This window comes from Pan paniscus, chromosome 15 (genome assembly GCF_029289425.2).
Source record: "Pan paniscus chromosome 15, NHGRI_mPanPan1-v2.0_pri, whole genome shotgun sequence".
NCBI lineage: Eukaryota > Metazoa > Chordata > Mammalia > Primates > Hominidae > Pan > Pan paniscus.
In genome coordinates this window covers 77,045,818-77,334,175 of record NC_073264.2, presented here as the reverse complement: position 1 = coordinate 77,334,175, position 288,358 = coordinate 77,045,818, and the positions used below count along the sequence as shown (strand labels likewise).

Sequence of the window (288,358 nt, the reverse complement as noted above, 5' to 3'; positions counted from 1 at the left end):
GTGAACATTCACCAAACCAAACTCTAAGGTTACGTATTTTTCACTATGTGCAACTTACTTCAATCAAAATACAATCACTACCCTTCAGATTATAACTGGATACAAAGAAAAATGAGCACAAGGATAACTTTAATAAATTTAAAAACTATCACCAGGGTTTTTAGCTAATTAGAACACTTTTCAGCTTCAAGTAACAGCAAAATCAACTTAACTGGCTTAATCTAGAACAGCTAAGAAAGGGCTTCACATACTATGAAGTCCAGGGCAATAACAGGATTGACTAACTCACGGTCCAACAAAATCACAAAGAACTCTGATTCTTTCTTTTTCTTTTTTTTTTTTTTTTTGAGATAGAGTCTCGCTGTGTCGCCCAGGCTGGAGTACAGTGGCACAATCTCAGCTCACTGCAACCTCCTCCTCCCAGGTTCAAGTGATTCTCCTGCCTCAGCCTCCTGAGTAGCTGGGATTACAGGCATGTGCCACCACGCCCAGCTAATTTTTGTATTTTTTAGTAGAGATGGGGTTTCACCATGTTGGCCAGGCTGGTCTCAAACTCCTGACCTCATGATCTGCCCGCCTCTGTCTCCCAAAGTGCTCAGATTACAGGTGTGAGCCACAGCACCTGGCCAAGAACTCTGGTTCTTTCTATCTTCTGCTCATCCATCCACCCATCCTTGGGCTACCTCCCTTTGATTTATAAGGTGGCTGCCATGATTCTAAAAATCATATCTATGCAGATAATATTCAGCAGTACTCTTTCTTCCATAATATCTTTCTAAAAGCCTTTCCCAGGATGCTATGCTCTTGTCTAGCAAACATCTCCTCATAATTCATTGGCCAGAAATATATCACATGACCACTCCTGCACCAGTCATTGCCAAGGGAATTGGGGCCACTATGAATGACTTCAACTAAACAGGATTTGACCTGACTCAAAATAGGGATGACCACCCAAACTAAACCAGGGATCTGCCATCAAGAAGCAAAGGGGGAAAGGCTACTGGGTGAGCAATAAGCAGGCACACAAAGTATAATGTGGGTTTGGATGAAGAGAGGAGCATCTGGCTGAGAGACTCAAAAATGATGTCATGGGGAAGGTGGCTTTTGGGATAGGACCTGGAGGATGCAAGGATTTTATAAAGTGGAGACGGGACCTGGGGTATAATTTCAGGCTGGCTGGCCAAGGTGTGAAAGTCTGACAGGTGTTCAGGGCACAGCAAATATTAGTCCAGTTGGGTCTGTTTAGGGCTATATGTAGGAGCATCTTGGGCACTTAACTGTGGAGTGAGCACTTAATTTGAGGTACTAAAATCACTGAAAGTTTCTTAGAAGGAATGTCACCTGTACAGAGACTTAGCAGTGGTGGTATAAAGGTTTGTTTTATTGTAATGTATTAGTTATCAATTACCGTGTAACAAATTATCCCACCTTAGTGGCTTAAATTAACAAATTTTAATTATCTCAAAATTTCTGTGGGTCAAGAATTTGGGAGTCACTTACCTGGGCCGTTCTGTCTCATGGTCTTTCATGAGGTTGTAGTGAAGGTGTTTTCCAGGTTTGCAGATGTGACTGGGACTGAGGGATCCAATTCCGAGGTGGCTCACTCAAGGGCTGCTGAAAGGAGGCTTTAGATCTTTGTCACATGGGTCTCACCATAAAGCTGCTTGATCTTTTTTTTTTTCTTTCTTTTTTGAGATGGAGTTTCACTCTTGTTGTCCAGGCTGGAGTGCAGTGGCACAGTCTCAGCTCACTGCAACCTCCGCCTCCTGGGTTCAAGCAATTCTCCTGCCTCAGCCTCCCAAGTAGCTGGGATTACAGACACCTGCCACCACACCCAGCTAGTTTTTGTATTTTTAGTAGAGATGGGGTTTCACCATGTTGGGCAGGCTGGTCTTGAACTCCTGACCTCAGGTGATCTACCTGCCTTGGCCTCCCAAAGTGCTGGGATTACAGGCATGAGCCACTGCACTTGGCCTTGGCTGCTTGATCTTCCTCACAACATGGCAGATGTTTCCTCCAGAGTGAGTGATACCAGGAAGTGGAAAAAGAGGAAACTACAATGCCTTCTATGACTTCCCTTCAGAAGTTATCAAGTTTTGGGTAAAATATGACTTCTGCCATATTCTGTTCATTATAAGAGAGACTCAGTAGAACCTACACACAAGGGATAGGAAATTAAGTACCACCTTTCAAAAGGAGGAATATCAAAGAATTTGTGAACATATTTTTTTTCTTCCCCAACTCGCACCAGCCCACAACCACCCCAGCCCCTGGTAACCACCATTCTACTCTGTATTTTCATGAAAGCAATCCCCCTAGATTCTACAGATGAATAAGTTTGTGTAGTATTTGTCTTTCTGTGCCTGGCTTATTTCACTTAATATCATATCCTCCAACTTCATCCATGTTGTTGCAAGTGACAAGATTTCTTTCTTTTGTATGGCTGAATGGTATTTCATTGTGTATATATACCACATTTTCTTTATCCATTAATCCTTTGATAGACACTTAGGTTAAGTCCGTATCTTGGCTATTATGAATAGTGCTGCAGTAAACATGAGAGTGCAGATATCTCTTCAACATACTGACTGCATTTCCTGTGAATATATTCCCAATAGTGAGACTGCTGGATCATATGGTAATTTTATTTTTAATTGTTTGAGAAACTTTCATACTGTTTTCCATAATGGCTGTACTAATTTACATTCCCACCAGCAGTGTGCAGGGGTTCATATTGATAATTATCATTTTGATAATAGCCATCCTAACAGGTGTGAGGTGATATCTCATGGTTTTCATTTATACAGACTTTGGTTACATGGTCTAGATGATCATGGTTAGTGGTTAGTGGTGATTTCTGATATTTTAGTGCACCTGTCACCAAAGCAGTGTACACTATACCCAATATGTAGTCTTTTATCCCTCACCCTGTTCCAACCTTCCCCCTCAAGTCCCCAAAGTCCATTATATCATTCTTGTACCTTTGCATTCTCATGGTTTAGCTCCTGCTTATAAGTGAGAACATACAATATTTGGTTTTCCATTCCTGAGTTAATTCACTTAGAATAATGGCCTCCCGCTCCATCCAAGTTGCTGCAAAAGACATTATTTCATTCCTTTTTATGTCTGAGTAGTATTCCATGGTGTATATATACCGCATTTTCTTTATCCACTCCTTGGCTGGTGGGCACTTAGGCTAGCTCCTTACCTTTGCAATTGCAAATTTTGCTGCTATAAACATGCGTATGCATGTGTCTTTTTCATATAATGACTTCTTTTCCTTTGGGTATATACTCAGTAGTGGCATTGCCGAATTGAATGCTAGATCTACTTTTAGTTCTTTAAGGAAGCTCCACACTGTTTTCTATAGTGGTTGTACCAATTTACATTCCCAACAGCAGTGTAAAAGTATTCCCTTTTTGAGGTGGGGGGGTCAGTCCCCCGCCTGGCCAGCCGCCCCATCCGGGAGGGAGGTGGGGGCGTCAGCCCCCCGCCCGGCCAGCCGCCCCATCCGGGAGGGAGGTGGGGGGGTCAGCCCCCCACCAGGCCAGCCGCCCTGTCCGGGAGGGAGTTGGGGGATCAGCCTCCCGCCCAGCCAGCCGCCCCGTCCGGGAGGGAGGTGGGGGGGTCAGCCCCCTGCCCGGCCAGCCGCCCCGTCCGGGAGGTGAGGGGCACCTCTGCCCGGCCACCCCTACTGGGAAGTGACGAGCCCCTCTGCCCGGCCACCACCCCATCTGGGAGGTGTGCCCAACAGCTCATTGAGAACGGGCCAGGATGACAATGGCGGCTTTGTGGAATAGAAAGGCGGGAAAGGTGGGGAAAAGATTGAGAAATCGGATGGTTGCCGTGTCTGCGTAGAAAGAAGTAGACATGGGAGACTTTTCATTTTGTTCTGTACTAAGAAAACTTCTGCCTTGGGATCCTGTTGATCTGTGACCTTACCCCCAACCCTGTGCTCTCTGAAACATGTGCTGTGTCCACTCAGGGTTAAATGGATTAAGGGCGGTGCAAGATGTGCTTTGTTAAACAGATGCTTGAAGGCAGCATGCTTATTAAGAGTCATCACCACTCCCTAATCTCAAGGACCCAGGGACACAAACACTGCGGAGGGCCGCAGGGTCCTCTGCCTAGGAAAACCAGAGACCTTTGTTCACTTGTTTATCTGTTGACCTTCCCTCCACTATTGTCCTATGACCCTGCCAAATCCCCCTCTGTGAGAAACACCTAAGAATTATCAATTAAAAAAAAAAAAAAGTATTCCCTTTTTGCCACATCCATGCCAACATCTATTGTTTTTTGACTTTTTAATTATGGCCATTCTTGTAGGAGTAAGGTGGTATCTCATTGCGGTTTTAATTCGCATCTGCCTAATGAAGAGTGATGTTGAGCATTTTTTCATACAGTTGTTGGCTGTTTATATATCTTCTTTTGAGAAATGTATTCATGTCCTTTGCCCACTTTTTGATGGGATGATTTGGGGGGTTTTTTGGTGATTTATTTGAGTTCCTTGTAGATTCCAGATACTAGTCCTTTGTTGGATCCATAGTTTGTGAATATTTTCTCCCACTCTGTGGGTTGTTCATTTACACTGCTAATTATTTCTTTTGCTGTGCATAAGCTTTTTAGTTTAGTTAGGTCCATTTATTTATTTTTATTTTTGTTGCACTTGCTTTTGGGGGGTTACCCATGAATTTTTTGCCTAAACCAATGTCCAAAAGAGTTTTTCTGATGTTATTATCTAGAATTTTTATGGTCTCAGATCTTAGATTTAAGTCTTTGATCCATGCTGAGTTAATTTTTCTATAAGGTGAGAGATGGGGATCCAGTTTCATTCTTCTACATGTGGCTTGCCAGTTTTCCCAGCACCATTTATTGAATAGGGTGTCCTTTCCCCAATTTATGTTTTTGTATGCTTTGTCAAAGATCCGTTGGATATAAGTATTTGGCTTTATTTCTCGGCTCTCTATTCTGTTCCATTGGTCTATATGCCTATTTTTATACCAGTATCATGCTGTTTTGGTAACTATAGCCTTGTAGTGTAATTTGAGATCAGGTAGTATGTTGCCTCCAGATTTGTTCTTTTTGCTTAGTATTACTTTGGCTATGCAGGATCATTTTTGTTCCATATGAATTTTAGAATTGTTTTATCTAGTTCTGTGAAGAATGATATTATTTTGATGAGAACTGTATCGAATCCATAGATTGCTTTGGGCAGTGTAGTCATTTTCACAATATTGATTCTTCTCATCCATGAGCATGGGATGTGTTTCCATTTGTTTATATCATCTATGATTTCAGTGTGTCATAGTTTTCCTTGTAGAGATCTTTCACCTCCTTGGTTAAGTATATTCCTAAGTCAGGGGCTGGGCACGGTGGCTCACGCCTATAATCCCAACACTTTGGGAGGCTGAGGCAGGCAGATCACTTGAGGTCAGGAGTTTGAGACCAGCCTGGGCAACATGGTGAAACCTGGTCTCTACTAAAAATACAAAAATTAGCCAGGTGTGGTGGCACATGCCTGTAGTTCAGCTACTCGGGAGGCTGAGGCATGAAAATCACTTGAATCCAGGAGGTGGAGGTTGCAGTGAGCCGAGATTGTGCCACTGCACTCCAGCAGTGTCTCAACAGAGTCTCGTTCTCTCACTCAGGCTGGAGTGCAGTGGCACAATATATATTAAAAATTAAAAAATATATATATTCCTAAGTATTTTAATTTTTTGCAGCTGTCATAAAAGAGATTGAGTTCTTAATTTGATTCTCAGCTTGGTCATTGTTGGTGTATAGCAGTGCTACTGATTTGTGTACATTGATTTTGTATCCTGAGACTTCACTGAATTCATTTATCAGATCTAAGAGCTTTTTGGATGACTCTTTAGGGTTTTCTAGGTATATGATCACATCATTGGCCGACAGCAACAGTTTGACTTCCTGTTTTCCAATTTGGATGCCCTTTATTTCTTTCTCTTGTCTGATTGCTCTGGCTAGGACTTCCAGCACTATGTTGAATAGAAGTGGTGAAAGCGGGCATCCTTGTCTTGTTCCAGTTCTCAGAGGGAATGCTTTCAACTGTATATGTGAACATATTTTAAAACCACAACAGGTGGATACTGATTTTCTGCTGTCAGCTTACCTGGCACATGTAAAGCCACAGAAGACATACCAGCAAAGGTGGCAAAGCACTTCTGGGAATGCCTGGTATTATGCAGCTATGAAATCTTGTTCCCTGTCCTCCCTAAACCCTTTTGGGTTGGTGAAGTAGCCACACTCTGGCCAAAATGGATGCTCACTAGCAAGAACTTTTAGTTTCAGGTGAAAGAGTTGGGAAAGGAGCTTTCACCCAGCAAACCACATCTTCAGCCAGCCTGTACTGACATACCTATATTTGTCACACAGGATAATGTTTATCTCTCTAATTTTCAGAACATTATCAGGCATCTGAGAAGTACCACCTGGTTGATTGTAACACATAGTACTTTGCCCAAATGAAAATCGTGGAAAAATTCAACACTGGTCAGTATAGAATGCGCATGCTCGTAAAGTCTAAATATTTGCTTCCTCATGACTCCCACGTGAGTTGCTTAGGTAGATTTCTGGCTTGGGTTCAGAATGAAACTAAAAGTACAAAGAGCATCTTTGTCTGGCTCAGGATGTTCTCATTTTTTAATGAGATGGGAGCTCCCAAATGGACCACAACTGGTTGTCCAACCTAGGATGGTTTAAGGGAAAGGAAAGGAAGTTTCTTTAGAACAGTGGTTCTCCATGATACCGAGACTGACAGCAACAGCGATACCGAGACCAACAGCAGCACACCACCTAGAACCCTGTTAGAAATGCAAATTCTCAGTCCCACCTGGACCTATGAAATCAGCAGCTCTAGGGTGAGGCCCAGCAATCTGTGTTTTAACAAACTTTTAAGGAGATTCTAAAACATGCTTGAGTTTGAGAAACACTGCTTTAAAAAAAAGTCCTACCCGCAGCTTATTGCATGTAATTTAATCATAACTCAGTAAAGTAGCTCGGCTGGATACTTTCACTTATTCTTGTTCATGCATAAACACACCAGCACAGAAATCGCACAGACAGATCCGGACACAGGACACACATAGCACAATGAATGGCATAGACAACTGTTCATAGAGTAAGTACCAGAGCCCAAACTCCCTGACCCCTGAAAGTGGAAAATGTGTAGTGTCCTTTCAAGAAGGGTAAGGGTTGGGCACAGTGGCTCATGCCTGTAATCCCAGCCCTTTGGGAGGCCAACGCAGGCAGATCCGTTGAGCCCATGAGTTCGAGACCAGCCTGGGCAACATGGTGAAACCCCAACTTTACAAAAAATACAAAAATTAGCCAGGCATGCACCTACAGTCCCAGCTACTTGGGAGGCTGAGAAGGGAGGATCACTTGAACCTGGGAGGTAGAGGTTGCAGTGAGCACCACTGCATTCCAGCCTGGGTGACACAGCGAGTCCCTGTCTCAAACAAAAGAAAGAAGGGTGAGGAAGAGAATGGGAAAGGGGAGAGACAGAGCAGAGAAATAGGAGAGGGAAGAGGAAGAAAAAGGACAAAATACAGCATGTTTTCAAACATGATTTCATAAGACACAAAGTCTTTCTAAAGACAATCAGAATTCAAATGCCAGTGATCTTCACAGGAATCTTAATAAGAAAGTTAAAAAATTTTAATAATTGTATGGCTCATAAAACTCATCATGATTGAGGGTGTTGCTCACATCCTTAAAAGAATAAGCATCCCACCAGAGATGCATCTGGCACTTCAGAACTTTCTCCCAAACAACTCGTTTGCTTTTATCTCATGGACACTGTGAAGGGAATTGTTGATTATGTTTCCTTCTTTCAAGAAAACGCAGAATCAAATTAGCAAGTGAATATCAATCAGCCTTTTGTATGAGAGCCTCACGTGGCTTTGCCTCACATTTCCTGCCTTTATTTCCCCTGCCTGGGTGTCCTCCTTTGCTGCACATTTGTGCTTTTGTCAGACATTTCAAATCCTTTTAGGAATAAGGCTGGCAATAAGGAAATACGGAGAAAGGCTCTTTCCCCAAGCAAACTGGAAACCTGGGAGGAAGGGCAGTCAAGGCATGACAGCCATGGGTCCAGTCGGGTGGAGAAGCCCAAGGGGGCTCACTGATGCTGTAGGCAGTGCCTGTGGGGCAGCTTCTTTGCCTCTGGTGGAGGGTGAGTGAACAAGCCTGAAGGCAGGAGCAGAAAGGGGAAGGACAGCTATTAGTGACTGAAAAGCTCTTTGCTCAAGTTGTTTCCTGGGGTTAGGAAAAGGCAGTAGGGAGAAGGAATCTGTGTTTTCTTGTTTTTTTTTGTTGTTGCTGTTTTTGTTTTTGTTTTTTTTGTTTGTTTTTTCCGAGACGGAGTTTTGATCTGTTGCCCAGGCTGGAGTGCAGCGGTGCAATCTCAGCTCACTGCAATCTCCGCCTCTCGGGTTCAAGAGATTCCCCTGCTTCAGCCTCCTGAGTAACTGGGATTACAGGTGCCCACTACCACACCCGGCTAATTTTTGTATTTTTAGTAAAGACAGGATTTCATCACATTGGCCAGGCTGGCCTCAAACTCCTGACCTCAGGTGATCCACCCACCTTGGCCTCCCAAAGTGCTAGGATTACAGACGTGAGCCACAGCGCCCAGTAGAATCTGTGTCTTATAAGATGGGCTGATCTCTGTCTTCCTTAGCATTCTCCCTTTGAGACTAATCAGTATCCACACAGGATTGGCCAGCCTGATGCAGGCACCACGGATCCAAGCATTCCTCCCTGTTGGTGTAATGCACCAGGCACAGATCCAGACCACCCTGGTTCCACTCTGCTCAGAGTTCCCAGAGAGATGGGCCAGTGGCATCAGCACAGATGATTAGAGCACCTGTTCAGGTCTGGTGCAAAACCTGAGAAAATACTTGTTTTGATATCCTGTCTGGTTTGGAATGGGTAGAAGGGTATTTTCCTTGGATAGCTATGTTGGAGGGACTTATTCCAGCTCTAAGGTGGTCTGATTGGACGGAACCTGGGAATCAACCACAAGCAGGGGTGTTTGGAGCTGCCCTTTCCACCAGCCAGCAGTGCCTCCCAGAAAAACTTCCATAAGCCGCTCCATCAGGACTGCAGTGCCAACCTTGACCAGTCACTTCTGAGTCCAGTTACATCCATAATGACATTTCTCCACTGCCCCCTTCACCCCCAGAGCATGACAGATGAGGGGCTTCACGGAACGAGTCCCCGAGCTGTGATGGGAATCAGTCTCGCTCCACTACAGAAAAAAAATATATATCCCTGAACAGCTGTGAGGAATTCTTTCATTAGTCATCTGCATCTTACCGCTAGTCTTCGCTTCCTCTTTTTACAATAAAAACTGAAAACAGATTAAATGTCATATTCTGACAATGATTGTTTTCAAACACCCAGGCTAGGAAAGGGGAGGTGACAGAGAGAACACTAGAGAGAGAACAGAGGGTTTGTGAAGCCATGGGCCATGGAGACAAAAAGGGAGAACTGTCCCTGCACGGTGGGAGGGCACCAGGGAGTGTCCCAGGGTGGACGGATCTGCACAGTGACCACATAGGCTCAGCTCAAGACTGAATGCTTGTGTTCTAAAGCTTTTTGTTGGGAGCAATTTACAACCATTGAGAAATCAGACTGGAGAAGCTATGTGGAGAGGAGAAAGTAAATTACACCATAAACAGAAATACTCACAGGTCAAAGAAAGTGCAGATAGACACCGAAAGATCATATGCTCAGCGTTGTCCACATTGGAGAAGAAACTGCAGGGTCTTTTGAGAAGGTATACACCCTTTGGCAGGTCTCACATGAAGATGCTTGCCTCTCCAGAAAGTCACCCTAAGGCCAGTGTGGGCAGGCTGCAAGGAGATCATGGGGGAAGGTGAGAGGGGGTAAAGCAACTGTCAGAGAATGCCACAATCAGCCTGGCTGGAAGAAGGGCCTGACCAACTCAATTAGTGCTGATGTGGGTCACAAAACCACCTCAGAAACAATGGATAGTGAAGTTCAACCATCTGGTCAATGGCTGGAGGACTCATTCAGCTAAAAGCACAGTGTCTGATCAGGTCTTAACTAGCCTTCATATTTAGTCATTGTATTAGTCCATTTTTACACTGCTAATAAAAACATACCCAAGACTGGGTAATGTATAAAGAAAAAGAGTTTTAATGGATTCATAGTTCCACATGGCTGGGGAAGCCTCACAATCATGGCAGAAGGTAAAGGAGAAGCAAAGGCGTGTCTTGCATGGCAGCAGGCAAGAGAGCTTGTCCAGGTGAACTCCCATTTATAAAACCATAAGATCTCATGAGACTTATTCGAGTTAAGCCTACCACAAGAACAGTATGGGGAAAACTGTCCCATGATTCAATTATCTCCACCTTGCCCCACCCTTAACATGTGGAAAGTATTACAATTCAAGGTGAGATTTGGGTGGGGACACAGCCAAACCATATCAGTCATTCAATTCAATATAGTTTGGTGAATGTCTACTGTATTCATTTTCTTTTTTTCTTTTCTTTTTTTTTTTTTTTTGAGACAGAGTTTCGCTCTTGTTGCCCAGTCTGGAGTGCAATGGCGTGATCTCAGCTCACCGCAACCTCCGCCTCCTGGGTTCAAGCAATTCTCCTGCCTCAGCCTCCCAAGTAGCTGGGATTACAGGCATGCACCACCACACCCTGCTAATTTTGTATTTTTAGTAGAGACAGGGTTTCTCCATGTTGGCCAGGCTGGTCTCAAACTCCTGACCTCAGGTGATCTGCTGGCCTCGGCCTCCCAAAGTGCTAGGATTACAGGTGTGAGCCACCACTCCTGGCCTACTGTATTCATTTTCTATGCTGCTTAACTACCACAAACTTAGCAGTTCTAAATAACACACACTCATTATCTATAGTTTCTGCAGGTCAGAAGTTTACACACAGGTTGGCTGGTTTCTCTGCTGAAGGGTTTCACCAGCTGCTATCCAGGTGACAGCTCGGGCTGCAGTCTCATCAGAGGCTCAACTGAGGAAAGATCTGCTCCAAGCTTCTTCAGGTTGTTGGCAGAATTTATTTCCTTGTGGCTGTCAGACTGAGGGTTTCAGTTTCTTGCTGGAGTCTACCCTCAGCTCTTAGAGACTGCTGACAGTTCCTTGCCACTTGGGATTCTCCAATATGGCCATTTATTTCATGGAAGCTTGTTCCTTCAAAGCCAGTAACAGGGAGAGGGACAGAGAGAGAGTGATAACAAGACAAACTCTTCTATAACATAACCATGGGCATAACATCTCATCACCTTTGCCACATCCTATTGGCTAGAGGCAAGTCACAGCCAAGGGGATGGGATTACACAAAGCTGTAGACCCCAAGAGGTAGGAATCATGGGACACCTTAAAGTCTGTCTGCCACACCTGCTGTTTTAGGCACCAGAGATACAACAGTGAACAATAAGCCATGTCTTAGAGGAAAGCAGCTGGAGAGAAAGAGACAGAGAGAGAGAGAATCCATAGATTAAAGAATTAAAGGACATATATTACATTAAAAGACATATCTATGAATCTCCATGAATCTCAGTATCTGGTCCTCATTTGGATCCTAATTTATTTTTTTTTAGAGACAGGTTCTTGCTCTGTTGCCCAGGTTGGAGTGCAGTGGCACAATCAGAGCTCATTGCAGGCTCAAACTCCTGGGCTCAAGTGATCCTCCTGCCTCAGCCTCCTAAGTATCTAGGACTGCAGGTGTGTCCACTGCACATGGCTAATTTTTCCTTTTTCTTATTTTTGTAGAGAGAAGGTCTTGCTATGTTGCCTAGACTAGTCTCAAACTCCTGTCCTCAAGTGATCCTCCTGCCTTGGGCTCCCAAAGTGGTGGGATTACAGGGATGAGCCACAACACCTGGCCTGGACCCTAATTGTTTTTAATGTAAAAAAACCCTATTATTTATGAAACAATTGGAAATTTCAATACTAACTGGGTATATGATGACATTAAGGACTTATCGTTAATTTTTAAAGTATGATCATTGCATTTGTGAATCTTTAATGAAGAGTCCTTATCTTTTAGAAATTCATACTGAAATATTAAAGATAAAATTATGTGTCCAGGAGATTTTCTTCAAAAACACTATGACAGTGGGAGAAGAAGGTGGGGCTATGGATGAGGTAGAATTCCCAGGAGTTGATTGATGGTTGTGGGGCTGGGATGATGGGCGTGTGGGAATTCATCAAACCGTTCTATCAACTTTTATGGGTGTTCAAGATTCTCCACAAGAAAAACCTTTAAAGATGGGCAAGTATTTTCCCTCATTTGTAATCAGAAAGGCAAATGACAATCATTTGAAACCACCACTTTGTATCTATCAAATTGCCAGAATTTTTTTAAAATGACAATGCCCATTGCACGTGAGGCTGTGATAAAACAGATGCTCTGATACCTGCTGCGTGGGGGTGGAGAGGAATGGAAAACAAATTGGTCTAGTCTTGGGAAGCATTTTGGCAATATGTATCAACAATCTTTAAAATATTTATATCCTTCACTCCAATAATTCCACTCCCAATAATTTACCCTAAGAATTGACCCTCAAAATGGAAAATGCTTCTGCACAAAGATATTTGTCATAGGGTGTGTAGTAAAGAATCCGCCTTACCCAAAAAGCAGTCTGGCCTTTGTTCTCTGCTGCAGGAAGGTGAGCTTTTGGACCTTGGGATGTCCTGCCTGGTAAGAGTGCCTTTGTTTGCCTGGGGCCTTGGCCACTGGACAGTTTAACAGTGATTTATGATGGGGACATTGGGCCATGCAGTATCCATTTTACCTCTGGAGGGGCTGAAGACTAAAGAGCAGCTGCACGGGCAGTCAACTATGGAGCCCCAACAAAAACTCAGGATGCCAAGGCTCGAGTGAGCTTCCCTGGTTGCCAATATTCCATGTGCATTGTTACATATCAGTGCTGGGAAAAGGACACTTCCCAGGACTCCATGGGTAAAGAACAACTGGAAACTCCATGCCTGCAACCTTCCTGGACTCTGCCAATTGCATCTCTTTCCTTGGCTGGTTTTAATTTGTGCCCTTTAGCTGTAATAACCCATAACCGTGAGTCTAACAGCTATCAGTGAGTTCTGCGAGTCTTTCTAGTGAATTATCAAACCCCAGAATGGTTTTTGGAACGCCCCCGGACTTACAATTGGTGTCACAAGTGAGGGTGGTCTTGTGCATTGTGCTCCCGCTAACCTCGAACAGAGTTATTTATAAAAGAAAAAAGGGCCGGGGGCAGTGGCGGGCAACTGTAATCCAAACTACTCAGGAGGCTGAGGCAGGAGAATCGCTTGAACCCAGGAGGCAGAGGTTGCAGTGAGCCGAGATGGCGCCATTGCGCTCCAGCCTGGAAGACAGAGTGAGACTCTGTCTCAAGAAAAAAAAGCCTGGGAACAACTGTAATGTTCAATAAGAGGAACACTGTGTGTTTGATACAGCCATTAAATATAGAACCTATAAAAATATATATTAACATGAAAGCCTGGTGCAGCGTCTCACGCCTGTAATCTCAGCATTTTGGGAGGCCGAGGAAGGAGGATCGCTTGAGCTCAAGAGTTCAACACCAGCCTAGGCAACATGGTGAGACCCTGTTGCTACAAAAAATACAAAAATTAGCTGGGCGTGGTGGCGCACACCTATAGTCCCAGCTACTTGGGGGGCTGAAGCAGGAAGATTGCTTGAGCCTGCAGTGAGGCTGCAGTGAGGCTGCAGTGAGATGTGTTTGCCCCACTGCACTCTATCCTGGTGACAAAGTGAGACCCTGTTATATATATATATTTATATGGGAGGATGGCTATGTAACACATCAAACACAAAATGTTGGAGGCATAGTATAATTACTATATACATGTAGAATTCAAAATACATGTAGAATAACATCCACAGAAATTATAACAAAATGCCAATGAGTAGCTGTTTGGGAGTGGTAATATTATATGATTTTATTTTTGCATTTTCTACTTCTGTATATTTTTCAAATGGTCTACAATACGCTAATATGTGTAGCTTAGTTTGATAACCAGAAGAGTGTGTGTGTGTGTATGTGTGTGTGTGTGTGTGTGTGTATGTGTTTAGTTTCTAATTTTAGCCATACTAGGGGTGATTCCATAGCATAAAGGAAGATGGTTCAGGACTAGAAATTCCTCAAAACCTCAAATCTGGCTCTGTCACTAAAAATGTCACCAAAAGGAAAGAAAGAGAGATGGAATATAAGGAAATCTAGGCAGCTGCAGAATGAACTCTGATGGGCACCACTAAAAAGGGGGAAGGACAAATATAAAGGATGGGAAGAAGAAACAAAGTGAGGACCTACAGAGAAGGTCACATGAAGCCCTGAGCAGGGCGACAGGCAGCACTAGGAAAGAGACGGTCGTGATGACGGATGATGTGAGTCTATAACAGGGGCTTCAGCCTGGCAAACCCTTTGAATCACTCCCCGGTCAGTACCAACAGTGGGGGCTTCGTTCCTTGAGGGAGGCAAGGGGGTCTTGAGTTGATACTATGCACAAAACACTTTCCTAAATATTGCCTCTATTCTCATGGGCTTCTGTTATTGGCAGAATGGAATGTGAATGAATAAATAAGCTGACTTTTGGTTAAAGAGTGTCAGAAGGCTGAAGCCAGCAATGAGTTGAGACTTGCAAAAAGAGCCCAGGGCATCACAAATGGCTCCTGCTTTTTAAAGTTAAGTTTAGGGCAAGTATAAAAAAACATGGCACAGGCCACTATTTAGGATCAGTAATGATTATCAGAAAGAAGGCAGAAGCCCTCCATCCCTAATTTACTTGTCGCTTCTGTCAAATAAAGTCTTTTACCATGAAATGGGTAATACAAATGTTGGTAAGAGGGAATTAAAGCTCCAAGTGCAGAGATGATAAAAAGTGCACCTGTTCTCTAGCCACGCTAATGAATTAAAGTTGATTACTTCAAAGAATTGCTTTCCAGATGTTGATAACCCTTGCAAATGGCACTGGTAAACTGGCAATGATCTTGGAGGCAACCAAGAGAACAGAAGATTTTAGAAGATGAGGACTGGTGCTCTTATAACAAACTACATCCTAGACATAATGCATTGCATTTTATTAAGTATTTTTACACAAATTCTTGTTTGTTCTTCCCAACAAACAAGTACGGTTGGGCCAAATGAGAGGATCAATGTGACCACAAGTAAGGCCCCACCCAGAGGCTTGCAGGTATGGTCAGTGGGATGGATAAAATTATTCCATCTATTCTACAGTTGAGGAAGCTGAGGCCCAAGTTAGACTCACCAAAGGTCCCACCGAGAATTCATTCTGCAAATACAGGAGCTACTCATCACCCCCAAGCAAGAGTCTCAGATCCTAAATAACTTCTGAGCACCTAGAAAACAAAATGGTGATCACGGTGATGCTGCATGGGTTCATTTACAACACACACATGCTACATCCAATTGACATCACTTCTGTCTTTGCCATATTAGACTCTTGGATGTGGTCCATCTGTGTTTCAGCAAAGGGCTTCTTACTCCCCTTCTGTGTCAGGCCCAAGGCTAGGCTGTCCCTTAATGGATGGTGGAAGAATGAGGTGCCCACCAGGAAACCCAGAGAGCTGTGTCAGTGAGGCTAACGTGAGTCAAGGCAGACCAGCCTCAGAGCCTGGTTACTATTGAAACCTGCACTTTGTTTTATATTGAGAATGATATTGCTATAGGCAATAGACTATAACTCTCATACATTGAAGGGAAACTGGACTTACCTGGGAAAAGGCTGGAGAACTCACGAAACTGACGGGAAGGTGAAGGAGCCAGGCAAGGGTGGCCAGAACTGTCTTGTCAGGGCGCTCTCGCTGGAATACAGGCCTCCGAGTGTTGTCTCAGGGCAGGGGGGCTGTCCTTCTACCACCTAATCAAGATTGAAAGTTCAGGACAGTGAGTCCCACTGCATAGCTTTAGAAATTATGCCTACCCATCGAGCTTGGAGAAAGGAGGGAGAGAGATGTCATTAAACTTCATGACATGAGAGTGGAGGAGGGCAGATTCTCCAAAGAAAATCAGGGTTATTGCTGGAAATACGGCAAGTGAGCCACCTTATTGACACTTATGCAGGGCCCATAGCATAGAGGGCAGCTTCTCGGGAGAACGAGCCTCTGCTTCCAGGGCCCATATTAACATGTGGAGGGACTAATGCAAGAAAAACACCAGAAAATAGATTTTGGTAAAGTACAAGAAAACACTTTCTAAGAGTTGAGCTTTCTGACAAACATGAGCAATTATAGGAGCCAGCAGTGATGTTCAGACAATCATTGGGTTTACCTGCAAAGTTATAGTGAACTCACATATCAGATGAGGAATGGGACTGGGCCACAGAGTTTAGTCCCTGTCAATTCTGAATTTCTTATTCTATCATGAAACAGTGAATGCATGGCCTGGTTTGACAGCAAGAGCAGCATGTAGCATATGAGGGAATATCAATCCTTTACAAAACTCAGAAATTAAAGTTCACTCACGCCACTCCTAAGCTGCCATATTTCATAGTCAGCCTAGCTCCTGACACAGGGGTTCAAAGAAATTGAAGTCTTGTTTTTCTTGATGCCCATGGAGAGCTTGCAGTCACCTGGCTGTGGGCTGCAGCCCTGTGGATGGAAAGCATGTCTGAGTCAGTGCCTCTGTCAGGAGACAGATGGAAGCGGCCACATGACCCCTGGTCCCACATCCATTCCACCAAATGGAGAGACATGACAAGCCTCTTATTTTCAGGACACAGCATCATTGATTATTCCCCGTTAATGCTTCCCTGTCGATGGCGGGCAGGGACTAGAGGGAAATGGAAGGATGTGATATCCAGGCCACCCAAAGGGAAAATCAATGTGATATGGTTTGATATTTCATCCTAGGATAACCTCTTTCTCTGAGCTCCAACCCACAGGCCACTGTTTCTCTCTCCAACTCCACCAGACACTGTCACATCCTTTCACAGTCACCAAAGGACACGGAGGGAGGAGACAGATGAGGAGTGGGCACCAAAAATGATGAAACTCTGCTTTTGTTTTCTTTTAGGAATTTATAGCAACGAAACAGTCTACGGGCTGTGCTGAGACTTCCTAAGCAGTTTCAGATCAGAAGGGAAGAGCCTACTAAGTCAGCTGAAGAAACCCTTGTCTGACTTATTACAGATGCAACCCACAGAACGCTAATCTCAAAGGATGACCTTGGAAAACCGACAACCTAGAAACTGCCTGCCCCCTGGCACAATGTGGAAAGTTACAAGTTCAGAGCAAGAGGTAAAGACTTGTAATGCAGGGAGGTGAGAGGGAGAAAGCAACCTCTTTCTGTACACACACACACGCGCGCACGTGCACACACACACGCGCATACACGCACGCACACACACACACACATCAAACACCAAGTATTTATGTTCCCCCTTCCCCCAAAGGAATCCAACATTCAAAACAAAACTCTTATGAATCTTGTATGTAACAGAAAGGGGAATTTTTGTTCCTTCTGGGGTTTCAGGGTAAAGAGGAAACAATACCACTTTATTATCTTTTAAATGGCGATGCGAAACAATAATATCCAGATACCTAAAGCTATGCTCACCCTTTGGTTCCAGACAAGGCGTCTTGTTAGCATTTAACCTCATCAGTGCTGTAGCCACACAGATCCAGAAACTGTGTTAGTTTATTTCACAGTGTTGCTTCTGGAAAGCTCCAGGTTGTCCACTGCTATTTCCCTTTCACATAGGAGTTGCGCTGGGAGAAGTGAGTAGATGGTTTTCCCTGCTTTCCTTGCTCCCTGAGGACAGGAATCAGGGACTGAGCCCTCTGCCTGGGAGAGGCTGGACCAGGTGACCTGCAACGGGCTTTTCCAACTCTGATTCTACGTAGGGTTCCTGTGGTGCAGACTCATGGGGCTGAGCCAAGGAGTCTGTTTTCTGCCTGTTGGGGGAATTGGGCAACTCATGTTTTACATACCTATGCAGTGTGGATATCAATCCTACTGGAGTTCTTGTAAGTAGTACTTTATCCAATGCATTCATATATGTACAGGATTATCTCTGTGTTACAGGAACTACTGTTTAATATCTTAAATGAAAAGCATACGTCTTCACAGGAGCATGATTCATTTCGTGTTACGCAATTCACAAATGACCTGCAAGGATGCTGCCACTGAAGCTGTGGGTTGCAAACATCCTACACAGTGTTGCTGCACACCCCTGGATTCGTCTCTCCACAAGGAATCAACTTCATACTTTGGGTTCTACCCCATTGGCTGGTCACAATCATTCCTGCCTGAGTCCCTCCCCCCTGGACTCTGGTAATCCACTGATCTCATTTCCCTGCAGCCTGGGGTCTTTCCTCCAGTCCACACTGGCCAGTCAGGGGCTCAGGCCTTTTGAGGTTAGGAGAAGAGGGAGAAACACCACACCAGTGATATCGTGTAGGAGGGTGAGTATCCTAATCAGAACAGATGCCGGCCAGAAGACTCAGGGTCAGAATCCCAGTGTATCTGATGCTGTGGAAGTTTCTTTTCAAACAACGTGGAGAATATACATGGCCTGACAGCCTATTCGAAAAGAAAATGCCATGGGCCCTCAAGGATCCCCAAATTGCAGGAGGGCTGGAGCTCTCAGACAGTCCAGGAGGAAGGCACCCTGTGCAATACTTCCTGCTGAGGCCCTGGGCTTAAAGTGGAGCTGGGACTGCACATGCCCTCCACTCAGCTCTCAGACATCCCCTTACACTCAGAAACACCTCTCCATGCTCACACACTTTTTTGGGCTTTCATTTGCCTTGTTTTATTGAATACAATACACTTCCAGAAAAATGCACAATCATAAGTGTACAGCTCCGTGTACACTCTCTTTTACAAACAGAACTCTCTTAGTTTATTTTGTGCTGCTATAACAGAACACCTGAGACTGGGTCGTTTACAAAGAAGAGAGATTTACTTTTCACAGTTCTGGAGGCTGGGAAGTCCAAGATCAAGGCATCAGAATCTGATGAGAACCTTCTTGCTGCATCCTCACACAGCAGATGGTGGAAGGGGGTGAACCCACGCCCACGAGCCCTTTTTATAGCGTCATTAATTCATTCACAAGCCTTCATGACCTAAACACCTCCAATTAGGTCCCACCTCCCAACACTGTGGCATTGGGGATGAAGTTTCCAACACACACATTTTGGAGGGACACATTCAGGATATAGCAAGAACACATCCTCTAAACAAAGACATAGAACATGACCACAGTTTCCACAGGCCCTTTTTCTCCCTCCAGTTACTACTCACATCTACAGCAAGCACAATCCTGATTTGTAACAGCAAAGTTCAGTTTTGCTTCTTCTCAACCCTATATAAATGGAATCATACAATGCATTCTCATCTTTGACTTCTTTTGCTCAACGCTGTAATTCTGAGATTCATACGTGTTGCTGCATACAGTTTGTTAATCCTCATTTCTGTACAGTGTTCTACTCTATGAATATAACACAACTTATGAATTCATTACCCTGTTGATGGGTGTTGGTATCATTTCCAGTTTTCACTGTTATATGTAGTCCTGTTATGTACATATGTTTTGATGCATATATGTATGTGTATGTATGTTTCTATGGGGTTCGTACTTTAGAGTGGAATTTCTGGTAGATTGGGTTTGTGTATGTTCAGCTTTAATAAACATTGTCAAATAACTTTCTAAAGTGGTTGTACGAATTTACTCCCTGACAGTAGTTTATGAGAGTGTTCGTTGCTCTGTATCCTTACTTAGTAGTTGGTGTTATCATTCTAATTTTAGACCTTCTGTTGAGTATGTAGTAATATCGCATTGGGTTTTAATTTGCATTTCATGGATGACTAATGATGTTTAAGCACTTTTTGATGTATCTATTGGCCATTCAGATATTCTCTTTTGTGATGTTTTCTTCAAGTCATTTGCCCATAATTTCATTGGATCATCTGTTTGTTTTCATTGATTTGTAATACTTTTTAAAATAGATTCTGAATGCAAGTCCTTTGTCAAATATTTGTGTTGCAGGTATAATCTCCTATTTTGTGGCTTGCTTTTTTACTAATGGGGTCTTTTGATAAATAGAACATTTCAACTTTAATATAATCCAATAATTATAGTAATCATTTTCTTTCTCTTTCTAGGTAGTGCTTTTGATATTTTATTTTTTAAATCTTTACCTACTTCAAGTAAATGAAGACACTTTCCTTTTTTTAACCATAATATTTACTTTTTTACACTTTCATCTTTATTATGCAATCTATATGGACTTGGTTTTTTTCAAGTTGTGGAAATAGGGATCAAGATGTATATTACCTGTGAATATCCAACTGAGTCAGCACCATATATTGAATGGGTCATCCCTTCCTTGCTGCACTACATCATTACCTTTGTCCTTAGTTAAGTGACTATGTGTGTGGATCAGCTTCTAGACTCTGTTCTGTTTCACTGTTTTATTTGTTTATTCTTGCACCAATACCACATGGTATTAATTACTGTAACTTTATAAGAAGTCTTGATAGCTAGCAGAGTGTCTTCCAGCTGTGTTCTTTAAACACTCTCTTCTCTATTCTTGGTCTCTAATGTTTCCATGTTTCAGAATCAGCTTAATTTCCCCCAAGAAATCTGCTGTGATTTTGACTGGAATTGCATTAACTCTGTAGACCAGTTGGAAAATAACTGACATCTTTACAATATTGAGGCTTTCAATTCATGAACACAGCAGATCTCTCCATTTATTTAGATCTTCTTTATTTTTCCTCTGTAATGCTTTCCATGTAAAGATTTTTTCTCATCTTTCATTAGATTTATTCTCGGTTTATGTCTTCGATGCTATTGTAAATATTTTTAAATTTCATTTTTGAACTGAATATTGCAGATATATAAAAATATCATTGATTTTTGTAGAGTAAACTTGAATCCAGTAGCGTTGCTAAATTTACTTATTTCTAATAAATTTAATTGACCATAGATTCTTTTGGATGTTCTACATAAACAATCATATGCTTTGCAGTCTGTAACTTCTTTTCCTTGCCTTATTGCAATGGTTAAGATCTCTAGTACAATGTTTAATAGAAATAGTATTAGGAAATATTCCTAATCTCAAGGTGAAAGCTTTTAATATTTCACTATTAACTATGATATTTCCTGTAAGATTTTTACTGATCTTTACCAATTTAAAGATGTTTCCTTCTATTCCTAGTGTGTTAAGTGTTTACTATGAATAAGTATTTGATTTTATCAAATGCTTTTTCGGCATCATTCTATTGAGATATTTTTTCTGCCTTACGATGCTAATGTAGTGAAATACACTAATATTTAAATGGAAACATAATTCATATATCTTGAAAGTCATCATTTTAAAGAGTACAATTCAGTGGTTTTTAGTATATTCACAAAGTTGTGCAATGATTACCATATAACTCCGGAACATTTTCATCACTCCAGAAAGAAACCTCATACCTACCAGCAGTCCTTCCCCATTCCCCTTTTCCCATTGGCCGCTACTAATCTACTGCCTGTCTGCAATATCTGTCTCTATGGATTTGCCTATTCTGAACATTTCATGTTAGTGGAATATGGCCTTTTCTGTCTGGTGTTTTTCAATTAGCATAATATTCTCAAAGTTAATCCATGTTGCCACATGAATCAGTACTTCAGTCTTTTCATGGCAGAATGATGTTTTATTGTACAGATATGCCACATTTTGTTTACCATTCATCAGTTGATAGGTACTTGGGTGGTTTTCACTTTTAGTTTATTGTAAATAAGGCTATAATGAACATTTGTGTACAAGCTTTTGGGGGTACATAAGTTTTTCACTGTCTAGGAATGGGTGTAAAGTGGCATCTTGTAGTTTCAGTATTTCTTCAGTGACTAATGATGTTGAGCATCTTTTCATGTGCTTGTTGGCCATGCCTACATCTTCTCTGGAGAAATGCTTACTCCAGTCTTTTTGCCCATTTTTAAATTGGATTGTTTACCTTTTGGTTGCTGAGTCATAAGAGTTCTTTATATATTCTGGATATCAGACCCTTATCCAATATATGATTTGCAAATATTTTCTCCCATTCTGTGGTCATCGTTTCATCTTCTTGACAGTGTCTTTTTGAAGCAAAAAATTTTAAATTTTGATAAAGGCTTATTTATCTATTTTTTCTTCAGTTGCTTGTGCATGTGGTGTCATATCTAATAAACCATTACCTCATCCAAGGTCATGAAGATTTATGCATTTGTTTTCTTCTAAATGTTTTCTAGTTTTAGCCCTTACGTGTAGGTCTTTGATATGTTTTGAGTTAATTTTGCATATTGTATAAAGAGGGATCCAACTTCATTATTTCGCATGTGGATATCCAGTTGTCCCAGATAGTTTGTTGAATATAAATCCAGTTGAATGGGTGGAAAACACTGATTTTGTGATGTTAAGCCAAAATCTTGCATTCCTAAAATAAATAATTCACTGAACTTTACTTTCTAATATTTTCTTTAAGATATTTATAAGTATGTTCATTAGATATAGTGGCCTATAATTTTCCTTTCTTGTAATGAACCTGCCACCCTTTGGTATTAAAATTATGGTAGCCTCAAAGTGAATTGGGAATTATTTTTCTTTTTGTATTATTTCAAACAGTTTGTATAAGACTAGTGTCAATTCTTTAAATGTTTAAAAGAATTTGCTGGTGAAGAAAAAAATCTGGACTGGGGATTTGTTTGTGGGAAAGTTATAGTTACAGATTCAACTTTTTTTTTCTTTCTTTTTTTTTTTTTTGGAACACAGTCTCACTCTGTCGCCCAGGCTGGAGTGCAGTGGTGCGATCTCGGCTCACTGCAATCTTCACCTCCTAGGTTCAAGCGATTCTCATGCCTCAGCCTCCTGAGTAGCTAGGATTACAGGAGCATGCCACCACGACCAGCTAATTTTTGTATTTTAGTAGAGATGGGGTCTCACCATGTTGGCCAGGCTGGTCTTGAGCTCCTGACCTTAAGTGATCCACCTGCCTCAGTCTCCCAAAGTGCTGGGATTACAGGTGTGGGCCACTGTGCCCAGCCCAGATTCAACTTCTTAAACAGATATAAACAATTCAAATTTTCTATTTATTCTTTTGGGTTTGTTGTTGTTACAGGGTCTTGCTCCGGTTGTCCAGGCTGGAGTGCAGTGGCAGCATCTCAGCTCATTGCAGCCTCGACCTCCCTGGCTCAGGTGATTCTCCCACCTCAGCCTCCTGAGTAGCTGGGATTACAGGTGCACGCCACCACACTCAGCTAATTATTTGTATTTTTAGTAGAGACGGGGTTTTACATGTTGGCCAGGCTGGTCTTGAACTCCTGGACTTAAATGATCCATCCACCCTGGCCTCCCAAAGAACTAGGATTACAGGCATGAGCCACCATGCCCAGCCTTCTATTTACTCTTGAGCTGGTAAATTGTAATTTCCTAGAAATTCCATTTCATGTGGATTTTCTGATTTGCTGACAGAAAGTTCTTCATATTACATTCTTAGAATATGAAGGCTTGGGGTTTTAAAAAATCCCAGGCTTTTTCTGGGGTTTTATATTGGTAATCTGTGCCTTTTTTCTATTTTTAAAATAGAGTTTAGAGTAGTTTTGGATTCACAGCTAAATTGAGCAGAAGTACAGAGAATTCCCATATACCTTCTTCCCCCACACATGCACAGCCTTCCTCACCAGAGTGATACATTTGTTACAATCAACACATTATCATAACACAGTTACACATCTTTATCATCCAAAGTCCATAGTTGATACACTAATGTTCACTATTAGTGTTATACATTCTACGGGTTTTGATAAATGTATAATGGCATTTATCCATTATTGTAGTATCATACAGAGTATTTTCACTGCCCTAAAAATCTTCTGTGCTCTGCCTATTCATCTCTCCTTCCTGTCTAACCCTTGGCAACAATTCATCTTTTTACTGTCCCCATAATTTTGCCTGTTCATATAGATGAAATCATACTGTAGGTAGCCTTTTCAGATTGGCTTCTTTCACTTAGCAATATGCATTTAAATTTCCTCTATGTCTTTTCATGGCTGGATAGATCATTTCTTTTTAGAGTTAAATAATATTCCATTGTCTGCATGTACCAGATTGTTTATCCATTTACCTGCTGAAAGACATCTTGGGCAATTACAAATAAATCTGCTATAAACATCTGTGTGCAGTCTTTCTGTGGACATAGTTTTCAGCTCATTTGGATAAATACCAGGAAGCATCATTGCTAGACTGTATGGTAAGAGCATGCTTAGTTTTGCAAGAAACTGCCAAACTGTCTTTCATCATAGCTGTGCCATTTTTCATGCCCATTAGCTAATTCCCATTAGCGTTCCTGTTGCTCCACATGCTCACCAGCATTTGGTGTTGTCAGTGTTTTGGAAAATCACCATTGTAATAGGTATGTCATGGCATCTCATTATTATTTTATTCTGATGAGCATCTTTTCATATGCTTATTTTCCATCTGTATATCTTCTTTGGTGAGGTGTCTGTTCAGATCTTTTGTCCACTTTTTAATTTAGGGCTTTTTTTTTTCTTATTGCTGAGTTTTAAGAGTTCTTTTTACAGTTTGGATAACAGTCCTTTATCAGATGTGTCTTTTGCAAACATTTTATCCCAGCCTGGGGCTTATGTTCTCATTTTTTTGACTTTTTTTTTTTTTTTTAATCAGTCTTGCTAGAGGTTTATCAATATTATTAGTATTTTCAGAGAACCAGTCTCTGGGTTTGTTGCTATCCTTTTTCTACTTTTTGAGATGTGTACTTAGACTGACTTTTAGCCTTTTTTATGCAAGTTTTGATGTCATTTAAAAATTGCCATATAGTTCAAAATATTGTCTAACATCTACTATAATTTATTTTTGAACTATCAATAATTTAGAATTGTAATGTTTAATTTCTAAATATTTCAGGCTCTGCTGGGGTTTTTTAAAAATTGATTTTTAGAGTAATTTCACTTTGGTCAGAGAACATATTTTAGGTGATTTACCCTTTGGAATTTGTTGGGACTTACTTTAAAGACCAGCATATGATAAATTCTGGTAAAAATTCAATGGGTGCTTGGAAAGAATACCTCTTCTGACACTGCTGGTTATAGTATTCTATGGACATCAATTAGGTTAAATTTATTATTCATTTTATTGTAATCATCCATATTATTAATGACTACTTCTACTATCAGGTACTTCTAGGTCTGTAATTTTGTTTTCTATATTTTGAAGCTATATTATTAGTTGCATTAAAATACAAACTATATCTTTCTGGTAGATTTATCTTTTTATCTCTATGAAATGTTCCTCTGTGTCCTTAGTAATGCTTCTTGACTTACATTTATCTCAACTGATATTTGTATAGCTATATCAGCCTTTTCTTGGTGTGTTTTTTATCATCCTTTTACTTTCAATCTTTCTCTTAACACTCAAAGTACGCCTCTTGAAAGCCAGATATAGTTAGGTTTTTAAAATATTTACCCATGTGTTAGGCAGCCTCTTTAAGATGACCTCAAATGACCAACCTCCTGGTATTATAGCCTTGTGTAATTGCCTTCCTTGTGTGAGTACTGAAGCTGACTAACCTCTGGTGAATTCTAATGGTTAGTCTTGCTCATGCAAAAGTTGTCAGATTCAAAATGGAGTCACTTGTGTCAAACCCTGACAACATGGAGCCAGGGAAGGCTATGAAAGGAGGGATTTCACGCACGATTTGCCTGATAACAGAAACGAATAAAAGCTTACCAACTTAAGTCACACAAGGATAGCAGGGCAGCTAATCACTTTTCTAAGAACACTTGCCTGACACATTGACTCACATGCAAGGCCAACCAAACAAAACATAATTTTAAGATCACAAATTTCACCCAATAACCGCCACCACTCACAAATCAGCACTTGCCAGCTCCCAAAAGACACTATCCCCACCAATGACTTTCTTTCAGAACGACTTGTATAACCTCCTCTTTCCCCAGTAAAACCCTAACCTTTTCCTTTTCTCTGGACATACTGGAGGACACCTGGGTCTGTCTGTATGTATGACCTGGATTGCAATCCCACATCTTGTGTATTATTCCCCAATAAAACCTTTTTACTTAGAGATTCATCTTTCTATACATTTTTATGTTGACATACGTTATTTCACATGTATAGATACAATTGTATCTGTAGGACAAATTCCTAGGATTGCTGGGTTTAAAAATGTAATGAATCTTTGTAATTTTAATAAGATACTGCCAACTCTTTATACTTGGCACTAGTTTATACAATGTATGAGAGCATCTATTTAACTACACATTTGCCATTATAGTGTGTTAACAAACTTTATTATTTTTGGTAGGTGAAAAACTTCTATTATTAAGCATTTTCGTATGCTTCAAAGTCATTTGTATTTTCTCTTCTATTAAATGTCTCTGTTAATCTCCTTTGCCCATTTTTATACTGGATTGCTAATGTGTTTTCCTTTTTATTGATAGGGACTCTTGCTATTTTAGATAACTTAGGCCCTCATCTTGGCAGAGTTACACATTTCTTGCCCAAGTTCTCATTTGCATTTGCTTATGGTGCTACTGCCATGAAGAAATGTTTTCTCTCTCTGAAGTCTAATCCAGCAATCTTTTCTTTTATGGCTTCTGGGTTTTGTGTCATACTTAGAAAGGCCTTCCCCAGTCTTAGGTTATAAAATAACTTTCCTTTTTTTTTTTTTTTTGTACTTTTATAAAAAGTATTTTTTTTAATGTTTAAATCTTTAGACTGTCTGTAATTTGTCCTGGTATAAGAGGTGAAGTATAGATCCAACTTAATTTTTTTCACCAGAGCCCTACCTAGTAGTTCCCACCCCATTTGCTGACTAATCTTTTTTCCACTGATTGAAAAGCCATCTTTATCATATTCTCAATTCTCGTAAGTATTTAGATCTATTTTTTTTAGATCTATTTTTGAACTGTTCTGTTCCACTCATCTGTATGACTACTCACAAATTACTACTACTCACAAATTACTACTACTCTGTTTTAATTGCTGTAGATATATAAATTTTAATATCTAGTAGTCTCCCTCTATCGTTATTTTTTAATATGAACTTTAGAATTAATTTATATAATTTTTTTCAATTCTATTGGTATTTTTACTGAAGATCACATTAGATTTGTAAATCGAGAGAAGTGGTATCTTTATGATGCTGCGTATTTCTATGAGAGAACGTGGTGTATCTTCCCGTTTGTTTGGGTCTTGTTTCATCTCTCATTAGCATTTTAACATTTTCTACAAATATTTCTTGTGTTTATTCCTATGTTATCATTTATGTTTTGTGCTATTACAACATGGGTCTTTTCTTCCCTTAGAGCTTGAAATTAGACATTGTATCTATAAAAGCTATTGATTTCTGAAAATTAATTTATTAAATTCTTATTTTGTCAGGTCTGGTTAGTCTTCTTTAGTTTCTAAGTAAAAAACTCAGTATCATCTGAAAATTATAATTTTCCCTTCTCTTCTAATTTCTGTATCTTTAATTTCTTTCACTTAATTGTTTCGCCTAAGTCTTACAGAACATTTTTAAATAATAGTGATAATTAGTGGACATCTTTTTCTTGTTCCTGACTTCAATGAAATTGCTTCTGGTATTCTCAATTAAGCATGACGCAGGCTTTGGATTGAGATAAATATATTTTATCACATTAAGGAAACACCCAGCTATTCCTAATATTAAATGATCCTTGCATTCCTGAAATAAGCCTCATTTAGCCATGGTAAATTAGTCTTTCATCTAGAGCCAGTCTGACTGGGTTCAAATCCTGGCACCATTACTTCTTAGCTTTTTGTGTTCAAGCATAATACTTCACATCTTCATGACTCAGTTTCTTTGTCTCTTAAATGGGGATGATAAGAATATCTACTCATTAGGTTGCTGTGAAAATCAATCGACTACATGGAAAGTTGAGCATCTTTTCACGTTTGAGAGACATTTGCATTTTTTCTGTCAACTGTCTGCTCATATCTCTTCTACAGTGGTCTACAGGAGATTCTCTATTTTTATGTTATTTACAAATTAGGAGTATTAGCCTTTAATCTGTGATGTAAGTTGCAACCATGTTTCTGGGTTATCACTTGTATTTTAGTTTGCTTACTGTGTATATGCATGCAAGGTTTTTTTTTTCAACAGTCAAATATATCTCTTATTGCATCTAAATTTTTAGTAGTATTTAGTGTGGAAGAGTACATTATTGGTCCCAAAACTTTCCATTGTCTATATCCCCATCCTTTGCCATGTGGATTTACATTCCCTTCTAACAAAGGAGTGGGGTATATTTTTGTACTGGTCCAAGGAGGTGAGGGACACTTAGAGCAGAGGTGCCCCAGCTGAGTTCAGTGGCATTATTATGCAATAGCTAACCCAGGTTACAAAGCATGGGTCCACAGTCTTTTTTAAAAAAAAAGTTTGGATAGCAAATATTTTAGAGTTTACGACCACATAAAGTCTCTGTTCCATGGTCTCCTCTTTTGTTATTGAACACTTTAAAGGTGGAAGAAAAAACAAAACGAAACACCATTCTTAGCTTGCAGCAGTCCAAAACTAGGCCTTGGGTCAGTCAGATTTGGCCTACAGGCTATGTGGCTTGCTGACCCCTGTCACAGAGGAATTCATCTTTTTTTTTTTTTTCCAGTAGTTGTATAGTTTAAATTGTACAATTAAATCTCTCATCAATTTGAAAATTATCCTGGCATAGTGTGAGAAACAGATCCACTTTTTCCTGTATAGCTATATATTTATATGTAGCTATATAACTATATCCAGTTATCTCAACACCATTCATTTTTATAATCCATCTTTTCCCCCACTGACTTAGGGCACCACCTTTATTGTATCCTGAACTTTCATATGCAATCGGGCCTGTTTCAGAATTTTCTATATCATTCCATTAATCTATGCATGCACCTATACCACACTTTCAGAGTTGTGTTTTATGTTTTAATATGTAGTGGGACTAGCCCTCCTCCTACCAAGTGCTCTCTTAAAAGGTTTTCCTTGGGCTGCTCTTGTTCATTTGTTCTTCCAAATGAACTTTACAATCAATGTGTCAAGCTCCAGAAAAAAAACTGATGGCATTTTGGGGGTCCCATAAAATCTTTCTGCAGAGTACACAGGCCCAGATTTTAAACTACTTACTAAATTTGTTTAATGTTACAAAACTAATCAAGCTTTCTATTTCCCCAGAATGAGTTTTGAGAAATTATTTTCCCTAGGAATTTTGTCTAAGCTTTCAAATATATTGGCTTCAGTTGTTCATATTCATAACTTTATCTATGAGAGTTATCTGATACCTGGATTGAAGGCTCATTCCTCCAGAGAGAATTTGTGGTTGCTTCTAGTAGTTATCTGGGGTTACAACTGGCTTGGGTCTACTGTAAATTCAATTTCCTCATGCAGTATTTTGCAACATACAAGTAGCATAAATCTGAGCCCCAACTCTCTATGTAAGGGACAACTTGTTAAACATTTTTAGGTTGGTGAGACAGGAACAGCTTTTCCTCCACCCACGGCCAAGGTCAAGAAAGGCAATTTTCCTTGCTGTTATTTCTGCTTGGTGGCTTATTTAATGTTTACCTTTACACAGTAAGGGTAGCACTTGGAGGGTCCCCACTTTGTGGGAGATCTCAGATTAAACTTCCTGCCTTGAGCAGGCCCTGCTTTACCTCCTGCATCCATCTCAGTCAGCACAGCAGAGGCTCAGGGTAATCAGGGCTTACCCTGATCTTCAAGGTAAAAGATGGCTTTTGTCTTACTTGCTTTCCCAGGTTTAAGCTTTCACGTCATTTTTTACTTCTATAGATTTTTTTCATTTCTTATCATTATTCTGGGTGTTTAGAAATAATTTTTGGTTTTTTTGTTTGTTTTTCTAGAGGAGCAATGATAAAACTAACTTCAAAAGTAAAATAATTCTGTACGGATGCTCAGTACCTGAGTAACAGGTCATTCATACCCCAAACCTCAGCATCACGCAATATACCCAGGTAACAAACCTGCACATGCACCCCTCAAATCTAAAATAAAAGTTGAAAAAGAAAAAGAAAAAAAACCTTTCCCATGCATTTCATGGTTTTAGGGCTTAGATTATACTAAGCTAAGAAGATAAAACTGACTGACCTTTGGCTGCAAAACAAAGAGTTTGTTACTGACTGCTATGGTATAAATGTTTGTGTCCCCCGAAAACAGGTGGAAATCCTAACCCCCAAAGTGTTGGCATTGAAGACAGGGCCTTTGGGAGGTCATTAGATTAGGAGGGTGGAGCCCTAGTGATTGGGATTTATGCCCTTATAAAAGAGACCCCAGAGAGCTAACTAGTTCCCTTCACCATGTGAGGACACAATTAGAAGGTGCCATCTATGAACCTGAAGGCAAGCTCTCACCAGACATTGAATCAGCCAGCACCTTGATCTTGGACTTCCCAGACTGTGAAACCATAAGAAATAAATTTCTGCTGTTTATTTTTTTAAAAAAATTAGGTAAGGTAGCAAGATATATTAGCATACAAAATCAGTAGCTTTTATGTAGAGAGCAATAACCAGTTAGAAGACATAATGGCAGAGGAAATCTCATTTACTAGCAAATAAATTAAATACTTAGGGATAAGCTTAGCAAGAAATGCACAAAACCTACACGAGGATAATTTTAAAACACTGCTGAAAAGGCACAAAATAGACTTGAATAAATGGAAATATATCTCCTATTCTTGGATAGGATGACACCACATTTTAAAGATGTTAGTTCTCTCTAAATCAGTTAATATCATATAGTATCAATAAAATACCAATGTACCTTAAAAAATGAATTTAGACAAGTTGATACTAAAGTTCATATGGAAAAACAAACATGTATGAATAGCCAGAAGCACAACAAATAGGAAAAATTATAAGGGGGACTAGCCTTGCCAGTTGTTAAAACATACTATAAAGTCTCTATAATTAAAACAGTGTGGTACCATGCACAAGTAGACCAGTGGAACAGAAAACCCAGAAAGACCCAAGTTCATATGGATCCTGGATTGAATACCGAACCAGAAAAACAACATTACTGGGAAAACGGCTATAATTCAAATAAAGTATGTAGTTAATAGGATTGTGCCAATGTTAATTTCCTAGTTTCAATAATTGTACCATTGGTATGTAAGTTAACATTAGGAGAAGCTGAGAGAAGGGCACACAGGAAATCTATTTTTGCAGATTTTCTGTTAAGTCTAAAATTATTTTTTTTAAAAAAGGTTTTGGATCAAGAGCCCCTGAGAATGTGAAGAGGGGGCTCTGTGTCAGGCTAACATGGAACACCAGAGGGGATAAATCGCCACTGCTCACATTCCCTGAGCTGGCCTCACTTTCTCTCTGGCTGGTGAGCTTCTGCTTGGATTCTATAAAATACATGTCTTTACAATAAATTCCATTCCATGCTTTAAAATGTAAAATAAAAAATTGGTGTTACAAAAAGTTTTTGTTAATTCTCCAAATGCATTTCTTTGTTTTCATTGGGTCTTTAAAAGTATTTAGTCTGTCATGCTAATTGAAATACTTACTTCATTTCTTCTATGACAATTGTTATATTAGATTTCTTTTGATGTCATTTTTTGGCAAATTATACCTTCCTGGAAAATTATCCATTTAATCCAAGTTTTTAAATTGTTTGCATACAGTTGAGCAAAGTATATTTTATGGCTCTTACTTATTCAATACCTGGTAATTCTTATTTTGTGTTTGTCTTCTCTTGTAATGTTAGCTAAAATGTTACATATTTTACTACATATTTTAAAAATTAGCTTTGTTTCCTCATTTTTCTAATTAATTTTTCTTGATTCTTTCAGCCTGCCTTTAAAAGATTCCTTTTCCTAATATTTTGAGTTATACGACATTTATCTTATTTTTTAATACATAAATTTTAGGGCAATGAATTTTCCTCTGAGCACTGTTTTATTTGTATCTCAGAGGAAAAAGTTTATATTTTAGATATGAAATGCTTTTTTAATACTTTGCATTTCCTAATCAACCCAAGAATAGTTGAAGAGCTTAAAAACATTTTGGATTGCAGATGAGCAGTGTTTTCTGGCTTTAATTTATTGCATTTTTTTTTCTGACCACTTATCCTCAAATTCTAAGTTTATTGCATTTTTATCAGCAAATGCCATCTGCTGTTCCTTTTTTCTGTTCTGAAACTTATGTTTTCTGTATGCTCTAATACACAGTCAAATGGGGAAATGTTTCATGGATACTTTGAAGTGTAGTTACCACTTTTAGGGTAAAGTCTAATATGCATCAACTAGATCTTCTGTATCTTATTTAAATCATCCCATGTCCTAGTTTTTTATCCACTTGATCTGTCATGAATTGACAGAATTAAAATATCCAACTAACATTGTATTTCTGTTTCTTCCTGTGTCTCCTATGGTTACCAATACATAAATGGTTTTCCATTATTTGGTACACAGATATCTTGAAACATTATTATCTCGTGAGTCACACCCTTTAGCATTATGTCGTGGTTTTTTTTTTGTTTGTTTTTGTTTTTTCCGGTTCCTTTTCCCTAAGTTCAACCTTGCCTGATATGCAGACTACAACTCATTTTCTTGTTTGTGTTTGCTTGGTTTACTTTTGCTCAACCTTTCTGAATCTTATAACATGAAATTAGTGTTTGCTGACATTTTTGCCTTTTATCTACAGATAAGTTTACTTTTATTAATATGACAGGTACATTTGTTCCTATTCTATGGTTTTAGACATCTTTCATTTTTGTGATTTGTTTGGTTGTGCATACATGTTTTTTCTCATAATTAGCAGTCTGAATTTTTCTTCTAGTGATAATCTCTTTAATCATATTTTCATATGATCCCCATAATCCTCTATTTCACTAGTCAATATACCTCAATTCTCTACTATGAGCAATGAAAAATTAGTAATTTATCCGTCCTCCCTATACTATTTTAATAATGGAACATAAGTCACTTTCTTATTTCTATGTACAAAAGCTAGACTGCATCGCCTAATTTAAAATGCTGGTCAGTCAGAAGCTGTTCAGGAAAAACGTTGGCCCAAAACTCATAATTATTTCACTTTTATGCAGTTTCAAAAGATTTAGCTAACTTTATTTATAGCACGGTATTAATGAGACCAAAATCATGGGATCAGAACTTAGTGTGAGCCAGCAGATTGGTTTTATCCCATGGGCACTTCCTGTAGGCTTAAAATATCAATGATTGCTAAGGTGTTCAGTCCAAAAGGTGTAAATAGATCAACACAAATTTATTGTCACTACTGAGAAACAAAGCCCAAAAAACTTAACTGGTAGTTGAACAACTTTGTCACTGAAGAACAGTACAAGGAACTAAGACCATCACATTGTGCATTAAACTCTACTAAGTCGGTGGTTCAAGGGGAATAACCTCAGACTGGTATCATGCTAGAACATGTAATGGAATCATTCAGCCATGATTCCAAATAAACCATTACTTCCAATTCAGTTTAACCTAGTTTTAACATGTCAGTAGCTCCTACCAATAAGTGGGCCTAGCTATATTTCCCAGGGAAGGTGATCAAGGCAATGCAAATCTGTTCACATCTCAGTTCCAGCTTTGTATGCACAATGGGCCAGTTGCAGTAGGGTTTCCATGAATGCACCCTGAGCTTAGCAGAGGAATATGGCAATAGTTCTCCAACTCAACAAGTAAGCCAGTATACACAGGACCCTTCACTTCCTGGCTCTTGCCTTTCTCTCTTTGTTCCTCTGTAAGCTTTACATGTGGGCCATACTAAAACACGGGCAGTGCTCTGAATAAACCATGCTTTTACCCTTGGAGGGCTTCATCCACTCTTCTTAACTCCTGCTTATCCTTCAGGATTTCTTTCAGTGTTTTTTTTTTACTTCTTCCACTGCCCAGTTTGAGTTAAAGTGCCCTCCTCCTTGCTGCCAAAATACCCTGTCATTCTTATTTCATTCTACATTGTAATACTTTTTTTCTGGTCTCTTCCGCAGAAGACCATGAACATCATGAGAGCAGGAATGCCTTTCTTCTCTGTATACCCAGCTCCTAGCAGAGTGCTCGGCACAAGATGTGTTCTATACACATCTAATAAATGAAGGGGCATTTCTAAAAGCCAAGACTGTTAAGGCAGCTTTTGCTAACAGTCAAAAGAAATGTTTACCAAGGTGTTGAAAACAGTCTATCACTAACATTAACATCTCAGAACACATATCCTCCTCGCTTAGGAATCAGTTGTGCCTTGGTACAGAAAGGATAATACCTTCTTATTGCCACAGGTTTGCAAGATCTGCAAAATTTCATTGACTTTTCTCTTGCTCTGGTCACTCTCAAGAACAAAACTAGGTTGTTATAAGAGGATGTCACAGAAACCGGCTATCTCCTTTCAATGATGTACGCACAGAGAAGGGATGAGCCCATTCACAGATGCCTGGTAGAGAAAACAGCCCACCAGGACAAACAAGTCAATAAAGAGGTCTCATCAGACACTGGCCCATGGCCCAGTGGCCCACAGCCCAGTGGCCCACAGCTTATGCACACGTACATGCCCTCCAACAGTTCAGTTTGTAAAAAGAGGCAGCAGAGGTATTGGTTGGGAACAGACACTCTTTAACATCAAACAGACTTGAATCTGAATCTTGACTGACTCTTAAATATGTGACTCGAGCAAGTTTGTCTGTAAGTGTATTTCATTGTTTTAAAATGGAGATAAAAGTACCTACCTTTAGAGTTGTTGAATAAGTGAGATGTTGCTTCCAAATGGCAGACCACCAAATACATATTTGCCATTATTATTATTAGGTACTCTGGACAGGGGCCTAATAGTTTCAAGGATAGTATATCTAAGGGGCCCAGGAGTATCCTGCTTTAGGGCAGTTACCCTCTTCCCTCAGAGGTCCCTGAGGAGGACTTCGCTTCATCAGTGTTCAGTAAATGTTTGTTCAATCAGTGACTGGGGCAATGGTTCTGGTGGACCTTTGTTATTCTTATTGGCTGTCCAGCATCTGAAGTACCTTCCCATGTGTGAGGAAGCTCAACTTTCCAGATAACCTCATTCTGACTTCCTAGCCAGGACACAGGCATATGACTACTAATCAGATCCACCTACCCCATATTTTGAATCAGAAACTAGCGATTCAAAGACATCAGGAACACACAGGGTCACATCTGATGAAAGTGGAACCCCAAGTTTCACTGTATTCATAGGGCTAGTGCTGATGCCCCAATAAAAAGTTCTTTGATAAAAATCAACATGAAGTTCAAGGCCAAAAAGGCTTGAGGAAGCCAAATTAAAAAATTAACCAGCAGCAGAAAGCCACAGATTAAAGACAGCATTAGGTGGAGGAGCCCCTTTTGGGCACAGGCCCCCTTACCAGTCCAAGACCCTGAAGAGGAGAAAGCAGAAGAGGGAACACAGTCCAGGCCATCTTTTCATAAATAGCAACTCATAAGTAAACAGGAGTGACCCACCTTAGAATCTCACTAATCTAATTAGCAATTCCTCCTACCTCACTGGGCTTGGAGGAGGAACAAGGGAGGTGAGAGAAGGACCAGAGACCTTTAATATGCTTTCCTAGAAGCCTGCAGTAATAAATGTGAATGCTTCACTCTAATCTGTGCTTTTAAGTTGGTGCATTAAGGTGGTATGGCAAAGGAACTCACTGGCATACAGGTGTTCACTGAAATAACGGAGGTGGCGGCAGAGACCGGCATCCAGTCTGTGCTAGACTGACCTACCTAACAACTCCAGAGGAACTGAGAAAGAGCAAAGAAGTGGCAGAAAAATCAGGAAAGTAGGGTCAGGAAAGGGAGCATTCCAAAGAAGGAAGTGGTTATATAGCATCAGTGTCACAAAAATCAACCTATGGGCTAAATTTTAACAGTAGAAGTCACTGGTGGGTGAATCCAGCAAGAACAGTTTTAATGGTAGCAAGGGTAGCAGCCAGGTTTCAGAGTGGTGGTTCTCAGCCTCAGCTACATTTCTTTTTAAAGACTGAAACCCATCCCCACCTCCCCATGCTGATTTAACTGGTCTGTGGTCCAGTCCAGGAATTAGGACTTTTTAAAGCTTCCCAGGTGACCCTAACATGCAGCCAGGGTTAAAAACCACTGCCTCAGTGGACTGCAGAATGGACAGAGTGCAGATAAGGGCAGTATACCTTAGTGGTACTCAGGCTTTCAAAGGGTTGAGGAAAGGTCTTTTGTTTGAAGGAAGGAGTATCTGAACATGTTTAAATGCAAAGCTGTATGTGCCAGGAGTGTGAGGCTGTAGCTAGATCAAGTCATTTATCAAGGGAGAGGTCCTAGGGCACAGGAAAAGGGGTTCGTCTTGGGCAGGACAGGCACTGGCAAGAAGGTAAGGAAGGGTGTGTGTGTGGGTGTCTAAGTGGGAAGTTCTGCCCGAGGCTGTTATGTGGTGGGGGAGGGCTGAGATTAACTGCTAAGATTGAGAGAAGGTGGGGGTAAAAGGGTTTAGAATGGCCAGTTTGCAATAAGCTGCTGACAACAGGAGGGAGTTTGACATCAATACTGAGAGCAATTCAAATCGTTACCATGACTTTGGGGTGGCATCAGTTTGCATGGTCATGAGATTTTTTTTCATGGCCGCTTGAGGAAGCAAGGTGTAGGACCTATACATAATGAAATGCGTTGATTTTGAGTCAAAGTCATGAAGGCCATCTTTAAGTTCTCTGATATTTTCTTTCCCCTTTCAATTAAAAACATTTGAATGAGGGGTCAGCAAGGGTCAGAACTTTTAGAGAAACAAAACATTAACTTATATAATTTACATCTTAAAGCCTTCTAACTTTTTAGTCTCACACCTTGATAATATCTAGTAACACTAACATTTTTGGCCAGAGGTAGTTTTAACTGGTCTTCAAGATGGAAAAGAAGTGTGGTGTTTTAAAAGACTGCAAAAATTGAAATGAGAGCTTAACAGCCTACAGACATGAGCATCTGAGGAAATGAGAACTCCTAGTATACCTCTGCAAACACAATGAACTCTTTAGCTATGCATATTCCCTGAAAAGACAGAACTTGGATTTCTGGTCTCTGGCAACCAGTTAGGACCCAGCCCAATTAATAAAGGTAAAATATGAAGAAAAAATGGCCATGGTTTCTTTTCAAAGCCTTAAGATTAGAGTACCATATTCTGAAATGCTGAATCCACGAGTCAGACAATAACAACAACCAAAAAGCATGACATCGCTATTGGTCTCCAACCCCTGCAAAATTGCTAGCTGAAATCGAAAAAAAGAAAACACGGTGTGATTAAGTGGGATCACAGAAAATTGATTTTTACATGCTCTGAAGTACTGAGATTCAGTCCTAGCAAGAGATTACCAATAACTCAACAGGTATTTATTACACATCTATGTACCCAAGGTGGTTTTTTCTTCCAAAATTTTTTTTTCATTTTTATGAGCTGTACTTTAAATGATTCATCATTATCATGCTGGAAAATACATGATACTTTCCCTTGAAACTAAGATCTAATGAACAAATATGGTAAACTCATACCTTACACAAATCATATTTTTACTGCCAATTGTGAAAAATGACTATCATTCGTAGACTAACAATTCATTGTTCTATTTTTATCAATTTTTATTTTATTATCTATTTTTTGATACAGGGTCTCGCTCTGTCACCCAGGCTGGAGTGCAGTGGCCAGATCATGGCTCACTGCACCCTCAACCTCCTGGGCTTGAGTGATCCTCCTGCCTCTGCCTCCCAAGTAGCTGGGACCACAGGCATGCACCACCACAGCCAGCTAATTTTTAAAATTTTTTGTAGAGACAAGGTCTCACTATGTTGCCTAGGCTGGTCTCCAACTCCTGCAATAAAGCAATCCTCCTGCCCTGGCCTCCCAAAGTGTTGGGATTATGGGTGTGAGTCACCACACCCAGGCTTTATCCATTTTCAAAAGGTTATTTCCATCCACCTAAACATAGCCCTTGATAGCATCCTTTGTCAATTTTTCAAAAAGATCTTTCAGGAGCTTGTAGGGGAAAAAAAATATGAGAAATAAAGATATTAACAGTTTCTGCAAAGAATTATACAAAAAAAATCTCTTTACTTATGGAGGGAATATGAGAGCACCTCAGAGCTTAGGAGGAGACCAGTCCATTAAAACATCTTTTTAACTGTGGCAAAGCCTATGGTTCTCAAACTTGAGCATGCACCAAAGCCCCCTGGAGGGCTTGTTGAAGACTGCTGGGCCTTGCGCTGGGAGTTTCGGATTCAGTAGGTCTGGTGAGGGCAAGATGTGCTGATGCTGTTGGCCTAGGGACCACACATTGAGAATTCCTGCTCTGGGCATCTCCCTTTCTCTCCCCATTGCTTCCCACTTCTCCACCTTGCCAAGATTGCTTCTTTGCTGAATGTCTTCAGGACATGCCCCATTCTTCAACACTGTACTTTAAAATTTTTTTATTCCCTAAATCTGGCAATTTTACCAAGCATTTATGATGTCTACTCGCAGTGACAGAAAAATTTCTTCTTTTGGCCATAGTTTGTTTTGCTGGACTTGTTAAAAACCCTGTAGTCCATACTCTTCAACAATACTTCTCATCTTCCTTCTTTTTGATGTTGCTGTTTCCGGGCATTTGATGTTCATCTTTTGGAGACGTTAACACAGGAGAAAGCATCTCTCCGCTACTTGCATTTAGTTCTGAGTGATGGAACTCACCATTTTCCTCACCCTTTCCCTCTGTACCAGTTTTCTTCTAAGGGGCGAAATTGTTGCCAGTGACAGTAACTCTGTGACCTTTCACAACAGGAGTGGGAGATCAGGAAATACTGACAAATAAAATTGGCAGCTCAAGCACTAGCAGAGGGAAGCAGCTGACAAGAGCTAACTGCTTTTACCATCCCTCCAACCATCGCATGAACCATGACATCCTCCAAGCCATGCCTCCAACTAGACTGCATCCACAGCTGCTACAGTAAGCCACTCTGCTCTCCGCCCAGCTCAGATAGGTTCACAAGACATATAGGGCACTGAATACAGCTTCTAACGCTGAGATTTTTACATAGTCTTCTCCCCAGGGGGAAAAACCTGTGTGGCTCAGAACCACAGTAATGAAGCCAAAATGAAACAAAGACCTGAAATCAATCATGCATCACCACCAGGAGCCTTCGCCTGGAGCCAAAGTGGAGAACCCATCGCATCAGCAATGACTGTTCCAGCCTAGTTCCTTTGTCTCAACACTCTGTATCTTTTTCAATTCCAAGTGACTTTAATGATAACTCTGCAGCAACAGAACTTCCCAGGCTATATTACAGGTATACAGATACAGCTACAGTGTCTCTAACTCCAAAATGCAAGGCTATTATCAATCTATTTGGAAGTCATAACTAGTCGCTTATCCAGGGTGTTGTGCTTTACTTAACAAAGGATGCTACAAGCATCACAGACTAAGAAGATTTATTTCAGCTTTTGGCCATTTTGCTACAAAAATAGCCTTGTTAGTAGCCTATTTCATAGCCCAGCAATGTCCTCTTCAATTCTGAATCGCATTTGATTTCTAAACAATTCAAGGCTAAATGTGGCCTATTTTCCAACCACATACCACTCAGTAAAAATTATACTCAGCCCCCTCCAAATCTGGTACCAGGTAAACAAGCTACTAATTTCTTTTTATTATTTCTTACTAAGAGGCAACACAAGGCTGGGCATGGTGGCTCGCACCTATTATTACAACACCTGGGGAGGCTGAGGCAGGAAGATTGCTTGAGGTTAGGAGTTCAAGACCAGCATAGGCAACAGAGCAAGACCCCATCTCTCCAAAAACTTAAAAAATTAGCCAGGCGTGGTGGCACACTTCCATAGTCCTCACAACTCAGGAGGCTGAGGCAGGAGGATGGCTTGAGCTTATGAGTTCAAGGTTACAGTGAGCTATGAACACATCACTGCACTCTAGCCTGAGTGACAGATCAATAACCTGTCTCTAGGAAACAACAACAACAACAACAACAAAAGGCAACACAAGAGTTTTGTTCCTTTAAAATACTGCATCTGAAAAATAATCTAAAATTCCCTTAAACTCAGAATTAAAACTAACTTTTTATTAATGATCCTCACAGAAGCAGATAATGTTCTGACTTCTGCCCATCGTGGAAAACACACAAAACTAGGATTCAGACAGGCCATTTGTGTAGCCAGCTGGGAAAAATCAGAACCCTGAAATAAATAACAACTGTTTAACTCAGCTTTAGTTATCACTTTTGAGCAGATCAAATACGTGAGCTCAAGGATCATCCTCAAAGTAAGTCATAGTTCAGAGTTTTTTCAACACTGATTACAAAACCTCATTTTTGAAACTATGTAACTTCTTTGAAAGATAACAGATTTTTCTTAACTTACGACATTATACACTGTGCCGCATATAAAGAAACTTTAAGATTCAAAATACACTCATTTCTAAGGCTATCCTCTGGAACTGGTTAATACAGAAAGCAAGCAGACTACACTGATTAATAATTCCTTAAACATGCACGTACAGCACCTTAAAATGAGGAGCACAATTTACAACCCTGTGTTGGAAAGTATTTGTGTGCTTAATATTCTATCCTCTCAGGCAACTAATTTTCTCCCCATTTATTACAGGTAGATGTTGCATTCTTGGGTAATCCCTGTTGAAAGTATTCAAAATGTGTAGAAAAGCATGCCCAAGAAAGATAATAAATATTCATGGTATACTGTTTCATAAATAAGCATCTCAGACTGACTCAGGTCTATCACTGAAAAACAAGAGATTATAACCCAGGGCAGAGAAAATCTGAAAGTCTGGGATTCTAGTCCTGGCTTAGTTATGTGATTTGGAGCAAGTCACTCAACTCTGTGGCTGTTTTCATCTCCTTAAAATGGCATGACTTCGTAGAGATGTTTGAAATGTAAATAATGTTGTATATAAAAATTATTTTTAATCATAGGTAGAAAGGCGGACTATTAGGAAACAAGTTATATAGAAAAAATGTGGGAACACCTTGGCCACCTGACCTTTGGAGGTTTTCACTAATAGGCCATGATCATGGGACCAATCACTGCATGAGTCATAGAGCTTGACACAAACAAAAAATTACGTCCACAGATTTCTCTCAAACCCAACCAAGTATGTTAAAAATATATGCCACGGGTCACTATGGTGACAATGCACATGACAACAAAATCTAACCTCATCACTAAAACAATTCAGTGGTACGATTTTATATTCAACAGACATTACATTTTCTATACTTCTATGGGTGCAGCCCACAGGGAAGGGAAGTGCAGCCTGGGAAGTCCCTGTAAGCACACACACTGCTGCATGAGAGCCAGGGGTGACTCAGAGGCATGCTGGGCCAGCTTCAGCACTCTCCCATCCCATCATCTCCATCCCTGTAAGCACACACACTGCTGCATGAGAACCAGAGGCAACTAAGAGGCATGCTGGGCCGGCTTCAGCACTCTCCCACACTACTGCATGAGAACCAGGGGTGGAACATCCCTGTGAGCACACACACACTGCTGCGTGAGAACCAGAGGCGACTCACAGGTCTGCTGGGCTGGTTTCAGCACTTTCCCGTCCCATCATCTACACCTGCTCTCCCTCTACCATATTCCTGATTATGAACAATTGACATGTTCTCAGTCTTAAAGTGCCATGTAAACTTAGCTTCAAGTCCCCTTTTCCAACTAGATTCATGCCCACCCACCTCCCTTTGATAAAGAAATCTGGAGTTTCCATTGATAAGGACTATAATTTTAAAAGCAACCCATCATTACACTTCGTATGGGAAACAGGGGCAATCGCACTTTGGGGGAAGGAGGTGCTGCCCCATTCAGCACCTATTTAAGACAGAAAATAAGCAGATGCATGAGTGGGAGTCCCTCTACAATGTGACCAGAGCAGGGAGCACTTCACCAAGAGCTTCTACGTATTTCAGAGTAAACGCACTCATTGGTATAAAAAGAAGAGCCCTTCTGTCAGCCAGGCCCCTGAATGAATGACAGACACTCCTGATAATATTTTCTAGAAAGCGTGGCTTCTCTCCAGCAGCTCCAGGCCATCACTTATTTCTCATTTTGACAAAGTAGCATCCAACTTCAGGCACGACTGTATATATAACTCCACATGCAGCTGAGCCATCATAAACACGCCAAGTATAAAGGCATGTCAAAAAGACATTTTACTTCCCCAAAGCATGGCCCCAAGAAGCCATTATTATAATAGAGTATGAATTTCTGCTGCAGGTTATTAACCTATAATACTAACAATAAAGTCCTGCTTAGGACATAAAGGCTTACACTGGGACATGAAGTAGTAAGACACAATCCACTGACTATTTTAAATTTGCTGTACACCTAAACCATCTTCTCCATTATACCAATCTGTGTGTGTGTGTGTATATACACACGTCCTCTTTCAGTAGAACATAAACTCTGAAGATGAGGTAAAATACAATACAGCTGCTGCTGCTGATGAGCTGTCTGAGTTTCTGCAGACAATCTGCAAAAAAATGGAAGTTCTCAAGGCCCAGTTGCTGGTGTCTCTTTTGAGGCCCCAAAACTTGGTTGATTTATCTTATTGGCACTCTGCATGAATCAAGAGTAGGCTCAAAGGCAAGCCTTATCTCCTGCGAACACAATTCCATACAGGCCTCTACTCAATATTTAAATTTGTTTGGAACTGGCTACAAATTTGGAACTTCCTCAAATGATATTAAAAGCTCTACACAAAAGGTATGCAGAAGCAGTTACTGGTTTTTCAAGAACAAAGACAACTGCAAAAAAGCAACAGCTCTGTAAATGGAGCTGTAGTAAATGTTGAGACAGCAATAACAAGGTAACAAATAGAGCAGAGGATGACCTTTTTGTAAAAAATTGCTGCCTCAATATTTCACTATTAAAAAAAAAGATTCCCACAACATGATCTTCTGAGAGAAAGAATCCACTGCTGTGTTTGAAAGAGGAGTTGGTTCTGGTGGTGAAAGGACTGGGAATGTCGATTAAGATATGCAAGACTATCTAACACAAAGTCCAACATTTGCTTCAGCAACACCCAGTCAGCTCCTGGAAGGTGAAGTCCTGCTCTCTAGCTGTATCCAGGGCTCTTTTCTTGTGGCATTTTAAAAAATGTAGCAGTAGTTGCGTCTGTGGCTTTCTCTGCTGCAGAGGTCCTCACCAACCACTCAGAGCTGGGTGATTTGGGGGCTTGTGATGCTGGTGTGGTTGGCTCCACTGCATCCATGTGAACTAGTAAGGTTACAACAGAGAGGAGCAAAACATCAAGGGGAGATAAATTAGAATAAGACAAATTAGAATGAGAGATACTTAGAAAAAAAATTTTCTTAATCCTTATACTTCATGTCCTAGTAACCCAAGTGGCCACGTAAGGTACCTCTTTCTTCTCTACAAAAAAGTAAAGACAAGATTTAAATAAGATAGTATTTCCTAATCTGAGAAAATGGGTTCAATTGAACAAATAAATTCAGTAGCACGCATTCATAATGTAGTAAAAATCACTTATTACGTACTTATGTGTGTATTGCTTAAACAATGAATACTCATGATCTTGTTAATGCAAACCCTTACTCATAGATACTCATAGAGATGACTCATAGTGATCTCCACTTTCTAGATCAGGGAGCTAAGGTATACAGAGATCAGATAAATGGTTCAGGGATAATACAGAGCTGGTTAAATATCAAGATTCAAGCACACATACTGGACTCTAAACCCCACGCTCTTCCTGCCACAACCCATGCCTCCGATAGGGCAGTGTTACCAATACATATATACCATACAACAAGGAAAATGGTAGAAAAAGAGCACAATCAGGCCCAATATTTTTCAATAAGATCACTAAAGACATTCTGGACAGGAGACATGGCTTGTGCAGGGCTGTCTTGTATACTTCAGAACACTTACCGATCTGGATCCTATCTGCTGAATGCCAGGAACACTCCCCAGTCATTGTGACAAGCAAACATTTACTTCACATTTCCAAATGCCCCTGAGTGGAGTGGCACAAACCACCATCATCTCTACCCACTCTGCTGAGAACAAATATATACTAAAATATGGCAAAATCTAGTGAAGTTTGGATTTTACCGTCACCCAATAATTCCAGTCCCAGAAACGTAACCTAAAACAGTAATTTTCAAATTGTGGATCACAAAATCAATTTAGTGGGTCATGGCCATTACTTTTTTTTCTCAATGAAAAAAATAGAAAGTATCGGCGTGCACCCAGGATTTATTTCAGATTTACATGTACAACCAATGCACATATTCAAACATGAATTTCTTATTGTGGGCTAATGTAAAAATATCTTGAAAGCTGTTACTCTATATACAAGAGTTTCTTGAGGGCAACAGCTTTCAAACATTTTGGAACGTCACCACAGCAGCAGGAAATACATTTGACAACTCAAATCTCTCTCTTTTTCTCTCATACACACACACTCACAACAAACTCAGGCACATATACTCACTCATATTTAACTGGTAATAAATTTCAAAAAACTATACCTACATGGTCACCAAACTGCAGTGAAAAAAGCACTACCCTAGAAAAACTTTTTTGCTATTTTTTATTATAGTAAAATATACATAAAATTTGCTATCTTATCCATTTTTAACTGTACAGTTCAGTCGCATTAAGTACATGCACACTGTTGTATAACTGTCACCACTATTTATCACCAGGACTTTTTCATCATCTCAAATGGAAACTCTGTACCCATTAAACAATAACTCCCCCCATTTCCCTCTTCCCCTAGCCCCTGGCAACCACTATTTTCCTTTCTGTTTGTATGAAGTTGACTACTCTAGTAGCTTATAAAAGTGGAATCACACAATATTTCTCCTTTTGTGTCTAACTTATTTGACTTAGCAAATGTCTTCATCCAATTTGTAGCACGTGGCAGAGTTTCATTCTGAATAAGAAAGGCTTTCAAGCTACATAATATTCCATTGTATATATACGGCAAATTGTGTTCATCCATTCATCCAGCAATGGACATGTGAGTTGTTTCCACCTTGACGACTGCAAATAATGCTGCTGTAAGCAAAGGTGTGCAAAAATCTATTTTGAGTCTCTGCTTTTCATTCTTTTGGGTATATGCACAGAAACAGAACTGCTGGATCATATGGTAGTTTTGTGTTTAATTTTTTGAGGAACTGTTTTTTTACATGCTGTTTTCCACAGCAATGCACAATTTTACCTTCCCACAAGCACTACACAAGGGTTCCAATTTCTCCACATCCGCACCAACACCTGATGTTCTCTGTTTTTTGATATAGCCATCCTAATGAGCAGGAAGTGGCCTAAAAGAATGTTTGCACTTGTTCTCTCAGAGAACAGTGCAGTATTTTCCATAATAGCATAAAACAGGAATACAATCCAAATGTTCATCAAGAACATTTAATTATAGCATATTAATCATATTCATACAATAGAATACCACATACATGGCAGTTGAAACATAGATTTTGGCAGGACAAAGCATAATTGAATCTCAAAAACAGAACCCGGTGAAAGCTGCAACATAAAATATGACATACTTTGATTTCATATATACAAGGTTCAAAAACACAAAACTGGACAATGTATTGCTTGAAGATACATATGTCTGCTAAAACTACTTGAAAAAAACAAAAGAATGACAAATGACAAAAAACAATCAGAATAACTTTTACCTCTGAGGAGAGCAGGGAGAAGATTTTTAAAGATTTTAACTTTTTAAAACTTTTAAACTTTTTAAAAAAGAAAATTTTAACTTTTTCTTAAAGTGAATGGTAGGTACATGGATATTTGCTGTATTTTATTTACTCCTTACACATCTGCTATAAATGTTCTTTTATACCCCTTCAATATTTACTAAGAAACATGTTTAATTTTAAAAAACATTTAAACTTTAAAAAGACACAGTGGGCAATAAGAATTTGCCCTATGACTCCTGAGAAAAGGGACATCCTAAAATGGAACTACTGAATCCAACCATGTGGTTACAATATATTAGGAATCACTCTGTTTCAACTTTAAGATTCTATTAATTTATTCTTACAACAAATAACCAGTGGGTTTATTCTATGGGCTAGGTATTCATTTAGATGCTAGGGGTACAGTAGTGAGCAAAACAGATAAGCAGTCCTGCTCTTGTGAATGCATCTGACAATACATTTGACAATTCAAATCTCTCTCTCTCTCTCATATCACTGACCTAGTATTTGAAACCTGATGTAACTAATTAACAGATTAACTATTAGGTACCCTTCTGAATGATACTCTAAGCACACATATCCTATCCCAGAAAGAGAAAGGTCAGAAAAAGTTTTTGGGATAGCTAAAATATACTCACACAAATAGCTGGGTTCTCAACAGAATTTCTGATCACCTCAATTCCGCTTTATCAAAAGGCATGTGTTTACTTTTTAAAGGATTGGAATCTGCACTCCAATGGCTCTGATCTACCATTCTGATGAAGAAAATCATTTCAAGAAAACGAAGCCTGGTTTTCATCTGGGTTTATTATGTTTTTTACAGCTACTTAGTCTCAAATTTTGGAGAAGATAATCTTTTTTTTCTTTTCTGACTACTTTCTTTAAGAGCATATTCAGCTAGTTCACTGCAGCATGAGGGAGACACTTGCAGGGAAATCCCTATTCTGGTGCATCAAGTCTGAGAAGCAGGTTAGCATGCTTGCTCACTAAGATCCAGGGTGTGGTTCTGTGCACTAGACACCTGCATGCTAGAAAGCCGTAAAGGAGGGAGAATGAAGATACAAAGAAAATAAAGGTGCTACACTTTCAAGATGGGTCTATTTAACAACCCTATGGTCATTTACAGTCTTTTTCCTTGGCCTTTTGATACTATTAGTACAAAAAGGCAAGGAAGACATGCTGTTTCTTCCTGCTCTTCACCTCTCTAGCCTTATTAATATCTTTAAATTCAGTCAATTTCAACTCAAAACTTTCTACCACTGGGGGAGGGGAGAAAGGGAAAAGATTTGTGGCTGCATGTTTAAGAAAGAAGCTGAATTCATCACAGTGACAGGGGAGAGTGTTGGCAGAGATCTGAGCTATTTATTCTTTTAGGAAAATCCTATAAAGAATGACACAAGGAAGCCTCTATCTGCAGTCTTGTTCATCACACTGGTGAAGAGTCCGATAACAGATGTATGCAGTAGCGTGATTTAGTGCTAGGAGCTGGCCCCTGATGTGTATTAATACAGCGGCAAAGCGGAACCCACCTCTCTTCATCACTCATTCCTATAAAAGAGGTAGAATCCGAGATGGCCCGATGTTAGGCAGAGCAAGCCCATTTGTTCTACTGACTGATGGCACAGACTCAGGCTATGTCCTTCACCTCCATGGGGCAGTCAGGTTGTGGGCAGAAAAAAAGAAAATGCTCAGTGAAGCAGGGCTTAGTCAACAAGTGAGGAGAGGAGCTGGGCTCAGGAGGGGAAATGCTTAAGGCTCAAGTCTTGTTTAATACCCACCCCCACACACGTACACTTCCCAACCTGAAAATGGAACAAGGATTTTAAACTCTTTCCAGTGGTTCCTCTCTTATAAATAATTAAAAGCTAAAAATAGATAGATATTAAGGAGAAAAAAAGAACAAAAAGATGAAAGAGGAGTGGTTTTCTTTTAATGCTTCCAATACCACAGACTGAATGAGGATCTGAGTTTTGATGCACAGTCATAGTCTGGACTTGATCTTGTTATATATAAAAAGAAGAACATCTGCAGGACAGCTCTAGAGTCACAAGGAAACTGGTCTGATCTTGGCTCTGCAATTTATCAACCATGTGGCCTCAGGGAAGTGATTTAAGCCTTGGTTTTCTCATGTGTAAATTGGGAATAAAAACAGCTTCTACCTTATAAGGCTGTTGCAAAGATTAGGTGAAATAATGTTTACAAAGTGTTCAGCTCAGGGCGTGGCCATGTGGAAAGTACTGAAAAAAAAGTACTATAATCATCAGACCTGTAATGAAGATTGTCCAGTATGAACCACCATCAAGCAGACTTCCCAAACAGAAGCACAAAGAGGACAATTTCACAGTTCACCAAAACTTACTAAGTTAAGGTAGAGGATAGGGCTCCCTCCCCATCTGTGTGAGGTTTACTCTCTATTTAGCTATCAACTGTTCTGATTTATATAATAGGTAGTATTTTCTAAAGAAAATAAAATATTCAATGGTATATTCAATATCCACTTTTCTCACTGAAATATTAATAAATACATAACTCTCCCCTTTTTTTCATTGAAGGATAACATACACACAGTGAAGGACATCAATCCTAAGTGCACAGCTCCAGATTCTACCTATGTAAGCAGCCACACACCCCCACCAAGTTCATCATATGGAGCACTGCCAACAGCCCAGAGGGTTTCTTTGTGCCCTCTCTTGGTCACTGCCCCCCACCAAAGAGAAGCACTATTTTGGCTTCTACCAATTAGTGTTAGGTTTGTTAAAAAAAAACAAAAAACTGAAAAGTTTTAGCCTAAAAAATTGTTTTTAATTAGGAATGTCATGACCAGTAAAATATTAGCATTCTACTTATAAAAGCAATAAGAAGGTACTGTACTGTATGCAAAATAAGAAAGTAAATAACCCTGTGTGACTGCCTGACTGAACTGCCACTTCACCTGGACTTTCATTAACATGGACCTAATTTCCTGTCTGTGCTAAAACAAAAGCTCAGATGACTGGAGATTGCTGATAGTGGAATATAGGGTTTCAAACTCTAGATAGCCATGTAACAGTGAAAAAGCACAGACTTCAGAGTCAGCGAGAACTAGGCTAATTATTTCTTGTAGTCTCAGTTTTCCCATGTAAAGTGGGAATAAAATGACCTACACTATCACAAACATTACATGAAAAGGTATACAAAACACATAATTTAGTGCCTGACACACAGTACATGCTCAATAAATGATAACTGCATGTAATCACCTGCACTGGGGCTAGACAAAGATGCTGTGGCCACTGGTTTCCGCTTCCTCTTGATGTCACGTGAACATGGTGGTCCCCAGTGTACATTTGCCTGTCTGCAGATGTAAGAAGGAGAAAAATGGTTTGAACTTTTTAATTCTTATTGTAAGACATTACATGTAGCCCAGATTAAATCCTTAACCTATTACAGACATAAACAAAATGGGCACCATCTTTTGCCATTAAGCATTGGGACAACATTATTCAGAATTAATAATAACTCACTCTTTATCCACAATACACACCCATTCTAAACTTTTTACCTGATTTCAGTGTAGCAGACATTCAAGATTAATTTCAATAAATATGTGTTGCATTACATGCTTATTTTTATACAATTATTTTTCATAAAAACTATAACCACAATTGCTCTAAACTCACTAATGAAATACTTACTCCCAAGAGGTAATACGTTGAAAAGTTTAATGCTGCATGAACACAGATATCTGCATAGAATTTTAATAGGAAGTTCAACCTCCTGTCATGTAAATCTGAATTTTTAATACTGTCTACATCACAAGTTAAGTAAGTTTAGTTTCTGTGACTTTTAAAAATATTAATTATGCTTTTTATTTTACAGGCAAAAAAATAAAAATATTAATTACGTGACAATATGTTCCTTCATCTGAATATTCAGCTTATTTTAAAAGCAAACGATTCTGTGAAAGACAATGGGATTAACACTGAACTACCTGGTATGCTATTTTAGTTCACCACTGTTCCCCAAGAATGTATTGTACTGTATGCAAATTAAGAAGTAAAATAAAAATCTTTACGTATGTGAAGATTTTGTCCCTCTCAAACTAGACAGATCCTGCCTCTGATTAAAGACCAAAATGAGTCTCACCTTTACACAAAGTGTTCCTTGAACATTTGGGGCCTCATCTACCATGAAGCAATGTTTAACTGGTGTGCATATATCTTGCTTCTCTAATGAAACAAGAAGGCTTAATCTCTTTGAGATTAAGAACAGGGATCTTGAGAACAGAAACTTTATTTACACTTCTTTGATAATTTTCCAATGATCTACCAACCTTGGCTCAAGGCACACAGGCGATCCTCATTAGCTGTTGATTAAAACTGCTATGAATGAATAAAAGTTCTAAAAATCAAATGGCCACTTGAACACAAAAGTGATTAAAACAGTAAATTTTATATTATGTACATTTTACCACAATTTTAAAAAACTAGCCAAAGTAAATAACATATAAAATTATACCAGATAAACTCCTAATCAGTAGTCCCAGCTGAGGATCAAGACCCTTAGTAGTCTTAAAACTGGAACCTCAGACAAACCTAAGAAAACCTGGTTAGCAAGGCAACAAGGCAGCTGTTGAATGGACAAATTTTTTTACTCAGAAAGCCCCCAAAATAACTTGCACAGTTGAAAAGGGTGCATGCATGCGTGCACGCAAGCACGAGCGCACACACACACACACACACACTTTCATGTCTCTAAATAGCAAAAGCTTAAGAGTCAATTCAATTTATAAATAGGAAAATATAAGAATTTGACTAAAATCCTAAGAAATTCTTTAGGAATGCAAAGAATGTTACAGGCTGAGATTTATAATACAAAGCCAGTGGTTTGGAAAATTCCATCCAAAGCACCTTTTATTGATCACTCTGTCCTGTACAGAAAATTAAGTCAAATACCTCATGAATAATTAATTCTGAAAGCCCAAATAGTTAATTCTAAATAGCTAATTATCAATGTGTAAAGTAGGGAAAACGCTTCCTTTTTCATACCTTGAATAAATCCTGGGAACAAGTCTAAGCAGCATGCTGATTTAATAATAAATTAACACAGATGACAACATCAAAGGTAGACAGGACTTCAGTCTGAACGGAGTGGTGGTAATTCCCTTTGAAGTCCAGACACAAGCAGAAAATAAAGTGACACTACAAAATTGTGTTTCTCCTCAAAACAGAGAAATGTAGAACACATAGAGCATCCATCTTTTCCACAAACATGGGACTTGAGTACACACCCAAACTGAGACTATCCAAGCACTCTGATCTTATTCAATCATCCTTATCCTCAGGCATGATTCAGAAGGAGAAACAAAGTCAAACAAAGGCTAACAGTGTATAGTCATGCTTCTTTCCTCTTTATCTGAAGCTCATTAAAGGAACCTCCAAAGCTTTTCAGAAAAAATGTTAACACCACTGATTCAAGCTAAACCATGTTACTGTTAGACATCAGGATGGTGGCGCTCTACAGCAGTGGTGAGGGGGAAGACAGACAGAGAAAGAGGCACAGGGAGCTTCTGGGGTTCTTTCTGATAACGCTCTTTTTCTTCATCTGGATGCTTGTTACTTGACTGTAACTTTGTGACTGTTTATCAAGTGTATATTTCTTTGTACTCTTCCCTGTATGTTTATCCTTCAATAAAAAGTTAATTTAAAACATTGCTTCTTCAAGATCACAGTTTACAATATGCTGAGTTTCATGAGACAGATGCAAAATGAGAAGCATAAGTACTCAAGAAGTATATTAAGATACTAATTCTTGGAGTATCAACTTGAGCTGAACTACACAAATACTGCCTTTTATTTGCCCCCATCCATCATTTTCACCATTTTGCGTGTTTGATATATGTCAGTAACATGGGAAAAGGCCCATATTATCAACTCTTTTATGGATCTAGTCAGTACTACTTATCTCACACTTTCGAGGAATGACAGTGTCATTTTGGAATTTAAAAAAAAAAAACCATTTATACACTAAAATGTTAAAGTTTTTAACAACTTTTAATGGAAATGCTTATTTACTTTAGCAAACTGAGAATAAGTATTACTTACCTATTATTACGCACACAGGTTATTATACCACAACATCTTAGGGTGCTATTGTGGGTTCAATGGCTCAGGTGGTCCTTCCACCACCCTGCTCCTCTAGGAGATATTGTTAAGCCTTCAGGTCAATTGTCTCTACATTAAGTGACCCTTGACTGCTATGCCTCCAGCATATTACTTCTCTCTGTGGTAAATGGTCTACTTCTACCACCCCATTCCTACCTCTAACTGTTGCCTTGAATATCCTAAATCCTTCAGATTTTGTAAATTCCTCTGGTTATAACAGGAAAGAACTGAAGACTTTCTAAGGAAATCAAGTAATGAAACTTGTTAAGTGAATTATTTTATTGTAAAAGTATGTACTTTTGTGGACTATTTCCTTTCTACTAAGCAGTTTTGTTGCTTCTTTCATTGTTCACTAAATTTTTACTGAGCACCTACTCTTGCCAAGCACTGTACTAAACACTAGGGATATAGTGATAAACAAGAGACAATCTCTGCCTTGATGGATCTTATAGCCAAGTCCTATCTGCAGCTGCACAGCTTTTCAGGTTACAGAATATGAATAACAAAGAAACTAGGGTATCAATGAAGAAAAGGTATGTTCGTTTTTAAAACTCAGTTTAAATGATCCTTCCCTCTTAAAACATTTCTCTTAAGACCCGTTTCAAGGTTGGAGAGCTATTTCATAGGAGGTAGAATAACATCATATCTTCGCTGTCAGTATATGAGGACATTTTTTCTCTATGTCCCTTCCTAGACAAGATTTGGGGAGGGAAGAAGAGAAATGATCAAACTGTTATAACAGGACAGTAAGACATTTTGCTTCTTCCTTGGTTTTAAGTGAACATTAGTACTGCTAGAGTTTACAGCTTGGGAAAATCTATTTTTCTATGTGAAGTCCCCATCTGCTTGGAAAGAACCCTAGAGGACAAAGAAGGAAGAGGACCCAGAACAAGCCTGCTACACAATGGAATACTATTCAGGCATTTAAAAAAAAAAAAAAAGAGTAAGTCCTGTCATTCACAGCAACATGGATGGAACTAGAGGATATTAGGTTAAGTGAAAACAAGCCAGGAACAGAAAGTTAAACACATTGAGTTCTCACTCAGCTTAAAAAAGTTGATCTCATAGAAGTAAAAAGTAGAACAGAGGATACTTCAGGCTGGGGTAGGGAAAGGAAGGGATAGAGAAGGATTTGTTAAAAGATATAAACTTATAGCTAGATAGGAGGAATAAATTCTAGCATTCTATAGTACTGTAAGGTGACTATAGTTAACAATTGTATATTACACAGTTCCAAATAGCTAGAAGGAAGATATTGAATGCTTCTAACAAAAAGAAATGATAAATGTTTGCGCAGATGGATATGCTAATGACCTTGATTTGATCACTATTGTATGTATTGAAATGCCACTGTGTACCCCATAAATATGTATAGTCATTATGTGTCAGTTTTTTAAAATAAAATAAAATTTTAAAAAGAAGAGGAAGAAAAAGAGAACAAGCCTGGGGAAAAGAAGAAGGAAGTTGGGTGCTTAGAGCAAGAGGACTTAGAGGCAGGAAATGGAAGCTGTCATGTGGCACGGCACATTCAGAATATTAGCACAGCCCTGCTCAGAAGTGAAGAATATTACGTGTGGGGTTGGCAGGGCTGCCTGTATTATTTTGGGGAACCTTACCATGTGGGTAAGGCAACTGCTACAGCTTCGGCTTCCTATTGACAAGACAGTTCCAGTTTTTTGTTCATCCCCAAATTCCAGATCATCAATTGCAGACATAAAAAATTAAAGAAGGGAAGGAAAAATAAGGAGGTTGACCACTTCCCCAACCCCATTTTCATTTAGGGGTACTTAACAACCACTTGACTCCTTTTCTTTTTAATGTGTTATTTATTTAATGTGTGTTATTTTACTTTGAAAGCATCACTGTTTACTCTCAAAATGGAAACTAAAAGAGGGACAAAAGCACAAATGCAGTAACAACAAGGATAAAGAGTCTGAACTTCCCTTTCTCACCAACACAGAGACCCTCCCTACAAGTAGAAAGGGTGAAAGAGGAACGAGATATTTCAGAACTCTTTTTCAAGAGTAGTATATGGTTGTTCTTGGGTTGCAAACCATGTAATATGTTAAGGGAAGTGATCTTTCAATTAGGCACATTGTATAAAAGGCTAAGTATAAGTTAAAGTCTCCACCAAGTTAAAACTTCATTCTCAACTGGAGTGGCAAATGGTTATCCGAATTATATAAGGAGCTTTTACTAAATACACATGTCCCTATCAAGATCCTAATTTAGGAGGCTGGGCAGGAGTGGGAGCAGAATCAGTAACATATTTATTTTGAAATTTTTCCCTGGGTAATTCTGATAAGCACCTACCTACTTCGAAAATTACTGAGTTGAAAAATCTACCAAATTCCCAGAGAGCCAACCTAGTCAATAATAGAGATCTAAGTATTCAACCTAAAGAATAATAGAATGATTAAATGAATATAAATTTAGATAAAAATACTGTTCCCCAGTATATATGCAATTAGAGAAAAGACAGGCTATGCCTGTTCTGTTTCATCTGATCAGGGCCTCAGGGACAATCTTCACTCAGGCCAGCGAAACCTGGGGTATACGCTTCTTTCATAGTGTAAGTGTGGGATCAGTACTTCCCCTAAGAGTGTCATAGTTTCCCCACTGTGGTGGTATTTGCCAGGGCAGAGTTGGAAGAATGAGCACTAAAAGCAAAAAATTTTTATTTTTAAATAAGAATTAAAAAAAAATTCTTATCTCAGAAAAAGTCACTAAATTCTTATTACAAGTGTGAAGGTGAATGCTGAAATTAACAATTAATGGAAAGAGGATTCTTTCTATCCAAGCATAAACACAACGTTTCTATTTTCTTTTTTACTGCAGGTAACTGAAAGATCAGGTGAGTTGTTAAAACTGCAGTGTTACTTAGGAAACTGGGCAGATCACTATGTCCTTGGGGCAGGAATGTACTTTTAGGGGGAAAAAAAAAATACTTTGAGAAATACATGCATGTTTAATAGAACCAATGTTGGCAAAAAATAACTGAAGTGACTGCGTTAAATTTGGAACAAAGATCTTTAGAGTCACTCCTAAGGAGAGAAAACAGTCTGTCTGCGAATGGCAAGCTAGTTTAAGGAATAGTTCACCTTCAAAAATCACTCATTTTTAAAGTTAATGAAAAGTTCATCTTTTTATATAGAATAAAAATCCTCAAAAAACTGGGTATAGAAGGAACATACCTCAACACAATAAAAGCCATATATGACAGGCCCACAGCTAGTATCATACTGAATGGGGAAAAACTGAAAGGCCTCTCTTCTAAGACATGGAACATGATAAGGATGCCCACCTTCACCACTGTTACTCAATTTAGGACTGGAAGTCCTAGCTAGAGTAATCAGACAAGAGAAAGAAATAAAGGGCTTCCAAACCGAAAAGGAAGACGTCAAAGTATCCTTGTTTGTAGATGATATGAACTTATATTTGGAAAAACCTAAAGACTCTATCACAAAACTGTCAGTAGTGATAAACAAGTTCAGTAAAGTTGCAAGATAAAAAATCAACACAAAAAAATCAGTAGCATTTCTATATGCCAAGAGTGAACAATCTGAAAAACAAATTTAAAAATTAACCCCATTTATCGTGGCCACAAATAAAATTAAATACCTAGGAATTAACTTACAGAAATAAAAGATCTCTATAATGAAAAATATAAAACATGGATGAAAGAAATTGAAGAAGACACCAAAAAAATTGAGAGATATTCCATGTTCATGGATTGAAAGAATCAATATTGTTAAAATGTCCATACTAGCCAAACCAATCTACAGATTCAATGCAATCCCTATCAAAATACCAATGACATTCTTCACAGAAATAGGAAAAAGAATCCAAAAATTTATATGCAGCCACAAGAGACCCAGAACAACCAAAGCTATCCTAAACAAAAAGAACAAAACTGAAGGAACCACATTACCTGGCTTCAAATTATACTACAGAGCTATAGTAACTGAAATAGCATTGTACTGGCATAAAAACAGACACATAGACCAATGGAACAGAATAAAGAACCCAGAAACAAATCCACACATGCAGAGTGAACTCATTTTCAGCAAAGGTGCCAAGAACATATACTGGGGAAAAGACAAGTCTCTTCAATAAATGGTGCAGGGAAAACTGGATATCCACATGCAGAATAATAAAACTAGACCCCTATCTCTCACCATATACAAAAATCAAATCAAGTAGATTAAAGACTTAAATCTGAAATCTCAAACTATGAAACTACTATAGGAAAACATTGGGAAAAATCTCCAGGACATTCGTCTGGGCAAAAATTTTTTGAGTAATACCCCACAATCACAGCAACCAAGGCAAAAATGGACAAATGGGATCACATTGACTTAAAAACCTTCTGCACAGCAAAGGAAACAATCAACAAAGTGAATAAACAACCCGCAGAATGGGAGAAAATATCTGCAAACTACCCATTTGACAAAGGGTTAATAATTAGAATATATAAGGAGCTCAAACAACCCTGTAGAAAAAAAATCTAATAATCCAATCAAAAAATGGGCAAAAGATTTGAACAGATATTTCTCAAAAGACATACAAGTGGCAAACAGGCATATGAAAAGGTGCTCAATATCACTGATCATCAGAAAACTGCAAATCAAAACTACAATGAGACATCATCTGACCCCAGTTAAAATGGCTTACATCCAAAATACAACTAATAATGCTGGTGAGGATGTGGTGAAAAGGTAATCTTCGTACACTGTTGGTGGGAATGTAAATTAGTACAACCACTATGCAGAATAGTTTGGAGGTTCCTCAAAAAAACTAAAAATAGAGCTACCATATGATCCAGCAATCTCACTATTGGGTAAATACCCAAAAGAAAGGAAATCAGTATATCAAAGAGATATCTGCACCCCCAGGTTTGCTGCAGCCCTGTTCACAATAGCCAAAATTCAGAAGCAACCTAAGTGTTCGTCAACTGATGATGGATAAAGAAAATGTGGTGCATATACACAATGCAGTACTATTCAGCCATAAAAAAGAATGAGATCCTGTTATTTGCAACAACATGGATGGAAATGGAGATAATTATATTAAGTAAGATAGACCAGGCACAGAAAGACAAAAATCACATGTTCTCACTTATTTGTGGGATCTAAAAATCAAAACAATTGAACTAATGGAGATAAAGAGTAGAAGGAGGGTTACCAGAGGCTAGGAAGGGTAATGAGGGTGGTGGGGAATGCAGATGGTTAATATGTATTAAAAAATTGAAAGAATGAATAAGATCTACTATTTGATAGCACAACAGGGTGGCTACAGTCAATAATAATCTAACTGTACATTTTAAAATAAAAGAGTAAAATTGGTTTGTTTGTAACACAAAGGATAAATGCTTGAGGGGATGGATACCCCATTCTCCATGATGTGATTATTACGCATTACATGCCTATATCAAACCATCTCATGTACCCCATAAGTATATACACCTACTACAAACCCACAAAAATTAAAAATTAGAAAGTTAATAAAATTCAGTGTAAAAATGGTATTTGTTTTCTATACTTTTTCTTTAACACAAACAAGTAACACCAGGAAAAAATTTGATATTTCTAGGGACCAAAGGTCATATATATATTCCAATTATTCTGCTTAATTACTAATCTATTCATCTCAATTATTTTTAACAAAAATGTATGGAGGCCTACCCAATGTAACATACTATGCTGGATGTGCAGAGGGAGATAAAAGATGACTGAGCTGAGGTCCTGTCCCCAGGAGCTCACAACACAGTAGGAAGGCCAATTCCTAAAGAAAGAATTAATACTCCCAGACACTGAGTTGTAATCAGAGAACAAGTAAGTGCTAGGGTAAAAGGAGAAAAAGGAGGATTAAATCTAGAGATTTAATCCCTAGATTAAATGTGAGACTCCTTTCTCACATGTGATTTTACCTTTAGGGTTTACTGACATTTATTAAGCAGTCAGGAGGGGAAATATTTTCATAGACTTGCACCTGGGAAAAGATCTAGGCCTATGGCACTAGGAGCAGATAGGAAGAAAAGAAAAAAAAAAAACACTTCACAATTATCATACGAAACAGAGGAGGCTTATCTAACAGGAAGCAATTCTAGCAATTCCACTAATGATTTTCACTTAAATCTAACCCTCAGTAGTCTGTGACAAACTGCTCACTGGCACCTGAAAATTCTCCCTAATCTAATTCCCTTAGCTGGGCTAAAGTAGGCATATCTATGAAGCTGTTTCATGCCGCCCATAAGAGCCAAATCATTTCACATCAGTTGGAAAGATGGGTATGTTACAATGGAAAAACAGAGAAAGAGAAAATGCTTTCATCATTCCACTTAGGCAGTAAGATGCCAGCCAGCTGAGAGCCACTGTCAACGAGACCCTCCAACAGAGGACAAAAGATTCAAGAACTGTGTACTATACAATGGGCAATTCCAATAGGCTTGGGCAGCCTTATAGACAATACTACAGCAGAAACATTGCTTCACACACGTGGCTGAAACTGAGGCACTAAAGAGGTGAGAAAGCAACACTGTACTTCACAGCATCAACAGATACAGGACTAATAAAAGGTTCCTTCCCCCAAGCCCTGAGGTAAAACCTCAGGCTGTTTATTATGGCTCCAAAGGTCAAAATTAATAGCATGAAGTGAGTCTTCTTCTTACTCTTTGAAACTCCTTGTCAAGTGGCACAGCCAGCTGGGCACACAACTCTGATATGCAGATCATAACGTTTGTGAACAGATAAAATGAATTACAAATGAGCTCAGCCTATCCTATTTCAACTCTCTAATGGGCAGGAAGGTCTCTCTCTTTTTTTTTTTTTAACCCCAACTCTGTCCAAATGCTTCCTCTTATAGACCATTTGAGGTCATTTAAGCACCTCAAGAATCTGTATTACATCTAATTAGCAAATGACTCTGGAAGCCAACTCAAAGTTTTTAAAATTGCAATTATCCTAAGGATGGGGTAGGGCAGAAACTACATAACAAAAATAATATTGGTTACCAGGATGCTCAATATTTACATATATTATTTCATTTTGGTCCCCATTCAACCAATTTAAAAAGTATTGATATTTCCATTTTAAAGATGTAGAAATTGAGGTATGGGAAGATTAAGTCATTTGCCTGGGTAAAGCCCAGATTCTTGCCCAGGTCTGCCTGACACTAATATCTACACTCTTAATCTCCTACCACCTATGCCAATGGACTACGAAGAAAGTAGAAGCTATGAAACTTTTCATCCATTCATTAAGAAACACGTATAACATTTGCATACCAGGCTGATATCTGCCATCCTTACCACAACTAAAAATAAGATTTCTCAAAGAAAAAATAGTTTATTTACAAAGGAAGCTGACCTATATGAAAAGAAGATATCAGTGCTTTGCTATTTCAGAGCTTAAAGAAAGAATAAATTAAAATGGTAATGCTTGACCAAATTATCTTCCAAAATAAAGGAAAGGTCACTAAAAGTTGACCTTTCCTTTGAGTTGGAGAAAACTAAAACACTGCCATGAAAAGTTTTTGCACTCAAAAACTGCAACTGGTGATTGATGAATCACATAGATGCAACTGACCGGTATGTAGCAATTGATAAATCCTAGCTATCATTTTCTTTGGTAATAATAGTAAGAAAAACTATCCTTTACAATCAACAAATCTCTCATTTTGGGAAAAACTGCTTGCAGCACTAGTCTCCTTATTACAAGTTTGTGACTGTGCCCTTAACAATACCACTGCCTCTACCAGAACGCCAATCACACCATCTGCTGTTTGAGCAGCAGCAATTCTTAACACCAATACCAGGTATCACACCTTTAACAGCAAATCCCAATACTAGCAACCAAAACAACCAAACCAAAACACTTGGTTTATGGATTTCATCTACACACCCAGCCAACAATCCAACTATCCATATATCCACCTGACAAAACTCTGCCCCTGATCCATTTATTAAGAACTATGTGCTGGGTACCGTGCAGATACTAACACTCTTCTCTACCTGCAGTAGGTTCTCCAAAGCTAAGAGAAGTCCAGAGGTCTACCTCCCGTAAGGAATGGTGCATACCATACCAAAGTACAGAGTTCGCACCAATTATGAAAGGGGAGACCCTATTAAGCAAATTACAAAGCACCAGTCACAAAACCATATGCATTTAGGACAACAGTTCTTAACCCTGGCTGGCATATTAATCACCTAGGGAGCTTTAAAATAATGCCAATGTCTAGGCCTTATTCCAGACCAATTAAATCAGAATCTCTGGAAGTGGGGCCCAGCACGGATATATTTTCTTAAAGCTTCTTAGGTGATTCCAACTTGCAGCCAGGGTTGAAAACCACCAAGTTAACTATTTCCAGAGTGCTATTCCTGAAATCCACAAATCTATTAGATGGTACAAAGACCACAAAACTCTCCCTCCCATCCACTGCACCTGTCATCTGGGCTGTATTATAACGATACATCAATAAAATGTTATTTTAATATTATGGTCCAATTATTTATTTGTTTATAGCAATGAAATATTAAACAAGAGAGGATTTTAGGTCATGCACCATCCTCCCAATGCCCCCCGCCCCCACCTATTCTGAGAACCAGAAGGGCATATGGTTCTAGCAGGGAGGAAACTGTTGAAAAGCCCTTGCTCTTGCTTGGGAGAATGGAATTGGCAGTGTCCAGGCAAGAAGCAGCCTCAGCTCAGTAACCTGACAGGAGGGAACCTTCATAGTTCAGGCATGATTACCAAACTCTTTGTGCTCTTAAAGGAGAGTAATTATAGGCATGTGAAAAAAGGGAAGCACTCCCTGAGGAACTCTTCCTCACATGCTTCCCAAGAGGCAGTAGGGCCATTAAAAATTCCATGATGAAGAGGAAAAACAGCCTGGGAACAGCCAGGAGGCAATACAGCAAATTAATACACCAGCCCTCCTCGGGGAAAGCTGTGATAAAACAGGAAACACTTCTCTCTTTGCAAAATAAAATTATACCACTAATGATAACATAGTCGCCACACACACACACACACACACACACACACACACACACCATGCTAACGATGCATGTGAAATTTCCAATGCTGCCCAGGTGCTTTGAAAGAAATGTTTCCCTACTACAAATAAAATGGGACAAGAAAAAGACACAATTTCCACTGGAAACAGTTTTTAGTATAGTCATTCACCTGCGTCTTCCCTGCCACTACTCCTTCACACTCCTCCTTGGTGCCAGGCTTTTGCTAAATGATCCACTCTTTGCAAAGCCTACTGCCCAGTTCCGAATCCAATCTCTTCAGTCTGCCACACTGGAGCTAGACGGTTCCATCTTCACTAACCCCTTGCTGGGGAGGAACGATTACAAAGGAGTGACCAGTTGCCCTGCGAGCTCAGTATGTCATCATTCACATTTTCTAAAAATTGCATAGAAATCACTTGCGCTGATCATTTCCCATGGAGCAGTGGTTGCCAAGCTTTATTGATGTGCACCCTCATGAGTAAAAAATCTGAAAAAAAATTATGTATGTAGTACATATACATAAAATATAAATACGTGCTACTAGACACATATGTATAATTTAAAACAAAAAAAATTTTGAAGCAAAAGCTATAAATAAATGTAAGTTTAAAAATTTTCTTCCCCTTTCCCAAAGAACCTTCATGTATGCAACCCACTTGGTATCTACTGCCCTGGGTATGACGTCTAGAAGTAAGGACAAAGACGATGCATGATTGTCCACATTCTCTTTCCTTTGCTTTCAGCAATGGTCTAAAACAATAAGCAATATTACCCTAGAGCTGAGCACACCAGAAGCATAGTAGAGACTTCCTCAGGTTTCCAAGTTCAGCCACAAACACTGCCAGGCAAAAGATTGAAGACAGTGGTATGGATAATGAGATACACAAAGAAAGAAGAAGCTGATGCCTAGTCCAGCCACAGGATAAGGCTTTTAAAGGAAACAGGAAACCTGACAAAAGTACAAATACTGATCTCAGCACAGCACAGCTCTAGGTAGCAGAGGTAAAGAGAGGAGGGAAAGTAATCCACTTTCAGCATTCTGACATGATATCATGCTATTCAAATCATTTTCCCAAACAGTATACACAGACATTATTTTATTTGGTATTAAGACAAAAAGCTAAAGGACTGTTTTCCTATGGATTAAAATCCTGTTGTCTTCTATGACAGCTTGAGCACAACCACCTCTAAAAAGATCTCCCTGAGCCTTGACATTAGGGGCCCCTGCTCTGTGCTTTTTCAAACCTTTATTGTAGTTGTCAACTTCCATACCTGACTTTCCCATGAGAATGTAAGCTCCTTGACGGCAGCATCTAAACAGAGCTGGCTCATAGTAGGGTTCCAGCAAACGCTGAATGAATTAATGATGAATAAACATCATGCTACTGAAGGAAAGGCCTTACTACTAATAGTTTATATCATTCCACAATTTTCCACATTCTTTTCTTTTTTTTTTTTTTGAGACAGGGTCTCACTCTGTCATCCAGGCTAGAGTGCAGTGGCATCATCACAGCTCACTACAACCTTGACCTCCTGAGCTCAAGCGATCCTCCCACCTCAGCCTCCCAAGTAGCTGAGACTACAGGTGTACATCACCAGACACAAATGATTTTTTAAAAAAAATTTTGTAGAAACAAGGTCTCACTCTGGTTCAACATTCTTTTTTTTTTTTTTCTTTTCTGAGACGGAGTCTCGCTCTGTCCCCCAGGCTGGAGTGCAGTGGCGCGATCTCAGCTCACTGCAAGCTCCGCCTCCCGGGTTCATGCCATTCTCCTGCCTCAGGCTCCTGAGCAGCTGGGACTACAGGCGCCTGCCAGCACACCTGGCTAATTTTTTGTATTTTTAGTAGAGACGGGTTTTCACCGTGTTAGCCAGGATGGTCTCGATCTCCTGACCTCATGATCCGCCCACCTCGGCCTCCCAAACTGCTGGGATTACAGGCTTGAGCCACCGCGCCCGGCAGTTCAACATTCTTAATAACACCATTTGTGATGGTCTCTCTTTTCAAAAGACATTCCATACAGAAATACCACATCTTCAGTAGAAAGACCTGGCAGTAGGTTATGGTGCAAAATTTATTATTATAGCCCATAGTAGAAGTTCTAACTGTATCCATGAAAGTAACTTCTTTGTGCAGCCTGAACCTCAAAAGCTATGAACATAACCATTTAAGAACTTATTAGGAATAAAAAAGAGTCATCAGAACCTTGGAAAGAAATTCTTTGTGCCACCAGAAACAGTACAACTTCTAGGGTCCAGCCTATTAGCTACTCTTTTCTGCATAACAGCCCTGTAGGGGGTGCTACAATTAAAACCATATTTACTTCCCATGTCACCTAAAAGAATTTATATTTGTAAGGAGTCATTCGTTTGACTAATATATATTAATGCCTAACAAGTCCCAGATACTGTGTTAGGTGTTATGAAGTTATCAGGGAACAAGACAACATCCCAGTACTTTGAAGCTTATATTCTAGTGGGAGAGACTCAGGGATAAGGTGAAAAAGAAAAAAATTAAAAAAGAAAAACCAAACCAACTAAAATAAACTAATAAGCAAATCCAATTCAGACTGTGAGAGAGCCATAAAGGAAACAAACAGATAATGAGCAGGAAGTGCTGGAGGTGGCCCCTTAGACGGCATGGTCTGAGTGGTCCTCCTTGACGAGGTGGCACCGGAGCTGAGACAAGCAGCAGCTCAAAGACAGTTTTCCAGTCAAAGGGAAGAAGTGCAAAGGTTCAGCGGCAGGAAAGGACTGCTGCAATTTTTGAAGAACAAAACAGAGCTCCCTAGTACTGCTGGATCTCTCCCCCACAGAGGGAGAAAATTATACGAAAGGAGGCTGTACATGTAGGGAGAAGTCAGATTATGCAGGGTATTGCAGGCTCATGGCAAGGAACATTAATAATGTTGTTTGAAGATGGGGCTTTTAGCAGCAGAAATAAAATGAAATATGAGCCAGAAGACTTAGGTCAAAGTTGAGACTTAATCACATACTAGCCTTGGACCACAGGAAAGATGCTTCACTGCTCTGCCTCAGTTTCTACATCTGTAAAACATCTATTCACCTCAAAAGATTGTCAGGATCAAATTGGATACTGTACACAAGCATACTCTATAATTTGAGGGGTAATAGAAAGGAATATAGTATTGTCCAGAAGCAAATAACCGCTACTAAAAGACAATTACCTGGCAGAGCAGTGTGCTGGTGAACACCTTCGGTGAGAAGCATCGGCAAGAACATCCAGGGAGTAAAGGGGAGACAGGGGATTGAACTGCAGGAATGAATAAGACTATTTTAGTAAGGCTTACATGAAACGGACCTGATCCTAAAGGGTAACCTACATTTGATTACTTTTCCCTTTTGACTATCCAACTCTTTTGTTATACCAAACACAGGCACTGTTCAGTAAAGTCACACATATTTAATAGTGTGCCTATGAATGTACCAAACCTGATCTAGCACACCTCGAAAAAAAAAAAAGCTATTCCTTATTAAACAACAATTTTTCAAAAACTTCTGACATACAATAGTCACTTAAATGGCAGAAGACAGTTTTTTCCACATGATATAACAGGAACTTGTGCCTGCTGATTATCAACTATGTATCAGCCCTTGTTCCCAAGAAGATTAGCATGAAATTACCTTTTCATTTCCTTATCCTGGCAAATGTTTCCAAGAATAACCGGTTGACACATAACAGCAGCATAGTATTGTGGAAAGAGAACTAGACTAAGAATCAGAACACCTTTTAGTTCCAATCTACCACTGAGATACTGGGTGTTAAAAATCACATAACCTCTGAGCTTTACTATCCTTATCTGTTAAATGAATATATCACTATCTGTCTTACCTATTCACTCCATCACCTAGGCTGGAGTGCAGTGGTGTGATCTCAGCTCACTGCAACCTCCACCTCCCGAGTTCAAAAAATTCTCCTGCCTCAGCCTCCCAAGTAGCTGGGATTACAGGCGCCTACCACCACACCCAGCTAATTTTTTTTTTTTTTTTTTTTTGTATTTTTAGTACAGACAGGGTTTCGCCATGTTGGCCAGGCTGGTCTCGAACCCCTGACCTCAGGTGATCCACCTGCCTCAGCCTCCCAAAGTGCTGGGATTACAAGCATGAGCCACTGTGCCAGGCCTGCCCTACCTATTTTACAGGGTTATTATGAGGGCTAAATGAAATATTGCTTTCAGAGTATAATTTCAGTTTCTCATCTGCAAAACATCTATTTGACTTCAAAAGGTGGCTGTGAGGATCAAATGAGATCCCTCACTTTATGTTTGCTAGCTTTCTTTGGACTTTTCCCACAACATAATAGTCCTCTCCAAAAAGTTTAGAACTTAATACCCTCTGACATACAAAGACTGGAAGAACCCGGAATGATAACTTCAAACATGTTTTATGAGAATACAGACTAAGCAACTGTTCTATCTGCCACAGAGGTTCCAATCTTGGTTCTATTAGCTGTATCACTTTGGGCAAATAGTTTGAATCTTATAGATCTCCAGTTCATCATTTGCAAATAACGGATCTGGACCAGGTGACTGCCACAGGTCCCCTTCTGCCTTTAGATCCTCTGATGCAAACATGATTAGTGCTCTAGCTTAGTGTTCCACAAACTGCAGTCTCTCACATACCACCTTCATGACTTTCCTCATCTGCCTACAACCTGTACTACTGTTTACTTATTATTTTTCCTCATATCAATTATTTTTGCTCAGCTTTGTCCTTATTATATTTCCGTGAAATAACAGGCTTGATACCATAATTACATCTTTTCCAATGTACACTATAATACATAACTTAAAAATTGGGCATCTATATGCCATCTAAAATCATCTCATACATATATACCAGTTATGTCTTCTACCACTCTAGTTCATTTTGAAACAGCGAATTCATAATGAAGATTCCAAGTCTAAAATGTGGATCATGTGTATCAACTCAATAAGCTAAGTTGTTAAAAAAAAAAAAAAAAAACACAACAAACAGGAAGCCTACAACTTTTCACCTGTCAGTGTTCATCTATTTTACAACTAATCACCAAGATAATGCAATCCTCCAAAAAAATCACAAAGCTTCACACATAAAGAAACATATCGATAACCACTGTGAGTTAATTTTTAAATTGTGAGCCCTCCACATGGGCCTAAATATGCCAAGGGTCCCCTCAGGGGGTAGCCAGGGAAAAGACTAAGAAGGAGAGGCTCTAAGGCAGGGGTCCCCAACCCCGGGGCCGCACAGCAGGAGGTGAGCTGTCAGCAAGCAGCTGCTCCCCATCGTGGGCATTACCGCCTGAGCTCTACCTCCTGTCAGATCAACAGCCACATTAGATTCTTATAGGAGTGCAAACCCTACTGTGAACCGAGCATGAGAGGGACCTAGGTTGTGCACACCTTATGAAAGCCTAATGCCTGATGATCTGTCATTGTTTCCCATCACCCCCAGATGGGACTGTCTAGTTGCAGGAGCACAAGCTACATTATGACCAGTTGTATAATTATTTCACTATATATTACAACGTAATAATAACAGAAATAAAGTACACAATAAATGTAATGCATTTGAATCATCCCAAAACCACCCCCCTCACCACGCCCCCAACCCGGGTCCATGGAAAAACTGTCTTCTACAAAAATGGTTCCTGGTGACATAAGGTTGGGGACCACTGCTCTAAGGCTTTGACCCCACTTCACCCAAAGCAGCTCTACCTTCTGCTTCATACGTTTAGGCTTCAACATAGTACTTCTCAACGCAGGATTCTGATGTTGAACTAAACCATATGCAAATCAGATTCATTCCGCTTTCTTACTGCAAAGTTCAAAACTAAAATAAAAACAGGATTCCTATGAAATATATGCTACAAGAAACTAATGATCACAGTTGAACCTACAAAGAGGAATTAGCTGCAGTTTTTACCAGTAAGTATTGGATACTCTTAGAAAACGGTTCTCCAAGAAAATCAAAATAACAAGAAAGAGGAAACCTTACCTCATGTGCACAAGCAGAAATGTGAGGAAAATCAGAAGCCAACGCTTTATTCTTTCTAAAGAAAAGGAAACCAAATGATAAAATAAAGATGACAAAGAAAAATGATCTTACCTGATTTCGTTCTCTTTTCCCAGCTGATGGTAACCAGAAACTAAGGAGAGGGAGAGAATAACAGGAAAGAAAACAATAAAAGAAGTGATAGGAAAATTACAGAAGGGAGAAGAAGATAAGATGTTGGAATAATGAAGTAAAGACAAAGAAGGGAATAGAGAAAAGATGTAATCAGAGGAGGAGAAAGAGATTAAATGTATGTGAATGTTTTGCAAAAAAAAAAAAAAACCTCTTCAAAGGAAAAAGGCTTGTAATGGAATGTAAAAGACTGAACAACAGAAATAAACTCAAGATTACACTGTGACACCAATACTCTCTCAGCTGTGCAGTGACAAGAGTCTCAACTCATGAAGGGCATAAACCACACCCACATCTTTATTTTCTATGTTAAAATTAGCCCGAGTTGGATGTGTATAGGATCATAACTGGGTACTGACCATGATGCATACAAGATATATGAAAGAACCAACCATTTTAGGGGACAAGGCTATCACAAGAATTGGCAGAATTATTTTCCTGTAGCTACATACAGGCTTCCTACAGCACTCACCACAGTAATTAGAACAAAAAGATATTTCACAGGTTGGGCACAGTGGCTCACACCTGTAATCCCAACACTTTAGGAGGCCAAGGTGTGCAAATCGCTTGAGCCCAGGAGTTCAAGACCAGCCTGAACAACATGGCTAAACTCTGTCTCTACAAAAAATACAAAAATTAGACAGGCGCAGCAGCATGCGCCTGTAGTCCTAACTACTCAAGAGGCCAAAGTGGGAGGACTGCTTGAGCCTAGGAGGCAGAGGTTGCAGTGAGCCATGACTCTGCCACTGCACTCCAGCCTGGGTGTCAGAGCCAGACCCTGTCTCAAAAAAACAGATATTTCCCTATGAAAAGGTCTAAAAATGGGAAGAGAATATAGGAGGATAGAGGCAATCATCCACTTTGGAAAAAAAAAAAATTTAGAGACAGAAAAATTAGTTTAAAATAAACATCTTTACTGGAGGCTACTAATGCAGCATCTGTAGGTATAAAAAAACAATACAGTGAAACTAGTCTAGAAAGGAAAAGAAAATCACTGCCACAGGTTTAGGATGTTGCCATATTTAACTGTTACAACGTACAAATCTTTAAGATCTCTTTGAACTCTGAAGCCTGATTTCTAAGTTGCTCCATAAAACTCCCCTCTGCCTCCTCCTCCAAGGAGCAGACTAGCACAGCCAGTAAATACATAAGCACTTACTCTTTCTGCCGAGGGTCACTAATGATATGGCTTATCCTCTCAGTCCCCAAAGTGTTTATGCTGGTCTCCTAAAAAGAAAAGGCAGACAAGAGTATCATCCAACCACAGAAACAAACATATAAAGTACAATATCAATCTTTCCCATAACTGTGCCAGCTAAGGCAACCTCAAAAGGCACATGTTAAAAGTCAATCTTAAAATAAAACAGCAACTATACTTCTTTTTATTGGAATCCATCTTAAAAGTATTACATGTTACCCTACATTTATTATTCTCTAGTGATCCAAAAGTCTTTATAAACACATCATAGACACTGTTCACCATATATGGTATTTTAATAAGTACTATACCTCCTGTAACTACTGAAGTATATAGGAGTAAAAATCCTTTTTTAGAAAATTCAACAGTAGCCAATTTTTAACAGGCCAACACACCAAGCTTCCTAGAGAGCTACGTGATTTGATTATAGTCCCAACAGCCTTCATCCTGGGACATTACCAAATCCTCACTGGTAAAACGTAAATATCTGCTGACTAAATATAAATACATCAAAAGAATTTTGTGACTTGCAAAAATTGTTACTCTGTACTTTGTCCCTCAAACATCATCTCATGAAATAAAAATAGAAATTTGTATAAAATTGATTCCTAAATTCAGGGTTCTCAAGATTATAGTGTAAAAGCTTACCCATAACACCACAAAGAGTTCAGAAACAAACCATTTCCAAAAAATTGGAAAACGGCAATCCACTCTTCATTTAACTTGAGTACATTCACAATGCTTACCTACCATGGCACCTGGGAAAGCATACCAACACACATCTGAGTAACTGTTGTGTTGAGAGAACACAAGTCACGGGCGTGAATGCCAAGAACATCAAGGCTGTTCTTCAAACACATTTGTGTCTGTATTCATCTGTGTGTGTGGACCGTGCTAAACATCAGGCTACACATTTCAGCAGAACTGGCTGTAGAAAAATTACTCTGAGGTCAGAGTCCGGGCGGTAGTGGAGTTAAATGAGAAGTTTTCATATACTATATTCTTCATGTTCTGCATTTCTTATAGCTATGACTCCTGGTCACAGACAGACATGGTAGGGGGGCCAAGGGAAAAGATGGGTGAAAAATGAGCTATTTGTTACAGCAGAAAAATTATTAACTTAAAGTGCCGTAATGTTTAAATTTACAGTTTATTACTGTGTAAATTACAAGCAGTACTTTGTGTAATTAGCAGCTCGCTGGCAGGGAGCTGTGAATGAAACTCATTATTTATGATTACAATTTAGAAAAGCAGAAGAGAGATGGGGGAGGGGGAAGAAGGGGGGCAGAGCGGTGACCTCTTCTAGAAATGATAAATATCCCTTTAAGGTGATGAAGATGAATTAAACAAGTAAATATTATCCTATTCATTTGAAATCATTAAAGGCACATCCAATAGGCCCTCATTCCCTTCCAGGCAAGCTAAAGGGAAACCCTCAAGATAAAGTGACTTGTTTCCATGGAAGTGGATGGCTCTTACTTTATAAGAGCTGAAAGAAAGTAACACAGGTGGCAGGGGGAACATTATCTGTCAAGCCTAAACAATAAAAGTAAAACCTCTCCTTCTTCCACCCCATGTACTGCTATTCTGCTAGCTATCCCTGTTAACAATAAGCTCCCAAAACAGCAAAAGCAGCGTTTTGTCTGTAAAATGAGTAATTTGAAAGGTATCAGTTTTCCAATAATCAAATGTCTTCTAATTCAAGATTTGAACTTGAGGCCGGGCACGGTGGCTCATGCCTGTAATCCCAGAACTTTGGGAGGCCGAGGCGGGTGGATCACCTGAGGTCAGGGGTTTGAGATCAGCCTAGCCAACATGGTAAAACCCCATCTGTACTAAAAATACAAAAAAATTAGCCAGGCATGGCGGGGTGCCTGTAATCCCAGCTACTTGGGAGGCTGAGGCAGGAGAATTGCTTGAACCTGGAAGGCAGGAAGTTACAGTGAGCCGAGATCGCACCATTGCATTCCAGCCTAGGTCACAGAGCGAGATTCCATCTCAAAAAAAAAAAAAGATTTGGACTTGAATTTAAAGATAAAAAGAAATAAGAATCTTGGGCTCGTCTGGAAATAAACAGCCTCATTTCTTTTGCATGCTTAAAACTTCAGAAAACTGTTCCCTGGTCAGACTATAAAACAGTATCCCCTTAAGGGAAGCCAGACTGTGGCACATATTGTGCCACCTAGCAGGCATTCTAAATGCTTACCAAGTGAACAAACAAATTAATGCTCTCAATGCCTCTCCCTTCCTTATTCTTTGCCCACCACCATCTTCTCTGACTGAGGATGAGCCCTGTCTTAATTTATTCCTCAATCTCAAAGTAGAGTAAAAAATAAAATTCAATAAAAATGTAAAAAGATAAAAGTAGACCTGGGTTCAAATCTCTATTCTACCATTCCTATCTGGGTAACATCAGACATTCCTTAACTTCTTCGAACCTAAGTTTTCCTCATCTGCTGAAGGTGCTTGCCCTTGTAGGTTGCTGGAAGGATTAAATGAGCTGAGTCCCTAGTAACATCCCTGGCAAAGGCAGAACTGAATAAACAGCAGATAGTTCTCCCTCATGGCCAAGGAGGGGCTCTTGAAACTCAATAACAGTTTTTGGTTTTTTTTTTAATGAATTCTAGGATGAAAGACCAAAATTAGGAAAGAACAAAGATGCATTCATGAATTCAAGAGGAGTCATAAAGAAGCCAAGAGTATTTTAACTTACACAATAATAACATAACATTAATCAAAAGTTACAGAAGACACAGCTCAGGCTTGTAGGTTTACAGGCAATAGACACTGTAATGACAGTGTTTTTTTTTTTTTTGTCAGTACTTCCATATGAATTACGTTTCATCTTTTATTTGTATATCCATTCACATTCTACATAATGTTCACTCTTGTAAACTCCCAACACATTCCAGTTGGCTCCATTAACTTCAGGGAGTTCTGTAGCACCTCTGATTGTTAATAGGATACACAACTCCCATAGGGAATATTATCTCCCCACTGAGCCAAGCTAACTGTGAGAGGTATCACCTTCCCAACCAGCCTTCTTCGCCCCTTTCTGAGGCATCGAGCTGCAGCTCCAGGTAGACGATTCAAGCGAGTATGGTACCCTAAAAAAAGAAGGAAGGCCTCAGATACCGAATGCAGAAAATCCATATGCAATCCTATGTTTCTAGTACACTGAAGGCTTTACCCCCAGGATCTTAATAGATTGACCTTTAAACTAGCATCACAGAGCTATTTGCCAAGGATTTATTATTCCCAGGTCTTTGTCACTAGCAGTATGATCACAGGCATGCCATTTACCTTTGACCTAGGCATCCTCCATCTATAAAAGAGGGATAATCACTCAGTCCTACCTTACTGGGCTGTTTTGAAGACCCAATGAAATAGCAAGCAGAAGGGACTTTATAAACTGAAAACACCACACAAACATAAGGTACTATTAATAATTTTTAATTTAAAATCAAATGTTAGTTTGTACGTCAAAAACATTCTAATTCATGACATAATGGGGAAAATAGCACGTGTCGGATAACCCAATTTTTCTCACTGCTGCATGTGTTCTACACAAGGAAAGAACAACTGGAGGAAACCACACCAAAATGTTATTAATGAGATTGTCTCTGGATATGAGATTATAGGCCATTTTAAGTTTCTTCTCACTATTCTTGCTTATTTGTATATATTTTAAGTGGTCCATTAGAAACTTTTAGAAATGTTCATCAAAATGTTTAATAAAGCAATGTGTGCCTCAGCCAGTCTTTACCAAGCACCAACTGCTGGTTCGCCATGACAAAAATTCACCATGACAAACAAAAATTCACCATGACAAAATCCTACATAATACAAGTTTACATCTCGTAGTGTGATTCTGATCACCCACAGATGTTCAACAAACTCTTGGCAACTGATTAACTGGTTGATTATGGGTTACTGGGAACCCTAGAATCATAAATTTATAGTGCTAAAAGAAATGGTTTTGTCCAATGTCACATATCGTAAGTGATGACCCTGTCATCCCAGGAAAATGCAGTGACTATCACAGAGCTTGATAGACAGTATCAGAGTATTAGCACCACATTTCCATCTCTCTGTCCTAGGTTCTTTCCACCCACTTTGCTACATCATAATTGAAGAAAAAACAAAGGGAAAAGGAAACATATTTGTGTTAAAGTCCCAATAGGGTCATTAAAAGCATCCGTTTTAAAAACACCATTATATGTGAATACTCTTACTGAAAATAAGAATATGTATGTGAATGTTCTTATTGAAATCTGTTCTCTTCCAAAATCCGATACTCAATAACCTCTTAGTTTCACATCAGGATAAGCAGCTGTCACTAAATCTGGCACAAACGGCAATGGCAAGCTGAAGGAATCTCCTGCTAATATATATGTCCCAGGAGTTTCCATGGATTAGTTTAGGAAGGTATGGAGAGAACCTTAAGCTTTAAGACTTACTTTGACTCCTCTAGAAAATCCTTGAGCTAGCTCCAAAATTCAGATAGTTACTGTGTGATTGAAGGCATGAGTATGCTTGCTAGGGGGTGATTGCTCTGCCCAAGGAGAACCATAAAAGCATTAAGTTCTTGGTCTCCTCAGAACTCACCTCTTTGAGCTGGCCGAGAAGGTAAAAGGAATGTGGAATCTGAAAATTTATCCAATCCAGAATCCATTCTTTCTACTTCAGAACAATGATCAGGAGCCCACTTGGGCAGAAGATTAGGGACAGTGAATCCTGGGACACATTCTCCTTCATAGAACCAATCACTCTGTTCGTCATCACCTAAAGTAAAGAGATCATATCATAAGCTAGAATTTTAAACAAGGTCTGAGAAAAACAAATGGGAGAGATGATTTCTTAGTGCCATACTTTTGATCATCCTTTTTTTTTTTTTCCTTTTTGAGACAGAGTCTTGCTCTGTCACCCAGGCTGGAATGCAGTGGCATAATCACATGTTCAGGCAATCCTCCCATCTCAGCCTCCCAAGTGGCTGGAACCACAGGCTCATGCCACTATGCCTGGCTATTTTTTTATTTTTTGGGGGATGGATTCTTGTTCTGTTGCCTAGGCTGGAGTGCAGTGGCGTGATCTTGGCTCACTGTAACCTCCGCCTCCCCTCCCGGGTTCAAGCAATTCTCTCTCACTCAGCCTCCTGAGTAGCTGGCATTACAAGCGCCCGCCACCATGCCTGGCTAATTTTTGTATTTTTTTAGTAGAGACGGGGTTTTGCCATGTTGGCCACGCTGGTCTTGGACTCCTGACCTCAACTGATCCACCCGCCTCGGCCTCCCAAAGTGCTGGGATTACAGGCGTGAGCCACCGCGCCCAGCATTTTTTTTTTTTTTTAATTCTCTGTAGAAACTGGGTCTCCTTATGTTGCCCAGGCTGCTCTTGAACTCCTGGGCTCAAGCAATCCTCCCACCTCAGCCTCTCAAAGTGCTGGAATTACAGGCTGATTATCCTTTTAAATAAATCAAGGCATTGTTCTGGTCCTTCTTGATTCATATTACAATGAAAACTGGAACACCAACCTGGTTTCACATAAATGTCATACTGTGTTAGACTGGACCGCTTTAATAGCTAAAAATAAATAAATAAAGCTACCACTCACTAAACCCTTACAACCTACCAGGATCCATGCTAAAAATCTGTAAATATGTCATCTCTTCCAAGCCCTACACTAACTCCAACTTACAAACAAGGCAACTAAAGCCTAGAGAAGTCAAGGTCAATTTAGTAAACAATGAAGCCAGGATCTGAACCCAAAGCCTGACTAACTCAAAAGCCTGAGATCTTTATTACAAAAACAAACTGCCTCCCCTATAACATTCTCAGTGGTATAAACTTGGAGGTTCAAAACCCATAAATGTTTCTCAATTCAAAGCTAGCTATACCTGAGGGATTTCTCGCTATATTTGCCTTTATCATAAAAGGTGAATAAAGAATATATGTCCATACTTCATTTATCGTTGGTATCTCATTAATGGGACAGAAATCATCTTGACACTAGCAATCCAAGCTACTGCAGAAAAAAAAAATAACCACGGCAACAAATAACATAATTCCCTAAGGCTTTTCAATAAGTTATACCATTTTCCCAAGGCCATTTGTTAATTAACAGCAAAGTCACAACCAGATCCATATATCCAGACTGTTGGTAGCACAAACTTCTTTCTACTGGCTATAGTGATAGTATCTCAGTTTCCACTAGAGTTTATTCCTGCCAACAAAGAATAGATAATTTTATGTCTGCCACCACATACCCCTTGCAAAATAGCAAAATTGAAGGAAATTATTACAAGAATATCTAAAGAGTTCATAATGTAGTCAGTCTCTAATGTACACTGGATTCCAGAGAAGTTGCTCAGAAATGTTAATCCCATGAAGTATGAGATTCATGGGTCATTAACACGCAGGATAATAACTCTTAAATCACTGTGGAGATCTCCAAAATGGGCAATGAAAACTGCATTCTGGTGAAAAGCAGGAGATATTACAACTAAGAAAGTTACTCAAAGTGTTCCCTTATAAAAACACACCACAAACAGCTGTCTCTCTTACAGTAGTTCTCAACTTTGAGCATGCATCTGAAGCAGCAGGAGGGCTTGTTAAAACATGGACCGCTGAGCCCTTACTCCAGAGTTTCTGATTCTAGTCTGGGCAAGACCAAAAATGTGTATTTCTAACAAGTTCCCTCATGATGCCAAGCTGGCCTGGGGACCACGTTTTGAGAATCGCTACTCTAAAAGCATCTCACGAAACCAGATACATAGATGAACTGAATACAGGCATTAGTGTATAATAACTAGTTTCTCTGTACTTCAATATATTAATTCTTTTCTTATTCATAAGCATTCCTTAGGCCATTTATTGAAATAGTATATTTAATTAGGCCATGTTTTCTGACGACAAATGGCAAACTATAATGGAATTTTTTTGGTTCTCAAGCAGTCATTCAAGATTTTTAATAATACAAAAAGGGACTCCCTGAACTAGAAGGAACGTTGTGAGACCACATAGACCAGCAGTCTTCAATCAGGGTTCACTAAGATCCCTGATAGAGGAGCTCCTTAAAAGAGTGCTGCCAGGGAATAAGCAAGAAGCTAGGTGGATCGGGCTCCTGACCTCTGGCTCCTCTAGAATTTTGCTTTAAACCAAATAGGCTTAGTTGTTTTACAATCTGAGAATCTATGTTCGATTTTGTTTGGGGGAAAAAAAGGAGAGTTTTCCCCTTAATTGGATTATAAATAATATTTATTAAACATTTACTATATGCCAGGAACATGCTAGGTACTGTGGTTGCACATAATAAGTCCTGCCTTGAAAAGCCTCAAGGGAAAAGACTCGTACCTACAAACAATAACATAATCTAGTGAGTAGTAAAAGAAACAGTAAGTATAATACAAGGAGCCACAGAGAACAAAGGAGAAAGGGCTATTGGCCAGAACCCCCTCAGCAAACACATGGCACATTTAAATGGGGTCATTGCAGAGATGTAATGAAGTGACTATTCACAAAGGTGGAGACAGTACTAACAAGGAACCCCACAAGGGGATAGTGAAGCACATCAGGTGGAGCCAGCACAGCAGGAGGCCCTTACCATTCCTAGACTTGGAGTGGCAAGGGAAAGAATGGTTATCAGAACCCAAAGAACTGTGGTTATAAAAGAAGGCTGGCAAACAAGAGTGGTGGCTCTCAGCAGAGGAACACAACCACTGCCAACCAGCAATCCAACAGAAAAGGTGTCAGGGAAAGCAATAATCTAATGTGGTAGACTGCATTAACATTTCCAAGTACTCTCTATAGCAGAATCTATCCATCCATGACGTTTGCTCTTTGCCATTGGATTCCACAGTACCTTCCCTTTTAGGAAGAGCACACTTACTCATCCTACTGACTCTGGGCTTGGTCATATGACTTGCTTTACGTAGTAGAAAATTAACAGATATGATTCAAGCAAAGGCTTTAAATATGTACTTGTGGTCTAGCCTGGTCACCTGGCATTTACATCCTCTGCCATAGGAAGTCCATGCCGCCTATCATCATTGCTCCTCCACCCTAGGTCCCAAAATACAATACACTGAGTAGATGTAAACCTAACTTGAAGCCTGTAGACCAGTGGAGCCCAGGCAAGATCAGTGGAACCACAGACAACTCACAGCCCCATAGCAAGAAATGAGTATGGTAAACTGTGAGAAGCCACTAAAATTTGGGGGCTGTTAAGCAGCATTACCACAATAAATACTTGACTAATATATCCAATATCACTCACCTCCCTCCCTTTGGTCTTCTGTTGATGCCTCCTATAGGCCAACCCCAACAAGAAATTGAAACCAAGAAGACCCACTGATATAGTTCATAAATATGCCCTTGCAGGGGCAAGAGGAAAACTGTGTCTTGGTAGATGACCAGTCATTCAAGGAAGATGAGGATGAGATTTCAGGCAGAAAGACCAGCATAAACAAAGGCAGAGAAGCAAGAAATCCCATAGCTTTACGTTGAGAACGCTAAGCATCAATGTCACCAGAATGTGTGAAGCTGAAGCAGAGAAAGAGAGGAAAGCTAGGTGTACAGAACATTCTATAATCTCTCGTGATAAACTAAGGAATCCTTATCAGTGAAAAGGCTTTCCAAAGGCCCGAAAATCTAATCTGCTGTAACAGGTCCCCACTTTCTTCCATCTCTATAATTATGCATCATAACCTTTAAGAGGTGCATTTTGATATTCTTAGCACTGTAGAAAAGCAAAGAAAAAGAGCAAATATTGGTAACTCTGGATAGTATATATAACTCATTCATGGAAACTCATCAGACTTTCCTGGTATAATAAAATCAAAACTCTAGTTAGAGCCTACCTGTACACACACACACATAATCTCTAATGACACCTAATTCCCTCAGAATCTAAAAGATAGAAATGTACTCACAACAACCTCCATTACAGTAGGAAGCTCAACAACTCCAGGAGGATAAACTGCCTCTATGCCTACAACTTTGAGGCATGAACAAGATGCTGGCCCCACAGTTCTTCTCCAAAAATCAGGACTTGGATGCTAAGTCTCACAGCCCCAGTATCTCTTCAGTTACTGGGGAGCCTACTTGGATCAACCTAGACATGTAGCCACTACGTCTGTCCTTTAATTGCTTAACCCGTGGAGAAAAATTATTGGACTTCGGAGTGAGAAGAGACTTTAGAAATCCCTAAATCCCTTATTTAGATTAAGAAAACCACAGTCCAAAAAGGCTACATAAAATTTTTATTGGCATGTGGCCCCACACAAGTCTAGAGGACAAACATTTTCTAAAATACCCTTATATATAGGCAAAGTTTTAAATTAGTGTTTAGGTAGTAAAAATAAAGAACTGGTAATTAACTATACCAGCCTTATTCACAGGACTCTATACTCCAGGAGTTTTACTTTGAGGAAGATGATGTTTTATATAATATATTCACCTAGGACACTATAATCATTTATAAATAAGGCTACAAAAGTGACAAGATTTTCTCTATATGAAAATAATGTCTTAACACCTAAAAAAAGACAGTAACACATGAACCTATTTCTTTATTCTAATAAAAAGAAACTTCCCAATGTCCCAGGCTCGACACTCTGACCACCTAGACCAATGATTCCCAAGTCTGATCTACTGGCATAAGAATCACTTCAGGTGCTTGTGAAAAATGCAGATTCCAGGGGCCAACTCTAGACCTATTTGATTTCTAGGAGCTCAGGACTGTGCAGTTTTAACAGTTCCCTAGGTGACTCTCATATGCCTTAAAGTTTGAGAACCACTGCCATAGACAGTCACCATATTCTCCATGAGTCACTCCTATGATTATTCAAATATTTCCATAAACACGGAACCAAGGTCCCAAAGCTGGGATCGACATTACCTTGTCGCCCTTCATCATTGGTAAAGAGCCCAGTGTCACTGCTGCTACACACACTGCTGGTTTCACTGTAAAAAGAGTAAAACACAAGAGAACTCATCAGCTCCAGTCAAAAACAAAGCACTGTACACTTATTTTGGTTTTCAAGCTTCCCTAATTTCACTCCAACCTGTTAGTCAATCAGATATGTAAATTTCATCAGGAAGCTACAAAGTTTTATTTTCCTCCCCAAACAAAATAAATATAAGAGGAGAATTCTAAAATTTTCACTTATATTTTAAAGTACTAAAAAAATCTAAAGTCACTTTGTTAGTTTAGGACTAGAAAGCTATTAAAGCTCAAAGACGTAATCTCAACCTAGTTTGGTATATTCAACAACACAAATTTACAAATTTACCAAACAATTTTATTCTCAAATATTGCCAACTATCAGTTTCAAATGAAGCTATGTAATTTTAAGACATCTAGCATCTTTCAAGTTTTCCCCCATTTACAAAGAAGTAAACAAAAATCCATGAACAAGAAAAAAAAATGACAAAACTTATGTTTTCTGAATTTACTGTCCTCCTTCATATCGAGCAGATACACAAAACTCATTCTGAAAAAAGGAACTAAAGTTAAAAACAAAAATATAAAAACAAACTTAATTTGAACTCATTGAAATATAACTTTTGTCCCACGAAATTCTGCCCAGTTTCATTTTCTGAGCTATTGCTCACAGTTGATTTTGTTTCTTCTGATGGTGTGCTTCTAAATTTGATTTATCTGGTTCAAGAAAAACTTCTCAATCCTCTACAGTATTAGCTATTTCTTTGATTGGGATTATTTCCTTCCAAGAGAGTCAAAATTTTTTTTTTCACCTCCTCTAGAAGATGCAAGAAACCAAAGCAAGGAAGAAGCATTTTCACCATGCTGTAGAAAACACAGGCTTGGCAAAATCCCAATCTATATTCCTGGATCAAAAATCTGAAAATATTTTGTATTTTGCAACATTTCCAAATGTCCTTCCAACACTAAATCTTAAAAATGCCAATTAAATTAAGGAGCAATGCTTTCCTCACTCAAGCTTGTCTCTGAATACCAGATGCAAAAGATCTGTCACAGAAATAGTCAATAAACAAATCCTATTTCTTTTTTTTTTTAAGTTCTGGGATACATGCACAGAATGTGCAGGTTTGTTACATAGGTATACATGTGCCATAATGGAACAAACCCTATTTCTTCTTTTTTTTTTTTTTTTTTGAGATGGAGTTTCGCTCATTGCCCAGGCTGGAGTGCCGTGGTGCGATCTCGGCTCACTATAACCTCCACCACCCAGGTTCAAGCAATTCTCCTACCTCAGCCTCCCCAGTAGCTGGGATTACAGGCGCGCACCACCACACCCAGCTAATTTTTGTATTTTTAGTAGAAACAGGGTTTCACCATGTTGGTCAGGCTGGTCTCGAACTCCTGACCTCATGATCCGCCTACCATGGCCTCCCAAAGTGCTGAGATTACAGGCATGAGCCACCGCACCCAGCCCAAACCCTATTTCTTTATAGATTCTTTCATTTTATTCTCTTATGTGCTTAGTATAAGTTGGGCCTCCAACTGTATTACCTAATTATTATAACATTGCTAGAAAAGCAACTGAACCACATCCAACTGAAACAACAGAGTTAGTGTAAAGAAAGTCATCTTAACCTGCAGCTCCAAAGGCTTTTGCTCCCAACATTTTACTAGGAAATTCTTCATCACTTAGATTCTGCAAGTAACATTTTGCTTTCCTTGTTTTTTCACATATCTCTATTAACCTTCCCACCAGAGCCTCTTTGAAAGCAGAGGCACCCTAGGTAAGCCAGATGATTGGACATGGCATCTACTTTCTGACAAGTATATTATTATAGGAATCAAGCCTAACAAAACACTGTGGAACCCTCTTGTCCACTGTTAGCTAAACACTGTAAACTTGGTACTGACTTGAAAATGCTTTCATCTCAACTGCTTTTCTTTCCAAGTTCTGAAGATGAACTGTTTGCCTTTCAAGGTACAATTAAAGGGTGTGGTTTTCAAACTAGCAAAAATTCTCAGTTTTAAAACTATAGATCAATAGTTTTTTATTCTATATTCTTTTTTTTATATTTGTATATTCTATCTATAGATCAGTGTTTTGGTTGTATTATGTTCTGTAATTTGAAACTCATACTTACTGGTAAAAGCAGAGTCAATAAAGTAAAGACCCAATCTCGTACCAGAAACATCAAGAACTATGGTTCTCAACTAGACACAATTTTGCAGCCCCCGTCCCAATTTGGCAATATCCAAAAACATTTTTGATACTCGTGATTTGAAGCAGAGAAGGAGGAGTTGGTGAACTACTGATATTTAGTGAGTGGAGGCCAGGGATGCTGCTCAACATCCTGCAATGCACAGCACAGCCCCACAACAGAGAATTATCTGGCCCAAAATGCCAGTAGTGCCTAAGTTGAGAACCCTGATCTATGGTGATGAACAAAGCAGAGGGCTGGGAGAGGTAGGGCGTCCCATTTAGGGAAACTGCTTGAGAAGAGAGGAGTCTGTGCACGTTAGCTGGATGCAGCAGTCAACATCCCATAGAAGCAACAATACCACTTCCTTGCCAGGGATGGGCCAGAGCCTCAAATGATCTGAAGCCTCCAGATCCAGAAACAATCAGAAGGCAGCTGGACCTTCAGGCAAACTGGTAGAACTGAAACTACTCAAGAGTCGTAAAGTTCACCCTTCCTTGCCTAACCGGGGCAGAAAGAAGATCCAGTAACCATGGAAGAGAATGATCTGGCCAGGGAAAAAAAATATCTTGCTCATCTCAATGTCCCCAGTGCCTAACATAGCACCTGGCACATATCAGACATTCAGTGCATGTTACGTAAATAGAATGAACTTGTTCTAGACACCTCTGTTGCCTGCCCTTATACGGCCTTGTGGCATGTCACTTCAACTCTTTAGTTCTATTTCCCTACATGTAAAATGTGGATGGATTATTGAGGATGTGATAGTATGAGGCATGTGACCTGCGTTGTGAACTCTAAAGCAATACACAAATGCAAACGATGAAAGATTAGAAAGCTACTTCTAGGGTACCAAGTCTGTGTCTAAATATTATTTTAGAGGTTAATAGTACTAATTTCCTCACTGACAACCTTCTCATTAGAACAGCACTCTAAATTTTATAAGATGCAAACCTATTTTCATTTTAAATGGAAAAACAAAATGTGGCCTATGAAATCTATTCTTTTTCCTGTACTGGGATTCATCCAAAAGAGAGGAGGCACTACTCTCAGCCAAGATCCACAAGTGCCTCAGGAAGGGGTTTCATACTTGAACTGAGTTTATTCAGAAAATTATTAATACAGAAGGCTATTATTAATGATACCAAAAATATCATTCACTGAGTTCTACTGCAGGCCAGGTAATATACTAAGCACTTTATATTAATTATTATGCTGCTTCTACCCCCAAACTCCACAAGGTGAATACATCAACCTCATGTTACAAATGGAAAGGGGCTTAGAGAAAGTATGCAAGTTACCCAAGATCGCACAGCAAGTAAGCATCAGAGCCAGGGTAGTGTATGCCTAAAGCCCATGCGTTCACTGAAGGGCCACTACAACACAGATGGTGCAGATACTCATCTCATTTACTAAAGTCAATCCTATGTTTCTCTATTCAGAAGATACCTTTGAATTTCAGGACTGTTCATTCTCCTGAAGATGCAAACAGATTAATTGAGCTAGGGAAGAAGTGTTCCTTTGCTTTTAGCTACTTAAAACTTTCAGGCACAGCTGAAACTGTAGCTGTGCCTTGACTACTATCCCTTATCAGCAAATAATATATCATATATGCTGAACCCTAAGAAAACTAATTATAAACTCACTTTGGAAAGAAGCTCTCCTCCTTAATGCTGTATCTTGAATTTAAGTAACACTCATTTTCAGCATACTGACATAAAATACACCAAAATATACTCTCAGGGACCCATACCTCACTTGCCCTTATGGTTCCTGAATGTTCTTCCTTTGAAATCAAAGTAAAAACAACCTCTTAATGAGTTCAGGGGAAATATCAGTCTGAGAATACTATTCCTGACTTTAGCATCATACAAGGCTAGGAAAAAAAAGTTTCAGAAGGCCAGTAGTCATCTGTGGTAATTAACCAGACTCCCAAGATGACTCCCAATTACCCAGCCTCCTATTAATGCACACCCCGGTGTAGTACTTCTCACACTGCACCAGGATGGTCTGCATAACTGATCGCACACGGCAGAAGCAACAGGTTGCCACTTCTGCAATTAGGTTATACAAGACGGTGGCTTTCATCTTGGGCCCTCTTTCTGACTCTCCCCACCCCTCTCAGATCACTTACTCAACGGAAAGCCAACTACCATGTCCTACGGATGCGGATGGGCATATGGAGAGGCCCATGTGAAAAGGGACTGAGACTCTAAGTCCAATAGCTTTATGAGGAAATGAGCTCTGCCAACAGCCATGTGAGTGAGCTTGGAAGCAAATCCTTCAGCCCTAGTCGAGCCTTGAGAGAACTGAGGTCCCTGCCAACAGTTAGACTATAACCTCGTGAGAAGACTCTGAACCAGAACCATCCAGCTAAGTCACTCTCAGATTCCAAGCGATAAAGTATTCATTGTTTAGAGCTCATAAGTTTTTTTTGTTTATTTTTTTGAGACGGAGTCTCGCTCTGTCGCCCAGGCTGGAGTGCAGTGACGCGATCTCGGCTCACTGCAACCTCTGCCTCCCAGGTTCAGGCAATTCTCCTGTCTCAGCCTCCCAAGTAGCTAGGATTACAGGCCTGTGCTACCACGCCTGGCTAATTTTCATATTTTTAGTAGAAACAAGGTTTCACCACATTGGTCAGGCTGGTCTCAAACTCCTGATCTTAGGTGATCCACCCGCCTAGGCCTCCCAAAGTGCTAGGATTACAGGCATGAGCCACCGCACCCGGCCTAGAGCTAGTAAGTTTTAGGGCGATTTTCTTCTGCAGCAACAGATAATACAGAATCTTTATAAACTCTTTGTTGAAATTAATTCCCTTCTTCCTAAACAGTAGCTTCTAGTTTCAACAAAATAAACCCCTCTGAATTCCCAAAATTGCCAGGGGGAGCAGGGGGTGGAAAAAAGCACGGCACACCCTCTGATCTGAGAGCTTGCTAATTCTTTCATACTCCTAACCACAGAAGACTGTAAAGTGAGAACTGAAAGAGTAACTTATACCTGTTCCAATTATAATAAGGAGGTACAGAATTAGTTTATCACCTACAATCAAAAGTTGGTATTAATAAATTACCATCTGGGTTTGTTTCTCCCCATTTAAGAGCTTATTAACCAAGTAGCTTAATAAGAGGTGTTTTTTGCATCTAATTAATAGATATCTTAAAATAAAGTTTATGGCTTACATCGTCATTCTAAAAAACTTTTCTTAGTAAATAATAATGCACTTAACAAAAATAAAAGTTGTTTCAGAATTTAGAAAAACGTGGAAAAAAGTCACTCTTAGATCTACTGCCCAAAGGTATTTTTGTTCTATCGTTTTCCAGTTTTTTTCCAGGGTAGAGGTGGCACACTGGTAACCCTTTGTAATCAGACTTCTGAATCTAGCAGTAAACAAGACTGAGGGAGAGGTTATTCAGAGAAATATCTCACATCAGTTCTGAAATTATTCCTATAAGTAATGAGAATATATAATAAAAGAATTTCTTTTTCAGTTTCATTCAGACAGTGCCATGAAAGGCAGCAACCTCCCCAGGTTGACAGGTTCGATACTGTGACTAGTACAATCAGGTATACTTTGCAGAGACAGAATTTTCCTCAGGACTCTGCTATTGAGCTGGGGGCTGTGCCTCAGAGAAGTCCACCCATCCTTTCAAGACTTCCCTTTTCTTAGAGCTAACAGTGATTCATCTTCAGGTAGATGGAACGTCTTCTCACAGTAAATTTTTAAAGAGCATGGATTCTGGGGCCTGCATATCTAAGAATGTCTGAGCCACCGCACTCAGTCTTCAACCCCTTTTAAGATTTTTCTTTCCTTAGTCCTGAGCATATGTGAAAAAAAGAAAAACTAAAATAAAATATTTTTTTAAAATCTCCGTCTCAGTAGAAGTCTCTTCTCATTAATTTTCGCTTTAAATCTTAAGACTTAATTTTTCAACTCAAGAACACTTTTTTCTCTTCAGTTGTATCTTCTTCTCCAGCACTTTGGTTTCTTCCCTGGGAATATTTACATACTCACAGACTTGGTCTCTTTGTTTAGAGCTACTAAGTTTTAGGGCGATTTTTTTCTGTAGCAATAGAGAATACAGATGGCCTATTGCCAAGATTTCCTCAAACTACAAGGCTGATAGAACCACACTTGACAATGAAATGGAGGCCCACGTTAGAAGTGCTGAACCTTCCCTGAAGGTAGATAGCAAGCCCCTGCATCCTTTCTCTACAGTCACCTTGCAGTTCAGAAATGCAAGGCCAGTTTCAGTCAGAAAATCAGGCAGCTACAGGTTGAGGCAGGGTGTGGTTCTATCCTTCTCTTCCCATTGAGTATCATTCAGTTTCTTTTTTCTTTTTTTTTTTCTTTTTTTTTTTTTGAGACAGAGTCTCGCTCTGTCGCCCAGGCTCGAGTGCACTCAAGTGCAGTGGTGTGATCTCGGCTCACTGCAAGCTCCGCCTCCCGGGTTCACACCATTCTCCTGCCTCAGCCTCCTGAGTAGCTGGGACTACAGGCGTCCACCACCACGCCAAGGCTAATTTTTTTGTATTTTTAGTAGAGTCGGGGTTTCACCATGTTAGCCAGGATGGTCTCGATCTCCTAACCTTGTGATCCACCTGCCTCGGCCTCCCAAAGTGCTGGGATTACAGGCGTGAGCCACCACGCCCGGCCTGAGTATCTTTCAGTTTCTATTTGGTGGCTCTAACTCCCAGAATACACTTGGATAGGGAAGCTTAGTGTTTTCTGTGTGTATTTGTGTTTGAGGGTAGGAAGCAGTTATAGGGTATTGAGTCCTAGAAAGTATAGTCTTCAAGAACAAAGATTCCAGTTGACATGGGCAGAGAAGTGCATTCTGGAGACAGTACATTCTGGAGACTGCAGTGTTTTCTACACCTTCATTTACGGCACACTCCTGGAATGGGGTCAGAATCATGCAGTGAGGGTTAGATGATCCTATCTCAGTCCAGCATAGCTGTATGAGATAAAAGCCTCCCAGTAGCACTGGGAGCACTGGGCTAGGGGCTCTGCATATTCTCTTGGCCAGCTGTAAATCTGAGAATGGCAGTTACCTATGTCCACGGGAGTAGAGAAGGGGACCAAGGGTAATCTATGCACCCTTGCTGGCAAATACCAAAAGGCCTTTGAACAATTCTGCAAAATAAGAGAAAAGGGAATATCATTCTAAAAGTTGAGAGAAAGAATGAATCTTTGAAGATGACTGCCAGTGGGAACCACAAGAATTCAAGTGGGCAGTTGAATTACTGTCTACTTACCAGTTAAGACATTACAATGGTGGGAAGTAGACTGTGACTGAAAAGAATCACAGCATCTCAGTGTTACAAGGGATCTCAGAAGCCTTCCATTCAACCTTCTCAACTCCACAGCAACTAAGTAAGCGGTCATCAAGCCCACGTTTGAATCCCCCCAACTGATCTAGAAGTTATTACGCATTACATGGTGAAACAATTCACTTCATTTTTACAGAGTCCTAATTTTTAGAATCTCATTTTTTAACCGCAGCAACATTTAACACTCTGTACTTTCTATCCCTGAGTTCTGTCCTGTGGAGCCACACAGAACAATCCCAATATTTCTTTTAAGAGGTAGACTCTTTTAAGAGATGGATGTTTCTTTCAAGAGATAGACCTTCAACTACAATAGTATCATATCGACCTCCCAAGCTGTGTGTTTTAGTTGTCCCTAAGGATACTAGCAGAACTGTGAATACGCCCACATAAGCACACTATGCTAGTTATTCGAGAATCTCACATGCAATACTACCAACTGCAACAATGGTAAATATATTCTTGGTCAGCATCCCTACTTACAGAATAGAAAACAGAACACCCCCACCTACCATACATATTCTTTTACACAGCTCCAGGAACCCCTGATTAATGACCTCCACTTGCAAAGGAGGCTACTTACCTTAACCATGAAATAATGAATGCTATTGATCCAACAAGCTACTGCTATAGAGTGTTATTAATCACCCAATCTTTGGTTAAAATGGTCCTCATTTAGCAATTTCACTGTCACAAACACCTGGAGCAAAGCACACTCATAATTAAAGAGTTTGGGGGAGTTAAAGTGAGAGGTGATGGACAGAGATCTCAGCTTTCTCCCACTTATTCTTGCTTCTGAGCTATTGTTTGTGTCAGAAGGGATATTGATTTTCTATAAAAATAAGAAAACAAGAGGCACCAAAGGGCCGCAGAAGGTCAGCCTGGGCTGGAGAAGGAGGGGGTAGGTTTAGCACTCTATCTCTGTCACTTGCCTTCCAAGAGAGGAGAATATTTTCTTTCCTGTGAGATCAGCCTCTAATACATCACCTTAGGAAGGCTCCTGAATGTGACTTCTGGCCATCACCCAACTAATTCACTTATGAAAAAAAAAAGAAGCTAAACTATATTCAAGGGGAACAAACAAATGATGTGTTAGTAAAGAATGGAGCAAAATTAGGCTACAGTCACCTAATAGCTAATAGCTATTAATAGCTGCTATACAGACAATTTAAATAAAGATCAGTAGAAAATAATTTTACAGTAGTTGTTCTGCTTTAGAATACTCACAAACACACATACACAGAAAAATATTAAAATAATAGTTTGATCTCTATGCAAGCAGAAAAAAACTACTATACTATAACCATTTTTAGTTCCTCAAAACTTGTGAGGGATTGGCTGGTGTAATATTAAAGGAAGACCAGAAACAGAAAAGCAAACAAATATTGATGAAGTCTATACTCCATGTTTAGGTCGCAAAGAGTGAGTTTAAGGAAATTAGAAATAAGCTGATTGAGACACACATTTTCAAATCTAAAACACCTAATACATGCTTTAAAAAAAAAAAAAAACTCTACCATTGACTAGGCTAAGCTAAGCTTAACAATCAACTTCATCTTAATAATCTTACAATGTGGATCATTACTCTGACAACCCTCAATACCACTGCTAAAAAGTAAAATTCTACATTTTGATCTGTATGTGAATAAACAGTGGCACATCCAAGTAGATTTATGAAAGGGTAACCAAGAAGATTCTTGAAAGTATTTCTTTTAAAAATGCAGGGAAAAAATAAAGTAGAAAATTATTGACAGAATCAACTCATCAAAACAGTATAATATCCAAATCATATACTATTATCTCCTTACACTCTAATGCCAGTCCTTTTTAAAGGTGTGCCTAACAATTAAGGGAGATTTTAGTTCCACTCTCCTCTTGAAGAGAGGCTGAACACAACATGCAGTCAAAGAGTAAGAATCACCCCCTTTCCCCACAGAATGGATTCAGGGGGAAAAAATACAAAGCACTTCTGTTTGTAACTACAAATGAATCGAGACAAGTCAAAGGGAATTTAGAACTCCTAAATAACTAGAAGATTTTAAAGAACTTTCCTCAATGCCGTGTGTGCCACCACTCCGCCCATTATTCCTTCACAGCTACAAGCCCTTTAGCATCTACATATTGAAAGAACTCTGAAGTGAGGGGCCAGGATAATAGCCCAAATGGGTGAATGAGTTCTCCTCAATTTGAAAAGAGTAAGAATTTCGTAAGAATTCCCATCCACTTAAGTTATCCAGACTCTCAGATAACAAGAATTTACATTATTACATCCTGACTAGAATGTGCAATAGATGTGTCTGGAGTAAGAAGGAAGAGAAAAGAGTGAAGCATCTCATGCTAGAAAACAGGCTCTGCATCTGGAGCCATACTTGGGCTGTTAGAGCAGACAGAGTTAACAGTCGCTCTCTCACATACAATTATGTCGTAGTTTAACAAGAAATTAAGGGGAAGAAACATACACAAAGCTACTATCCCAAAAGGCTACTTTTAAAATCACCATTCTCAATACTAAGAACTTGAATGTCTCAATAGAGGGTTTCAATAGTGTGAAAGGCTACAAGTTGACTAAGCATTTCTTGTTTGATTAAAAATAGTCTGATGAGGGAAAAATACCTTTATAATCCAAATATATACATATAAATTCTGCAAATAGACCTTAGAAGGAATGAGGCATTAGAGGAAAATTAGGAAAGTCAAACTATGAGCCTATCTCAATATAGTCTGCAGACTGGCAAATATAAAGTTAATAAGAAAAAGTTTAAAAGCTGGATTAAAAACCACTCAAGAAAAGTACAGGTATACAGACCTAAACAGTTTTTCCTGTTACTGACACAGCCTCACCTCAGTGTTCCTAAGATTAATGTCTTTGTTTTTAAGCTAAACTTCAGAAAGGTCATATGTTCTACAGTTGGGAAAGTTAAATTGAGACAGAACAACTCAAAGGGCAGCACAACATGGTGGTTAAGAATGAGCTTTGGAATCAGGCTTGATTCCCAGTTTTGGCACTGGGTGACCTTAGGCAAATTATCTAAGCTCTTATAACCTCAACTTCCCTTCTGTAAATACAAATAGTGGTATCCACCATATAGTGGAATTGTGAACATTAAATAAGAGTATATGCTAAGTCCATAGTACAGTGCCTGGCCCATAGTTAAGTGCTTAATAAATGCCAACTAATATTAACAATAATAGAATACACTGGTTCTCAACTGGGAGTACTCAATCCACCTAGGGATCACCCCTGGAGGCTTTTGGGTTGATACAATGAAAAGGGGGTGTGAACAATGCAGAGATGCTAAATATTCTGCAATGCACCATAAAGAATTGTCCCATCCAAAACACCAATGGCATCCTCACTATTAAGAAAAAGATAACCACAGATTAATATTAATAACATTAAAGTATCAAGCTGGGGGGTATCAATGTTCATAGGACTATCTGAGATGTAAAAAATAAAAAGTCACCAAAACTACACTTACATTTTTAAACATGTACCCATTAGAGACAAATTTTTCTGGCTTGATCACATCTGATGTAAGACTAATGGGACTCGGTACTGTTATTTTCAAAGCCCACCATGTGTTCAGACAATTTGAATGTCAGCCATAAAAAAATAAATTCAATATAGTCAAACCACAAGTAGCAGAAAACAGAATTATAGCCAAAAAGCATCTAAAGCCATGATTCTTAATGAGGACAGGCAACTTAACGGAACATTTATAAACTCCGTATACCTGGCGCTAGCATATTCTCTCTCACACACACACACCAGCCTCTGCTGAGACCTGAGTTCTAAACAACAATATTTATGTACAAACTATATGGCATAATAAGCAGCAAATTGTTTTTTAAAATAAAATTATTAGTTTTGCATTTGAGGTACGCGTTTTAAACAGTTTTTAGAAACAACTGTGTTTCTATTATATATAGCCTTCCTGACAGAGGGAAATAGACTCATGAATGGTACCTTAAAAAGCTAAACTACTGATTGATTCAAGGAAGGCTTCAAAGTCAATACTAGAGTGGTTGGTTTGAAAGAAGGTAGAACCCACTAAGACCATGGATGTGCACTTTGGGAAAAATTAACCAGGAAAATCTTTGGCTTAGTAAGGGAGATCTCACCATTCTGACATGTTCTCATCAGAGCCCTGTTTTTGTTCATCTGTTTCACACTCCATCCTTTCTTTCCTTCCTGTTTTGCTTAGGAAAGTCCTATTTTCTGCTGATTCACACAATCCGTGGCCTGATGAGGTCCAGGGAGTATTCTCCTTCCAGCGGGACAGACGCTGCTTCTTAGCAGACTTGAACCTGCAGCCTCTCTCATAGCTCCAATCTGACACCTTCAGCTTCTGCTGAAGGCTAGCAGCCACCTCTGATGTCACTCGCTTCACCTTCCGCCTGCGCCTGAGTGGTCGACAAGGTGCATTTTCAGTAAAGGAGTCAGATTCATGCCAAGAATGTTGCTTACTCTTGACAATGGCATTGAGAGCTGGGTGTCTTTTGGCTACCATTGTGTCATCAGAGTCACTAAAATTGGTCACCGGAGCCACTTCTCGACAGTCCTTAGTGGCCTCATCCAGACTTGACTCAGAGGCCTCGCTGTAGCAGCAGGTATGCTCTGCCAGGTGAGTGAAGTCAGAACGACGCTTCCGACCTCGGCGTTTCCGAAGCTGCCGCCTCTGCTGTCGGGGGCTCAGCGCCATCTCCTCCCACAGTTCACCAAGCTTATTCTGCTCAGATGTCTGCTCCAAGGCTGAGGCTAAGTCGTGTACCAGCTCATCCATGAGGCCACATCTGCCAAAAGGAAGTTTAGGGAAAAAAGAAAGAAAGAAAAGAAAAAGAAAAAGAAAGCCTGAAAAAGGATCTGTTGTTTTGGAATAATTTGATGAAACAGATCATGGTAGTCCACAGTTCTGCCTGTCTAAACAAAATAAGTCACCTTTCATCTGGCTACACTTAGATTCTGTTGCTACCACTTCCTTAAGTCACTAAAAATAGATGTTTTGTCCCTTGTTAAATGCCTGAAGTCAACATATTCTTAAGCACAAAAACCTACTAACCAGAAGACAACTGGGACAGGACCCAAAACAAATTCGGGGGACTAGATCCTTCTCTCTTTTCCCCAATTAAACTTGTCATTGAATTACCTAATGATGAGATCCAGAAAGATTAGAGACTGTCTCACTAGACAGGAGTAGAAAAACATACAACTTCAAAATCACACTAGAGTTGTGGAAACACAGAGTAGCACATGGTCTCATCGAGGTATTGAGAATGAATGAAAAACTGTTCTTTGGCCTGGGGTCACTGCTGACAATGACGATGGCAGAAAGAAACAGAAAGACAACTTAGTGACACCATTTAAGGAAGAATGCAGTTTTCGTGATCCAAGAAATTGTAGTGACCCAGGTTTGAAGTCAGAATGGAGAAGAGACTAAGTTTGCACCCATTCTGGTACCAACTACCACCTGGAAGCTACCAGGTACAGAACCTTATACAGTATGTCATATATTTTTGAATAATTAACAATTTTTAAGCCCCTCTCCTACCCTCCAGAAAATAAATGTTGGTCCTAGTTATGTGCTTCAGTGCCACACAATCACAGAAAACTAGGATACAATAGCAGCTGAAATGACAGGGATAGGGTGAAGTTTCTAAGATTTCTGGCCAAACTGCTTTCCAAAATTTCTTATTTTTCTGTTCATCCTCAAACCAAACATCACACTTCAGGGGTCACTTCAGAGGCAAACATTTCAAGAAATGACAGTAGTAGGAGCAATCTTCAAAATTCCCCCTTAAGGGGAAATATTTAATTTGTACAGCATCTAATTAAATACATATTAAATTTTTAGCACTTTTCTCTTGCCTCTATGCCCAAAGTATTTCAAGATCAGCTTAAAATTCTAAGTGGTGCCACTCTCTGACCATATTCCCATTCATTCAGTTTTCACTTTGCAAAGGGCTTTCTAAAACCTATTTTCATGCTGTGCCTATGCCAATGAACTTAAAGACAGGAAAACAGTCCTCTGGCTTATCTGCCACACCTGTAGGAGCAATAGTGACACCTACTTCCAAAACTACCATACAAACGAAGCTTCTCAAAGTGTCCAAAAGCACATACATTTAAACAAGACCAAGTTCTTTTAAGCATTAAGAAGTGGTTTATCAACACCTGTGAAAAGAAGGGGAAAAAATGGGAAAGAAAAAAGTGGATTAAAATGCCATGATTGAGGTTTGGGAGACAACTGTCCCTAAGACCAAAATAAGGAAACAAGTGGGAACAGCATGTCAAAATCTACTTCCCTAATAAAGAATTACTGCTTTAAAAACTCAGGCAACAAAAATACAAAAAACAAAAACAAAAGAACAAATAAAAACCTCAGGCAGAACAGCACAAAGTTGAACATGGAACGAAGTCATCAAACAACCTGCAGTCGAATGCCTGTGTAGAATCCTTTCCTGCCTCAAAGCCTGTGATTCGAACAGTAGTGACAAAAGAACCCTAGAACTCCCCATCTCCAGTCGCGGATGCACACTCTCGAGAGGACCCGGCGTCCAGGCACGCACCCGGGCAGAGATGAGGCTGAGTCACGCACAGGAAGGAACGGGTAGCTGGTGGACAGCAAGTAAGAGAGACAAGAGCAGGGTGGAAGTGAGGGGCGGAGTAGAAGGTGGGAGAGGCAGGAGGCAACTGCTCATTTGGGCTCACGAAGGGCGGGGATCGGCTCTTCTAGGGCAGAAACTGCCAAAATGCAAGTCTTGGCGACTGAGCTCCCTCCGGGATCGGGGGTCGCAACATGGCCACATATATGACAAAAACTGTGTTTCGAAGGACTCTCCACCACGCCCCGGCCCGTCCCTGAGGGCTGGGGCGACCACGGCTCGGGACACCAAGCCCTCAGGCTGCAGCCCGCCCCAGAGAGGCAGAAAGAAGAAAGGGGAAGAGGGGGCTGTGGCCCCGGAGACGGCCCGACCCACATCCCCAGGGATGGGGACAAGCGCCCTGAAAAGCAAGGCCCCACCACCCTCACCCTCCTGCCGTCTGCCGCAGCCCCAAGACGCCCTTAGCCGCTCAGCCGCGGCTTGGCGCTCCGATCCCCTCTGGTACTAGCCCCCAGGACCCCAACACTCTCAACCCCCTCCTCCCCCTCACCAGCTGCCGCAGCCACCACCAACGGCCGCCGCTTTTTGGGCCGACTCTCACCGCCGGGGCTTCCCTCTCTGACCTCATTTCCGGTCTGGGCCGGAGGGGTGGGGCGGTGGCGAGTGGGAGGGGCTGGCTGCACGATTGGGCCCCTGACCCAGTGCTTCCGCCCGTGGCCACACCCACTTCCGCCCCGCGGTGGGCGGAGCCACAGGAAGCCAGGAGATGGGGCAGGGGACAAGGAGGGGTGTTGAATAGGGTCTGGCCGGGAAAGGGCGTCTCAGGGGTTGAGGTGCCCCACGTGGGGAAAGACCCCTGCATGCTGGCCTCATCTTCCTTAGGGGCTTCCAGAAATTGGGCGCTAGGCAGGGATGTCAGCTTATCCCTTGCTTTCTGACCTTTTTAATGGGTCTGTGAAGTTGAGGGGAAATGGATCTTAATGACGTCTACCCTGTGAGCTGGTACAACCTTTGGAAGAGGTTGTTTTGCACTGAGTTACTCAGAACATTTCAAATTGCCTTGAGCAATAAAACAAGTGATATTGGATTATAACTCAAAGTACAAAAGAAATATTCATGAGCCCATACCGATATAAGTGATTGAATAAATTAACGAATGAGGAAGAAGAGATAAATCCCCCACAGAAGAATCTCAAATAACTTATGTAGACAGCCATCCTGCAGCATAACTTCCGCCTCCTTAAATGTGGGCTGTGCATAGTGACTTCCTTCCCAAAAGTACAACATCTGTAAAGGGGAAAATGAGTGATTTTACAGTGGAGAAACCTGGCAAACAGTAATTCAGCCAGGTGATCAAGACTCTGTGCTAAATCATGTTGATAGTATGTGGAATGATACATGATGAGAATGGCACTTTATGGTACTTTCCTTCCAAATCTCATAACCCAGTCTAATTATAAGAAAAAAAAATCAGACAAACCCGAATTGAGGGACATTCTGCAGAGTGCATGACCAGTATTCTTCAAAATTGTTAAGCTCAGCAAAGGCAAGGGAAGTCTAAGAAACTCAGAGCCAGGAGGAGCCTAAGGAGGCATGACAATGTAATATGGTGTCCTGGGTGTGACGCTGCAATTGAAAAAAGAACATTAGGTAAAAACTAAGGAAATCTGGATAAAGTATCAACTTTAGTTAATCATAATGTATCGGGCCGGGCGAGGTGGCTCACGCCTGTAATCCCAGCACTTTGGGAGGCCGAGGCAGGCGGATCACCTGAGGTCGGGGGATTGAGACCATCCTGGCTAACAGGGTGAAAACCTGTCTCTGCTAAAAATACAAAAATTACATGGGCATGGTGGCACGTGCCTGTAATCCCAGCTACTCGGGAGGCTGAGGCAGGAGAATCACTTGCACCTGGGAGGCGGAGGTTGCAGTGAGCCAAGATCGCACCATTACACTCCAGCCTGGTCCACAAGAGCAAAACTCCGTCTCAAAATAATAATAATAATAATGTATCAATATTGGTTGCAATTGTGAGATGTGTTATACTTCTGTAAGAGTGAATAGCCCGGTGCGGTGGCTCACACCTGTAATTCCAGCACTTTGGGAGGTTGAGGTGGGCGGATCACCTGAGGTCAGGATTTCGAGATCAGCCTGGCTAACATGGTGAAACCCCGTCTCTACTAAAAATACAAAAAATTAGCCAGGTGTGGTGGCACATGCCTGTAGTCCCAGTCCCTACTCAGGAGGCTAAGGCAAGAGCATCGCGTGAGCCCAGGAGGCGGAGGTTGCAGTGAGCAGAGATCGAGCCACTGCACTCCAGCCTGGGCGACAGAGTGAGACTCGGCCGTCGCAAAAAAAAAAAAAGTGAATAATAGGAGAAAGTGTGGATTATACAGAAACTGTAACAATCTTCATAATTTTTCTCTAAACCCAAAATTATCCTAAAATAAAAAAGTTTATTTAAAAATATGCACATACCTTGGACCCTGAAATTTTGCCCCAAAGAATTGTATTCTAAGGAAAAAATTGGAAATGGACGCAAAAATGTTAAATATAGGTAAATCATCTCTGCAGCATTTCTGAGGGAGAGATGAGGAAACTAGAAAAAGCCAGAAGTTCTACAACAGGGGTTAGTTAACTAAATTATGGTACATCTATGGGTGGAATATCTTGCAACTTTTACAAATTGATGTTGCAAAAGAATATTTAACGACATGAAAAGCCATCAACTTATGATTGTGTACATTTCTGCATGACTGTTATACTTCAATAAAAAGGTTACTCTAAAAATGTAGAGTATGATTCCCATACAAAGGAAATTAAATCTGTACTCGCAAAGGAATAAGACCAGAAGAATCCACCATACAATATCCGAAATGGTTTCATTATCAATGATTATATCTCCTATCTATTGTTTTTTGTGGATTTTCAAAATGTTCTATAGGTGAAAAAAAGTCAAGGTAGGAGACAAAGATAGCTGAGGTTTTGAGCTAGGGCGACTAAGACAGTGGTCAGTGCCATCTGCACAGCTAGAGAAGTCAAGAAGATAAACGGGTTTAGTGGAAAGATGATTAATTCCATTTTGGACATGCTAAATCTGTGACTCCCACAGGACAGAAATACGGAAATGTTCAACAGGTGTCCACAGCCTTAGGCCTCTTTTCTGCATAAGTGAAAATTCTCTCCCACAAATCACATCTGTTCCCACAGTGTTGGTTGCCTGCATCAGCACTGAAAGCTCCCAAATTTCTTGAAATCCAACTTATATTTTCATTTTTCTACTAGATAGCTACACTTGTTCGCCTCACCAGCATTTCCAATTTAAAATGTCAAAAATAGGCCAGGCATAGTGGCTCACGCCTGTAATCCCAGCACTTTGGGAGGCTGAGGCGGGTGGATCACTTCAGGTCAGGAGTTTGAGACTAGCCTGGCCAACATGGTGAAACCCCGTCCCTACTAAAAATACAAAAAATTAGGCAAGTGTGGTGGCGGGTGCCTGTAATCCTAGCTACTGGAAAGGCTGAGGCAAGAGGATCACTTCAGTCCAGGAGGCAGAGGTTGTAGTGAGCTGAGAGCACGCTGCTGCACTCCAGCCTGGTGACAGGAGTGAAACCGTGTCTCAAAAATAAATAAGTAAATATAATAAAATGTCAAAAATAAAGCTTAGTTTCTTCCACAGTTTCTTTCTTCCTTCCTTCCTTTCTTCCCTCTCTCCTTTCCTTTTTTTTTTTTTTTTTTTTTCCCAGACAGGGTCTCTGTGAAATGAAAGACAGAGTGAGACCATGTCTCAAAAAAAAAAAAAAAAATTGGAAATGGGCTCAAAAATGTTAGATACAGGTTAAATTCTTCTCTGCAGCATTTCTGAGGGAGGATTGAGGAAAGTAGAAAAAGTCAGAAATTCTACAACAGGGATTAGTTAAGTAAATGATGGTACACCTACGGACAGAACACTGCAGTGGCATGATCATTACCTCACTGCAGCCTTGACCTCCTGTGCTCAAGTAATCTTCCCACCTCAGCACCCTAAGTAGCTGGGGCTACAGGCACATGCCACCATGCCCAGCTAATTTTTAAATTTTTAGTAGAGAGATAGGGTCTCCACTATGTTGCCCAGGCTGGTCTCAAACTCCTACCATCAAGTGATCCTCCTGCCCCAGCCTCCTAGAGTGCTGGGATTACAGGTGTGAGCCACCTTGTCCAGCCTCTTCCATAGTTTCTATCAAACCTGCCCCTTCTCCACTGTTCACTTTTTGGGAAATATCGCCACCATCATGCAGTTACCCAGGTGAGAAGCTTCAAACCCATTTTTAGTTCTTGTTTCTTTCTTTTACCCCTTTATCTAGTAAAGTGCTAAGCCTCGTAGGTTGCACTCCTGCAGTAGTCTTGCATTTGTCCTCCCTCATTGGTTTTTGCTCTGCCATTGGCCTCATCTGGGCAGGTAACCACTCTTCTGGGTGATGCAGCAGCTGCCTTACTGGTCTTCCCACTTGCAGTCTCTCCCCCCAAAATGCCATCCTCTACACAGGCACCAGAGTGAGTTTCCTAAAACACAATTTTAGTGGTGTCATTTCATCCATCTTCCACTACCTCCTGCATCATGCTTGAGCACACCATATCACTTGCTAGTTCTAGAACACCCTTGGGATCTGGGGTGATTTAAAGGCTCAATTCCAATGTCACCTCAAGAAAGACACTTACACTTGCTTGCCCACTCCTTTGGCTCTCATTCTCAGCACTTGCCGGTAGCTTTATGACCACCCTCTCTTCATACAACCTGAACTAGAGCCGATTATGTGCAAGTTTGCCTCCCCAACTAAGTCACTCATTCAACAAATATTTACTAAGCATCTACAATATGCCTGGCCCTGTGCTTATATGTATATAACTGTGTGAACCAAACCAAAGCCTACTGCATTGCCCTGAAGACCCTGTCCTATTCATTGTATTCTCATCAGTGCCTAGCACAGTGCCTTACACATGGTAGGTGCTCCATAGTTATTGTTGATGAAAAATTAAATGAATACTTGTTTACTAAATGCTGGGTCAGGGACGTTAGAAGTGCTTGTCTCAGTCCCATGAGAAAATTGTAATGAAACTTCCGCCTTCATGGGATGGTGGAAGCCATGGGCAGAATCACATAATGAAAGAGGGTGGTGAGAGAAGTGGCCTGTTGTGGAAGAAGAGGACAGCTCCAAAAAGACTGAGAGCATCTGAAGAGAACCTGTGTCTAAAAGCCAGAGGAGAGAGAGTTTTAAGAAAATGAAGAAGAAAAGGAAGTTTGAAGATGAGCAGTTCTGAGGAAATGCCACCACACTTGGCAACTGAGGAGGTCACTGATGGTAATAAGGCCTGAGCAGGCTGCAAGCAGGCAGCAGTGGAGGAGGGGGAAGGAGGTGAAGGGTGAAGCCCTAACTGCCTGACTGTGTCCAGAGCTAGAAGTTTCACTTCTTTGAGCCTTTGCTTCCCTATCTGCAATATGGAGACAATATTTGTACATATCTATCTCTTGGATGGAGATGAAATGAAATAATGAATGTAAAGCATTTAGTATACAGCCCAACACAAATTAACTGCTCCAAAAGTGTTAGTAGTTACTGAAAAGAGGGGAGTAGTCAACAGAAGTTTCCCTTTTTTGACCATCAAACGTAGTCGAATGAGGAAATTCCCAGCTGAAAAAGAATCTGCACATGGAAGGAAATAATAGGCTTCTCTCACCTCTTTCCTCCCCACAAAAATGTATATCTATTTTTTGAGATAGGGTCTCACTCTGTCACCCAGGCTGGAATGCAGTGGCACGATCATGGCTCACTGCAGCCTCGACTTCCCTTGGGCTGAGGTCATCCTCCCACCACAGCCTCCTGAGTAGCTGGGACTACAGGTACGCGCCACCATGCCTGGCTAATTTTTGTACTTTTTGTTTGTTTACGTGTTTGGGGTTTGTTTTTTGTTTGTTTTTTTTTTTTGTTTCGAGACAGTCTCATTCTGTCACCCAGGCTGGAGTGCAGTGGTGTGATCTCAGCTCACTGCAACCTCCGCCTCCTGGGTTAAAGCGATTCTTGTGCCTCAGCCTCCCTAGTAGCTGGGATTACAGGCACACACCACCACGCCCAGCTAATTTTTGTATTTTTTGGTAGAGACAGGGTTTTGCATGTTGGTCAGGCTGATCTAGAACTCCTGACCTCAAGTGATCTGCCTACCTTGGCCTCCCACAGTGGTGGGATTACAGGCGTGAGCCACCGCGCTTGGCTGTTTTTGTACTTTTTGTAGAGACAGGGTTTCACCATGTTGCCCAGGCTGATCTCAAACTCCTGGGCTTAAGAGATTTGCCCACCTCCGCTCCCAAAGTGCTAGGATTACAGGCATGAGCCACTGTGCCCAGCCAAATATATTTTTTAAACAAATAATTAATAATAAATAAAAAATCTTCCACTGCTGATTTATTACATTCCCTGCACTTATAATAAACCTAAAGTCCTCACTATGGCCTGCACAGTCAGGTATGATGTGGGCCCTGCCTGCCTCTGGTCTTGACTCTCTTCCCTGTACCCACAGTACCAACCCACCATGCTCTTTTTCCACCTTCCCCAGGGCCTTGACATGCTGTCCTGCACCTGAGAGCATCATTGAGGCCTTGGCTAAAATATCACCTCCACAGAGAGGACTTTTCTGATATGATCTAAAGTACTTTCTATCTCATCGTCCATTCTGTGCAGCTATAACAAAATACCATAGACTGGGTGATTTATAAAGAGCAAAAATGTATTTTCTCATAGCTTCTGGAGTCTGGGAAATCCAAGATCAAGGTGCTGGCAGGTTTGGTGGTCTGATGAGGTTCACTCTTTGCTTCAAAGATGGTGCCCCGTTTCTGCATCCTTTGGAAGGGAGGAATGCTGTGTCCTCACATGATGAAAGGCAGAAGGGCAAGTGAGCCAACACTCTGTAAAACCTCTTTTATATGAGCCTTAATTCCATTCATGAGGGGAGAAGCCCGCATGACCAATTACCTCTTAAATACTCCACTTCTTAATAAAATCACATTGGCCATTAAGTTCTAACACCTGAATTTTGGAAGATACATTTAAACCATAGCACCTGGTATATTTCCCTTATGGCACTTATTATAGTCCAACTTTATCCTATTTCTTTGGTACTTATTTGTTTGTACTCTGTTGCCTCCCACCAGGATGCAAGTTTCATAAGAATAAGGACGGTATCTGTCCTTTCACCTTTGTATCCCCCTGGAACCTACAACAGTGCCTGTCACATAGTAGGTGCTCAATAAACATTTGATGAATGAATGGATTCCTCATCCTCTCTCCATAATTTATTTCCATTTTCCCCTTTTCCTGGCTCAGATCTTCTCTGAACAGATCCAAGACATCTGGAAATCTTTCCAGAAAGTTTTTCCAGCAGCCACTGGAGAGATGTTACTAACAGAAACAGTGTCCACCAAGGAGGACAGGAAGTGTTAGCATATACTTGGAAAGTGAGTGACACCTGGCAACTTGTCCGCCTCCCCTACCCCTGGTACTCCTGGTGCCTTCTCCTTGGGATTATAGGAACCTTCCCTGGAGGCAGGAATGCAGGAGTGGGGAGATGCTGAGCACTCCTTGGCAGCAGTGATAACAGAAACACATCTCCTGTAAAGCACACCAAGAGGGGGACAGTGAGGGGTTGTGCTGGGACCCAGGGCAGCAGCCAAGGAGCAGGTGGCAGTAGACAGAGGTTCGCCAACTCCTCCCTTGCCACGCCTCCCATGCTCTCTCACTTACCCTCCTCAACTCTGTTGAATTTAGGGATTTTGTTGAAGTAGCATTTACTAAAAGCTTGCTGTAGTCCAAGAATCATGCTGAAGACTAGATTCAGTATTTCATTTAATCCTCTCAATAACCGTTTTGATATTCATGGCTATAGCACCTATAATAAAGGACAGATTAACAAAAGCAAAGCATACAAATTTATTTAAGATAAGTTTTACCTGACACAAGAGCATTCAGAAATGAAGACATTAAAAAACAGGGAAACTGTATTTTTATGGACAGTCATTCAGATGTATGATTGCAGAAAAAAGGATATGATCTAATGGTAATAAACTCGGAGAAACTTAGCAAAGCCCATTTATTCAGATTCTTTTTGGTGTCTTTGCATCTTTGAGGATAGGGACATTCTTCTTCTCCAGGTATAGGGAGGATGCCTCTGGAATGAGGGTCCTATGACCTATTTTCAGGGAAGGTCAACTTGGTTTTATGGCCCATTACAGGGGAAAGGAAGTGAGAGAAATTCTTTTTAGTTTCTATGGGCTGTTTCTGCTATTTCTTCTATGGCAAAAGTGCTATATTTAGGAGTAGTGTGTCCTGAACCTCACCAATTTTCATATGTTTTACTTTTACATATGGCAGAAATCCTGCAATACATTTATATTTCTTTTCTTAAACAGCCAATTATTACCGAAAGAGATTTTTTTAAAGAAAAGATATTTTACAGTTTCATAAATACCACTTTTGGTGCTTTTCATTCCTTTGTATATCTCATGATCTCTATTTGGTATGATTTTCTTTCTGTCTGAAACTTTTTTTAACATTTCATGTAGTTCTTGTACATTTGTGATAATTCTGTCAGCTTTGGTTTCTTGTAAAGTCTTTATAATTGTCTTCATTTTTGAAAAACGTCTTTGCTGGGTATAGAATTCTATGTTGACAATGTTTTTCTTTCAGGACAATCACATGCTACATGATGATGTTTTGGTCAATGATGGACTGCATATACAATGGTGGTTTCATAAGAATATAATACTGCATTTTTATTGTATTTTTTCTATATTTGGACATGGTTAGATACACATATATCATTTTGTTGCAACTGTCTACAGCATTCAGTACAGTAACATGTTGTACAGGTTTCAGCCTAGGAGCACAGGCTATCCGTCAATGTGTTGCAGGCTATACCACCTAGGCTTGTATTACTACGTTCTATAATGTTTGTACAACAAAATCACCGAACGACGCATTTCTCAGAATCTATCCCTATTGTTAAGTAACATGTGACTGCACTTTAAAGATGTTGCTCTGCTGTCTTCTGGCTCACATTATTACAAAGATTAAGTCTGTTTTTCTTCTTATCTTTGTTCCTCTATACATAATGTCTTTGTACTCTTGCTGCTGTTAAAATTTCCTCTTTGGCCAGACACGGTGGATCATGCCTGTAATCCCAACACTTTGGGAGGCCGAGGTGGGTGGATCACCTGAGGTCAAGAGTTCGAGACCAGCCTGGCCAACATGGTGAAATCCCATCTCTATTAAAAAATATGAAAATTAGCTGGGCGTGGTGGCACGTGCCTGTAATCCCAACTAATTGGGAGGCAGAGACAGCAGAATTGCTTGAACCCAGGAGGTGGAGGTTGCAATGAGCCGAGATTGCACCACCGCACTCCAGCCTGGGTGACAGAGCAAGACTCCATCTCAAAAGAAAAAAAAAAGATTTCCTCTTTATCACTAGCTTCAAGCAATTTATTTATAATGTGTGTTGGTGTCATTTTCATAATGTTTCATAATGTTTCCTGTCCTTGGAATCATTGAGCTTTTTAATCTGTGGGTTTATAGTTTTCATGCTTTTTGCTATTATTTCTTAAAATATTTTTCTTCTCCCACTTTTTATCTATGGGCATACCTCGTTTTATTGTGTTTCTCTGTTTTTTTTTGTTTTGTTTTTTTTTTTTTACAAATTAAATGTTTGTGGCAACCCTGTAAACCCTGTATTGAGCAAGTCTATCAGCACTGTTTTTCCAACAGCATGTGCTCACTTTATGTCTCTGTGTCACATTTTGGTCATTCTCACAATATTGCAAATGTTTCATTATTATTATATCTGTTGTGGTGATCTTTGATCAGTGGTCTTTGGTATAACTATTGTAACTGTTTTGAGACACCATGAGTTGTGGCCATGTAAGATGGCAAACTTAATCAATAAATGTTGTTTCTGTTCCGACTGCTCCACTGACTGGCCATTCCTCTGTCTCTCTCTCCCTCTTCTCAAGCTTCCTGATATGTTGCCCAGGCTGGACTCAAATTCCTGGGCTCAAGTGATCCTCCTGTCTTAGCCTCCTGAGAAGCTGGGACTTTAGGCATGCCCCACCACACCCAGCAGCAATAAATTATTTTATAATTAAGGTACGTACATTGCATTTTTAAATATAATGCTATTGCAAACTTAATAAACTACACTATAGTGTAAACAAAACTTTTTTAGCCAACGTGTCCAGCCAACAAAACTTTTATATGCACGGCCAGGCGCAGTGGCTCACGCCTTTAATCCCAGCACTTTGGGAAGCTGAGGTGAGCAGACTGGGCTCAGGAGTTCAAGACCAGCCAGCACAACATGGTGAAACCCTGCCGCTACAAAACAGAAATATTAGCCAGGCATGGTGATACACGCCTGTGGCCTTAGCTACTCAGGAGGCTGAAGTGGGAGAATCTCTTGAGCCCAGGAGGCTGAGGCTGAGCTGTGACCATGCCACTGCACTCCAGTCTCAGAGACAGAGTGAGACCCTGTCTTAAAAAAACAAATAAAACAAAACAAAAACAAGCAAACAAACAAACATTTATATGCACTGAGAGATCAAAAAAATTATGTGACTCTACTGAAATATTAGTTTCATTGCAGTGGTCTGGAACTGAAACCACAATATCTCCGATGTATGGCTATGCTTCTGGAACTCCAATTACACATATATTAGGTCACTTTAAGTTGTTCATCTGCCCTTCCTTCCTTCTTTCCTTCCTTCCTTACTGTTTTTCTTTTTTGTTTTTTAGGGATTTTTTTTCTCTGAGTGTTTCATTTTAGATAGTTTATATTGCTGTATCTTCAAAGTCACCAGGCTTTTCTTCCACAGTGTATAACCTGTTATTTATCACATCCAATACATTTTTCCATCTCAGACATTGTAGTCATATAGAAGTTAGATTTGGAGTTTGTTGTTGTTGTTGTTGTTGTTGTTGTTGTTGTTGTTTTTGCTTTTGTTTTTTTTGAGACAGAGTTTCACTCTTGTTGCCCAGGCTGGAGTGCAATGGCATGATCTTGGCTTACCACAGCCTCCACCGCCCGGGTTCAAGTGATTCTCCTGCCTCAGCCTCCTGAGTAGCTGGGATTAAAAGGCATGTGCCACCAAGCCCAGCTAATTTTGTATTTTTAGTAGAGACAGGGTTTCTCCATGTTGGTCAGGCTGATCTTGAACTCCTGACCTCAGGTGATCCACCACCCACCTCTGCCTCCCAAAGTGCTGGGATTACAGGCGTAAGCCACTGCACCCAGGTTTTGGAGCTTTTTTATATCTTCCCTGTCTCTCCTTAGTATGCTCATGGATTTTTCTACCTTATTAAACATATAAAATATAGTTATAATTGCTATAATTTAATTTTCTACAAGTCAATCATCTACTGGTCCTACTAGTAGACTACTAATCTTGACTACTAGTTCTGTCATCTGTGTGATTTCTGGGTCTGTTTTATTGATTGATTTTTCTGTATAAGTGTATTTTCCTGCTTCTCTGTGTCTCATAATTTTTATTGTTTTCCAGATATTATTAATTTTACCTTGTAGGATTCTGGAAATTTTTGTATTCCTTCAATTGTTTAGGTGCGAGGGTAAACACAGTCCCTGTTATTCTATTAATGCCTAAAGTGAAAGTCTTAGGTCTTGTAGTACACTGAGAGTCTTTTACTGGCTGGAACAACTGGGGATAAGGATTGGGAAATTGCTCCAATTCAGCAAGTTCTGGGCCTTTTATATTCCCTCTAAATTATGTTAATAAACCGGTCATTTTTTTCTTCAGCACATCTTTCTCCTAGTACCTTATCAAATTCAGTTAGTAAGAGCCGTTTCATCCTTTCAGCCTTCTACCTGGAAATCTCATTGCTCAAATTCATAAGTTCATTAAGTACTTCTATCTTCCGAATTACCACAGACAACAGTTTGACCTATTATTTTGTTAGACATAATATGGGTCACCTTCTTTTCTAGCCTACTATAGTAATTTCCCTTCCTTCCTTCCTTCCTTTCTTTCTTTTTCTTTTTTTCTTTCTGAGACAGGGTCTCACTCTATGAATGGCATGATCACAGTTCACTGCAGCCTTGACCTCCTGGACTCAAGAGATCCTCCCACCTCAGCCTCCTGAGTAGAGTAGCTAGGACTACAGGTGTATACCACTGTGCCTGGCTAATTTTTTATTTATTGTGGAGGCGGGGTCTCGCTATGTTGTCCAGGCTGGTCTCAAACTCTTGGGCTCAAGCAATCCCCCGACCTCGGCCTCTCAAAGTGTTGGGATTACTGTGCCTAGCCAGTTTCTTTATCATCTTTTCTAGCCTCTACTTGCTTTCTAATCCCAAAGCTACTACTATATGTGTTAGAGTTGGTTTTGGTTTTGGTTTGGTTTATAGCAATGCCTGATTTCTAGGCATCAATTTAATGCTTCATAACAAGTCACCCTAAAATTTAGTTGCTTGAAACAGCACTCACTTATGACTTCTTGTAAGTTCATATGCTGGCTGGGAAGTTCTCCTCATCTGGCCTAGGCTTGGCTGATCTTAGCTGGGCTTGCTCCTGCATCTGCAGTCAGCTGGGGACTGGATGTTCTAGGATGTCCTGGTCTGGGACAACTTAACTGTCTTCCTCATGTCTCCCACATGCCTGAGATAGATGGCATAGTCATGTTCTCATGACCAGAGGCCAGCCCTAGTATATTCTCATAACCGTTGTAGGATTCTAAGAGAGGAGGCAGAAACACACAGCACTTCTTCTAGTCTCTGCTTGACTCAACCTTGTAACTGACATTGGCCAAAGCAAGTCAAGTGGCCAAGCCCAGAGTCAGTATGGAAATGCAGTAGCAAGAGGCGTAGATACACAGAGGCATGAAAAATCAGGGACGTTCACACAGTGTCTACTGCACCTGTGAAGTGGGTATTAGAATTAATATCATCATCCCCATTTTACAGATGGGAAACTGAGGCACCGCGAAGTTAAATGTCTTGCCCAAGATCTTAGCAAGGGGGTAGCTTTGAACCCAGGGGATGTGGCTCTGGAGTCCCTATGCTTTCAAGCACAGCGCTCTACCTCCCTCTGGGGACAGGCCCAGGGCATTCCAGGAGCCTCCAACCCATCTGGAAAATGGGTCATGCAGCCTCCTCTTGGAGCCCTCCAAGAAGGGCAAGCTCACCACCTGCCTGCCTCAGCCATTGCCCTCAGAGACAAAAGCCAAAGATCGGCAAGGTCTGGCTGCGAGCGGTCACCGGAGGAGGCCCCTGCCAGTCCCTGCCTCCCAGCCCTTAAGTGCCTGTGGCCGCAAAGTGAAGCCTTTCAGGGGTTAAAGGCAAGGAAGAGAGAAACAAAAGAAGGAATAAAGTCAAGAAATGTGCCATGAAGCTTCTTGCCGCGCAAAGCAGAGAAAGTCATTTCCAACTTCTTTCATCTCGTAGATGAAGCCACTAAATAAAGGGGCAAAGCGGCGAACACAAGGGCTTTTAATCTGTTTCATCTCCTTCATAATAACTGCAAATTTTCCCTGGGCCCCTGGGAGTGAGCCTCTTCCCTGCGCTCGGCCTTATCTCCCCCTCCACATTTCGCCGGCGCCGCGCCGCCCCCCGCGCGCGCTGCCCGGGCCGTCCCGGCGAGGCCTGGGGGAGCCTGCGCTCCCCGCCGCATTGTTCGGGCCGGCCCGGGGCGCGGAGGAGGGATGAAGGCCAGTCAAAGGGAAGCGGGCGCGCCGCGGCTTCATTAACGTCGGCCTTTCAGCGGCGCGCATATCAGAGCCAGGCCTTTTCACAGGCGCTAATTAGCAATTTGGAGCCTTCCCCCCTCTGGAGAGGCGCCTTCAATCTAACAAGTGGGAACGGCGCTGCGCTCCCTTTTTTCTTGCGCTTAATATTTATTGTTTTCCATTTTCTCCGTCGCCCTCGCTTCCCCCTCCCACCCTGCCGCATTGTCCAGCTGACCGCCACCAGATAAGGCCTTGGGGAGGGGGCGGGGGGAGGGCGCATCATTAATCACTCTTTTAATTCTTGGCTAATGATAACTTTCTCGCACGGAGAGAAGTTAATCTTTCCTGGATGTGAAGAGGAAGGGAGAGTTGGGACGGAGCGGGGGTGGGTGAACACAGAAGGATGGCGATGGTGGAAGGGGCCAGTCTAATTCTTCCTCCCCCCACCCCATTCCCCAACTTTCCCCCCCTGACCTGTTGGCATTACAACTAGATACGCTCGTTCTTCCTGCCCCTCTATCCAGCAGCAACCTTTCCCCCAAATCTGACGTATTCATCAAAGCTCAGCTCAGATACCCCCTCCTCCGTGAAGCCAACCCTGATTGTCCGGGCTGAATCTCTCTAAAATCCTATAGCGCTCTTCACACACTGTGATTATGGCGAATTCTGCCCATGCTATGGTGGCTTATAAGTCAAGTGTAGAGACTACCAAATCTTTAAAACGTCTGTATCCTCCCTAGGACCGGTGTACAGTAAATGTTTGTGGAATCAATGGATCAACACATTTCTGACTACCACAACAGTACAGGCTTTTTTTAAAAAAAAAAGGAAAAAGTAAAAATGGCTCACCCCTGTAATCCCAGCACTTTGGGAGGCCGAGGCAGGTGGATCACGAGATCAGGAGTTCAAGACCAGCCTGGCCAAGGTGGTGAAACCCCCTTTCTACTAAAACTACAAAAAAAATTAACCAGGCGCGGTGGCAGGCACCTGTAATCCCAGCTACTCCGGAGGCTGAGGCAGCAGAATCGTTCGAACCAGGAGGCAGAGGTTGCAGTGAGCCGAGATCACACCACTGCACTCCAGCCTAGGTGACAGAGTGAGACTCCATCTCAAAAATATATATATATATATTGCCAGACGTTTAAATAGCATTTGCCCTTGCTGCATGGCACATACTGTTCTAAGCACTTACTAATATTCACTCACTGAATCCTCATAACAACCCTGCTCGGTAGATGTGGCTCCTGTTTTACAGATGAGGAAACCAAGACACAGAGAGGGTTAGTAACTTGCCTATGATCACAGAGCTGTGAAGCAGCAGAGCTGGATTCAAACTCAGGCTTTCGGGCTTTGGAGTCTGTGTTCTTAAGCCCATTGTGCTGGGATACGATCTTGGCTTCCACACGGGACTCTGTTTCTCTACCTGGGTGGTGGAGTGGGCTGGGAGGGAGGCCCATGCCAGGAGTGCAGGCCGGTGCAGAAGGGTTGGTAAAGATGGCAGATAAGCCAGGCCCTCACCTGAAAAGCCCACACAACAGTCAGACCTGACACCTGGTGTTTGGCACTTGGCCACAAAGAGAGCCCTATCAATAGTGGCCTAAGCCCTGGGCCCAGACCATGGCCAAAACCCCCTACATAACCTGATCTCCCTTCTCACCGCAGGCCCATGCCACTCATTTCGAGGCAACAGGATCAAAATTCCCAACAAACTCTGGGTTCTGTATGCAGAAGTGAGTTGAGTGGAGTGCCCTGGAGAGGGAGGGAGGGCAGGAGAGCCCCCGAAAATCCCCTCCGAATTATAAACATATCCTCTTTAAGTACATTTCTAAGGATAACATTTGTATTACTCTGTCCTGTGCCTGCAGATAGAGCCTGCTTATCTCCTGCATCTCGCTCCTTTCTCTCCACTCTGCTGGGAGCCGTCCCTATCTGAAGCCACGCTGGCAATCCGCTTCCCTGCAATTGTTTCGATCGAGGGGAAAAATTAATTTCTGCCTATCGTTAATTGAGAGAATTGTGTGGAGGGCGAGGGAAGGGGAGGGGGAAGGAGAGGAAGGAAGGAGGCGGAGGGGAGCAATCGTGTTATTAACCGTGTCCCTTTCATAAGCAAATATTCTGATTGCCATCAGTGAGATGAGAGGCTTATTAATGCAGGAAGCAGAGAGGTGATTAGAGAACTTTCAAGAGCTATTGAGCTAAGCGGGAGGGAGGGTTGCAGGGATCTGGAGGCTGTGGGAATTTGGGAAGGACTGGGTTGGGGGAAAAGCCACTGGCCTTGTAGATGGGCTTTCCTGCCCCTTCTCAGCCCCTCTCCCCAGGACTCACTTTCAAACAGTCCCCAACACTCACAGCTGGAGTTGGGAAGAATGCAAAAAAGTGAGTGAAAACTTCCCAAAAGTCACTTCTCCAGGTCAAATTTTCTAGCCCCCTAATATGTTTGTCTAAGAGACTGCATGTGTGGTTTTTAAAAGTAATCAATGTTATTTATTTATTTATTAGAAATGGGATCTCGCTGTATTGCCCAGATTGGACTCAAACCCCTCCTGGGCTCAAGTCATCCTCCTGCCTCAGCCTCCTGAGGACCTGGAACTACACGTGTGGGCCACCATCTCTCGCTCGATGTGTTTGTTTTAATTATGGGTTCGTACTCCCTGATTTACCAGTCCCCACCAGTTCCTGTTTACTGCCCCCATCCTGCCTCACTTGTTTATGTCCCTGCCTGGTCTGTGACATCCTTTGTGTGTGCAGCTCAGTCAGGCTGGGGCTGCAGAGCTCAGAACTGCTGGAGGCAGTTGGGGATTGAGAGGGAGGAGACGGTGAGAGGAGATGGGCACGTGGGATGGTGCCAAGGGTGGATGTTGTTGGTACCCACCTCACATTCTCCCCACCCACTTCTGATTTCAGCCATAGCTATGCTGGTCAGTGCCATGGGAATGTGTTCCAACCCAATTCACCTCAAACAGGACCTCATATTTCTCTCAAGCTTTCTGCCCCAGGAACTTCTCCAAGGAGAAGGTGCTCAGCCCTCCAACACACCCCCCTCCACACACACACACCAAGCATTGTGCAGAAGTCTGGGTGAGTTTATGCCCCCTGAGCCAATCGGGGACAGACGTCTGTGAATAAATACCCTGGAAGAATAACTCTGGGGGCCATTCTGTGTCCAGCTCAGAGGGCCTGGTGGAGTCGAGCCCCACTGCCTGCAGCAGCTCTCTTGAGAGCACACTCTTTCACTGGCAACTGTATCGGCCTCACTTTCCCCATCCTCACTCCTGCTACCTGTTGCCACCTCTCAAACTATCTGTACCCAAGTCTGCTCAGTTCTGCTTCCAGGGGAACACAAACTGAGACACTAGCCATATGTGTCCCTAGTACAAAGGGCAGGAGATGGTCACAAGGGAGACTGGCAAGCACTACATTAGAGAATGGCTATGGATGGTTCTGGGCGGCAGCAGGTGCTAGAGACAAAGGCATATGCTGGGGCAGAAGAGCCAAGATCAGGAGCCAAGGAGAGTAGGGAAGCCACAGGTTGAGCTCAGGTGCTGAGACAAAACCACATATGAGCCAGAGATGACAACTCCTGGAAACTGACGCTCTGTTGGGGAAAGCTGCATAGGCAGCCCTGTGGTGGCACAGCCACAGCAGCATGGCCAGCTTCCTGGGCTGTGGCCAGACACTACATCTGGGCTCAGGGTGCTCCAGACACCAAATGGCCATCTCTAGGTGCTTCCAAATCTTCCTGACCTCTCCCAGCTGTGGACCTGAGAAATTCTCCAAGACAAACAGAAACCATGCCCAGTTCTTCTTCACACCCAGCTCTTCTAGCTCCCAGAATACTTCCCAATGTCTGTTTTCAAAGTAAGGTGCTCCCAGCTGGAGGCACAAAGGAGACAGAAGCAGAGGAATATGAGGGAGAGAGAGCTGGTGCAGAACTCAAGGGAAGGGGGCTGTGGTTATCCTGTCCCCCAAACCTCATACCCAAAGGACAACTGGCTTCTCCTTCAAGAACCAAATGTTCCCTCCCAATATATCCAGACTCCAAAAATAGGAGCGCAACCAGCAGAGACACCAAGACCAAAAGGAGGCCTGGGAAAAATTAGGAAAGAAGAAAAGAAAGAAAGAAAAGGAAAAAAGGGAGAGAAAAGAGCGGGAGAGGCACTTGGAGATTTTCAGAACAATCTCCATTCTTTACGGTGCTTTCTGTTTAAAAAAAAAATGAAAAAGGAATGATGGAGAAGGGGAGAGAGTTGGACAAGTTTAATGATGTGTGTTCAAAGCTCAGATTGGAAAAATGACAGAGAAAAGCAGCCTGTTTCAGCACTAATAAATTGTTCTCTGCCGTAAGAGGCGCCTGTCGCGGCATTAATACAGGCCCCTAATACACGGGTCAGGGTTAAGTAATTCTCTCCGGCAACTTAAGCGAATAATGAAGCTGGCAGCGGCCAGTGGTGCAGTGGGAGAGATGGTCTATGCCGCCGGCACTTTGTCTTCATTTATTATGCCAGCGGCAGCATGGACTGGAAGCCTCCGCTGAGGAGATATCGCTTCATTTCAGCAAGGTAATGAAAGCCGGGTTGGGGGGAGGATAAACCAATTTGCCGGCTGACACTGGGAGAAGTGATTTGCGGACTCAAGAAGGGGAGAGGAGGGCCCATGCACAAGGAGGCACAAGGCTAAGCCATGGTGGGCCAAGGCCCTTCCACAGGCAGAGGCTGGGCAGGGGCACCCCAGTGGGGCGAGTGGAACAAAGCTAAGGGAAGAAGGGGGTAAAGTGGAAGACCCAGGTGAGTGGAAAAATGAATGGAGAACAGAGCAAAGGAAAGAAAGGTCACAGATATATGGTATCTGGGGGTAACGGATGGCTGAGGCTGGGAAAAGGGGCATTGTGGGAAAGAAAAGAAACTGAGGCAGAAGCTGAGAGTACAAGAAAAGACCAAGGCTAGTGGGGCAGAGAAAGTTGGATGGGGATTGCAGGGAGAAAGTAAGTATAGGTTGGCTGATAACAAGGTTGAAATATTTGGAGGTAAACTGTTTTTGAATGGGGAGTCTGAAGTTTGCTGAGAACATTCCAGTGGTCATACAGTTTGGCGATTATGTCCTTTATGAACAGCTCTGGCCAGTTGGCCGTCAGAACCACCTCTGTTCTGGAGAACAGAAGCTGTTCTCCAGTGATGTCCTCAGGTGGCAACTTAAATTTGGGGGCAGATGGTCTGAGCTTGTGTTACTGTGGGAGTAGGAGGTGCAGTCTCTTCCTTCTGATCAGAATCGCTCACGGAAGGAGGTCCCCCAGTTATACCTTAGAAGTGGAAGGAAACCCTCTCCTGGGTCATGTGTCCAGGTGAGTCTCCCCTGCAGTTGAGTACCTCCCTCCAGCAGTCTGGCCTAATTAGTTGTCATTCTTTGTCCCAAGTCTAATTTCTTGTCCTGAGTAACAAGAAGTAAGAGCAGGACTGGTGGCTCCTGCCAGTCCTCTCATAATGTTGGTAACCATGTCTTGTGTGCAATTCAAGGTCACATCTGAACCAGGCGCCACACCCATAGAGGCAGACATAACCCCAGTGAAGTGGGTTGGGTTACGTAACTGCCCTGTTACTTTCTCCAGCACTGGCACCTTTCTTTCTTCCCTTCAGCACCAAGACTTTTGGACAGCTCCACCAAGAGCGCCAGCAAATTAAACAGGCTTTCTACCCTTATTATCACGTTTTCAAGTTCCCTAAGACCCATTCCTACCCCTTCCTCCTAAGATTAAGATGAGCAGATCCTCAGCACTCAATAAATGGAGAAGAATCTCAATCTCCTCTTCCCCACCTTCCCCTTGCCAGTGTACTTCTCTCCTTCTTAGTCTACACCCACCCCTGCACACGTTTGTAAGCATATGCACACGCACGTGTGTGCATGCACACACACTCTCTCTCTCTCTCTCTCATTCCCAAGTAATGCTGCCACTTTTCTCCCCTGATGTGGGTTAAGGATTTCCAATAAGAACCAAGTATTTGAAGCTTAATACTGCAGTCTCCAGAGGAGCCAGGCCAATTTCACACTAATCTAACCCATGAAGGGAGAGAGCAACGGAAGCAAAAATTACATCAAAGAGAAGTTAATGCCGAGAAGCAGGCAACATAAAAAGGAGCTACTTTCAGTTTCAAAGGACTACACCAATCTGGATTAAGAGATCAGCCTACCGAATGCCTGTATCACCATTGCTGTGTCCGGGCACCAGGCAGAATGAAGTCATGTCCTCAGGGGCCACTCTGAATGGGGTCAGAGGAGAAAAATGAGGTTTCCACCCTGATTCCACATTCATTGACATAGTACATGCTCTGGGCTGGGGGCTTTTGGGAAAATAAGTTAAAGAAATACAGGAGAAAAGACTAGAAGAAAGCACATCAAAATGCTAGCTTTGTATTTAGGGGATTTTCCCCTCTTTCTATTGCTCCATATTTTCTGGAATGAAGTTTTCTTACTTTCATGGTGACAAAAATAAAATAGATGTTCAAACAGCAATGGGACCTCAATGTGCTTTCCTCCATCTGGAATTTATATCTCTAGGCATTTTCCTTGGCACAGCACTTAGCACAGTTATGTTTATAGGTGAAAAAGCACTTTATAAATGACTGTGCAGAGGATTATGATGGTGTGGTCAGCGATGGAAAGTGATGGGGGAGCTGCAGTTTCATTCAGTAATTCTAAGACAGTGGCAGATGGCAACCTGAGAAGTTCTAAATGCTTTAATTCTCCCCCTTTTCAGGATGTGGAGGCTCAGTGCTGCTAAACCCCCAGCACTCTGCTACAGCCAAACTGAATGCCATTTGTTGAATGAGCAAAGAAATGAACGAAACAAAAAGCGACGATCTTTTCCATTTCATCTGACCACCGACAGTATTGCTCCAAAGTAGTTTGACTCCATCCTTCCTTTTGCACAAGGCCCCACTGCTCCCTCCCAAACAGATGACCTGGAGACCAGGAAAGAATTCTTGTCAAGCTCCCAGACAAAGGTTGCTCAAACAGCCAATACCCCTTGCCCCGAGAGACCACCAATCTGTCTCCATGTGCTGACTGCTGGGCTTCTTCCAAATCCTTGAGCCTGAAGTCCACTGACCTGGGGGAATGACCCACAGGACAGAGAGAAGTGGAGGGACATCAAGAATGATGGGCCCAGCCTGTGGTGCCTCTGGGGAGGAGCTGCTTGTCATCCCATTTTAAGTGGAGCTGAAGGGAGACCGGCCTCCTGCCCACCCCTCCTCTTGCCCACCCGAGGCGGCAGCCTGACAAGTGTAAATCCCAGAATGAATGGAGGCGCCCGGCCCGTGGAGCCGGTGTCTCCGCGGGCATCTCCGCGCTGATTGACTTGTCGCCTCTGCGAGGCTGACTCTATCAGCTCCTCGGCTCCTCCAATTCCAGGTGTGATTTAGTTTGGAGATGAGAGGTGACAGTTAACATTGGTACTCGTCACTGTAGATCAGACGCAGTCACGCTGTCTTCCCCCTCCCCAGCCCGCCCCCTCCCTCCTCCGAGGCGCCAGGGTCAGCGCTCCCGCCCAGCCCACCGACGGGCAAGCGAGACTCCCTTCCACAGTCTGCATTCCCCAGGGCTTCCTCAATGCCAACACCTTCCTCCGGCCTGACCGTCACTGTTTCCCAAAAGCCCAGGCATCCTTGGCTTCCCTGGAATCCCCGGATGGTTTTTCTTTCTCTGTCTTCTCTCTCCTGGTTAGCCTAGCCTCTGAGCAACCTCAGTCTCCGCTGGCTCCCTGCACAGGATCCCCTGCAGGGGCCAGAGGGATGTTCACTGGGCTAGTGCCTTCCTCCCATCATGGCTGATTGGGAGGACCTCAACGTGTCCTCACCAAATGCAGAGTTTGGAAGAGATGCGAGTGGATGAGAGCCAGGGTGAGCTGGATCCAGCACTGCTCTGTACGTTGTAGAATAAACTTGGGCAACCACCACTCAGATCAAGATATAGAGCAGTTCCAACACCCCAGAAGTGTCCAGTGTCCAAGGGAGGCTTTTGAGGGTCAAAAACTTGTCAGAGGAAGACCTGGGTGAGATATGAGCAAAACTTCTCAGGCCATGAAGGACCCAGAAGGTGGGTGGGAAAGGGGGAGAGTTCCCTGGATAAAGAGCTACTCTTTTCTAGGCTTCTGGAAAGTGAACTGTTGAGTGAGAGGAGGGATTTTAGCTGTGGCACTGTCAGAGGATTCTCTAGAGATGCTTCAGGGGTCACTGATGAGGGTCTCTAGGCGGTGGAGTGGGCAGCCTCAGTGGTTCCACCTATGTCTGTGTCATTCACTGGGCTTCTCTGCAGGATTTCATTTGAAAGAAAAGTTCTGTGGTGGAAATACTCTCTGCTCTCCTTGTTGTGCCACATGGCCTCTGTTGCACTAACATATATAGATTCTATGACCACTGTCTCTCCCTGCAGACCCTTCTTCACTCCTTCCCACTTTCACTGAGCCTCACACTGTGCTGGGAATAAAGCTCTCACCTTCTCAACAGAGCACATTCTCTACTGCCAGCCCACACACTCCAATTCTGACTCCAGGCTTATCTGCCTTGGAGCTGCTGAGAGGAACCCAGATTCCTGCCTTTGGGTTCCCTATCTCCTTGAGAAACTGCTGGAGGGAGGGGCTGCTGGAGTTTTCCTGGGCACAGGTAGAAAAACAGAGAAGGGAGGGAACCTTGGTTAGGTTCATTCTCTTTGTTACAGTTTGAATGTGTCTCCTCCAAAATTCAGGTGTTGCCAATGTGACAGCAGTAACTAGTGGGGCCTTTAAGGAGTGATTAGGGCAGAAGGGCTCCTGCCTTGTCAATGGGATTAGCCGCCTTTATAAAGAGGCTTGGTGAAGGGAGTTGGTTTCTCTCTTGCCCCACCCACCCGCCTTCTACCTTGTGAGGGCACAGCATGAAGGCCCTCACTAGACAGATGCTGATGCCTTGATCTGGGCCTTATCCTCCGGCATTGTGAGAAATAAATGTCTGGTGTTTAAGGCACCCAGGCCATGGCATTTTGTTATGGCAGCCCAAATGGGCTAAGACATCAGGCTTGTCTAATTTTGAGGTCTACACTATAGAAAACCACATTCCCCGATTGATTTTTCCCCATTTTAATATTAAAATTTAATTATAAAAGTAATAGTAAAATAAATTATCATTTAAAAAATAAAACATAAATGATAATGTTTGACCAACCTTGAGTCTTGGTCTCTTCCTGTTCTCCCAGAAGTTATCACTGTGAGCAAGTTGGTGCGTAACCTTCCAATGATTTTTCTATGTCCTTACATACATATGTGCATACCCTGTAGAAAAAGACATATTATTATGCTGCAGTGATATTTTGTTCTTGCATAAATGGCTTTCTATGTGTTGTTTGACTTTCTTTTTTTTTTTTTCTTTTTGAGACGGAGTCTCACTCTGTCGCCCAGGCTGGAGTGCAGTGGCACGATCTCGGCTCACTGCAACGTCTGCCTCCTGGGTTCAAGCAATTCTGCTGCCTCAGCTTCCCGAGTAGCTGGGATTACAGGTGTGTGCCACCACACCTGGCTAATTTTTGTATTTTCAGTAGAGACAGGGTTTCACCATGTTGGCCAGGCTGGTCTCAAACTCCTTACCTCAAGTGATCTGCCCTCCTTGGCCTCCCAAAGTGCTGGGATTACAGGCGTGAGCCACCATGCCCAGCCTGCAACTGACTTTCTTTGCTCAGAATTCTGTTTACCACTGCATGGTTTTCGCTCTATTTGGGGCTAAGCCATCCCTATTAATGGACTTAGGCTGTTCCCGGTTTATTGCTATCACAGTGCAGTGGCAACTATGATAGCAATAAACATATCTGTGTTGTCTTGTGTGCTTGTGCACGTGGTTCTCTAGGACGGACACCCATAAGTGACATTGTTGGATCACAGGAATACATGGTTTTAACTTTAATTGTCCTTCCAAACAATCCCTTCAGAGAGGATTTACAGTTTACAGTACCACCAGCAACGTATGAAAGTATTACTTCCTCACACTCTTGACAATACTTGATGATACCATACTTTTAAAATTTTACTTACTTGATGGGTGGAAAATGCTGCCTACTTTAACTTTTCTGTTTTTTCTTTTTTTTTCTTTGAGACAGAGTCTCGCTCTGTTGCCCAGGCTGGAGTGCAGTGGTACGATCTCGGCTCACTGCAAGCTCCACCTCCTGGGTTCACGCCATTCTCCTGCCTCAGCCTCCCAAGTAGCTAGGACTACAGGTGTCTGCCACCACACTGGGCTAATTTTTTTTTTTTTTTTGTATTTTTGGTAGAGACAGGGTTTCACCGTGTTAGCCAGGATGGTCTTGATCTCCTGACCTTGTGATCCGCCCGCCTCAGCCTCCCAAAGTGCTGGGATGACAGGCATGAGCCACCGTGCCCGGCCAACTTTTCTGTTTTTTCTTCTTCTGTGATTACTTATGCAAAGGGGTCCCTAGTATAATTCCCGTGGAAGAAAAGTGGAGAGATAGAGCAACCCCTGGCGTTTATTCAGGGAAACTGGGTAAAATTATAACAGCTGACATTTACTGAGCACAGCCCTGTGTAGATTGTTAAGCACATGTCTGGGAGGCAGGTGTACTTGGGTTTGAATCTTGGTCTTGCCACTTTCTAACTGTGTGACACTGCATGAGTCATTAACCTTTATGAGTCCTGGGTCCCCCTCTATTAAATGGGGATGATAATAGTAGCCACCTCATAGGATTATTGGAAGAATTAAAAGAGTTAGCATTTTATATGGTTTGGCTATGTCCCCACCCAAATCTCATCTTGCATTGTAGATCACATGTTGTGGGAGGGACGTGGTGGGAGGTAATTGATTCATGGAGGCATGTCTTTCCCATGCTGTTCTCATGATAGTGAGTAAGTCTCACAAGATCTGATGGTTTTATAAAGGGGAGCTCCCCTGCACACTCTCTCGCCTGCCACCATGTAGGATGCGACTTTGCTCCTCATTCACCTTCCACCATGATTGTGAGGCCTCCCCAGCCATGTGGAACTGTGACTCAATTAAACTTCTTTCCTTTATAAATTACTCAGTCTCAGATATGACTCTATTAGCAGCGTGAGCACAGACTAATACAGTATTTTTAAAGTTTTTAAGTGCCCATCGTAGTGCATATTTGTATTTGTAGGTAATTACAAATATATGTCAGCATCTGTGTTCTTTATGTATATTGATTCATTTGAGTCCCCCATCAGTTTTGATGCAATAAATACTCTTGTTAATCCCACTTTATGGAAAAAGAAACTGGGGCAAAAAAAAAGTTGAAAAACTAGTCCAAGGTCACACAACCATACGGGCAGACCTAGGATTTGAACTCAGGTCATTCAGCACCATTTAATCACTGCACTATGCGTTGTTAAAGGGGAAAGGAGGGAGCCAGATTTCATATTTTGTGGTAAATGTGAAAAGTGGGATAAACCTCTTCGCTGTCTCAGAAAAGCACTAGGAAGAGGCCATCATAACCCCAGCCTTGTACAGCATGTGCCAGGCTTTGAGACATACTTCCCTCCATCCTTGCTAGTCTTGGAGTCCAAAGTCCAAAAGCCTTGTGTCTGCACCCCAGTTCCACCACTTCATTGTTCTGTAAACTCAGGCAAGCCTCCCACCCAGGAGAGCCTTCCTGTCTTCCTTGGTTAAAATGCAGGCAGGGTCTCCTTGAGGATTAAAAGCAACAATGCCTGCAAAAGCCCTGCATAGAACAGGGGCCCCCAAAACCCTTACTGTAGTTCTTGCCTTGGACTCCTGCCATTTTCAGATTTTACCTCTTCCCAATTCTCTCTTTTCAAAGCTCATACGGTCATGAGGAAGAACTAGGAACAGTGGTGCCCCAAGGGTGGGACAGTGAGTGCAGTCTGCCCCAGGAACTGGCAATAAGGGGATCCATTGCCTTAAGGAACTTAAAAAAATTATAATACCAACTGAAAGTCAGTCTTCTTTTTATTATTACCATTTGCTAGTAATTCTAAACCATGACAGTGATAAAATTCTCCTCCCTGAAAAAATATTTTGTTACTCTAAGTTCTAAATGCCTGCAGTCAGGGTGGGGCATTACCCCCCAACCTATCCTTGGTACACCCCTAGGCAGGAATTCTATTTGGTACAGGTGCATCTACTCCAGAAAGAGATCCTAGCCCTGGACCCTAGCAGGAGGCAAAGAGCAGAGGGAGGAATGGGTCTAGGGATCACAGATAAGAGGAATCCATTACTGCATAGCAAACCATCCCAAAACACATGGTTTACAACAACTGCCATTTTATCACATATGATTCTGTGGGTTGGCAGGGCAGGACAGGGCTCAGTTGGGATGGCTCATCTCTGCTCCATGTGTCTTGACTGGGCTTAGTGTGTGGCTTACGATTTGGGCTTGAAGATCCCCAGTGGTCTCCTTCTCATGCCTGCCCTCTTCCCTTGGAATGGCTGAAACACTGGGACTCCTCTTTCCTCACAGTCTTTCATCCTCCAGGTCTTTTCTCACCATATGACTTCTCCAGCAGGATGACCCAGACCTCTTTATATGGAGACTTAGAACTCCAAGAAAGAAAGCAGAAGTTGTAAGGCTTCTTCAGACTAGGCATAACCTTCAGACCTTGCACAACCTCACTTTGGCTGCAAGTCATAGGTCAGTTCCGATTCACCGTGGGAGGAAACCATACGAGAGTGTAAATTCAGAGAGGTGTGACCCATCCGCCCCACCCAGCTACCTCCTGAGCTTACCCCATCTGTGCCTTCCCCAATAGTTTTCCTCAGATCTAATTGATACTTAACAGTAACAGCAGTAACCTGTGCTTCCTGTGTCCCAGGCTTTGTGCAGAGGGCTTTGGGGAACATCTCATTGAATGGAGGGTGCTGCTCTCCAGTGAGGCCACAGATGCTGCTGGGTCCCTTGGTGCTCTAACTTCACCTGTGAGGCCCAGTACACAAAGCCCATTCCAGCAGGTCTTCTGCACCTCTCGGCATCACTACCCTCCTCCTCTCTCTAAGCTGCACCTAAGTGTGTATATCTATTATAAGAAGGGGGAGAACAGCCCAGCAGTATGTCACAGGAGTGATAATTACATCCCAAACTCCCATCATGCCGTCTGCTGCTGACCTCTCACCCTTCCTCTCTTTTAATCACCCCTCAGCATCACTCACTCTGACAGAGCAGCAGCACAGGCCCTGTGACCTGTCAGCCCCAAGACATGACTTATAGGGCCTTGCAGGTGGACAAAGGGAAGGGAGATAGGCCACATAAATCTCCTGAGAGAATAAAAGAGAGTAATGGAGAGCGTTCCCCAGGCCTGTGCTAGCAGATTCCCGTGGTCTTGTTATTTGGCGCAGAGTTACGGTGATGAGGAAGTGGCCCAGGCTGACATGTGGGTCCCAGTCAACCTTGCCAAAGCCGGCAGCCTCTACAGGAATTCCAATGTCACGTCCACTCCAATGTCCCTGGGGAGGGTGGAATGGGGAAGGGCAGCAGGACCACAGATGCTGGCTCTTAGGCGGCTTTACTGTATCACGGAGGGGAGGGAAGGAAGGAGAACCAGCCTTAGGCAAAGCAATCCCTGGCCTAGCCCCTCCTTGGATGGGATTCTCTGAAGAGCTCAATCAGGAACTTCTTCCAAGTAGGAGACAGGGCAGGAGAATCAGGCATGGGTGTGATGCTTCCTACATGTTGAGAAGCCAGCTGGACTGAGGGCACTGATGAGGATGATGTCACATGTTGTCTGCAGCACTCATCGGGGCCTTTCTCTAAGCTTCACTAATTAGGATGAAGAGACCTGTCTCCACCAAGGTGCAGGACAAAGAATGGAATGCTGTTGGCCTAGAACCCTCGCCTGGATAGTCATATCACCCTTCTGTGGGTGTACCCTTGAGTTGGCATGAGTTGATTATCCTTAAACACACTCGTTTGCAAGACACCAGCAGGCTTCCAAGTGCTTCTTTACCTACTCCCTGAGTCTAACTCAGGAGGTGCAAACCAGGGCCCATAAGCCAAACATAGCCCCACAGGTGTCTGTCAATATTTGATCTGCATTGGTTTTATCAGATTAGAATGAGCAGATCTTCAGACAGGGCAAGCTATCAACACTCCGTGCTCCAAGCTATCAACACTCCGTGAGACACCTGCCATCTCACCCTCCCTCCCAGCTCCAGTCATTGACATCACCCACCTCTTCTCCACAAGAAACATGACCCCAAGGAAGCCCCTGCAGCCCAGGCCTGGCTTCTGGGTGGTCTCATTCAGCCCTTCATTCTTCTTGCATCTCCTTTTCCACCTCACCCCCTCTTACCAGCCTCTTACATCTGTCTGCCCCATGCATTAACTTCCTCAAACCATTTATAGCTTTTACTGCTTTTGAGCCTCACAATAACCCCCAGCAGACAGCACTCCCTGCACCTGGGCAGATGGAGAGTGAGTCTGAAGGGTTAACTGGCTTGCTTCAGCCCATGGAGCTGGCTAGTGAAAGAAAGGGATAGAACCCAGAGATTCTGATTCTAGATCTGTCTCTTCGCACCAGAACCGTCTATGGAATCATGATCCCCACCACACCCAGCTACAAACTTATAGTTGAATCATCATATCTCAGAGTTCAAGGACCACAAGGTCCCATTCTCTACCATACACACAAGCGACCTTCATGATAACCTCAACATGGGGTGTCAAAGCACCTGCTGGCGCCCTGTTCTTAGAAAACTCTTTCTCACCTCTCTGGAGCCCAGTTGTGAGGTTCCATCTCTGTTCCCACTGGCTCTGGGGATCCACAAGGACAAGTCTCATCCTGTGCAAGTCACTTTACTTTTAAGAATTTGAAGCCCTTTTGTCGGTCCAGACAGGCTCAGCTGCTGTGCCAGTCAGAGTCACAGGGGCCAAAAGCCAACTTAAAAAGGGAACTTAGTGCTCATGAAACTGGGAAAATCCAGAGTTAGGGACTGGGACATGCAAGGGTGTAAACAACTTTTCCAGAAACTGCTCCCCTTTCTTGGCCCCTGCCCTCCTCTGCATTGACCCTATTCTCAGGCAGACACTCCTAATGTGGTAGGTAGCCCTGGGAGACCCAGCCTAAATTCCGCCAGCTCACCAAACACAGCAGGAAGAGAACTCCTATTTCCCAGTAAATCCAGTGGAAGCCATGGGTAGGGCTCTCTTTGGCTGGCCTTAGGTTAGGTGTCTACCCCTGAACCAATCCCTGTGGCCAGGAAGTCACAAGTCTCTGAGTAGCCAGGCCTGGATCATGTGTCCATCCCCTGGGGTTGACCACACTTATATGACACGGAAAGAGGGCTGGAGTGGATCCCCTAAGGGAAATCATGCAGCTATTTCCAGAACAAAGGGGAATGGGGTTCAAGTCAAAACAACTACTGCCCATTGTAGTTCCCATGGTTTTGAGACCCGTCCCATCCTGGCAATTCTTTCTGACCATTCTCTAATGTGTTAGTCTTTCTCTGTGGAGTGTCGTTCAGATACTAGAACCCAATATCTCATGTGTGCTGTCAACAGCAAAGACTGGGGCCTGGGTCTACCCACTCCACCCCCGGGCACCCCATTTCATTGCAGAAACAAGTATCCCAGTTGATATGATGCGACCGCACTGCAGCTTTGACTCCCTGAACCCACAGGCAACTAACACACACCCATGTCTTCCTTCCTGTGTGCTGCAGTTAGCCACCATCTCTTTTTCTGTGTTTTTACAGTACGGTTTTTAAAACAAGGGTGAATGGCTTTACATGTAACCCTATTCAATTTCAGCTTGATGGTTTCAGCTGCCTCATTCCGGCCCACTGGAATCATCTAACACAGGACAGCTTTGGCAGTCCTAAATTTGTGGTCAAAATGCCAGATGCTTCCTATCCAAGTCTTTTATTTTATTTATTTTATTTTATTTTTGAAACAGAGTCTCACTCTGTCACCCAGTCTGGAGTGCAGTGGAGCAATCTTGGCTCACTGCAACCTCTGCCTCCCAGGTTCAAGCGATTCTCCTGCCTCAGCTCCAGAGAAGCTGGGATTACAGGCACGCACCACCATGCCCAGCTAATTTTTGTATTTTTAGTACAGTCGGGGTTTCACCACATTGGCCAGGTTCGTCTCAAACTCCTGACCTCAGGTGATCCACCGGCCTCGGCCTCCCAAAGTGCTGGGATTACAGGTGTGAGCCACTATACCCAGCCCCAAGTCTTTGATTTTAAAAATGGGTTGAACAGGACAGGGTTAAGAGCAGAGTCCTGTGGTTTGCCTCTAGACACTTCATCTAGGCTCACATCAATCCAATGATCAGCCCTCTTTAGTGAGAATAATAATAGCACCTATCTCATAAGATGGATGTGACAATTAAATGAGTTAATATTTGTAAAGCTCTTAGGCTTAGCACATAACAAGTAATATGAAAGCATTTGGTAAACAAACTGGGACTTGATAGATCAAGAGCTATGAACTGAGGCCGGGCGTGGTGGCTCACGCCTGTGATCCCAGCACTTTGGGAGGCCGAGGCGGGTGGATACGAGGTCAGGAGATCAAGACCATCCTGGCTAACATGGAGAAACCCCGTCTCTACCAAAAATACAAAAATTAGCCAGGCGTAGTGGCAGGCGCCTGTAGTCCCAGCTACTCAGGAGGCTGAGGCAGGAGAATGGTGTGAATCTGGGAGGCGGAGCTTGCAGTGAGCCAAGATTGCACCACTGCACTCCAGCCGGGGCGACAGAGTGAGACTCTCTTTCAAGGAAAAAAAAAAAAAAAGAGCTGCAAACTGAAACTGTTATTATTTAACCCACATTTCTGTATGAGGCCCCAAGTCCATTATGATAGGTTTTATCAAACACTTCAAAATATAAGAATATGAAGTCTCTGACATTCCCCTCATCAATCTTATGAAACAGGAAAGTGAGGCTTGGCTGGGATGAGCAATGCAGGCCCGTTGTGACCCACATACTTTTCTATGAGCTCCAAAGCCATCTATTTGATAAGCACACTGTTCTGAAACTGCCTGGGGAGCATCTATCTTACGGATCAAGAATATGTGGCACCACCTATTAGGAATTTGGAAAAACATAGTATTAGTGGCTCTCTCTTTGGGGTCAAAGTCATGACTCAATCAAAATGAGTAAATTCAGTTCTCTTAAGGGCGAAAGCAACATTCCCCAGTCAGGACCCTTCCCTAGATCACTCACCAAGCTGGGCCTTGGTCTCTAGCAGTAGATGAAGGGCCTGGTATCAGTTTACAATACTGTGACTTACTTGCAAGTAACAAGTACAAGTAGCACTGACTTAGCCATAGTGGCTCAACCACAAGGATTTGTGCATGCTGAATACCAAGAAGTCCAGAGGCAGCAGGTCTTAGGGTTGGTTTGGCAGTTCAAGCATATAACAAGGACCTTTGTGCTTGTTTCTGTTTTGCCATCCTAAGCAGCTGGTTTGTGTCCCATAGTCACAAGCCAACTGCTGCAGGTCTAAGCTTCATGGCCTTCCAAAGAAAGGGGAAAGATCAGAACCAGTGAATTCTTCTCTCTAAACTTTTCTGTTGGGAAACAAAATATCTCTTCTAGAAACCCCCAGTAGACTTGCATCATTAGTTAATATATCATTAGCCAGAAGAAGTTCACACAACTTCCCCTAACTACTTGGGTGGCTAGAAACGAGAGTATCTAGGCCAATTTGTAAGTGGTAGCGAGGGAGAAATGGGCTAGGAATGGCTGCTAGGTGGCCAACATGCAAGGCCCACTGCAGTGTCCTTGGCAAGATTGTAGTCTTGGTCCGAGACCCACCAAAGAGCAGCTGAGCTCCAGGGCTGAGGCAGCAGATGTGAGCCCTGGAAGGAACCTTGAATTCATCTTGCCTAAGGCCCACATTTGGCCACAGTAAAACAGAGGCCCAAAGAGAAAAGGCTTGTCCAAGGCCACACTGCCAGTTAGAGTTGAACATTGTCTTTATCTGGAAATGAGGATAATAATATGTATTAGTCAGGTAGGGGTTCTTTAGAGAAACAGAATCAACAGGAGCTATCTATATCTATATCTACGGGAAGAGAGAGAGACAGAGAGAGAGACAGAGAGAGAGAGAGATTTTATTGATTTTAAGGAATTAACTTATGCAATTGTGGGGGTTGGCAAGTCTGAAACCTGTAGGGCAGATTAGCAAGTTGGAGTTTCAGGTAAGAGTTGATGTTGCAGTCTCGAGTCTGAATTCTGCAGGGCAGCAGGCTGAAAACTCAGGCAGGATTTCTATGTGGTAGTTTTGAGAATTTCTTCTTCAGGAAACCCCAGTCTTAAGGCCTTCACCTGATTGGATGAGGTCCATCCACATTATGGACGGCAATCTGCATTACTCAAAGTCCACTGATTTCAATGTTAATCACGTCTTAATACATAGCTTCACAGCAACATCCAGACTGGTGCTTGACCAAACAACTGGGCACTATAGCCTTGCCGAGTTGACACATGAAATTAACCATCACGGAATAGTACTTGTCTCAGGAGGTTGTTATGATGATCAAATGAGTTGATGCTTGTACAGCTCTCAGAACAAGGCCTGGCACAGAATCAGTACTATTAAAGTGTTTCCTAAATAAATAAATATGTCAACAAGCTAACAAAAAACAGGGAATGGAACCAGGCCTTCTACCACTATGGTTTCCAAACTGGGTACCAAGGTGCCCCTGGGCACTACAGTGCACACACAGAGGTACTTAGGATATTTTAAATTTTCCAGGCAAACACAGCAATACTCAATAGCCATTGAACACCACAGGCCCTACTAGCTCAAGGCAGTTCACAGCTTTAATATTAGATCTTGATACATTTTTTTCAGTGATACCATATCTTTGAGAAGGTGGGTTTTTGGTGGCCGTTGTGATAAAAATCAACATGGAACCCAAAATGAGGGTGGCGGTGTCCAATCTGAGAGGTTGTGTCTCAACAGATTCACGTATCCCATTGCTATGTAATTACAGTAAAGAATAAAATTAGGAGCCAGACACGGTGGCTCACGCCTGTAATCCGAGCACTTTGGGAGGCCGAGACAGGTGGATCACAAGGTCAGGAGATCAAGACCATCCTGGCTAACACATGGTGAAACCCCGTCTCTACTAAAAATACAAAAAAATTAGCTGGGCATGGTGGTGGATGCCTGTAGTCCCAGCTACTCAGGAGGCTGAGGCAAGAGAATGGCATGAACCCGGGAGGCAGAGCTTGCAGTGAGGCAAGAGAATGGCATGAACCTGGGAGGCAGAGCTTGCAGTGAGCCAAGAGCATGCCACTGCACTCCAACCTGGGTGACAGAGCGAGACTCCATCTCAAAAAAAAGCATTAAATTAAATTCAATTAAATTATTTTTTAAAAATCAAGCTCAGTTGGGCTCAGCTGCTCATGCCTGTAATCCCAGCACTTTGGGAGGCCGAGGTGGGTGTATCGCTTGAGCCCAGGAGTTCAAGACCAGCCTGGGCAGCATGGAGAAACCTTGTCTCTATTAAAAATACAAAAATTAGCTGGGTGTGGTGGCACGTGCCTGTAGTCCCAGCTACTCGGGAGGCTGAAGTAGGAGGATCACTTGAGCCTGGGAGGTCGAGGTTGCAGTGAGCTGAGATCACACCACTGCACTCCAGCCTGGGCAACAAAGTGAGACCCTGTCTCCAAAAAAAAAAAAAATCAAGCCCAAACCTGGGTGGTGGGGTCCCTTTCCCTCCCTCAGGCACATGTGGATACTGTTTTTTCAAAGGGCTAATTAGTTGTTATGAATACTTGAGTTGTTTGGACCTAGTTACTTAAAATAATAATAATAATAATGTTCGGGCATTTCTTTTATTTTTCTTTCTGAGACAGGGTCTTGCTCTGTCGCCCGGGCTGGAGTTGCAGCCACATAATCATAGCTCACTGCAGCCTCGACCTCCCTGGCCCAAGCAATCCTCCCACCTTGGCCTCCCAAAATGCTGGGATTACAGGTGTGAGCCACCGCCCCCAGCCAGGAGTTTCTTTAGACTTAGGGCACCATGAAAAAATTACCGTGATGCAAAGAACTAGGAAAGTTTGAGATCCTCTGTTGTTTATTCTACTCTACAACACTTGTCCTTAATGTACATTAACCCCGTCCACACCCAGATATCCTGAAAGACAACAGGAAGGGTAAGGTCCAAGGGGCTTCATTTAGCCAGTGGTTGAACACAGGTCTGTGGGATGCCTTTATGCAGCAGACCCTGTTCTCTGTGCTTGAGACAGAGCAGTGAATGAGACTGAATTGGCACCCTTCTTCATGGAGCTTCCCTCAGTGGGATGGAAAGAACCAATCAGCCTTGGCTGGTTGGCATCCACGTGTGCCCTAGATAGGGGAAGGGACCCCCACCACCCAGGTTTGGGCTTGACTTTTTTTTTTTTTTTTTTGAGACAGGGTCTCACTTTGTCACCCAGGCTGGAGTGCAATGGTGTGATCTCAGTTCAGCTCACTGCAACCTCGACCAACCCAAGGCTGGTTGGGGCAGGTGTGGTGCTACTTTAGATTGAGCTGAAACTGCAAGATCCCTAGGGAGGACAGAACATTCCAGGCAGAATAAAATTCTGGCCTGCCTCTGGTGACATCAGGAGAAGTAGGGCCAGCAGGCCCAGGGAAGCAAGCTCCAACCCTGGACTCCCTCGCCCTCTCCGGGACAGCACTCAGATGTCGAGCAGAGTCCCCTCCTGCATCCCTTTGCTGGCCCCAACCCCCACCTCGAACAGGGTCAGGCTCAGCAGAAGCTCAATTCTGTCTGGGAAAGGGGGTGCCATGCAGTTCTGGGGTAAGAGAGGGAGACAGACAACCCCTCCCTCCTCAGCCTCACCAGCTGGGCCTGTGCCTCTGCAAAGCTGCAGTGCACAGCCCCCCTACCCTCCCCACATCTGCCGTTTAACGATGATGGAAGTTGCTGTCAGTGTGTGGCGACAGTAATAAACACTCTTCTTAATAACACAGGGTGTACCTCTTATTAAAATGAATGGACTCCCACGGCGCAGCCTGGGGCCACACGGCTGGCAGCCAGCCGGGGACAGCAGCCCTCAACTGGAGCAGTTTATCTGCTGTAATTACTGGCAGGACAACACAGTGGGGGCTTCTGGGGATGGGCTGAGAATGATTCGAGGCCCAGGGCATGCTCAGAGACATACCCACACACCTGGAGTTGCTCACACCACTCTCCAGAAGGACCTCAGTATCCCCCCAGTCCTCAGACCAAGAACATAACTACCCATATCCAAGAGGCACATACACACCTATCCAGACACACACAGACACACACACACACGTCTGGAGTTGACACAGGAATGCTCTGATGGGACTCACGTATGCCTGATGTGGCAAAATAGCAGGAAGATGAACAAGGCCCCTCGTGCTGCCATGCCCTCGAGGGTGGCCCAGTGCCATAGGTTATATGCATAAATGCAGGCAGGTGTGTGTGAGGGCAAGGTCCTAGAACTCAGAGAGCGCAGGCAGAGGTGCACGGGGAAGTGCCAGGAACAAGGTGATGATGCACTCGATGGTATTGGCGATCTGGGAGACACGGTCCCTAGAGACCTTGTGTGCTTGTGACATAAAGTAATGGGCAATTAGGTGCGCCCATTATATGGTCTCAAGACACCATGGCATTTAACAAAATTACAATTCATCATTTTGTGATTCCTTATTTAGTCCATGGAAGGAGGGTACAAATGGATGAGTGGGTGAATTAGTGAATTCACAAAAAGTCTTGCAGGGGAACCTGATGACGTGAGAGGGCCTTTCTGAGAAGTCTGAGATTCACACACAAACACCCATACTCATGCACAGATACATACACATACACACACAAACACATACACATGTAGACATGCACACAATGCATGGACGTACACATGCACGGGTGCACACACGCACATGCACAGACAGACACACAGTGCCCACAGATACCTGCACAGGCACACACACGTTCATCCACCCACATCTGACAAACCCCTTTATCTGGCTGGCTCCATCGCGATGCTAGAAACAAACACACTGTCCTCAGCTCAGGCAGGTGACCTGAGACTCACCATCAGAGACCTGCTTTTGAAGGTATGTTTCCTCTCTGGAAGTGAGGAAAGGTGTTTTGTGAGGACTCAAGATGAAGGGACGTGGGGGAGCCATGGCCTGCTTTCCTTTTGGCTTCGATTCAGGCCTCTGGCTGCCCAGCCTGCCCATGATGATGTTGAGGCCTCTTCAGGCAGAGGCCCTGCCCTGCCTTCCCGGAGCCCAGTGAGTGTGTCCAAACGTGAAGTTTCCTTGTTCACAGGGAGCCAGAGATTCTTCAGGACTCTCCATGAGGAGGGGCCTCCCACAAGGCAATGGTTTCCATCTCCCTCCATGGAACCCAGAGCTTTCCAGAATTCCTGTCTGAGGAGGCAGAGTGTGTGTGTCTGTGCGTGTGCGTGCGTGTGTGCGTGTGCGCACGATGTGTGTGTGTGTGTGCATGCATGCATATGCGATGGAGACAGGACTGGGCTCCTTGCTCCCCAGTTGTGCAACTCTCCTTTTCCAACACAACACTGGAGCTATGCAAAAGAATTTATCAAAGGGTGCTGCTGCTTAAAAATATGTAAAAATTGAAAAACACCAGACTAGCTGGATAACAACCCCAAGGCACATCTTGCTCATCTCAGTCCATGCTGGGCAACATCAGAAGCCAGGGAGAGGAGGTTTTTGACCCATGAAATGCTAATAAAATCTCTGATTTCAAGCTGTCACTAAGCACTTCCTCTGTGCCAAACCTGGGCTATGTTTTTTAAAGAGGTCATGTCATCTAATGCCCACATCAGCCCTATTACAATTTCCACTTTATAAAGGAACTCAGGCAAGTTAGGCACTTTGCCTAAGGCCACATAGAGAGTAATTAATAGCACCAGGATTCACACCCAGGCCATCTGACCCTAGAGCCCAAGTTCCCCATCAGTACATAACACTGTCCTCGGAGGTAGCAAATGCATGAACTTGACCTCATGAGCCCCACCTATAACCTGCAACCTGTTGAGTTCATTAGCCTGGTATTCTCGGAAATTATTGCTTAAAACTGAAGCTGTTGAGTGAGAGGGATGCTCTCACACTGACCTCCTAGCACGTGATGGGCGCAATGTCAGGGGAGCTAGTCCCACACCTACCTGGCCCATCGGGGCTGGACTTCTGCTTCCAGCTGTGATCACTAGCTTGTATCTGGCCAACCAAGCCTCCAGGAGAAACTAGTAAAGCTGGATCTAAAACCAGAAAATATGCAACATGGATAAACCTTAAGGATATTGGGCTAAGTGAAACAAGCCAGTCACAAAAAGATAAATACAATACTGTATTATTAGAGTATATGAGATATGTATAGTAGTCAAATTTATAGAGTTTCTGCTTTGCAAGATGAAAAAGTCCTGGAGACTGGTTGCACAACAATGTGAATATACTTAATATAACCGAATTGTACACTTAAAAATGGGTAAGATGATAAATTTTATGTTGTGTATTTTGTCAAAGTTAAAAAAAAAAAAAGAAAAGAAAACCCGAAAACAAAAAGCAACACCCACTTGAAGGCAGCAGAGAGCTACTACAGGAGCAAGTACTGGAAGGGCCAAGGCCCCAGAGAAAAAGGAAGCACAGAGGGGCGAGCCTGACATTTGGATCTGCTCTTCCACTAAGGCATTTGCTGATTCATAAGCAGGCTCTTTCCTGAAGGGGCTGAGGTCACCCATTGCCCCTGCACAAGAGCAAATGGAATGAAGGGGTTTGGAACAGTTAAGCCTCCAGGAAGTGTCCCCAGAGAGGGTTTTAGAGTTGCTGGTGTAGGCAATCTGAATGACAAAGCTCCGACATCTCTCTGCATCTCTGCTGCAGCCACCACACACCCTGCAGCCTTACCCAGCAGGCTGGGCCCTCCCCAGACACCCCATACCCATGGACAGGTCAGCCTGTGACGGAAGATGGAACTGCATTCGCCATTCCCCTTGTCCTCTTCCTCTTCTTCCCTCCTTCTTCCTTCCCCACAATTTCTCAGGAGGGGCTCACCCTTCTCATGAGCCACAGCTCTGGTTCCTCTGGCTTTGTACTTCTGCTACACTTAACTTGACCCCAAACCACATGAAGCTCTCAGCTCCAAGTCAGCACAGGACCAGCTCAAACACGCAGTTTCATCACAGCTCAGGTGGCTCCAGCACCAGCCTTTGTGGCTAGGTGATGAGGAGGCAGGAGACACGTGGTGGAGACACTCTAATAATCATCGAATGATGCACAGTTGGTGCACACAGTGTGAGAAGGATTTTATGTCCATTATCTCATTTCATGCTCACATTAGGGTGATAGAGTATTGCCCTACTTTACAGATGAGGAAACTGAGGCCCTGAAACAGTTCACGAGTTGCCCAAGGTCTCAAGATGGTAACCATGAGCCATGCTGCTTCTGCTGCTGCTGGAGGAGCTTGCTCCTGATCCCCTAGGGTTCCCTCCCATGAGAAAACAGAAGAGCAAGTGGCTCCTTTTGGGATGAGGGATAGGGACTCTAGTGACATCTGTTGTACCTTCAGGCAGCTGTGATGTATGGAGTGGTGAAGTGGCTGGGCAACACCACTGCCATCCCAGCTTCCCAGATGAGAGCCCAAACAACTGGGCCCATTGGACCCTGGGTCAGCGGGAGCAATGTCTGCTTCTAGAGATGTCCAATAGACGATTTGGCCACTGGGCCATCTGTGATGGCCCTCACTTTGGGCCCCTCCAATATTTGTGTTCCAGTGGCTTCAAGGGAAACCTTGAATGACACAGTTTTGAAGGAGGATATGGGCTGTGGTCAAGAAAGAGACAGTCTCACCTACATTGCATTGACGACCATGATAATAATAATGAAGGCACTGCCTGTTGAGTACCCCCTATGAACCAGGTACCTGCTATGATCTTGTACATTCTTTGTTGCTAGAATTGAGATTCACGGACCAGCAGCGTCGACATCACCTGGGAGCTCATTAGAAATGCAGGACCTCAGGCTCCACCCAAGACCTGTTGAGTCAGAATCTGCATTTTAAACAAGATCCCTGTTGATTCGCATGCATGGTGAGGTTTGAGAAGCACGGCTTTCCTGCTTGTTTCTATCAGTCCTTAGTTCAACATTCCCAGGAAGTGGTTTTCTTTCCTTCAGATTTTACAACTGACAAAACAGACCCAGAGAGGTAGAAATGGTTGTCAGAGATCACACAGGCAGGAAATGGCTGTGTTGGGAGACCTGGCATTCAAACCCAGGGCAGTTAGGGCTTCCAAACCAAAAGAAGCGCTGGCAGTGTTATATGAGCTGAGTCTCGGATTCTAAGCTTTTGCTTCCATTGTTTGCTGTCTCCTCCCTCAGGCTACTCCCTGGAAGTCCCCTGAAGCTCCCTTGGGGATAGAACAAGAATAAGGGCGGAAGGACCCCAGCTCATTTGGGTACTGCAGCCCCTTATGGGAGGCTCTGGGAAGGCAGCCACTCAGGATGCCCCCAGGAGAAAGACTGTCTTGCTGCCCTCTCCTGCAGCTCCCCAGTCTGGGCCTCCGACATGATCCCAGACAGCCAGGGAGCAGCCAAGAACCTGCTGGAAAAAGTCAGCTCCCAACGAGCCTGAGGCATCTGCGTACCTGCCTGGGGACCTGGGCAGGAATGTGTCCCGCAGCCCCTCCCTCGGGAAGCAAGGAAGTTGTGCTCTTCCCTGCCAGCAGCATCTCTGCCCGTGGGGCTGCAGCACACGACGTGTCTCATTTCGAACCCCTCAATCTTTCCCATTAGCTGAGATTGCAGGTTCAGAGCACAAACATCGTCGCCTGTCACTGCCGATGCACGTCAGCCATCAGCCAGGAATGGTCTCGTCTCCTTCAATCCATCATGCAGGGTTTCTATCGCTCTTGCTACAAGACCACTCTGTGAGCCCTTCCCCCAGCTCCAGGCCCAGGGGACGTGCTGCATCACAAGGTGGCAGAGATGAGGAGGCAGGAGCGAGGGGTAGAGCACTGTGATCGTCACCTGGGGCAGGGGCCTCTCAGGAGGTGAGCCCCTGAAGAGCCCATGCTAGACCACAGCGCAGGCTTGCTGCAATATTCCAGAGGAAGCAGATGAGGAAGAGGAGGGAGCCAAGGCCCCCACCCTCCCAAGGCCTGGGGTCTATATATGTCTGCTACCTCCGAAGATATATTAATGTTATGGGATCTCTGGGGTGTCGATTTTTCTGACAGGAAACCTCTGGGGCTGTGGTGCCTTTGCCCGAGTTCTTGTCCTGTGTCCAGGAAGAATGAGATGATACGCAGACAAACAAAGGGTGAAGAAGAGTTTTATGTAGTGTTAGAACAGCTCAGAGGAGTGGGTAGCTCCTTTCTGTAGGCAGGTTGTCCAGTCAAGTGTTCAGCTCTTAGCAGAGAGAAGGCTCTGGAGAGGGTGGCTTCTCTCTGAAGGCAAGTCATTTGGATGTCTCTGAAGGTCTCTGAAGCTCTCAGCAGAGAGGGTAGCTCCTCTCTGCTGGTGGGTTGTCCCTGCAGCTCTCATTGGGGAGGGTATCCCTCTCTGCAGCTGGCCAACCCATCCCGTCATCTCTCTGCCCTCTTCATCCTCTGGCCATCGCCTGCCCTGCTCTGGCTGAGCCCAGGGCTTTTATGGACCTCAGAGGGGAGGAAGTATGTGCCAGTTGGTCCACTGATGGCCACGAGTGGGCCAGAAGAGGCACCACGAGCCCCCACTGCAGTCCTCGGGAAGTCGGCAGCCCGGCTCCCAGGCTTCAGGCCCTCCCTGGCCTGAAGGTGGGGCCTTATTGGGGACCCATCCCCTTCCACCCAGGAATCAATCTGCCTCCCGCTGCCATTCATGGCCCCCCAGGCTTGGCCCAAACCCCTGCTCCAAGAATGGAGCAGGGGCCAGGAGTGGAGAGAGGCCAAGCCGCAGGAAAAGACATCCCTGAGCCTGCAGGGATTGGGAGGGTCCTTCCTGGAGCCCCCAGGGTACACCTGGGTCCTGCACCTGGCAGGGTGGCCACAGCTGGGCCCTGGAGCTCCTGCCCCACCAACTTGGAAGGGGCAGGGCTCCCACTTGTCCCTGGCCCCTGCCTGCTTCCTAGAGCAGGAGGCCCAGGTCTGCAGCCACCACCACTGCACCCAGGAAGGCAGATCCTGCCTGTTCCCAGCTCCCCCAAGAGCACACGGAGGGAGGCTCAGATCCACAGCTGCAGTTTGGGCAGCTATAGCCCCACCCAGTAGGGCGGGGCTCCTGCCTGCTCCATAGAGCTGGAGGCCTGGGTCTGCAGTAGCAGTTTGGGCGGCTGCAGCACCACGGGGACCTACTGTCCCAACTCAGAAGGAGTGGGGTTCCCACCAGCTCCATGGAGTGCGCAGCCCCAGCCGCGCAGCTGGGTGTGATGGCGGCAGCCACTGCCATCATTAATAGTTACTATTTTTAGAATTGCAGATCCCAGGGCTTCACCCCCTGGCCATTCTGACTCAGCAGCAGCTAGGGTGGGACTGGGAATCTGCATTTTTTGAGACTGAGTCTGGCTCTGTTGCCCAGGCTGGAGTGCAGCGGTGCAATCTCGGCTCACTGCAAGCGAATCTCCTGCCTTAGCATCCCGGGTAGCTGGGATTACAAGCATCCACCACCACACCCGGTTAATTTTTGTTTTTAGTAGAAACAGGGTTTTACCACGTTGGCCAGGCTGGTCTCGAACTCCTGACCTCAAATGATCGGCCCGCCCTGGCCTCCCAAAGTGCTGGGATTACAGGCGTCAGCCACTGCGCCCGGCTGGAATCTGCATTTTAACAAGGCTCCTCCAGGAGAATCTGAGGCAGTTGGTCCCTGAACCCCAAAGCTGAAGAACTTTGCTGATGGAGCACTGGATCAGTTAGGTTAAGCTAAGTGGCACTGTCATAACAAACAGCCTCCAAATCTCAGTGGCTTAAAACAGTCACCATTCATTTATGTTCAGGCCCCAAGGCCAATCCAAGGAGGGTCTGTCCACTGTGGTTACTCAGAGACCCCAGCTGATAGCACTCCATCTTGACCACAAGTCTGTGATGGCCAGCTGTCGAGGAGCAGAGCTGGAGGGCCTCACATCAGCAAATAAAGACACCAGCATGGGAGCCACCTGAGCACTTCTACCCACAACCCACCGGCTGGAACTAATCACAGGACCTGCCTAACTTCGAGGGGCTGGAGAAAGACTATCTTCCCATATGCCAGGAAAGAGAGAGGGATGGGATATGGGTGAATGGCTGGAATGCCTGCTGCACACACTAAGGCCACAGGCCATACCATGCCTGGTGAAAGCAGACCCACTGGCTGCGGTAGGCAGAAACACAGTGGAGGCCCGGCCCACTCTCCACTTCACAGCACTGGATAGTCTTCTGAGCTCATTCACATGCATTAGCTCGTTACTGATTCTCACTGCAGCAAAATTGTTTACAAATGTGTATTACTTAGATTATATTCACTTAGCTTTCAGGGCAGCTAAGTGGATACGAGCCCAAGGCCACACAGTTAGTTAAAAGGAAGGACTAACTTAGTACCCAGGCGTTCGGGCTCTGAATCCAGGGCTTTTCCAGTTAGGTTCAGGCCAAGGCAGGGCCAGGACAGCTGGTTGCCTTGAACTTTGTGTTTGTGAGCTTGGGCTGGGCTTCCCCCAGTGAGCTGGGTCCCTGTACCCTTGGAATTCTTGCGTTTGGTCTGTGCAGGTACAACCCTGTGCCCTAAATCCTATGATGCTGGAGGCAGCCCAAGAGATACTTGCCTTTCTTTCTCCTCCACCTACCAGGAAAAGGGAGCGTCCATCAGTCCCCAGCCACTAGTGATCTCTCCATCAGGACTTAGCCCACCTCCCCGAGGCTGCAGGCAGAACACATGCCAACATTAAATTTCAAGGGCAGTGGGGAACACAGGTGAAGCAAATGAGTGATGTGTCTGGGCTTAAGTGGGGTTGCCATGGGGTGTTAGGGAAGAGCACTGGAAGGAGGTTGGGGCTGGGGACAGGGACTTTTCCAATCTTTGAGAAGTTAAAGGGATGAAAAGTTAGTCTAAGTTGACTCTACTTTTACCTTGTGGTTGTATAACGTAGGCTAGAAGGGGCTGGTGAAAACAGGACAATCTGGTACACAGCGCACATTCTCGAGTGTTCCTAGGGCTCCAGGAAACTGCTGAGGCCCTGTTCGTGCAGGGCTGAGCTAGGCAGGTTGCCCCTGGCCTGGAGCAGGACTGCCATAGGCATGAACTGGGGCACTCACCACCCCGCCTGCACAGTGAGGAGTCTCTTATGAACACATGCAGTGGAATGTGGTCACTTCTGTAGTTTTCATCTTAAAAGAGGTTTGCACCCCCCAACACATGCTTTTTATTTCCTCCTAGAAAAATGCAATGCGGAGACTCTGGGGTTTCCAAATCCACAGAGAAGGCTAGGCTATCCCTAGCCACTCGTGCCCTTCAACCTCAAATGGAATTTCCCCTTTTCTGCCTTTACTGGGTATCCCCACTCCCACCTGATTGTCAAGAGTGGAGTCTGAAGAGAAGTGAGGCTGGGCCTGCTGACTCCACATCAAGGTACTCACAGGGTGTCTGGCCTCAGGTCATGAAACTGCACAGACACTGGACAGGGTGTGTGCTATTTGTCCTCTCCAAAGCTCATGTTGAAATCTGACCCGCAGTGTTGCAGCTGGCGCTAATGGGAGGTGTTTGGTTGATCGGGGTGCGTCCCTCATGAATGGATTGGTGCCAGTTCTCTGTAATGGGTGAGTTCTTGCCCTAATATTTCTTGCCAGAGCTCTCCCAAGGAGAGCTGGTTGTTAAAAAAAAAAAAAAGCCTGGCATCTCTCCCCTTTCTCTCTTGCTTCCTCGATCTCTGCACACACTGGCTCCCCTTCCCCTTCCGCTGTGAGTGGAAGCAGCCTGTGGCCCTCACCAGAAGTAGATCCTGGCACCATGCTGCCTGTACAGCCTGCAGAACTGTGAGCCAAATAAACTTCTTTTTTTTCTTTCTCTTTTATCACTGCTTCAGTCAAGGGAAACCTCTTTTTTAAATAAATTACCCAGCCTCAGGTATTCCTTTATAGCAACACAAATGGACTATGACTGTGGGGGTACAGATTTCTAGTCCAGAGACCTGGGGTAGCGTCCCTGGCATAGCTATTTCCTACTTATGAAGTCATTGTAAATCTGTTATTCTCACTGACGTCCTTATCTATAAAGTAGAACAACAATAACTCTATTTTCTAAGCCTTTTCAGTTCATTCCTCGGACAGATACTTATTGAGCACCTACCTAGTATGTGCCAGACACAATTCTAGGGGCTGGGAGCACAAGAGAGGGCAGGACAGACAGGACTTCAGTTCTTGTGCTCACAGGGCTTTAGTAACGAGTAGACAATAGCCAAGTAAACAAAGGGGTAATTACAGTTGTGGTAGGTGCCATGAGGAGACAACCATGATGACAAAATAAAGGGTAAGGAGTTGGAGCTGGGAGGTGGCTCATTTAAATTAAGAGGTCAGAGAATCTCTCTCTGAGGTGGCAAGATCTGTGCTCCAACTAAAGGTGCCTGTGAAGATCGGGGGCAGTGCATCCAGGCTGAAGGAAGTGCAAAGTCCCTGTGGCAGGAAAGGGCTTGGCAGGCACAGTGGGTGATCAATGGGATTGGGATTGGGAGAAAGAGAATGCCAAATGAGACCACCCCAGGAGGGAGGTGAGCCCTCATCCAACACAGGTCTCACAGAGTCTGCTTAGGAACTAGTAGGCGGAAATTGGGGTCTCCTGCCCTCAAACCTGTCCCCCTGCCCCTGCAGCTGGCTCAGAAAGAAGTTGGAAGTGCTAAGTAGAGTCCAGGGATGGCCAGGCTGCCCTGGGACCACAGGAACCCTGCCACCTGCACCCAGGCAAGCTCAGATGCTTGGTCTGAAGTGGCTTATAGGAAGGGAACAGCTCAGCCCCCTTGGGAAAGGGTGGTGGCTCTCACCTGAACTCCACAGGAGGAGATACCTCAGGTCCTGACAGGACCTCTGTGCATCTTGGTGCATGGGCTTGTGGGGTGGTCTGCTCCCACACCCAGCCTACCTTCTTTCACAGTCACCTGCTCTGGATCTCTGTGGCTCCCAGCTCTGGTGTCCCCTTCCCAGGTCACTCTCTTCATTACCATTCTCTGAAGCCATTTCCCTCCCATGGTGGGCAGGAACACCAGATCCCTTCCATGCTCAGGAGCAGAGCTTCCAGATCAAAAGCCAGACCTGCATCTGGCCAGCCTGGGTGCCCTAACACACAGTCAGTGGGATCAAGTGTTTGCAATCCATACTTTCTGGGACGGTCTGGGAAATACTTTGTCTACAAAGGGAGCAGGGCCCTGATTAAAGACAAAAGGTTGAGCATGGCTCTGGCCCGTAGGTAAGGAGGATGGTTCTGTACATTGAAGGGCCAGTCTGCACAGGCCCAGGTGCCGGCCTCCCAGATTACCATTGCCCAGTCATCATTCTTGGCCCTGGAGGTCAGAGAGGCAGGCCAGAGAAGAGATCTCAGGTGAAGTGCAGTGGGACCTGGAGGAGGTCTTTGATGGGCAGTTCCCCCTCCCCCATCCTAGGGCGCCATAGCCTGAGGAAGGCATTCTGACCTGGGGGTGACCAGACTCTTTCCTCTGCAACTCTTGCCACTCTGCTGGGATTTCCACAGCCCTGAATGTCCTCTACAAGCTTGGCCTTGATCTTTCCCTTGCCCTAACTCTGGTTCTGATTTGTAGGGTCTTCTAGAGTGAAGACTAAATCTTACAGGACTTCTAGGTCTCTTTGGGGCCTTTCACAGTGCCTGGCATGCTGGAATCAGCCGCCCAACCCCCATGGAGTGACAGTGACAGGGAGGATTCTCTCTGGCTGGTCAAGTCAGGGGAGAGAGTGGTTGCTGTGATCGTATTTTGGGAAGGGAGGGGGGCAATTTATGAGATCTCTAACATTTCTGGGGCTTGAAAACACGACAAAGTGTCTTCTGAGTGATTTCTCAGTTGGAAACATCTTCCTCCCCAGCTGACAATGACCAGGAGGCCAGGGAATGAGGCATATGTCAGGCCATTCCCAGGCTGGAAGCTTAAGCTACCGTTCTTTCATGCAACAAATTTGTATCTAGCAACTACGATATGCACTTCCAGGGACAGGGAGATAAAGTGAACAGAATAGACAAAAATCCCTGCTCTTATGAGGATGATATTCTACTGAGGGAGTCAACTAATAAATAAAAAGGAAAATATCCAGTAACAATAGGTGTCATACACAAATTTTTAATGGAATGAGGTGACAGTGAGTGACTGGATGACTGTGGTAGCCTGGGTGGTCAGGGAATCTGAAGGAAAAAAAGTGGGCCTTAGGAAAGTCAAGGGAATAACATTCCAGATAAAGGAATGGGCTAGTGCAAAGGCCCTGGGGTGGGAAGATGCTTGGCATGTTGGAGAAACAGATGTCAAGTAACAGTGTCTTGCATTTCTTGATTGCTTATGATGTGCCAGGCAATGTCCTAAGCCCTTTCCATCTCATTTAATTTTCATAACAACCGTACAGAGTAGGGGCTTTATCATCCCCATTTCATAGATGGCAAGAATGAGACAGAAAAAGGTTGTCCAAGGTCACACAACTGATAAATGGCAGAGCTGAGATTCAGAGGCTATGCTCTTGACCACCATGTAGGGCAGCCCAAGGTAAGAGCAGCCCTGCAGAAATAGATTTGGGAGCCTTCAGCATAGATGGTATTGGAAGTGCCAGGACTGGACCAGGAGACGTTCAGGTTGATGCACAGAGAGGGGAGGGAGAAGAGAGAGCTGCGGTCCCCTGGGCATCCCAGCATTCAGACAGGGAGCGGAGCCTGCGAAGGAGCAACCAAGGAGGTGGAGGGAAACCACAACAGGGGTTGTCATGGAAACCAAGGAGAAGATCATTTCAGGAAGAAGGGGAGGTCTGTGGTCACCTGTGTCAAATGCTACAGAGAATTAGCTGGGTGTAGTGGCATGCGCCTGTGGTCTCAGCTATCTGGGAGGCTGAGGTGGGAAGATCACTTGAGCCCAGGAGTTCAAGGCTGCAGTGAGCCAAGATTGCACCCCTGCACTCCAGCCTGCGTGACAGAACGAGACCCTGTCTCAAACAACAACAATAACAACAACAAATGCTGGAGAGGCAAAATAAGGTGGAAACAGAGAAGTGACCATTGGACTTGGCATCAAGCGGGTCACTAGTGACCTAGAGGGGAGCAGTTTCAATGGAATGGCGAGGTCAGAAACGCCACCGGAATGGGCTGACAGAAGAATGTGAGAAAAGCACTTGGAGAGAGCATTTGCAGCTGGCTCTGAGGTGGAGTGAAAGGAACACTCCCGGACCAGGAGTCCAGAGACTTCCCCATGCACTAGCTCTGCCGTCTGAGTCTCAGCTTCCTCATCTGTAAAATGGGGCTGACGATCATACCTACTTCACAGGACTACAATGAGGAATCAAGTGAAAGATAGGAAAATGCTTTGATAACCGAAGATCCCTGCAAAGACCCAAGATATTTTAGGGCTCTCGAATGACTTCCTTCACATAGGAGTCACGATTCGCTCCCCTCCCTCTTCTCTGCTTTAACCATCTGTCTCTCCAATCTGAAATCTGTTCCATCTGACCCCTAGCTGACCAGAGCCTTCCCTCTCCCTCTGTCCTGCCGCAGCCTCCTCCTTCCAACCCTGGCTTGGCTCTGGGGGGCTCAGTGGAATATGCAAATGTCTCCCCAACCAGCTGGTGTCTGCCTCCCAGAAACACATGTTCCTAAGCCTCTCTGCCTCACCAGGGAGGGGGAACCTGAGCCTCTGCCCATGCCACAGCCCAGAGAGGACATATTACTGAGCAAGGAACAACACAGCAAGCAGATGGGGAAGGACTGCTAGGCGCTGGGGAGGAAGGCAGGAGAGGAGCAGGTGAGCGGGTGTGGGGCAGGGCGGGCGTGCATGAGGGGCTGGAGCATCAGGCAGTGCCTGCACGCCACAGGGCACACTGTCCACCAGGACGCATTCATCTCTACTGGGCCATCTTTGGGGCTTCTTGGCACAATTTTGAGACCCCTGCCTCCAAAGTCTATCAGGTTTGCAAAATTAGCCTTGCCCACATCAAAAATATTTATATTATAAAATACTTAAGACCTATACAAAGGTTTCTAGAATAATATGAAGGACTCACACATTCACCCTCCAGGATACATTTTTCCCCCAAATTCAGGTGAAGGACCTTGTGTGCCCCTCTCCAGGTCAGTCCCCTCCCCTCCACCTGGGGGAAGCACTACCCCAAATTCATGAATTCAGTGTTCATCATCCCTGTATAGTTGTTGTTTTTTTTTTTTTTTGAGACAGAGTCTTGCTCTGTAGCCCAGGCTGGAGTGCAGTGACATGATCTTGGCTCACTGCAACCTCCACCTCCTGGGTTCAAGCGATTCTCCTGCCTCAGCCTTCTGAGTAGCTGAGATTACAGGCGCCTGCCTCCATGCCTGGCTAATTTTTGTATTTTAGTAGAGACGGGGTTTCACCATGTCGGCCAGGCTGGTCTCAAACTCCTAACCTCAAGTGATCCGCCCGCCTTAGCCTCCCAAAATGCTCGGATTACAGGCATGAGCCACCACGCCCGGCCCATTCCTGTATATTTCTTTAGACTTTTACCATAAAGGAATGTATCCTAAACAATACACGGAATTGCCTGGCATGTTTCACGTTTCTGTGTAAATGGCCACCACGTGGTTTATCTTCTTTTGCAACTTGCTTTCTTAGCTCCCTGTGGTATTTATGGGATTCAAGCGTGTTGACAGTTCACTCATTTTCACTGCCATCTTGCCCTTATGTTTCATAGCACCTCTTTCTCCAGACAGAGAGCACTTAGCCTATGGCCTTGACCTTCTGATCCCCCTGACCCTCAGCCCAGACACAGATTCCAGGGGAAATTTGGCGCAAAATCTCAGGCTAAGACTCGGCCTTATAAAATTTTTTTTGGCAGCTGATGGTCCCATGAAGGCCCCTGGGCCCGTGGGATCTCTGTGCAGGGAGGTCCAGTAGAAATCTCTGCTTCTGCGCGGTAGGCCTGAAATAATAAGCTGGCTAGAACAGGGCTTTTAATAACAGTCATCATCATCACCATCATCATCATGATCATCGTCACTCATAGAGCACATGCTGTGCACCAGGTGCCACTCCAGGCACTTTACGTGCTTTGACCCATTTCATGCTCACGCAATCCCATGGCGTAGATTCTATTATTTTCTTCATTTTCCAAGTGAGAAAACTGAGGCACAGAATGTTGAAGTGACTCACCCAAGTCAGCAGTTACCCAGAACCAGAACTTGAACCTGCTTTTACCCAAACAGTGTGACCCCAGGGCACACCCCCAAGTTTCACCACATCCCGCTCCAATCACCCAGGTAGTGGTCACCTCTGGGCCCTGGTATGGGTGCCTCCTGCGGGCTGCAGGCTTCCAGGCCCAAGGACATGGGTAGCTTGGTGCCACGGGAGCCCCATAAGAGCCTCAGGAACAGACAATAATGGAGCAAAGATGTAGAGGTACAAAGTCCTTCATCCCAGCCCCAGGGCAGGCTGCCGTGAGCCCGGCTTCCAGAGAACAGTGCAGAACAGGGAGGAGGCTGGGTGGGGGGCGGGGATCCGAGGACAGCCTTGGAATGGAGCTGTTTAGATGCAATGGGTCTACCTGCTTTTTGGGGGAAATAGGTGGATAGAATGGGAGGGAATTGAAATTTTCAGACTGGATGGTGCCTAAGATCTCTTCCATCTCTCAAGTTATGTGACCCTAAAGCAGAGGTGGGTAAATGCTTTCTATGAAAGCCCAGAAAAGGCATATTTAGGTATTGAGGATTCTACAGTCTCTGTCATGACTGCTGAACTCTGCTGTTGTGGCGGCGGAAGCCCATGGACGAAAGGTAAACCAATGGGTGAGGCTCCATGCCAATAAAGCTCTACTATGAACACAGAAATGTGAATGCCATGTAATTTCACTTGTCATGAAATACTATTTTTTGATTTTTTCCTCAATCATTGAAAAATGTGAGCCTTTCTTAGCTCGCAGGCCACATGAAGTTGGGCAGTGGGCCAGATTTGGCCCATGGGCTGTAGTTTGCCAGCCCCTGTTCTAGAAGGAAAGGCCTGGATGGAGAGTCTAGAAGCTCTGGGTTACAGCTCTGCCATTTTCAAGCTGTGCATTTGTGAGCAAGAACTTAACCTCTCTAAACCCCACTTTCTCCTCTGTACAGTGGAGATACCACCATCTACTTCCCCTTCCTCCTGCCCTAGCATGGAGGAACTAAAATGAAAAGATTCGAGAGTGTATCCATCAGCTCTCGGCAGCAGAGGCTGTTCTCCGGAATGTTAGCAGCTCGTGATTTCCCCGCCCGCCCCCCAACACCACAAAGCCCTTGCAAGCTTAAAAGTCCAGGACTCTGTTTATCCCCTTTCCACCCTTTGCTGCTGTGCTCCTCCTCTGTCCCCAGCCCGGGGGTACCTCTGCTCCCCAGAGTCTGCTCCTCTGATGGTCTAAGCCATCCACCTACAAAAGCCCAGGAGCAGTGTGCTCCACCAACCACCTGGGATGCTGTGTCCATACGCCTTGCCCTGAAAGGGATGTGTGCCCTGTGCCAAGGCCTTAGGCAGGGAGGAAGTCACACTGTGCACACCAAACATCCAGACTTTGAAAAGCTCTTCATTCATGCCCCCTTTCTGTAGTTCTTTGTTCAGAAATATTACTGACTGGATGGTTCCCAGATTCCAGGTCGCTGGTTGTCAGGATTCTGGCTTATGCAAGTACTGAGAGCCCCCTTGTGTCACCAAGGCAGGACACTTTTTCTCATCAATGGCGAAAGGGGAAGAGGCTTAAGAATGGAAGGAAGAGATGGAAGTTGGGCATCACAGGGCTGTTAGCACCCCATGACCAGGGCCTGGTGGTGGGCAGCCCTGGGCCTTGGAGAAAGAGCCACGGGTAAAGACCAGCATGCAAGTTCTCTTCCCTGGGTCATTCAGGCTCTGGCCCCACCAGGAAGGGAAGCAGCTAGGGCCCCTCTCTTTGCTGCATTTCAAGCACACATTATGCATGTCCAGACAAGAGAGGGAAGGGCCTGCAGGGCAAGAGGCATCCCAGCTCAGTGTCTCCCTGCACCTCATTCTCTGTACTAGTTTGCTAGGGCTGCCCTAACAAAGCACCACAGATGGGTCCTTTAACAGCAGAAATGTATTTTCTCACAGTTCTGAAGGCTAGAGGTCCAAGATCAAGGTGTTGACAGGGCTGGTTTTTCCTGAGGCCTCTCTTGGCTTGCAGATGGCCGCCTTCTCGCTGTGTCCTCACACGGTCTTTCCTCTGTGTACATGCAACCCTGGTGTCTCCTTGGGTATGCGAATTTCCTCTTCTTATAAGGACATCAGTCAGATTGGATGAGGGCCCATCTCCATGACCTCATTTTAACTTAATTACCTCTTTAAAGGCCCTGTCTCCAAATATAGTCACATTCTGGGGTACTGGGGGTTAGAGCATCAACAATATGAATTATGGGGGTAGGGGCACAATTCAGCCTGTAACACCATCTCTCCACTTCCAAGACAGCCCCCCACTCCGTGATGATGTGTGGGCACGGGGAAGCCCTTGAGATCTCAGTTCCGTGGAGTCTTGCAGACAGAAAGGGGCAGCATCCTAAGGGAAGGGGGGGAATGTTTTTGGTGGTTGAGACACTGCGGCTCTAGGTGTGCTTAGTGCGGGGGGTTGGCAGGAGAGTGGGGGTGTGTCTGTGTAAAAGTGGTACACTCCTTAAGGACCCAGACATGAGTATCAGTGATTCTGGGGAATAGTGGGCTGCAGGGCTCCCACGGAGCACCTATGAAAGCATGCATGCCCACAGCCTGGAAGCTGCAGCTACACCCTGTGGGGCAGCCCCCTCCACCCTAGCTCTGGGGCTGGCATTACTGAGTAGTGGCAGTGTTCCAAGCTCTTGATCCAAAGAGTCTCTCTGCAGCATGTCTGAAATCACGGCGTCCATCTCCTGGGCTCCTGTAGCCTCACGCCACAGTCACCCTCAGCTCCTGTGGGGTATGTGCATGGAGGCGAGTGGCAGGTGTGCAGAGCACAGTGGGTGAGGGCGCCCAGCACGAAGGTTTCTCACACCACCTTCATCTCAGCTAGCAACTCGGCCCACCCCAACCCGCGCCCCCTCTCCTGCCCCTGCCACGTGGAGAGAACTTTCTCCAACTTGTGTGCTTCCTCCCTCTACCCACCCCTGCCCACCCCTCGCATGTTCCTTCTTCCCTCCCTGGCAGACCCAGGGAGGGTGTGGGCAGGCTGGGAGCTGGCTCACATGCCGCCTCTCCCTTTGTGCGTACCTCCTGGTATGATTATTAAACGCAAATTACAAAAGACGTGACCCAACCGATCTTTATTTCTTCTTTCAACAAGTGTTGCCTGCAGGGCCCTGATTCCAAATTCCGTTTCAATTATCCTGGCCATTTTAGACACAAAGCGGCTGGTGTTTGTAATTACCAGCGAGGAAGAAGGCAGAGAGAGGAAGTCCAGCAGCCCCAGCTCAGGCTGTTTTCCTCTTCAGTCTCAACTTTCATTGGCAGCGATTAAAGGCACCCGGAGCAAAAGATGAGATGCTCAAACGTGCCCATTACCATGTTACCAGATGCCCATGGGGACCAGGCTACAGACTCGCAAGCCCTGGGCTCTCCATCCCCCAAAACACAAATCCCCGGGGCTCCCCTGGTGACAGAATGAGCCAGACAAGCCCCTTGCCCCACTGCTTCTCCAAGGTGGGGGCACCCTGGCTGTTCCCAGAGAGGCAAAAAAGCAAGAGCATGGACTTTCTCACTTCTGATCACTCGTTCTGGGGAGAAGGAGCTTCAAGTGTGTTCCCCCTTGTCCATGGGCTGTGGGGACACAGCAGGAGCAGCTTCATGAAGTAGAGAAGGAAATCAACATCATGCCCATCTGGAGCATGGAGCTGACATCTTGCTTCCCATTGTGCCCAGGCTGGTGCCACCCACACAGGGTATGGGATGCAAAGCCCAGATTTTAGAGTCCGGGAGGTCTGCATAGACTCAGCCTGCCACTTACTAGTCAGATGACCTTGACAAGTTATGTGACCTTGTTAAGCCTTCCTCAGGGTTGTCATCTGTGAAACAGGAGTAGTCATGGTGCCTACACCTCGCAGGCTGCTGTGAGGATTAAATCACATTTGCTGTGGAGCCTCAGCACAGCGCCTGGCACATGATGGTGTGCAGGAAATCCTAGATGCTGGAGTTATGGCCCGATCAATGAAGATGGCCCAGCTGCTCCAGCCAAAGCCACAGGTGCCCCTTGCCTCCCACCCAGCCACCTCGCTCCCTCCTGGATGCCAGGACCTTGGGAGAGGGCTTGGGGGCAGGTCAAATGCTAGGTCTAAAGCCCGCTGCTGGCCCCCTCACCCCCACGGAGGGGCTGCTGAGCACAGCCCCTGGCCACGCCAGGCCAACGGGAGGGGCAATTTACAGCCACGCTTAGCAAGGGCCGGGCGAGCCATTTGTCACGCCGAGCTCGGGCACCTTGTTCTACCTGTGTTGAGTGTGTTTTATTGGTGTTGAGCAGAGTGAGGCCGGAGCGGAGTCGGGGATAGGAAACCCACTCAAGTGAAAAATGAGGAAAGCCAAATGGGATAGAGAAGAGTGAAATGGGGAGAGACAGCAGGGAAGGAGGTGAAGGGGCGGATTGTAAAACACAAGACAAATGTGTGCAGCAGCCCTGGGGTTACCGGAGAGAGGGGCTGGCGGCTGCTGCACCTGCCGGGCTCTGTCGCTGCACCCCACTGAGGGCTCCCGGAGGCGCCGCGTGCAGCTGCGATGGCAGGTAGGTGGGAGAGCATCCAGGAAGCCATGGTGCTGCGGGCCCCAGGCTGGGGTAGCCCCTGTTCCTCCAGGCAGCGGGGTCCAAAGAAAAAGCATTTTAAAAAGAAAAGCAAAGCCATGCCTGGGCCTTCTGATCCCCTCATCTTTTCCCCCTTTTTCTCTCTCTCCCTGGCTTACTCCAGAACAAGGAGGCCAGAGCGGATCTGCTGAGGATTTCACACCCTTCCCTTATCGTCCCTCAGCGCAGAAGTTTCAGGTCGAAACTCAGGAAACGAGACTGTAGTGAGGCAGATATAGAGATCTCCCTATTAGGAACAAGAAATGAAGGAGAGACGGGAGAAGCCGAGGAAGAGAGAGAGGGAGAGAGAAAGGGGGAGGGAGAGGCAGATAGAGAGACAGACCCTTGGCTTTGTGCTGGCAACAAGCCACTAAAGGTGCATTTTTAATTAAATTTATACAAAATGTGTCAGTTTTATCTCTAGGTTTCAAACCTGACTCTTTTCTATCAAAGAGAGGTATTGATCTCCATTGCCCCGGAGCTACCTGACTGAATTAAACAGAATAAATAGGAGGAGGAGGCCTGAAAGGACTCAGAAACAACTGCAGAGAGGCAAAATCTAATGGCTGTGCAGTCATTTGCTGCAATTAAAAAACAAAACCATTTAGAGGGCCTGTTAACACCTTGGAGTCAGAAAACTCTCGCTTCAAAAAAAAAAAAAAAGGCTCCAAACAGCTCCCAGGCAAAACATTTTAATTGCTATAAATCCTTCCATCTTTGGCTGGCACTTGGGTATCTGTGCATTTTCCTGCAGCACCCAGACGCACACACACACACACAGCTCCCATCCCACGGCGCCCCCATCCGTGTCAGCGTGGAGCTCTGTGGTCCTTTGTACTGACAGCCTGGCCCAGACAGCATTCAGCTCCAGATACACGCTCGGGCCTAATGGGTTGGTTTTCTCACTCACTAGGCAAGTTACTGTGCTTCTCTCTGCCTCAGTTTCCTCATCTGCACAAGGGGGAAAATAATACACACTCCATAGGGCTTTTGCAAGGATGAAGTGCTCTATTAAAGGGCTTCGTGCAGTGTCTGGAACAGAGTAAATGTGCAGTAAATGGTAGTTTAAAGAAATAAACTTCCATTCACAGAGTCTGATTCTGTTCTCCTGAAGGTGGTTGACTTTGTGTGAATGATGACGATGGCACCCCTCCCTGGATCGTGCCAGCAGCTCCTCTGAGGATTTTACCCATTATGTTTTCCTATTTGCAGCACTTCCACTATAAGACTCTGAGTGATGACTCTTGAGCCCCATGACTTTCCATTTTGTCTCTTATGACGTCAGAAATGGACGTGCCAATCACACAAGAGATGGCAGAGTGAGGCCGGGCACAATGTCTCATGCATGTAATCTCAGCACTTTGGGAGGCCGAGGTGGGTGGATCACAAGGTCAGAAGTTCAAGACCAGCTTGGTCAACATGGTGAAACCCCATCTCTACTAAAAATACAAAAAATTAGCCGGGTGTGGTGATGCACGTCTGTAATCCCAGCTACTCAAGAGGCTGAGGCAGGAAAATTGCTTGAACCTGGGAGGCGGAGGTTGCAGTAAGCTGAGATTGCGCCATTGCACTCTAGCCTGGGTGACAGAGGCAAGATTCTGTCTCAAAAAAAAAAAAAAAAAAAAGAGACGGCAGAGTGAGGGACAGGCTGCCAAGGTGGTGGTCTGTTCTGTGGCTCTCTTGCTTTTGCCTGAATCTCAGCCAGGGCAGACAGCCTATACTTAGAAGGGCCTTGTGCTTGGTTTCATGCTCTGCTGCCTATGATTTCAAATTCTTAATCATTTTTGAACAAGGGGCCCTGCATTTTCATTTTTCACTAGGTCGGACAGATTATGTAGCTTGTGCCAACTTCAGTGTATCCCTGCGTCACCCCCTTGGATTCCCTTGGTACTTATCTCTGTCAAGCACCACCACATTCCCAGCTGCTCAAAACCATGGAGGCATCTTTACTTTCTCTCTTTCACTGCTCCTAGCATCACTAAGACTGGGTTGTCTCTCAAAACCACATGTTGAATCCATATCCCTCCCTTCCCTTTGTAGTCCTGAGCAGCCCCGGCTCAGTCCCTGAAGACTGTAATCAGTTTCCTCTGCCGAGGTCTCTTCTTTAATCCAGTCAGAACAAGACCCCCTTTGGCCTGGCCAGTGTCCATCACTAGGCCAAGGTCGGCCCACGAACACAGTGACAATGTGGTCCTTGCACTGGCAGTGGCAGCACCAGCTGGGTGTTTATTAGGAATGTAGATTCATGGCCGCTGCCCAGACGAACCTACTGAATTAGAAGCACTGAGGGTGAGGCCCAGTCATCTGGGTTTTAGTAGGCCGTCCTGGTGATTCTGGAACTTACTGAGGTTTGAGAAGCATTGCTTTTCAATGGGTACTGGTTATCAGCCACTCCTGGATCCCCAGGCCTCTGGACCCAATGTGGCTGCTCCGGGGATTCCTGCCCATTCCCTCGTGCCCCTCCTGGAGGGTGGCCATCACTCCTCTGCCTATCGGGAGAGCTGATCAGTCCCATCTCCACATGGGCCGCAGTGGACTGACCAGCACTGCTTAATTAAATGGGGAAAAGATCAGGTCAGTGCCAGATAAGCACGCAGGATTAAAACAGACAAAAAGAATGGACAAGGGGGACCTGTCAGCACCCTGGCCTGTCTGGAGTGATTATTAATAATGATAAGCAGGAGAATGGGAATAATAAAGGAATAATGAGCTGGTTCTGAAAGTGACAGGAGATGAAATCTGATAAAGAGCTGAGCCCTGGGTGCCTGTTGCCCTGGGGTGCAGCGGGGAACCTGTGGGAGAGGCTCTGGCCAGACAGAGGAAAGGGCCCTCTTCTTTCAGGGAGGCCGAAGTCCCAGGAGGCCTATTTGACCAGGGCCTCAATGAACCTACATTCACTCTCTTTTCTCCAGAAGACCAGGGGACTGTCAGTCCCCACAGGTGCATGAAAATCACCTGTGGGCCTGTGTTCAAAATGCAGATTCCCAGGCCCCACCCCAGAGAGTCTGATTCCCTAGGTCTAGGGTGCAAGACAGGCATCTGCATTTTGTAAGCTCCCCCTAGGGGATCTGGTGCAGGTGGTCTGTAAACTGCTTTGAGAAACACTGATCTTACGCCAGGGAGGGTATTCGACCTGGAGCACGGGCGTATTTCATGTCCAGATCATTCAGAAAATACATGTGGCAGCAGCTGGCAAAGGACAGACAGTAGGAGGGTGGGGAGGGGTGAACCTGTGCCTCCTACGTGAGCTCTACAAAGGAGGGCAAAAGTGCCACCTGCATACGGGGAGGAGTCGCGCACCAGAATTGACCTTGCTTGTCACGCCCTGGTCACCTGGCATTGGCGCTGACAGACATTACCACTGCCATCTCCTTTGACCAGTGGTCACAAACTCAAAGTGTCCACAGAAACCACAGGAAGAGAACAGGCAGGGAATGGGGGAGCTGGAGAGACAGCCTAAGCCCTGTCCCAGGGTCTCCAGTCAGTGCCATGAGGGAAAGTAGGCTTGGCATTGCCAGATCTTTCAAACTAGCAGAGGTCTTCTTGTTTTCACTGTGAGCCAACAGTTTGCAACCTCTCTGCCTTAGACAAAGGTTCTCGAATGGGGTAGGGCTTTGGGAAGGCGCTTATTTAAAATGCATAGTCTCAGGTCTTTCCTGCCGTCAGACTCTATCCCAGTAGGTCAAGGGGCCCAGGAACCTGTATGTTTAATAAGCCCTGCAGGTGCTTCAGATGCAGGTGGACCAGGGCCAGGTGGCTACCTCTGAGAAACCCTTCCTGGCAGGTGTTGCCATTTTGCCTCTAGACTCAAGGAAAACAACTTAGTGGCCCACTTAAAGGTGGTCAGAAGGAAAACCTGATGTCCTTGGTGCAAGGTGAGACTCCCTGGGTTCAGTGCTCCCTTTATGCAAAGTCAATGGGCAGAGCTTCCAAGGGGCAGAGCCACCCGGCATTGACCATGGATGTGTGTTCCTCACTGAGGGAGACCCCAGAGGAGGGACAGAACTTTGCTGTACCCCAAGTCAGGAAGAGGATCCAGCAGATCACCAACAGAAACACAAAACAGGGACGGACACTACTCACTCATCTGGTGCTTCTTGAGGATGGAGTGAGAAAGGCCTGGGCTTAAGCCTCAGTTTCTCTTCTCTCTGAAATGGGCATGATTGCAGTACCCACCTCACAATTGAGAAGACTGAGTGGGATAATGTACAGAAAGCATTTTGCACGTTGCCTGACAACTGGTAAGAGCTTCAGACATGTTCGTTAGTATTATTATTGGAGGTTGGTAACATGCAGGAAGACATAGCTAACAAGGGCACTGCAGGGATGAAGGAAGACACAGCTAACACGGGCCCTGCAGGGACTTTACTCTTAGTCTTAACCACGCGCAAAGCCATCTAGGTGAATAGCACCTAACACGGTGTCTGGCCACAGAGCACTTCCCAATATGCATTAAAAACAAATGCTCAAAGGGCCCTCAGGAGATACCAACCCTGATTTTCCTTCTAAGTCCAAATATGACACCCCACCCCAAATACAGACTGGCTTAGCTCTTCAAGCCGGGCCTCCTTGCTCCGGCATGGGCCACTGTGTCCTCCCCACGTGGTCTAGCCCCTCTGGCTCCCCCTCACCCCCATTGCCTTGGAAAAACCATCCCAGAAGACGAGTGCTCCCTCTGCCATTTTCTTACCCAGCAGGTCATTAGAAAAGAGTCAAACAGACGCCTGTCCTTCCAGCATGCTGAAAGGCTAGCTCTGAGCCTGCACAGCGCCCTGGCCTGGGGTCTTGGCTGAGGGGCACTGCCTGAGGGGGCACTGGAGGCCCCTGTGCCTCCTGATCTAGCTCTCAGGGGCTCAGGGGATGCTGCAGTCTGGCAGAAAGAATTTGGAGGTGAGCCAGTGCTGGGCTGGAACAGGGTCCCTGCCAGGTTGTCATGAGAAGGCGGTGGAAGGAAGCAGGCTCAATCTGAACGGTCATCCCTGGTGGGGGTTAACGAGGAAACCAAATTGTGGATGGGGAATCTATGGCGTAAAGTGCACCACTGAAAAGAATGAGTAGAGAGTCACCGACAGAACGAGGAGAGAGGCACCGACAGAACGAGAAGAGAGGCACCGATGGGAAAGTTCTGCAAGGTGTGCTGGCAAGAGGAAAAAGCAAGTTACAGGCCATACTTGCAGAATGGCTCCAATTACATAAAGAAAGCCAAGCTCCTGGTCTCTATTTGTCCACCTATGTGTACATCAGTGCCCTGAATTATCTGAAAGGGCACACCCTGCTCACCTCTGGGGAGGGCTGTGGAATGGGTGGGGGCAGAGCAGAGTGAAAAGGGATTTTTAATATATTTAAATATATAGCTTTACATTTAGTGAATATGCATTAATTGTTTAAATAAAGATGATATTTAAAAAATAGGATTGTGTGACCTTTAAAAGGGGTATTATTATTTTTTTTTTTAAAGATCTGGCATCAAAAGTTCTTATATCCTCCAGGTCAAAAATACGATTGCAATGCAAAAGATGGCACATCCTGCTCTCTCGGGGTGATGGACTTTTTAAACAGCCTGGGGCCCTCAAGTTTCCCTGTGTCCTCCCTAATCTGGGCTCAACAAACCTGCACTTCCACAAGAATGTCAAAAACAGCTCCCAAATGCCTGTGTTTTACTTCAAATTGGACCATCTGCTCTCTCCAATAGTCAAATCTGCTAGATTTTCCTTTCCAAATGTAATCATGGAAAACAAAACTGAAGATGAAATTGAAAGGCTAGCTCTGAGCCTGCACAGTGCCCTGCCCTGGGGTCTTGGCTGAGGGGCACTCCTTGGGGGGCATTGAAGGCCCCTCTGCTTCCTGACCTAGCTCTCAGGGGGTTGGGGGATGCTGCAAAATGCCAGAGATGGTGGGGGACAGACAGGAGCTCCCCAACTCACCCACCTGAGATGGTGAGGGCTGATGGGGGAAAATCTTTTTAGTCTGGTTCACTGGGGTATGAATCACATACAATAAAAATCATCCTTTTTTGGCCACGTGCAAAAAAGTAATCCCAGTATTTTGGGAGGCCGAGGTGGACGGGGCAGATCACTTGATGCCAGGAGTTCAAGACCAACCTGGCCAACATGGCAAAACCCCATCTCTATTAAAAATACAAAAATTAGCCAGACGTGGTCACAAACGCCTGTAATCCCAGCTACTTCGGAGGCTGAGGCAGGAGGAACCCAGAAGCTGGAGGTTGCAGTGAGCCAAGAACCCAAAAGCTGGAGGTTGCAGTGAGCCAAGATCGTGCCATTGCACTTCAGCCTGGGTAACAGAGCAAAACTCTGTCTCAACAACAACAAAATCATCTTTTTTTAAAGCGTAAGGTTTCATGAGGTTTTCAAATACAACAAACGGACATATGACTGCCACCACAATCAAGATATGAAACATTTCCACCCCCTAATCCCCACCCCTCAGCAACTTTCTCTCTGGTTCCTTTAAAGTCAATCCTTGCCCTGCCCCACTCCCCTAGGTTGGTTAATTTCTGTTCCCTAAAGAGCTAAATAATTTTTTCCCTCTTTGCTTAGTTCTCCTACTAAGTGCCATCTCCCCCATCTATGTAGCCTCAGTCTCCACCTAGAGAGGCACCTTCCTGTTCAACCTGTGTTCTACTGCCTTTGTCCTTACAACTGCAAGACCACGTTGGAGGGCCTTGTGCCTTAGGGATGGTGGGAAGCGGTCCTTCCTCTCCTGTCAGAACAAGCTGGCCCCTTCACAAAACCCACAGTAGCCTCTGCTCTGCCATCAGAGCATGCCCTGCCCCCTTCTGCCATATCAGAGAGGTGGCTTTACTTCCCGGCACCTGCCCCGGCAAGGTCTGGGGTGCAACTGCTTCTACATCTCTTCTCCCACATCCAGAGATGATCCCCAGATCCTGAGAGGCAACAGGTGTCGCTATAGAGGGCAGGCATCTCCTGTCTCCTGGCAGGCCTAGTATGTCACGATATCCCTTGTTCTCTGCCCATAAAGCCACCAACAGAGGCTATCCGTGCCCTACCTCAGCAAGAAGACACCAAGTTGGCTTCTACTCCTGCTGAGAGGGGACCAAATTCTTGCCGAGTGCCCCCTGAGGGGCTTCCAGCTCCTCCTTTTCAGGCCTTCTCAGTTGGATTGGATTCCACATTGGTGCTTACCTGAATGAAAGAGGGATCTGCTACTGGCGCCCCACCGGGGATCCCTGACCTGAATCTCACCCACACTAGGGTTCATGAGCCATCTGGCTTTGCAGGTGAGCCTGCTCCCTATCCCTGTAACAGGCTGTGTTTTCTCAGCCCTGGCCAGGAGTTGTTGCCCCCTGAGTCTAGCTGGGCCACCACCAGCTCTCTGTTTGGCTCATCTGGGAAGCAGACACCAACGCGGAGCTGGAAGTGCAGGAGATTTACTGAGGGTAATTCCTGGGAAAGATCAAGGGGGAGGCGAAGGAGCAGGAGCAGGAAAAGCCTTCAGGTGGCGATGAGGGTCTGAGGCCTGAGAAAGGGGAGAGGGCAGGAAGGAGGACTGGAGGGCAAGTGTCTCAGACAGCAGCACAGCTTGGAGAAAGTTCTGGCCTCCCCATGGGGAACGCCGTGCAAAGACTGCAGCAGAAAGTCCTGTGCTGGCCAGAAATGGTGAGCCCTTGTACCACTGCCATGTTCAGTCACAGGCTGGGAAGCACATGGTCTCAGCCTGGACACGGAGTGGCCTGTGTAGAGACGCTGCTGGCTGCTAGGTGGCCCCCGAGGCCTCTTTATAATGCCTACACCGGCGGAGGCCGGAGAAGGAAGAAGGCAAACCTCCCACCTTTTCCTGTGACTGCTGAGCACAGGACAGACACCATCCACGTTGGGCACCTGGCAAAGGGTCCTGTTACTGGTCCTGGAAATAGCCTAGGACTCTGCTTCAACTCTTGTCAGATGTGTGCCAGACACAGAGTTAGACTGATCAGAGGAGGAGAACCCGTGGTAGGGAAACTGGGCCTTCTCCACAGCTTGCATGATGTGAGGTTAGATGGCAGGCAAGGGCCCTGGTTACTGACAAAGGATGCTGGCTTTTGTTAGTAACCAGGGTCCAGGCTCAGGAACATGACCTTGGTTGGAGAAGTGTCGTTGGGGGACAGAATCCTCACTGGTAAAATGAGAAGATTGGGCAGGGCTCTTAAAGTGAATGCCTGCGTGGCCAGGCAGGAATGCGTCCGCGGAAGCACGTGGGCTGATCACCTGCTACTCATTAAAAGCTGTTGCTTCTCAGCTCCAGTCAATAGCTGCTGTAAGAACAGCAGCTCCAGAGTGGCCAGATCCTCCCATTTTCTTTCTTTTTCTTTTTCTTTCTTTTTTTATTTTTTATTTTTATTTTTTTGAGACGGAGTCTCACCCTGTCGCCCAGGCTGGAGTGCAGTGGCGCGATCTTAACTCATTGCAACCTCCACCACCCAGGTTCTAGCAATTCTTCTGCCTCAGACTCCCGAGTAGCTGGGACTATAGGCGCGTGCCACCACGCCCAGCTAATTTTTGTATTTTTAGTAGAAATGGGGTTTCACCGTGTTAGCCAGGATGGTCTCGATCTCCTGGCCTCGTGATCTGCCCACCTCACCCTCCCGAAGTGCTGGGATTACAGGCATGAGCCACCATGCACGGCCGATCCTCCCATTTTCTAAGAGAAGCTAGAAGCTGCAATTAATTTTCTGGATAGAAATAAGCAGCTGAACTTTGGGAGCAAGCAGTTATTTTCCAAGAGAAGCTGGAAGTCTAAACCTTTCAGTTTTAAATGTTGATAATTAACAAAACAATTTAAAACAGTGCATAAGCCAAACCCAACATGTCCTGTGAGTCAGCATCAGCCTATGGCCTCCAGTTTGTGACCTTGGGGTAGATGCCCACTCAGGTCCGGTCAGGTCCTAATGCCCTGTGATTTATGATCAGGCACAACAAGTGACCACTGCCTGCCCATTCAATGTGATCAGAACTAATCTTCATTGAGGGCTTACTTTGTGCCAGACACTTAACAAGCATCAGCTCAACAAGCATCAGCTCATTTAATCATCACAATAGCCCTGTGATTCAGGAATGATTTTCAGCGTCACTCCACAGATGAGAAAACTGAGGCTCAAGGAGTTATGAGAACATACCCAAGGTCATACAGCTGCAACGTGGAAGAGCACAGATGTGAACCTGGCATCATCCCATTCTCAGCCACCACGCCTGCCTGCCTCGCTTCCTCTAGACTGACCGTCAACTCACAAGGGACACTTCAGCACCACGCAGCCCACATAGCATCCAGGGAAATTCTGGGACTGACACTTAAGAGGAAGTCCCCAAATTCTTGTTCATTCTCCATTCAGGGCTGTGGCTCTCTCACCCCTCCTGTGCTGTCCTTTGGGGACACACCTGCAGTCTGCTGGCGGACGTGTGGCTGCTGGGTGGAATCTACCGCCGCTAAAGGTCTGGAAGAGATAGCGTTCTGCAGGATTCTTTCTGGTCTTCTCCCAGCCCCTCCTTGGCCAGGTGTTTTCTTGTGGGGAGCACAGGAAGGGGATGCTCTCCCTCCTCCCCGAGGCAGCGCTGGTGGCTGCAGCTGCAGCAGCTGTTCCTGGGTGGGCTGGCCAGCCAGCGTTTGGTGGGAGCCAAGAGCCCCTGCAGCCTGGGAATTCTGGGCTAATGCTCAGTCCTGGCATGGTCCCCTCTCTCACTGACCCCTCCAGTCCAGGTCACTACGACAGATGCTAGGAACATATGCCGTGAATTAATTCACTCCGGCACAGCCACAGAAGAACGGCTTCTTCCTCGTTCTGCTCCCACCACCCTTGCTTTCTGATTTCTGCCTTGCCAAAAGAAAAATCAACATTTTCCCCTTCCCTTGCTTCTAACACCCCCTCCACTGGGCCTTCTCTTCAATATCCTGAGCCCGCTGACAAAGGCATTTGGCTCCTAGAGACTTCCTCACCCCCACATCCCAAGTAGGATCAAAGGGCCAAGAAGGAGCCCAGATGTCCCCCTTTCCAGCTTTTTTGTCTCCAGATAGATCATGTCCCTGTTCCTGGAACTGATGAGTGCTCGTTTCCTTTTCTTAAAGAAAGTTTGTCTCTCCTTTAGGGGCCAGAATCTCCCCACCCTTCTAGTCTTTCCTTACATTTAACTCAAATCACTCCTGCTGCAATGAATTTCCTGGATAGAAACAAGCAGCTGAACTTTGAGAGCACGCAGGTTTGTTATTTCTTATCTTCATGCTCTCCTCTAAGGAGGGGTTGGCAACATTTTTCTGCAAAGCGGCAGATAGCTAATATTTTAGGCGTTGTAGGCCAGACGATCTCTGTCACAACTAAGTTCTGCCCCTTGTAGCATAAAGGCAGCCATCGACAAATGAGCTGTTGTAAACAAATGAGCACATAAACAAATGAGCATGGCTGTGTTCCAGTAAAACTTTACAAGAACAAGTGGCCTTCACTCAAAGCAAATCAGCCCCACCTCTGTTATTTCTTGGTGGGCGAAGTATCCCTCTCTCTCTCCTCCCATCTGTATTTTGCAGATCATATGGGCTCCTTCACTCACACACTATTTATTTGCTAGCTTGTGAGTTTCTAGAGGTCAGGAGTGTGCTTTATTTGACTTTGAACTCCTGGAATAGGCATGCATTTGGATAGAAATGCGATCAACACCCAGTCTTGGACTGGAAGAGCTTACAGGCTGCGGGGAATACAGACAGATGAGGCCTATGTTCTCAAAGCAGAGATAAACTCAATGATAGGAAGAAGGCAGGGAGGGAGGAATCAGAAGAATATGCCTCCCACAAACTCAACAGCAGCCTTTGAAAAAATTAAGGACAGGAAACAAGAAAAAAGTACTTACTTAACCCTGATATCCTAAAGAACTGAGGCCCTGAAAAAGTTTGGCAGTTTCTTAAAAGTTAAACGTAAACATACCATATGATCCAGCAATTTAATTCCTAGGAATCTACCTAGGTGGAATGAAAACATCTGTGCAGCCGGGCACAGTGCTCACGCCTGTAATCCCAGCACTTTGTGGGGCCGAGGCAGGCGAATCACTTGAGCTCAGGAGTTCGAGACCAGCCTGGCCAACATGGTGAAACCCTGTCTCTACTAAAAATACAAAAATTAGCCGGGCATGGTGGCACATGCCTGTAATCCCAGCTACTCAGGACTGTCCAGAATCAGCAAACTGATGGGGCCGGAGAGCAGTTGCCCAAGGCTGGGGATGAAAGCAGGAATTAACTGTAAATGGACACAAGGGAATTCTGTAGGATGAGGAAAATGTTCTAGAACAGGATTATGGTGATGGCTGCAGAAACTCATATATTTCCTAAAAATCACTGAATTGTACAACTTCAATTGTGTACTCTTAATTTTACGGCACACAACTTTTATCTAAATAAAGCTGTTACAAATAACAAAACAAAACAAAACCTGGTGCCAAGCCATCTTTCCATCCATGGCTGAGAAGTGATTCATGAGGGGAGATGAAGGTGATACCCCCTAGCAAACTGCAGGCACTGTTGCCATAAACTGTCACTTTTCCTACGTTAACTTTTCAATCTTATCCAGTTCTCAAATCCAATAACAGCAGCTGGCTTTTACTGGGCGCCACAATCCCAAGAAGACAATATTAATATCATCCCATTTTCCAGATTAGAAAACAGGATCAGAAAGGGAAAGCAGCTTGCTCCAGGGCCCAGAGCTACAAGGCAGAGCTGGGACTGGAGCCCCATTCTGCCTGATTCTAGAACCTGTGCTCTTTGCCACTGTTATTTACTCCTATTCCCTCTACCTACCCTTTTCCCCATTGACTCTTTGACCTGAAGGAGAAAAGCATGGTGCTCTTGGTCAAGCAAGGCAGAGTCTACGCTTCCACATCTCTCTGCAGTAAACAGCACTTTGCATGCAGGTCTCTGGCAGCAATGAGCCCAGAAGCGCCCTTACCTACTAAGCAGGAAGGCCTTGATTTGTGCCAGTAACACATTTTGATCAAGCAACACTGAACAGGTGGTGGCATCAGTTTCCAATGAGAGCATGTAGTTATAAATGCCCATCTGGAGTGTCGTGGGGTTTAGCAAAGATGAACCACCAGTCAAGGATAGAGATGACCTAAGCTTCAGCTGCCGGCCTGCCTGGATGAATTTCTGGCTTGAGCTCTTCACTGGGAGCCGAGTTCCCAGGGAGCACTCCGTGCAGGGGCCTTATAGTGCCTCTCTGACTGTCTGGTGCAGTGGGCACACCCTCCTTCCTGGTGGGGAGCTGGCAGCAGCCTCCCAACCTCTGGTCTCTGACAGACAAAGCTCATTGTTCTCTCCTGCAATGTAGCATCAATAGTTCTGCCTCTTCCAGGCCAAGGCATGAAGAGGCCATGCAGTAGTTTGAGGGAAGTTTTCCATAGTCTGCCTGTCAAGCCCAAGGAAGCCTGAGAATGCTGTCATCACAGGAGGGAGAGGACCCCAGACACCCAGAGGCCTTTCCTGTGACAAGCCAGGCCTTGGGCACAGCGAGCCAGAGAACCTTCTCTTTCGTTGTCACCCCCACCCCGGGCACCTTGACTTCCAGCCACTCCTCCAACAGGTCAGGCACACGCCTTCCTCCTGGTTTTTGCAAATACTGTTCCTGCTACTGAGAGCACTGTTCCCTGGGCACCAGTCTCACTCCTTCCTTCACCTTGTCAGTTGTGTGCCCAAATGCTCCCTTCTCAGGGAGGCCTCCCCTGATTGCCCTATTAAAAAATCACGACCCCCCCTCCCCAGCACTCCCTTCCCTGTGCCGGCTTCATTTTTCTCTATAGTATCTCTTACCACTTGAGACACTATCTATTTTACTTTATTTGTCCATCTCCCCTTCCAGAATGTAAGCTCTATAAGGGAAGGGAGTTTTGCCTGTCTAGTTCTGTATCTGGAGTGTCTAGACCAGAGCCTGGCCTGAGGGAAGTGGCAATCAATTATTCCACAAAGTAATGAACTTCCCCATCACAGCCCGGCCTATGAACGGCATCTCTGCTGTGACCACCTAATGCCAAAGACACCAGGGGAGATTTTGTCAGAGACCAGCTGGGCTACCCAAGCCTGCTCAGAAGTGACTTGAGCCCGTCTAAGAGAAACTGGTAAGGAACTGGTTAACAAGCCATGTATTACTAGAAATGGCAGCACCAAGATTCTTCACTTCATGCTCCCCCACACCTGCACAAAACCATATTGCTGCTACCTGTGGATGCTTATTGATTCTGTCACTGCCCTCTTGGGCCATGTTCCTGAAAGGCTCTCTGAAGTCAAGTATATGACACTGTTGGATGTAACCTAAGGAAGGTATTTTCCATGTCAGATGAGAACTGGGCGGTCATAGATTCTGGAACATCCCATTCCTCTGGCACCCTGAAGCCATGATGAGCAAATGCTGGGTAAAGGAAAAAGCCCAGACAGGACATGATCAGGGCACAGGACAAGTGAAAGGAGACTCAGTCACATGTGGCCTGGACCTGATTTGGCTGAGCTCAGTTTGCTCAACGTAGAGCTGCTCCTACCCAGTCCCACTGCCCTGGGGCCAGGACTCTTGAGCTCACCTATGTTGCCAGGCTTCACACCAGGGGACTGACAGAAGCCCTCTGCTCTGTGGTCACTCCACAGACAAGAGTGGGGACTGGGAGGGGTGGTGGCAGTGGACTTCTTTCTCCCAGTGAACTTGTAAATTCTGTCTGCTATAAACTAGATTACTTTCCCAAGATGAAGGCAGCAGTGGGTAACAGAAACACAGGTGTTAAAGCGCTGTGGCATCAGAACTTGGAATTCCAGCTCTGCCACTCAGCTGGATAATCTTGGGCGATCTCTTAACCTCTCTGAGTCTGTTTCCTCATCTGTAAAATGGGATAACCACAGCATCTGCTTTACTGGGAGGCTGTGAGGATGAAATCTGATCATTCCTGTGTGCTGAACCCAGCACCTGGCATGCAGTGAGAGCTCCATGTTAGATCTTGTTGCTGCTGTTGTAAAATAAAGGGAGAAAGGAAGTCAGCCCCTAGCCACTTGCTCAGGCTGGCTGGAGACCTCCAAGGTTATCAGAGTCCTGAGGCAGTTGGATTTCCAGTAATTAAGGGAGTAGAAATACAGCCTTTCTCCTTTGGGTTTCAGACTGATGTAGACTCAAGCAAAACTAGCCTGGATGGAAACTTTTCAGTGGCCATGGGAATTATTCCAAAGAGGGGCTGCCTGGGCTAAAAGTGTGACTCTGGAAAAGGAGGAAATGGAACCCTAAAGCCACTAAATCCCCGAGTTTATAATTAACAGACAAGCATTCGCTCTGCCTGTTCCGGAGCCATGTGGCTCGCCGGGGAAGGGCACCGTAGTCATACAAAAATAACCCCCCAGTGGGTTTTTGATGTGTTGAGCCTCTTTGTTTTTCTGAATTTTAATGAAGGGCTTTCCAGGCAGGATAACAGAAGCACTCAGCGCTCCCTATGGCCGGGGAGTGAGTGGGCCTTAGTTAGCTGCTGCCAGCCTAACCCAAAGCCGCATCCAAGAGAAGCAGGCAGCGAAGGGGCTCTGTCCTCAGATAAGAAGTCTCAGGGAGGAAAAGAGAAAAACAAAAACAAAAGACAGCTCTGTTTAGGAGAAGGGTGGGACTCTGCTCCTGATCTCAGCACATCTTGGAACCAGGCGGTTATAATACTTGCAGCGGTGGAGATGGCTGCGACGTATCTAAAAGGATAAGGAGAAGGGAGGCCCAGGCTCTGTAAGAGAGGGCTTCCATGGAATTCTCAGGGCTGCTGGCTGGCCCCTTCCCATGAGAATCAGAAATGAGGCTCTGGGAACCTGTAGAAGCTTTTGGAGCTCAAGGCATGGATTGCAGGAAGAGGGGAGAAACGAGAATATTGTCACAACAGCCACCAAACCCTGATGCGAGTGAAGAATGGGTCTCCTTATCCCTCCCGCCGCCTCCTCCCTCCGCTGCAGCTGCCTGGAAGCCTATGATGCAGGTGGCAGTGCTGCGTCACTAAGGTCACAAAGGGCCCAGAGCACCCACGGGAAGGGAGGCCCCGGCCCAGAACCCCAGCAGGCAACTGTTTGAAACCTCCCGAGAAGTGAACAACTTTCAGTAGGAGTGCCCACTCCTTCTCCGCCTGAATCGAACTCTCCCACATGCTCCGCAACAAGGCTGCGAGTTCTGAGTTCCTATCAGCTGGTTTAAAAGCTGTTCTCCTTCACTTGTGATACATTTTCCAAGAAGAGACTGGAAAGAAATGGAGGAGATGGCACAGAATAAGCAATTTATTGCAATTGAATTATCCAATGTGGTTGACTGAATATAAATATTTTTATTACAAAATATTCCAGGTAAAAATTCGGAGCTGCTTACAAGCTTCTTTAGCTTTAAGCTCATTGCATTTCTTCATGTCTAGAGCATGGGTGACGGGCTCAGGTGTGCCTGGCCTGCCCCGCAGGGTCCTCCTTCTCCATCTGCAGTGGGTCCCACTCAGTGAGGACCTCTGAGGACACCTCAGTGAACAGATGGTCCCAGTCCCAGCCGACATCATCCTGCCAAGAAGGGTTTCGCTGGGTAAGACAAAGAAAGGCCTTTTCCCTCAACTGTAGCTGACTTCTCCCTCCCATCCAGGCCTCAGGGAGGCACAGGCCAGCCCGGGAGTCGGCTGGTTATGGGAATGCCAGAGCTGAGAGACCGGGGAATTGCTGCCACCACTGTACCTCCCGGACTTCGTGCTCCGGCGCGAGCACTTTGGTGAGGAGTTTCAGGTCGATCTCCCCATCCTGTGAATGCAAACAAAAAAAGGTCAGGCTGAGCACCTTGAGGGCTTTCAGGCAACTCTTTCTCACAAAACCGGGATCAGTTTTTGTGTGTCAGAACTTCCCAAACTGAGACCTGCAGGAATGCCTTCACAAGAGAGTAAAATCATGAATGAACCACATGCCCACTGAGAAACGAGGGAAGGCTATGCTTCCTACATGCTGGGCGTGCTTTGGGGCAAAGGACCGTACCAGGAGGACCGAGCGTGACAGCAGTACAGCCACAGGGACAGAAGGGAGTGGGGTGCCATCAGGTGCCAAGTGGGCAGCCATGGAGGCAGGTGGGAGCCTGGCACTGAGAAACACTGTACTATGTTGGGTCCAGGGTTGCTGTGAGATGAATGATGATAAAACCTGCAGCAGAGGTATGGGTGCCAGGCAGGCAGCCTCAGGGGACTGGTGGAGGCGCTGTATAGCTTGGGAGGAACTGAGAAATCTCTACGGATTGAAGCCCATTGCTTGGAGCCCGCCTCTCTATGCAGAAGCTGTTCCACTCACCAGTGTCTGAATGGCTGAGTACTTCATGAGGTCATTGTCCAGGTCACGGTAGGTCATCACCCGCTTTATCTGGATGCTGAAGTAAAGAGAGAGCGAGAGGAGGGAACCCCAGGCAGGACCTGTTCCAGGAGTGCTGCCGGGCCACCGTCCCCAGAACCTTGTATACAGCTGGGGATGACCAGAATGGGAATAACAAAATGGGAACCCTGGATGGAGCCCAACACCAGAAAGATCCAGATTGACATCAAGGTCCACTATAGATGATATCTGGAGTGCATTAATTCACGTGTTCTTTGCCTCCCCAATCATACCTGATTTAACCTACCTGGGAGGGGCTGCCACCTGCAAAACAAAGTCTTCTTCCTGTACTTCCTCCAGATCCGGAATGATAGGAATATCTGCAAGGAGAGGCAGAGGCAACACTGTCTGCAGAACTCATAGGGATTGTGCCTGCTTCTCCACTTCTTACTCATTCCCCTTCAACACACCAGCCATGGGGCTGTGGGCTGGGGCGGGAAGGACACTCAGATACAAACTAGGGGTAGGATCAAAGGTGGAGTTTCAACGATGTCTGAATCCCAGGCCTCATTCCAGAACCTGCTGAGATAGAACCTCCTGGGTCAGGCTCAAGCATCCCGATTTTTTTCCCAGGCGTTCCTTGGTGATTCTGATGCGTGCAACAGGTTAGAAGCCACTGCAGTGGATCTCCAAGGAGAAATGTAAAGAAATAAATGTAACAAAGGGCTTATTAGAGGAAAGAAGAGGAACTGACAAGTGAGCCTGGCATGGTCAGAGACAGAGGAACTGAGAACGTGTAGTGTCACAAAGTGGATGCCGCAGTGAGTGCCACTCCTCATGACCCAGATCTCTATGCGCATTAGCCCCGCAGTGCAATCATCAGGGCCCTCAGCCTGCATCTCAAGGGCATCTTCCATCTAATGACATAGCCTGACTCCCTGGGATCCAGGCGTCCATTTGCCAGGTCTAATGTAATCAGTGATACTGATTCTACAATCATGCTTTTCTTGCTGTCTCAAGGTTTTCCATCTCTGAACTCTCCAGACAACATACGAGGAGACACGAGGCCATTTCTTCCACCAGTCCAACAAAATCATGCAAACAGAGAACTGGGAAACCAGTCCATCCCTTAATTGTGGCAACTTGCTTAAGTGACCAAAAATTGTCCATGTTCTCATGGGTCAACCTAACATCCTAAAGAAACATTTCCTTCTCCAAGTGAGTATCACTGACTGGTTGAGAGATTTTGTTTTAAACAGTCAGGGGTGGGGGAGAAGGGAGAGATGGTGCAAGAAAAAAGGCCTGGTGGGGTGAGACAATCCTGGAATTCCCAAAGCAACTGTAAACACGGAAAGAAGGAAAAATCCCAAAGGTAGACTGGTGAAGACATCTTTCATTTCTGCTTTCATGGATTGAATTCAATCTTAGTTTTAAAAGAGGTGCAAAATCATTTCAAGAACAGCTGAGAAGACCCTTGCCACTTTCAGGCAATTCATGATTTCGACTTTTTGATCACTCTAGTCAAGTGACGCCAGAGGATGGAAATGTCAGTTCCAAGCCTGGTGTCTTTATTATGACTTCCGACTGTGGAGGCACAGATGTTGTACCTGGAAAAAGAGAGCATGCAAGGGAGAGACAGACACAGAGAAAATTCAACAGAAAGAGACAGGCAGAGAAAACAAGGGATAAAAAGAGTGAAAAGGGATAAAAATAGAAAGAAATTGCTGCTAAGGAAAATAAAGAAGAGACACATCCACCACCCCCCAAATAACGAACCACATTTAGCAAGTCTTATAGCTAGAAAGAAGCTGTTCAGAGCTTAGATTATATCTCTCTATCCTGCTAGAGAATTGGAGATGGAATGCTCTAAGATTCTATTTCTTATGCTAATAGAAATTTAGCTTTCTTTTTCCTTCTCGTTCTACGTGATTAATACAGTCCATTGTGCAGGCTGCTGAGAATGCCGTTCCCCAGGCTGGTAAGACTGCACAGGCCCTATGGAGGGACAGGGAGGAAGCTGGCTGTGCCACGCACCATCGGCAGTGTGACAGTTTTGGAGTGTGCCTGGCTCTCCTTGGGTGCAGAATCCAGCCTGAGATGAATATTCAGAAGTTGGTAAGAAAATGCACTGTGCTGAGTTTAGGGCTCAGGACAGGGTCTTCCCAAACTCCCCTTTCCCTCCACAACTTTAGCATTTGGGTCCTGTCAACTCTGCCCAGCGTCTTGGGGCTCTGAGGAATTGCACTTCTGCCCGATGTCCACTCTCACTCCCCACAGGCTTCCCTCTTCGTCCCCAACCCCCTCCTCCAAATGTGCACAAAGAGTGTGGGGCTGGCCCATCTGTGACAGATCAGAGGTCAGCTCGGGCCTTGGCAAAGGGGCTGCTCAGAGCGGCGCTGGTGGGGCTGGCCACACAGTGGGATTTCTCTCTAATTGGAAGCCTGGTGCCCAGCAGAACCTGGTGAACCGCCTGAGTGGGACAGAGCCAGCGATGACAGCCAGGCCAAGGCAAGCTGGAACATTCTTGTGCAGTGACAGCTTGAGCCATCGCAGCCAGAGGCAGGCCATCCAACTCCGGCCCCCAGCAGAACAGGTGTCTGCAGGGCAGGTTTTGGGCAAACTTCAAAGAACTTCACAATTTTACAGTTTCTGATTTATAATCACAGGCAAGTGCTCATGAGCACATAATATGTTCTGGGGAATTTTTTTTTCTTTTTATCTCCTTCCCCCCTCCCCACTCCCCCACTCTCTCGTATACCATGAACGAACACAGAAAAAAGAAAATAGACTTAGGAAACTAGCTTCTTCACAAAATTACCTATGAGCAGTGATCCGGCCTGCCTCCAGTAAGAGACAGTGGCGACCTGCAAAGGTGGACTGGTGATGTAGCCTGATTCAGGTTGTAAAGTCTGACATGCAAAGCACACGATTTTAACAGAGACAATACAAGGAAGACAGGAGTCGGTTCTGGTACTATTGAAAAGCAACCACCATTTAAAAAAATCCAAAAATTGTGTTTATTTTATTTTCCTTTTCTTCAATGTTGCTAAAACGGAGAAGAACATGAACAGCTGCAATGAGGTCAGGGGCATGCCATGTAGAACTCCTTGCTCCATGGTTAAGAAGCAGGCTCTGGAGGAAGGAGGGTCCGCTCCAAATCCCGGCTCCACCACCTACTAGTTGTGTGACTTTTTCTCTCTATGCCTCAATTTCTTCATCAATAAAATGAAGATCAGACTCACGCCCACCCAGTCAGTTGCTGTATTAAATGCAATGATCTTTATAAAATACTAGCACTGTGATCAGTATATAATATTCAATAACTATTCTTATGGACTTCACCGATATTATAATATTACATAGGTAGAGAAACTACATGGCTCCACCTTCATTTTCTCCTGCCCAGTGATGGCCATTTTCAGAAGAGAACACTGAGGCTAAGCAAGATTAAGCAGCTTGCATGGAGTGAATCTATGAGTAATGGACTTCAATGTGGCTGCGATGCCTGAGCCCTGCCATGCCCCACACAGGCTTTCTTCTCAAAAGTGAAATGCCTTCAAAGACGCCTCCTCCTACAGTGAAGGGGTGAGACAGCTGCCCATGGTCGAGATAGCTTTCACGTAATGTCCTGTGAAACTTAATGTCCTCTCTTCTGGGGTCTTTCTCTCGATTCCAATAACTAGAGATATGCTAAGTCCTCTCCCTTACCATACACCCTGACTCGCTACTTCTCTACAAGGCTAAATGGGGCAGAATGGAAAAAAGGCACCACATCAGAGTCCCAGAGACTCCACCTCCACCAACCCTATCTTATTAAACTAGCCCCAAGGAGGAGGAGGTGGCCAGGCACCTTGAACAGCCCGAGGAGGGGAAGGTGAGGTAAGAGGGCTGTGACACCCCCGGCACCATGGGAGCTGGTATCCCCAGCTTCCCCGGCAGGCAGTGCCACCATCACACGGCCGCACTGCTCTCTGCCCCAGCTCTGATGCTTAAACAGAAGACTCCTTCCTTGCCTTGTGCACTGCTCCCTGCCTTGACGTTGGCTATCTCACAGCTGTTCAACCTGCTTCTCTGTCCCACGTGGGGCCTGGTCAGCCACGCTGTGAGGAAACTCCATTTGTCTGCTTGTTCATTCATTCTTTCATTCATTTGTTCAAGGATACTGATGGAACACCCACTATGTGAAAGGTACCATGCCAGTAACAACAGCAAATAAAATAGACATGGTCCCTGTCTTCATGGGGCACCAGTCTGGTGGAGGCTAATAAACACAAAGAAAGGTACTGCTTACAAATTAAAATACACACAAAGAAGGAAACCAACTGGATTTCATGATGGAAAGCAACAGGGAAACCTAATTATTTTTCTAAAACAAAAGTAACATTATAGGTAGTAATAAATTCAAATGCTATAGAAAGGTTTAAAATGAAAAATGTCCCTTCCGTGAGACCCAGTCATCTCCCTAGAAGTAATCACTGTTAACGATTTTTTCATATTTATTTGCTGAAAAGAATTCGCAAATAACACAGCACATATGTCCTTTTAAAAATGCTCACAAATGGGATCACACTGCACAGACACTGTTCTGCACCTTGCTTGCATCTTTCCTTATCAACATACAGATGTATTTTACTTCTTTTAAATGACCTTCTAATATTCTATTGAACACTGCTCCACAATGCATTTAATCTAGTCCAGAGAGGATTTAATTTGGGGGTGTGGGATTAGAGTTAGTAGGGTTAGGGTTGAGGAGTTAAAGAAGGAAGAATACGTATTTCTGCATTGAGGACAGGGCAGCTGAAGCTGAAGGAGAATCAGGATTCAGCCAGGCGGGGAACAACATGTGCAAAGGTGCTCGGCGGTGAGAAGTAACTGGAAACACTGGAGAAACTGAAGGCGGGACGTTGTGGTTGGGCTATGCCAGATCCCTTCCAAGGCATGATGGGGGGAAATCCAGAGGGACTAAGCAGGATAGAAAATGCATGTCTCTTCCTTAGTGGATCACTTCTGAATCTAACAAGCAGAAATAAGAGCTTCCTACTTTATCCTTCCATAATACTTTATTCGTGGCCACAGGGTAGCCCTCACTACCTTGCAGGAGGTAGAATCCATGAAATTTGCCCCAAGTCTGCCCCCTGGATGGTGAACTAGCTGACAGCAATGCCACATCCCAGGCATCCGTGCATTCCAAGGACTGGAAAAATTAGGAACAACTGAATAGAACTGCATTCAACAGATGCTCCTCAGGTCAGGAAGTGACACACACAGAAGAGCCACGTCAACCTTCTCTACTTCTCTACATTGTTCCAGTTAGAATTGCTACTGAGTCCTAAAGCTGCCTGAGTAGGATTCATTTCACAAGAACAAATAAGAGTAATCCTTGGCTACTTCCTGGGTTTGATAACATCATAGCAAAGGCTTTGGCTTCCTTCAGAGCTGCAAGGCCCCCTGGGAGAGCCTTGTGCATATCCAAGAAACAATGGATGTGTGGAGACAAAGTTTCAGAGGAAGAGTCATTCAAACTTGGTCCAGTATAGCCCATCTGGCTTCCAACCTGAGGCTGGGTCACACTGCTTTTCACCAATCTCCACATTCTGGAACCACCCAACAGAGGCTTATTAACGCACAGCAACAGCAGTACAAATCTATTTCAAAAAGAGAGATTGCCAAATGGGAAACCCATTTTGATACTAGATCACTACTCTGCCGACACCCAACACATCTACCCAAAAAATCGTTCAGCAGATGATACCACAGAAATAAATGGGTGCTGCCTAAATAAACAGAAACTTATAGAATACCAATAGATCAATTACAACTGGTTTCAAAGATGTGAGCTGTTGGATGTGAGGGCAACTGCCATTTGGCCTGAAATACATTCATTACGGATAATATCATCACATGCGCACACTAAAATGCTAATTACCTAGCAAAGTCCCAGAAGGATCCTTTTCAGTTCCCGTAGACTGACAGTCAAAAGCCTACCTGCCTCTTCCAATGAAGCCAGCCCCAAATCTCTGTGATGCGTTTTGTGATAGCATGCGTTCAGATCCAGCTGTTGTTTGCCTGTTTGGGTACCGCTAGAACAGAAAGTGACTTCCTAGATTGGACTCAGCTTGCAATGAGTATACCCCAAGCACTACCCAGCTCTTCACCTGGAGTATAAATCTAACTCCAGCAGGGAGAGAACAAAGGAGACACCCCAATCTGGCCCCTGGGTCCCACCCAGGCAGAGATGCCTCAGGCAGGGAGCTTTTTCCTCTCTGTAACCCTTAACTCTGCTAATTTTCTTGGTTGGGGATTTCTGAATAGGATTCCCTGGTCATGTTCAGAAGGGCTTCTAGAGAACTACATAAAGTCTCTTCTGTACTCCAGCACTTTCTCACCTTGACATCTGAGCGAATGATACAAATGGTTGGCTTAGCTTTCCAGCTTCCTCAGGGTGCTTAATGATGACACCACCCCACTCCATTTACTCAGTGAGCTTCCAAAGGCAAATGCCGTTTGGTTACACACAATCTCTTCCCAAATTTCTTTCCCACTCAGTGCCCTGGCCACTGCAGAGCACTCACAGGCTGTTCAAGGCTCATATCCACCATACACAGCCAAGTTCAACAACCAATCCACATGAAAGCGATCTGGACATGCTGCGTAAGGACACCCCAATAAGAGCAGTCCAGACAAACCCCTGATTCTGTGCGCAAAGTCAACAGACATTCAGAGCTCTCAAGTGGAGGAAAACAATGCCCGTGTTTTTAGGAGATGACAACTTAAAACCAGAGATCATTATAATTTTTCTCTGCAGCTACAAAACTTTGTTTTACTGAATGCTGTTACCTTCTGCATCACGTATGGGGAATTTTAAACAGGCAAATGGAAGAAGGTCTGATTGAAGGTGAAGTTAAGTGAAAGAAATTGGTCTCATTTAGCACACGACAGGATTCATCTGTGTTCCCAAGTCCACCGAGGTGGCGTCATGGGCGTTTCATATTCATGAGCTGCTGCGACACTATGTCCCCTCATTTACAAAGAGCCGTGTTCAGCAAATTCTGTCCCTGTGGACACTCCGTGCATTTCATGGTCTTGTCAGAGAGACATCAAACGCTCCAGTAACCAAATACCAGAAAATGGCTTTAATTAGTGGATCTCAATCGTATAAATAATTTTTTTCTAAGTCAAAAAATGGAGAATTTTTTAAAAGGGAAAAGAAAAGGGAAAGCAGGAGGCAACAGGCTTCAAACACCCAAAGGAACAAGGGAAAGAGGCAGTCTCAGAGGAGCTCCCGAGCGGTCTCCTGCACTCCTCGAATCAGGGGAAAAGGGGCACAAACACGTCTCAGGTCTCTGGCAGGTCTGCTTTATGAAGATGTGTCCCTTGTGATTTCACCTGATTAGAGCTGGGTCCAGGGCTGTGCTCGTTACTGGCAGGTGGTAGGAGAAAAAGAGTCTGAAAACTGCGATAGTGGCTACGGAGCCATGCTGCAAAAGGTGTGGAACAGGACTGACCATACGCAGCATGCGTGTGGCCCTGCAGACACAGCGGGGCATATGGTCAGGAGCCATGCAGGAGCAGGTCCCTGAGGAGGCATGCGATGGGGAGACAGGGAGAGGAGGCCCTGTTCTGCAGTGCCAGTTTGGGGTGCCCATACGTTGAAATGCCTCCATGCTCCTCCAAACTGAATCTCTCCTGATACTGCTGGGGAAAAAAGATCACAGACCTTAAGAGGAGGAAGATCAAAATAGCTGACTGCTCCTCACAGCCCCCTAAGCTGTGACAGCTCTCTTGGCTGACAATGGGTTGGGGAGGGGGGTTTGGACTGAGTTTGGTTTCTGAGGTCAGTCAGGCCTCAGCACAGTTGTGATCTGGCTGGATCTTCAGCAAAGAAGGGGGTTTACAAGCACGTCGACTTGGCTCTGGAGACTCTATGGTGTATGAATGCTGGACCTCATTATGTTACCCACAGAGGGATGTTAGCATGTTTCTGAAGGAGCCACGAATGTCATCCCCTAGACAGCAATGTTCCTGTCATCCCACCCAGGTCCACTGAAGGTTATACAAGAATCAGTATTGGCAATGCAAGGTGGCAGCAGCCAGGACTCAGCCTTGCAGGCCTGAGAGTCAGGCAGTGCCCTGAGAGGACTCTCTATAGGGAAGAGTCTAGCAGTCTCAGATGACCCCATTCTGAAGAGGACCCTGGCGTCACCTGCCCAGGTGACCTTTAGGGAGTATGGCCCGCTGGATACTGTCAATTGAAGGAAACGAAGAACGGAGTCCTGCAGTAGCTCTCTCAGAGCCTCGTGGAGGTCCCAGCTTTCATCTGTGGAAATGTGTTAAGGACAAGGAGGGGTAAAGGACTTTAAACGTGATGAAGAAATAAAGTGGCTAGAAGGAACAGAAGCCGAGGAACTCTCCACTCTCTTCAATAAGGCCCAAGATGAGTGATCTGGTATTAATGTGACAGAGAGCACCTTCTCAGAGCCGCCAGTGGAAGAACATTAGAAACCAGGCATATCTGATTCTATTTCATCCTCTTCATGTTACACTGAGAAAAACAAGACAAACTACACTGCTTTTATTCTAAATCCTTAGGTTTTGTATTTTTCCTTATATATATTTATTAAAAAAATGCTCCTTTGATCAGTGCCACCCGTGACACCCCCACATACGGAATGCTTCTGAGCGGCTCCCTCTGCGCAAGGCCACTGCTGGTGACAGCCAGCTGGTTTTGATCACAGCCACTCGGAATCGAATTTTCATAAGACAGATGAGGAGTCTTACTGCTGCTCGCTCTCTTATCAGATGAGAAACAGGGGGGAGGGGGAGAACGGGTCCTGAGGGAGCAGCGCAACAATCAAGGGCGGCGGGGCTCTTTCTCTGTCCCTCCGCTGCTGCAATTTTCAAAGGAGTTCGCCTCGGGCACTTTTAAATGATGGTGTCTCAATTCTGTAATCATCTTTCAAGAGCTTTCTCTTGAAGGGTCTTTTAGGTAAACCTAGTCTGTCAACCACACTTATGGACTCAGGAATCGCATTGTGTCCTCCTGCATGTGTATATAGACAAGTACACACACACAGAGATGTGTGCACATGCGCACACACACACCGGACATCTCTGAATGTTCAGAAAGCTGGTAGAGCCTAAAGCACGAAAGGAAAACGCGTCACTTGGCCATGAAGTTTGCCTCTTGCGAGGGTCAGAGGATTCCCTATTACCTCTTCCCCAGATTTCTGCCCTATGTAGGTTTTGCTGCCTCAAGTCCTCCTTTAGAAACTTATCTCCATGTGTGATGTGTCAGAAGGAAAAGACTTCTCCAACTGAGGGCCAAGTGACGTCCTAAGTCCAACCTCAGATGCACAAACATGCCTGTCCCTTCCCATCTCACCTAGGCAACAGCTACCTGCCAGCCTTCAAACGGAGAAATGAACCACAGCCTTCTATTTAGGAGAGCACAGACAGTCACCAGTCATCCCAGGCCACAACCTGCTGTGTTCTGGGTTACAAAGACTGGAGCAACTCTACAACTCCACCTATCTTTTTCCATTGCAGAGAACATGGTGCCTTTTCTTTGTATAGTCCCTGTCACTGGAAACAGACACCCTAGAATACTGAGCCTCTCTTTCTTTCTGGTCAAATAAAAATCAAAGGAGTCTAAGATCTCCCTGGGCAGTGGTCCTCATCCATCTAAGGCCGCTCTCCTGCTCGCATCCTCATTCACCCGCTCCTGTCACAACTGTGTGGAGGTGGAGAAGTGCTCGTGCCTCTTCCTGAAAGCTGAAACACCATGTACAGTCACATGTGGGACAGTCTCACAAAACTAAATGGGATTGGCTTTGTCCTATCCTGATCCTGTCTTCTGTATTAAATGGGGACAGAATCCAAGGAGTTACAGCATACAAACCCTGATCTCTATAATGATTTTGGGGAGATTTAACTCTCTTTTACTTTTGTCAGTGCTGAATGCTGGATGATTTGCTATTAATCACAATCCTCCTAACAGACTATAGCATGACAGAATGCTGACAGAGCTTTCTCTCTGTGTTCCTGGAGGAAGGTTAATACAACCTGCTTCGTTTAAAACATGCACGCGTGCACAAGACTTCCATTTTCATTCTTCACATTCTACCTCTTCAGATGCATGCAAGCAAGCTGCTCACATAACAAGGAAAATGGAATCCCGGAGACGTTACTACTATCAACCTTGTTTTGAGCAGGGATGTTCGTGATGGTATGTTTGGAAAGTCTGGTGTGACCCAGACATTTCAGGGCATAGTTAGGGACTCTGGCCTAGCCCTGCCAATGCAAGAGGAGGTCTGGTCGAGTCTCATGGCCCAGTGATGCTCTGCGGAATTTCAGTTCTCACCAAACCTCCCAAACTCTCCAATACTCACACTGCAATCTGTACAAGCCCAGTGAAACTCCTCCAGCCCTAAAATAGGTTCTCCCCTCTGGAGGATTTAGCACGGGCACTCTTGAACTCATCATGTAAAAGTACTCTCCATGGATTTGATGGAAAAAAGAGAGGAATGGTCAAACCTGAAGATTCTGCTTCATGTCACAAGAGCTTTAAAGACCTGGTCTCTTGTGTTTGTGTCTAGCCAGCCCAGGCCCTGCTGTAGACAAGACTTGACAATGAGAGGAGCAACAGAACTGAGGACATGGCCAAGAAGTAAAGCTGAGAATCGCGATGGGGGAGCAGATATGCAACAGGTGGCTGGAAAACAGGTGGAGATGGGCCTCCCCCATAAGTAGGGCTGTGAGCAGGGGGGGTTAGGAGACACAAAGACCACGTCTGAGTCCCAGCACCACCATTTCCCAGCTGTGGTGTGCTGGAGCAGCTTGCACCAGCCCCAAAGAGCCACTTGCTAAATTCTTAGGAATTTTGCCTGCAGGTTGTCAAACAGAAACATGATTAAAGATGAAATTATACATTCTTATAATTAAATTATATTAAAAAGAAAGGTAATAAATACTCAAAACTCACCACTTCCTGAATTTTACTATTTTCCTATTATCTGTGATCTTGAGGCTACGTGTGCCTATCGTGTACCTGTATGGAGGAAGTAAAGACCGTGTGATGGTGCTGCTGTCCATCTCTTCCCACCTCTGAAATCAGTGATGTCATGTTGGGAGTTTGAAATCAATCATGGTGGGAGTATTTACACCACAGGCTTGGCAAACACTACCAGTCAGGACCTTTCCCCGCACCTGGAGAGCACATCACTGCTTATTGGCCATGTGACCTCGATGAGTTATTTAACTTCATAAAGTTTTGGTTTCCTCCTCTGTAAGATGGTGAGAATCACTGTGTCTTCTTAGAATTGTGAGGATTAACTGAAGTACGGCAGGTAGAGCAGTTGGCATAACGCCTGGCTCACGGTAAACACAAATATTAATTACTAATATTATTTCCTACAAGAATGACTTTTCAAATTTCTTACCCAATATCCTGTAAACAGACCAACATTTAACAAAGCACTGAGACAAAAGAGAGGGTAGCTTAGTCCTTGGACCAGTAAGCACCAATCCACCTCACCCGGCCCCCGTTCCCACTATGGATGTGGAGTTCCTACACGCGCATGTGGTAGGAAACGTTAGGGAGACTGAGACAGACCTTAATGTCTAGGCCTAGTAACTCTGAACTTAGGAAAACAAATTGAGTTTAAGGAGTGTTATTTGATAAAACATCAGAAGTAGTGTGTTAGGCCATTCTTGCATTGCTATAAAAAAAATACTTGAAACTGTAATTTGTAAAGAAAAGAGGTTTAATTGGCTCATGGTTCTACAGGCTGTGTAGGAAACACAGCGCCCTCTGCTTCTGGGGAGGCCTCAGGAAGCTTCCAATCATGGTGGAAAGTGAAGGGGGAGCAGGCACATCACATGGAGAAAGCAGGAGCAAGAGGGAGGGGTGGGGAGGCGCCACACACTTAAACAACTGGAACTCACTCACTAGCATGAGGACAGCGCCAAGGGGATGGTGCCAAACCATTCATGAGAAAGCCAGCCCCATAATCCAGTCACCTCACACTAGGCCCCACCTCCAATACTGGGGATTACAATTCAACTTGAGACTTGGGCTGGGACACATATCCAAATGATATCAAGTAGTTACAATCATTGTTTAAAAATTAGGGAGGCCAAGGAACTAGGTTTAGGAACCACCTAGGAAGTCTCATATGCTATATTAAGCCTAAGGAAGCAATGCCAACATAACAAAATGTTCTTACTAAGTGAGAGTGGAGTTGAGCCATCAGGGTTTCCATTGATTAGTTTTTAAAGAATTCTTTCTACTTTCTCTCTATGACAAAGCTGTTTCAGCTCAGAGTGACTCTGCTGTTTGAAGAAGAAGGGATGAAGGATATGCTGAAAGAATTAAGCAAAAAAAACGAGAGAGTCCAAAAGAGAGTTAGAAAGCCCAGAGACAGATGAATGGGAAGAGGGAGAGACAGGGGGATGACAGTCCTCTACAGATAGCATTTTTCTAATTCCATTGACAGCCTAGCATCTCACATCTCTTCCAGCCTCATTGCCTGGCTGTGTTCAGTCACTTTTACCTGTTTTCCCTGTTGACATGGATAGAAAATTGAGCAATTACCCTTAAACTCAGCACTTTCAGATCATCCAGATTGCTACACTTGCAGAATTAAGTCTTCAATTGCCCCTGGCTAGAAGTGGCTCAACCCAGCTTGTCCTTTAGGAATTAAACACTTTTTGGTTCGCCAGAAGGATTTATTATTCCTAAGGTTCTGAGGTATTCAATTCTGCCAAAACTGGACCTCAGGATGCAAAGGAGCACAGCCCTCTCCAGTGGGGGTGAGGCATGCCCAGGTGCCTGAGAGCTGGCAGCTGCCAGGAGGAGGGAGCTACAACTCCACTCAGTCTTGGGCTCTGCTAAAAGGCAATGGTTAAACACAAGACTGAGTCCTTTTTTCGGGCTCCTGTTTTCAGAGACTTTCTACTTTTTAAGGACATATTTTGGAGTTCACAAATTCTTTTGTAACTTGAATTTAGCTCTGAGATGAACTTTTGAAAGTTGAGTCCATATCTAATTGCATATTTAGAGATTATTCCACCTGAACATTCTTCATCTTTTTTAAAAGATAATTTGTTTGCTCCTGTCAGTGTGCCTCTCAATGCCCATCTTCAGTCTCACCTTCTATCCAGAGTTGACTTCCTGAGAATTGGGTGGTAGAGCTGGAAGAGACTAAGAAGGCCTGGAAGAGGTTAGAGAGGGGACATAACTTTGCACTTGCTGTCTCCTCTCCTCTCTAGGAGTCTCCTCCAGGGCCCCTGACTTCATACCCCCCTTTTCTGACAACTCTACTCTGCCCTCAAGTTGAAGTTTAAAAGTCATTTCTCCAGAGCGGCTTTCCCTCATCCCCCAGTCCAAATCAAGTCTCCATTCCCTTGGTGCTGTCCTCAAGATAGTGAATTCTGGTTGTTTTAAAAGTGTGTGGCGTCTCCCCTCCCTCTCTCTCTCTTGCTCCTGCTTTCGCCACGTGACGTGCCTGCTCCCCCTTTGCCTTCTGCCATGAGTGGAAGCTTCCTGAGGCCTCCCCAGAAGCAGATGCTGCTGTGCTTCCTGCACAGCCTGCAGAACCATGAGCCAGTTGAGCGTCTTTTTCTTTATACATTGCCCAGTCTCAGGTATTTCTCTCACAGCACCCAGTGCACTCATCCTTCAGGGGACTCAGTCGCAGTTTGTCCTTACTTATTTTGCTGTGTGACTATTTGTTTAAGCCCTGTTTTCCTGAACAGATTGTAAACTGGATGAGGGTAAGGACAATGAATGTTCAGCTCATCATCGCGTCCCCATGCTTAGCCCCATGCATCACAATCACACTCAGCAATATTCATCAAGGGGTTGTAAATGAACGAACAAATAAATGAACTAATGACTTGCCCAAAGTCACTTGTAGAGACTGAGTTCAAGCCTACTACAGATCTGATGTTCTTTCTCTAACACCATACAACTTTCCATGACAGAAGAAGTCTAAAGGACTTAGGGCAAGCTGGAAACTTGATTCCAAGAGCAAGAATGGATGATTATGCCACTGAAGGATGGTCATCTCAGTAAGACAGAGCAGTTTTGCCATCCTACAGTTTGAGGACCATGAGGTCATTTGGGGTTCTGGCTGTCCATCATTCTCCAGCTATTCTCCAGAATCATGAATCCCCACTTCCCTGAAGCATTGTGTCAGCTATCGTTGTGGGTAATTCTACCTAGAATCAGCAAATTAGGTGAGTGGCAATCTTCATAACTTAATCAAAAGCAGTTTATGTGGGGAGGATGAGTATTGTAGTTGGGAAAGGACCAGAATCAAGACCTATCTCTGCTGAATCAGCTTCTCTTCTGGTTACTATAAGTTCCTTATTCATTCTCCATGTGGAGTCTCTTATGCTAGACATCCTTCCTTGGAAGGTCTTTCACATTCTTCTCTAGCTAGCCAACTCTTATCCATCCTTCAGGACCCAGCACATGCTCTTCCTTTCTCCTGAAGTGCTCTCAGCCCTCAGGGATCAGTTCCTCTTCTGAACACATGGCCATTAGTAATGCAAGCCACTAACACAGGAATGACCATTTGCTGCCTTTGCCATCCACTAAACTGTTGTCAGCTATGGAACTTTTGAAGTGCCTTTTACCTTTTATGCCTCGTCCCCCCAACAAAGTTCTGTGCTCCTTCAGAGCAGTGCCCCACAAGGTCTGGTGAAGGATTTGCAAATCAGCTCCTAAAGGTCTAATCCAACTTGCAGATACATTTTGTTCTGCTTATAAAGTGTTTTTAAAAATTATTTCTGTCATTTTTAAAAACGTGAATTCGAAAAATTTTAAGCTATGCCAGGCATCTCCTCTCTGGGTTCACCACAGGCCCCACCATCCTTTATTTTACACTTTTCTGTTTCACGGGTTTACGTCATCTGCCTGGCTTCTAGCAGAGTCTAAGCTGGTAGCCTGGTCATGGTCTTGTAAATAGTTCCCATATAGTACATTCTGGTTAAGCAATAGATCCCAAAGCCACCTCTGATGTCACTCACTCTCCATTTCTCATTCTGAAAACACACTTCATCTTCAAAGCGCCTTCTCTCTTTTTTTTTTTTTTTTGAGAGAGTCTCACTCTGTCTCCCAGGCTGGAGTGCAGTGGTGAGTGCGGTAGTGCGATCTTGGCTCACTGCAACCTCCACCTTCTGGGTTCAAGTGATTCTCCTGCCTCAGCCTCCTGAGTAGCTTGGATTACAGGCGTGCACCACCACACATGACTAATTTTTTTTTTAATTTTTAGTAGAGACAAGATTTCACCATGTTGGCCAGGTTGGTCTCAAACTCCTGACCTCAGGTGATCCACCCACCTCGGTCTCCCAAAGTGCTGAGATTACAGGCGTGAGCCACTGTACCCGGCCTCTCTTCTATTTTTCTCTTCTCTTTTCTAGAAAGCCTGAAGCATCAATGGATGGAGAAAATGCTTGTCTTCTATCCCTAGGCATCAGAGGTCTGGAAGAGAGCATGCATCTTCCCAAGGAAAGAATAAGCAACATGTACCACGGATGAAGCAAGGGAGGCTGAATGCTGAGCAATACACATAGAGAGAGACATGTCTCCTGAAAGTTGTCTATGAAAGACCGAAAGAAAGAGAAGGAAGGGCATTTCCTCACTGGATCAGAAGCTCCTGAAGGGCAAGGACTGTCTCATTCATCACTAACTCCAGCATCTAGAGCAATACAGTCCTCAGGAGGCGTTGGATGAAAAGTTGCTGGCTTTCCTCAATAAAGTCTAATCTCCAAGGCTGGTGGTGGAAGGAGACTGTCTACTGGGAAGGGGCCCTGACCTTAGATCCTCATTTCTATTCTTTAATATTCACACCTTGTCCTTTGGAATTGGTCACCAATCACATATCCCTACAAGTGTAAGAGAGTGATCAGCCCCTTCCTAAGTGATAGTGCTCCTTGCACAGACCACCTCAAAGAGCCTGGATGTGATTTTATTAGGAACCACTAGGTTTCCTTATAGTTGCCCAAAGATCTGCTTAATGTCATTGCTGAATGGACGTCCATGGATGATTCAGGGGAATCATTCCCGAGTTTCCCCACCCACTGGATATTCTAAGTTCAAAGGAGCAGCCTTCACTAGCCAACCAAGTAATTCTCTGAGCAAAGATAATTCTAGAAACTAGTTATATGTAACATATGATTCCTACTGCATAATGGATTCTAAACATTCATATACAGTGAAATGGACTAAGTCGAGTGTGAAGTGTAACATATGAACTGATTTTCCATTAAAGGACTCAAGCATAACTGCATGGAAAACAGATTTATGTTGGAGAAGAGGCATCCCTCCTGGAGGGTAAAAGCAGGAGCGCTCTCTGACAAGAAAGGGTTTTATGCTTCAAACCTCCAGGGCCAAAATAAAGGCCAAATCGCAAATTTCCATATCAAGTTTATGAAGGAGGAAAAAATACTAGAAGTATTCTTGAAAATAGGTACCTTTCTTCTTTCCTTCCTTAATGAAATTTTATTAAGCAGCCCATCAATCATTCTAGGCACTCTATATTACAAATCTGGAAGCTGACATTAATACAAACTACCTGTGGAAGGAGACGCCAGTGTATCTGAGAGTTGTACCATTTGTTAGAGCCTGGAGGCTAAGAACGAGGGCCCTGAGGTCAAGGTCCATATTCAGACCCTGGCGCTACCATTTATTAGTTGTGTGACCTTAGGTAAGGTTACCTTTCTTTGCCTTAGTCTGCTTTAAAATGGGGTTAATGAGCTGGGCACAGTGGCATATGCCTGTAGTCCGGCACTTTGGGAAACCAAGGTGGAAGGACTGGTTGAGCCCAGGAGTTTGAGGCCAGCCTGGGCAACATAGATCCCATCTCTTAAAATTTTTTAAAATAAATAATAAATTAAATGGGGATAACAAACAATCTAAATGTCTATCAACAACTGAACATACTGTGGTATGTCCATACAATGGAATACTATTCAGCAATGAAAATACACAGGCTAATGATGTATGCAACAGCTTAGATGAATCTCAAAATCATTACACTGAGTGAAAAAAAAAAGCCAGGTACAAAAGAGTAAATACTTATGCTGTCATTTATATAAAATTCTAGAAACCACAAGCTACTCTATAGTATGAACAACACATTAGTAGTTGTCTGAGGCCAAGGGAGAGAGAGGAAGGATGGGCTGGAAGGGGCATGGAGGAACTTCTGGGTGATGGGAATGTTCTGTCTTGTGGCAGGGGTTTCACAGGTATATACATCTGTGAAAACCTAAATTGTATACTTTAATAAGGATATTGTTTATTGTATACAAATCAGGCCTTAGTAAAGTTGATTTTTCAAAACTTTCCTACTGATTTGTTTTGAGAAGTAAATGAGAGAAAATGTAGCTGGCATATGGTAAGTGTTTGGTAGTAAATGATGATGATGGTGATGTTGGTGGACACTGGGGCATGACAGCAGAGTGTCCTGGAAGTCAGAGGACCAGAGTTTCTCTCTTTGAGTCCTGTTATTTTATATAATAATCTCTGAACTTCACTTTCTTAACATGACTAAGGACAGGTCTGAACGAGATGTCCTAGAGTTCCTTAAAGGTGCAACAATTTGATCCTAAAGTGATGATGCCCCGATGGCGGCCAGTACAACTTTCTAATTCCATGTATTTATAACATGTGTAAACTTCAGTGCTCAGACGATTTTGCTATAACATTTAGCAGTTACTCCTTGAAATTTAGTATTTCCATGATGAAAAAAGTAGAGAAAGTAGAATTTCAGAAGTCTTTTCAAGGGAGTTGGGAATAGGTTTAAGGCAGGGTGGAGAAAAGCCTGGAGGAGAGTACAAGTCCAGATAGATTATCAATTTGTTTTCTCGTGTTTCCATTTAGAAGTTTCTGCCAAAGAACTCTAAAATCCTTTTTCCTGAGTTTAATGCTTTCTTACTTAAAACGCAAGTCTCTTGGTGCTTTGAACAAATACAAAACATGAGCAACTGGGGACTGAGGCTGTCCAAAGAAGACGTCCTGCAGGAAATAACTTGCCCTTTACTCACTTCTACACACCTTCAAGACTGGCCAGATCCTCACACTACAAATAACCAGCCTTCATTACCACTCTCCCTCATGCTGGTTCAAACCAGAGGCTCTAGAATCGTTGCTCTAGCATTACAATTTCCATGCACACTGCTCCTTAACCACCTACCCACTTTGCTCACGTCTGGCAGACACTCTACCTCCTTCAGTCCTTGGGTACAACCTCTTGGATGGTCACCTTACTGTCCTATGCAACCAATGGCTGAAGAAGCAGTCTGCGATGACAGGCAGATTGCAAGTGTGACCAGCAGCCACCAATCTCTGAGGTGACAATTTAGCACTGGCAAAAGACATCTTAGGTACCTATCTAGGAAAACAGACTCTGAGAACAGAAATGCAAGATCTCATATTTAATATAGTCATTGGCAATTATTAGTGGGTGGAGAAGTCTAAAAGGAAGTTAGTGGGTAGTGCTAAGGAGGAAGATCTGTCATGAAGAGATACTGGAAAGCAAAGAAAAAGACTGGAGAATGATGAGAGTATGGTCTTACTAAATCTTAGAGTGTGGAGTGTTCTGACCTCTAATGACGACTCTTCCATCTTTATTGCCCCCCAACCCCTGCCCGGAATGAGATGAGGCAGAAGTACTTCTTCACAGGACTCCTGCCCTCGCTGGTCCTCAGTTCCTACAGAGTTGTCAAATATTCATCTGGGGAGCTTACTTAAATTCATGCAGATTCCCCAGCTCTAGCTTCTGATTAGTGCATGGCCTGGGATTATACATTTTAACCACCATCCCAGAATATTTCACAGATGTTCTTTCTGATCCTTTCCCTAGTCTTGTGATTATCAGACAATTATCTAAGTTTTACAGACTGAATTCTCTTTGTATGCAGTCACAAGCAAAGGTGTTCCAAAAAAAGGCTTTAAGACTCCATTTCCCACCATGAGAGAGTATGTGGTACTAGACTTGCCCTTTTGCCATAAACAACTAGAAAACTGGAGGAAAAAATACATGGTACTACTGTTTCCAGACACTGGATAATAAGCAGCCTAAGACTTTGATTCCTGAGAGCAGGAAAACAGATAAAGTAAGCCCTGGGTCACTAGAGGTCATTCCTGGACTTTGGCACAGCTTGGGGGAGCCCCACACATAGCACAAAGGTCTCACTGAGTTGAAGGGAGACTGAAGTTTAGTGGGGCTTAAGTGGCTGGAATTTTAGAAGCAAAGTCTGAAAGACTGGGGAGCTAATGGAGAGGAAAAGCTCTAGAAGTCCAGACCGACTGGATACTAAGCTGTGCCTCTGTAGGGTGAAACTCCACAAGCCTGGGCAGACTTGAGCACAACCTCCTTGACTTAGAGGGGGTTACGCATTATGATATTTCAGACGAGATCTGGCGCATTCAGGGTGGTATGGCCATAGACTGCATTATGATATTTCAATAACTACTGAAAAGGTGTGAGCTAAACAATCCCCAGCACTTATACAGAACTGGAGGAGGCTCAGCTCCACTCAGCTAGAGTAGAGATCTTATTGAACAACCAGGCATTAGTGTTTAGGGCTAACTCTAGACCTGCCCTAATGAAGCTTTGAAACAATTCTCAAAATGCTCAAATTGATTTAAGAAAATATATTAACTGCTTACCAAAACAAACACAGATGTTCCACAATTTACAGTGGTTTGACTTAATGCATTTTCTTTCTTCTTTTTTTTTTTTTTTGAGATGGGATCTCACTCTGTTGCCCAGGCTGGAGTGCAGTGGTGCAAACTCCGCCTCACTGCAACCTCCGCCTCCCAGGTTCAAGTGATTCTCCTGCCTCAGCCTCCCGAGTAGCTGGGATTACAGGTGCCCGCCACCAGGCCCAGCTAATTTTTTGTATTTTTATAAGAGATGCGGTTTCGCCATGTTGGGCAGGCTGGTCTTGAACTCCTCAGGCAATCCACCAGCCTCAGCCTCCCAAAGTGCTGGGATTACAGGCATGAGCCACCGCGCCTGACCGACTTAACGCATTTTCAACTTTATGATGGTGCAAAAGCAATACACGTTCAATGTGGTCCTTGACTCAAGAGGGGGTTATGGATTATGATATTTTGATTTATGTTACAATATTTTCAACTCACAATGGGTTTATCCAGACTGTAAGTTGAAGAGTGTCTGTATATCAGTCTTTAAAGGAAGACAAGATCCAGACTCAACATAATGATATTCACAATGTCCAGCATCCAGTCAAAACCTACTAATCATGTAAAGAAGCAGAAAAACAGGCCGGGCGTGGTGGCTCACACCTGTAATCCCAGCACTTTGGGAGGCTGAGGCAGGCGGATCACGAAGTCAGGAGATCGAGACCATCCTGGCTAACATGGTGAAACCCTGTCTCTACTAAAAATACAAAAAATTAGCTGGGCGTGGTGGCAGGCACCTGTAGTCCCAGTTACTTGGGAGGCTGAGGCAGGAGAATGGCATGAACCCAGGAGGCGGAGCTTGCAGTGAGCCGAGATAGAGCCACTGCACTCCAGCCTAGGAAACAGAGTGACACTCTGTTTCAAAAAAAAAAAAAAAAAAAAGAAGCGGAAAAATATGACTTGTAACCAGAAGAAAAATCAGTTATAGAAACAGACTCAGAAAAGACAGATATAATGGAATTAGCAGCAAAAGAACATGAAAAGAGCTAGTACAGGCTGAGCATCCCTAATCTGAGAATCCAAAATGCTCTAAAATCCAAAACTTTTTGAGCACTGACATAATGCTCAAAGGAAATGTATATTGGAGGATTTCAGATTTTGGATTTTGGGATTGGGGATGCTCAACTAGATAAGCATAATGCAAATATGCCATAATCTGAAAAAAATCTGAACTCCGAAACACTTCTGGTCCTAAGCATTTTGGATAAGGGATACTCAGTCTATATAAAGGCTACTATCAAGGATGAAAGAAAACATACACAGAATGAGAAGATTAATGGAAGATATACAAAAGGGAACCAAATGGAGCTTCTAGAACTGAAAAAAATATGTGAAATAATAATTCACTAGATGGGCTTAAAAGCAGACTAGACATTGTAGAAGAAAAGACCAGTTACACAGCAACACAAACGATCCAAGTTGAAGCACTGAGAAAAAAAGTAGACTAAAAACAAAAAACACCAAGCCTCAATGACCTGTGGAGACAATTGTGTGGGCATACAAACTTGTAATTAGAAGGAGTGGGAGGGAAGAAAAACATATTTAAAGAAATATTGGCTAAAATTTTCTGAATCTGATGAAAACTATAAATCCACAGACTCAAGAAGTTCAAGTAGGATAAACACAAAGAAAACCACACCAAGGCATATTATGAACAAATTGCTGAAAATAACTGAAAATGGAGAAGAAATCTTAAAAGCAGATAGGGGGAAAGATACATTACATACAGGGGATCAAAGATAAGAATAATGATGGTCTTCTCATCAGAAACAATGTAGGCCAGACGAGGTGGCTCACGCCTATTACAGCGGGTGGATCACTTGAGGTCAGGAGTTTGAGACCAAACTGGCCAACATGGTAAAACTCCGTCTCTACTAAAAATACAAAAATTAGCCAGGTGTGGTGGCATGTGACTGTAGTCCCAGCTAGTCAGGAGGCTGAGGCAGGAGAATTACTTAAACCCAGGAGGTGGAGGTTGCAGTGGGCCCAAGATCATGGCACTGCACTCCAGCCTGGACGATGGAGTGAGACCCTGTCTCAAAAAAAAGAAAGAAAAGAAAAGAGAGGGGAGGGGAGGGAAGGGGAGGGGAGAGCAGGAAAAGGAAAGAAAAGAAGGAAGGAAGGAAGGAAGGAAGGAAGAAAGGGAGGGAGGGAGGGAGGAAGGGAGGGAAGAAAGAAAGAAGGCCAAAGACAATAAAATAACTATTTAAAATGCTAAAAGAAAAAAATTGTCAGCCTAGAATTCTGTGTCTGGTAAAAAGTTGAAGATGACATTTTCAGACAAATAAAGCAGACAGAATTTCTTGCCAGACAACCTGTTCTACAAAATAATGATAAAGTTTTTCAGGCTGAAGGAAACTGATGCCAGATAGAAACTAGGATCTACACAAACAAACAAGGAGTGTGAAAATTATAAATAAGTGTGTCTAAAAAAAAAGGCTTTGACAATTTGGGGCCGGGCGCGGTAGCTCACGGCTGTAATCTCAGCACTTTGGGAAGCCAAGGTGGGAGGATCACTTGAGGTCAGGTGTTAGAGACCAGCCCGGCCAACATGGTGAAACCCCATCTCTACTAAAAATACAAAAAATTAGCTGGGTGTGGTGGCATGCACCTGCAACCCCAGCTACTCGGGAGGCTGAGGCAGGAGAATCACTTGAACCTGGGAGGCAGAGGTTTCAGTGAGCCAAGATTGCACCACTGCACTCCAGTCTGGGTGACACAGCGAGACTCTGCCTCAAAAAATAATAATAATAATAATAATAACAATAATAATTTGGATCCCCTACATAATCTCCTCCCTAGAAGGCTTCATTTTAGAGACACACACAAACTTCATCTTTTCTCCTGATATTTGAAAATAGGCTTCCACTGTGCCACAGCTACTTGCCTTTTTAGTACTGTTTTCCCTGCATTTATATAGCTAGCCATTAACTAACTACTATGCGTCACACACTGGAGATGCAAAGATAAAGAACATGTGTTGTCTGCCATCAAGAAGCTTAGAGGTCTGGTGGGAAAACAATCAAGCCAACAAAGAGTTAAAGCACAGTACATCCTAACTGTACTCAAATCCTGGCTCTACTCACTTAGCAACTCTGTGACCTTGGGCAACTTACTTAACCTCTCCATGCCTTCGTTTCCACAACTGTAAAATGGGGATAATAGTAGTACTACGGGGTTGTGGTGAGAGAAAATGCTTTAACATGTGTAAACTGGAAGGACAGTGCTTGGGATATAGTCAACACCTAGTAAATATTGGCCATGTTATTACAATGTTGGTTTGCCAAGGAGGTTAGAGGAGCATGGAGAAAGAACATCCAGTGAGAGAGGGAGTGGGATGGGAAGGGAAGATGTTTCAGGGGAAGTGATGCTTTGGCTGACCTTTTGAAGGATAAGTAGGGTTATCAGATAAAGAAGGGAGAGATACTCCAGGTAGAGGTGGCAGCATTCAGCAAGGCATGAAGATGTGCATCAGCATGCGTCAGGAGACCACTGCAAATGTCTTCAGTGATGCTGCAGCCAACAGTGCCTTAGCTGTAGCCCAGGAAATGTTCTGGGGCCTCTCTAGAAGACCTTTTGACTTCCTCCAAGGGCCTCTTACCTCCTCCATAATCTGATCCATTCAGGCTCTGTGGTCTGAGGCGAAAACTGCCCCCAAAAAAGAAGAAAAGGACAGCAAAAAATGAGTTTCAAACACGGAAAGGAACATCCCAAATGTTTATTGTATCCATTCTTTCTCCTAGATGAAAATGTCCCTGAACCTGCTTTTCTCTGTCAACTTAGTCAAACCTAATTAGGCCACTGGGTGTGCCGTGTGTGGTTGCACAGGCTGTGCGATGCACTATTCCAGAGGACAGCATCACAGAGGCTATGACATGAATGCAGCTTCCGCCCCTGGGAGTAGGAAACTGGGTGGCCCTACCTTCACAGCACCTTTATCTAGAAAACTTCTTTCTTTTCTGATATAAGTCTTATGAGAAGGCAAGGCTTAGAAGCTGGTATTGCTTCTGCCCATCTATATCAATAATGCAGAAGGCATGGGCCAGTACCCTGATACCTGGACATATAATTCTAAAACCACACAGTGGGAGATAGGACATGGGCATCAATGCCAGGGTCCAGACCTTCAGTTGAGGAAGCGGGATTAACCAAACCTTGGATTCAGCAGGCATCAATAATTCTAGCCCCAGACTTCTAACACAGTGTTCAACATAGGTGGAACAGATCATGACCACCAAGACTGCACTGTTGACCAAGATCAACATAGGATACCATAAGAATAAGAATACTGGAAACGTACTCTTCTATTTCTTCAGAAGCCTTCCTCCTAAACCTGAAAAAAAAAAAAGAAAAGACAAGGTTTTTGAGAGCCCACTAGTCTCATGCACCAGGTAGTATCTTGAGGAAGGTTTCAAAAGTGGAGGCAAATTAGTATATCTCAAGTGCTTTATTCGTCTGCAGTCCTCTTTAGAGACAAGCCCCACAACCAGCATGAGAGAACTGAAGATGCTGTAGTGCCTTCTTACAGCTTTATGTCAGCCTCACTCCAAATTGAATTGTTGAGAGTGTAAGTGCAGGTTGAGCGAGTGGCTTAAAATTCAAATAGATACAGATGATTCAGTGCCCTCTTTTCTTTCAGCAATTAACTGACTGATTTATAGAGTGCTTTCTTAGGACTGAGACCCTGGGTCTTATTTGGTGTTGTTAGCTGTCAGCACTTGCGACTTGCAACGAGCAAAAAGGGATGCCCTCGCCTCGCAGTTCAGGCTTCAGACTTTGGAACTGCTTTTCTGTGCCCTTCACACGAAGGACGAGAGGACCTTCTGAGTGATGGTGGGTGAGGAGTGACAGGGCCTGGCTGATACACGCGTATCTACGGTAGTGGTTCTCACATGTCAGGGTGCATAAGAACCATCCGCGGGGCCTGTTAGATACGCAGATTGGTGGGCCTGGCAGGCAGATTTCTGAATCAGCTGGTCTGGGTGGGTGGGGGCAGCCCAGGAATATGCATTTTTAAATTCTAATCTAAGTGGGTCACTACTCACACTCTGAGAAACACTGATGTGAAGTTTTCTAATAAGACTGGCGAAATGTTGATGATTATTAAAGTTGAATATTGGGTACATGGAGATTACATTTTTGTATGTCTGAAAACTTCCACTATTCTGTTATCGTAGGGTTTTTTGTTTGTTTGTTTTAAATGAGTTATTTGAAGTCAGAAATCTAGCACCATGATGAGCAAGAGCAAAGGATGGGGGCAAAGGGCGGCAAATGGCCTGGAGGCAGGATGGGCCACCAGCCTTGCCAGTAAGAATTGGTTTCGAGGAGCCAACCAGCAATTCTTGCAAAACGCAAATAACTCCCCCTGCCGAAAGTAGAATTCTACATTCATTTTTTTTTTGTCAATTAAAAAATAAAAATTTCAGCCAGGCACAGTGGCTCACGCCTGTAATTCTAATACTTTGGGAGGCCAAGGCAGGTGGATCATTTGAGGTCAGGAGTTTGAGACCAGCCCGGCCAACATGGTGAAACCCCATCTCTACTAAACATACAAAAATTAGCCAGGTATGGTGGTGGGCACCTGTAATCCCAGCTACTCAGAGGCTGAGACAGGAGAATCGCTTGAACACGGAAGGTGGAGGTTGCGGTGAGCCAAGATCACGCCATTTCACTCCAGCCTGGCAACAGAGTGAGACTCCGTCTCAAAAAAAATTAATAATATAAAATAAAAAAATTAAAAATGATTTTAAAAAGTAAGTCAAAGTTTAAATAGACTGCTTTCCATGGAATTTAGACTCTATCAACTGTACTATTTTTAAAAAGAAAGAATGACGGCTGAAGTGAGGTGGGAGAATGGGTAGGTCAAGCTGGAAGAACAGGGTATAACAACTCTAAGGGAATCTCCCAGGCTGCAGTTTCTGACCCTTAAAGAGAGATAAAGGAGACTCAGCAATGAAGGTTATGAGGGCAGAGGGAGACAGAATGGGTAGTGGGAGGCACCAAAGAGAAACCACTGCAGGGTGCCCAGGGCATCCCCAGCCTGGTGTTGCTGGATGCTATAGGCTTCCAATGCCTATTCTAAGTAAACGGAATCCTAAAGGAAGAGCACCCAGTAGCCATCAAAGCCACCTTCTGTCTGTGTGGGAGGACAGAAGCTGTCTTCCCAGTTCACGCCGTCCCCAAGGACCAATGCCTCTAATTGTCCTCATGAAGTTAAACTCTATACCCCCATTGTCCGAATGACACAGCTAATGTCACCAAGGGTAGATGTGCTTGGATGAAAACAGGGATAAAAGAAGAATCCCGGGATTAAAGAGGCTAGGAAGAAAGGCTGGCGCCTTCGTTGTGTACATAAGAGACATATTCGTCTCCAATTACCCTCAGGAGTTATGACCGAATCGTTCCTTCCCTACACAATGTGCGGTGGCAAAACCAGTGGCGATTCTGTCTGAAGGAAACAATAATGATAATGCTAATCTTTGGGGGGAGGCTGATTAATTGCCATTTATCCACTCAACATCCAAAAGGGGGATGAGTTTAATATTCAGCTTAATTGCTGCTGAGCCCACATCCTGCTCTCTCTCACTCTAGGGGGAGCCCAAGGACTCTCCCCTCTCCCTTTTCTCCCAACAGAGGAAGGAAGAAAGATCAAATGGAGTCCTCAAGGACGGGCAGCAGGGATGCCCTCAGGTGGCGTGTTCTCTCTCATTCTCTCTCTCTGCCAGAAATAACGGGTTCTGGGAGCGCACTGAGTGGGATGGTGCGCCCTGCCTCTGATCTGGGTCACAGACCGAACACTGGCCGCTTCCCAGCCTTACCTAGCCTGCAGATGAGTTTGGTCTAAACCATACTGCTGTCTATTTTCTGTTTTGTTCTGTTTTAATGTAAATTCATTGCCAAAATGGGGAGATTTTGTATAAAAATCCAAATTTCTGGACTCTAACTTTTTAGTTTAACTTTTTAGCCTGGCAATACTGGACGTGCAGTGGATGAACCTGAGCTCCCCCGACCCCGCACTGCTCCCAAACACTGGGGGTCCAGAACTAGTCCTGAATTACATGATCTGCACTGCTGGTTTTCCAATAGGAGTGAGGAGGCTGGCAAAGTATGTCTTGTAGCTATCAAATATGAGGAGGCAAAAAGACAAAGTGGGGAGCGTGTTTTAGGAAAACTGGCAGAGTATATTTCTTTATAGAAATGCGAACATGCAAATAATTTGTGTATGTATCTCAAGAATATGATTGAAGGTACCATTCTGAAATAAAACCCCATTTCACAGATTTACTTTATCTGCCTGGTCCTCAAAGGCACCTCAGGCTAGTGCAGTGACAAGGAGCCCAGCAAAAGACACAGAATCTAGCACGATGTTTTTTAAACTTCAGGTCATGACCCACTAGTGAGCCATGAAACCAATTTAGTGGCTCACCACCAGCTTTCCTTTCCTTTTAAAATTTTTCTTTCATCTTTCTTTTTTAATAGCACAGAAAACACCATGTGCTGAAAATAGTAAGAATAGGTATTATGTAAACGTTTTGTTTCCTGTTTTATATATACACATACCCAGTCATGAAGTATATTTTTATTTTTTATTAATTTACTTTTTTTTTTTTTTTTTTAGAGACAGGGTCTCACTCTGTGGCCCAGAGTGGAGTGCAGTGTTGAGATCATGGTTCACTGCAGCCTCAAACTCCTGAGCTCATGTTATCCTCCCACCTCAGCCTCCTGAGTAGCTGGGACTACAAGTGCGTGCCACCGTGCCTGGCTAATTTTTTTTCTATTTTTCGTAGAAACAGGGTCTCACTGTATTATTGTCCAGGCTGTTCTTAAACTCCTGACCTCAAGCAATTCTCCTGCTTTTGCCTCCCAAAGCACTGGGATTCAGGCATGGGCCACTGTGCTCAGCCCTGACTGTATTTTTAAACTACTGGTGACAGGTTAAAAACAAACAAGCAAGCAAACAAACAAGAACCTAAAACACAGTAGTCTACCACAGTCCACAGGGTAGGGAATCAGAGAAGAATCTGATATGGAAGTTCTGCCTCCCAGACTGTGTGAGGACAGAGGTTGAGGTAAAGAATTATGGGTCCTGGAGCACCTCTTCAGAGACACTTCATTCCCAACTTCTGAGGAAACTGAGGCTGTCGATGAGGCTTGTGTGACCTGGGCCCAGCCCTCTGACAGGCTGTCTGCAGAGCTGAGATCAGTATAGCCTTGGGCTGCCGGTTTATTTCTGTACTCAGGGCCCCTGTGCCTTTTTCCCCAAAAGTGGCTATTAGAAGTTTGGGGAACCTGGCAAATCATAATTCCAGCGAGATCACCTCACACAGAGCACTTTTCAATACTCTTCAAAGATATTCACATCTACAAACACTACCTCGGCTAAGTTCTGGAGAAGAGGAAAAGCAGGTTTCAGCAGCACAATTTTATACACAGAGAGGGACGCTGGGCACTGCAGCTGTGGGCTTCACCCAAATCACAGAGCTAGTTAGTGATGAGGCTGAAACTAGAATCCATGTCTCCCAACTTTCACCCTAGATTCCAAACACTTTGCCTCAAGCCTTTTCAAAGGAAGATACCAGTTGATTATCTAATATCCCTAAGGCACCCAGACATCTGCTTGGATTTACTGTGTAGACGGTCCCTTCTTGACTTCCTCTCCTTATGGAAGGCACGATATGGTATAGACAGCAAATTGGAAGCTGGAGAGAATCTTTTAAATTAGTCATTCTTCAACAGTGGTGCACAAGACTCACTCCCGGAAGCTTTTTCAGTGTACATGGGCTGGGCTTACTCCTAATCCCCCTGAGGTAGTAACTTCCAGAAATGGGACCTAGTCACGTAGACGAGACTCCCTGCCCTAAGCCTTGAGACATTCAGCTGAATACTCCAGTTGCTAAGCAGCAAAACTGAAACTTATTTGCCTTCTCCTCCTGAGTTGCCTACTTTCTTCTAACAGAAGCATTAATGAACATGGACTTGACCTAAAGGATGAGAGGAGGAAGAAATAGCAAGGGGCCTGAATGGTCCACTAGGCGAAGTCTCTGTTCCTGAGTGATCCTGAAATTCACGCCCAAGTACGTGGTGTTCATGAAAACTAAGCAGGTGTTCTCCACCACACCAGGCCCAGAGCAATCCAGATCCGATTAGAGATGCTCGTTCAATATTCAAAATGTAAAACACAGAGGTTGCTGAATCAGCACTTTGAAAAGTTAATTAAATGCCAGGTTTCTTTTTAAGAGCTACTCCATCACTCACTGATTGCTTTGGCCATTTTGCAGAATGAAGTTTTAACCTGGGACAGTGACAGTAAACGTTCTCTCTCACCTCCGCCTCGTGGAGCAGGGTGAGGGAGCAAAGACTGGCTTCCCCTCCCCACATCACGGCGGGCTGATGGCCCTTTCCAAATTGCCTACAATGCTCAGCCACGAAGCTGCCAAGGACTCAGAAGCTTGGCTTCTCAGGTAGACGATGTGAAGGTGAAGGCGGTTGTCTTGCTGTCGTGACCTGCATTTAAAGCCCAGTACCTCAGCTCCACACTCACCCAGTCCCCTCCTGGTCTTCATCCCAGCTTCTCTCTGACCTACGCTTAGCCTCTCCTGCCTGGCTCAGCGCACCCACTCTCAACTCTCAGGGGAAAGAAAGCCCAGTCCCAGGCCTCAGCCCACCCTTCCTTTGTGCTGTCCCTTCCCCCACAAACCTGCCCTAAGAAGGATGACGACTGATGACAACAGTCAACATTTACTGAGCTTGTTAGGCACCAGCCACTGTCATTATAGTATTTATAATACTATTATACAATTATATAATCACATATGTCCTATACAGTATACATTATCTTATTTCAGTATTATAGTACCTTATTTTATTCTCTCTGTTTCACAGAGGAGGAGCTCAAGAGAGGTAAGTAACCTGCCTAAGGTTACCTACCTAGAAAGTGGTAGGGCCAGAATGCAAGCAGGGTGTCTGACTCCAAAGCTCAGTTCCCAACCCTTACACCATGGAGACATGCGGGCATTTCAACAGCATGGGAAATGCTCCTCTGCTTCAAATCCAACTAATATTTTCAGGACGGGGACAACTTTTCAACTTATAGTAGGGCTGTAGCTTTGTCAGTCCTGATGATCTGGTAGTTAATGTTGGTTTAATTGTTCTGTGATTTATTATATGTTTTATTTACAACGCAACAGTGTGCATCATGGCAAAAGAGAGATCCCGTCTAGCTAAGTCACCTTTCTCTCCATATTCCTCCCTTTTTGAAATTCTTTTGCTCAAATGTAATCCCTTTCTTTGGCATTTGGAGCCCACACTGACATTTGACGGTGTGATTTGGGCAGCTGAGCACAAGCTGGATCCCAGTGGCACATCTGTGACTTCAGCCACATGGGACCATGGCAGAATCTTGGATCCTCATAGTTTTATTCCTGCCTGCAGGGTCTGTCTCCTCCCTGCTGCATCAGGGGGCCTGATCTGGCCATCATGATCAAGTGGGACTAGCAGGTAGTTATGACCCCCAACTGCAGGGACCCCATGAACTTCTGGGGAAGAGGCCGCAAAACAACCTGGATTCCCTTCACCAGACAGAAGAGGCCTTAACTGCTGCTACATGGGTTATGTGCTGAAGGGTAAAAGGCAGCCCTAATGTAGACATCATCTCAGTTAAAATGTTTCTCTCGAGTTTAATGGAATGCTGCAGAGATCTAAATGGAGATAAAGTACCACGGCTCAGAGAACAGCCAGGATGCTATCTTTATGCAGCATGACAATGTTCAGTGGTTAATTAGACACCGTTAACCTATTTTAGCAGGGGACATAACCGAGATAAATGGGGGGAAGCGTCCTTGAAGTCTCTTAATATCCACAGCACATACTGGACCCTAGACCCACCTCCCTGCTGCAAGGCAGAACAGGCTTAAAATAGACCAAAGTGCCAAGCACCTGGAGCCTTGCCTGTGCCCGTGGAAGGCCCTATGCGAGTCCATCCCTCAGGGATCACTCCGACCTGGGGAGGAATGTGAAGGGTTTGGATGAATGGTTCTGACTATAACTTGTTGCAGGTGAAAGAAACGCCAAAGCCATAGGAAGGCACCTGCATGATTCCCATTACAAAAGAGACAAAACTGCAGCCAGGGGCCAAAGGCATGAAGAAAAACTGGCCAGGGGAAGAGCAGGAAAGAGATACCAACTACGTTGATGCCAAAGCTACTTTACGTTTTTAAAATGTCAAGTGAAAATTTCTTCCTCTGGAGGAAAAAAAAATCAAAATGCCATTTTCTTGCAAGGTTTTCTACCCTCATAATTTTTAAATGTCCAAGAAAAATCTCACAGTTGCCTCCAAACCTCATTGAGGTAAATTTTACCAAGGCATGAGAGAGAGAAGGCAATATTCCCGGATCATCTAATGCCACCAACAAATCCAGAACCAAGGCTCTACTTTATAAATGTGTGAAGCGCCAAATGAGCCTTTGCAGTGAAAACCCAAATGTGAGGAAAGGAGAAATCTGCCATTGTCATCTTGACCACACTGCTCATTCAATCCCAGGCGGTACACTGGATAATTGGGGTCCCTCTGCTCTAAGCTGCCCCCACACCTGCAATACTCATTAAAAGCTAGATATTTCTCATGAACTGAAGTTTTCCTTGTCCAACAGATTTCTCCTCATTTAAATCTCCCCTGAAAGCTGAAGTCACCACCCTCTTTCCCCTCAGTTCCTAGTTCTTGCCACTCATGTGTTTAGCATCTAGTATATGCCGCTAGGTACCGTATTTTCTTCCTTCTTTTAAAACAGGCAGGTATTCCCTAACACCCAAATTTTGGCACTCTGGGGTTTTAGGTCACGCTAGATCATATTTAGCTCCTGCCAGCACAGTTCATCAGTAAGATGTCTGGTAGACTGATAAAAAACTCATGCCCATGTCCTCTCTTTACACTGCCAAGGCCTAGTGAATCACAAGGCAATTCCTGGGAGAATGTTGCCCCCTGCTGCTCACATTAAAAATGACAGCTTTGTTTTGCTTCAAACTAAATGTGTGAAAAAAGGTTGAAATACACAGAAACGCTTTAAGTAGCTACAGTTATGGGAACATATAAAATGTAATATGCCTGCTATCAAGAAAAGGCAGCAGAGTTTAGAACTCTAGAGGTTTTAGGCCTCTCAAATGAACATTTTTTTATTCAGGAAACCATTACTGGATCACTAATCATCTACTAGGCAGTGAGAGGTGTTGGGAATTGGGGATCTTTTGCTCAAGATTTTACAATCTGGTAGGAGAAAAGAACATTACAGAAATAACACTAACACCTCCATAAACTTACATACTGTAAGGCCAAAAAGACTCTCACCACCAGATGGGTACAGCGGTGTGCACCTGCAATCCCAGATACTCAAGAGACTAAGGTGGGAGAATCACTTCAGCCCACGAGTTTAAGACCAGCCTAAGCAACACAGCGAGACCTCATCTCAAAAACAAACAAACAAAACCCAAGAAAACAAACAAAAGACTCCCACCACATCCAAACACTCCCACCACATCCAAACTGTCAGCTGCTAGATGAAGAAGTGGAGACCAGGAGTCCTCAAAGAGATCTAATGAAGGCTCCGAAGCCAGTGGACGCAGTGCTGGACCTGGAAACTGAGGTTCACAATCCCTCATTCTACTGAGCCCCAGATTTGACAGGACAAGTGAGGAAGGTGTAAGCAAACTGTCACAGGAGCACTAAAGAGGGAACCAGCCATTCTAGCTGGGGATCTGCGGAGGCTTCATGGAAGCCTTGCCAATGGAGAGATGAGGAGGCTTGCAATTGGCAGAAAAGCTGCAGGAGGGAAACCACTTGAACAGAGGTCAGAGGCACGCAGGGGCCGAGGTGTTCGGAAAACAGAAGGGGACATGGTGTGGCTGAAATAAGGAAAAGGTGGTGGCTGGAGATGAGAATGGCGTCAGGGCTGAGTGGGTAAGCAATAAGACCAAGTAAGTTGGTATTACTGGTGTCAACTCTATAAATACATACACTGACATTGATCAGGGATCAGGAGGGATTTTGGGGCTTGAAATTAACCATGGGTTCTTTGCTTTCCCCCTTCAAGTTACTTATGCCCACATATAGAGACCTCAATGATCTAATATTATGCAACTTACCTTGTATCCTGCAGTACAAAAGCAGCACAGAGCAGTTAAATGGAAGAAGTTCTTATTCTTCCCACTGGGAGAAAGAAGGGGGTTGGGGGTGGGGAGAAGCAGCTAAGAAGAACCGCTGTATGAGTGTCCCCCAAATGTCTGCCATTTCCAAGTGCCACCTACACCAATTTTGCTATAGCTATGTACTTTCTGCAACCACTTAGCATTTTCTTTAAATTGATTCCTTGGTTTTAATACATTTTTTTTAAAAGAAAACTCTATATCTTCATGGAAAGCTATCATCACCAGCCATAGGGAAATAATTGTAAAAAAAAAAAAACCACACACAGCTTTTTAAAAACTACAAACTTTATTAGCTAGACATTGCTGTTTGTCAAAAATCCAAGAGCTTACGGCCTATTTTGTATTAAAAGGGGAGATGAGTAGGGTTAGAGAAGTGTTAAAGAAACACTGGCTGTAAATGGAGACTTTTCCACTGGCATGATCAGAGGATGCGAAAGCTAGTGGAAAAGAATAACTTTGGGACTAAACACGAATCTTGGGAAAACCGAGCTACAAGGATGGAAGATGGAGATAAACGAGACTGGATGTGGTGACTGAGACTAGTAGAAACCATGTGCCACAAGTCAAGGGACAAACTTCTCAGTGCTTCTGGAAACCTTTATTTCAATTCATGTTTAATTGCTGGAGTGGATCTTTTACTTTTCCTGTACAGAAGTTTCTGCTCTATAATGGGGAAACCTGTAAAGATTTCCTTCTAGTAACTAACCCACCATCTTCTCTGCTTCTGTTCTTTTACATTCTGTGATTTCCCCGAAACCCCATAAATACACTGAGACTCACCCAAGTCATGAGGTACATGAAGAGAAGGTGCCTCAGTTCTGGTTGCCGGCATGCGAGCCACTGGGGGAGCACAGGACCATGTGTGGCAGCCTCCTGGGAGGCTCAGGGCCCACCCTGGTGAATCCCTGGTAAATAAGAACCAAGGGCACCCTGCCACTTCAACACGTGGGCTCTTTTACAATGGGTGCTGTGAAACCTGGAGAAACTGGTGTAGCCATCAGTATTCAGCTCTGGTGGGGGCAGCATGGGTCAAAAAGTAAAATCACTGACCGACCCACTAGACCAGAAAAAACTCGGATGATGTGAGGGGCCTCCATTTCCTATGCATATTTATACCTATGTGTGCCCAACCTGTTTCATCTATATTAAAATTGCTGTTGGGTACTTCTCCATACAGGACTCAAAAGAAAAGGAAAGAAGTAGGTGTGATGTTCACAGATGCATTTTATTTTTGAGAGACCGAATCCATCAAAGGGAGAACAAGGAGATCGTTTATGTTCGGAGAATTTTAACCAATGGTTGGCCTCTCTAATCATTCCCTCCTGGCTTTCAGCTGCTCACTCTGCAAAGCAGCAGGTCCCCCTTAGCAGAGACTGGCTGGCTCAGGGGACACAACTTTTTTCCTTGGAAGTTTTTTTGTTCAATAAGATTGCTTCATACGATCAACATCTCAATTCTGTGAGGGTCCCAGAGGATAGCAGTAAAGACAATTTTATTCTAACAGACTCACTCTTGCACAAATAGTATAGTGCATGGCCTTTTTGTGAACTTGAGATAAATGCGTGCAGCGCTCAAGGTTTGAGAATGGGCACGGCTGCAGAACGAGAGGCACATTCTATTATACTAATTAGCTGTACGACCTTGGGCAGTGGGGCAAGGTGACATTTAAGGGCCTTTCTAACTCTAAGATTCTATAACTCAGTGTCACTTAACCTCCCTAGTTCTCATTTTCTCCATCTCCAAACGGAAGGGACCAGACTCCATAGCTCCTCAGGTCTCTCCCCAGCTCTGTGAATGATCACCAACCCTGCCTCCCCTTGATTCTGGCCCCCACCCACATCTGTTCCCCATTAATACTGCTCTCCATTCTGACAACCCCCACGCAGTCCCTTCCTTGCAACTGGTTTATCCAGCCCTAAAAATCTCAATCAAGACAGTGTAGTGTGCAGGTTTGGAAACTGCAATGACAAAAAAAAAAAAAAAAAGGAGGGAGGGAAGGAACAGAGGGAGGAAGGCAGGCGGACAGGCGGGCAGGCGGGCGGGCAGTCCTGCCTCTTCCCTTTTTCAATTACTTTTAGGCAAAACAAAGTTGACCCAAACTCTCTTCCTACTTAAGAATATAAGGCATTTTCCTCCTTGTTCTGTTTCTCTTTTTCTTAGCTGTTGTCAGACCTGCTACAACTTTCCCGATTGCACACAGAAATGTTACTTCCCCTTTATACTCCTCTCCTAAACAGTTAACCTGCTCTTAACATTTCCATTTGTTTTCTTCCGCTTAATATGACTTCTTTATTTCCTTTCTCTCCAAGCAGCTGGAAAGAGGATAGCTACATAGACCTGCTAAACCTTCCAAACAGAGGGAACTCAGAAACCAACCTTCCTATTCCCCACGTCAGAGAGGACTCTAAGAACCCCAGGCTCAATCACTCAGAATCAGGCCAGCCAAGGTATACGTGCTGAGCTCTAATCTCAGGCCCCAATTTAAACAACTAGCTTGAAGCCAGTGGTTCTGAGTATGGGCTCCAGATTCAGAGGGTGCTATGGTTTGAATATATGTGGCCCCTCCAAAACTGATGTTGAAACTTAATCCCCAATGCAACAGTATTCAGGAGGTGACAAGGCCATGAGGACTCCACCCTCAGGGATGGGATTAGTCCCTTATCGAAGGGCTGGTGGGTAGCTAGTCCCTGTTGCCCTTCTGCCTTCTGCCATGTGAGTCCATAGCAGCAAGGCGTCTTGGAAGTATAAAGTAGCCCTCACCAGACACTGAATCTGCTAGTGCCTCGATCTCAGACTTCCCAGACTCCAGAACTGTGAGACATACATTTCCATTATTTATAAACTACCCAGACTGTGGTACTTTGTTATAGCAGCAGGAATTGGCTACAGGTTCAGAACAAAGTTTCATAGGTTCTGGCTTCAGAACAAAGTTTCATCATTCATTAGCTGCATGCTCTTGGGCAAGTCACTTTAAACTCTGCCAAGCTGGTGATAATATCAAATTCTACTTCACAAAGTTGTTCTAAGAATCAAGTAAGTTAATTCAGGCAAAGCATTTTGCATAGAACTTGGCACACAGGAAGTGCTCGGTGAACAGTGGCTGTTGCTACCACCATCATTATTGTGGTGATGGTGGTCCTCATCCAGTCTCTTCCCTGTGCTGCTTGTCCTTGCTTGAGGCGTCTTTCTCCTCAATCCTGTAACTGATCCCCACCCTGAGATGGGTGCTGGCTGGGTGTGCCCAGGGGAGTGGCTACATACTTTTTGCTTCTGGGGACCCACCACTTCCCCTGCTTGCACATATTGCTGCCTCCCTTGCTGAACCTGTCCAGGCCACCCTCACTGGCAAGTCCAGCAGCCTGCCCTCGCCACCTGACCTGTTGACCTCATCTACAGACCCCCAGCCCCACATGAGAAACATTTTGTCCCGCTCACAAAGCCTCCCCACCAGCTGGCCACTGCTTTCCACAACACAATTAATTTACCGCTCAATTTCTCAGCAGGTAGCCCTCTCATTTTTTTCCATCTTCTGCTTTACTTTTTCTGCCTCTTGGTTCCCTTTCTTCATTTCAGTCACTTCTGTTTATTCCTGTCTAAAAAGCAACTTTTTCTGGCTTTCACATCTTTCTAAAGGATTCTCCACCTCTGGGAAGCTTCTAGAATTAGGTGAAATGGTTTCTGCACTACCTACACACCTAACCCTCCACATCACATGACACGGTCTTTATAGTAGGGCAGTCTCATCCAGTGACTTCTGAAACTCAGCTCAATAGGGTCAGACCACAGAAAATAGCTTGGCATCCACCCAAAGTCGTCTCTCCCATCTTGATTCAAATACCAGTTTTGTTTGGGGTGACAATGAGCCCAACTAAAAATCTGTTTCCTAGCCTCTCTGGGGCTGAGGGGTAGACCCGTGAGAAAGATGCAGCACATTCTTCTCCCTCACCTCCAAAAAACAAATTCTTGCTAAGAAAGAGCCCTTCACCGTCACTTTCACATCACTCTTTCTTCTGCCTGGAAAACAGAGGTGAGGCTTGGCAGTATAGCAGCCATCCCACAACCAGGAGGCACGAGCATGGTGACAAAGGCCCACACGCTAAGGATGGTGGGGCAGAAAGGGAAAGAGCTCCATCCCTCCTGGCTCTGGGGGTGCCTACAGCCCCGGGCTGCTAAGCCCTGGACCTCTCCTTTTGTGAGACAAACTCCTTTCTGTTTAAGCTTCTGTTAATGGGATTTTCTGTTGACCGCAGATTTTTAACTCCAATTACTATAGCACATCTCAAATGAGAACTCATTCTAGTCAGGAAGGAATACAAATCCTATGGAAAAAGCAACTTCACATAATTATAAATAGTTAACCTTCATATATGGTTTCAGAAGAGAAAGCAATGATTTGAAATGGATGCAGGAGGAGAAGAATTCTAAGGATGCGAATGAGACACATTGCCAGTATCTGCTAGAGAAAAAGGTGGCAAACCCAGGGGAAAAAGATGAGCAGACCCTCTCCACAACTTTGTCTAGCCTGAAAAGAGAATTCTTGCTATAAAGAATGAGGATGAGTGAGCCCTTAAGAAGAGTGTGTTATTGTGATTTATAATAAGAAATACATATTTAGTCTTCATCCAAATACAGATGACCCTTGAACAATGTGGGTGTTGGGGCACAGACCCCCCATACAGTTGAAGTTTAACTTAACCACATACAGCCTACCGTTGACTGGAAACCTCACTAGTAACATAGTCAATTAATACATATTTTGTACGTTATATGTGCTATATACTGTATTACAATAAAGTAAGCTAGAGGAAAATCAGAAAGAAGAAAAATGTATTTACTACTCATTAAGTGGAAATGGATCAGGAGGAGGAGGAAGAGGAGCGGTTGGCCTTGCTGTCTCAGGGGTGGTGGAGGCAGAAGAAAATCCTCCTATAAGTGGACTTTCTCAGTTCTAAAGGCCAACTGTAAATATTTGGTTTCCTGGCACATAGCTCCTAAAACCCTTGGAATCTCCAAAGTGTTATGTCTTTTTGTATGCTAATGAATGACTGATGGGAGACAGATGAATGGGGGGACTCCTGGATGGTCTCAGGATGGAGGCTGGTACCAGGGGAACCTACTCCCTGACCTCAGGAGAGGAGATGGGCTGAAGGTTGATCTGATCACCAATGACCAATGATTTAATCAATTGTGCATACATAATGATGCTTCCATAAACACCCAAAACGACTAGGTTCTGAGAGTTTCTGGGCTGGAGAGCAAGAAAGTATTCAGGTGATGGGAGGGTGGCACACTTCAACTCCATGGGAACAGAAGCTCCTACAATTGGGTCTCTTCCAAACCTTGCCCTATGTAGCTCTTCATTTGCACCCTTTAAAATATGCTTTGTGGCCTGGCATGGTGGCTCACGCCTGTAATCCTGACACTTTGGGAGGCTGAGGCAGGCGGATCACTTGAGGCCAGGAGTTCGAGACCAGCCTGGTCAACATAGTGAAACTGGGTCTTTATTAAAAATACAACAATTAGCTGGGCGTGGTGGTACATGCCTGCAATCCCAGCTACTCAAGAGGCTGAGGCACATAGGGCGGAAGGTGGAGGTTACAGTGAGCCAAGATAGCACCACTGCATTCCAGCCTGGGCGACTGAGTAAGACTCTGTTTCAAAAAAAAAAAAACAAAAAAAAGAGAAATAACATATGCTTTGTAATAAATTGGTGATAGTAAGTAAAGTGTTTGTTTCCCTGAGTTGTGAGCTACTCTAGCAAATTAATCAAGCTGGAAAGGGGGTCATAAGAACACTCGATTTACAGCCAGTGGTTCAGAAGCACAGGTAAAACAACCCAGGGCTTGCAACTGGCACTGGAAATGTGGGACAGTCTTGTGGGACTCAGCTCTGAACCTGTGAGATCTGATGTTAACTCCAGGCAGATAGCGTCAGAATTGAGTAAAACTGTAGAACAGCCAGCTAGTGTCCACTGCAGAACTGGCTATAGGGTATGGAGAAAAACTTCTATACATCTGGTGTCAGAGGTGGAGCACTGAGGGTATAGTAGGAGAAAACAGTTTCCACATTGTGCCAAGAGGACTCTACATTGGGAGAAACAGATTTATTTTTACATCTGCAAGTACCCCAAGGTTGTCCCATGTCAAAAAGGCATTCAGAAGTGCAGGAGGCAGTGGCTGCAGTGAGCCAAGATCGCACCACTGCACTCCAGCCTGGGCGACAGAGCGAGACTCCGTCTCAAAAAAAAAAAAAATCGTGATACCTTGCACCACCAGTCCTGCACCTGTCAACACTGCAGTGGCTCCTATTTCCTAAAAAAGGAGGGCCTGCCTGGAGTTCCAGGCCCTGCACACGAGCTCTTCTCCACCCTGCCCACCTACCCTTCTACTCCCCTCTGCAAAGCCTGGTGTGCTCATCCTAAACACTGTGGTGGTTCATTCATGCCTCTACTCACCTGGCCCCGGCCCTTCCTCAATGCTTGTCAACTGTTTTGCTTCAAGGTAATATAATAACTCAGAAACTAAAAGGACTCGTTTCAAGCAAGCCATCTAGAAAGTATGTTTCAGATGTTCACACATCCTTTTGGAGTTGGAGAGGGCCTTTGAGACTCCTTGTGTGTAAGGCTGAAGAGACAGAGGCCAAGGGCACTGAGCTGGCTGCATGGGGCTGCTACACCACACCTCTCTTCCTCTCATCCCAGCCCAGGGCTCTGCTCTGTGCCCACTGCACAGGCAGATGTCCTGACTCCTAATGACACTTGGGGAAAAGGTGGCCCAATAAGAGAAGGTGGCACTTAGGAAATGGCCTCAAAGGCAGAAACCTAACCCGATTTAACATGTACTTGGAGTGCCTCGCTCTGGGCTACTCTGCCCTAGTCTGCCATGGCATCACAGGCCCCGAAACCAGAAGCAGTTTTACAGGTGCACCTGTAACTAGAACCTGGCTCCTGAGCGGGCTGCCTGGGAATGGATCCAGTTCTTGGAGGGCACTGCAGGGTTAGAAGGGACAATCATTTCCAACGCATAATTGAACTTAATGACTAGCCTAATTAAGCCTTTTAATGGCAGGGCTGGCAGGGCCTTGGCCAGTACCCCTAAGCACAGGCTGCATCCTCTGCACTCACCTTCTTCTGGTGGGTCAGGCAGCTGGCTGGAGCACAACTCTGCAGAGAGCGAGGCCAAAGGATGCTAGGAAGGGCTTAGGTCATGCATGCACTCCTTGCTATTATTCTCACAAGCTGAACATGTTGGTTTCTTGTCAAAAGAGCCCTCAGGGAATATCTGCTGAGGTTCTACCACGGGCAAAGATGCTGTATCGGGTGTCAAGGGGCATAAAAACAGAAGGCAGCAAAGCACTGAGAATAAGACCATGATCCCTAGGATCAGACTTACGTGGGTCCAAATTCTGGCTGGCTACTCACTAGCTGTATGACTCTGAGCAAGTTACTTAACTTTTTTTTTTTTTTTTACTCTTCAGTTTCCTCATCTGCAAGCAGGGATAATAACAGCACCTACTTCATAGGGTTGTTTTGAGGAAAAAGATAACTGTGTTTAGCACAGTGGTCAGCAAAAGAAGTCACAATAAATAATGTGTGTACGTGTGTGTGTGTGTGTGTGTGTGTGTGTGTGTGTGTCCTCATCCATACAACACAAGGACTGGACAAGACATGTGGGCTCTCCACAAATGGGTTCTGCAGCACTTTCGTGGAAGCCAGAATCTGTTTCTGAGGATGAAGCTGCAAATTTCCTAAAGTCTAGAGCTGTCTAAAAAAACTCAGGGGACAGATAATGGCAAAAATAGAAAGAAAGAACCTAAATGTCCACCAACAGGGGAATAGTGCATCCATACCACGGGATTATCATGGAGCAGTAAGAAAACTGCAGTAAATCTACGTGTACTAAAACATCTCTAGGATGTACTTACTGCAAAGATAAAAAAGAATGTAAGATGCAGAAGGCACTTAATGTGATCTGTTTACATAAAAAAAAACACAGACTTTTGTACATACACGTATTGAAGTGGGTAAAAGATACCAACAAACTATTCCAGTAATTACTTCTAGAGAGATGGCTAGGATCAGAGTAAATAGTAGTTTTAGGCATATTTAGCTTTATCTGTCTTGTTTGAATTTTTACGTCATTAAAGAGCTACCAGTTTGCTTGTACAACTAAAAAGGACTTTATTAAAAAACAGAATCAGTGGGGCTGTTTCTACCAAGTTCCCCAGCTGGAGGGGTTCAAGAAGACCCCGGCAAGCACTTAACAGAAACACTACAATTTCACAGGACATTGGATGAGACTGGCTCTAACTTTCTACTCTTGCAAGCCCTGCACTTTCTACCAGTCCAGAAAAACAAAGGAATATTCCATAGGTGGCTGTGCTTTTGGCTGTTATCATTTAAGAGACACTTCCATGGGCCACTCATTTCTTTCCTGACCTTCTAAGACCCTCCAACTTTACAATACTACTCTTGGCTCCAATAATTGACCTGCTGTAGTCACCAGAGCATTTTCATTTCTGCAAAACTAGAACTGTAAAGGGTCAAAAGTCAAAGCCTTCACAGGACATCCTGAGAACCCATTCTAGAACCACTCTTGGCTTTAATTACAACAAAGGTCAAGGGTAGCTTCACTTAAGAAAAGCTGAAGGCCAGAGAGGAAGGTGGGAGCAGGCTCTCAGGGAGGTAAGGTTTGTGCCTGCACTTGGCCATCTTTTGACAGCCTTCCCTGCAAGGCCAGCCCACAGGCAGTTGGGAAACAGTTCTGCTGACTTGGGCCCTTAGAGGTACAGCAATTGTACAGTGTGTGGCCTCAGGGTCTCAGCTGTCCTTTCCCTGGCACACATGCACAGGCAGCAAGTTCATCTCGAGTCCCCACCTGTTCTCCAGCCACCTCCCTAGGGGATCGGGTGCTCCCCTCTGCTCCAGGGAGAGAACTGACTGGGGTCACTTGTCAGGAGGACTGCTCCGCTTTTCAGAGTGGGAAGCAAAGTATCCAAATGCTGCTGCAGCAGGGCTTGTGGGGACACACTGCTGTCCCCTTTGAATGGGAAGCACTCAACAGAAGTGCAAGAGTCCAGAGATTTCATGCTTAGTCATTTGCCTAAGTAAATGGGCTGTGTGACACTGGTCACTAGCCATCCGAGGCCTTAAACTGCAATGAACATAACCTAGAACATCTCTGCTTGCTCTGCACCAAATGTCACTATATCAACCCAAGTAGAAGTGCATGAAAGTGCTCACCCAAATCCTCAATGAGAAAAAGGCTGATGCACCTTCATACCTCTTCTCTAGCCTATGGGATCTATGTGTACCATATCTAAAGCCTTCACAATACTTTCCAAGGGTGATGTTATGCTATCACATGAATACACAATAGAAGTCTGGTTTTTTCAGTCTGGGAAAATATCACATGTATTGCCTGCCTATCATTACTTTTATTGAGACAGGAAATTTTGGAGTACTCTGTAGCCCTTAAAAATAAGGCTGTTCAGCCAGGCACAGTGACTCACACCTGTAATCCCAGTACTTTGAGAGGCCAAAGTACTGGCTTGAGCCCAGGAGTTCAAAACCAGCCTGGGCAACATAGTGAGACCCTGTCTCCACAAAAAAATAAAAAATTAGCTGGGTGTGGTGACACACACCTGCAGTCCCAGCTACTCAAGAGGCTGAGATGGGAGGATTGCTTGAGGCTGGGAGGTCAAGGCTGCAGTGAACCATGATCACGCCACCTCACTCCAGCCTGGGTGACAGAGTGAGACCCTTTTGTAAAAAAGAAAAGAAGCTCTTCTACTCTGTACTGAGATTCAGAAAGATCAGCAAGAAATATTGTTAGAGATTTTTTTAAAAGTGCAGAATGCATATGTTCCCATTTGTGTCTGTAGGTGGGTGAGGAGAATATATTAACCTGCATAGAGTACCTTTGGAGAGAAACACGAAGAAAACTGGTTAAAAGTGGTTGCCTCCAGGAGAGGAAACTGGGTGCCTGAGAAAGTCAGGAAGGGAGAGAGAGACTCAGGTTTCATATCCCACTCTTTCATATCTTTTTAATTCTATACTATGTTTCTTTTTTATTTAAAAATAAATAAATAAAATTCACCAGTAGTTCTAATGTCTCAAAAGAAGACACGATGTTATACAAAGACTAAAATCTAAAAATGTATACTGTCTCCACATCCCACTCCCTTTCTCTCTTCCAGCCCTCTTGAAATGATCCACCTTTCTCAACTTAGTTACATTTGAGCTTTAAGGTCAAAGACTCTTCACTCCACAAAAAGGCAGGCCAGGCACAATGACTCACACCTGTAATCCCAGCACTTTTGGGAGACCAACGCAGGAGGATTGCGTGAGATCAGGAATTCAAAACCAGCCTCAGTGACATAGCAAGACTTCATCTCTACAAAAAATTTAAAAACGTGGCGAGTGTGGTGGCACACGCCTGTAGTCTCAACTACGCAGGAGTACCTGTAGTCCCAGCTACTGAGGAGGCTGAGGCAGGAGGACAGCTTGAGCTCAGGAGTTTGAGATTACAGTGAACTATGATCACATCCCCACCCTCCAACCTGGGCAACAGAATGAGACCCTGTCTAAAAAAAGAAAAAAAAAATGCAACATACCATTACAAAAAGGGGTTGTGTCTAACATTAGACCTGCGTGCCTGTGCTGGACAAGGGTCCACAGAATGAACAAATGCTTACTTTTACATCTGTGCCCATGAACAGTGACTTTCAGGAAGTACCCACCTCACTGTACACATTTCAGGGGCTGAGTAGGAAAGGACACCAGGCCCAAATGCGACCACCAGTTAGAGCGAGGTCTAACTATCAGTTTAACAGGGAACAGGCTCCACAGATGAGCTGTTCCACCATGACCCATCCATTATTCTCATTCCTCCCCACCCGCCAGCTACCAGAACAAATGAAATCTACCAAAATAATACAAATGTGTGAAGATAAGAAAGGCCTAAAGATAGAATGAGTGTGACACATCTCACACTTTCCCTACTTCAATGGGGATAATTATTTTTCCCTAGTTATTTCGATGTACACAGTCTGGGGGGCTATTCATCTTGCTGAACATCTATGATTTCCTATAATAAACAATGCAACTGAATCCCAATTTTTCAAAATAACTGTGGATTCTCTAAGTTCATGAAAATAAAAACTTATCTAGCTCTTCCTCTATCATCTTTCTGTCCAGGCTCTGAGAGCAAAGCAAAAAATTACACTTTGGGGAGCCTACCTAGAATAAACAAATCTAAGATGTACATTAAAAAGATATGATGTCACATGGTCCTAAAGCCATCCTTTCTAAACTGACCATATCTTGGAAGGCACGTGAAAGCAAAGCATCTATGCAGGGCAAAATGCATGACGGTGAAATTGAGACAGAGATCCAAGCAGAGAGTTCACACGAGCATCTCCAAAAACCACAGAAATAGAGACATAGCCTCTAAACTCTAGGCACAGCCACTGGAAATGGGAGCACAATTAACTCCCTAAGACCTTCCCTTCTCAACCATCTCACATGCAACAGCCCCATCTGATTTTACCCAATATTGGACACTCATTTCTGGTACCTGACTGACAGTTAAGAACCCACGTTGCCCAGGACTCCAGTCATGCCATACTGATTCCGGGTTCTTTGCGGCTGAGGGTAGCAAGGGAAAAATCAATTCTCAATACTTCTAATTTTGTTTTGTGTTTCTTGAAAACCAAATGAGCAAAATTGTGTTTACCAATGAAAATCTGAAGGTCAAGGATTAAGTCCTTTTACTTTACTGGAAATCAGAGCTGCCTCATCCTACCAGGGACACCCTTTTCAATTATTAGAGCTCTGTAAGAAATGCCCCAAATTTACTCATTGATCAAATATGTATGGAGCACCTATGTGTTCCAAGCCCTACAGACCCAGATGCAAACAAAATAGACAAATATCTCTTGCATAGTAACTACTTGCTTGTTACTATTAATAGTAATGCAAAGGCAAAGGCAGCTGCAGCTCTTAATCAGTTCAATAAAATTTAAAAAAAAACAGAGAATGAGGGAAAAGCCACATTTAGGCAAATATTAACAACTGGTTGTTCAAGGTAAAAGTGTGCATGGGTGTTTGCTGTACTAATACTGCAACTTTTCTATAGGTTTGAAATTTTTTAAAATAAAAATACTAAGAGAAAAAGGTAGGGTTACAAGTATAAAATGTATTTCAAGCAGCCAAGTAGCTGGTAAGAGTTCATTACAGAAGAATTTCTGTTAATAAATGGAAGTTAGACAGTCATCACTTGACAACCTTGAATGAAATCATGGCTCTAGCAACTATGAGCAATGGATGCTACAACCATGAGAGGGGAGTCTGATGGGGGCTATAAAATGGAGACTCACACAGCCCTGCCCCCACTGGTCAATCACAGGCTGAAAGTGGAATGACCGGACGGACACCTGTGCCTTCTCATACCTGTGCCTTCAAGGCAATACAGTGGGATGTACACGGCATCACCTACAAAGTATTCCTGCCAAAACTGGGCCTAAATGGAACTCCCAGTTAGAGCTACACCTAACTATCAGTTTAACAGGGAATATGAGGGACAGAGAAACAAGTTAAACACCATGACTAGGAAGCAACAGACCACATCCAGAATGTGGGAAATTCTACAGGACAAGTTTCTTTAAAAAAGGAAATCATCATGGCCACCTAGGCAACACAGCAAGACCTTGTCTCTCCAAAAAATTTTTAAACATTTAGCCAGGCATGGTGGCGTGCACCTGTCCTAGCTAATCGGGAGGCTGGGGCAGGAGTATCACTTGAGCCTAGGAGTTCAAGGTTGCAGTGAGCTATGATCGTGCCACTGCACTCTAGCCTGAGCAACAGAGCAAGATCCTGTTTCTAAAAAAGAAGGAGGGAGGGAGGGACAGAGGGAGGGAAGGAAGGAAGGGAGGGAGGAAGAGAAGATCAATGGCATTGGGAAAATATAGGGGGGTGGTGATTGTTGCAGAATAAAAGAGAGACTATAGAAATATAACAACCAGGCCAGGCATGGTGGCTCACGCCTGTAATCCCAGCACTTTGGGAGGCCGAGACAGGAGGATCACCTGAGGTCAGGAGTTCAAGACCAGCTTGGCCAGCATGGCAAAACCTTGTCTCTACTAAAAATACAAAAATTAGCCAGGTGTGGTGGCGTGCGCCTGTAGTTTCAGCTACTTGGGAGGCTGAGGTGGGAGAATTGCTTGAACCTGGGTGGCGGAGACTCAGTGAGCCGAGATCACACCACTGCATTATAGGCTGGGCAAGAGAGTGAGACTCCACCAAAAAAAAAAAAAAAAAGAAAGAAAGAAAGAACGAAAGAACAAAAGAACAAACGAACGAACAAACAAACGAAAAAAAGGAAGGAAGGAAAGAAAGAAGGAAGGAAGGAAGGAAGGAAATGGCTAAATACAATATATGGATCTTGATTTGTTCTGTTTACAATCCACCTATAAAACACATTTTTGAGACAATGGAAGTAACTCAATATGACCTGGATATCAGATGACATTAAGGAATTATTAATTTTGATATGCATCCTAATGTCATGATGGTTAACAAACAAAAACAGTCCTTATCAATTAATAAAAATGATCTCCAGCAGCAGCAGGAAAGGTATGAGGAAGGGAATCAATTGCATTATTTATTATTTATATATCGTCAAGCTTTTCTACTCATCCTTGGCCTCATATAGGATAAAGCGTGTTCACATCCATAGGTATATCTTCTTGAGACTAAATAACTGTGTGCCCTTATATATGTCTGACATAGTACTTCCCTGTCTTTTTCAAGACATGAAGCAATTAAAAATAACACATAAATGGGTGGACAGATGAGACTTCTCATGGCCACAGGTGACCAGCCTAGGGGCCTTGGCTAGGTCTACCCCACAGGCAGGGAGTGCCCACATCATGGCATACTGGCACCCACGGTGCAGCACATGGCACACCAGCTGGGCAGCTCCAGCTAACCTTCCCTCTGTGACACCTTTCTGGGAAATTGACTTCTATGGGGATGGACAGCCTATAACAGAGCCGGTTTAAAAGGACAGAACGTATGTTTGCAACTGTGCTTACAGATCTAGGAGCCCTCTGGCTCCATGAGTTTTTGCTTTTCACACTTTTTAGCCTAATAGGAATCAACTACTTGCCGCTAAAGGGAAGCAAAAAGATTCTGGTATGGCAATGACATAAAGGGAGAGGACAGAAGCCCTTTAGTATTCTTGGAACATCTATGCCATTAAAAAAGAGAGAGAGAGAAAGAGAGAAGGAGGAGGGAAGGGGGATAACCTCGGGACCAGCACACAGCAGTTCTACCGCCATCTTGATGTCCTTGATGCGTGCAGATGGTGTGGAAGTGGCTGGCACCAGAACAGCCCATGAGAAGGAATGAGCAGCCAATGGATATTTATGTGAGGAGAGTGAGATGGACAAGGTAAAATTGTCAGGAGGAGTTGTTAGAAAGTAAAATATATTGTGACAATTCCACTCCTGCCGTTCATCAGTAAACTGACAGATCATTTAGTGTCAATTAGGAGTGATAGATGGACAAGTCCCCATGATCCTGGGCCAAAATTAATGGCTGGGAGGGAGAGGGTGATTGAAAATGACGGCTGACATTGAGAGCAAAGTCCTGAAAGTCCCTGAGGGGCCATTACTTGCCTCATTCCCTTGCAGATCAATGCAGGGACAAACCCAAAAACAGAAACTTTGAGACAAAACTTAATCAAACTACCTTTCCTTCCTCTCTTTACCAAGTTGGCTTTCTCTCTTCAGCTCTATTCCCCATGGCGAAGTCAGTGACCCACCATAAGTGTCCTACCTCGGGCAACTTCAGAGCTAAGGACAGCTCCAAGATGGAATCTCTGGCATAGCTATGACTCTGACGCCAAGGGGAAGGGACTGGTAGTGATCCCAGGCCCCAGGCAATTCCTGAACTTGGCCCTTTCTGTGGCTCAGGGATGAGCAATGGAGCCCTGGCACCCAACATATCTAGCCAGTGAGGTGGCTGACACATGTTCTGTTCTCTATCCTGGGCAGTGTTATGCAAATAAAGCCAAGGTATCCCAGAAACTCATATTCCTTAGCTATGAGCTCCTCAGTCAGATTCATAAACAGCCCTTCTACTTCTCACTGGTGACACTTTCCTCCTACCTTCTTTGCACAGGGATACCTAGCTTATTGAACAGAATCTACCCAACAGAGTTGGTGTAACGCACATATAAGGTGCTGCCACGGACTGAATATTTGTGTCTCCCCAAAATTCTTATGTTGAAATCCTAATTCCCAATGGGACGGTGGTTGGAGGTGGGACTTTCAGAGCTGATTAGGTTTAGATGAGATTATGAGGGTGGAGCCCTCATGATGGGGACAAGGAAGAGACATAAAATCTCACTCCTTACATGCACATACCAAGAAAAGACACTTAAGGACGTAACTAGGAAAATGGTCCTCACCAAGAACCCAACCACAATGGCACCCTGATCTCAGATTTCCAGCCTCCAGAATCATGAGAAATAAAGGTTTGTTGTTTAAACCTCCCCATATACGGTAACTTGTTATAGCAGCCAAATTAAGACAAGTATCTAGCACAATGCCATTGTTATTATCACCCAAAAAGAATTTAAGGTGAATACGCTATTTTCCGGGGTCAATTCTCTGCTGTAACTAGACTGACAATAAAGTTACTATCACTCTCACAACACCAGATCTTAAACCAAAATGCCTTCTTCATGATCCTGTTCTGACCATCAAACTTCACCCAGCTTGACTCCTATCTCCGCTATAAGACACTCCCTGACCATAATGATTACTCTCTCTTCTGATATCCCATCACCAGTGTTACTCATTCATTTGTTCCTCACTTACTATGTGCACCTTCTGCCAATATGCTCCTTTTGCCATTCCTGATTTTTGTGGATGAAAATGTCTCCTAAATTAGAATTTGAGCTCTTGCGGGACAGGAAGTATATCTTCCACTCTGGTACTCACTAGAGTATCCAGCAAACGGTAGGAGCTCATGTTTCCAACCTTAATGAGGTAGGTCCTCAAAGCTCGAAAGTTGCCTCTCTTACCCCTCATCAGCCTCTTTTTCTGTTTTAAATCTGCTCTACTTGACTTCAAGATGCCACTCTCCTTTGCCTCAACAATCTCAACAGTCAGTCTGTCTTCCCACTTTGAAAAATGGAAAAAAAAAGAAGCCAAACCAAAAGGAAATTCTCTAAAGTCCCCATTCCCCTCAACCCTCCTCAATAACTTACCCAGCCTTTCCAAGCTCCGTCTGTTTTGGAGGAAAACTATCCGCCCTACTTCCTCCTGTCCAAGGTCAATCAATCTCTCCTGGAAGGTCTTATCCTATCCCTCCAGTATCCTGCTACATCAGTTAACCCCCTACTTCATTTCTAGTTACTCTTTCCTCGAATATTGCAGACATGATTCTTACTCTAGACTCTTCTTCCAAATACTGTTCCATCCCTTTCCTTTTTTCATAGTATCCTATATTACTGGCCACTTCCTCATGTCCCGCTTCCTCTTCAGTCTACTGCAATCTGGCTTGGGCTCCAATGCAAATGACTGTAACCACTTTCTCAAAGGCCCCTTGTAACCTCCAAACAGCCAAATCCAAGGATCTGTCCTTGTCTTCTCCTACTTTTGTAGATGACTCAAAGTGCATCTCTTTTTTGACCTCACTTTTAGACTCTTGAGCTGTGGAAATTACCCACATGTCCCACCATCAGCTCCTAAATCAGGTCTCTCCTGCCTTCCCTCTCTTATAGCACCATGACCCAACCAGACACCTAAGTGGGGCTCCTTGCAGTGACCTTCAACTCCTCCCTCTGCCGCACATCCAACCACTGGTATTTCTATTAACTCTACCTCCAAAATGTCTCCACATCATCTTTCCTTTCCATCCTCACAACATGGCCCTGGTTTAGGCTCTTATCCCAACAGGTCTTCCAGCCTTTCAGCTCTCCACCTTCCACACTGAAAGTAAAGTGACCGTTTAAAAATACTGATCTGATCATTCATATGTTCAATAAATAGTCACCGAGTGCTTATTATGGACTAGGCACTGTGCAGGAGACTGGGGGTATGTAAATAAGAGAGTGTGTCTCCTCTCATAGAGCTTACATTGCAGCAGATAGAAAAAGAGAATATGTATGCATGCATGTGGATATGTCAGGTGGCAGTAAATAAAGCAGGCAATGGGGACCACAGAGCGATGAGGGGTGCTACTTTATGTAAAGTGAGGTAAGGTAGGACCTTGTAAGCCATGGTAAGGACTTTGGGTTTTACTTTGACTGGTTGGCATGCTACTGCAGGGTTCTGAGTATACAAGTAAAAGGTTTGCACTGATGTTTTAAAAGAGTCACTCTGGTTATGCAGAGATAACACAGAGGGAGCCTCGTCAGGAAGTTCTCACTTAAGCCAGTGCAAGAAATGATGGTGGCTGCAGCCAGGTGCTGGCAGTTCAGACAACAGATGTATTTCAACAGTAGACCTAACAGGGTTTGCTGACAGACTGAATAGGGTGATATAAAGAGAGGAGGCCAGGATAATTCCAAAGTTTACAATCTGAGCAATTAGGAAGATAAGAGTCACCACTTACCGAGATCTAGGGATGACTTTGGAGGCACGATTAGGGGAGGGGGTAGAAGGGGTTGAAATTAGAAGACTAATTTGGATGTGTCAGGTTTGTGTTGCATATTCCAGTGGAAAACATCAAGCAGGCAAATGGCTGTCCAGGAGGAGAACTGGGCTGGAAATATAAACATAAATTCTGGAGTCATCACTGCGTAGACGATAGTCAAACCTGAGACTGGGTTGAGATCATGCAGAAATTGAGTGTTGACAGAGAAGAGAGAAGGTTAGAGGAAGAGCCCTGGGAACTCCAACATTTCGAGGGGTCAGAACCAGGCCACAGACTGAAAAGCCAAGCAAGTGAATACCTCAGAAAGTAACAGGTGACAAGGAAAAGCTTCTTTCTCCAAGAGGAAATGGATTTGACCTGGAAAAATCTTTAATATTTTCACTGAGGAATGAATACTTGTAATAATCTTTTGTTCTCTAAGAAGCAGACAGGATTTGTCTTATTTTCTTATTTCAAAATAAATTCCAGATATGACAAGTACTAAAATCCCCTAATAATTTAGGAAAACAAAGCTCCTCCATAAGATTCACATTAGTAGATGAGACCTGCATTTCTGCGTCACCTTCTTGTTTTCGCTTAACACTAAAAATGATTGTTATGGTCTATAAGTAAAACAGCATGCTACATAATAGCCTAGGAATAGAGACACCACTGGCACAGAATAATGCATCCAAAAGCAGACTCGGGTAAGTACAAAGATTTAGAATACGATAAAGGTGGCTTCTCAAATCACTAGAGAAAGATGGATTTTTAAATAAGTGGTGCTGGGACAATAGCCATTTAGAAAAAAGTAAAACCATACACCAAAATAAATTCCACGTGGATCAGCAATCTCAATTTTTAAAATGAAAGGGTGTGGCTGTATTCCAATAAAACTTTATAAAAATAGGCAGCTGGCCTGTGGGCCATAGTTCACTGACACCTAGGATATAGAAACAAAGGAGGAGAAATATAAAAACTTATATATACATATATAATTTATATATGTATATTATATAAATTATATAATTTTTATGTATGTATATATAATTATATATATATACACATATGTTTACTTTTCCAAAAAGAAGTATAGGAAAGATAAACCAGAAACTAATAAAGAAACTACCTATATGGGATGGACGGGAATGAGGTGGAGGGGATGATAAGGATGGGAGTGAGACATCACTGAATATATCTTTCTATACAATTTTAACTATTGATTGGTGTAAATGTTCTACATATTCAAAAGTAAATTGAATAAAAAGGATTTTTAAAAACCTTAAAATTGAACACAGACAGAAACAAGTGAATGTAATTGTGTATTAAATTGATATCTTAACCTGTATGAGAAATAATTCAAATAACTTCTGAAAACAGTATCCTGAACCTTAGTGTGATATATTCTAAGGACAAAAAGAACCACAAAGAAATCTTGAGTTTTACTTAGGAAGTTTGTTTTTGATAATGACATTAGTATAGTAACTGTAAAACTACTTTATGTGTGTTACAGGATAGAGCGTATTTTTAAAAATGTTTCCTAGTTCTACCTACTAAAAGAGCCTAGAAGCAAAGATATCCAATAGCAATGGGCAGTGTGTATATAGACCGTGAATTCTATAACTATTCTCCACCAAAAGGACCCAGGAGTCCTTGGAGAAGTAGCTGACTCCTGGACTAAACATGGAAAATACAAATTTATTCTGGAATATCTTGCTGCGTTGAAAAGCAAGCATGTACTCTAATACTAATAAAGCACAAAAGCATAAGAGCCATCTCAAAGTTCTCCCTGGCCAAACATGGGACAATCTGAGCACTAATAATCATTAGTATTATAGAAAAAAAAACGGTGATGATGGAAATGAATTATAACACAATGAACAATACAAATCCATGAGTCCAGCTGGGTGCAATAGTTCATGGCTATAATCTCAGCACTTGGGGAGGCCAAAGTAGGACGATTGCCAGGAGTTTGAGACCAGCCTCAGCAACACAGTGAGACCACAGCTCTACAAAAATAAGAATTTAAAAAAATTAGCCAGGCATTGTGGTGCATGCCTGCAGTCCTAGCTACTGGGGAGGCTGAAGCAGGAGAATCACTTGAGCCCAGGAGTCTGGGTTACAGTGAACTATGATTGCACCACTGCACTCCAGCCTGGGCAACAGAGAAAGATCCTGTCTCAAATAAAATAAAATAAAATAAAATAAAATAAAAAATAAAAAAAGTACAAAAATAGGCACAGAGGCCAATGGAATAGAACAGAAAATCTAGAACTAGAACAGCATACCTTCAACCAACCAATCTGTGGCAAAGTCAACAAAAATAAGCAACAGGGAAAGGACATCCTATTCAATAAATGGTGCTGGGAAAACTAGCTAACCATATGTAAAAGAATGAAACTGGACCCCTTCCTATCACTATATAAGAAAAATTAACTCAAGATGGATCAACGACTTAAATGTAAGATCTCGAACTATAAAAATCCTAGAAGAAAGCCTAGGAAATATCCTTCTGGATGTCAGCTTTGGCAAAGAATTTATAACCAAGTCCTCAAAAGCAACTGTGACAAAAGGAAAAATTGACAAGTGGGATCTAATTAAATTAACAAGCTTCTGCACAGCAAGAGAAACTATCAACAGGGTAAACAAATAACCTAAGAATGGGAGAAAATTTTTGCAAACTATGCATCTGACAAAGGACTAATATCCAGAATCTATAAGGAAGTTAAACAAATCAACAAGAAAAAAATAACCCCATTAAAAAGTGGGCAAAGGCCATGAACAGACACTTCTCAAAAGAAGACATACAAGCAGCCAACAAACATATGAATAAATGCTTAACATCACTATCAGAGAAATGCAAATTGAAGCCACAATGAGATACCATCTCACACCTGTCAGAATGGCTATTGTTAAAAAGTCAAAAAATAACAGATGTTGGTGAGGCTTCTGAAAAAAAGGAATGCTTACACACTGTTGGTGGGAATGTAAATTAGTTTAGCCACTGTGGAAAGCAGTTTGGAGATTTCTCAAAGAACTGAAAATAGAACTACCATTTGACCCAGCAATCCCATCACTGGGTGGTATATACATACCCAAAGGAAAATAAATCATTCTATCAAAAAGACACTTGCAAACGTATATTCATCGTAGCACTGTTCACAAGAGGAAAGACATGGAATCAAACTAGGTGTCCATCAACGGTGGACTGGATAAAGAAAATGTGATATATATATACCATAGAATACTATGCAACCATTTAAAAGAATGAAATCAAATCCTTTGCAGCAATATGGATATAGCTGGAGGTCATTATCCTAAGCAAACAAATGCAGAAACAGAAAACCAAATATTAGAGGTCTCACTTATAAGTAGGAGCTAAATCCTGGGCACATATAGACATAGAGGAGGGAACAACAGACAATGGGGACTCCAAAAGGGGTTGCGGGCAAGGACTGAAAAGCTTCCTATTGGGTACTGTGTTCACTGTCTGAGTGACAGGATCAATAGAAGCTCAAACCTCAGCATCATGCAACATACCCCTGTAACAAACCTGCGCATGTATCTCCTGAATCTAAAATAAAACAGATTTTTTTAAAATCCATGAGTCCATGATTTTAAAGACAGAAGGCAATAGAAAAAGAAAAAGGAGAGAGCGTAAATTCTTCTTTATAGGAAAACTCCAAGCAATTAATATAGAATGGTAGAATTAGAGAGTTAAAATTTTGCAATCCCTGATATAATAACTGATTCAGGCAAGGATCCATTAATGGACGCTAAAACCAGGTGAAAGACTGTGGGTGAACAGGATTCAAAGCGGTACCCCAATTACTAATTATTTATGAAGGAAAAAAAGAACCTTTGCAATGGAGAGATCTAGTGGTCACCACCTAGACCAAGTGATAAAACTTTGTAATGCCAACCAAGGGATCAGCTGATGTCACATGCCTCCTAATTTGATAAGCTAAGGACACATGATCACCTGTTCTGGTCAACAACCTTTAACTTGAATCTTATCATGAAGAATCAGTTAGAGAAACCCAGAATGTGAGACATTCTACAACACAACTGGCCTGGATTCCTCAAAATAGTCAATGTCTTGGTGGGGAATGGGGAAAGGTGAGGACTAGTTTACATCAAGAGAGACTAAAAAGACAACTACGAAACACAATATTTGAGCTGATTGGATCCTGGAGTTATAAAAGACATCTGGGGGAACAAAGGGGAATATTCAAATATAAACTATATATTAAATATTATTAAACCACTATGAAATGTCTTAGGTATGAGTGACTGAGTGATACTGTGATACTGTAGAGAATGTCATGAATCTTTTTTTTTTTTTTTTTGAGACAGTCTCACTCTGTTGCCCAGGCTGGAGCGCAGTGGCACAATCTCGGCTCACTGCAAGCTCCGCTTCCCGGGTTCACACCATTCTCCTGCCTCAGCCTCCCGAGTAGCTGGGACTACAGGCACCTGCCACCACACCTAGCTAATTTTTTGCATTTTTAGTAGAGACGGGGTTTCACTGTGTTAGCCAGGATGGTCTCGATCTCCTGACCTCGTGATCCACCCGCCTCGGCCTCCCAAAGTGCTGGGATTACAGGTGTGAGCCACTGTGCCCGGCCGAGAATGTCATTAATCTTGAGAGATGCATGCTAAAGTATTTAGGGGTGAAATGTCATGACACCTACAACTTATTTTCAGGTTTGGGAAAAAAAGTGTGTGTGTGGGGGGGGTGTTGGGGAAGGGGGAGGGAGAAAAAAGTGGGAGGAGAGGGTGGAAAAAATTGGAAGTAAATATTTTTAATAATGGTATTTTGTTTTTTTTTAACTTTTAAGTTCAGGTGTACATGTGCAGGTTTGTTATACAGGTAAACTTGTGTCACAGGGGTTTGTTGTACAAATTATTTCATCACCCTGACATTAAGCCTAGTACCCAATAGTTATTTTTCCTGATCCTTTCCGACCTCCCACCCTCCACCTTTCAAAAGGCCCCAATGTGTGTTGTTCTCCTCTATGTGTCCATGGGTTCTCATCATTTAGCTTCCACTTACAAGTGAGAACATACAGTGTTTGGTTTTCTGTTCCTACATTAGTTTGCTAAGGATAGTGGCCTGCAGCTCCATCCATGTTCCTGCAAAGGACATGATCTTGTTCTTTTTTTTGGCTACATACTATTCCATGGTGTATATGTACAACATTTTCTTTACCCAGTCTACCATTGATGAGCATTAAGGTTGATTCCATGTCTTTGCTATTGCAAATAGTGCTGCAATGAACATACACATACATGTATCTTCATAATAAAATGATATATTATTTTGGGTATATACCCAGTAATGGGATTGCTGGGTGAAATGGTATTTCTGTCTCTAGGTCTTTGAAGAATCACCACACTGTCTTCCACAATGACTGAACTAATTTACACTCACGCTAACACTGTATAATCGTTCCTTTTTCTCCGCAACCTCACCAGCATCTGTTATTTTTTGACTTTTTTTTTTTTTGAGTTTCACTCTTGTTGCCCAGGCTGGAGTGCAATGGCACAATCTCAGCTCACTGCAACCTCTGCCTCCCAGGTTCAAGCAATTCTACTGCCTCGGTCTCCTGAGTAGCTGGGATTACAGACATGTGCCACCATGCCCCACTAATTTCGTATTTTTAGTAGAGATGGGGATTCTCCATGTCGGTCAGGCTGGTCTCAAACTCCCGACCTCAGGTGATTCACCCACCTTGGCCTCCCAAAGTGCTGGGATTACAGGCGTGAGCCACCACACCTGGCCATATTTTTTGACTTTTTAATAACTGCCATTCTGACTGGTGCAAGATGGTATCTCATTGTGGTTTTGATTTGCATTTCTCTAATGATCAGTGATGTTGAGCTTGTTGGCTGCATGTATGTCTTTCTTTTACAAAGTGTTTGTTTATCCTTTGCCCATTTTTTAATGGGATTTTTTTTCTTGTAAATTTAAGTTCTTTATAGATGCTAGATACTACACTTTTGTCAGATGCATAGTTTGCAAAAGTTTTCTCCCATTCTCTAGGTTGTCTGCTCACTCTGTTGACAGTTTCCTTTGCTGTGCAGAAGTGCTTTACTTTAATTAGATCCCATTTGTCAATTTTTGCTTTTGTTACGATTGCTTTTGGTGTCTTCATCATGAAATCTTTGCCCAATCCTATGTCCAGAATGGTATTGCCTAGGTTGTCTTCCAGAGTTTTTATATTTTTGGGTTTTACATTTAAGTCTTTTATCCATATTGAGTTAATTTTTGTACATAGTGCAAAGAAAGGGTCCAGTTTCAATCTTCTGCATATGACTAGCCAGTTATCTCAACACCATTTATTGAATAAGGAATCCTTCCCCCATTGCTTGTTTTTGTCAGGTTTGAAGATAGTTGCAGGTATATGGTCTTATTTCTGGGTTCTCTATTCTGTTCTATTGGTCTATGTGTCTCTTTTTGTACCAGTACCATGCCGTTTTGGTTACTGTAGCCCTGTAGTATAGTTTGAAGTTGGGTAGTGTGATGACTCCAGGTTTTTTTGTTTTTGTTTTAGTTTGCTTAGGATTGCCTTGGCTATTTGGGCACTTTTTTGTTCCATATAAATTTTAAAATAGTTTTTTCTAGTTCTGTGAAGAATGTCAATGGTAGTTTAATAGAAATAGCATTGAATCTATAAGTTGCTTTTGCCTGTATGGTCATTTTAACAATATTGAGTCTTCATGAATGGACTCAATATTGAGTCCATGAAAATGGACTATTCCTCCATTTGTTTGTATCATCTCTGACTTCTTTGAAAAGTGTTTTGTAGTTCTCCTCATAGAGATCTTTCAAGATATGCCATTTTGAAGGCAACAACTGCTCAAGGAAATTCTAAACTAGAATAATGACTATTCTTTGAGAAACTATTCCCGTGTATATCTTAAGTAGTTAAATTCGATCACTGGCCATCCCACTGGTATATATATTTTTTTATCTTTCATCTAAGACTTGGTGCAAGAGATTAAGGAATGAAATGATTTGTAATCCAGTCTTTAGAACTGGACTCTGAACTAAAATAAAAGACATTAAGCACTTGCTCCTTCTGACTTACAGGCATCTATGACTCCACTTATTTCATCCATAAAATGAGACCAAAGGTAAAGGCTAGCAAAATGTCTCAGTCTTATCATATTCTCTGTCAGGCTGGCCTAGAATAACTATATTTAAGCAATGAATCAAACTTCAAGAATCACAAAGACTAACTATAATCAAAGCCTGTTTAAAGCATCTGGAAGGTGCTGACAGCTACAGAGGCTAACAAATGTGGCTGAAGGTGACAGCCAGCACCATCCTACTATAGATGCCATTTACAGGACACGTGTTACCTAACACTTTGTTTTAGAACCATAAAACTCAGAGAGACCTGCCTTATTACTTTACTCCTTATACACTGTTGTTATTCATAACTTAATTGCAGCAACAAGCTATGTACTAGCTTTATGCTGAGTACTCTTCCTATGTGTTCAAGACTCAGAACAATTCTTTGCAATAGGCATTATTATTGCCACTTTACAGGGTTAAGTAACTTCCCCAGGTTTACATAGCCAGTTAAATGCTGAAATCTGAATTCAAACCCTGGTATGTCTGAATCAGATACCCATGGTTTTAATCTTACTGTGACGTTGCTTCCTGTAAGTAGAACAAGAGATGACTTAATTACCACACCTTAGCATGAAAATTCTGCCAGTTTAAGCATGGAAGAAATGCGAGAGAGTATGTCGTAGGAAGAAGTCTGAGGAATACTTTCTCCTTATTTAAAACAAGGTAATTCTGAAACCATCCCTGAGATGTGGATGCTTATCCTGGATGGCCGAAGATCTCGCAGAGATTTCTGTTCTAGGTCATGTGCATTCCCAGATGCTGGCAGAAATCCAAGGGGATATCAATCATTGATTATGTCTAATTCAAACTTGTCCAACTTGCCTTATTTTGTTGTTGTTCTGCTTTGTTTTATTTTAGGCTTTTAGCAGCCTGAACCCGTAGTTTTTAGTTTCTGTCTCTAGTGATAAGCAGAAAAGAGGAATGAAGAAGGGGTTTTACTGGCCCAACCAGAAACAGAAACTAAGAATCTGTGACTGTATTCTCTCTCTTGAACACCCCTGGCTAATTCTTAACATCATAAGGTTTAAAAAATACTTCTGATACTACAGCTTTGGAAAGCTGACATTCCTATGCTTAAGGCTTTAATGTAGTTCACAATTAAAGAAGATTCTTCATAATCAAAATAACCATTGCTTTTCTTGATCTGGAATTACTTCTCCCAAACCGACCCTTCATATGAAGCATTTATGGCACCATAAAGATCCCAAAGCTCCTGCAACTCACAAACATCACCACCTGCCAGAATGCCTGTGAGAAGAATATGGTCAAAGCCTATCTATGAGGACAGAATGGGGATAAGAAACAGTCATCATCATCACGATAATAGCCAACATCTACAAGTGCTTCCTAAATGCGTCTCTCTTCTAAATATTTTACACCTACGAATTCATGTAATCCTCACAATGATCCTTTCAAGTAAGAACTATTTTTAACCCCATTGTAGAGATACAGAAATGGAGACCAGAGATATTAAATTACTTGCTTGGGGTCTCTGAGATAATAAATGGCACAGTTAGGATTCAAAGTCAGGCAGCTGGCTCCAGTACCTGCGGCTGTCACCACACTCTGCCGCCCCTCAATATGGAACCACAGGGATCAGCATCTAGTCTAAGCTGTGGAAAGGCTGGGAGGGCTAAACACAACAGCAACATTCCTGTTACGTATGTAATTTCCTTCAGTCTTTGAATCACCCTGTAGGGATCATCAATGTGTCCATCCAGGTGCTCAGCCATGGTAAACACCTTACCCAACATCATCCAGCTCAGAGAGAATGGCATCTGCCATCTACAGCCCCACACTGAACCCTATGCAGTTTATAAAGTGCTGCCACATGCACTGTGACATCAGGTTTCCCAGCCTTCCCAGGAGCTCTGGAGAGGCTGATGAGATAATGTCAGATGGTTATGGTATAAATATTCATGCCAGCTTACAGTAAACACAAGATACCAACTAGGCAGGGTGATGGGACATCTGTATTGTTCCCCTTTATGAATGATGACTGATATATGTCAGGGGAGGACATGCCGCACAGTTCATCAGCAGTTACCAACAGGCAATTCCATTATGTTTTGGAAATTAAGAAGAACACAGAATGCTACAACATGGATAAACTTTGAAAACATTATGACAAGTGAGAGAAGCCAGCCATAAAGGACCACATAATGTAGATTCTATTTACATAAAATGTCCAGAATATGCAAATCAGAGAGAGAGAAAGTTGACTGGTAACCACCTAGATCTAGAGAGGTTGGGGGGACATGGGAAGTGGCTGCTAATAGATACAGGGTTTCTTTTGGTGGGGAGGTGATGAAAATGTTGTAAAATTGATTGTGTTAATGGTTGCACAACTCTGTGAATATATTAAGAATGATTAAATTGTGCATTTTAAGTGGGTGAGTTGTATGGTATATAAATTTTTTCTCAATAAAGCTATTGTAAAAAATAAAACAACACAGGAGCAAAGTCCCCCCAACCGTGTGCACCCCCACCCATACTCTTATGAGCTGCTGGTACTCACTTCGAAGCCTTCACGGAATCACCTGCCCAGCCTCCCTGTCGGCAGCGAGGTAATTTAGGAGAGGAAGTCTACAAGGAAAGAGAAGTCAAAAGAACACATTCACTCAACATTTGCATTTATTTTATTTTTTATTTTCTATTTTTTGAGATGAAATCTCACTGTCACCCAGGCTGGAGTGCAGTGGCGCGACCTCAGCTCACTGGAACCTCCGCCTCCTGGGTTCAAGCGATTCTCCTGCCTTAGCCTCCTGAGTAGCTGGGATTATAGGCGCCCACCACCGCGCACAGCTAATTTTTGTATTTTTAGTAGAGACAGGGTTTCACCATGTTGGCCAGGCTGGTCTCAAACTCCTGACCTCAAGTGATCCGCCCACCTGGGCCTCCCAAAGTGCTGGGATTACAGGCGTGAGCCACTGCGCCCAACCAACATTTGTGTTTAAACACCACAATGGCTGAGGGTAAGGTCACCTACACCAATCAATATTCAGCCTACCTTTTGAATAAAAATACAGTAACCTTTCTAATTTACTATGAAAATCTGGGTTCCTTCATACCCTCCCGGTGAGTCATAAATTGGCACCATGTTTCTGGAGGGCTATTTGGTAAAGTTTATTGAAAGCCTTAAAAATGCTCATACTTTTTAACCTAGCAATTCTAATCCCAGAAATTGATCCCAAGGGAAAAATCAGAGAGGAATATAATGTTATTTTTGAGTAGTGAATAGCTAGAAACAACCAAAATTGCTAGCAATAAGGAATTAAGTAAATGGTAAAATACACATGAAAATACTATGCAAATAACAAAAAGCCATGTTATAACAAAACCCAATGATATAAGAAAGTTTGATACATTTTAAGTTTCAAAAACATGTAACCAAACAGTACGTATATGCTTTTGATGCATTTTTTGAAATGATTATCAACATATACTATTTAGTGTTAATGAGTTATATGTACATGACTGACAGGGGACTCCATTATAGGCAATTTTAATTTTCCTTTCCTCTTCCGCTTTTTATAAACCGAAAAGTAATAAAATAAAGATATAAGAGAGAGACTTGCTTAGAAGACATAAACTAAATTGGTGGGTGGATTAAAAATCTACTCAAGAGGCCCACACCAACCCCTGCCACTGCTGCCAGTGACCGAGTACAGTGTCTAAGAGGCTTGGGGATTGACTTGCCTCCAACCCCCACCACCACTAGCACCCATGTATGCCATCTAGGGGCCTGAGGATAGGCTGACCCCACCCACCACCACCACTGCCAGCACACACATGACCCAGGGGCACAGGATGGATCCACCCTGCCCACCACCACTGGTGCACATTTTCTGGGGTCTAAAGGACCGTTCTGCCCTGTCTGCCACCCATGCATAGTCTGCGAGCCTGGGAATAGGCCTACCCTGCCTGCCACCAGTGTCCATGTATGTCTCCCAAAAGCCTGATGGCCAGTCTACCCAGCTTGCAGCCACCACCCACCCACATGCACTACCTGGGGACTGGCTCACCTGGCCCACCACTGCCACCCCCGGCACCTGAGCAAGGCACTGGAGGCCTAAGGACTGACCTGCCCAGATCCACCATCACCAGAACCCATGTACACCACCTGGGGGGCCCAGGGACTAGCATACCTAGCTTGCCACCACTATCACTGGTGCCTAAGGACCAGCCCACTTGGTATCCCCATTTGCAATAAAGCCTTGTCACAGCCTCCAATAACAACTATAGCCTAAGCCACTAAAGAACCCATAGATAACCACTGATGCTGATTACAGCTGAAGATATATAAAAACTACATCACTGCACCCACCCAGAATCAAAGCCAAAGCACCCCACCCTACCAACACTATAGATACATCTATAGGGAAGTCTTTTCCTATGGAAGTCAATCCATAAGACTGGAAGATGCAACTATTACACCAGATACACAGGTATCAATGTAAGAACACAGGAAACATGAAAAAGCAAGGAAACATGACACCTTTAAAGGAACACTATAATTCTCCAGTAACAGATCCCAATGAAAATAAAATCCATGAAATGGATGAAAAAGAATTCAAAACAATAATATTAAAGAAACTCAGTGAGGTATGAGAGAACACAGATAAAGAGTACAAAGAAGGCCGGGTGCGGTGGCTCATGCCTATAATCTCAGCACTTTGGGAGGCCAAGACGGGCAGATCACAAGGTCAGGAGATAGAGACCATCCTGGCCAACATGGTGAAACCCCATCTATACTAAAAATACAAAAATTAGCTGGGCGTGGTGGCGCATGCCTGTAATCCTAGCTACTCAGGAGGCTGAGGCAGGAGAATCACTTGAACCAGGAAGTCAGAGGTTGCAGTGAGCTGAGATTGCGCCACTATACTCCAGCCTGGCAACAGGGAGAGATTCCGTCTCCAAAAAAAAAAAGAGTACAAACAAATCAGAAAAATGATTCATGATCTGAATGGGAAAGTCAATAAAGAGATAGACATCATAAAAAAGAACCAAACAGAAATCCTGGAACTGAAGAAGTCAATGAAAGAAAGAAAAAATACAATCAAGAGCTTCAACAATAAACTAGATCAAGCAGGAGAAAAAGAATTTCAGAACTTGAGGACAGGTCTTTTGAAATAACTCAGACAAAAAAGAAAAAAGAATAAAGGAAGCCTACTTGACATATGCAACACCATAAAGAAAACAAGTATTAAAATTTTTGAAGTCTCAGAAGAAGAGATGGGCAAAGGTATTGAAAACCTATTAATGCAATAATAGCTGAAAACTTCTCAAGTCTTGAAAGGGATATAGATATTCAGATACAGGAAACTTGAAGGTCTCACAATAGATTCACCTCAAAAAGATCTTCTCCAAGGCACATTATAATCAAAATGTCAAGTCAAAGACAAAGATAAAATTCAAAAAAACAACAGGAGGAAAGTGTCAAGTCACATAAAAGGGAATTCCCAGCAGAAACCTTACAGGCCAGGAAAGTTTGGGATGATATATTCAAAGTGCTGAAAGGAAAAAAAAAAGGCAGCTATGATTACTATACCCAGCAAAGCTATTATTCAAAAATGAAGGAGAAATAAAGTCCTTCCCAGATAACCAAAACCAGAGGGAATTCATCACCACTGACAAGCCCTTCAATAAATTATTAAGGGAGTCCTACATATGGAAGTGAAAGAACAATATATACCATCATGAAAACACAAGACAGTATAAAACTCACTAGTAGAACAGATACACAAATGGGAAAGAGAAAGAATTCAAACATTACCACTTCAGAAAACCATCAAACTGCAATGATAAAAATTAAAAGAGGAAGTAAGGAAAAAAGGATATATAAAACAACCAGAAAACAATTAATAAAATGGCAGAAATAAGTCCTTAGCCATCAATAATAACCTTGAATGTAAATGGATTAAACTCCTCACTAAACTGGCTGGCTGAATTAAAAAGCATCACTATTTGCTGCCTATAAGAAACTTACTTCACTTATAAAGACACACATAGACTAAAAGTGAAGGGATGGAAAAAAATTCCTGCAAATAAGAACCCAAAGCAAGCAGGAGAAGCTATACTTACATGAGATAACACAGACTTTAAGTCAAAAACTGTAAAGAAGGTCATTCTATAATGATAAGGGGATCAATATAACAGTTCTAAATATATACATACCCAACACTGGAGCCTCCAGATAATAAAAAGCAAATATTATTAGATCTAAATAGACTCCAATACAATAATAGCTGGTGACTTCAACATCCAACTGTCAGCACTGGAGAGATCATCTAGACAGAAAACCAATAAAGAAAACTGGGAATTTAAACTGCACTTTAAACCAAATGAAACTAACAGACATTTACTAAACATTTCATCCAATAGCCACAGAACACACATTCTTCTCATCAGCACGTGGAACATTCTCCAGAATAGACCATATGTTAGGCCACAAAACAAATGTCAAGAAATTTTTAAAAACGAAAATCATATCAAGTATCTTTCAGATGACAATGGAATAAAACTAGAAATCAATAACAAGAGGAATTATGGAAACTGTACAAATACATAGAAATTAAACACCATGCTCCTGAACAACCACTGGATCAATGAAGAAATTAAGAAGAAAATTAAAAAATTTCTTGAAACAAATGAAAACAGAAACACAACATACAAAAACCTATGGGATACAGCAAAAGCAGAGCCAAGAGGGAAGTATAGCAATGAATACCTACATCAAAAAAAAAGGAAAGATTCTGAATGAACAAGCTAACAACACACCTCAGGGAACTAGAAATGCAGGAACCAGCCAAACCCCAAATCACTAGAAGGAAAGAAATAATAAAGATCAGAGCAGAACTAAACAAAATAGAGACTTAAAAAAATACAAACGATCAATGAAACAAAAGATAGTTTTTTGAAAAGATAAACAAAATTAGTAAACTGCTAGCTAGACCAACCAAGAAAAAAGAGAGAAGACCCAAATAAATAAAATCATAAATTAGAAAAGAGACATTACAACTGATACCACAGAAATACAAAGGATCATAAGAGACTATTATGAACAAGTATATACTAATAAATTGGAAAACCTAGAGGAAATGGACAAATTCCTGGACATGTACAACCTACCAAGATTGAACCAGGAAGAAATAGAAAACCTGAACAGACCACTAACAAGTAATGAGATTGAATCAGTAATAAAAAGCCTCCCAACAAAGAAAAGCCCAAGACTAGATAGCTTTACTATTGAATTCTACCAAACTTAAAAGAACAAACACCAATTTTTCTCAGTCTATTCCCAAAAATTGAATGGGAGGAAATTCTTCCTAACTCATCTACAAAGCCAGTATTACTCTGACACCAAAACCAGATAAGGACACAACCACCACAACAACAACAACTATAGGCCAACATCCCTGATGAACATAGGATGCAAAAATCCCCAACAAAATACGAGCAAACTGAATCCAACAACACATCAAAAAGATAATACACCATGATCAAGTGGGATTTATCCCAGGGATGCAAGGAGGGTTCAACACAAGCAAATCAATAAATCTGATATATAACCCCAATAGAATGAGGGATAAAAACCACATTATCATCTCAATAGATGCAGAAAAAGCATTTGATATGATTGAACATCCCTTCATAATAAAAATTCTCAGCAAATCAGGCACAGAAGGAACAAATCAGTCCTCAACTTCATAAAGGCCACATACGACAAACCCACAGCTAACATCGTACTTAATGGAGAAAAGCTGAACATTTTTCCTCTAAGAACTGGAACAAGACAAGGATGTCCACTTTCACCACTTTTATTTAACATAGTCCTGGAAGTTCTAGCCAGAGTAATCAGTCAAGAGAAAGAAATAAAACTCATCCAAATTAGACAGGAAGTGAAATTGTCCCTCTTTGCAGATGATATGATCTTATAAATACAAAAACCTAAAGATTGCATCAAAAAATTCTTAGAATGAATAAATGAATTCAGTGAAGTTGCAGGATACGAAATCAACACACAAAAATCAGTAGTGTTTCTACACACCAATAACAAACTAGTTGAAAAATAAATCAGGAAAGCAATCCCATTTATAATAGCTACAAAAAAAATACTTAGGAATACATTTATCCAAGAAGGTGAAAGACTTCTACAACGAAAATTACAAAACACTAACGAAAGAAATTGAAGAAGACATAAACAAATAGACATCCCATGCTTATGGATCAGAAGAATTAATATTGTTAGAATGACTGTACTACCCAAAGGAATCTACAGGTTCAATACAATTCTATCAAAACACCCATGATATTCTTCACAGAAACAGAAAAAACAACCCTAAAATTTATATGGGACCACAAAAGGGCCTGAATAGCCAATGCAACATTGGGCAAAAGGAACAAAGATGGAGGCATCACACTATTTGACTTCAAAATATATAATACTACAAAGCTATAGTAACCAAAACAGCATAATATTGGTATAAAAACAAATAGATCAAAGGAAGAGAATAGAAAACCAAGGAATAAATCCATGTATTTCTAGCCAAACGATTTTTGAAAACGACACCTAGAACATATTAGGGAAAGAACAGTCTCCTCAATAAATGGTGCTGGGAAAACCGGATTTCCATACACAGAAGAATAAAACCAGAGCCCCCATCTCTCACCATATACAAAAATCAAATCAAAATGGATTAAAGATTTAAATGTAAGACCTGACAGTATAAAAACTACTAAAAGAAACCTTCTGCACAGCAAATGAAACAATTAACACAGTGTAAGGATAAACTATAGGAGAAGATATCTGCAAACTATTTATCCAACAAGAAACGAGCATCCAGAATATGCAAGAAACTCAAACAATTCAATAGCAAAAAACCCAAAAAAGTCCCATTAAAAAGCAGGCAAAGGATCTGAAAAGAATCTCAAAAGATGACACACAAATGGCCAAGTATATGAAAAAATGTTCTACATCACTGATCATCAGAGAGATGCAAATCCAAAACCACACTGAGATATCATCTTACCCCAGTTAAAATGGCTCCTTTGAGCCTAGACTGAACTGTCACTTTACTAACGGATATCAAATGGTTAATAGTGTTCCCTAAGAGTCTAAAACCCAAAATGATCAGCTTTATCTTGTTTAACCACAAACCCAAGGAAGCCATGGCTATTGGGTGAAAATCCTTTCTGCCAAGAGGTAACACAAAGCCACATTTCCTCTCATTTTCTTCCCATTATAAAATGGTACCCGCAGCTCCAAAACAAAGTGATCACCAGCTAAAAGTCACTCCTCCAAAGCCAATACAGTTTAACACCTACTTCTAAAATCAAAGGATTTTTTTCACTAATAACTGAAGCCATTAGGAATTGATATAGTATTATAAAAACTGTATAAGCTACTTTTCATTTCCTCCACCCCAACATTGAGATCATTCAGAAAAGTAAAAATTGCAAAGAAATCCCCTGAGCAACATGAGTCAGGAGCTATGGTAGTTAGCTTGCTTCCCACTGGCGAACCTCAGGAGAGAGCACTGAAGCAGAGGGGAGAGGAGGAGGGACAGGCAGGCTTAGCTCTCTGCAAAGTAGGCTTGGGCATTTAAAGGGAAATGCCTATCTCCTGAGGGAAAGTCCTTACATACATGATGTAGTTCTCTGAGTCCAAGGATTAGCAATATTTTTGTAAACACCCCCTAATATGAGTCTTGTTAGGGGCACACACAAATACCCTGTCTGGATGAGACGGACTTAATTAATAACTATTACCAAGTTATATGCTCTTCCCCAGAAATCAACCTTGTTACCTATGTGGGGAACTCGGCACTGGTCCCATGTGCACTAGGTGCAATAGAAAAAGTAGAAGATGTCATCCCTGTCCCAAATGTTCCATGAGGCCAAGAACACGCAGAGTTCAGTGTATCAGGCCTGTACGAAATCCACGTAATTGGATGTCAGGCTTAATCTGAAACCCAAAAGGCCACAATGGAAGTGAGAAGTAGGCGTCAGTGATGGAGACACAGAATTGTTCCAGGAAGAGGCTGCATCCAGGGTCCAAAGGTGAAGCTGAAGAATCCCTCAGCCATGGGGCAGTTCCACCAAAATTTGCAGTTTTCTTGCCATCTTGGTGGTTTTCACTGGGGCATTATTAAGGCTGCTCTGATAAGCATGCATAAGGCTTACAATATATGTCTAAAAGCTAAACAGAATTGTACACACTCAGGAAGTGCTGAGGAGAAGGAGAGGTCAAGGAAGCTTTATGGGCAAAGTGGGGCTTGTCCTGGATTGGAAATGTAAAGAAAAAAGCATTCCAGAAGCAACCAGATCCAAGGGTGTAGTGATACTGGGGATGGTATATAACTCTCCTGTAGCAAAATTTTGTTACTTGACCATTATATTTTAAGGGTCCCCGGGAAATGGCTTTGGGAGTTTGAGGCCCTCAGCATTCATTACTCTACAATGCAGGCCTTAAGTGGAAGCTGATGCAACTTGATCATAATGTGGCAGTTTGAAATTAAGTACAAACAATCTGAAATGTAAGCAGATGACTGGCTTGTAACAATATGATTTTTTTAGAACATCTTAAATTTTTAATCCTTTCTTTATAGGCTACCTAGACTACTTTGGACTAAGAAAACTATGGAAAATTAGTAAGTGCCACAAGCGAATGCCAGGTGGTAGCACATGTCAATTTTCCACAGAGTCCTGAATGCACTGCTTGGGGTCTCTGCTCATACTTGCTGGAATCAACTGCAGTAGATTTTAGTCCATGGGTCGCTTTTCCTCATATTTCTTTGTAAACTCTTTAGCATTCTTATAGAATTTTTTACAGTCCTTAGAGTACTCTTCAGCTAGGTCAGCCCGAAATGGGTGCTCGGGCTGGGGGTTGTTCACAAGTGCTATGACAGCCTGGATTACTTGGTCAGTTTTGGTTGCTGGCTTCCAGTTTTCAGCACTAATTACTTGCAGACAGACTTGCTCCTTTTTGTCATTGTTTGGGTGATAAATCTTTGTTTTGTTTTAACTGTGGTCTTCAGTGGTTTAAATGGGTACTCTGCTGGAAATCTGATCTCCATTCTGAAGGCCCCCTTATCATATGGAGGGTTGTCAGGAACAATTAGCCCTTGCCAAGTCAAGAATTAGTTTCCTCAAACCTGGATGTTACGAAGTTTTTCATTCCACGTTTGCGGATTTCTTCAAGCTCCTTCATCAGCCTTCTGCTGGCTGCCATTTTGGATTTGGTGCTGCTCCTTTCCCCAGCAATATGATTTTAAAGGTCTAGTTGGTTTCTTTTGCATAGACAGTCCAGTCCCTGAATACTTGGCTGCTCTCCCTAAGAGGTATCATGACACCTAGACAGCTAGTTATCCCCATTTCAAAAAACGGCTGTCTCCCCAGGCCAATCTGAAACACAGGACACACACCTAGGCCAGCCACTGCTGTTGCTCGTTTTATGACCAGCTGCCTGGACTGTTGGCCTTCCCTTTCCGGAGGTGACAGATCAGATGCTAGGGAACCTATGGGGGTGTGAACGCCCTCACCAGCTCAACTGTCAAAGCTCCAGTCCCTGCCTGGACTGATGAGAAATTAAAGCCCTTTATTCACACATCTTTCCATTTGGACCAGGGGTCCTTCCCACAGAGCAGAGGAAGACACAAATGCATGATTTATTTTGTTCTTCAAATGTTATGAGTCTGAGTTCTCTACCTAATGGCCTACTCATTTACAGGAAGAAGAATTTACTCCTGCTCCATCACTGAAGCTAAAAACTTAATCTTCAGGCAGGCTAAGACAGTCGTGGCATTTTTTTCCTAAAGCCCATTAACTCAAGAGTCCTCCTTGACCAAGCACTTGGGAAGACATCTGTTTGAGTTGGCATTTTGGAAGAATCTATTTTCTATCCCTGTGTCAAGGAGAAGAGGAAGAAACTATATGGAAGAGAAGGATTAGAGCTCAAACAAACTTAAAAGCCAGAAAGAAGAGGAGGCCTGATCCTAGAATTCAAAAGTCCTGGTTTATTCTTTAAATTACTCTCCTGAAATTCAGAGGCACAGCCCCAAGACAACAGCTGGACAAATGATTTCCAATTTTGGCTGACTTACTGCCAGGTAACATTCCCTAAACTTGTTTTAAAAAAAGAAAGAGTCTTAAAATATGTAACACCAAGAGGGACAGAAATAGGAACAAGTGACGGTAGTCCTTAGGCAGTGCATCTCTTGTGTTCTCTCTTAAAAGCTGGAGTCACGTCTCCGAGTGTGGGAAATGAGCACAGCCTGCTGGGGCTGCCGCCTGATGGACGGAGGGGGCAGGACCCTGCATAGCTCCTGAAAAGCAGCAAAAATGTGTTCTCTCCAAAAATAAACAGGGGGCAGGAATGACTGTGAGTAAAGAGTTGGAAGCACGTGACTGGCGGTTGCAGTCCTGAAATACCAGCTTTCTACAAAAAGGAGCCTGTGAGAGGCAGAGAGCGGGAATTTCAGGAAATGGCCTCTTTATATGGTCTCATCCGAATGGGCTAGGATTCAATAACTGGAATTACCATGTCAGAGGGAGTCTTTAGGGCCAGACTTGTTTCTGATCTTTATATGGTTCCCCCAGATTCTTAAGATGCCAAAACAGAAAAGATGCTGCAGTGCCAAAAAAGGAGCCTTCTGAGTTTAGAAACTTCTCACACACTCTCAGAAGTCCTGGAGAAACTCCACCCTAACCCCAAAATATGAATCAGGCCAAGAGTTCTAAGTCCAAATTGCAACCTGTTTCAAAAAGCCAGTCCAAATACATGCATAAATTCCAACAGAAAGACATTTAGTTAAGCAAGATCAATTGCAAACTTCACACATATCCATCTTCCAGCTTCTAGGGGCAATGCAGCTCCCACATTCAATCTTAGATTACTGACTAAAAACAAACTTCCCTTTCTTTCTCCAGCAATCTTAGAGAAGATCCAAGAAAGTTGTTCTTTATATGCTTGGCAAGTGAAAAGACTGATAGTAATACGGTATGTGCATACGCTTCAGGGCTGGCATCTACTCCTGCAATCTGTCCTCCACGCACAGTTCCAACTCTCCCAGTTTCTTCCTCCTGCCTCAACCCTGGGTCTGACAACTAATCCCTCAGAGAACTGAGTTTCTCCATAGTAGATTTAAGGTCATGGAAGGTAATGGATCACTCAATCTTATAAGTGAACTCCTGTGAATAAACATAGTTCTCTCAAGCTGAAATGGACATACCAAAACGCAAAGTCTATTTTATGTATAAGAAAGAAAGCTGATCATCAGTGAGTGCTAAAGCCATTAGGTACAAGACTGACTGGTGGGCAACTGGGCATTTTCACAGTGCCAAAGAATCAACCCATATATTACATGCTAGTTGCAGGGGAGAAAAACATTCCTTAACAATGGAGATATCTATCACTATCCTAACTCAGTGATCAAACTTAGCAGCATTAACAGTGGGACGTAATGTGCTGCTACTTGAAACACATGACACCACCCAGGAAAACTTCCTGCCTAAACCATTCATCTGGAAATCTAATCAAGCCTTCCAATCTGATTTCCAGTTTACAAATCAGGTGAGAAAGTAATAAGTAAAATGACACTTGGAAGAAAGAATCAAACAAACCCAGGATGTGGGAAACTCTGGTAGAAGAACTGGCCTGATCTCTTCAAAAGTGTCAATGCCGTTAAAAAGACAGGAGTGAGCCAGGTGCAGTGGCTCATGCCTGTAATCCCAACACTTTGGGAAGCTGAGGCAGAAGGATCACTTGAGGCCAGAAGTTCAAGACCAGCCTGGGCAACAAAGTGAGACCCCATCTCTACCAATAATAATAATAATAATAATAATAATAATAATAATAATTAGCTGGGTGTGGTGGTGTGCAGCTATAATACCAGCTACTCAGGAGGCTAAGGTGAGAAGATCACTTGAGCCCATGAGGTTGAGGCTACACTGAGCTATGATCACGCCACTGAACTCCAGCCTGGGCAACAGAGTGAGATGCTGTCATTAAAAAAAAAAAAAAAAAGTAGAAGTGAGGGAGTTAGGGGACTATTCTAAATTAAAAGAGACTTAAAAGAAATAAATCTAATTGTGTGATTCTTGATTGGATTCTGGTGTGAACAAAAGAGCTATAAAAATACTTTGGAGACAACAGTGGAAAATAAATTTGGAGTGGGTAATAGTGTTAGGAAATTATTCATACTGTTAGGTGTAGACTTGTGGCTTTCTAGGAAAATATCTTTTTTTTTAGATATATGCTGAAGTATCTAAGTAACATGTTATGATGCCTATAATTTGCTTTGAAATAATTCAGCAAAAAATTATGTATAAAACATATATTCTATTTTTAAATATTTTATAAATTATAATTTAAGCAAATATGGCAAAATGGTAGTAACAGTTGAATCTAGTTGATGGATATATGTTGTTCATTGTACTAATTTTTTCTACTTTTCTGGGTGTTTCTCATTTTAATGAAAAGTTAAAACAATAAAGAAACTAGAAGCATAAAGTTTAGGTTTAACAAAAAAGAAAAAAGGCAGGGTTGGTATGGAGGAGGGTACCAGCATGGAGGTTGTTCCTTGATGCATGTGCTCGTGAAAAACAATGGGACATTCTCCACCTAATGGTTGGTAATTCCTAATATGCTGGGGACCAGAAAACTACTCTACACCCAAAACACGGGGTCTCAAGATCCCTGTCATGACTACAGGTGACGGAGGAAGGTGCTTTTAGATAAAAGTGCCTCCCTGCCCACCCTAGCCTCCTGTGGAATATATTTTAATTGTGTATACCTGAAATTGGGGAAGAAAACAATGTGGTAGAAGAACACTAGAGGCCGGGCAGGGTGGCTCACGCCTGCAATCCCAGCCTTTGGGAGGCCGAGGAGGGAGGATCACCTGAGGTCAGGAGTTCAAGACCAGGCTAGCCAACATGGTGAAACCCTGTCTCTACTAAAAATACAAAAATTGGCCAGGCATGGTGGCATGTACCTGTAGTCCCAGCTACTCCAGAGGCTGAGGCATGAGAATCGCTGGAACCCAGGAGGCGGAGGTTGCAGTGAGCTGAGATTGCATCACTGCACTCCAGCCTGGGTGACACAGCAAGACTCTGTCTCAAAAAAAAAAAAAACCACTAGATGAGACACCAACTAATCTGGCTTCTGGCTTCTAGTCCTTGTTCTGCCACAGACTAGGTCCACAACCCTGGGTTTTTCTTCATGCTAGAATTGATTCCTCCCACTTCCAAAATTCTGTAATTCTATGGATATATGAATTGTGGCAAATTGAATTCAGGTACCTAGGAAGAAGGTACCTAGGAGGAAGGTACCTAAGCAAAACAGATGTAAATGGCAACACCAAACACTTATCCATTTAAGCTGACATGAAGGAGACAGAGACAAAAATAGAGAGAACACAGGCTACAAAGAGAAATGAGAATATGTAAGCATAAGGACTTGACTGTTGGTGAATAAGCCAAGCTAGGTAATTAGAAATAATACATTAACGAATTCAAAGCTAATGATAAAATAATATCCAATGTCTATTTCACCATATGTGAAAGCTTTAGGAGGATTATTTGCTGAATCTTATGATATGATGAAGTGGGTACTACTACATACTAAGTTTACTGATGAGGAAACTACGCTTAGAGATTAACTCAGCTAAAAATCATACTATTTGTAAATAACAGGGCAAGGATTCAAACCCAGGTGTGTCTGATACCTGAGCTTTGCAATGAAGCAGATGATACATGATTGCCTAGCGGCTAAGTTGCATGCCAGCTAGAATGGGCTTGAAAGAACAGAACTGCCATAGAAAACAACCAATCTGGGCTGAAACAAAGTGCCCAACAATCCAGACTGATAATACAAATATAAGACCCGGCAAGGGCAAACTGAAAGGACCATCTCTTTCATTTATTTCCCGGGCTCAAGGTAAGATGTACCTGTCAATGATACAAATATGTTCAATAAGATAGGAGGTCCAGAAAATAGCATGGTCTAATCCTTACCCCTTTAATGAGGCAAGTCAAGGATTAGATTGAGGGAAGCGTTAAGGGCAAAGTCAGAATTAAAAAGTGATGCCAAAATCATATTAATAACAGCTTGAACACTGTGCCAAGCTGTGTTAGGCTGCATTCAGTATAAATCTTTGCACTTGGAAAATAGCTGTGTCTTTACTGCATGCTACAAGATATTTTCCTCATATCAACAGTGGAGTAGCTTTGAAGAAGGAGGGACTGAATCAAGGAGGACATGTGATTTTGCCACAAGGAAGCAAAGGGGAAAAGCTATTTAAAGGTGGGGAGAGGGAGCAAAGGAAGAGGGAGCAGGAAGGAGGGACAGTCCCGGGTTCAAATTCTAGAAATGTCTCTTTCTAGCTGGGCAGCCTTGTGCTCATCATATCTCCACTGAGCCTCCTTTTCCTCATGTGTAAAATGAGAATGATCATGAGTCCCTTGCAGGTCTACTGTAGACACTGGAGAAAATCCCTGGCATAGAGTAGACTCCTCATAAATAGTGATAACAGTGGCTATTATATTATTTTCAGAAATAATAATAACAGTAATAAAATGCAGACTTCAGAAGAGAAATCCTTAATGCTTAGGGTTGAGACAATGGAAGTTTCTGGTGGCCAGGTGTTACAGGGCCTTTTACTTGGGGGAGGCCTTGCGCATATTTCATTCTAAGGATCCAATTATCTATTCCAGCTTCCCTGAAGAGAGAGATATCCTTGAAAGCTGCCCAAATCAAGAAGAGGAAACCACAGTTCTGTAGCTCAATGAGACATAACATGATGCTCAGGACACCCACAGTGTTTGGCAAATGCTCTACTGGTGTCGCGCTTCCCAAATGTTCACACATAACCTATAATAAAAAGAGCCATATCCCACAGCTCAATACAAAGTCATCAAACTGCCCAATTTAAGTGACTCGTGGGATAGGGCTGCCAGTAGTTTGTTGAAGAGGCAGATCCAAAGAGAACAGATTTCAGCCCTGAAAACCATTCTTCAAATTCACCCTGGACTTTCCCACCTTGGATGGCATCTTCTTAATCTCAATTACATCCTTTTGGGTCATCCTAAATCAGCTCTCCCTTCTTCCTCTTCTTGGGTCTATATACCTTTCAGACACTTATAAAGACATGCCCCATTTCCCTATACTTTCTGCCATTCAGCCAACATAAAAATTCTTTTCAACATTCATCATAAACCAAAACCTATACATTTCTGTCATTCTCTTAACTCCTTTCTGTTTATTAAAATCAACCCAGCATGTGTGTAGCCAGAAATGTGCATAATATTGAAGGTGTAAATTCCCAACACTCTAAGAAGCAACCCCTCCTGGCACATGACTTAGTTACTTTGTATAAGCACAGTCTAGACTTGCTACCTCAACCAAAGCCAGGATGGAATGACTTGGAACAAGCTGAGAGCAGTAGAAGCAAGCTGTAACCTTGATGCTTTAGGAAACCTGATCTCCCACAAGACTCCTTAAGGGTGATAATGGAAAAGAAGTGAGAGAAGCATTAACCCATGGGCTGGCGGCCCCCATCATGTGAGACCTAGAGAGAAATGCCTGGCTTCATTCCCCACTCTGTATCATGCAGTGGTGAGACCAGGGACACTGCAGGTTTCACACTGCAGTTCTTAATCTTGCCTTAGTTGTGGGAGCCCAAGGAGAAGACACTATAAGTACAGAGCAAGGTCATGGCTAGCAAATTAGTACACATTTCACTATCCCTACTATATACCATTTGAAAAGTGGCCCCAGCACAGGCACAGTGGCTCACACCTGTAATCCCAAAATTTTGGAAGGCCAGAGCAGGAGGATTGCTTGAGCTCAGGAGTTCAAGACCAGCCTGGGCAACAAAGTGAGACCCCATCTCTACAAAAAATAGAAAAAATTAGCCAGGCATGGTGGCATATGTCTTTAGTCCCAGCTACTCAGGAGGCTGATCTAAGAGGATTGCTTGAACCTAGGAGATAGAGGCTCCAGTGAGCCATGATCCCACCATTGCACTCTAGTCTAGGCAACAGAGTGAGACTCTGTCTCAAAAAAAAAAAAAAAAAAAAAAAAAGCGTCCCCAGTAATCCTAAAAAATATTTTTTAAACATCTAGAACTGTTTCCCAAACTTCTGGATTTCATAAACTGTTAATATTTCAAAAAGTAAATTTCTGTTTGTGTGGATTGGCAGTACAGCTTAACAGCTTTTAATTTTGTTAAGAACATTTTTTTAACCATTTTTTAAATGGTTAAAAAATCATTTCATTAAAGAATGGACCTTTCTAATCTTCCCAAATTAGAAAGGACACAAACCAGGATAAGAAATGGTCCTTTAAATGGAATAAATTTAGCTTACAAAAAACTTACTACATTGTTCTTGGATTTCTCCTATCAGTAAAAACTTCCTTATGCATACACCAGTGTTAAAACATGCTACAGTCTCTTTTTCAGCTTATCAGTCCAAGCCCCAGGTTAATTTCTCAGGTTCTTTTCCCACCCTTTCTCAAATGAATAAGGCTGAAGGCCAGCTCCTCTACCACCCCAGCTGACAATGGCCTAACATGAAAGGCAGGACCTAGGAACAGTAACTTAATCCATAAATTTTACTACTCAGCTTGAGGCTGCACAGAAAGACCCTCCCCACTCCTGCCCTTGAAACAGCACACTGCCAACCTCTCTAACTCTAGAGGCCTTTTTAGATTAACCTTTCCTAGTGCTCAGCACAGCATCCGCATGGATGAACACTTGCATTCTGGTGACTTAGCTCTGGTTGCTGGGCCTCTTTCATACCCATGTTTCTGGTCATTACTTCCAAGTTGCACCACTAATGTCAGAACACTTTCTGTCTCAATAGCTAATATATCAGAACGTCCCTGTCACTAGTCCCAAGGGAAAATGGACACAAACTGTCTCTGCACCAATCACTCTCATTCTTTTCTCACCAATAATATCACCTGAAAAAAAAAAATGTATGTTGAAACAGTCCAAAAGCAATTGGCACATAATGGGAAAGTAGTATGTATTCAACTAATTGTCACACAGATAATAATTATAACTTTGGACAAAACATATAAAACCACTATTAGAAGATACTGGAGAGGAAACAAAAGCAGGCAGAAACTGAAGGAGATTTTATCCTTGAAAGAAAAGAACTGGATTGGTAAAAATCCATGCTCAAATAGATTCTCTGAGTGTGAATGCACTCAGTCTGTACAGCAATTGGGTAGCTGGAACTCCAGCAGAAAGCTGCAATTTTATTGGCTTTAAGAACAAAGCTTGGGGCTGCTAGAGGGGCTAGAAATAGGGGAAAATCCTGAGAAGAAGGGAGCCCCCAAATACATACACAAATTTCTCTAAAATTCTTAGTCAATACCTGAATTGTACATGCATAAAGGAGACTCCAAGAAACCCAGTGAAAAGCAACCGCTGAAAGGATAATAAAAAGCTGAGTAGAGATGAAATTTCATTGCAAGGGAGGCAGAGTTTGGAGTTTGAGTTCCACAAAGTTAGAGGTGCTTGGTACAAACATTGGGTCTTTCACTGAAATCCCCGAAGAGCCATCTGAGGAGTAAAGACCATGTCCCAGGACTATGGGATTTGCTCTAGGACAAAGGGCAAAACCAAAATACACCCAACCTAACACAGTCCGAAACCAAGTTCCCACAAGTTTAAGGTGATCCACAAATAGTTTAACAGCCTACTAAAACAAAAATAAACACTTTTCAGAGGAAGGTAATTCCAGAGTTACTGTAATTTTTCATCTACAATGTCTTATGTACAAACAAAAATTACTAGACATATGAAGAAGTGTGAAAATGTGACCTATAGTCAGAAGAAAAAGTAGACAATAAAAACTGACCCCAAGATGACCCAGATGTTAGAATTAACAGACAAGAACTTTAAAGCAGCTATATAAGGACCTTATAAGCAGCTATATGTTCAAGGACTTATGGGAAAAGATGGCCATAATGAACGAACAGATCGGAAATCTAGGAAAGAAACAGAAGCTATGTAGGAAAAAACAGATGGGGAAAAATAAATGGAAATTTCTAATTTAAAAGTAAAATATCTAAAATGAAAAAAATCAGTTGGGCTTAACAGCAGTTTGAACACAACAGTAAAAATCATCAGTGAACTTAAAGACAGACCAATAGAAAACACCCAATCTGAAGGACAAAAGGACAAAAGATAGGAAAAAAAATTAATAAGGCTTCAGAACAAAAAACATAGAACAAACTTATGGAACAATATCAAGCAGTCTAACATTTATGCTACTAGAGTCCCAGGCACAAAGAGAAAGAAAATAGGGCAGAATAGATATTTGAAGAAGTAATCGCCTAAGACTTTCCAAATCTGGGGTGACAAATATCAACTGTGAGATCTGCAAACCTTAGCAAATCCTAAACAGAAAAAAATCAAAGAAAATGACACACAGTCACATCATAGTCAAAGTGCTAAAAAGCAAAGATAAAGACAAAATCTTTAAAGCAGCCAGAGGGAGGAGAAAAGACTTACATACAGAACAATCGGGGGAAAAATGGCCAGAGGACAAAGGTATGGCAATTTTTAAAGTGCTGAAAGAAAAAAAAAAAACTCTCAATCTGGAATTCCATATCAATATAAAATATCCTTCAAAATGAGGATGAAATCAAAACATTTTCAGATTTCAGATAAACTAGATAGAGAAGTTGTTCTTGGCAAATCTGTACTACCAGAAATGCTAAGGGAAGTTCTTCAGGCTAAAGAGAAATGACACCCCCAGATGGAAACTTAGATCTATTGGAAGAAATGAAGAACAACAAAAAAGGCAGAATATCTCTCAGTGACAACTGTTTAAAGTAAAATGACAAACTGGGCTGGGGTGGTGGTTCACGCCTGTAATCCCAGCACTTTGGGAGGCCGAGGCAGGTGGATCACTTGAAGTCAGGAGTTTGAGACCAGCCTGGCCAACATGGTGAAATCCTGTCTCTACTAAAAATGCAAAAATTAGCCAGGTGGGTGGTGGGTGCCTCTAATCCCTGCTACTTGGGAGGGTGAGGCAGGAGAATTGCTTGAACTGGGAGGCAGAGGTTGCAGTGAGCCAAGATCATGCCACTGCACTCCAGCCTGGGCAACAGAGTGAGACTCTGTCTCAAAAACAAAACAAAACAAAAACCCGACAAACTGTATTGCAAAGTTCTTAATATAAATAGTTTTAAAATATATGCTATTAATACCACAAAGGACTGGGGGGACAAATGGACTTAATGGCTGCAAGGGTCTCACATTTTATATGAAGTGGTATAATTTTTTTTTTTTGAAACAGAGTCTCGCTCTGTAGCCCAGGCTGGAGTGCAGTGGCACGATCTTGGCTCACTGTAACCTCTGCCTCCTGGGTCACAGTTCAAGCAATTCTCCTGCCTCAGCCTCCCAAGTAGCTGGGATTATAGGCGTGTGTCACCACGCCCAGCTAATTTTTGTATTTTTAGTAGAGACGGGGTTTCACTATGTTGGCCAAGCTGGTCCTGAACTCCTGACCTCTTGCTCCACCCACCTCGGCCTCCCAAAGTGCTGTGCTGGGATTACAGGAGTGAGCCACCAAACCCGGCCATGGTATAATATTAACTCTATGTAACCAGTGATAAGGATGCATATTTTAAATCCTAGAGTAATCACTAAAAAAAAAGTATAAAAAACAATACCTAAAAGCCAATGGAGGAATTAAAATGGAACTTAAAAGCAATGGGCTAAACACAGTGACATAACTCTCTATTATATTGGGTAAAAGCACGTGACCAGAAATGTTTCGGTCTATCACCAATGACATTCGACATTAGTCAGTACCCTTTTCCTGTAAAGTATCATTATTTAAAGAATATTTTACTATCATTCTGCTCCTTTTCAGTAATTATTGACATGTCACATAATAAAAAGAAATCTAGCCTAGCTAATGATTTCAATGAAGCTTTCTGATCACAACCTTATGGTTTCTAAGCAGATTAGATATTCTATATTCACAGCACACTCTCTACATCTCCTTGCCTCTCCTAAATCCTGGCTTCCCCCACGGACTTCGTTGCTCTCGCAGCTCTTTCAAGTAGAGTCTGCTCATTTTTTAAAATCCTGCAAACCCAAGTCCCAAGACAATACTCCTGTTTCACTCCCCAAAGTTCCTCTAGACCATTATTCTTCCAAATTATTATGAAAACACTTCTTTCAAAACTTGTACCATTCAGCTATACCACCTCTCTCCTTCATTCCTGTCACTAACAATGCCCTGAGCACACACTGACCAAAAATTTGGGCATTTGGCTCCCTCTCCACAACTATTCTCATTATTCTAAGCCAAGTTAGTGTTCACATGAACAGTTCTAATGTTTAGCCTTGTGGTTCCCAGACCCTTTAAATGCCAATGGCCTTGCTGCTACTTTTTGAAACTCCAGTCATAACTGGAACTGCTCCATCTCTGAAATATCCAGTCCCCTCCTTCCCTCCTTATCTAACAACTTCCTTCTTGGTGTCACTTCTTTCCCTATCAACCTAGCTCATTCCCAAGGTCGATGACATCATGCCACCCCCCCCTTATCTTTTTACCACACTTCCCCTTGCTATGGTTGGAATGTCCCCGCTAAACTTGGGTTGAAATTTAATTGCCATTGTAACAGTATTAAGATGTGAGATTATTATTTATTTTATTTTTTGAGACACAGTTTCACCCTTGTTGCCCAAGCTGGAGTGCAATGGCACCATCTTGGCTCACTGCAACCTCTGCCTCCCAGGTTCAAGCAATTCTCCTGTCTCAGCCTCCTGAGTAGCTGGGATTACAGGCCTGCACCACCACGCCCAGCTAATTTTGTATTTTTAGTAGAGATGGGGTTTCACCATGTTGGTCAGGCTGGTCTTGAACTCCTGACCTCAGGTGATCCGCCCATCTTGGCCTCCCAAAGTGCTGGGATAAAAGGCGTGAGCCACCATGTCCGGCCAAGATGTGGGATTTTTAAGAGGTGGTTAAGCCATGAGAGCTTCTGCCCTCATGAATGGATTAATGCCATTATCACTAGAGTGGGTCCCTTATAGAAGGATAAGTTCAGTCCCCTTTTGATTCTCCCTCTCATATGCCCTCTTGCCCTTCCACCTTCTGCCATGGGATTACTCAGCACAAAGGCCCTCACCAGATGCCAGCACATTGATCTTGGACTTCCCAGCTTCTAGAAGTGCGAGAAAATAAATGTCTGTTTGTTCATAAATTACTCACTCTGTGGCATTCTGTTAGAGCAGTATAAAACAGACCAAGACACCCCCTAAAGCCTGGATCAAGCCAACTACCTGCTTCCACTGTGTCAAGATCCAGCCTGCTCAGGGGTGTTGGAGAAACTTGCACAACCATGCGAATTAAGGCTTAACAAATTCATGCTCTGCCTTCCCTCAGCAGGGTCCTACCTGGTCTCCCTGCTTCCAGTCTCACCTACCTCAAATCTATATCGCATGCCTGCATGGGCCCCTGGAAGTTACAGAGAATTCTAGATAGTGAGGGGAAGCTAGGTTCCAATCACGACTCATTTCTATGTAAGTATTTCTGGTAAATTGCCTAACAAGGTCTCTGAAGAAAGGCATCTGAACATCAAAGACTCCAGTAACTCAGCTATGACTTTTTTTCTAATTATAAGTATTTGCTTTTATACCTGATTTTGAATCTATAATTTTGAATTGTTTTTCTTAAAGAAGGCCGCCAAATTGCATAAGCTTCAGGACTCATAAAACCTGGATCCATCCCCGTCCAGTTGTTGCCAAAGTGTTCTTTCTAAGATGCAAATCCAATCATACTGCTTCTCTACTGAAAATGTGTTTGCACTTGGAGATCATGAAGGGTCTATGTGTCAAAAAAGGAATCGGGAGTTCATGCTATAGGTTCTTCATAGAGACCCTGGAATATATGCTGATGACCCCCACATCTGTTATCACTAGTTTCCAACTTTCTCTCTTAAGCTCCATACCACATTTTCAACTTGGCAGACCTCTTTGAAAATCCTGAAGGCAACTCAAATTCAGCATGTCCCAAATTGAAATAATTATCCTTTCTTGTTCACCAACTGCTAAGACTCTTAAATTCTCAGTCTCAAAAATGTCATTATCCATTCAGTCTTTTCAGCTACAAGCGGGCTCAACTCCAGACTCTCCTTCTCTCCCACTTCCAACAGCCAATCTGTTACCACATCCTATCTGCCTGCCCTCAAACAGGTCTCTTGTCACTGACCTCTCCTCTTTAGACCCTCCGCCAGGTTTTTGTTTATTGTTTCCCAAAGTAAGGCACATATGCCACTGGTGAGATGCCTGGTAAAGGTAAATAGATGAACCTTTTTAAAAATAGCCAGTTATGGCCACACACAGTGGCTCATGCCTGTAATCCCAGCACTTTGGGAGGCTGAGGCGGGAGGATCATGAGGTCAGGAGATCGAGACCATCCTGGCGAACACGGTGAAACCCCGTCTCTACTAAAAATACAAAAAAAAAAAAAAAAAAATTAGCCTGGCGTGGTGGCGGGTGCCTGTAGTCCTAGCTACTCGGGAGGCTGAGGCAGGAGAATGGCGTGAATCCAGAAGGCGGAGCTTGTGGTGAGCCGAGATTGTGCCACTGCACTCCAGCTTGGGCAACAGAGCAAGACTCTATCTCAAAAAAAAAAAAAAAAAAAAAGCCAATTATGTATGTTATGTATACTAAGAAAAATATAAATATCACAAATGATCATTTCATTGAAAACATTTTTTAAAAATAAATGCATTTAAGTATAAAAGGAAAGTTGATTTAAAGAGAAAAGTTAATAATGTGAGTGGTATGTATTGTAACTGTAAAAACGTAAAACTGTTAAAATGATGGGGAAACGCCTGAAGTTTGGGAATGCTGCCTTGGTTGATGCCTTCATCACCTCTCAGAAGGACTGCTCCAACCGCCTCCCAGCGATCTCCCTGCCAACAAGCTCTCCCACTCTATCCTCCAGTGTAGCTGCCAGATTCATCTTTCTAGAAAACAAAGTTGGTAACGTCATTCTTTGCTTTAAAATCTTTGTGGGCTCCCTACGACATAGAAAACAAACTCTTATTTCTCCACTTGGAATGCCAGGCCTATGTTCCCAATACATTAAATGGTTTTACCATGCCCTAAAAACCCCCAGCCCCTGTGCAATGGCATGCCTTAGAACAGGCTTTGCAGGCCGCCAGAAATGGCTTTTTGCCCTCCTTGCTCATTAGCAAATTCCTACTCATTCATGTCAACCCACTTCAAGAGCTGCCTCTTTTAGAAAGCCTTCCCTAACTCCTAGGCAGGGTGAGGTGATCCTTCTGGGTTCCTGAACTCAGATAGTACTTCAGAATTATAATTTTTGGTATAGGTGTGTGGTTCCCCACTTAGAATATGAAGTTTTCTTGTTCATTTTGTATCAGAAAGTGTATATTAAATGTAGGATAAATAAGTAAATGAATAAAATTCTACTTATAAATATGTATATAAAAATATATATAAATGTGCCAGGTGTGATGGCTCATGCCTGTAATCCCAACACTTTGGGAGCCCGAGGTAGGAGGATCACTTAAGGCCGGGAGTTTGAGACCAGCCTGGGCAACACAGTGAGATTGTGTCTCTACAAAAAATTAAAAAAAAAAAAAATATATATATATATAATATATATATAATGAATATATATATAAATGAATATTATATATATATAAAATGAATATATATACAAATGAATATTATATATATATAAATGAATGAATGGGCAAAGCAAAATGGAGTATGGGGGTTGGAGTTCTTTGTTATCACTGGTTAAGAGGACAAAAAGAGATGCAGGAAAAAGAGAAATAGTAGAGATAAAACAGAGGAAGCTCAATAAGAGAGAGAAAAAAATAAAGACATGTCGGAACTAGGCATAGTGGCTCACGCCTATAATCCTAGAGCTTTGGGAGGCCAAGGTGGGAGGACTGCCTGAAGCCAGGAGTTCAAGGTCATCCTGAGCAACACAGCATGACCTTGTCTCTACAAAAAATAAAAATAAATTAGCTTGGCGTGGTGGTGCATGCCTATAGTTCCAGTTACTCGGCAGGCCGAGGGGGAGGATTGCTTGAGCCCCAGAGTACATGTCATAGCCTAGTCACTGAGTTCTTTCAACAAGGATTTACTGAGACCTCACTCAGTGTGTACTGTGCCAGGCACACATGGCCCCCTCTCTGACTGCTCCCTGAAATTGCAGGGACCCCTACTGCTAAATCCAATAGGACCTGCTCAGGCCTTCCCTTCCTGGACCCTCTTGGCAGCATCAAACACTGCTGACCCCTCAGTCCATCATGACACTCTCACTTATCTTGGCTTCTGGACACCATAGGTGCTTGGTTTCTCCTCTCCTCTCTGGCCACCACTCCTCAATTTCTTTTGGTAAGCTATTTTTTGGCTGTGTGTTTCCTAAACACGAGTGGTCCTCAGCTTCTGTCTGTTCCTCCACTTCCGTCAGAAGCCCTCTCCTCTTACTCTAAAACCCTCTCTTAGAGTGTTGGGCTTTCATTTAGCACCTCAATGCTAAGAACTTCCAAATCTCCAGCTCCAGCCCACAGCCTGGTATACACAAGTCCCATGCATCAAAGCCTCTTGGGCATTTCCTGCAGGTTGAATACATCATCCCCCACTCCTCACACCTGAGGATTCATTTAACCAACACTTACTGAGGACCTACAAAGTGCCAGTCTCCAGGGAGGAGAAGAGCCATTTCTGCAGCTTGCAATTGGTCAGAGAGATGAAACTAAATAAGGACACAAACATATGATTACAAACTGTGATTGAAGTGATAAGGAAAATGTGAAAAAAGAAACGAGCGCATATAATAAAGGGACCGCACTTAAATCAACTACAATAGCTGACAGGTGTGAAATGAGGCTGGCCATGCAGAGAAGACCCAGATGACACAGGACTAAGTTAAGGATTTGGGTATTTTTTTGGTTTTGTTTTGTTTTTTTATCTTAAGTGCAATGAGTATCCATTAAAGGGTTTGACCGTGAAATGACTGATACACATTTTTACAAGACCACTCTAGCTAAACTGCAGGACAGTGGGAATATAAGAGGAGGGACCAGTTATGAGGCAACTACTGAAGCCCAGGTGGGATGATAGTAGCTCAAATCATTTCTCTAATTTCCCCCCAACCCCCACCCCCAAACACTTTTATTTTCTAATAGAATTCTATTCACAGCCGTAGATCCTGACAAGTCTCTGCTCTGGTCACTTTGCCTAAATAGAAGTCACTTCTCATTACAACAAAGGTATCATTCCCATGAAAAGTTTCACATACCAAAAAAAGATTTCTGAACACAGCCAGTGGTCTATTTACTCCAAAAAGGAGTCAAACCAAATTCCAACATTGCAATAGAATCTGAAATCCTTGAGCATACCTCGGAGATTTTTCTTGACCAGCAAACACAAATGCATAGAGGAAGGTACAGTGGTTGCACTGAAGATGCAGCAATAAAAGACAAGGCTAAAAATACTGAAAGCTCACTGTTTAGTTCTCATAACATTACCAATTATTTCAGTGTCATATTAGAAATGTTGACCTCATATAGGTCATTTGTGAAAAGGCAAAGGGGCTGGTTTTCAAACACTTGGTCCATTTATCAAGGAAGGCCAAAGGGGCTGGTTTCAAATACAAAGTCACTTACGACCACCCCTCTATCACCTGTATGGTCAACTGCTCCATTAACAAATCCACCATGCCATGCTCTCTCTCTTGTCTCCAGAACTTGGCTCACACTCTTCCCTCCACCTGGAATTTTCTTCCCCCTCTTCTCTTGGCTAATTTCTACTCATCCTTCAAGTCTCTCAGCTCAAACCTGATTTCTTCCTGGACCACCTTTTTGGATATCCCTGAGAATAAAATGGGCTCAACGTGTTTACTCTCATATCTTCTGTAATCACCTCCACCTGACACTTCTCTGCAAGCCCCTAAATCAAAGTTCTAGAAGGCAGGGAGCATGTCTGGTTAATTATTGTATTCCAAGTTCAAAGCACAATACCTGGCACACAGAAAGCTCCCAATCAAGTTTCATAAATGAATGAATATTTCCTTTTTTCCAAGGTAACTGAGGTCACCAAGGTCACTCCTACCCTCTTCATTTTCTACTCATCTGCCCCCAGAACAACAAAATGATATAAGTCAGCAATTAAGGATTATTCTTTGGAAAGACTGTCGACCTTCAGACAGAGAGTTGCATTTTGTTGACGGAAAGGTGTTGGCAAACAACTGGCCAATGGCATAGGCAGAAATGCTACTACAAGAGACAAATAAAATGGGTCTCAAGTGGCACAAAGAATTCTTACTGAAAGGATTCCTCACCCAAATGTTTCTTTGCCATAAGGGCCAGTTGTTAGTCTATGAAATATGAATATCTCTGTATCTTGGACAGAACTGATATTTAGGATAAATTGATAATACATTCTAATTCTCGTTTGATACAGATAAGGACAATAATAGTTAGCAGGTGTTGGGCACTGCTCTAAGAGCTTTATATATTTTATTTAACCCTCCAACAACCCAATGAGATAGATACTACTATCATCTCCATTCAACAGATGAGGAAACTGGCTTACAGTAGTTAAGTAACACACCCGGGATACACACCTAGCAACTGGCAGAGCTGGGATTAAAGACAAAACGATCATCTTTTCTACTTCTCAGATTACATAGAAAATCACAAGAGAGGACTCACAGTGCACTGGGCTAAGCTCTTGACACATATTTCTCACTTAACCCTCCCCATAGGTGAGGAGGAGAATCTTAAAGTGCTCTTTGAGCACCAACTTGCACTCTGGGTCTCACAGAAGCCAGCAAGAAAGCATGTTTTCCTGGGGCACTTGAAGAGCCTTTGACAAAGCCAGAGCCAGTGCTGGCGGAGAATCTCAAGATGCTGATTTCCAATTGCAGGCTCTACCCTGAGATGACATTCCCTCCCACACAGCGGCCGGCCCCAGGGATGGGTCAGCGATGCACATCTGCACACTCCAAGGGAGAGTTCAAAACCAAAGCATGCCAAGCATGACATAAATATGAAGTGTGGAAAACACATTCCTTATGAACAACTCCATATCAAATTCCCTGCATCCCTCTTCGGCAACGTTATCAGAAGCATCATTCAATCCAGCCGATTGGAGAGCGGCTATGAAAAACGCTGGAAAATGTGACCAATCAGGAGAGTTATTTTTGTGAGAAAGAAGAAAAATGTCACCAAAAAGGGTCAGCAGATAACCCTATTGGGCTGAAAATAACTGCCTGGCTGGCAGACCAGTAAGGGGACAGGCGGAGGGCGAGAGACGTAATGCAAAGTGCCAAGGGAGCTCCGGCTGAGTGAGGCTGCTGGGGGATGAGGAAATTGGCCTAATTTGGGAACATGAGCCCAGCAGCATTTCTCAGATTCCTGCGAGGGAATCTGGCTAACTTTCAGTTCTGCGTCCTCGGAGGAACACCAAGGGGATAGGGGGAGAGAAAGGGAACAGCTGTGACTCCAACACTTCTCTAGACCACTGAACGAATAAGGGTGATCAAGTGAGAACTTACTCCCATTCCAAAAGGACCCCAAGGGAATGACCCTAAGTCTCTCCGCCCTTTCCAAAATCCTCTTCTCTACTGGGAGGTCTGTGCTTCTTCCCATCTAGCAGGTAGGAGAGGTTAGGCACTTGAGTCAGAAAGACTCAACTAGAGTCACAGATTAGCTGAATGCTTCTGACAAGTTACCCAGACTCTTAAAGTCTCCATGTCCTCACATGTACAACATGATGATAAGAGTACCTACTTCAAGAGCTACCATAAGGCTCAACTAGGACACTGCATGTAATGGACAGATAGCTAGCAACTGTTGCAATGTAAGCTATGATGATGATTATTAAAGGGACAATCTGCAAAATAAAAGCTAAGCCAAAAACAGGTCTAGATCCCAGCAAGAAATGCTCATCCAAAAGATGAGCTAGCCCTGGAGAGGTTTTGCCAAAGATTACTTTTGCCCAAGCTCAGTAGAAGGTAACTTTTCGGTAGAAAGCATCTGGGTCTGTCCTTAAAAGAGTTCTGTGAGGGCACAATCATTTGAATCAATAGAAGGTCAAGGCTCAAGCAGAGAAATCTGGTTTAACTCTCAGACCCATCCTCCCTAGAGAAAGCTATACATCACAGACATGTAGACACTCATCATAGAACTGTCTTCCAGCAAAATCCTCAATACCTATAATTCCAACCTGAACTGCTAGCTGAACCATGCTTCTAGTGATCCAAGCCTGATTTGCAACAGGTGCACCCCACCCCACCCAAAAAATGTAGTCATAAGCTTTCTTAGTACTTACCATTTCTCCTTGGGTTTCTGTGTGCCAGATACCGTGCTAAGTACTTTACATGCATTACCTCATTTGATCTTCACAACAACCCTAAAAAAGTAGACACAACTCCAATCTACTCCAAACTAGTAAAATCACACAAAGAGTTCATCTTTCTGGAAAATTTTAAAATTAGACAGTTAAGTGATTTGAAATGTATCGAATGACCAAGCAAATAAAGAGACTTTTCCTCTTCTCTCAGAGCAGGAAGAAGAGTTTAATTACCTGGACCAAACCACAGGCATCCTACTGGCACCACGTCCTAAGTGGTTATGGAGACAATCAGAAGGAAAAGATCAAGAAGAGGCCACTCAATCAGATATCCTGGAACTTAGGGCATACAATTTTTTTTCACTCAACTCCAAAATAAAAACTGGAGAAGAATGTAAATTTTTTTTAAGCTAAAATAATTTTCTCTTCATACCCAGGGCTACAAAAAAAAAGGGGGGCTTTCTATAATTTCTATTTGTTTTAAATTGACATGTCATTTTTGAACTGCCTACTCAAGAGCCATTCTCCTCACCTCCCTTACCAAGAAACCCCGATGCTATGGTGTGGTAATGTGCCCATTAAAAACTCCCCTGAAACTGAGTGTGTGGCTGTAAGATCCAGTTCTGACCAATGAAATGAAACTAGAGCTCTCCTTAGTGAGGACTCTGGCTACTGTTTTCCTGATAAGAAGGGGTACACCCTTCTTACTGGCATGCACCTTGAACTCTTCAACAATTCCCTCTCTTCCCACCTAGAATGCATATCTGATCCCAGGAGAATGACCAGCCATCTTGCAACCATGAGAACAAAAGTCACAGGCTCCAGATAGCAGAGCAGGAAGCTGGAAGGACCTAGAGTAATGCAGGACATGCTCCAGTGACTGCACCCACTCTGCTCTGCCCTCCACTGGACTCTTTGCTATGTGAAAGAAAAATTGCTCCTGTTTGATTCAAGTACTGAAGTTGTTTCTGTTGTAGGCAGCCAGATTCAATACTGATAGAGGAGGCCACTTGAAAAATCAATCCATCCTAAAAGACAGGAGTTTTAAATTCAGACGGAAATGGGAACCAGGCAGATCAAATGTGAGTAAATCTGACCAGGTGTATCAAAGTACTAAGCAGTTAACTGGAGAGGGATGGATGCGTGTAAGCTATCAGCAGCTGCAGCTCCAGCCAATTGCCGCCATGTGGGAATGTCAACCCAGCATTCTCACTGTGCCAGGGCTTCTGATTTTAAAGAGAAGCCCCAAATCTGAATTTCCATATTACATTTCCTAATTTATAAATGCGAACCAAATTTAAAAATTCTTAACCCTGTATGGATCAAATAAAACATGACTATAGGCCAAATTCAGCCTGAAGGCCACCAGCTTTCAACCTCAGTAGAGGTTAAGGTGGAATAAAAAGAATGCCCAAGTTCTAGAGAAATAATAATGGTTGGCAACATACTGAGCATGTGTGTGTCAGACTGAGTTAAGGGTTATATCACTTTGTCTTTCCAGCTATCCTATGAAGTATGGAATATTATTATCCCTGTTTCACCAAAACAGGAATAATAGGAAAATGAGGCTTAGCAAGATTAACTCAGTATCACAGAAGCTAATGTATGACAGGGCCAGGATTTCAGCCCAGGCTGGTATGACTCCTAGGCCTGTGCTTTTACAGACTCTTAAGAAACGCCTGCTGCAACTAGAAAGCAAAAAAACTTTTCTCCAGGTTGGGTGTGGTGGCTCACACCTGTAATCCCAGCACTTTGGGAAGCCAAGGCAGTAGGATCGATTGAGGCCAGGAGTTTGAGACCAGCCTGGGCAACATACCAAGTCTTCGTCTCTACAAAAAAAAATCAGCCAGGTGTGGTGGTGCATGCCTGTGGTCCCAGCTACCCAGGAGACTGTGACTGGAGGATCACTTGAGCCCGGGAGTTCAAGGCTGCAGTGAGCCATTATCATGCCACTGCATTCCAGCCTGGGAGACAGAGCAAGACCCTGCCTCAAAACAAAAACAAACAAAAAAACCCTTTGCTCTGGATAACTACTAGCCAACCTATGGATAAATGAGTAGTAGCCTGTGAACAGATTTCCAAATCAGTTCTAAGAGACTCTGGCTGGCATGCTCTTTCTTCGGTGCCCTTTAATAAAAGCAGCAAAGTGCTGTCCCAATATGCCTTTATTCACTAATTTATTGAATGAATGCTTGCACAGTGCTTTTCAGTTTATTAAAAAGCTTCTCAATGCGTATCTCACTTGCCCCCATATCAACCTGGTGGTATTACTATCACTATTTGACAGATAATGAAATGGAGAATTAGAGAGATTGGTGGACTTACTCACAATCCAGGCAATTAGCACCCAGTCCTCTGGTGCGAAGCCCTGTGTTCTTTCTGCTTCCTTCACCAGAGCTCCCAACTCCACTACCTCGCTTTAAAATAACCATGTGTTTGAACTAATTTCCACTTAACTCTAAAGTAACTCCAGCATGTCTGACAGCTCCCAGGTACCATATTTATGTTTGCATGGATATCTTCATCCTAGAATACAGTCAGCAAGAGGACAAAAATAAATATATCAAGTAATAGAATTGGAATGTAAATGGGCACACACACAAGTCTTGGGATCTAATTTTAGAAAGAAACAGCCAAAAAGTCCCACACAGCACAGTGAGCATCTGGCCCCGTGGGAGGCTGCCCACACTGTTTAAACCTCAATTAGCCCAGGGAGAAAGGGATCCTGGAATCCTAACTGGCATCTTGCTTTCAGAGGCAACAGTTGGGTGAAGAGCAGAATGACTTTTCATCATGTTCTCCCACAAAAATGGTAATGCACAGAGTTACAAAAAGGTAAACCTCGAAATAAGTAGGTATTACTGAATGGCTGAAACCCTGAAAGGATTCATCACACTCTGTGACTATGGAGTTATATTCTCACAGCAATGATTCTCACATGGGAGCCAAGGGAAGTGGATGGTAGGCAAGCAGGGCCCACTGACCCCAGCCTAGGAGCTGATTTGGTATGGGGGTCATATAAGGCTTCAAGGCCTAATCAGGTCATCACAGGCTCATTCACCTAACTACCATAGGTGGCTATAACCTCCTTCACAATTAAGTAGACTTTAAAATATATATATATATACACACACACACTCTTGTTAATATACACACACACACTCTTGTTAATATTTATCTATATATAATATATACTCTTATTGTTAATTATATATTTATGTATATATCACTCTTGTTGCCCAGGCTGGAGTGCAATGGCAAGATCTCAGCTCACTGCAACCTCCGCCTCCCGGGTTCAAGCAATTTTCCTGCCTCAGCCTCCCAAGTAGCTGGGACTATAGGCACATGCCACCCAAACCCAGCTAATTTTTAAATATTTTGCAAAGACAAGGTTGCCCAGGCTGGTCATGAACTCCTAGGTTCAAACAATCCTCCTGCCTTGGCTTCCCAAAGTGCTGGGGTTACAGGGGTTACAAGCATCAGCCACTGTGCCTAGCCTTAAGTAGACTTTTAATTATTCTTCCTGGGTGCCAGTGATCACGAGAATGTAACTTCCATTATGGCAAGAGATCTTGTCTCTTTTGTTCACTGAAATATGCCAACCCTGCAAAATGGTGCCTGGCACTTACTGTGTGCTTCAATAAATAGCTGTTGAGTAAATGAATGAATGATCTGGTGTTGGAATTAATCCTCCTGGACCCATGTGGAACAGTGTAAAGTGCCAGAGGCCAAGAATTGGCTTCCATCAGCTCAGTCATTTGCTTCTGCGTTTTCTCTTTAAATACATACACCACTGCAGTTCAAGCTCCCTGAGATCCAGGGTTGGGTCTGGTATATCTTCTTTCACCAAATTCCTACTTTATATCACCTCTCCTAACTGTGCCTCCAATGCTCCACTATCCTCACCTCCCAACCTCCCTGCCCCAGGCCCCATAACACTTCTACATAGCTTCTAATGTGTAAGTACATCACACACTATGTACTTGACCCCACCTCATCCTGCGCAATAACAATTGCAGGCCTATTCTGCCAGGCACTATGACAGATAATAGGGTACGATGATAAGACACAACCTCTGCCTTCCAGATGCTCATATCTTATGAGAGAACCAGATATGTAAACAATTAGAATACAATGTAATAAGTATCACAATGGAGGTGCCATGGCCGCAGTTACAAACTGACAATCCTTGGACCAAATCCAGCCCATATGATGATTTAATATCCAGTCCATATGGTGATTAGGTTTTCTTAATCAGTTGCTAACCTCTAAAAATGTGTTGCTTTCACATAAAATTTTAGACTGCCAGCATCTCTTGAAGAATCATATCTGGCAATACTGGACCTGTATTCTCGACAGCATCAACCAGCTTTGGCTAAGTAGTGGTTGTCCCTTTAGAGGGGGCATGTGGCCTCCAATTCCCAGTCCCCCTGCCCTAACTCACTCCCCTAGTTTCTTCCAGGCAATGATGCCAAGGGGTCAGCTGCTAGTTTTTCTAGGCCAGCACAGATGTTATCTTAAAGTAATGATTCTCCATACCCACACTTCTAAAAGGAGAAAATGAAAGATAAATGGACAAGGCCATGTGGAGAGCTTAAGAAAGTGGTGGAGAACGCATTTCCTACGAAAATGAAGAATATTCCTACCTATGTGATATGTAAGTGAAGTGTGTCCATGCCAGGTACCCGGTTCATTTGCTTATGCACCTGCCTGACCCATTAGGCTTCTCAGCATGGGTCTCTTCATCTGTTGCAAACCTACTATGGGCCAGCAAGCTAGAAGCCAGGTTTCCTGCTGTCTGGGAACTCACTGTCCGGTGGGGGAGACAGACATGTAAAAAGACAATTCACATATAATGGCATATGTTCACAATAGGTACTATGGGAAGTGACAGGAAGGACTGCTAAGTCAGCCTGGAGAGGTTAGAGAAGAGCTAACTTCTGGCAGAGGATGACCCTGAGGCTGACTTTTGCAAAGTTTTTTCAGATGGACAGAGGAAGGTAAAAAGGGGCTCTGAGTAAGCTGCCAAAAGTAGTGCCCTGGCAGTAAAAAGTATTGCTCATCAGAATTACCCACCCTCCACAAAGAAGCTGGATCATTTCCCATAATTCCAGGCTACTCGGAAAAGTTTCCAGGAAAGTAAGGCCAGTAAATGATCTGCTTCCTGCCGGAAGACTGTAGAAAGCGCAGGTCACCACCGAGAGCAATGTCCAATTGTGTAATCCAACCTTACGTCACCAGTCTGCCTCACTGGCATTTATTCAGCGGAAATAAAAACCTGGAATCCTACTGGATTTTGAAACTTCCCAGTCCCTTGCTTCAGCTAACATAAAAAGTTCTACATTAAGAATATAAGGAAATGCACAGAAACTAGTCTGGCATCAAGGAAAAAAAGTTCTTTCATTTCCTGCTACAAGGACAAATGCCAAGGAAGGGAATTCCCAAATCAAGACAGGAGAAAGGGTTGGCATTCAAGAGAAGAAATATGGACTACCAAATCCTTGGTCATTAAGGAATCACTAACTCTTAAACAGTATTTCTTCAGATTTTCTTTTTTTTTAGCACCCACCTCTCCAGTCAGAGTCAAAGAGGAATTCTTGCCATTGAGGTGATTCTCGGCCTGCGCTGACTCCTGTTGAGCTCGGCGACCCATCTTGGCCCTCTGTAAGGAGAAACAGAAGGCACTGCTGACCCAAATGTCATTTGGGCCACTACTGAGATGACAATCCAGCCGGGCGCAGTGGCTCACAGCTGCAATCCCAGCACTTTGGGAGGACGAGGCAGGCAGATCACAAGGTCAGGAGATCCAGACCATCCTGGCTAACACGGTGAAACCCCGTCTCTACTAAAAACACAAAAGATTAGCCTGGCGTTGTGGCGGGTGCCTGTAGTCCCAGCTATTTGGGAGGCTGAGGCGGGAGAATCGCTTGAACCTGGGAGGCAGAGGTTGCAGTGAGCCGAAATTGTGCCACTGCACTCCAGCCTGGGTGATAGAGCAAGACTCCATCTCAAAACAAAACAAAAAAAAAGATGACAAGCCTGGGAAGGTAAGCAAGGACTGGATTTATGATGACGTGGTGGAGAACAGGATTTGAGTTACTTGGACATGTTTTTAGAAAACCCTCTAAAAACCCCTTAAAACAAAGCACCTGAGGTCAGTTCTATTTGATAGGAAAATAGGAAATTAAGACAGGTTCTCACTCTGTTGCCCAGGCTGGAGTGCTCACCGCAGCCTCCACCCCCTAGGCTCAAGTGATCCTCCTACCTTGCCCTCCTGAGTAGCTGGGACCACAGGTACACACCACCATATCTGGATACTTTATTTTTTTGTAGATATGGGGTCCCCCTGTGCTGCCCAGGCTGGACAAGGTTTTCTTTCAACAGCTATAGAGATGGCAAAAGAAAATTCTATTTTCTACCCAAAGAAATGCAGTTACAAATTCCTCTAGAATGGGCAGAGACCTCATGCCACAGGTCAGAGAAGAAGGTGGTAAATGCTCCCATGTTCCTACGCAGGATTTTAGGAAGGCTTAATTTCAAATCTGCAGCTTGGCATGAAAATCATTATCAAACAGGCTTTTGGAAAGAATTCCTAAATTCCACGGTAAATGGAAAACAGTTAGCATTTGCTCTGATATATACAGTAACTGGGTTTGCCTTTACAGACATTAAGGGAAATCTAGTACAAGAATTTTGAGACATTATCTTTGGAAATCAGAGCACTTCAAAATTCTTGGCCATCAAATGAATCATTTGCAGGTGTTTCCCAAGGCCCTCCGGTGGAGACTCTGCCTCTAAGGCTTCCCAGCACATAAACAAAACTTTATTTAGTCAGACTCCTGGGTGCTGAAATATTTATACTTTTGCTTACTTTGTTTAAAAAAAACAGCATTAATATAAGCACTTCTAGATCTCATTTAATGTGGCTTCCTTTGATTCTCACAATAATGGACAGAAACTGAGACTGATGTCATTTTACAAAGGAGGAAACTGAGGCCTAGGAAGGTGATGAAGTGGCTGACATAAACCTAGGAGCAAAGCCTTCTGATTTCAGATCCTGGGTTTCCTGGGTGCTTTCCACTCTACCCTGCTGAAACTTGTTTTAAGATGTTCTAAGGACTGACTGCCCCACTAAACTGAGAGGGGTTACAGAAGAGCTCGTAAAAACTCTTATGTAGTGTCGACACTTCAAATTGTAGTGTCATTTAGGTTTCAGGGATGGTGGAAACAATCTTTCTGATAATAAGCAGCTTATTTTCTTCTCAAGTCAGACAATTCCATCCCTTCACCATGGTTGCCCTTTTCCATTTGTCACAGCACTGAGTATCTGAATACAGCATCCTACATATGGTGGTTGTGCTAAAACAAAAATTCAATGATCTTGTCGCTAAATGCTGTTCACAGGTGTTTTCTCTAATAATTTTTAAGTATTTCAAGGTTTTAAACTTTTTGAAGACCCTGTATAGATCCATAGGGTAGAAAAACTTCTTTACTGCCTGATTTTTGTGTATGTTAAATATAGTCTATTTATTGCCCATCTTCTCCCACTACAACATAATCACATGAGGGCAGGAACTTTGCTTTATTCATTGCTGTATCTCCAGCACCTAGGACACTGCCTGATACACAGTAGGGGCTCAATAAATATTTGTTGAATGAATAACTACATTCACATCCCCAGGTACTAAAAAACATTCACGTATCAGCAGGCCTGGTGACCTTCAAAACACTTAGAGATTTCACAGCAGAAACTAAAGACTTGCTCTGGGGCCCAATCTTTTAGTAAGTGCGATCCTAACCAGTTTTAAAGATAAAAAGGCCTGATGGGGGTTACAAAGGAGGAAGGTAGACACTGAACTTGGGTCTTGAATCTAGCTCCATTATTTACTAACTATAACGCTGGGTAAACCACAGCCTCATAGGCAGCAGTAGCTAACCTCTTCTGACCTCTTCCGTGATAACATATGCCAAGCACTGAGTTACACGCTTCCCATGTATTGTTCCATTTCCTTTTCACTGTAACACCTCCATTCTAGGCATAAGGAAACCAAGGCTCGGAAAGGTTAAATCGTTTTTTAGGTTTTTTTTTTTTTTGAACCCAGGCAACAGCTCTATGCTCCATCTGGCCTCAGTGCCTGAGCACCTCATCACTCCCTCACGTTACAAATCGGTCTTGGTTTCCTTAACTACTGAGGTAACTGAGGTAACTCCCACCTCCCCACGGGGATTACCGGGAAGAAAGGCCGTCCCTGCCTGCCTCCCTTCCATGCATAAAACAGTGCGGCTTTTGCAGGAACTTCTGCGATGAGGTGTCCCAAAGGAAAAACTCTAGGATGGGAGCGAGTGCGACCCCGGCCGGGGCTCCCCCATCACCCTGTGATCGATCTGTTCTGGGGAAGTTCGCACTCGGGGCTCTAGAAAACGGAGAAAGGCTCGGAAATTTCCCACGGTCCTAGACGCCGGCGGGGACAGGGTGTTTTCTACTTTCTGAGGATTTTAAAGAAAGCAAACCCCAGGCCAGCAGCGGCGGAGCCCACAGTGGCCTGGGGGCGGGGCGGTGAGGCTGCCTCCTTCTGGGCCTCACCCGGCGCGGCTCGAGGCCTGCCGCCCTGAGTCGCCTCAGAGAAGTCGGGGCCGGCGGGGTCGCTCCTCCCCACCCGCCAAATCCTGGCCCCCAAGGCCCCCGCATTGGTCCTCACGGAGGTAGCCAAGCTGTAGCGCAGCTCCTCGTCCAAGTCGAGCAAATCCTCCATCTCCGCGGCCGCCTGACGTCACTTCCTGGAAACCGACTGGCCCAGACGCGTCCCTGCTAACAGCCCCGCCCCCTCCACCCCAATTTTTAAAGGGTACGCAGCATGGTTCCTGGATTCTGTGTGCCATCCTCCAAACTACCGAATCTTTCTTAAATCTGCCTTGCTTGACATCTGGAAGCAACCTCCGGTTATTAAAACTCGCCAACGCTACTCCTGCGAGACGGTAAAATAATTTGGTCGTTAGGAACTGTCTGTATTTGTAGCTCTGTTTAAATATATCAATATATTAAGTGCAAAGCACTACTACTGCTATACTGATGCCTCCCACTTGTACAGCTCTTTGCAAGGTACAGAAGGCCGTCACAGTTATTGGCTTAACGTGAGGGGCATTAACAACCTTGTGTGGGAAGCAAGATAAGTGGTATTGTTTCCATTTGACAGATGAGAAAACAGGGAATCAGGTGTAATAAATGGCTTACCATGAATTATGGAAACTGCAATATAAATAATCTCTGCCTTCAAGAAGTTTACAGAGAGGCTGAATCAACACATCAAATAGCTGAGTAGTAATAACTTTCAAAAGTACAAATATTCAATATCTCATTAAATCCCAATAATCCCACAAAGTGAGTAGCAGTAGTATCTCTAACACAACAATAAAGCACACTGAGGTACAAAGAAGGGGCTTGAGGAAAATCACCTAAGTGCCAAGCAGCAGAGCCAAATGCCCTTCTGACACCAGACATTACTGGAGTATTTATCTCCAGCACATACTACTGGGTGCCAGCCATTCTCCTAGGCTGGCAGAGGGAGATGTGCCACAAATTCCCAGCCTAATGGGGCATTTAAGTTGCGTCTTTGTTGACTCTTCATATGAGATCTCCAAGTCAATATCACTGGCCAGGTCCCTGACACTGGTTGGCTGAGATCCATAGGAGATGGGCTGATAGCCCTGAAAGCAAACAACATTCCAGTATTATGTTGAGGGGAAGGCCTGGATGGCCACAGGTTAAAAGCAAGGATTTGGAAGTGGGAGTAGCACCCCTGAAACCTCATTGCAAGCATTTCTTAAATATCCAGTAAATCACTCAGTTCAGTCACACATGTTACTGGATAGGACTGTGTGTTAGCATGCCTGTGACAGCCAGAGCGCTGGCCTGGATATTAGAAGAGCTGTGTTCTCATCTTAGCTCTCCTGAAAACTACCTGTGTAGTCAGAGCAGAGCCCTTTCCGCTATCAGTTTCCTCCCTTGTAATTACTCTAGAGATTATCTCTAAGATCCTTTGTTAACTCGCTTCTCAGTGAGAATACTTCGTTAGATTTTAATCTGAAGAAACATTCATTGCCAAAAATCCAAGACAGATGAAATATAGGCTCCAATGAATCCCTTGTTCCCTTCTTCTTCGGCACCAGATGAGGAAGAAGGGATTAATCTTTGGATTTTTCCATTTCTTGTAAGCTCACAGCATACGACCATCACCTTATAGTCAGTTTCCAGACCTTCACCCCCACTTCTTCCCCAACTTGCTGAAAACAGAAGGCAAATGGTCCTCACTCTGGGCAGAGAGGTACCCTGCAGTAGTAGCTTCCAGACCTTGCTTAGCACCTGAATCACGTGTGAGGTTTGTAAAGAAACAGAGATGCCAGGGCCCCAACTCTGGAGACTCTGATTTGGTAGAGGTGGAGTCCAAAAAAGTATAACTTTAATAATTTTCCTTCCTATCTTGCAACTGTCTGCTCAAAGGCCTTCCCTTATCACCCTATTTGAAACTGCAACATCCCCCAACCTAGGCACACCCCATCCTCCTTCCCTGCTTGATTTTCTGCCACACCACATTTGTTTGTTTGTTTTTCTGTTTGAGACACGGTCTTGCTCTGTCGTCCAGGCTGGAGTGCAGTGGTGCAATCTTGGCCCCCTGTAAACTCTGCCTCCCTGGCTCAAGTGATTCTCCTGCCTCAGCCTCCCAAGTAGCTGCCTGCGCCAACATGCCGGGCTAATTTTTCCATTTTTTTGTAGAGACTGGGTTTCGCCGTGTTGCTGGGGCTGGTCTCGAATTCCTGAGCTCAAGCAATCCTCCTGCATGGGCCTCCCCAAATGCTGGGATTACAGGCGTGAGCCACTGCACCTGGCCCAGCACTTTTTACCGTACTACATCATTTACATATTTATTTAGTTTATCGCCTCCTCCACTGCCCCACCCCTGCCTCTAAAATAAAATTTCCCTGAGGGCAGGAGTTTTGTTTCGTTCACTGATATTCTTCACAGAGCCTAGAATAGTGCCTGGTACATAGTAAACATTAAACTTTTTCTGAAATTTCAGAGGCAGTATAGCATAGTAATTAAGTCCAGACTCTGGCAACGTCCTGGGTCCAAATCCCAACAGCTGACACCTAATAACTATGTGACCTTGGGCAAGTTACTTTTAAAGTTTCTACCCCTAGGTTTCCCATTGGTTTTGTAAATGAAAGTAATGCCTACCCAAACTAGATAGCCTGTGTAAAATATCGCCTCCATCACTCACAAGCAGTGTGGTCTGTAAAAAAAAAAAAAAACTCTATGCCTCAGTTTCCTCATCCGTAAAGTGACCCACCGCTGTGCTGGGATACAGAGAACAGCCCCTTCAGTTAGTGGCCTGGAAGCCAGACCTCTCAGAAAGGGTCCAGGAAGGCTGGAGTGAGATGGGGTGGGAGCGGCACTCACTCTCAGGAAAGTTCAGTTCAGAGGCAAGCCCTGTGTTGCGGGGTGCGGGGAGCCACGTGCCCTACCCTCCCTTGGCTGCTCGTGGGAAAAGGCCTAGAGGTTCGGGCCGAGAAGAGGAGCGAAAGCACAGAGCCGACTTCCCCTCACCCATCTGGGAAATGGGCTCGGGCCAACTGCTGACTTCGCGCTCGCTGGCGCAGCTCCCTGCGGAGCCCTCGGCGGGGAGGGAGGCTGAACATCTGGATGACATTTCTGCGAGAGCGGCTCCGGAGCAGCGGTCGGGGAGGGAGAGGTGCGCTCGTGCGCACGTGGGGCCGGGAGGGAGGCGATTCCTCGGGGCCTGGGTCTTGTTTTTCTCGCTCTCTACCGCAGCCCCTTCTCCCGCCCCTCAGCCCCCACCCCGCAGCCCCCAGCCCCCGAGCCTCCCCGGCTCCCGACCAGCCGAGCTCCTTCACTGGCGGCCTCGCTTCGCCAGAGGGCACCCTCGATCTTCCGGAAAACGCCACCATTTTTCACTGCCCCTGGAGCGCCTCCAGGCTTCTGCCCGCCTCCCGACTCCGATCTTGTCAATGAAGAATCCGGCCAGGATCGCCGCGGAGCGGACGCCGACCCTCCGACCCGGCTCGCAGGCCGGGAGTCCCCTCTGCGAGGCTGGCATGGCCGCCCCAACCGGGTCCCGCGCCCTCTGCGGACCCTGCCCCGGGTTGGGCCTGGCCCGCGGGCGGCCCCGGGACCGGGGGACCAGGAGGGAGAGTAGACGCGGGCCGCGGACGGCGCGGACTGACAGCTGGCGAGAGGGCGCCGGGGCTGGGGGAAAGGGAGGGAGGGGGCTCATCGGAGTAACTTTCCAGAAAAACAGCCAACGTGTAGCAGGAGTGATTCCAAGAGGGGAAAAAAAGTTCAGCTACCACGTCGAACGAGAGGACTCGCAAAGTATTTTTCAAATGGGCTCGGCTTTTCCTGTGCCTGTTTAAAACATTAACATCGTGCAGCAAAAGAGGCTGCGTGCGCTGGTCCCTCCCTCCCCCACCCCAGGCCAGAGACGTCATGGGAGGGAGGTATAAAATTTCAGCAGAGAGAAATAGAGAAAGCAGTGTGTGTGCATGTGTGTGTGTGAGAGAGAGGGAGAGGAGCGAGAGGGAGAGGGAGAGGGAGAGAGAGAAAGGGAGGGAAGCAGAGAGTCAAGTCCAAGGGAATGAGCGAGAGAGGCAGAGACAGGGGAAGAGGCGTGCGAGAGAAGGAATAACAGCTTTCCGGAGCAGGCGTGCCGTGAACTGGCTTCTATTTTATTTTATTTTTTTCTCCTTTTTATTTTTTAAAGAGAAGCAGGGGACAGAAGCAATGGCCGAGGCAGAAGACAAGCCGAGGTGCTGGTGACCCTGGGCGTCTGAGTGGATGATTGGGGCTGCTGCGCTCAGAGGCCTGCCTCCCTGCCTTCCAATGCATATAACCCCACACCCCAGCCAATGAAGACGAGAGGCAGCGTGAACAAAGTCATTTAGAAAGCCCCCGAGGAAGTGTAAACAAAAGAGAAAGCATGAATGGAGTGCCTGAGAGACAAGTGTGTCCTGTACTGCCCCCACCTTTAGCTGGGCCAGCAACTGCCCGGCCCTGCCTCTCCCCACCTACTCACTGGTGATCTTTTTTTTTTTTTTTTTTTTTTTACTTTTTTTTTCCCTTTTCTTTTCCATTCTCTTTTCTTATTTTCTTTCAAGGCAAGGCAAGGATTTTGATTTTGGGACCCAGCCATGGTCCTTCTGCTCCTTCTTTAAAATACCCACTTTCTCCCCATCGCCAAGCGGCGTTTGGCAATATCAGATATCCACTCTATTTATTTTTACCTAAGGAAAAACTCCAGCTCCCTTCCCACTCCCAGCTGCCTTGCCACCCCTCCCAGCCCTCTGCTTGCCCTCCACCTGGCCTGCTGGGAGTCAGAGCCCAGCAAAACCTGTTTAGACACATGGACAAGAATCCCAGCGCTACAAGGCACACAGTCCGCTTCTTCGTCCTCAGGGTTGCCAGCGCTTCCTGGAAGTCCTGAAGCTCTCGCAGTGCAGTGAGTTCATGCACCTTCTTGCCAAGCCTCAGTCTTTGGGATCTGGGGAGGCCGCCTGGTTTTCCTCCCTCCTTCTGCACGTCTGCTGGGGTCTCTTCCTCTCCAGGCCTTGCCGTCCCCCTGGCCTCTCTTCCCAGCTCACACATGAAGATGCACTTGCAAAGGGCTCTGGTGGTCCTGGCCCTGCTGAACTTTGCCACGGTCAGCCTCTCTCTGTCCACTTGCACCACCTTGGACTTCGGCCACATCAAGAAGAAGAGGGTGGAAGCCATTAGGGGACAGATCTTGAGCAAGCTCAGGCTCACCAGCCCCCCTGAGCCAACGGTGATGACCCACGTCCCCTATCAGGTCCTGGCCCTTTACAACAGCACCCGGGAGCTGCTGGAGGAGATGCATGGGGAGAGGGAGGAAGGCTGCACCCAGGAAAACACCGAGTCGGAATACTATGCCAAAGAAATCCATAAATTCGACATGATCCAGGGGCTGGCGGAGCACAGTAAGTCCAAATTCTCGCTGGGGTGTCTGCTCTGGAGGGTCTGAACTGGAGCTGGCAGCTCTGCAGAGGGGGGCCTAGTGCTGGCCACACAGCAGGGTGCCCCAGGATTCACCAGCACCAAGGCTCAGGAGGTGCGATGCTCCTCCGTTGGGGCTGGGGAGGTGGGTGGGGAAGGAGATAGAGCCATTCTGTTAAGAGCCGGCGCTTCTGGGAGGCCAGGAGCCCTGGAGCTGAGCGGCTTGCTGAATTCACATCACATCCTTGACTGATTTTAATTTGGAATTACATTGTGCTGTCCAGGGAAACATATGTATTCTTGCACATGCGATCGTATCAGTAACTGTAAGCATCTGGGTGCCATAAAGGGGAAGGCCGGCTCTGTCAGGAGCCCTTACAGTTCTCAGTGTGGAGACCTCATCTTCTCCCTGCTTTTCACAACTCATTGTGACACGTCTCCGTTTCAGTTTTTCCAGTTCTTGGGAAGAAGAATACCTGCCCCAAATTAATGTCTGTCAAGCTTTTTGAAGCCCAGGCAGGAGACAGCTTCTTGCTGCCTGGGCCCTTTGGTCTACCCCACCCACGTGACCCACGAGACCCACGTGAGCTGTGTGTGTGGAAGGGAGAGGGTATGCACGAATGTTCCCAGGGCCGTGTACTTTAGGGTGACATGCAGTCTTGTGCAGTAGACAGATTCATGTGCTCAAAATGGGCGCCCTCCAGGCCGGTGGGCACGGGGAGAGCGGGTTTTGGCTCTGGATGCGTAGAGGAGGCTGGCGCCCTTTGTGTCTGCGTGTCACGGGAGAGCGGGTGGAGGGGTGGCAGTGGGTGCATGGTGGAGGGGGGGCGGGATATGTCTGGGAGCCTGCCGTCCCAGGAGGCTCTGTCTGCATGGAGGAGCCGGGCGGCTTCTGGGCGAGATGTCTGTGTGTGTTTGTACACGTGTGGAAGTCATATGTGTTTACTGAAGGGGATTTTAAAAACCTCAATACAAGAGAGAGAAATTTGGCAGATGTTGAGAAACTGACAGCCCAGGAAAGAGGAATGTGAGCCACTCGTGGGCCGTAGACTCCGGGAGCAGCTCTGTTTGCTTTTCCTACCAGCAGGTGTCCTCGCCGCCCTGACTACCTCAGCCCAGGCCCACCTGGGAGGTGGGCAGCTCCTGGAGTGGGGTGGAGGGCATGGGATGGAGCTGGCAGGCAGGGGAGGGTGGTCAGCAGAGCACACAGCAAGGGGTGAAAGGAACCTGGCTGGAGAGAAGGAACAGGAGTGGGTACCGATGGGTGGACCAGCTCTGGCTGGAGGTGCAAAGGCCCCGTTCACGGCTCCACGCCAGGCAGAGGAGCCTGTGGTTACTGGCGAGGGGTTCCCGCTCCAGCTTCCTGTGGCTGCCTGGAGCGCCTTTCTTCAGGATGTGGCTGCCATGTGGGGCGGAGGCTGGAGGCCGATGCAGAGCTACTACTCCCTGCCCAGGGTCTCTGGGTGGGGCTGGCTCAGAGACCCACAGTTCCCAGAGGCACCTAGCAGCTCGATGGCCAAGGCTCCAACTCCCTGGGAACCCACCAACGCGGGAGATAGTGACCACAAGCATCAGAGGAAGGTCGAAATCTGAGGCCGGCAGGAGAGGTGTGAGGAGAGTCCAGGGCAAGAGGGCAGGACTCAGACCTTCATGGTCTGGGTCAGCAGGAGGAGTCCAAGGGAGGAAGCATTCTGAGTCACCAGGACCCCCCCATCCCAGAATCCTGAGCTGAGAATGAATGAGCCACGTGGAGGCAAGGCCATGCGGGTGCAAGTGGACACTGATTTTGTGCAGACTCAAGGCACAAATAGCAGATGTCCTTGGGAAAAGCCCGGGCAGGGCCCCACAGATGCTGGGCAGCTTCCAGGCTGCAGTACCAAGACCTTACAACTGCAACAGATGGGTGGATGTGGGGTTATGGAGCAATGGTCTGGCCTGGGGCAACCCAGCACAGTGAGCAGGATGCTGTTCAGGATGCTGGGGAGGAGCCAACGTGTGATGCTATGAGGCTCACAGGTACAAACCCGAAGCAGGCAGACTCTGCAGCTGTTGGAGGTGACTTGGAGGCTGAGCAGACGGATCTGGGCCCGCCCTGCAGCTGGTCAGGTGCTGAGCCCACCCCAGAGAGGCAGACACACAAGGCACACTAACTATAAAGAAGGCAGTGGGCAGGTGCTGAGCAGGAGCAGAGAGCCATCATCAGGGGCTTGCAAGGCGGCGGGGCGGGGTGGGGGAAGGAAGCCTGTCTTTAACTCATGAGGGCAGACAGGGGTGACACCAGGTCTGTGGTGGGGCACAGCAGGGTCTCAATGCCAGAGCCTCTGCTGGGAGGTCATGAGATCACGTTCTGTTCCATATTTCCTCACTTCTGGCCACTTCCCTGACCCAGTGAACATGCATTCGAAGGAAAGTGACAGTAGGAGCCAGGGCAAGGAGATAGAGGTCCCTGGAGAGGAAAATGAAAGAGGAAATACTTTTTAGTAGTGCAGGAGAAAGGGCACCAAGGTGAGAGCAGAGAGGAAGGCCTTTTCCTAAATAACCTTTTCTCCCTGTTTTACAGATAAGGAAACTGAGACCTGGATTGCTTAAGTAATTTGTCCAAAAAGAGCAGGGACCCTAACCTAGACATTCTGTGTGCAGGACGCATGTAGTTAAGCACTCATTTATATGTAAAATACATGTTGTAAGTGTTACCTTTAACCTCCTTTAACCTTTAGGGTTCAGTAGAACTTTGATTTATAACATAAATGAATCATGTGTTGGACCAAGCAGGAGAGGTCAGACTTATTATCTTAGTAACCCAGGTGGCAGATTGCACAATGATAACTGGATTTGTTCTTCCTTAGCTCTGCATTTTTTTTTTTTTCCCGGGAGATTCATACTGCCACAAATGTTCTCCCTAATTTAATGAAGGAGTTTTCTTTATTTAATGAAGAGTCTCAAGCAGGTTAAGCAACCGCAGCTACATAAAAGTGACCTCTCTGAGCCTCAGTTTCCCCAGCTGTAAAGTTAGAGATGATTTCCAAACTCCTTTTCAGCTGAAAGAATTTTATAATTCCATCTGGGATGAATCAGCAGAGCCTCTACTGGGGAGTATGGGCAAGACTCTGTAATCCCTTTTCTAATTCTCCAGGATTTTACTGTCGGGAGGGAGTAGAGAGTTTCTCTGACCCCATGTGATGGGAAAGGACACAGCTTTTTTACTTCCGTTGTCATCCCTCTTACAAAGGTATCACCAATGTAGGTGTCATTTTATCTTCTGGCTTGTAATTATCTGTCTCTGTTCGGAGACTTGTTGTTTTCAGCCAAGGGCAGTGCTAAGACAACCAGCAAACCCAGAGTTTCTCAGCAAAGAGAAAACTCGATATTTTAGTCTTTCTTCTCTAGCTGCTAAGTGTAGATTTTGTTTATTCTGAGAATTATTCTGAAAATCATTTGCTCCAAGGGCCAATGCCCTCTGCACAGTAGGGGTCAGCACTTCTCCGAGTATGGTCCAGAGGAAGCTGGAGGTAAATGTAGATTCCCTGGTCCCACCCACCCTTATAGAATCAGAATCTTGAGGGGGTGGAGTCTTGGGGAACCTGTATTTTCGACAAGCTCCTTATGCACATTGAAGCTTAAGAGTCAGTGAACTAGGGCGAAACTTTTCTTAGAGGGATGGCAAACACAAGTGCCTACAGAGACCCGGCAGGAAATGCAAATGATCTGGAAGAAAAGCCACGGCGTCATGATAAACTGCACCAGGACACTGGGTCTTGGGGTCAAGAAGAAAGTAGGGTGTGTGAGACAGGGAGAGGGAGGGGACCTGGAGCCCACGTGCCCAGCCAAAGCAGCAGCCAGCCTCAGCTCTTGCTGGGTTTTGCATTGAGGACTGTGGGTCCAGCTTGATTAGTTCTTCCCGTGTCCCAGAAAAGCAGAAAATCTGGATCTTTCTGTGAAGTATTCCAATTTTTAACATGGGCTTAAAATGTTTATGGGCTTCTAACTCAAAATTTTTAAAGGTGTTCCATCAGCGAAACAACATGTCTAATTCATTTAACGGTTAATCAATAGAAAGCTCACACCATTAAAGCAGTGGTTTCTCAAACTTCCAGAACATCTAGAAGCCATGGTGCCCTTTGCAACACATAATAATCTGTGGTTTTCAACCCTGGCTGCACGTTAGAATCATCTGGAGATCTTGAAAAAAATATGCCGTGGACCCCACTCACTCCAGTGTAGTCAGAACTGCTGGGGAATGGGTCCAGGAATCATTTGTTTTTAAAGCTTTCCAGGTGATTCTAATGTGCAGCCAGGGTAGAGAAGTACAGCCACACTGATAAATATAGTCCCTTCACTAGAACCAGCAGAAATGATATATACAAGCAAAGGCACACCTAGCCACCCAGGTGTCTGAACACATTTTAAAAGGCAGTTAACTAAACATGGTCAGCTATTTCCTGGTTTTTCCATGCATACTGTACATGAATATTCTTTGCTTATGTTTTGCCCCGTTAAACAAAATAGAGAAAATGGCATTCACCAATATATATTTTTTCTGTGCAATGGAAAAAGTTGCTCAAGATTTAATTTGTAAAGGTGGGACCCCCTAGTCCAGCTCTCAATAATACTAGTGTTCTGTGAGGCATGGCTTAAGAACCACAAACTCGTTTGCAGTGGGTCATTGTCTGAGGCATAGGTTGACACTCTAGGCCCATTTAGTGGAATCTTGCCATATTTTGTTGATGAAACCATCTTCACCAGATGATCTCCCAGATCCCTCCCAGCTTGAAGAGTCTCTGCTTCAATAAATGAGGTATGTTCAGAAGACCTGGGTTCAAACCCCACCTCCGCCACCTTCTAGTTATGTAACCTTGGGAAAGACATTTAACTTTTTGAGGCTCAGTTTTCTCATTTGTCAAGTGATAAATTTTACATGTTTTCATTCTTCTCAAGGGTTGTTAGAAGGTCACATGAAGTAATAAAAACTCGACAAAACAAGGTGGTGCTATTACATTTTGCTTATTTATTTATATGATGATTCATTCCACAGATTACTTAAAACATCATTATTCAGTGAATTTGATTGTCAAGAAGATTGTATGTACATTTTCTTTGATCTCCCAGGCAATTCTTTTTTTTAATTAATTTAATTTTAATTTTAATTTTTTTGACAGAGTCTCACTCTGTCACCCAGGCTGGAGTGCACTGGTGCAATCTCGGCTCACTGTAGCTTCTGCCTTCTGGGTTCAAGTGATTCTCATGCCTCAGCCTCCCTAGTAGCTGGGGTTACAGGTGCTCACCACCACACCCAGCTAAGTTTTGTATTTGGAGTAGAGATGGGGTTTTGCCATGTTGGTCAGGCTGGTCTCGAACTCCTGACCTCCAGTGATCCACCTGCCTCAGCCTCCCAAAGTGCTGGGATTACAGGCATGAGCCACTGTTCTCGGCCTTTAAATTTTTTAATTTTAAATAATAGGGATAGGTCCTCCCTATGTTGTCCAGGCTGATCTTGAACTCCTGGGCTCAAGCAATCCTCCCGCCTCAGCCTCCCGAGTAGCTGAAATAACAGACATGTGCCACCATGCCCAGCTAATTTTTGTATTTTTTATAGAGATGGGGTTTCACCATGTTGGCCAGGCTGGTCTCGAACACCTGACTGAGCTCAAGCAATCCACCCACCTCAGCCTCCCAAGTTGCTGGCTGGGATTACAGGCGTGAGCCACCGTGCCTGGCTGCCAATTCTTCTTCTTCTTCTTTTTTTTTTTTTTTGAGATGGAGTCTCACTCTGTCGCCCAGGCTGGAGTGCAGTGACACAATCTCAGCTCACTGCAACCTCGACCTCCCAGGTTCAAGCGATTCTCCTGCCTCAGCCTCCTGAGTAGCTAGGATTACAAGCATGCACCATCATGCCTGGCTAATTTTTGTATTTTTAGTAGAGATGGGGTTTCACCTTGTTGCCCAGGTGCCAATTCTTTTTTAATCACTAGCAATTGTGTCCTAAGCTTTGCTTGCTAGTGTCAAGTTGCTTGTGTCAGCTAACTTCTGAGTGACTCTGGCCAAGACCCTCTAGACAGCCATTTCTTCCTCTGAAGAGGGTTGCGCCACATGACTCCTGATGTCCCTTCTAATCATGGGAAATCTATATATCCCAGTAATAGAAAAATGACCTTTCCCACCTCTTTCTTGAAACCTTAAAATTCTCCCCAGGACGTGTTCATCTTGGGGAGCAGATTATGATTGATAGGCTGGAAGAAACCAAAGAGGACGGCCACTAGGGTGTCCTGAGAACTCTCTTAGCTCATAACTTTCCCCATCTCCTGGCTTCCCACTGCCTTGACCCACTCTGACTGTCTCACCAGCAAGTGCCATTTTCCATCTCCCTTCTTTTTTTTCTGAGATGGAGTCTCACTCTGTTGCCCAGGTTGGAGTGCAATGGCACCATCTCAGCTCATTGCAACCTCCGCCTCCTGGGTTCAAGCGATTCTCCTGCCTCAACCTCCTCAGTAGCTGGGATTACAGGCACGCACCACCACGCCTGGCTAATTTTCATATTTTTAGTAGAGACAGGGTTTCACCATGTTGGTCAGGCTGGTCTCAAACTCCTGATGTCGTGATCCGCCCACCTCGGCCTCCCGAAGTGCTGGGATTACAGGCGTGAGCCACCGTGCCCGGCCCCATCTCCCTTCTTTTTACAGCAAGGTGCATGTTGCACTGACTTACCCTTTATTCCTCTTGTAGTCACTGGAGCTGTGTTATTTATTTACTTTATTTATTTATTTATTTACTTGAAACAGAGTCTCCCTCTGTTGCCCAGGCTGGAGTGCAGTGGCACAATCCTGGCTCACTGCAGCCTGGACCTCCCGAGCTCAAGTGATCCTCCCAGGAGGTGCTATTGTAACTGAAGCCATATCAATAACAGCTCCTTCAAAACCCAGCTCTGTTGTCCTTGATAGGGTTGCCAATGCAAGTAGCTTATCCACATTCAGAGTATTACAAACTTGTAAACTTACACATTACTTAACTATCGCTGATTTCTCTCCTTGGTTCTATCTGAAATGATTTAGGGAATCGTTGGCAGTATCTGTTCTTTCAAAGCCAATTATTAATCAGGGCTTCATTAGACAGCATTCACACATTTGTTTTCCTAACATCTGTTCCATTAATTTTCTAAGAACCAGCGTCAGGCCCACCAGATGGCAATTTCCAGAAACACTCACTCATCCTTTCCTGAAGATCAGTAGCGCATTTGCTTGTTTCCAGGCCTCTGATCCTTCCTGCCTTGTCTGTGACTTCCTCAACAACCCCTCGGGGTGATTATAAGCTCATTCCAGCCATGTCCATTATGTGTGGAATCTGGGTCTATGAGCTTGAATTTCAACTTCAGGCTATTGTTACCATTTGTGCAGAAAGTTTTTCTCTGGGTGTTAATACTGCTCAGACCTTGAGGCTGTCAAGTGTACAGGAGCAGAGAAAAGACAGGCTCTTTCTCTTTCTCTGGCTTAGAGGGGCTGGAAAGAGCATTCGCTGCCCACGTCTTGTGGACAGGGATGAAGAGGCCAGCAGGTGACAGCGTCTGGCATAGCACGTGCTGTCAAGGAAAGAGAAAGGAGCCAATGGTGACACACCAGCTTGGTCAGAGGAAGCATCTGTGTTTCTGCCAGGCTCATGATGTGGGCTCTTTGCTATATAAGCCCTGCTTTATTGGGTCTAAAACACAAGCTTGAGATGTTACTGCACTGCTCAAACACTTTCAGTGACTCCCTACTGTTAATGGGTTAAAATTTAACCTTTTAGTCTGACAGGTGGACCCCAATCTATCATCTTGCCCTTTCTCACCTGGCTCCCACCTGCTGTTTCGGGCCCCTCTTACTCATTTGCATTTCCTCCCCTCCCTGCCTTTGCTTCCAGCAGTCACTCCATGTAACATTTCTTTACTCCCCATCCTCAAATCCTCTCAATTTTCACCCCTTCCGTGAAGTGCTCCTTGCCATTTCCCTCCTTTGATTTCCTGCAGCAACTCCTGGACTTCTCTGAAAACCACTGGTTTCCTGTCGCTCCCCTCACCTGTGCTCCTGCATTGTGACATCTTCCGGGGCACTCTGTCCTATTATTTCTCTCTAGTCCTGTTATTTGGGCCCATGTATTAATACCCCCCCTTGGATATTAACCCATAAGCCTGAGGCTGCAACTTTTTGAATTTTGAAATCAGACCTTGGCCTTGACCTTGAGCAGCAGGATATAAATAACTCTTACATGCTTAGCGTTCCAATAATGGAACACCAGGCATAAATGGGTTTTAATCCCCTTGAAGGCAGGGGTTGTGTCTATTCATGTTTTGCTTCCCAAGGTTAGCACTATGCTTGGCATATAGTAGCTGCTCAATACATCTTTGATAAATGAATGAATGCCCAGATGAACAAACACACGAATAAATCAACTAGCTGTAAGATATGTAAACTACTAGGTGCTGATATCTTTCTAGAATCAGTATTTTCTCAAAAAGTAGGAAAAACGGGTTGGAAAACTTACCAGAACTGAGATGTCAAGGCAGTGGGAGGAGGGGGCAATTAGATTTGACTGGCCAGTCTAGTGCCATGTTGTGGAGCTCTGAGGCCACACTGCTCCTTGCTCAGGACTGTGTGTGATTCTAGGGCCACCAAGAATCTTCCTCGTATCTCCACCTTGCGGTCTGAGGCCTCAAGCCTCTACGGAGGTGGCAGGCGGGACGGTGGCCACTTGGTGCCTGTCCGTTGGCAGCACACTGTTCCTGCATGTCTCGCTCATGCTGTGCCCTCTGCTCTGCTTTATCTCCTAGACGAACTGGCTGTCTGCCCTAAAGGAATTACCTCCAAGGTTTTCCGCTTCAATGTGTCCTCAGTGGAGAAAAATAGAACCAACCTATTCCGAGCAGAATTCCGGGTCTTGCGGGTGCCCAACCCCAGCTCTAAGCGGAATGAGCAGAGGATCGAGCTCTTCCAGGTAACTCCTCTCTCAGAGCAGAAACCACACCGACGGGAAAGCTGGTTCCTTTGCCATATCAGGGCACCACTGGGTGCAGCGCTTGGCAGACCTGGGTTTGAATCCTGGCTTCTCTGAGCCTTCGTTTCTGTATCTGTGTCTGTCATTAAAACACTTAAGAGTTAGCTAAGGTGCTCGAGGGCCATGGCATTCAGGAACCGCTGGTTTCCTATCGCTCCCTCACCTGTGCTCTGCATTGTGACATCTTCCGGGGCACTCTGTCCTGGTCTCGGATACTCACTCCTTTCTCTGCCCTGTAGATCCTTCGGCCAGATGAGCACATTGCCAAACAGCGCTATATCGGTGGCAAGAATCTGCCCACACGGGGCACTGCCGAGTGGCTGTCCTTTGATGTCACTGACACTGTGCGTGAGTGGCTGTTGAGAAGAGGTAGGTGGACCCTTCAGATGAGCATTTCAGAATGAACCTCAGGTCCCTTAGTCCTCCATGAAACGGAGGGAAGAGGACAGAATTAAGGGAGTCAGAGATCTGGGTTCAAACCCTAGCTTTGCCACTGAGTATCCTCCATTCATTCACTCAACTAATGTTTATTAAATGCTCACTGTAAGACAGGCCCTGGGGATGCAGCCACAGGGATAGGAACTATGAGAAATAGAAAGAGGGCAATGTGACAATGATTGGGTGGAGTCCAACAGGGAAGGTCTCTATGATGAAGAAATTCATGCATTGACATCTGAATGATAAGGATTTAGCCCATGAAGATCAGAATAAGGGATGTGCTAAGCAAAGGCAACAGGGAGGCCCAGGCCCTCAAGTGGAAATAAGCTTGATTTGTTCTAGCAGCAGCAGCAAACAGATTGGTGTGGCTGGAGCATGGTGAGCTGGGGAGGGGAAGAGGAGGGGAGGTGGTCAGGGAGGTTGCTGGGGCCATATAATTTATTATTACTATTATTATTATTATTATTATTATTTCTTGAGACTGAGTCTCGCTCTGTTGCCTAAGCTGGAGTGCAGTGGTGCGATCTCTGCTCACTGCACCTCCACCATCTGGGTTCAAGCGATTCTCACGTCTCAGTCTCCTGAATAGCTGGGACTACAGGTGCACGCTGCCACACCTGGCTAATTTTTTTGTATTTTTAGTAAAGATGGGGTTTCACCATGTTGGCCAGGCTGGTCTCGAACTCCTGACCTCAAGTGATCCGCCCGCTTTGGCTTCCAAAAGTGCTGGGATTATAGATGTGAGCCACCATGCCCAGCCAATTTAATTTAGAACATCATCAGGTCATGGCGAGGTTTCAGGACTTATTCCAGGTGTGATGAGAAGTGTGGGAGTGCTATAACCACAGCTGGGGATACTCAAGATACCCAGGAATTCCTTCCTGTCCCTCTACTGGGTGTGAAGTCAAGAGCCTAGGAGAACCCACGTGGATCTGCCAACAGCAGCTGTGTTGGGAATTCTGACTCAGACAGCTACAGGGAGGAGGGGCTGGGTGAGGTGATTTGATTGACATCTTTAAAAGATCCCTCTAGTTTCCAGGAGGTCAAGGGAAGAGGCAGGAAAATGAGTTAGGAGCCATGGCGGCAGCCCAGATGAGAGCAATATCTAGGCCGAGACTAGGGCGGTAGCAGTGGATATGACGATCAGATGGATTTGTTCTGTATTTTGAAGGTAGCCAGTAGCACAGGCTGATTAGGTATGGGATGTGAGGACACAAGAGCATTCCGGATAACTTCTAAATTTTTTCGACATCCAGGTGGTATCACTTATTGAAATAGGGGGCCTAGGAGAAGAACAGGTTCTGTTCTGCCCAGTTAAGTTTAAAAGGCCGGGTCGTCATGCAAGTAGAGCTATCCTGGAGGCATATCAAACTTCACATGTCCCAAATATCTTACCCACGCACTGCCTTCACCTGGAAAATAAGGCAATGGTTCCTCCTCTATGTATGCCTCACAGAGCTGTTTTAAGGATCAAATGTATTTGAGAGAACTTCATGGTTTTTACCATGTTTTACAAGAGTAAGCTTTTCTTATTTTAGATAAGGAAACAGGCCGAGAGAAATTAAGTGACTTGACCGAGGTCGTCCAGTCTGGATTAGAACTTTGGTGTCTCATGACACCATCCTCTGTGTTTCTTTCCCTTTTCTTGGCTGGTACTGCCTGGTCTGATGCTCAGTGGGTTGGGGTCACAGATGGCAGTCCCATCTGTTCCTTCTCTTCCTCTTGGGCAGGGTTTTCTCCTGTCATCAGCTGCTATAAAGCCACAGACCATCCACATATTGATGCCCAGAGTCCCTGAGGCAGGTGGATCCTTCTAGGTCCTTGGTGTTTTAGGCAACTAAGAGTTAAAGCTCAAAGGCAGAGCTTACAAACTATTTGGCCTGCATATTGTTTTCGATTTGAGTAGTCATCAACAGTTTTGGGTGTTTTAAGTCAGGAGATTTCACATAAAACCTGGACTTCTTGCTGTTTTTGAAAAATCGAAAGATTTCCTGATAACCATCCATCAGAGATGAGTACCGGCCACCCCCTGAGATGGGGTATGCATCCTCAGTCCCCGCAGCCCCCACCATTCCCTATTGTTCCCCAAGAGTGAGGCTGGCAGTTCCTGTTTAGCATCATGTGCTGGCTCGATTTTCTCACTTACGTGACCTGCCTGGGCTCGGTAGCCATCGAGTTTGCATTGCTTGATGCCCACGGAGCCCAGGCAAGTCACATAAATGAGAAAATTCCCCATCCAAGGGGAATTATCTGGTGGCTGAGTTGGCAGATGGTGGGCTGAAGATCCTGCCCCAGTCCCAAGGGTACCCAGGAATTTCATCCTGTCCCTCCTACTGAGCATGAAGGCAAGAGCCTAGGAGAACCCACGTGGATCTGCCGACAGCAGCTCTGTTGGGAATTCTGACTCAGACGGCTACAGAAAGGAGGGGCTGGGGAAATTAATCTCTTAACTTCCCTGTCTGATTTTGATCAGCTCCACCTGGATTTCTTTGAAGCCCTGGGCACTTGAAGGAGTTCTTATTTTCACAGCTGCAGAACTCAATGAGAAGTTTGCATTGAGAATGATTTCCATCCTCCTGAGACATCAAAAATATAATTTCGTAATAAAACCTATGGGTCCCCCACCCACCACCCCCACAGCTGCCAATTCTGAGGTTAGTTCTTCATTGGAACCTTCAGTTCACACTTAGGCAGATACTGCCCACCTTTCCCACAGGGGAATCATCACACAGGTTTGTACTTACAGAGAACCCATGAGTCTCTTCAGAGTTCATGGCTTCAAACCAGGCAACAAAGGACTCCAAATTGGAGCAGTTGGCGGTGTAGATTGATGAGAAAACTGAGTCACACATGTGGTCTTGGATTCATTCAGCAAACATCTGAAAGCCCTTGTGCACCAGGTACCCAGGCTGCATTCTGGGTCGCAGAGTGGGTTGGAGTCCACAAGGGCCGCTGGGGACCCAGGTCTCATACCCTTGTGCTATTGCTCATATAGTCTGCAGCACCTAGCTAGGCAGGGCCAGGCCTCCCCTAGTAGGCTGGGGAGGGAGCCTCTCAGCATCATGGCTCAGGAAAGGTGGGACACTGGGAAACAACCATCTTGCATGTTGGTGAATGTGTGGGCATCTTCCTTGGTGGTCTCTGTTGCCCCCTCTTTACCCCTCCTTGTCTCTAACAAGAGTTTGGGATCTGGCATCAAGCTGTCAGTGCTTGAATCCTGGCACTACTATCCACTGGTTGGATATCTTGGGCAAGCTGTTTAATCTCCCTAAGCCTCAGTGTTCTTATCTGTACAATGGGGGATAATAGTTCTTGCTCTATGGGATTATTATAGAGATAGAATAAGTTAGTGATTGTTGTCATCATCTCTAAGTCCTCTATCTGGATACAGCCTGTTGGCCAAGCCAGGCCACCCTCTTGTGCTTACATCCTGGACCCTCACTCTCCCCAACACAGCTGTCTGCACCTTGACTTTCTAACTCACAGAATCATGGAACTCACTCACTCCAGGTCTCTTCCAGCCTGCCTTGAACCAGCTTGACCAGGAGGTACACTGTGTTGTTAGGTAGCCCATTTCAGCTACTTTGGCTCCTCCTTCCAGCTGCCTTAACCCAGGGAGAGGGCAATCCTCATACCTCCCTCTCCATTCACTTCTCCTCCAGCTGGGTCTCAGCTGCCTTGTTTTATTGGTCTGCCTTCCCTCACTGAGCGAACCTGCTGGAACAGAGATCTTCAAGCTCAGCAGGCGCAGTGTGCCCCAGAGGTTGCCCTGACTTGGGGTAGAGCAGATCTGGTTAGGCTCTGGAGTTTATGGAAGAAAGGAGCTGGGTTTTAACCAGTAGGACTGGGATGTCCAAGCCAACCTAATGTTGATGGGAATCTCCAGTCTTGTAGGCTTGTATCCTTCTGTCTATGAGAAGGTTGCTGGGCCAGGTTGGACTTTTTGGGGTTTGCCCTGATGGCACAATTTCAGGAAGACTCCAGGTTGTCTCCAAGGCCAGATGCTCACACACATGGTGTGTGGCCTCAGGGAGCAGCAAATCAATCAACTCATCGAGAGGCTGACCCTGAATCCAGAGAGGTCCATCCCCCATGACCTCTCCTACACCTGGCCACAACTGGCTGCTGTCTCAGGATCAACAGAGCTTCCCAAATTAAGTCTTACCCACCAGAATTGACATGATACCAGATCCTACCTGGTTTTCTGTGTAAAACTACTTGTCTCAGTGCAGACTTTTCATTTTCTTTCTTTTTCCTTCACTTCACTCAACCTCATTTACTGAGTTCCTGCTTCCTTGATTTTGGTTGCCAAAACACGTGATCCCACAACTACTAGGCGAATGGGCTGGAGTTGCCCTTCACGCACCAGAATGTCAGGCACCAAACCCTGGCACCTCCAGGCTTCATCATGCTCACTGTCTCCATGCGCAAGTCATCTGGACCCTCAGCCATAGTTCTCTATCATCTCCTCTGTGCTGTTTTCTAAGTTCACAACTGTCTTCCCAAGCTGTTCATCTTGGTGAGCAATCCACATTCCAACTTCCCATCATGGTGAACAAGGATTCCCAAAGAAGAAATGTCCAAGTAATTTTTACCTCGTTGTGTCCTTGTTCCTTAGGAAAAATATGGCCCAGTGTAACTGTGATCTTCATCTTATCTCTTCTAGAATCTGCCACTTTGTCTAGGCCCACAGTCATGGCCCTGGTAGAAATGCTTGCATCTTCCACTGAGACGGATTCTGCTTCCTGTTTGCAAGTGACCTTGCCTCTAGCATTGGTTCCTGACTTGAATCTTTTTGCCAGCATTACATCCTGTGGCTTTTTGAATTTGTGGCCTTTTGAATCACAGTCTCTGTGCTCGGAGACTCTTTAGTTACTCCCTGTCCGTAGTCTCTTCCAGTCCCTCTGCCTCTTGCCCTGATCCTTCTGCAGTAGATTGGCTCAACGATCCCCTCTCCCAAAAACCGTGTAGATGGCATGAGTTTTTGCTTTCCTTACTGTATCTGTGTACTTTTGCCTCCAAGTAGGTAGGTGACAATTTTCTCTTAATACCATCCTTTCAAAGGGAATGATTATTCCACTTCTGTTTCATGATGGCCACTAGTGTATGCCCCCATTTGGTGATTCATAATATAACAGGAATACCTGGAATGTGGCAACGTGCGCTTGAAGGTCCACTCTGAGCTCTGGAGGCACTTTCTGTCTCCTGTGACCCTCAATAGAACTCAGTTCCTATGAGTCCCTATAGGAGCAGAGGCCCTGGCTCACCCTTGCACGGGTGGTGGGCACACTTCCCCATCACACAGAGGTGCTTTTCTCACTAATTCTGTCTTATTTTGCAGAGTCCAACTTAGGTCTAGAAATCAGCATTCACTGTCCATGTCACACCTTTCAGCCCAATGGAGATATCCTGGAAAACATTCACGAGGTGATGGAAATCAAATTCAAAGGTAACAAAATGAATGTGTATGGTAGGATGGGTGAGTGGGGGGGAAGTTAATGGGACAGGATAGTGCAGGAGACCCTTACCAGACCTCAAGAAAAGAAACCAAGCTCCTTCAGAGAGATAGCTGACTATTTTGTACTTGAGTAATTCTGCTTTGCCCCAAAAGCAATGAGTGTAACTTTCAGTTTATAGCTTAGAGAATGCATTAGCCTCTGGAAGACAACACGTACTGGTAAGTGGTGAAACTGTGTAGGCAAGCCGTCTAGCCTCTGGGCCTAGTGAAATGGGATGAGAGTTCCTCTTTCACAGCGTTGTCAGGCAATTAAATGAGATAATGAATAAGGAACACAGTGCCAGAAATGCTCAACAGATAGGACTTGTCTTCCTCCTCCCTAAAAGAAATTAAGTTTGGCTGTCCTGAACATGAGTGCCCAGACAACTGAGCTTTCCAGATGTGCAGGGCCTGCCTGACCTTGCCCGGGGGTCCTCTGGGTTTGGATGATTGCTTCGAGCCTCAAGGTGTTTGTCCCCGGGGTGTTTGGGTAGAGATGGCAAAGTCGTTGAGAGTCATTTCTGGTTTTCCATTATGTTTGCAAGGAACTCAGCCTTGATGATCTCTGGAGTTCAGGGAAGTTCTCTTTTCCTTTCATATTCCCATTTCGGGTAACTGCGGAACGCCTGAGGTCAGAGGCTTGTCTGGGAAAAGGTGCAGGCCTCTTTTGGCTCAGCGCTGGACAGTGATCTTACCCCACATGGGCTCTATTTTACAGCCTTTTCTTAGAGCCAAAGATTTGACACTGTAACCACATAACCTTAGAGCCCAGAGGACCTTCGGAGTCCTTACCTACAGGCCAGCTTAGGATGAAACCTTCCCATTTCAGTGAATACTTATCTTGTTCATAAAGATTTTCAGAAAAAGGGATTTGTGATCCAGGTCTCTCATTTATCTTACAGATCTGGTGCCCCTTCCTGAGACCCGAGCCCCTCCTGTAGCTATGTAAATTAATTCCTCATGTTCCTGTCCTCAGTGAGGATGGACAACAGTTGGCAGCTGTCCTTCGCAAAATCGATCTCCATTTAGTTGAGACTCTAAGTCAGTCTCCAGTCTTTTCCTTTTTTTTCAGATGAAACGGGTTGATGAATTTAGATTTTCTTTCCAGAGCTTGTTTGCTATTTATCATATGCTTCATTATCTCATCTGAATTTTATAGTGAAAACACTTCAAAGACTAAGTGCAATGTGAATGTTAACAATTATACAGTCTTGTTTCTTTGGCTCCCATTCAGGCTATCTTAAGTTGTGACACCTTAAATTTTCGGTAGGACTTCTGCGTTATCTTGGTCCATTCACATTTTAAGAGGAAACTCACACCCCAAGATTCTAAGTCTAGAATCTAAAGTGACAATCCAGGGCTGGGTGCGGTGGCTCACACCTGTAATCTCAGCACTCTGGGAGGCCGAGGTGGGCAGATCACTTGAGGTCAGGAGTTCGAGACCAGCCTGGCCAACATGGTGAAACCCTGTCTCTACTAAAAATACAAAAATAGCTGGGCATGGTGGCATGCACGTGTAATCCCAGCTACTTGGGAGGCTGAGGCAGGAGAATCTCTTGAACCCCGAAGGCAGAGGTTGCAGTGAGCCAAGATGGGGCCATTGCACTCCAGCCTGGCCAACAGAGCAAGACTCTGTCTCAAAACAAACAAACAAACAAACAAACAAATAAACAAACCGACAACCCGGAGGTATGTGTTAGGTACCCACTTAGTAACAGGGATGCTTCATAGGTCCATGAAGATTCCTAGGAATCTCAGCAAGGGCTTTCTGCCCCTTGGAAGATTTCTATACAAGGGTATGGGGATCTGAACACGGGGCATCTTTCAGTGGGCATCCTTACAATGAGTTCTTTTGATACTGGCTTCTCCATCTGCTCTTCCCCTTCCTGCAACTGGACATCAGAATTAAGCTGCACTTGTCCCCCACACCTCCCTTGCAGACTGCACTGCCCCTCCTCCTGGGCAGTGATGGGGCGTGTGGAGGAGGCAGCCTCCGAGGGCTCTGCTCTCCTTAGACAGGAGATTGTCACTTTCCTTCCCTTCTTCAGGCGTGGACAATGAGGATGACCATGGCCGTGGAGATCTGGGGCGCCTCAAGAAGCAGAAGGATCACCACAACCCTCATCTAATCCTCATGATGATTCCCCCACACCGGCTCGACAACCCGGGCCAGGGGGGTCAGAGGAAGAAGCGGGCCTTGGACACCAATTACTGCTTCCGGTGAGCCTGGGCCCACATGGGAACCAACATCTACTGTCTGCCTACTGCCCAATGGCTAGGTCAGGCCCCAGAGCCAAGCCACACTCAACAGAGGGTCCCTGATGCTGTTCACAAACATCTCCAGGAAGAAGACTGAAAATCTCTCACAGATCTCTTTCTGTTTTCCTGGGAGTCCCACTGTTTTTCCATAGGCTAACTCTGGAAGGGGCTGGCTGAAGTAAATGAGGAAAACTCTGTGAGGAGGAGTGTTGCTAAAATAGTTTGGATTGGAGATGCTTGGTCAAAGCCTCTCCATGATTTCCATGTTTTAGGCACTTGTAGAGTGTATGTGTGAGATTAATGTAGGAGTTTCCATTAAAGAAGTGCTCAGTTAGTTCCCTGTGAAGGGTCCAAGGATGCTACTGGATGGAGGCAAATAGAATGGTCTCCATTTGAACGGGAAGTTGGAGCTAGAGAAATTAACAAATGAATTCAGAAATTACTGGGTAGCCACAATAGAGAGATAGAAAAGACCCAGCTTCTCTTACTCAGGAGCAGTTTCACTGCTCATTTATAAGGGGAGGATAAAGTATGCATGCCAGCTACTAAAAGGGAGAAGATGATCACCCCCATGAGAGGGTCCGAAGGATTAAGTGCTTTAACTGGGAGCAATGAGTTCACCTATGGACACAGGAAAGGCTTCAGAAGGGTGTGGAATTTGAGCAGAGGCTTCAAGGATGAGGTTTGGGGATGAAGGGATCCAGGAGGGGAAGCACTGCAGGTAAAGGAAGGAGCATGAGTGAGTGAGTCCATCTGGCCTCAGAGGATGCCGAAATGAAGCTGGGGAGAACAAATTGGGAAATATTTAGATCTGGAAACCATGTCTTATGAGGATGGTTGGGCTTGGGAAACTAGGGATGTTCAGTTGGGGGAACAGCTCAACAGCAAGGTATAGGAGAGGCAAGGTAGTTGCCACAAGTTGGGGGAACAGCTCAACAGCAAGGTATAGGAGAGGCAAGGTAGTTGCTGGCATGTAGATTTATTTGTTCCATCAGTTAGGAACGAATCAGTTAGGAACGAATCAGTTATCAGTTAGGAACGAATCAGTTAGGAACGAATGCTCTTGGCCAGTGACTTTAATCATAGTGATTTCTTGTTCACAAGAGGCCTGTAGCAGCAGGGTTAGGGTGGGCTGGCTGCTTAATGATGCCACCGAAGACTCAGGCTTTCTCTCTTTCCAGTCTGCCATGCTTAGTATGTTGGCTTTTCATCCTTTTCCTTATGGTCACAAGTGATTGCTAGGGCTTCAGGCACCTTGTCCATATTTAAGACAAGAAGGAATGAGGGAAGGGGAAGAGCCAGAAGCTTTCTTCTTCCATCTGTCACTTTTATAAATAATCGAATATCTTTGCCAGAACTTGCCCTTACCCCCTGCATACTTCTCCTTGTCTGATGGGTCATTACTGGGTCACATGACCACCGCTACTCTCAAGGGAGGACAGGAAAAGGAGCATCTGATGTTTTCAACTCTGTAATGGGATGTCACAAGGGAGAAGGGGGTTAGGAATGGTTATTGAATAGATAACCAATGGTGTCTGCCATGGTTCACCCTTGGAACCCACAAGAAGCCAGATTTTGGCTAATAGCTGCCTTTGGAAGTAGCAAGTTCTAGGTCTCAGCAGATATTAAAGCAGAGGCTAGCTGTCCACTTGGCAAGCGGTATTATTGCCAAACGATCTCTGTAGGCAACAGAATTGAAGGGGCCTGATAATCACATTTGGGTGATCTGTTGAACCACGGTTCTAATAGAAGGATGTGCCTTATTTGGCTAAATGGCCTTTGGATTGAGTCTCAGCAGTCACCTACTATAGTAGTCAAGCTGCATAAACTTAGAATTGATTTCTGGCTGGGTGCACATTAGGAGGGTAACAATAAAACCAACCTCAACAAAGCTGAGTTAGCTAATAACATTCAGTGCTTGGTTTTATGTGGAGCGCTTCATAGCACTGCTTTGTATTGTGATAGAAAAGGGAGCAGGGCCACCTTTGCCTCTTTACTCTTCCTCATGCAGCATTTATCTCTGTTTCTTACATCCTTGGGATCCTGGTCTTTAACACATGAATGTGCCTTTCTGGTTTCTTCTGCCCCATGCCCTTGAACCTGGGATTCCATTGATCAGAGCCACCTATGATGGCATGAAAGGACTCCAAGGGAGAATGAGAGCATTCATGAAGTTTCTTTTATTGGTGGTTTTCTTTTTAAGTTGATTTTCTATAAATGTTTTTTGTTGTAGCAACTTGGAGGAGAACTGCTGTGTGCGCCCCCTCTACATTGACTTCCGACAGGATCTGGGCTGGAAGTGGGTCCATGAACCTAAGGGCTACTATGCCAACTTCTGCTCAGGCCCTTGCCCATACCTCCGCAGTGCAGACACAACCCACAGCACGGTATGGAGCAGGCTCATGCCATCTGAGGCACTGGGGCTGACCGACCAGGCCACTTGTTAAAAAGAATGAGTGAAGGATTGAATGTTGAGTGAGCAAATGATGGTCTGGGGTGAGTAAAACTCCTCTGGTGAAGGTTCTGATCTTGGCACCCTGACTCAGTTCTACTCAGTCACATTCTGCCCTTTTAAATTCCTACCATAGTTTCAACCAGCTTTTTAATTTGCTTTGTCTAAAGCTCTCTGTACCGTAGAAATTAATTAACTGCCACGTGTTACCCTATGTCAGAGATATGTGCATGTGGCTGGCAAGGAACACTGAAGTAGAAAGGCTTCTACCAGAACTCTGATCATTCCAGCCTCTCGAATGTAGAAAACTTACTCTGAAAGACAAGCATGGACAAGAAGCTAATGTGAAATGCTAGGAACAGAAAGTGAGATAGCCGAGAGTCCACAACCCCTGAAACTAGTCTGTCTTTCCCTTGAGGGGAATCAAAAATAGGGCAGTAATTTGTGAAGCATGTTTCCTTCTAGCTCATTATTTCTGCATCCTGTCTGGGGCCCTGCACGCTGCACTTACTAAATGGCTCAAGGCAATGTTTTGTGAGAACATTTCTCACCGAAGTGATCAGTTCCAGCTAGGAAGAGCAATGTAAGTGTTTTCTTAAAAGCCAAGATAGGCCGGGCACGGTGGCTCACGCCTGTAATCCCAGCACTCTGGGAGACCAAGGCGGGTGGATCACAAGGTCAGGAGTTCGAGACCAGCCTGGCCAACATGGTGAAACCCCGTCTCTACCAAAAATGTAAAAAATTAGCCGGGTGTGGTGGCACGCGCTTGTAATCCCAGCTACTTGGGAGGCTGAGGCAGGAGAATCGCTTGAACCCAGGAGGCGGAAGTTGCAGTGAGCCAAGATTGCACCACTGCACTTCAGCCTGGGTGACAGAGTGAGACTCTGACTCAAAAAAAAAAAAAAAAAAAAAAGCCAAGATAATTCGTTATCAGTGTAGTAACTGTCATATGCTTCAACTCATCACCCCAAACAAGTGCAGTTGTTCTGCTTCTGTCATTGTGGATGAACAGCAATTACACAACTACTCACTCACCCAAACCAGGTTCCAACAGTTCTTTTTTTTTTTTTGAGACAGACTCACTCTGTGGCTCAGGCTGGAGTGCGGTGGCAGTATTTCTGCTTACTGCAACCTCTGCTTCCTGGATTCAGGTGATCCTCCCACTTCAGCCTCCCAAGTAGCTGGGATTACAGGCGCCTGCCACCACAGCCAGCTAATTTTTTTGTATTTTTAGTAGAGATGGGGTTTCACCATGTTGGCCAGGCTGGTCTCAAACTCCTGACCTGAAGTGATCTGCCTGCCTCTGCCTCCCAAGTCCTGGGACTACGGCTGTGAGCCACTGCACCCGGCCCCCAACAGTTCCTCTTAAAGAGCACCCGTGGCCATTCTAGCACTTGCTCAGCCTCTGGGACTGCCCCTGGAACTGGGAGACTTCCTGGGTTCCAGGCCTGAGACTTGGCCTTCCAACCTCTCACTGACATGTCCCTTTCCAGGTGCTGGGACTGTACAACACTCTGAACCCTGAAGCATCTGCCTCGCCTTGCTGCGTGCCCCAGGACCTGGAGCCCCTGACCATCCTGTACTATGTTGGGAGGACCCCCAAAGTGGAGCAGCTCTCCAACATGGTGGTGAAGTCTTGTAAATGTAGCTGAGACCCCACCTGCGACAGAGAGAGGGGAGAGAGAACCACCACTGCCTGACTGCCCGCTCCTCGGGAAACACACAAGCAACAAACCTCACTGAGAGGCCTGGAGCCCACAACCTTCGGCTCCGGGCAGATGGCTGAGATGGAGGTTTCCTTTTGGAACATTTCTTTCTTGCTGGCTCTGAGAATCACGGTGGTAAAGAAAGTGTGGGTTTGGTTAGAGGAAGGCTGAACTCTTCAGAACACACAGACTTTCTGTGATGCAGACAGAGGGGATGGGGATAGAGGAAAGGGATGGCAAGTTGAGATGTTGTGTGGCAATGGGATTTGGGCTACCCTAAAGGGAGGAGGAAGGGCAGAGAATGGCCGGGTCAGGGCCAGACTGGAAGACACTTCAGATCTGAGGTTGGATTTGCTCATTGCTGTACCACATCTGCTCTAGGGAATCTGGATTATGTTATACAAGGCAAGCATTTTTTTTTTTAAAGACAGGTTACGAAGACAAAGTCCCAGAATTGTATCTCATACTGTCTGGGATTAAGGGCAAATCTATTACTTTTGCAAACTGTCCTCTACATCAATTAACATCGTGGGTCACTACAGGGAGAAAATCCAGGTCATGCAGTTCCTGGCCCATCAACTGTATCGGGCCTTTTGGATATGCTGAACGCAGAAGAAAGGGTGGAAATCAACCCTCTCCTGTCTGCCCTCTGGGTCCCTCCTCTCACCTCTCCCTCGATCATATTTCCCCTTGGACACTTGGTTAGACGCCTTCCAGGTCAGGATGCACATTTCTGGATTGTGGTTCCATGCAGCCTTGGGGCATTATGGGTTCTTCCCTCACTTCCCCTCCAAGACCCTGTGTTCATTTGGTGTTCCTGGAAGCAGGTGCTACAACATGTGAGGCATTCGGGGAAGCTGCACATGTGCCACACAGTGACTTGGCCCCAGACGCATAGACTGAGGTATAAAGACAAGTATGAATATTACTCTCAAAATCTTTGTATAAATAAATATTTTTGGGGCATCTTGGATGATTTCATCTTCTGGAAGATTGTTTCTAGAACAGTAAAAGCCTTATTCTAAGGTGTATGTCTGACTCGATAAATATCCTTCAATTACCCTTAATTCCATGTCCGCATCTAATCAGAGGTAACCAGAATCTGGGGCAGAGAATCTGTCAATCAGCAAACACATTGCTTAGCGCAACTCTCCTTACACAGGGGGCACACCGTGCTGACTTCCGCCCGCTGAGAAGACTGCACTATTGCTTGTGCGTCTTTCCTTCTTGCAGAGTATATTATTCTCAGAGACACAGAGGCAGTGGCTCAGATTGGCAGAAAGCACATACGAATTTGACCTCCAGATACCTGTGGGCAGGATCTCCTGGTGTGAATCCTTGCATATGGAAACATGGTTTATTTACTAACTATAAATTACCAACATCACTGTTTTCAAAAATCTCCCACCCGTATCAGTTGAGAATGAGGGAAAATGTGTATGGCAAATGGCCTAAAAATATGAGGCTAATTCTGTTCTCAGGCTAAGCCTAAAAGAGCTAACCAGGAACCCCTTTTCAGACTATGGCCCTCTTGTCAGGGATCTGGGAACCATAGCTCTCTTTTGAGTGAGGCCGTGGATCCCACTGTGGTATGGACATCCACATGGGGCAGCCGTCCACAGTGAGCGGGCACAGAGCAACGGGCCACCTAGCAGCTCCTGAGAAACACATTCTTCTAGTGAGATCACTTTGCCTCTGGTAAAAGAAAAGTCTATCTGAAGCTAAAGTATGCAGGCTGAAGGATGTGTCTGATGTGTTCATGCCTGTGTGTGTGTGTACATATGTGTGTCCCTTGTTCCTTGAGGAGTTCTCCAAGACTGAAGTGAGTTTGGTCAGCACTTTTTTCCCCTGCTTTGTCCACGCCCAGCCAATTCTAAGGGTTTCCCTCTCAGTCTTCATCCCATGTGGCACCCACTGACTTCCACCATCGTTCGGAGGGCTATGTCCCTGTCCTAAAATCCTGGCTGGCGGGATTATACTCCATCTTGCTCCAGGGAGCCCGGGGGCACAGAGAGGGGATGCAGTAAGCTCAGCACATCAGCCACGGGCTGCTGTCGCCCCAGCATCAGTCTATTCACCCGAGGGCCATTCTCAAATTCACTGGGCATGATAACCCCCATGGGTTTATTTAAAACGTACAGTTTCAGGCTGCAGCTCTAGAGGTACCTTTAGGACTGCAGTAGGGTCCAGGTTGCCTCGAAACTATTAACGCATTTTGAGAAGTGGTGCATTATACCCGACATCACTCGTCCTTACTTGAGGCTTCAATATAGAAAAGGGAAATGATTTTTTTGGCCCCAGATGAAACCCCCTTTTATCCAACTTCACAGCACATTGCTAAAACGTTGGCCTGTGGTTCATCCTAATGAACCAAGGCAGCTAGATACATTTCCTGGAGTATTCTAAAGAAAACAGAGCGTGGTGCGATTCCAAATGGTCTTTTTCTTCAGAGCTCTACTTGTAGGTTAGGCAGCAGACACAAATACGGACAGGGGTCTGAAGTCAGCCCCCCATTCTACACATCACTGACAGGTGCTACAGAAACTTGAATCACTGTCTTCAAAAATCGATGCTTGTTTT

At 43.9% G+C, this 288,358-nt stretch overlaps 3 protein-coding genes and 1 pseudogene across 13 annotated transcripts; 1 reads left to right on the top strand and 3 right to left on the bottom strand.

Annotated features, from left to right (window-relative positions):
- Nucleotides 1–6,309: 6,309 nt before the first annotated feature.
- GPATCH2L (G-patch domain containing 2 like) lies at nucleotides 6,310–93,205 on the bottom strand. 6 transcript variants are annotated; one of them, XR_010109825.1, is made up of 13 exons: nucleotides 92,911–93,203; nucleotides 89,880–90,551; nucleotides 78,187–78,251; nucleotides 72,897–73,073; nucleotides 71,316–71,395; nucleotides 68,250–68,317; nucleotides 66,902–66,956; nucleotides 64,093–64,178; nucleotides 48,985–49,079; nucleotides 15,762–15,907; nucleotides 15,296–15,386; nucleotides 10,939–11,200; nucleotides 6,310–9,878 (listed from the first exon to the last, which is right to left on the bottom strand). XR_010109825.1 is itself a non-coding variant. In XM_003824198.7 (10 exons), the coding sequence occupies exons 2-10, from the start codon at nucleotides 90,539–90,541 to the stop codon at nucleotides 43,114–43,116; spliced, it is 1,434 nt and encodes a 477-aa protein (XP_003824246.1). In that variant the 5' UTR covers nucleotides 90,542–90,551; nucleotides 92,911–93,204; the 3' UTR covers nucleotides 26,704–43,113. The 6 variants fall into 6 exon arrangements, 4 of the variants coding, with proteins under 4 accessions (XP_003824246.1, XP_003824245.1, XP_008976189.1 ...); XR_010109826.1 differs by lacking the exons at nucleotides 6,310–9,878; nucleotides 10,939–11,200 and having other exon boundaries at nucleotides 13,945–15,386; XM_003824198.7 differs by lacking the exons at nucleotides 6,310–9,878; nucleotides 10,939–11,200; nucleotides 15,296–15,386; nucleotides 15,762–15,907; nucleotides 66,902–66,956 and adding exons at nucleotides 26,704–43,274; nucleotides 67,013–67,052 and having other exon boundaries at nucleotides 92,911–93,204.
- A 68,027-nt stretch (nucleotides 93,206–161,232) lies between these two features.
- IFT43 (intraflagellar transport 43) lies at nucleotides 161,233–259,208 on the bottom strand. 4 transcript variants are annotated; one of them, XM_055097308.2, is made up of 10 exons: nucleotides 259,082–259,208; nucleotides 255,952–256,044; nucleotides 252,840–252,908; nucleotides 222,524–222,591; nucleotides 186,318–186,350; nucleotides 185,619–185,665; nucleotides 162,608–162,680; nucleotides 162,283–162,358; nucleotides 161,686–161,748; nucleotides 161,233–161,517 (listed from the first exon to the last, which is right to left on the bottom strand). In XM_055097308.2, exons 1-10 carry the CDS (start codon nucleotides 259,133–259,135, stop codon nucleotides 161,398–161,400), a joined length of 696 nt encoding a protein of 231 aa, XP_054953283.1. In that variant the 5' UTR covers nucleotides 259,136–259,208; the 3' UTR covers nucleotides 161,233–161,397. The 4 variants fall into 4 exon arrangements, with proteins under 4 accessions (XP_054953283.1, XP_054953281.1, XP_003824242.1 ...); XM_055097306.2 differs by having other exon boundaries at nucleotides 258,967–259,105; XM_003824194.5 differs by lacking the exon at nucleotides 252,840–252,908.
- On the bottom strand, nucleotides 230,770–231,238 carry LOC100993854 (ubiquitin-conjugating enzyme E2 L3-like; annotated as a pseudogene).
- Nucleotides 259,209–261,448: 2,240 nt separating the features above from the next.
- On the top strand, nucleotides 261,449–286,809 carry TGFB3 (transforming growth factor beta 3). 3 transcript variants are annotated; one of them, XM_034937884.3, is made up of 8 exons: nucleotides 261,449–262,129; nucleotides 263,159–264,389; nucleotides 273,203–273,366; nucleotides 273,666–273,795; nucleotides 279,206–279,313; nucleotides 281,410–281,581; nucleotides 283,854–284,007; nucleotides 285,566–286,809. In XM_034937884.3, exons 2-8 carry the CDS (start codon nucleotides 264,038–264,040, stop codon nucleotides 285,722–285,724), a joined length of 1,239 nt encoding a protein of 412 aa, XP_034793775.1. In that variant the 5' UTR covers nucleotides 261,449–262,129; nucleotides 263,159–264,037; the 3' UTR covers nucleotides 285,725–286,809. The 3 variants fall into 3 exon arrangements, with proteins under 3 accessions (XP_034793775.1, XP_003824239.1, XP_063452412.1); XM_003824191.6 differs by lacking the exon at nucleotides 261,449–262,129 and adding an exon at nucleotides 262,764–262,895; XM_063596342.1 differs by lacking the exon at nucleotides 261,449–262,129 and having other exon boundaries at nucleotides 262,918–264,389.
- The last annotated feature ends 1,549 nt before the right edge of the window (nucleotides 286,810–288,358 follow it).

Excerpts from the sequence above, each read along its gene's own strand:
- GPATCH2L (XM_003824197.7), bottom strand. The coding sequence starts at position 90,541 with ATGGATGAGCTGGTACACGACTTAGCCTCAGCCTTGGAGCAGACATCT. Across the intron at positions 78,252-89,879 it reads GATGAGAACATGTCAGAATG|TGAAACCAGCAGTGTGTGTA; the intron begins GTGAGATCTCCC and ends CTCTTTTTACAG. Across the intron at positions 66,957-68,249 it reads AGTGACCCTCGGCAGAAAGA|AAAGAATAAAGCGTTGGCTT; the intron begins GTAAGTGCTTAT and ends CCTTTTCTTTAG.
- IFT43 (XM_055097306.2), bottom strand. The coding sequence starts at position 259,071 with ATGCGGGGGCCTTGGGGGCCAGGATTTGGCGGGTGGGGAGGAGCGACC. Across the intron at positions 222,592-252,839 it reads CATGCTGGAGTTACTTTAGA|ACTTCCTCTCCTAAATTACC; the intron begins GTTAAGTGGAAA and ends CTTTCCTTGTAG. Across the intron at positions 161,518-161,685 it reads CGGAGCACGAAGTCCGGGAG|GATGATGTCGGCTGGGACTG; the intron begins GTACAGTGGTGG and ends CCTTCTTGGCAG.
- TGFB3 (XM_034937884.3), top strand. The coding sequence starts at position 264,038 with ATGAAGATGCACTTGCAAAGGGCTCTGGTGGTCCTGGCCCTGCTGAAC. Across the intron at positions 273,367-273,665 it reads AGAGGATCGAGCTCTTCCAG|ATCCTTCGGCCAGATGAGCA; the intron begins GTAACTCCTCTC and ends TCTGCCCTGTAG. Across the intron at positions 279,314-281,409 it reads GATGGAAATCAAATTCAAAG|GCGTGGACAATGAGGATGAC; the intron begins GTAACAAAATGA and ends TCCCTTCTTCAG.